General features: G+C 52.9%; 14 protein-coding genes and 1 non-coding gene across 36 annotated transcripts; 10 read left to right on the top strand and 5 right to left on the bottom strand.

Annotated features, from left to right (window-relative positions):
* Nucleotides 1–462: 462 nt before the first annotated feature.
* NANOS2 (nanos C2HC-type zinc finger 2) lies at nt 463–2,105 on the top strand. Its single transcript, XM_010377451.2, has one exon. It carries the CDS (start codon nt 628–630, stop codon nt 1,042–1,044), a length of 417 nt encoding a protein of 138 aa, XP_010375753.1. The 5' UTR covers nt 463–627; the 3' UTR covers nt 1,045–2,105.
* Nucleotides 2,106–11,603: 9,498 nt separating this feature from the next.
* Nucleotides 11,604–23,932, top strand: MYPOP (Myb related transcription factor, partner of profilin). Of its 2 annotated transcripts, none has more exons than XM_030913601.1 (3): nt 11,604–11,726; nt 11,992–13,017; nt 22,626–23,932. In XM_030913601.1, the coding sequence occupies exons 2-3, from the start codon at nt 12,519–12,521 to the stop codon at nt 23,330–23,332; spliced, it is 1,206 nt and encodes a 401-aa protein (XP_030769461.1). In that variant the 5' UTR covers nt 11,604–11,726; nt 11,992–12,518; the 3' UTR covers nt 23,333–23,932. The 2 variants fall into 2 exon arrangements, with proteins under 2 accessions (XP_030769461.1, XP_030769460.1); XM_030913600.1 differs by having other exon boundaries at nt 11,643–11,726; nt 12,467–13,017.
* A 4,132-nt stretch (nt 23,933–28,064) lies between these two features.
* IRF2BP1 (interferon regulatory factor 2 binding protein 1) lies at nt 28,065–30,917 on the top strand. The gene has a single exon (XM_010377452.2). It carries the CDS (start codon nt 28,760–28,762, stop codon nt 30,512–30,514), a length of 1,755 nt encoding a protein of 584 aa, XP_010375754.1. The 5' UTR covers nt 28,065–28,759; the 3' UTR covers nt 30,515–30,917.
* Nucleotides 30,918–41,035: 10,118 nt separating this feature from the next.
* On the bottom strand, nt 41,036–52,211 carry FOXA3 (forkhead box A3). 3 transcript variants are annotated; one of them, XM_030942587.1, is made up of 3 exons: nt 52,075–52,205; nt 42,577–42,779; nt 41,036–42,455 (listed from the first exon to the last, which is right to left on the bottom strand). In XM_030942587.1, the coding sequence occupies exons 1-3, from the start codon at nt 52,118–52,120 to the stop codon at nt 41,796–41,798; spliced, it is 909 nt and encodes a 302-aa protein (XP_030798447.1). In that variant the 5' UTR covers nt 52,121–52,205; the 3' UTR covers nt 41,036–41,795. The 3 variants fall into 3 exon arrangements, with proteins under 3 accessions (XP_030798447.1, XP_030798446.1, XP_010375755.1); XM_030942586.1 differs by having other exon boundaries at nt 41,036–42,779; nt 52,075–52,211; XM_010377453.1 differs by lacking the exon at nt 52,075–52,205 and adding an exon at nt 50,846–51,111 and having other exon boundaries at nt 41,036–42,779.
* Nucleotides 52,177–100,295, top strand: SYMPK (symplekin). Its single transcript, XM_010377454.2, has 27 exons — nt 52,177–52,283; nt 59,260–59,383; nt 59,525–59,590; nt 61,268–61,321; nt 61,419–61,492; nt 65,525–65,651; nt 66,392–66,641; nt 70,500–70,670; nt 72,513–72,752; nt 78,002–78,156; nt 81,404–81,554; nt 84,711–84,915; nt 86,071–86,221; nt 87,071–87,306; nt 88,354–88,435; nt 88,633–88,746; nt 89,676–89,823; nt 90,724–90,884; nt 92,193–92,301; nt 92,611–92,711; nt 93,213–93,303; nt 94,310–94,411; nt 97,602–97,789; nt 98,768–98,944; nt 99,145–99,240; nt 99,551–99,883; nt 100,033–100,295. The coding sequence occupies exons 2-27, from the start codon at nt 59,279–59,281 to the stop codon at nt 100,168–100,170; spliced, it is 3,825 nt and encodes a 1,274-aa protein (XP_010375756.1). The 5' UTR covers nt 52,177–52,283; nt 59,260–59,278; the 3' UTR covers nt 100,171–100,295.
* On the bottom strand, nt 71,255–71,361 carry LOC115892453. The gene has a single exon (XR_004052335.1). It is a non-coding gene; the product is annotated as a U6 spliceosomal RNA (small nuclear RNA).
* Nucleotides 100,296–100,410: 115 nt separating the features above from the next.
* RSPH6A (radial spoke head 6 homolog A) lies at nt 100,411–119,690 on the top strand. 2 transcript variants are annotated; one of them, XM_010377455.2, is made up of 6 exons: nt 100,411–101,199; nt 105,176–105,413; nt 110,662–111,426; nt 113,875–114,019; nt 115,439–115,556; nt 119,293–119,690. In XM_010377455.2, exons 1-6 carry the CDS (start codon nt 100,553–100,555, stop codon nt 119,528–119,530), a joined length of 2,151 nt encoding a protein of 716 aa, XP_010375757.1. In that variant the 5' UTR covers nt 100,411–100,552; the 3' UTR covers nt 119,531–119,690. The 2 variants fall into 2 exon arrangements, with proteins under 2 accessions (XP_010375757.1, XP_010375758.1); XM_010377456.1 differs by having other exon boundaries at nt 100,501–101,199; nt 119,297–119,635.
* A 3,393-nt stretch (nt 119,691–123,083) lies between these two features.
* On the top strand, nt 123,084–132,639 carry DMWD (DM1 locus, WD repeat containing). 3 transcript variants are annotated; one of them, XM_010377561.2, is made up of 5 exons: nt 123,085–123,612; nt 124,835–125,017; nt 128,717–130,012; nt 130,887–130,961; nt 131,309–132,639. In XM_010377561.2, exons 1-5 carry the CDS (start codon nt 123,172–123,174, stop codon nt 131,354–131,356), a joined length of 2,043 nt encoding a protein of 680 aa, XP_010375863.2. In that variant the 5' UTR covers nt 123,085–123,171; the 3' UTR covers nt 131,357–132,639. The 3 variants fall into 3 exon arrangements, with proteins under 3 accessions (XP_030798696.1, XP_010375863.2, XP_030798697.1); XM_030942837.1 differs by lacking the exon at nt 130,887–130,961; XM_030942836.1 differs by lacking the exons at nt 130,887–130,961; nt 131,309–132,639 and having other exon boundaries at nt 123,084–123,612; nt 128,717–130,349.
* A 409-nt stretch (nt 132,640–133,048) lies between these two features.
* DMPK (DM1 protein kinase) lies at nt 133,049–146,619 on the top strand. Of its 14 annotated transcripts, XM_010377464.2 has the most exons (16): nt 133,199–133,377; nt 135,162–135,220; nt 135,684–135,775; nt 136,030–136,113; nt 136,193–136,288; nt 137,226–137,374; nt 137,659–137,752; nt 137,990–138,196; nt 138,279–138,542; nt 140,840–140,925; nt 143,609–143,720; nt 144,425–144,582; nt 144,686–144,783; nt 144,955–145,001; nt 145,293–145,382; nt 145,719–146,619. In XM_010377464.2, exons 1-16 carry the CDS (start codon nt 133,199–133,201, stop codon nt 145,869–145,871), a joined length of 1,968 nt encoding a protein of 655 aa, XP_010375766.1. In that variant the 3' UTR covers nt 145,872–146,619. The 14 variants fall into 14 exon arrangements, with proteins under 14 accessions (XP_030798700.1, XP_010375760.1, XP_010375761.1 ...); XM_030942840.1 differs by lacking the exon at nt 135,162–135,220 and having other exon boundaries at nt 133,049–133,377; nt 138,140–138,196; nt 145,297–145,382; nt 145,719–146,614; XM_010377458.2 differs by lacking the exon at nt 135,162–135,220 and having other exon boundaries at nt 133,049–133,377; nt 138,279–138,527; nt 145,297–145,382; nt 145,719–146,614.
* Nucleotides 146,620–146,751: 132 nt separating this feature from the next.
* Nucleotides 146,752–151,548, top strand: SIX5 (SIX homeobox 5). The gene is made up of 3 exons (XM_030942835.1): nt 146,752–148,281; nt 149,172–149,977; nt 150,223–151,548. Exons 1-3 carry the CDS (start codon nt 147,476–147,478, stop codon nt 150,831–150,833), a joined length of 2,223 nt encoding a protein of 740 aa, XP_030798695.1. The 5' UTR covers nt 146,752–147,475; the 3' UTR covers nt 150,834–151,548.
* Nucleotides 151,549–151,775: 227 nt separating this feature from the next.
* BHMG1 (basic helix-loop-helix and HMG-box containing 1) lies at nt 151,776–192,196 on the bottom strand. The gene is made up of 15 exons (XM_010377563.2): nt 191,977–192,196; nt 189,701–189,771; nt 184,673–184,777; nt 177,078–177,207; nt 166,941–167,052; nt 163,667–163,804; nt 162,394–162,639; nt 161,004–161,112; nt 159,482–159,582; nt 157,737–157,892; nt 157,280–157,356; nt 154,571–154,771; nt 154,255–154,499; nt 152,889–152,978; nt 151,776–152,345 (listed from the first exon to the last, which is right to left on the bottom strand). The coding sequence occupies exons 2-15, from the start codon at nt 189,769–189,771 to the stop codon at nt 152,198–152,200; spliced, it is 1,929 nt and encodes a 642-aa protein (XP_010375865.1). The 5' UTR covers nt 191,977–192,196; the 3' UTR covers nt 151,776–152,197.
* A 2,517-nt stretch (nt 192,197–194,713) lies between these two features.
* On the top strand, nt 194,714–218,224 carry FBXO46 (F-box protein 46). 2 transcript variants are annotated; one of them, XM_030913296.1, is made up of 2 exons: nt 194,714–194,826; nt 215,276–218,224. In XM_030913296.1, the coding sequence occupies exon 2, from the start codon at nt 215,354–215,356 to the stop codon at nt 217,163–217,165; it is 1,812 nt and encodes a 603-aa protein (XP_030769156.1). In that variant the 5' UTR covers nt 194,714–194,826; nt 215,276–215,353; the 3' UTR covers nt 217,166–218,224. The 2 variants fall into 2 exon arrangements, with proteins under 2 accessions (XP_030769156.1, XP_010375767.2); XM_010377465.2 differs by having other exon boundaries at nt 194,743–194,814.
* An 8,591-nt stretch (nt 218,225–226,815) lies between these two features.
* Nucleotides 226,816–240,508, bottom strand: QPCTL (glutaminyl-peptide cyclotransferase like). The gene is made up of 7 exons (XM_030941571.1): nt 240,248–240,508; nt 239,603–239,746; nt 236,480–236,761; nt 233,723–233,875; nt 233,528–233,627; nt 228,912–229,028; nt 226,816–227,904 (listed from the first exon to the last, which is right to left on the bottom strand). Exons 1-7 carry the CDS (start codon nt 240,452–240,454, stop codon nt 227,759–227,761), a joined length of 1,149 nt encoding a protein of 382 aa, XP_030797431.1. The 5' UTR covers nt 240,455–240,508; the 3' UTR covers nt 226,816–227,758.
* A 657-nt stretch (nt 240,509–241,165) lies between these two features.
* SNRPD2 (small nuclear ribonucleoprotein D2 polypeptide) lies at nt 241,166–245,866 on the top strand. The gene is made up of 3 exons (XM_010377466.2): nt 241,166–241,281; nt 244,456–244,635; nt 245,597–245,866. Coding segments are annotated over exons 1-3 (357 nt in total). The 5' UTR covers nt 241,166–241,279; the 3' UTR covers nt 245,772–245,866.
* A 5,256-nt stretch (nt 245,867–251,122) lies between these two features.
* On the bottom strand, nt 251,123–266,614 carry GIPR (gastric inhibitory polypeptide receptor). 2 transcript variants are annotated; one of them, XM_010377467.1, is made up of 13 exons: nt 266,504–266,614; nt 265,353–265,452; nt 264,667–264,774; nt 262,756–262,859; nt 261,177–261,280; nt 260,531–260,675; nt 257,916–258,075; nt 257,642–257,702; nt 257,228–257,297; nt 257,013–257,101; nt 256,765–256,903; nt 251,937–251,978; nt 251,123–251,853 (listed from the first exon to the last, which is right to left on the bottom strand). In XM_010377467.1, the coding sequence occupies exons 1-13, from the start codon at nt 266,573–266,575 to the stop codon at nt 251,647–251,649; spliced, it is 1,401 nt and encodes a 466-aa protein (XP_010375769.1). In that variant the 5' UTR covers nt 266,576–266,614; the 3' UTR covers nt 251,123–251,646. The 2 variants fall into 2 exon arrangements, with proteins under 2 accessions (XP_010375769.1, XP_030769122.1); XM_030913262.1 differs by lacking the exon at nt 264,667–264,774 and having other exon boundaries at nt 251,647–251,853; nt 266,504–266,575.
* Nucleotides 266,615–275,999: the final 9,385 nt, after the last annotated feature.

The raw sequence follows: 275,999 nt of genomic DNA, 5'->3' as shown, positions 1-275,999 counted from the left end.
CCAGCCTGGGCGACGTAGCGAGACTCTGTCTCAGGTAAACAGATAAAATAAATCAGGTCATGTTGTTATTATTATTTTTGTGTGTTTATTTTTTGTAGAGACAAGGTCTCGCTATTTTGCCCACACTGGTCTAAAGGTCCTGGGCTCAAGCGATCCTCCTGCCTCGGCCTCCCAAAGTGCCCGGAGTGCAGGTGTGAGGCACTGCGCCCAGCCTGGTTGCTATGATGATCAGGAATAACTCTGAAGTCTATGAAGGGTGTAGCCCCTGCAGCCTAGGGGTGGGGGATATTTGCAGACATGGGCTTTCTTTGAACAGATAGGGAAACTGAGGCACAGAGAGTGGAAGTGTCTTCCCAGAGGACACAGAGCACCTTGGCAGCAGAGCAGGGACCAGAGACCAGGTGAATGATCTCCTTCCAGATCTCTGTGAAGAACTAAAGTCAGATGGGGGTTATGGGCAGGGAGTGGGCCCTTTAAATCCTAAGCTCCACCTTTGCTTAGAAGAGTCTCTGGGCATTTTAAAAGGGGGTGCAGCTCCCTTCTGCTCTGGGAAACGCCTGCTGCCCTTGCCCACGGGCCCCCAGCCCCAGCCCTTCTCCAGTGGCCCACCACCCCTGCTTTGGTGCCATGCAGCTGCCACCCTTTGACATGTGGAAGGACTATTTCAACCTGAGCCAGGTGGTGTGGGCGCTGATTGCGAATCGGGGGCAAAGGCTGGAGACCCAAGAGATTGAGGAGCCAAGTCCTGGGCCCCCATTGGGGCAGGATCAGGGGCTGGGAGGGTCAGGGGCCAACAGGGGCCTGGGCACCCTGTGCAACTTCTGCAAGCACAACGGGGAGTCCCGCCACGTCTACTCCTCACACCAGCTGAAGACAGCAGACGGCGTGGTGGTGTGTCCCATCCTGAGGCACTACGTGTGTCCCGTGTGCGGTGCCACCGGTGACCAGGCCCACACGCTCAAGTACTGCCCGCTCAACGGTGGCCAGCAGTCCCTCTACCGCCGCAGCGGGCGCAACTCAGCCGGACGCAGGGTCAAGCGCTGAGGACCGTGAGATGTCCACCACCCGCACCCCTGACCCTCCTGGTCTGTCCCACCCAAGTCCCTAAACTCTCTCCTCCAGTCACCCAGCCCTTTGGAATTTCTGGCCCCCAGAACTCCACCCTGGCTGGATCCTGAAACAGTGGAGACTCCTGGGAGCCAGGCCAGCCCCGCCCCCTTGGACCTGTCAGCCCTCGGAAGCTCTGGCCTGTGGGCGTCCGAGGGTCCTTGGTGCGCGGGAACCCTTCCTGCATGGCCCTGTAGCGCCCTCTGGGCCCCGGTTCATGGATCTTTTGTCCTCGTGGGGCCTGCTGGTGACAAGAGCCCTGCCCCTTCAACTTCTCCGTTCCTTGTGGAGTTCTTGGATTTTTGAACCTCCAGGATTCCACCGTGCTGTCCCAAGCCAGCCATTAGGAGACACTGAATAAGGCTGGCTGAGAAGTGCCAACCCGAGAACTTCAAGATGGGATGTCAACTTAACACCAGCCTTCTCCACCTTCACCGTCCTGTAGAACCACAGTGTCATCGTGGACCACAGCAGTTCATTCCTTCCCTGACCTCAGCACCCATCCGTCAGGAGCTGAGTGGGACGCTGGAGAGCACCGTGTCACTGGAGGGCACGGTGTCTTCACAGGCTCACCTGGGGATGGAGAGTCATGGGGTGAGCTGACACCTTTCAATGCCCCCTGGTTGTTCTTCCGCTTGTTTAGCCCATTGCACTCGGCACGTGCCCCCATCCCCAAATCACCGATGGGTCCTTTTCCCCAGCAAGAAGCACATCTTTCGACCACCTCCCATGCGACCCCCCAAATCGTGATAGTTGACTAAAGGACTTTTTTTTTTTTCCTCCTGTATTTTTCATCCTCCAACTTTTAAGTCGAGGAACCGCCGATGAGAGAGGGGTTTGAGTACCCGGATGGGAAAGGCAACGGCCTAGCTTTTATTTTAGGGGCAAAGAAAAGAAGGACCCCAGTCAGATCTTAAGTTGTTCAGTTTTTGGCACAGGGCTGGGACCCTGTGTATTGAGCTCTGGTGAATAAAAAGGTTTTTCAGTCGTCTTTGAAATGGCTGTATCTGTTTCCGTCTTTGGTGTCTTTGGTTTGTCGCCCAGGCTGGAGTGCAGTGATGCGATCTCGGCTCACTGCCCGGGTTCAAGTGATTATCCTCCCTCAGCCTCTCCAGTAGCTGGGACTACAAGTGCGCCACACCACGCCTGGCTAACTTTTTTTTTTTTTTTTTTTTTTTTGCTACGGAGTTTTGCTCTTGTCACCCAGGCTGGAATGCAATGACGAAATCTCGGCTCACTGCAACTTCCGCCTCTCGGGTTCAAGCTATTCTCCTGCTTCAGCCTCCCGAGTAGCTGGGAATAAAGACATGCATCACCACACCCGGCCATTTTTGTATTTTTAGTAGAGACGGGGTGACCGAGTAGCCGGGACTACAGGTGCGCACCACCACACTCGGGTAATTTTTATTTTTGGTTTCTGTTTTTTCTTTATTGAGACGGAGTTTCGTTCTTGTTGCCCAGGCCGGAGCACCAATGGTGCAGTCTCAGCTCACTGCACCCTCCAGTTCCCAGGTTCAAGCGATTCTCCTGCCTCAGCTTCCCAAGTAGCTGGGATCACAGGTGCCCACCACCACGCCCGGCTTTTTTTTTTTTTTTTTTTTTTTTTTTTTTTTTGTATTGTTGGTAGAGACGGGGTTTCACCATTTTGGCCAGGCTGGACTTGAACTCCTGACCTCAGGTGATCCGCCCACCTCGGTCTCTTAAAAGTGCTGGGATTGCAAGCGTGAGCCAGTGCACCGGGCCTTTTTTGTTGGTGATGGAGTCTCGCTCTGTCGCCCAAGGTGCAGTCCCGTGGCCCAGTATCAGCTCATTGTAACCTCTGCCTCCTGGGTTCAAGCGATTCTCCTGCCTCAAGCTTCAGAGTGCCTCACTGCACTGGCTAATTTTATATATATATATAGGGGTGTGTGTGTGTGTGTGTGTATTTTTTTTTTAGTAGAGATTGGGCTTCGCCATGTTGGCCAGGCTGGTCTCGAACTCCGGACCTCAGGTGATCCGCCCTTCTCGGCCTCCCAAATGCTGGGATTACAACGTGAGCCACTGCGTCCAGCCTCTGTCTCCATCCTCTCATCTGGCTTTGTCCTCAGCAGCTGCGGGAAGGAGCAGGTAGCTGCATTGGCCAGACCCAACACGCAGGGAAGCTGGAGGCAGGACGGAAAGGGGCTTTGGGTTCTCCTCCCAGCCTGCCCCCAATACATCCGCCAACCTGTGAACTGGCTCTCAAATTCCTGCCGTGCCTCCGCCTTGATCCCCATTCCCTTTTCATGTCATGTCTATGGGTTTCTCTGGCCCTGTGAACTCCCGGGATCTTCCAGGACCGGCTTTTTGGTAGTCCTTAAACTTTGAGCTCCCAGAACCCATTGGAGAAGTGTTGAAAACTGTGGTCCCTGCCCTGCGTGGTGGCTCACACCTGTAATCCCAACACTTGGAGAGGCGGAGGTGGAAGAATCACTTGAGACCAAGAATTTGAGACTAGCCTGGCCAATATAGTGAGACCCCGTTTCTACAAAAAATACAAAGCAATAGTCAGGCATGCTGGCATGGGCCTGTAGTCCCAGCTACTTGGGAGGCTGAGGCGGGAGGATCACTTGAGCCCAGGAGTTAGAAACTGCAATGAGATATGACCTTGATGCTGCACTCCAGTCATGGTGACAAAGTGAGACCCTAGGCCAAGGTGGGCAGATGACCTGAGGTCAGGAATTTGAGGCCAGCCTGGCCAAGATGGTGAAACCCTATCTCTACTAAAACAAAAATCAGCCAGATGTGGCGGTGCATGCCTGTAGTACCAGCTACTTAGTCACCCTGTCTCCATTAAAAATGCAAAAATTAGCCGGGTGTAGTGGCGTGCACTTGTAGTCCCAGCTACTTGGTCACCTGATCTCTATTAAAAATACAAAAATTAGGGCCAGGCGCGGTGGCTCAAGCCTGTAATCCCAGCACTTTGGGAGGCCGAGACGGGTGAATCACGAGGTCAGGAGATCGAGACCATCCTGGCTAACATGGTGAAACCCCGTCTCTACTAAAAAAAATACAAAAAACTAGCTGGGCGAGGTGGTGAGCGCCTGTAGTCCCAGCTACTCGGGAGGCTGAGGCAGGAGAATGGCATAAACCCGGGAGGCGGAGCTTGCAGTGAGCTGAGATCCGGCCACTGCACTCCAGCCCCCGCGACAGAGCGAGACTCCGTCTCAAAAAAAAAAAAAGGCAGCTTTGCCCAGCAAAGACTCCCAAGTTAAATCAGACAGTGGGGAAAATGAAAATGAAGAAAAGAAGCCCCAAGCCCAGAGCTGTGGTGTTGCTGCAGGGCAAGAGCCCAGTACAAGGGTACCCAGCCCAGCACAAGGGTAGGTGAGAACTGGTATCTTTCTACCTGCTACTCCATCCACCTGAAGGAAGGGGCACCCCTTTCAAATTCACACCAACAGGCTGAACCAGGAGGAGAGTTTAATAAAGAGACTGGCAGGGCGCACTGACTTCACACCTGTAATCCCAGCACTTTGGGAGGTTGAGACGGGTGGATCACGTGAGGTCAGGAGTTCGAGACCAGCCTGGCCAATGTAGTGAAACCCCCATCTCTACTAAAATGTAAACATTAGCTGGGTGTGCTGGTGCGTGCCTGTAGTTTCAGCTACTCAGGAGGCTGAGACAGGAGAATTGCTTGAACCCAGGTGGCAGAGGTTGCAGTAAGCCGAGATCACATGACTGCACTCCAGCCTGGGCGACACAGCGAGACTTCATCTCAAAAAATAAATTAATTAAATAATAAATAAATAAATAAATAAATAAATAAAGAGATTGATCTCTGCCAAAGTCCACAGCAGTTCAGAGAGCAACAGGGATAGTGTCCCCGGTACTCAGAGGGATTATGATGGGGCTGGTGGTGGAAGCTGCTTTACACCTGGAAAAGTGAGACAGGAGAGAGCTAGAGAGAGAGAAATAGTGGTTGTCAAGTTTTGTGTTTCTCTTTTATTTTTTTCGGGTAGGGTTCTGCTCTGTCCTCAAAGCTAGAGTGCAGTGGTGTGATCATGGTTCACTGCAGCCTCAAACTCCTGGGCTTAAGCCATCCTCCCATCTCAGCCTCCCATGTAGCTACAACTACAGGCACATCTCACCCCACCTAGCTAATTTTTTTTCTTTTTCCTTTTTTTTTTTTTTTTTTTGTAGACACAAGAGTCTTGCTTTGTTGCCCAAGCTGGTCTTGAACATTTGGCTTCAAGCGATCCTCCTACCTCAGCCCCAAAGTGTTGGGATTACAGGCATGAGCCAACACACTTGGTCTGTTTCCCTTGTTTTAAACCACTCAGTTTGCAGTACCTTGTCATGACAGCCACAGGAAAACTGGGGCTCCGGGGAGGCATCCAGGGAGTCTGGACTGAAGTAGGTGTTGTGTCAAAGTCCGGCCTGGAGCCTGTGAGAAGCCTGCATGCAGAGAGTTATGGGAAGAGGTACAGAGAGCTCTGCAGGTGTGGACAGGTCGAGGCCAGATGCAGGACAGTTGGTGATTCTCCTGCACCTGCCCTATCTCCTGCAGTTACCTCCCATGAACCAGAGACCAGGGAGGCAGGCAGATGGAGAGCACACAGGGCAGCCTCCTGGGCTCAGAGGAGATACACAGGGGCAGAGTGGGCATGCAGGGGCCACTGGAGACTTCTGCATGGCGCCTGTGTGCATCAGACACCACCTTGCCCACCCCTGAGGAAATCAGAGACGACAGCAGCTTCTCCGTGCAGAGAAGCAAATGCTTCAGAATGGCCTCTTCCCTCCAGCACTTTGGGCTTAGGAGAGAGAGTAGAGGAATAGTTCTACACCCACATAGAACCAGGGAAGGAAAATTAGATCCACTAAGGATAGACCTAGAGCTTCACAGAGTCCCCATTGTGCCCTGAAGTATACAAGGCCAAGGCTTTGTCTCTGCACCTCACACTCCCACAGTGGCCAAGAGTGCCTACCACTGTGTTGGTCTCTGAAACTGGATTTGTACACGCGTGGGGTTCCAGGGCTTCTGGTAAGTGGTGGCCATAGATTAGACCTGATTTCCAATGCTAACCAGTATCTGGCCCATTCTGGAGAATTTTATACAAACGAAGGGAAAAGATTGCACTTTTTTTTTTTTTTTTTTTGAGACAGAGTCTCTCTCTGTCGCCCAGGCTGGAGTGCAGTGGCATGATCTTGGCTCACTGCAACATCCACCTCCTGAGTTTAAGCAATTCTCCTGTCCAGCTTACCAAGTAACTGAGACTACAGGCATGTGCCACCACGCCCGGCTAATTTTTGTATTTTTAGTACAGACGGGGTTTCACCATGTTGCCCAGGCTGGTCTCGAACTCCTGGCCTCAAATGATCCACCCGCCTAGGCCTCCCAAAATGCTGGGATTACAGGAGTGAGCCACTGCACCCGGCCAAGATCACATTATTAACGAAAGTCTTTATTTTTAATTTGTACTGAGAATGTTGAGAGATTACTTTCAGGTTTATCATTCAGTTTCTGCATTTCTCTACCCTCGCACAAAAAGTCTTGCTCTGTCACCCAGGCTGGAATGCAGTGGAGTGGTCATAGTTTACAACAGCCTCGAACTCCTGGCCTCAAGCAGTCCTCCCTGCTAGGCCTCACGAAGTGTTGGGATTACAGGCATGAGCCACTGTGCCTGATCCAGATTCTCTCCGAATGTGTCTCTCCATCTGTCGTTTTTGCCTTCTTCCTCTGCCCTCCTTCCTTTCTCCTTTCTCCCTCCCCACATTCCTTCCTTCCTTCCCTCCCTCTTATCCAGTCCAAAACAGAAATCTCACACTCATTAGTAAATCCCCTTGGCTCTAGCCTCAACATCCGTCCCAAATCTGGCCATCTCTTCTCCAGTGCACTACCCTCCAATGCCCCACCACCTCTCACCCAGAGTACTGCAGCCACCTCCTCAATGATCTTCCTCCTTCTACTCTCAACCCCTTAGGTTCTGTTTTCAGGCTGGGCACAGTGGCTCATTTCTGTAATCCCAGCGCTTTGGGAGGCCGAGGCAGGTGGATCACTTGAGGCCAGGAGTTCGGGACCAGCCTGGCCAACATGGCAAAACCCCATCTCTACTAAAAATACAAAAATACAAAAATTAGCAGGGCATGGTGGTGCACACCTGTGATCCCAGCTACCCGGGAAGCTGAGGCACAAAAATCACTTGAGCCTGGGAGGCAGAGTTTGCAGTGAGCCAAGAAGGCACCACTGCATTTCATCCTGAGCAACAGAGGGAGACTGTCTCAAAAAAAATAAGAGTATATTTTCTTTTCTTTTCTTTTTGTTGTTGAGATGGAGTCTTGCTCAGTCACCCATGTTGGACTGCAGTAGCATGATCTTGGCTCACTGCAACCTCCACCTCCCAAGTTTAAGTGAGTCTCCTGCCTCAGGCTCCCGAGGAGCTGGGATTACAGGTGCCTGCTATCATGCCTGGCTAATTTTCATATGTTTAGTAGAAACGGGGTTTTGCCATGTTGACCAGGCTGGTCTCAAACTTCTGACCTCAAGTGATCCATCTGTCTCAGCCTCCCAAAGTGTTGGGATTACAGGCATGAGCCACTGCACCCAGCCAAGAGTATATTTTTAAAACCCAACAAAAGTGATCCCATTAAAACACAAGCCAGCTCACCTCCCTCCTCTCTCAGAGCCCTCCTGTGGTCACTGTCTCACTCGGACTAAAAGCCAAAATCCTCATCTCGGCCCACAGGACCCCACACAATCTGCCTCTCACCCAAGTCTGGCTCTTTTCCCACCCTCTCCCGTTTGCTCAATCTTCTCAAGCCACTTTGTCCTCTAAGCTGAACACTTCTGGAACATTCTGGCCTCGGGGCCTTTGCATTCACCCTTCTGGCTCCTTGGACAGCTCTTGGCCCAGATACCTACCTACATAGCCTACTCTGCCACTTCCTGCAAGCCTTTGCTCAAAGGTCACCTTCTCCCCCACGCCTTCCCACCCACATACTCCTGATCCCTCCAACCCATCTCTACTTTTCTTTCCTCCTTAGCACTTATCACCATCTAACATGCCGCGCAGCTGAGTAGTTTATGTCTCTGGTTGCAATGGTCAGTTTCACGTGTCAGCTTGTCTAGACCGCTGTCCTGTCATTCAGTCAAATATGAATCCAGCTGCTGCTGTGAAGATATCTCATAGATGTGATTAAAGCCTATAATTAGTTTACCTTAAAGAAGGAAATTTATCCTAGATAATCTGAGGGGGCCGGGTGCGGTGGCTCATGCCTGTAATCCCAGCACTTTTGGAGGCCAAGGCAGGTGGATCCCCTGAAGTCAGGAGTTCAAGACAGACTGGCCAACATAGTGAAACCCTGTCTCCACTAAAAATACAAAAATCAGACAGGCATGGTAGCACGCACCTGTAGTCCCAGCTACTTGGAAGGCTGAGGCAGGAGAGTTGCTTGAACCTGGAAGGTGGAGGTTGCAGTGAGCCGAGATCGCACCACCACACTCCAGCCTGGGTGACAGAATGAGATTCTCTCTCAAGTAATAAAAATAATAGGCCAGCACGGTGGCTCACGCCTGTAACCCCAACACTTTGGGAGGCCGAGGCAGGCAGATCACCTGAGGTCAGGAGTTCAAGACCAGCCTGGCCAACATGGTGAAACCCTGTCTCTACTAAAAATACAAAAAAAAAAAATTAGCTGGGTGTGGTGGTGGGCGCCTGTAATCACAGCTATTCGGGAGGCTGAGGCAGGAGAATTGCTTGAACCGGGGCAGTGGAGGTTGGCAGTGAGCCAAAATCGTGCCACTGCATTCCAGCCTGGATGACAGAGCAAGACTCCGTCTCTATAAATAATAATAATAATAATAATCATCATCATCATCATCATCATCATCTGAGTGGACCTGCTACAATCAGTCAAAAGGTTTTCAGAGCAGAGCCAAAGCTTCCCTGAGGAAATTCCACCCGTAGAGAGCAGCTTCAGTTCACGCCCAAAGCTCCAGCCTGCACTTCCCGATGGGTGCCCTTTGTATGGATATTGAAGGTGCTTAGCCAGCCCTACAATCCTGTAAGCCAATTCCTTGCAACAAATTGCTTCATACATACCCCCTACTGGTTGCGTTCCTCTGTGTTATACCTGATTGATGAAGTGATCTACTTCCTGTCCATCCCTCATCCCCTGCTAGAAAGGAAATTCTGAGAGTGGAAATCAGTATTTTGTTCACTGCTGTACCACAGGTGCCTAGGGCGGCACTTTTTTTTCTTTTTCTTTTTTTGAGATGGAGTTTCGCTCTTGTTGCCCGGCTAGAGTGCAGTGGCACGATCTCAGCTCACTGCAACCTCTGCTCTGGTTCAAGCGATTCTCCTGCCTCCACCTCCGGAGTAGCTGGGATTACAGGCGCCCACCACCACCCCCGGCTAATTTTTTGTATTTTTAGTAGAGACGGGGTTTCACCGTGTTAGCCAGGATGGTCTCGATCTCCTGACCTCGTGATCCACCCACCTCGGCCTCTCAAAGTGCTGGGATTACAGGAGCGAGCCACTGCGCCTGGCCTTGTTTTTATTTTTTTGAGATGGAGTCTCACTCTGTCGCCCAGGCTGGAGTGCAGTGGTGCAATCTTGGTTCACTGCAATTTGTGCCTCCTGGGCTCAAGAGATTCTCCTGCCTCAGTTTCCCAAGTAATTAGGATTACAGGTACATGCCACCACACCCAGCTAATTTTTTTTTTTTTTAATTTTTAATAGAGACAGGGTTTCACCATGTTGACCAGGCTGGTCTCGAACTCCTGACTTCAGATGATCCACCCATCTCGGCCTCCCAAAGTGCTGGGATTACAGGCGTGAGCCACTGTGCCCAGCCTTATATTCACCATATCTTACCTGATCCCACACCCCCAAGTGGGACCTGGGCCAGAGACTTGGGTTTCACCTAGATATCTTCCTTTCCTTCCCTAGCCCGACACTCACCATGCTTTCCATATATTCTCTCAAACGTCTATGTCCCCCCTTGACACTGTCCCTGTCTTAATCTAGTCCCCCCCCCCCCGCCCCATTCCTAATCCTTTTCTTACCCCTGCTCATGACTTTTTTTTGACTCTGCCCAGTAGTCTTGCTCCCTTCCACCCACCCTCCACACAACAGGCAGAGGGGCCTTTTATTTTTCTCTCTCTTCTTTTGAGACAGGGTCTCACTCTGTTACCCAAGCTGGAGAGCAGTGGCCTGAGCATAGCTCACTGCGGCCTCCAGCTCCTGGGCTCAAGTAATCCTCCCGCCTCAGCCTCCCAAGTAACTGGGACCACAGGCATGTATTTTTTTTTTTTTTTTTTTTTTTTTTGTTGTTGTTGTTGTTTTGAGACGGAGTCTCACTCTGTCACCCAGGTGGAGTGCAGTGGTGCAATGTCAGCTCACTGCAACCTCCACCTCCCGGGTTTAAGCGATTCCCGTGCCTCAGCCTCTCGAGTAGCTGGGATTACAGGCATGCACCACCATACACGGCTAATTTTTGTATTTTCAGTAGAGACGGGGTTTCACTATGTTGGCCAGGCTTGTCTCGAATCTCTGACCTCGGGTGATCCGTCCGCCTCGGCCTCCCAAAGTGCTGGGATTACAGGCGTGAGACCCACCTCGCCTGGCCCAGGCTATGGATTTTAGCTTTTATGTTCATTGTACCAGGAACTGTATAAGTGCTCATTTATATTTATTGAGTCGATGAATGAAGCACCGCTTGTCGCATGACCTTGAGGACTCCTGTAGGATGCTAACGAACACATTTCTCAGCCGGACTGAGCTCCATCATCCTGCCATTCGGCTCACCCCACCTGCGTTCTGGCTTCTTTCCTGCCTCCGTGCACTTGCTGAAAGTCATGCCGGAGTCAGGATTTCCCTCCCTACCAGCCAAGAAGGTATTCCCTCTTATCTTCCCCGCTCCACGAGGTAAAGGTGCTGACAGAGGGGCCCCCAAGGCGTGATTGGAAGGCTTGTGGGTTGCTATGGTTACCGCCTCCGCCCGGGGCGGGACACCCTCAGGACGCGCCGCCTCTAGGGGTGTGAGGTGGGAAGCTCTGGAGCTGCCCAGCGCAGGGGCGGGCAAGCCCGGAGGCAAAGCGGTTTCCTCACGCCTCCACCCCACCCACGCACTTGTCAAGGAGACAAAACGCTTCCCTTCAGTGCTGCCTCCCTCCCCTTTCTCCTAGAGAAAGGCACAGTTGCGTAGTTAGAGAGCAGGGTGGGCTGGAAGACTGTCCGAAAGGCTGAGTACTGGCGCGCTCCCAGTATCTCTCCCACCAAGGCTCGCTACGCCTGCGCCGAGACCCCGTCCCGGGTACGACCCGGGACACGCGCATGCGCTCGACGGAGTTTTTGCGCGTGCGCCGTTGTGGCCCCAGGGGGCTGGGGTACCCGCGCGGCGCTAATCTTACGGCTGCGCAGTTGCGGCCTGCTGGTGGGGCTCGGCGGATCGCAGTTCTGCGCCTGCGCTTTGCTGGGGGAGGTGGGACTGAAACCTAGGCGGTAAGGGCGTTGTGGCCGACTGGCCCTGGGCGCGCTTGCGCCTTGGCATGCGGGACGGCCGGAGGCGGGGCCCAAAGAGGGGAGGGAGGGAGGCGGGGGGTGGGAACAGGCCGCAGAAGCCCGAGCCCTGACCCACCGGCGGCTGCGGCGGCGCCGGTGAGTGACCCGTGGCCCGACTCGGTCCCCACCCTCCGCGACCCTCGCTCTCCCTGCCGTCCCCGGTAGCCTCCGCTGTCTCCTTGTGATACGAGACTTCCGTTATCTCTAGAGCTCCCCTTAATTTCTAGCAATCCCCAGAGTCCCCACAACCCCCGCAGATCCTGATCCCTAATATTTGATCGTTCTAGCTCTTCCAGTGATACAGGAGCTCCCACCTCACCATTATTCCTGGACATCCCCTCTAAGGCCCTTCTCATTTCAGTCTTACAGATGGCCCCGTTGCGCCCTGGAGCTCCTAGAGCGCCTCCTCTGCTCCAGATTCCCCCCTTCTTGCTGCATCGCCCCTTCCGCATCTCCTTATCTTCATGCATCTAAGACCCCCCGAGGCACCCTCCTCCCTCCATTTCCTATCCTCCCGTGCCCCCATTATCTAACTCCTTCAGACACCTCCTCTCCTCGCACTTTTTCTCCTTTCCCTCCATCCCTCCAGACCCTCCCCCAATTTCTATCAACTCTTCAGCGTGGCACTTCGCCCCGCGCGAAGTCCGAGCCGAGCACTCGGCCAGTGTCAGCTATTCTTAGGCGCTTCCGACTGCCCCGGGTGCCCGAAGCCCCCGCCCGCCTCCCGCCCCCACTCCTGCCCCGGGGACTAAGAAGCTCGCGGCCTGGGGGTCCGGGCGGGGCGGCGGCGGGGGGAAGCCGAGCCCCCCCCAGCCCCGTGCGCCCTTTGCCCGCAGCGCCGGCGCCCCCCATGCACCAGACGGCAGGACGGCGGCGTCGGGGGGCGCCATGGCCTCGGCGGCGGCGGGCGAAGCGGAGGAAACCACCCGGTTGCGCAAGCCGCGCTTCTCGTTCGAAGAGAACCAGATTCTGATCCGTGAGGTGCGCGCCCACTACCCGCAGCTCTACGGCGCGCAGAGCCGTCGGGTGAGCGTGGCCGAGCGGCGGCGCGTGTGGGACGGCATCGCCGCCAAGATCAACGGTATCACCAGCTGGAAGCGCACGGGCCAGGAGGTGCAGAAGCGCTGGAACGACTTCAAGCGCCGCACCAAGGAGAAGCTCGCTCGCGTGCCGCACTCCACACAGGGCGCCGGGCCCGCAGCGGAGGACGCCTTCTCCGCGGAAGAGGAGACCATTTTTGCCATCCTGGGGCCAGGTGTGGCGGGGCCAGGGGCAGGTGCTGGGGCGGAGGAGCCCCCTGCAGCCCCCTCTTCACAGCCGCCGCCCCCAAGCGCCTGCCCCCAGCGCTACGTGTTGTCGGAAGACCGCCGGGAGGACCGACGTGCAGGTGAGTGTCTTCGGCATCGCTTAGCGAGAGCATACACAGAGTCGGCTGTGTGTCTGCGCTGTTCCAGCCTTGCTGCAGCCCTGTGAGGTGGATGCTGTCCTTTTCCCCATTTTATAGCTAGGGAAACTGAAGCTCAGAAAAATGAAATGACTTGCCCCAGGTCCCTTAGCTAGTAACTGTCAAGAGTCAGGAATGGAACCAGACCTAGGAGGCCTGACTCAGGTCCACACCTGGGCTCATAAGCGCAGGCAGGATTTCATTAAATGCAGTGTAGAGGAGTGACTCTGGAGGCAGGCTGCCTGGGCTCCTGTCACAACTTTGCCACTCAACTGTGTCATCTGAGTAAGTTACTGTACTTCAGTTGCTGCATCTGTAAAATGGAGATAAAAATAGTCTGCACCTCAAAGCGTTTCTGTGAAGATTAAATGAGCTAATACGGGTAAGTTGCTTAGTTCAGCACCTCCTGAACTCTCACTGTTAGTTCTTGATAGAATCGTCAATGCGGTGAGATGCATACTATTTCACTATTTCGTAAATATAAGACTCAGACATGTTTGGTAATTTTCCCAAGGTCATGCCTGGGATAGAGGTGTGGAGAGCTGACTACAGAGACTTCCTGCTTAGCTTTGATTCTGGATTATTTCTTCTACAGCTGTTCCCTGAGCACCTGCCCCGTGCTCGATGAGGTTGGGGCACATGGATGACTGAGCCAGTCTAGTAGAGGGGTGGGGAAGACAGTGATGACTTGAGGGGTCAGGGCTGGGGTAGGGGATCCTAGGGACTGGGAGCCCAGAGAGGGTTTCTGATTTTGGTGGGTGGGGGGGGTGTGTCCAGGAGGGCTTCCTGGAGGAGGGGACATCAGGGCTGAGATACAAAGAGTAAGAATGAAGAACTGGGAAAGTATTTTTGGTAGAGGGAACAGCATGTGCAATGGCTTGGAGGCAAGAAAGCTTGGCCAGTTTGGGAAACTAAAAGAACTTGGGCAGAGGGTTTAGAGTGGAAAGGTTGAAGAAAAGTAACATTTTGAGATGAGTTCAGAGAGGTCAGCAAAGGCCAGACCATACTGGGCCTTTAGGCCAAGGTGAGGAGTTTGGATTTTATCCTGACTGCTATGAGGAGCCACTGAAGAGTTTGGAGAAGGGGAGGAACATGGGCGTGATCAAACAGGACAGTTCAAGATTATGTAATTCACAGAGGTTCATTCACCAACCCAAAGTCACACAGCAAGTAAGCGACAGAGTCAGGACTCAATCATAAATGTGCATCCAACTCCTAGTGCATGGCACTTAACCACTAAGCAAGATTGCCCAGCAATAACAAGAGTTAATATTGACCACAGTTAGTGAGTGTGCCAGAATTAGATTAAACATGGCTTGGAAGTTAAGGTTAGGAATTTGGACTATTTTGTTTTGTTTTGTTTTTTGTTTTGAGACGGAGTCTTGCTGTGTTGCCCAGGCTGGAGTGCAGTGGCAAAATCTTGGCTTGCTGCAACCTCCGCCTCCCCAGGTTCAAGTGATTCTCCTGCCTCAGCCTCCTGAGTAGCTGGGATTGCAGACACCCGCCACCATGCCCAAGTAAATATTTGTATTTTTAGTAGAGATGGGATTTCACCATGTTGACCATACTGGTCTTGAACTCCTGACCTCAGGTGATCCACCCACCTCGGCCTCCCAAAGTGCTGAGATTACAGGCCTGAGTCACCATGCCCGGCCTGGACTTGCTCTTGAGGGCATTCAGGAGGCATGAAAGTGTCTTAAGTAGGAAGGTGACACAATCACATGGGACCCTTGTTCTCAAACCTTGAATCAAACCTCAGTGTTTCCATCTGTGAGATGGCCCCATAGGACCAGAGTAGAGATGGTCAACTTATTTTTTCAGAAGCTTGTTACCGCTTCATTCACTCATTTAACAAATATATATTGAGAACCTCATCCAAGGCAGACACTGTGGTAGGTGCAGCGAATACTGTAGAGAACAAGACAAAATTCCCTTCCCTTATGGAGCTGACATTATTATTATTTATTTATTTATTTATTTGAGGCTGAGTTTTGCTCTTGTTGCCCAGGCTGGAGTGAAATGGCGCAATCTCGGCTCACCGCAACCTCCACCTCCCAGGTTCAAGCAATTATCCTGCCACAGCCTCCCGAGTAGCTGGGATTACAGGCATGTGCCACCATGCCTGGCTAATTTTGTATTTTTATTAGAAATGGGGTTTCTGCATGTTGCTCAGGCTGATCTTGAACTCCCAACCTCAGGTAATCCGCCCGCCTCAGCCACCCAAAGTGCTGGGATTACAGGCGTGAGCCACCACACCCGGCCTGGAGCTGACATTCTATGTAGTTGGAGGAAACAGACCACAAAGAAGTAACCCCCAAAACAGACTGTATACCAGGAGGTAGTGAGAACTAAGAGGATAAATAAGGCATATTTAGAGGATGGTGAGTCATGGAAGGGGGCTATACAGACAGGGTAGTCAAGGAGGGCTTCTCTGAGGTGGTGAAATTCAAGTAGAGATGGGAATACAGTAAGCCTGATAGCTGGGAGAAGGGCACTCCTGCTAGAGGAAACGGCACATGCAAAGGCTCTGAGGCAGGAACACGCGTACAGCATCCTCGATTAGAACCTTACACAGCCCTGGCCAAGCGTGGTGGCTCACGCCTGTAATCCCAGCTCTTTGGGAGGCTGAGGCAGGCGGATCACCTGAAGCCACATTTCAGTTCAAGGCCAGTTTGACTGACATGGAGAAACCCCGTCTCTACTAAAAATACAAAATTAGCCAGGCATGGTGGTGCATGCCTGTAGTCCCAGCTACTCAGGAAAGCTGAGGCAGGAGAATCGCTTGAACTGGGAGGCGGAGGTTGCATGAGCCGCGATCGCACCATTGCACCCCAGCCTGGGCAACAAGAGCGAAACTCCGTCTCAAAAAAAAAAAAGAACCTTACACAGGCCTGGCATGGTGGTTCACGCCTATAATCCCAGCACTCTGTGTCGTCCCAGCTCACACACTCATTTAAAAGTAAGGAAAATGAGGGCCAGGTGCAGTGGCTTATGCCTGTAAGCCCAGCACTTTGGGAGGCCAAGGCGAGCAGATCATCTGAGGTTAGGAGTTCGAGACCCGCCTGGCCAACATGGTGAAACCCCCGTCTCTACTGAAAAAACACAAAAATTAGCCGGACGTGGTGGTGCATGCCTGTAATCCCAGCTACTCAGGAGGCTGAGGCTGGAGAATCACTTGAATCTGGGAGGTGGAGGTTGCAGTGAGTTGAGATTGTGCCACTGCACTGTAGCCTGGGTGACAGAACGAGACTCCATCTCAAAAAAAAACAAAAAGTAGAGAAACTGAGAGCCAAAGTTGGCAAATAAATATGATTTTAACTCTTAAACAGTGAAGCTAGGCACAGAGGCATGCCTGTAATCTCAGCACTTTGGGAGGCTGAGGCGGGAGGACTGCTTGATCCCAGGAGGGCAAGACCAGCCTGGGCAACAAAGTGAGACCCCATCTCTACAAAATAATCCAAAAATTAGCCAGGCATGGTGGCACGGCACCTTGGGCCTAGCTACACATGAGGTTGAGGCATGAGGATCCCTTGAACCTGGGAGGCGGAGGTTGCAGTGAGCCATGATCACACCACTGTTCTCCAACCTGGGCAACACAGCAAGACCCTTCCTCAAAACAACCAAAAACAAACTCTTGCAGGGGCACTTCTGTGACTCCTGTGAGCCTTGTGGGCGTGAAGGCTGCTTTCTGTTCCTTTTTACTTAGTAGACTGGAAAAGCCACATTTCTGTGTGGCTGCAATTCCCACGTTCCTCATAAGGAAGACTTACCATCCACACCCATACCCCAGGCCCACAGCCCTTGCCCAAGGAGTGGTTAAGAGCAGGAACTCTGGCCTGGTGTGGTGGCTTACACCTGTAATCCCAGCACTCTGGGAGGCCGAGGTAGGCAGATCCCTTGAGGCCAGGAGTTTGAGACCAGCCTGGCCAATGCAGTGAAACCTCATCTCTACTAAAAATAAAAAAACTAGCCAGGCATGATGGCACATGCCTATAATTCCAGCTCCTTGGGAGGCTGAGGCAGGAGAACTGCTGGCACCCGGGAGGTAGAAGCTGCAGTGAGCTGAGATTACGCCACTGCACTCGAGCCTAGGTGATGGAGTCAGACTCCATCTCAAAAAAAAAAAAAAGAGCATGGATTCTGGCCAGGAGCAGTGGCTCACACCTGTAATCCCGGACTTTAGGAGGCCAAAGAGGGAGGATCATTTGAGGCCAGAAATTTGAGACCAGCCTGGGCAATACAGGGAGGCTCCCATCTCTATAAAACAAACAAAAGAATGGACTATGGAATCAACCTGGGTTCAGATCCCTTTTCTGCATATCACTCTATGACACCTCTCTCTGAGCCTCAAGTCACCTCATCTGTAAAATGGGGCGATGATCATGGTAGCACCTACCCCAGAGAATGGCTGGGAGGACTCAGTGAAATCATATAAGTGGGGAGCTTAGCCCAGAGCTTAGCCTAGGTCCTGGCTGGAGCAGGTGTCCTGTCACTGTCAGCTCTGCTCATCTCTCTCCCAGCCTCCCTACCTCCTGCTCGTGGCTGGCCCAGGGGGGCTGGACCCCCAGCAGTCAGGGCAGGAGGTGGCTGGTTTGTTTGTTTTTGAGACAGGGTCTTGCTCTGTTGCCCAGGGCTGGAGTGCAACGGTGAGATCTTGGTTCACTGCAACCTCCGCCTCCAGGGTTCAAGCCATTCTCGTGCTGCAGGCATGTACCACCAGGCCCGGCTAATTTTTGTATTTGAGTAGAGACGGGATTTCACCATGTTGGCCAAACTGGTCTGGAACTCCTGACCTCAGGTGATCCGCCTGCCTCGGCCTCCCAACGTCCTGGGATTACAGGCTGAGCCACCGCGCCTGGCCTGGATGGCTGGTTTTTTGTTTTTGTTATTCTTTTTTTTTCTCTCTCTCTCTCTCTTTCTTTGGCTGGCGGTTTTTGAGAGAAGAGCAGGGTGATCTGATTTGGCCAAGGAGCGGGTGGCCAGCTTTCCCGAGGAAGGAACATCCGAAAAAACATCCCAGCTGATGCAAGAGGCAGTGTGAGCCTGGCCCAGGGAGCAGCACGTGGGAAGACAGACAGAAAGGAGGAGGTGGGGGCAAGCACTGAGGCCCCATAGCCGTGGAAAGAGGCTGGACTTCCTCCTGTGGGTACTGGGAGCTCTGGGGCCTGGGACACAATCAGCGCTGAGTCTCTGGAAGCCCCAGTTCTTTTCTCATTAAAGAAAAAATGTTGTGCTGGACATTGTTCTAGGCGCCGGGTAAACAGAAGGGAGCAATACAAAGCCCTGCCTGATGGAGCTGACATCAGGAGGAGGAGACAGACAGCAGACACAGAGCCATACCGTGCCAGGTGGAGATAAGTGCTGGGAGAGAAATCAGGTAGGGTTAGGGGAGAAAAAAAGAAGGGGACGGGGCCAGCCTGAGCAACATGGCAAAAACCTGTCTCTACAAAAACAAAACAAAAAAATTAGCCAAGCATGGTGGTGTACACCTGTAGTCCCAGCTATAGCTACTCTGGAGGCTGAGGTGAGAGAATCGCTTGAGCCTAGGAGGCAGAGGTTGCAGTGAGCTGAGATTGCACCACTGTACTCCAGCCTGGGCAACAGAATGAGACTCCATCTCAAAAAAAAAAAAAAAGTAGGCCTGATGTATGTGAGGATCAGCAAGGAGGCCAACGTGGCTAAAGCCAGGTAACCCAAGAGGGAGGGATGGGAGCTGAGGTCAGGGAGGCAATGGGGGCAGATCGTGTGGGGCCCTAGAGGCCTCAGGGACTTTGCCTTTACCCTGAGTGAGGTGGGAGCCACAGGACGGTTTGAGCATAGAAACAATATCTGACTTGTATTTTTTTAAACAATTATATTGCGATATACAGCCGTGTGCGGTGGCTCATGCCTGTAATCCCAGCACATTGGGAGGCTGAGGCAGGCAGATCACGAGGTCAAGAAATAGAGACCATCTGGCCAACATGGTGAAACCCCATCTCTACTAAAAATACAAAAATTAGCTAGGCATGGTGGTGCGCATCTGTAGTTCCAGCTACTCAGGAAGCTGAGGGTGGAGAATGACTCCAACTGGGAGGCAGAGCTTGCAGTGAGCCGAGATTGCACCACTGCACTCCAGCCTGGGCAGCTGAGTGAGACTCCATCTCAAAAAAAGAAAAGAAAAGAAACAAAAAAGATATACATATATATGGCAATATAATTTCCATATTATACAATCAACTCAGTGTACAATTTGCTTGAGCCCAAGAGTTTGAGACCAGCCTGAGGAACACAGTGAGACCTCATCTCTACAAAAAAATAAAATTAACCTGGTGTGGAGTCGCACATCTGTGGTCCCAGCAGCTCAGGAGGCTGAGATGGGAGGATCACTTAAGCTGAGGAGACTAAGGCTGCAGTGAGCTGAGATCTCACTCCTACATTCCAGCCTGAATGACAGAGCAAGACTCCGTCTCAAAAAAATAAAAATCAAGGCCGAGCGCGGGAGCTCACGCCTATAATCCCAGCACTTCGGGAGGCCAAGGTGGGTGGATCACAAGGTCGGGAGACTGAGACCATCCTGGCTAACACGGTGAAACCCTGTCTTTACTAAAAATACAAAAAAATTAGCCAGGTGTGGTGGCAGGCGCCTGTAGTCCCAGCTACTCAGGAGGCTGAGGCAGGAGAATGGTGTGAACCCAGGAGATGGAGCTTGCAGTGAGCCAAGATCGCACCAGTGCACTCCAGCCTGGGCGACAGAGGGAGACTCCGTCTCAAAGAATTAAAAAAAAAAATTAAAATTAAAAATAAAGTGTACAGGGCCAGGCGCAGTGGCTCACGCCTGTAATCCCAGCACTTTGGGAGGCCGCCAAGGCGGGCGGATCACGAGGTCAGGAGATCGAGACCATCCTGGCTAACACAGTGAAACACCGTCTCTACTAAAAATACAAAAAATTAGGCGGACATGGTGGTGGGCACCTATAGTCCCAGCTATTCGGGAGGCTGAGGCAGGAGAATGGCATGAACCCAGGAGGCAGAGCTTGCAGTGAGCTGAGATCACGCCACTGCACTCCAGCCTGGGCGACAGAGCGAGACTCCATTTCAAAAAAAAAAGATAAAGTGTACAATTCAATGGCTTGTAGTATATTCAGAGTTGTGCAACCATCGCCACGATCAATTTTAGAACATTTTCATCACTCCATAAAGAAACCCTGCACTTCTTAGCCATCCCCAATCTCCCATCTTCCCCATCTTCCCCCAGCTCCTGGCAGCCACTCATCTACTTTCTGTTTCTATAGATTTGCGTTTTGTTTTTTTTGTTTTTTTTTTTTTTGAGACGGAGTTTCGCTCTTGTTGCCCAGGCTGGAACGCAATGAAGCAATCTCAGCTCACCTCAACTTCTGCCTCTCGGGTTCAAGCGATTCTCCTGCCTCAGCCTCCCGAGTAGCTGGGATGACAGGCGTGCGCCACCACGCCCAGCTAACTTTGTATTTTTAGTAGAGACAGGATTTCTCTATGTTGGTCAGGCTGGTCTCAAACTCCCAACCTCAGGTGATCTGCCCACCTCGGCCTCCCAAAGTGCTGGGATTACAGGCGTGAGCCACTGCACCTGGCCTATTTTTTATTTTTGAGACAGTCTCGCTCTGTTGCCCAGGCTGGAGTGCAGTAGTGTGATCTTGGCTCACTACAACCTCCACCTTCCAGGTTCAAACAATTCTGCCTCAGCCTCCCCAGTAGCTGGGATTACAGGTATATGCCACCATGCCCGGCTAATTTTTTGTATTTTTAGTAGAGATGGGGTTTCACCATGTTGGCCAGGCTGGTCTTGAAGTCCTGACCTCAGGTGATCCACCCACCTTGGCCTCCCAAAGTGCTGGGATTACAGGCATGAGCCACCGCGTCCGGCCAAATTTGCCTATTTTGGACATTTCATTTAAATGGCCCCTATGATCTGTGGTTCTTTGTGACTAGCTTGTTTCCCGTAGCCTAACTGACTTGTATTTTAGTTGGACCCCTCAGGGTGCTGGTGGAAAAAGATACTGTCAGGGACAGGGGTGGAAGCAGAGAGCCCTCAGGGAGGAGATGACCGCAGTGGTCCTGGTGGGAGATGCTGGTGGTTGGACCAGGGTGGGGACCATTGAGAAAGAAGTTGGATGTATTTAATTTGAAGGCAGAGACGATAGCTTCTGTATGCGGATGGTGTCTTAGTAAACAAAACAGTGAAGGTGTTTAACCTGAGCAGCTGGGAGGATGGAGCTGCATCAGCTGAGATGGGGGTGGCTGAGGGAAGAGCAGGTTGGGGGAGGATCAGAAGCCCAGCTCCGAGCAAGTGAGTTTGGGGCGTTTTTTAGACAATCAAGAGTACACAGCTGGAGACAGGAGTCTGGAGCCCAGGCAGAGGTTCAGGCTGAACCCAGGAAGCTGGGAGCCCCTGTATGCAAACTGTTCAAGCCCATGAGCGTGAACGAGACCCCAGGTGAGTACAGACTGAGGAAGCCTACCAGGCTGGAGGCTGAACTGGAAAATCCTGCTGTCCTGGTTGGAGAGAGTCTCAGGGAAGTGTCCATCAGTGCCCAGCCACCCCAGCTCTCTCCCAGGCCCCTCTCTCACCTCCTTAGGATCCAGCAGCGTGATGCAGGATCCAGATAGTTGAGAACCTCATCAAATGTTGGCCCTTGTCCGGGCGCAGTGGCTCACGCCTGTAATCCCAGAACTTTGGGAGGCCGAGGCAGGTGGATTGCTTGAGGTCAGGAGTTTGAGACCAACCTGGCCAACATGGCAAAACCCCATCTCTACTAAAAATACAAAAATTTAGCCGGGCGGGGTGGCGCCTGCTTGTAGTCCCAGCTTCTCGGGAGGCTGAGGCAGGAGAATCATTTGAAGCCATAAGACAAAGGTTGCAGTGAGCCGAGATGGCACCACTGCACTCCAGCATAGGCTACAAAGTGAGACTCTGTCTCAAAAAAAATTAAAAAACTAGAAAAACTGGTGGCTCTGACTGTCAGTGATATGGGAGCTGCCTGGCCCGGCAAGAGACTTCCAGGACCTGCTTCCACTAAAGCTGGCACGACTGTCTCTCCTCTGGGTACAAAGACCGGCCTGCCATGGAGCTTCTCTTCCAAGGCATGATCTGACATAGGTTTTAAAAGGATCATTCTGGGGCCGGGCGCGGTGGCTCAACACCTGGAATCCCAGCACTTTGGGAGGCCGAGGCGGGCGGATCACCTGAGGTCAGGAGTTCAGACCAGCTTGGCCAACATGGTGAAACCCCGTCTCTACTAAAAATACAAAAAGTAGCCGGGTGTGGTGGCAGGCACCTGAAATCTCAGCTACTCAGGAGGCTGAGGCAGGAGAATCGCTTGAACCCAGGAGTTGGAGGTTGCAGTGAGCCAAGATCTTACCACTGCACTCCAGCCAGGGTGACAGAGCAAGATTGTCTTGGGGCTGGGGGATGGGGGGTAGGAAGGATAGTTCTGGGTTCGGGTAGCGGGGAGGTTAGGGAAGGAGGGGGGAAAGGGGAAATCAAGGCAGCATTGAGGGTCACTCACCCCTTACCTGCATTTCTCTCTCTACAGATACATCAGCCCACAGCAAGGGGGGCTCCAGCAGCCCAGAGCCATGGGCCCGGCCCTCCTGCACTCCCCAGGAAGGGGGCTGCCCACGGCCCAAGGAGCGTGAGTCCCCACCCCCTTCAGCCCTGCAGCCGGTCCAGCTGCCTCGCCTGGCCTTGTCTCCACCACCCCCAGCCCCTCCACTGCCACCCCCACCGCCACTGACCCAAGTGGCACCCTCGCCCCCTAGCCCCCCACCCCCTCCTCGGCCTCCGCCCACGCTCTCGGCCTCAGACCCCTCCCTGGACTTCCTGCGGGCCCAGCAGGAGACTGCCAACGCCATCCGGGAGCTGGCCGGCACCCTTCGACAGGGACTGGCCAAACTGAGCGAGGCCCTGAGCGCTCTGCTGCCCCTTCTGCCAGGAACCCCAGTCGACTCCCTGCCCCCACCTCTGCCCCCACCCCCACCCCCACCCCCACCTCCACCTCCCAGGCCCGTCCTGCCCCGACCAGCCCCCAAGGTGGAGATCACCCCAGAGCCCGTGTCTGTGGTGGCTGCTGTGGTGGACGGGGCAGTGGTGGCAGCCAGGGGAGTAATCATTGCCCCAAGGAGCGAGGAGGGGGCGCCCCGGCCACCCCCAGCCCCACTCCCTCCCCACGACTCCCCGCCACACAAGCGGAGAAAAGGTTTCCCTACACGGAAAAGGCGAGGCCGATGGAAATCTCCGTGAAATCTACTATCTATGCTCCTGCCTGCACCCCCTCTCCCCAGCTTGGCGCAGTCGAGGGGGGCGATGCTGTCTGCCCATCCCAGCTGCACCCTAGCTTCCTGCTCCAGGGATGTGAGCACCCACTCCCTGTGCTAGTTAGTGCCTGATTCTCTGGGGGGGGCCTCAGTAATGGGCCACCCCAACCCCTTTCTCTGGTACAGTGCTGTCTGCCTGGCTGCCTCCCTTAACCCTGACTTCTAAGCCATCAATTTCATGTTATTTATTATTGCCCTATGTGGGGTGGGGAGGGAACCTCTCGGGTCTGCACATCTCCCCTTCCCTAACAGTTCCTGTTCTTGACTTGAAGAGAATTGACCCGTGGGGGACTCCCCACCTGCCCAACCCAGACTTTGCAGGGGGTGGGAGTTGTGAGACAAATCAAAATATGGATGACAAAGAGGATGTAGCCGTGTATACCCCAGGGAGAGGAGGCACCGAGTTCTGATGGGAGAGGTATAGGTTGGGTTCTCTGCCTACCATTGCTGTCTCTGACTTCCGGAACTCAACCCCCTCCTTTCTCCCAGTGGTGACAAGATATCAATAAACTTATTTTTAATACAATTACTTGAGGCTCTGTCTGAGACAGGCCTGGGGGACCAGCACCTACACCTGCCCTGCCCCCTCCACAGGTAGGCAATTGGGAGGCTAGTGGTTTTCCAGCTTTTTTTTTTTTTTTTTTAATTCTTAAAGCCATGAAGTCTTGTGTTTACATGAAATCTTCCTACTCATCCTTTAGATACCAGTCTAAATGTCACCTCCAGGAGAAAGTCCTAGATTCCTTCCCAAGGCTAACATGGGTTTGCCTCTTAGAGTCTCTCTCAGTGTCCTGTGGTTCTTTTTCTTTTTCTTTTTTTTTTTTTTTGAGACGGAGTCTCGCTCTGCCGCCCAGGCTGGAGTGCAGTGGCCGGATCTCAGCTCACTGCAAGCTCCGCCTCCCGGGTTCCCGCCATTCTCCTGCCTCAGCCTCCCGAGTAGCTGGGACTACAGGCGCCCGCCACCTGGCCCGGCTAGCTTTTTGTATTTTTTAGTAGAGACGGGGTTTCACAGTGTTCGCCAGGATGGTCTCGATCTCCTGACCTCGTGATCCGCCCGTGTCGGCCTCCCAAAGTGCTGGGATTACAGGCTTGAGCCACCGCGCCCAGCCCTGTGGTTCTTTTTCTTTTCTCTTTTCTTATTTCTGGTTTTTCGTTTTGTTTTGTTTTGAGACAGGATCTCGCTCTGTTGTCCCGGCTGTAGTGCAGTGACACCATCACAGCTCACTGCAGCCTTGACCTCCCAGGCTCAAGCAATCCTCCTACCTCAGCCTCCCAAGTAGCTGGGACCACAGGCATGTGCCACTCAGCTACTTGTTTTATTTTTCTAAAGATGGGGTTTTCCTATGTTGTCCAGGCAGATCTCAAACTCATGGGCTCTGGCAGTCCTCCCACCTCAGCCTCCCAAAGTGCTGGGATTACAAGCATGAGCCACCACACACAGCTGGGTTCTTTTTCATAGTGTCTTTAAATGAACACAGGCCTTTATCTATTTAAGGCACATTTGCCCCATAATGTCATGAAGGCAGGAACTGGTTCTTTTACTCTGCTGCAGGGCCAGGTAACAAAATAGACAATCACCACCACTCTGGACTCAGCCGTGGCTCAAGTGCTGGTGCTTCCCTGGCCAACTGTGTAACCATTGACGTCCAGTGTCCTTACCTGTAGAATGGGCATAAAGATGTCAGAGTCTTTCTTCCTATAATTAGATTATACTTTTTTTTTTTTTTTTTGAGATGGGAGTCTCCCTCTGTTGCCCAGGCTGGAGTGCAATGGCGCAGTCTTGGCTCACTGCAACTTCTGCCTCCCGGGTTCAAGTGATTCTCCTGCCTCAGCTTCCCAAGTAGCTGGGACTACAGGCGCATGCTACTATACCTGGCTAATTTTTGTATTTTTACTTAGTTTTGTTTGTTTGTTTGTTTTTTGAGACGGAGTCTTGCTCTGTCGCCCAGGCTGGAGTGCAGTGACCAGATCTCAGCTCACTGCAAGCTCTGCCTCCCGGGTTTATGCCATTCTCCTGCCTCAGCCTCCCGAGTAGCTGGGACTACAGGCGCCGCCACCTCGCCTGGCTAGTTTTTTGTATTTTTTAGTAGAGACGGGGTTTCACAGTGTTAGCCAGGATGGTCTCGATCTCCTGACCTCGTGATCCGCCCGTCTCGGCCTCCCAAAGTGCTGGGATTACAGGCTTGAGCCACCGCGCCCGGCCTAGTTTTTTTGTTTGTTTTTTGAGATGGAGTCTTGCATCTGTCCCCCAGGCTGGAATGCAGTGGTGTGAACCCATCTCCTGGGTTCACAGAATTCTCCTGCCTCAGCCTCCTGAGTAGCTGGGATTACAGGTGTGCGCCACCACACCTGGCTAATTTTTGTATTTTTTAGTAGAGATGGGGTTTCACCATGTTGGCCAGGCTGGTCTCGAACCCCTAACCTCAAATGATGGGCCCCCCAGGCCGGGCGCGGTGGCTCAAGCCTGTAATCCCAGCACTTTGGGAGGCCGAGACGGGTGGATCACGAGGTCAGGAGATCGAGACCATCCTGGCTAACACGGTGAAACCCCGTCTCTACTAAAAATACAAAAACTAGCCGGGCGAAGTGGCGGGCGCCTGTAGTCCCAGCTACTCGGGAGGCTGAGGCAGGAGAATGGCGTAAACCCGGGAGGCGGAGCTTGCAGTGAGCTGAGATCTGGCCACTGCACTCCAGTCCGGGCGACAGAGCGAGACTCCGCCTCAAAAAAAAAAAAAAAAAAAAAAAAATGATGGGCCTCCCCAAGTGCCAGGATTATAGGAGTGAGCCACTGCCACCACCCGGCCTAGTTTTTTAATTTTTAGCAGAGACAAGGTTTCACCACATTGGCCAGTCTGGTCTCGAACTTCTGACCTCAAGTGATCCGCCCTCCTTGGCCTCCCAAAGTGCTGGGATTACAGGCATGAGCCACCATGCCTGGCCAGGAAAGCTTTTCCTGACACACACTCCCCACAGCAGTCATCACAAATTTTAGTTCATCATTTGAGTAAATTTAGTATCTGCCTCCATCACCAGGCTGGGGCTTCTCAGGGGCAAGGCTTAAGCCTGTCTCAGTCACTGCTATGTCCCCAGCATTGCCCACCACGGAAGAGGGGTTGAATATTTGAATAACTGTCCAGCTTAAAAACAACTTCCATTTATGGCACTTCTTTTCTGTGCCAAGCACCAAGCTAAGCATTTATATGCATGTTTGCATTCAATCTGAAGGTACCCAAATAAAAACAGACTCGAGGGGGTCTCCATTTTTTCCAAGAAATTTAGAGACTTGTCCAAGGCCACAGCTGGTCAGAGGCCAGTCCAGTCCACCTGAAGGCTGAATCTGGCCAGAAGTCTTAACTCCCTTTAGTGTTTCATAAACAATAGCCCAAAGGCAATTTCAAGTGACATATGAATGTGCTGAATTAGTCGACAGTTTTCACTTTTTTTTTTTTTAAGGTAACCAGTACATGAAACCCATGATTGTGAACTTATTACCTAGGATGAAGTAAAAATAGATACATCTTTTTATTTTTATTTTTTTTTGAGACAAGGTCTTGTTGTGTTGCCCAGGCTGGAGTGCAGTGACGCAATCATGGTTCACTGCAGCCTGTTATCTCCAGACTCAAGCAATCCTCTCACCTCAGCCTGATAAATCTTTAAGGGAGAAAAGTGTTCAAATACAGGTAGTAGACAAAATTGTGAAACCATTTTGAAATTGTGAAGTCTGGGTAACAAAATCAGAGTTGCTGCGGTTCCAGTGGGACGGGAGAAGGGACAAGCAGCCCCCCCCCCCCCCACTAGACTGAACACCAGGGCCAACTGGCACGTCATTCAAATATTTTTGAGCACCTAACACGGACCCAGGCCTAGAGAAAGGGGCTGTTGTGGGTCAGAACCTGGAGACCCGCCTCCGCCCTTCCCCAAAGACAGCCTCGTCCCGTTCCCAATGCCTGGGAAATAAGACAGGAGGGTCCTCAAAGCCTGACTGGGCCTTGCAGGTAGTGAGCGCTCAGGGTTGGGGAAAGGTAGTCTAGTGTTTGCCCTTCCCCAGCAACTCCCTCCTCTTGCCCGTCACTTCTTAACCCCTTACTCTTCCCTCAAATTGGTGAGCAATAGAGGATAAGGGTCCCCCAAACGCCATGCTCCGAATGCACGTAAAGAGCCCCCAGAAAGGTGGGGGGGGGCGCGGGTAAGGCAGCGTGAATCTCAAAGGCCTACCCCAACCTCCCAGGCGGCGGAAGTGCGTCACTTTGTCCGCGCCCGCAGTGCATTTTGGGAATTGCAGTGAAGCGGGTGGCGGACGCCGAGCAGCCGACGGTGTAACCCTTTAGAGACCAGAGCGCGCGGGCAGAGCTAGGACAGGGTTAGAGGGCAGTCAGTTCCCCCTTCTTTAGCAGAGAAAACTGAGGCAAGGCTCTGGCTCGGGAGCCCTTAGTCCTCTTCCTTCGCTGGCTGTGGCGGGCCCCAGAGGCATATATCTAGGATTCCGGGGGAGGACGAAGTGCCAAGTGGCCACCCCCACCCCCACCTAGTTGCCAGCTTCCCTTCCCTGCTCTGAAGCCAATCAGGGCTTCTCCGCCCCGCCCCAGAAGCTGGTACCTTCCTAATCCGTCATTGGCCCACCTTTGCTGGGCGGGGAAACTGAGGTTCAGAGAGGGCAAGACATTTTGCCCAAAGCTGCACAACAAATCGGAGTAGAAATTGGAAGCCCGGAAGCCTGTCCACCCACCCCCAAAATTTCTGAATCCGGAGTAGCTCTGATCATTCGTATTGCAAACTCGCTTTCCACCTTTGTGTCCCAGCATCTTGCGGCGCGCCGAACTCCGGCCCCGCGGAGACGGTTATAAGGGCTGCGCGCGGAGAGGCGACGACCCCCTCAGCCCGCCTCTGTCCGCCGTTCCCTTTAAGAGCCGGCCCCGGCGGGACTACGTTTCCCAGAAGGCTTTGCTGGCGCGTTATGTAACTTTCCCTGCGAAGCGGCCTCTGAGGCAGAAGAAGGAGGTGGAGGCGGCGGCGGCCGTTGCAGCGGCGGCGGCGAGAGCGGCGGGAGCCCGACGCGGCTGCGCTGGCGGCCCATCGTGGGGCCCGAGCTGTGCGCCTCGGCTCGGAGCCCGGACCGGGCGGGGGCGCCGACGTGCCTCAGCCTGCCTTTGCGAGGGAGGCGGGAGTGAGCAGAAAGGCTTAGGGCCCAGGGGGGCGGGGAAGGGGGGCCGGGCCTGGATCCGGCGGGGAGGCCGACCCGGAGGCCCGACCGTGGCTCGCGCTGTCCCGGGGACGCGGATCGAACGTCGGCGGCGCGGATCGCACGTCGGCGGCCGGTGGAACGCGGGAGCCGGGCGGCGCGCGGACTGGGGCCATGGCGTCTGTGCAGGCGTCCCGCCGCCAGTGGTGCTACCTGTGCGACCTGCCCAAGATGCCGTGGGCCATGGTGTGGGACTTCAGCGAGGCCGTGTGCCGCGGCTGCGTGAACTTCGAGGGCGCGGACCGCATCGAACTGCTCATCGATGCCGCCCGCCAGCTCAAGCGCAGCCACGTGCTCCCCGAGGGCCGCTCGCCCGGGCCCCCGGCCCTTAAGCACCCGGCCACCAAGGACCTGGCTGCGGCCGCCGCACAGGGACCCCAGCTGCCGCCCCCGCAGGCCCAGCCCCAGCCGTCAGGGACCGGCGGCGGCGTCTCGGGCCAGGACCGCTATGACAGGGCCACATCATCGGGCCGCCTCCCCCTGCCCTCGCCCGCCCTAGAGTACACTCTGGGGTCCCGCCTGGCCAATGGGCTGGGCCGTGAGGAGGCCGTGGCTGAGGGGGCGCGAAGGGCCTTGCTTGGCTCCATGCCTGGCTTGATGCCCCCTGGGCTGCTGGCAGCTGCAGTGTCTGGCCTGGGAAGCCGAGGCCTGACTCTGGCACCCGGCTTGAGTCCTGCCCGTCCCCTCTTCGGCTCCGATTTCGAGAAAGAGAAGCAGCAGAGGAATGCGGACTGTCTGGCAGAACTGAACGAGGCCATGCGGGGCCGGGCAGAGGAATGGCACGGGCGCCCCAAAGCAGTGCGGGAACAGCTACTGGCGCTGTCCGCCTGCGCCCCGTTCAATGTGCGCTTCAAGAAGGATCACGGGCTGGTGGGGCGAGTGTTCGCCTTCGATGCTACTGCCCGTCCTCCAGGATACGAGTTCGAGCTGAAGCTCTTCACCGAATACCCCTGTGGTTCCGGCAATGTGTATGCCGGCGTCCTGGCGGTGGCTCGCCAGATGTTCCACGATGCTCTGCGGGAGCCGGGCAAGGCACTGGCTTCCTCGGGCTTCAAGTACCTCGAATATGAACGCCGGCATGGCTCAGGAGAATGGCGGCAGCTGGGCGAGCTGCTTACCGACGGCGTCCGCAGCTTTCGCGAGCCAGCTCCCGCGGAGGCCCTGCCCCAGCAGTACCCAGAGCCCGCCCCTGCGGCTCTCTGTGGCCCACCACCGCGAGCCCCATCCCGGAACCTGGCGCCCACGCCGCGCCGTCGCAAGGCATCCCCCGAGCCGGAGGGCGAGGCGGCTGGGAAGATGACCACCGAGGAGCAGCAACAACGGCACTGGGTGGCACCTGGCGGCCCGTACTCCGCTGAGACCCCTGGTGTCCCCTCGCCCATTGCCGCCCTGAAGAATGTGGCCGAAGCCCTGGGCCACTCACCCAAGGACCCTGGCGGAGGTGGAGGGCCTGTGCGTCCAGGGGGCGCCAGCCCTGCAGCCTCCTCCACTGCCCAGCCGCCAACCCAGCATCGCCTTGTGGCCCGCAATGGTGAAGCAGAAGTCAGTCCCACAGCGGGGGCCGAAGCTGTCAGCGGGGGTGGCGGCGGCACTGGGGCGACCCCTGGGGCTCCCCTGTGCTGTACCCTGTGCAGGGAGCGGCTAGAAGACACCCACTTCGTCCAGTGCCCCTCGGTGCCCGGACACAAGTTCTGCTTTCCCTGCTCCCGGGAGTTCATCAAGGCGCAGGGCCCGGCCGGAGAGGTATATTGCCCGAGCGGAGACAAGTGCCCGCTGGTCGGCTCCTCCGTGCCCTGGGCCTTCATGCAGGGCGAAATCGCCACCATCCTTGCTGGAGACATCAAGGTTAAGAAAGAAAGGGACCCCTAGGCTACCACTGCCTCCAGGCTACTGCCCTCTGCCCTTTTGCTACCCACCGCTGACGCGGATAAATTATTCCCTCCCCGACCCAGCCCGGTGCCACCCCTATCTGTGTACATACTCCCTTCCTCCACCCAGATGGGTCCCCTGGGGTAGATGCATTGTGGGTGGGGGGAGAAAGCTTGTGGCTCCTGTCCGAGGGGATGTTTGGGGTCCCTTGGCCCCTCCAGTTTCCCTCTGTCCTTGGCTTGGCTTTGCTGCTGCTTGTAGTTGGGGAAGAGGTGGGCACCTCCTCCTTGAGAAGGGACCTCCTGAAAATTCGCTCTTTATAAACGAGGCAAAAGCATTTTATTGCCCCCCCCTCTCCCGCCCCCTTCTGCTCCTTCAATAAACCGAAAGATGGGTTTTTTTTCCTTCTTCTTCTTCTTAGTCCCTTGGTTGTGTGAGATGCTGCGCCCCCTTTGGGACTGAACTAGTCCTGCGAGGGCGAGGACGTTGCGCGGTAGCCTCCAGGTGGCGCCCTGCACCCAGGCGGTCCCGCCGGCCGACCTTCAGCAAGTGCGACCCACTGGTCACGTTTTAGCCATCGGCCCGTTTTCCAGATGAAAGAACTGAGGCTCAGAGAGGGGATGTCTCCTGCAGGGGAGCCACAGATAGTCTCGGGAGTAGATTACCCTTCTGTAGCTGGCGCATCCCCTATCTACCTGAAAGGTGGAGGACTCAGCGCCTACGTGGGGAGGGGAAAGAGGCAGTGAGAGGTTTCCTAGAAGAAACCGGCAGGGGGTTCTTGCTGAGTAGAAGGGATAATTTAGAGTAGACTGCTAGAGGGACTGCCTGAGGAAAGAGGAAATTTACCTCCACGGGATGCCTAGAAACAACTTGGCTACTTCTCGCCTCTGGTGGTGCCCCAGAGGCGGACGTTTGGGAAGCCCCAACTGGACTCCTCGCCCTCGTGAAGGGAGACAAGCCCCTTCGGCAGCCACCCTAGAGAGCAGAGCGAAAGGCACTCGCCCCGCGGCTGCCTCTGATGTGCGCGGCCTTGTCCCGCACCTGTCCGGGTGGCTGATCATTAACCAGGACTTCCTGCTCGCTGGCGTCACGGGGCGGGGCCTGAGCGGGCTGCGGCAAAGCAGGGGTTAAGGGGAGGGGGCGGCCCCAAGAGCCCAGCCCCCACCCCTGCGGCCTCCCCGGCCAACCCGAGGTGGTGAGATTCCGGGAAGGGGGAATGCGGGGCTCAAAGGCCCGCGGATGGACCGATATAGGGAATGATTGTCCTACCACCACCCAGCACTGTCAGACAGCTCTGGGACCCGAGGTTGTCCCCAGATCCCCTTGGGAACCCAGGGTTCCCATCACCTAAATCTGGAGGCCCCTAAAGTCCTACCCCATCAGCCCGGTTATGCAGGGGTCCCACCCATACTTGCATACCTACATGTCCTAACTCCCAGATATTAGGGATCCCTAGGGCTTCAACTTTCGCATCTGGAGGACCCTCTGTTCTTGGACTGAGGTGTCCCATCCTTCCTCACCCCCCAGCCATCAGCTCTCAGGTGTTCTGCCACCCCTGGCACTGCCAGCCTGGGCTCAGGGCAGGGCTGGGAAAACCACCCCTGATTAAATACACCAGGTGATAAGCCCGGGGCAAGAGAGACCTGGATGGAGCTCTATGCCGGGGCTCCCCTCCCAGGCAAGCCTCTGGCTTCCCCTGACCCAGCTCTGCAGACCCAAGTGCTGGGTATCTCACCCATCCCCAAATCTTTAGAGCTGGAGGCCTCTAGACACCTGGCTCCTATGCTGCAGTGGGAGCTAAATTGCTGTGGAGGACACCTGGTCCTTTAAGAACAGCTGGTAAGTGGGTGGGGGGCAGGGGAGTCACCCCCAGCCTGGCTGGTGTGTATTCTAGATAGAGGTCGAGTTAACCATTAACAGAGCAGAAGGCCTGACCTGTGTGGGTGTGGGGGCTGGATCAGCCCCCCTTCCCCCAGTGCCAGGGTGGGGCCAGGGTGGAGGGGTTCTGGATTTATTTGGGAATCAGGGAGCAGGTGCAGAGACTTCACGACAAACGGGAAACACAGAGAGACACTCAGGGAATGATGGGAGACAACAGAGGTGGGGAGGGAGAGATGCGGAGACCAGCTCACTGAGAGAGACAAGGAGACACAGGAGCCGGAGACCCAGCAAGACAGGGAGAGACTCGAGAGAACTTCAGAGATGAGGCAGACACAGAGAAGGAGAGACAGAAAAGAAAAGGAAATGGACAATATTCTGATAGATTGAGCCAGACTGAGGTAACAGATGAGATGCCAACAACACAGACGCAAAAGAGGGGAGACTGAGATGCAGAGAGAAGGCAATAAAGAAGAGATGAGAAAAAAAGGAGAGATGAGAAAGACTGAAATCAGGAAAAGGCACAGGTGTGAACTAGAGTGATGACATCCTCAAACTCAAAAGTTCTGTGAGACAGGCAGGGCACGGGAGAAAGTGCAAGATTCTATCTGTTTGGGTCATTTGATCCCCAGTCAAGGCACCTCCTCCAGGAAGCCCTCCCTGACCCCCAGGCTGCATCAGGTGCCATTTCTGCACCCCACATATCCCTCTGTGCTTCCCCAGTCCCAGCCCTGTCCATTCTGGAGTGTTGCTGTCTGGCAAGCCGACTGTGAGCCCCAGAAGGGCAAGGCCAGGGCTGTCTTGATCACCACTGCATCCCCAGCATCACCCAGCACAGGGTCAGCTTAAGGGATGGATAGATTAATGGGCTGCTTCTCTTCCTCAACAAGTGTTTATTCAGCATCCACCATGTGACAACCACTGGGGGAGATAATGTGGATGGAACAGGAAACAGAATCCAGCCCCTGCTCTCATGGAGCTGGCATTCAGGTGAGAGATGCAAACAGGACAATAAAATATGACAGCCGGCCGGGCGCGGTGGCTCACGCCTGTAATCCCAGCACTTTGGGAGGCCGAGGCGGGCAGATCATGAGGTCGGGAGATCGAGACCATCCTGGCCAACATGGTGAAATCCCGTCTCTACTAAAATACAAAAAATTAGCTGAGTGTGGTGGCGCATGCCTGTAGTCCCAGCTACTCGGGAGGCTGAGGCAGGGGAATCGGTTGAACCCAGGAGGCAGAGGTTGCAGTGAGCCAAGATCACGCCACTGCACTCCAGCCTGGTGACAGAGCAAGACTCCGTCTCAAAAAAAAAAAAAAAAAAATGACAGCCATAGAGTGGTCAGTCCTAAGAAGAAAAAATAAACCAGGGAAAGGAGATAGTGATGGGAGTTGCTATTTTACTTTCTTTTTTTGTCTTAATGGAGATGGGTTTTCACCATGTTGGCCAGGCTGGTCTCAAACTCCTGAGCTCAAACGATCTGCCTGCCTCAGCCTCCCAAAGTGCTGGGATTACAGGTTCACACCTCGGGGTTGCTATTTTATTTTATTATGTATTTATTTATTTTGAGACAGAGTCTCACTCTGTCACCCAGGTTGGAGTGCTGTGGTGTGATTCCAGCTCACTGCAGCCTCCACCTCCCGGTTTCAAGCGATTCTCCTGCCTCAGCCTCCCAGGTCGCTGGGACTAGAGGCACGCAACACCATGCCTGGCTAATTTTTGTATTTTTATTAGAGATGGGGTTTGACCATGTTGGCCAGGTTGATCTCAAACTCCTGACCTCATGTGATCTGCCTGCTTCAGCCTCCCAAAGTGCTGGGATTACAAGCATGAGATAACATGCCCAGCCGGGGTTGCTATTTTAGAAAGGGATGTAGGGAAGAGCTCACTGAGCACGTGACACTAAGAACTGAAGGAGGGGAGGGAGTAAGCCAGCAGAAATCTGTGTAAATAGCACCTGCAAAGGTCCTGAGGTGGGAGTCTGCTTGGTTTGTCCCAGAAGCAACCAGGTGACCAGTGCTGGGGGAAAGTAATAGGAAATTGAATCAGAGGGATGGTGGGGGAGCAGTAAGAGGACTGTACACTGTGATAAGGACTTTGCATTTTGTTTTTTGTATTTTTTGGGACAGAGTCTTGCTCTCTGTCGCCCAGGCTGGAGCGCAGTGACACGATCTCAGCTCACTGCAACCTCCACCTCCAGGGTTCAAGCCATTCTCCTGATTCAGCCTTCCGAGTAGCTGGGATTACAGATGCCCACCACCACACCTGGCTAATGTTTGTATTTTTAGTAGAGATGGGATTTCACCATGTTAGTCAGGCTGGTCTAGAACTCCTGACCTCAAGTGATCTGCCTGCCTTAGCCTCCCAAAGTGCTGGGATTGCAGGCATAAGCCACTGCACCTGGTCTGAATTTTGTTTTAATAGGAACAGGTGGGAGCTTTCAAGCAGGGGGTAAAGGGATGGAGCAAATGAGACAGAAATGGCATAGAACCCGCTGGGACCGACATTTATCTCTGTATTCTCAACACGGAGCCCAGCACAAATGCCCAATGACTTTGTGTGCATGCGTGAGTGAGACCCCAAACCACCAGAGGAAACATCAGAATGGCATCTAGATGGACAGACGGGCTCAGAGACCCCCAGGGAGAGGCCAGCTCAGGGCCCGGGGACACTCGGGGACAGCAGGTCCACACAGACCTACAGCAGCCCTGCTGAGACCTCCCATTCCTTCCAGAACCCTCCCCACCCGGAAAGCTTCCTAGAGCTGGAAAAAACCCCCAGGCCCTCCTGCCCGCCTCACCCGTGGCGTGCCCACTCACACCTCAGGCAGAGGAAGCTGGCAGGCCCCACAGGAACCTTTCTGTGCAGGGGGAGTGGAGGCAGGCGGGCGGCAGGGACGAAGGGAGAAGAGTGGCGGGCGGGCGGGCTGCGGCTACACAAAGGCCCCAGTGTCTTCCCCTCCTGCCTGGGTACAGATATAAATAATACGCACATATACGTTTATATATATATACCAGCATGCTGGTGGGGGGAGGCTGGGGGCCACATACTCCCCTAAGGGTCCAGGCATGGCAGTCGGCCCTTGTGGGGGCTGGGGGCTCAGAGACCTACAGAGATAGTGCCCAAGACTAAGAGGCTCAGGCAGAGAGACGGTGGACAGAGAGAAGGAGAGGGAGAAACTTACAAAGTAGGACAGAAAGAGACTTGCAGAGACTGTGCCAGCACTAGATAGAAAGCAAGTGTCAGGAAGCAGGCGGACTTAAATGGAGACACAACAGCCGAACATTCAGAGAAATGGAACTTATCTGCAGAGAGACAGAAAAAGTCACAGGGAGAGGGACAGTGACAGAATGAAGACAACGGTCATTCCAGAGAGAGGCAGAGCCATAGAGAAGCCCAGGTGAGAGGAAGCAGGGATAGAAAGAAACAGAGAAATCGACATGCAGTGAGAGAGAGAAGCAGGCAGGCAGACAGACAGACAGACAGACAGAGAGTCGAGGCTGAAGGCTTGGGGAGGCTGGTGCCCAGGGGGAGGGGGAGGGTCACGGCACATTTCCAGTCTGTGGCACACTGTCTGCAGGGCTCTGGTCCAGCCCAGAACAGGCTGAGGGGCAGGAGCGGAGGTGAGGGAGGTGGCCCTTGGGTTCCGGATCTTGGTGTTTACCTGGGGCAGGATTGCAAATAGGCGCCCAGCCTGGCCCATGGTCAGCAAGGGTGGGATGGGCTGGGCCACAGCCCTGGCACCAGTGGGCCCGACACACCCACCTGTGGCCTGGGCGATGAGTAACACATGCACAGTGACACCTGGGTAGATGGTGACACACAGAGGGACAGACACGGTGACACACAGTGACAGATATAGACAGAGCCACAGTGACAGGTCCAGAGTGATGGAGACGTAAACAGTCCCTGAGACACCCTGTCACAGACACAGTGACAGACACACTGATGCGTGCTGCATGCTCAAGGAAAACACAATGACAGGCAAACATGTTGTCAGGCACAGGGGCACAATAACAAAGCACACAGCAATTAACAGACACAGAGAACATGGCGACGGCCACAAAGAAGACAATGACAGAACAGTCACCTACACGTGTACACAGTAAGACAGTCAGTGACACCAACACAAACCCAGCAATGGACGCCAACACAGAGGCATCCAAGCACACACACTCATGCGCTGAACAGAGACACATCATGGAGTAACACACGAGCCCACAGACACAGTGACATCGAGACACTGACAGCAAGACACGCGAATAAAGCCCAGTGACAAGCCACTTAGACACACATGTCTTACCTAGCTGTGACCGCCTGGTCACCAGTGAGTATGTGGCTTCTGAGAATCCACCTCCTCCCATATGGCAGGCTATGGCGGAGGATGGGGGTGCCTGCCAGGGAGGGCTTGGGGCCCCAGGACTACACTGCGCTGCCGCTGTCCCTCTCATCCTGCAGAACAGCGGGGTGCTTAGGAGCAATGACTCTGGGCCCAGACTGCCTGGGTTCATGCCCTAGCACCCCACTCATTATCTGTGCAAGTTACTTCACCTCTCTGTGCCTCGGTTTCATTCAACAGTAAAGTTGGGGGGAGCGGGAGGGATGCAGCCCATCAATTCTGTAAGGTGCTAACACAATTCCTGACTCGTGGGAAGCCCTAGGAGCTTTTAATTATCATAATCACCATCACCACCATCATCACCATCATCATCATCATCATCATCATCATCATCATCATCATCTCATGCCTCCTAATGCTGACAGCCCTCTACCCACAGCTGGGACCCTGCCCCAGCCTCTGCCCCAACCCACAGGCCCCTCCCCTGGACCATGTCACCTTAGGCCCACAGCCCAGGGCCGCCTGTGTCCCCATGGCCAACCCACATCCCTGATGCGTGGCGTCCCGTGTCTGTCCATGCGTCCCATGTCTGACCGTGGTACTTTTCCACGCTGGACATCAGCCGGCTGTCCCTGGGGTGGGGGTCACACCTGCCCACGCCAACAGAGCTGGTGGCCACCAGACACCCCGATGGATGGCCCCACCCTCCCCTGAGGACCCTACAACAACACCCCGCCCCTCCGGCCACCTGAGGTCCCCACTGGGGCGGCCTGAGGCCCGAGCCTGGGGACAGGAAGCCCCAGGCCTGGCCGCCCTGAAAGCCTCTTTCAGCCAGGGCCTCCTCCCGCCACCACCGACTCCTCCCGCGGAATAATATTTGGGCTGTTGGCCGGGGGGCGGGGGCCAGATCCGGAGGCCGCCTGGGAGAAGCCAGAAACCGCAGGGCTTCCTGCCTCGGGCTGGCCGACTCCGGGAGAGACCCCCAGGCCTGAGGGAGGGGGGCGGGTGCCTGGGGAGACTGAGGGCCTTTCTCTCGGCCCCAGTTGTTTTTTCCAGGAACCGGGAGGAATTCCCCGGCCTGCCCAGGACAGCGAGGCTGGTGGGACGGACGGGGAGCCAGCGCGGCAGGGGGCGGGGGTGACACGCAGCCGGCAAGGCGGGGCGCAGCGACAGGAATAGAGGGCCTGGCCTGCGAGGTGGCAGGTAGAGGCGGAAACCCAGGGAGCTGGGAGAGGGATGGAGGCCAGAGAAAGAGAGACCAGAGATACAGGAAAGGAGTAGGGGGAGACGGACCCCAGGAAAGAGTCACTCTGAGAGGAGGGAGAAACCCAGAGACCCAGGGGAAGGGTGGGGGCGAGTCAAAGCAGTAGAGAGAAAAGGGGCAGTGCGGGGGGGCGGGGGGAGAGGGAGAGAGAGAGAGAGAGAGAGAGAGAGAGAGAGAGAGAGAGAGAGAGCGCGCGCGAGCATGAAGTGAGCCATAGGAGAGATACACAGAGACAGCACCAGCAACTCAATGAAACCAAGAGACACAGATAACAGATAAAAGCACAGAAAGAGGGTCAGGGACAGATTGATACAGAAAGAAATGACACTGGCCAGGCACGGTGGCTCATGTCTGTAATCTCAGCACTTTGGGAGGCTGAGGCAGAAGGATCACTTGAGGCCAGGAGTTCAAGAATAGCCCAAGCAACACAGGGAGACCCCTTCTCTATAAAAAATTTAAAAATTAACCAGGCGTGGTGGTGTGCACCTGTAGTCCTAGCTACTCGAGAGGCTGAGGAGGGAGGATTGCTTGAGCCCGGGAAGTCGATGCTGCAGTGAGCTGTGATTATGCCACTGCACTCCAGCATGGGTGACAGAGCAAGACCCTGTCTCAAAAAAAAAAAAAAAAAGAAAGAAGGAAGAAAGGAAGGAGGGAGGGAGGGAAAGAAAAAGAGGGAAAAAAGGACACTAAGAGACAAGGAGAAAGATGGACCCACAGAAACCGAAAGACATATCACACCAGTGTGCATGCGCACGCGCGCACACACACACACACACACACACACAGGTGGATTAGACAGTCTTTGGTCTTCAAATGATTAAATGGCTGGCTGGCTGGCTGACTGAATAAATGAATGAGCAACCAGAGAGCCAGCAACCAGGAAAGGCAGATGACAGATAAGGAAAAGACATAATGAGATCAACTTTGCCCACCCACTCCAGCCCCGCTGAATGACCTTAGCCCAGTCTCATCCCATCTGGGCCTCAGTTTCCATTCTGAAAGGAGAGGTGGGAGGTGCACAGTTGTGTTTCCGGGACAGCCAATCTGAGCAACAGACAGGCTGACTCAGAGTCACAGGAGAGACCTGGGGGACAGACACCCAGATCCCAAACCCAGAGGTTCACAGTGGCTGAAGGAGGACGCAGCTCCTTCCACACACACCCTTCTGCAAGTGACAGACACCAGGCCAGCCTACTCTCCACACATGTTCACATGCAAATGCAACAGTGACAAGTACACAACAAAGGTGGCCATCAGTATTCTTTTTTTTTTTTGAGACAGAGCCTTGCTCTGTCGCCCAGGCTGGAGTACAGTGGCCGGATCTCAGCTCACTGCAAGCTCTGCCTCCCGGGTTCACGCCATTCTCCTGCCTCAGCCTCCCAAGTAGCTGGGACCACAGGCGCCCGCCACCACGCCCGGCTAATTTTTTGTATTTTTTTTTAGTAGAGACGGGGTTTCACCGTGTTAGCCAGGATGGTCTCGATCTCCTGACCTCGTGATCCGCCCGTCTCGGCCTCCCAAAGTGCTGGGATTACAGGCTTGAGCCACCGCGCCCGGCCAAAGGTGGCCATCAGACACACACAAACACACACGCTTTCTCTTTTTTTTTTTTTCCTTTGAGACAGAGTCTTGCTCTGTCGCCCAGGTTGGAGTGCAGCATTGCAATCTCGGCTCACTGCAACCTTCAATTCACTGCAACCTCCGCCTCCCGGGTTCAAGCAATTCTCCTGCCTCAGCCTCCTGAGTAGCTGGGACTACAGGCGTAAGCCACCATGCCCGGCCTAATTATTGTATTTTAGTAGAGTATTTTTAGGCCAACGTCGCCATGTTCGCCAGGCTGGTCTCGAACTCCTGACCTCAAGTGACCCGCCCACCTCAACTTCCCAAAGTGCTGGGGTTACAGGCATAAGCCACCACACCCAGACTACGTTTTCTTTTAAGCATGCAGACATACATGGACTCACAGAGATACAGAACACACAAGAACAGCCAGCCCTGCCATATGCATGTTGTCCCACACACGCACTCTCTGAGGCAGTGAGTTAGGCAGAGAGTGACATACAGACACACACGTAACAGTGTGAGACCCAGAGGGACCCAGGGATAGGTGTACACAGAGAACTACACACACAACACAATAAAGACATACACAAAAGGCAGGGCACGGCGGCTTACGCCTGGAATCCCAGCACTTTGGGAGCCTGAGGTAGGTGGATCACTTGAGGTCAGGAGTTTGAGACCAGCCTGGTCAACATGGTGAAACCATGTCTCTACTAAAAATACAAAAATTAGCCAGGTGTCGTGGCAGACACCTGTAATCCCAGCTGCTTGGGAGGCTGAGGCAAGAGAATCACTTGAACCCAGGAGGTGGAGGTTCCCGTGAGCCGAGATTGTGCTACACACTCCAGCCTGGGCAACAGAGGGAGACCCTGTCTCAAAAAAATAAAAATACATACACAAGAGTCTGATATTCCCAACCACCCGGGGCAAGTAAGCCCATAACCAGGGTATGAACAGACACACGAACCCACACAATCAAGGGATACCGACAACAGACAACACCCTGTGGTAGACCATGAGGACCCCAGTAGGCACAGTGCTATCCTATGACACACACGCACACACACACGGAGATCAACTCCAACACGTGCACGATCTCCAGTCATTGAATTGACACCTCATCTGTCCTTTTGCCTCCTCCCCAGCTTAGTCAAAGATTATTTGGCCGTTAGGCTTCCAGAGCCTCAGAGGTAGAGGTCTATGTGTCTGTCTGGGAGGTGGGGGTGGGGAGATGGCCTTGGTCACTGCAGAGCCACCTCCCCCTGCTGCTCTGGCCCCACTGCTGCGGGGGCTGCTATCTGTGAGCAAACTGTCCTTGGGGTCAGGGACAGCAAAGAGCCAAAGGTCAGGTCGATGCCTCCCCCAACTCCTCCCCCAGAGGCAGCCAGCTCTTGGGGGCAGGAAGCAGAAGGGACAGAGGAGCACAAATTCAGGTGTTCAAGCCCCACAGGGCCCACTGGCCAAGGAAAAGAGACTCAGTAAGAGGCGGACATGGTGCCTTTAATGATTAAACACAGCCAGTACCCCGCTTCCCGGGCAAGAATCAGACTTCAGTAGAAATTCCCCATACCCTAACCAGCCTTTTCCGGTTTCTCCTGGACCAGAGCTGGGAAAAAGTGTGGGCTTCAGAGAGAACCAAGGAGTATTCTCACCTCCATCCCCTACCCAACCCATGCCAAAGAGAATGGTGACGACATGGCCAACACGGGGCTGCAGCAGCCATCATGGCACATGGTGGCCCACTGACATTGTCACCTACCCAGTATGATGTCCATCAAAGCACGCAATGGGCCACAAAAGGTGTTACACAGAATGGTGGTCAACTTGGCACCTACTGTGCCAAGAAGTACACCAAAAAAGAAGTGAGCACAGCACCTAATGGGGGGCCAAAAAAGATGTCACGGAAATGCTATCACCGATGTCACGGAAATGCTATCACCATCACACCCAAAGGGCCAACCCAGATGGTGGCTATCAAACCATGCAGTGGATCAGCCAATAACATTAATGTAGCAGTCCTCACAGTATCCAGTGGGCCACCAAAATGTATCCATGGTTGTTATCACAGTACCCAATGGATCAACACCATGCCCACTGAGACAGCAGTTGTCACAGTAAATAATAGACCCACCCAGATGTCAACCAACGGGACAAGCGAAGTGTCACCAGAAGTGATCAGGCCCCAAGAGCTTTGTGGTGTGAGCTCCAGCCATACCCACCACCATGTTCCCAGCCCCTGCTAGGATGCATTAAGCAGAGAGCGAGAATAAAGGCCCTGGTAGTAGACTCCAGCCTCCCCACCCTCAGCCCCGTAGCCCCCAAACCCCACGTCCAGTTTGGGAGGCGCTGGTGTCTGTTCTGACATCAGGTTGTTGATGGAGAAAGGGTGGTTGAAGTTGTAGGGCGCGTCTAGCTTCAGCTCCCCTGGGAGCTCCAGGCCAGTGAAATAGGGTGTGGAGGAAGGGGGTGAGCCACAGTCCAGAGGCCCCACATCTTCCCCACCCTGGGCCTCAGGCTCGGGGGCCGGAGGCGGGGGCTGGGGCGGGGAGGTGACTGTGGCCACGGGGGTGGTGGTCGAGGCAGCAGACCCTGTCCCGTTCCTAGTGGTGGTAGCAGCTCCACTGCCCCCTTTCTTCACCTTCTCCTCCAGCTTGAAGCGCTTCTGGCGGCGCAGGTAGCAGCCGTTCTCAAACATGTTCCCTGAGCTGGGGTGCAGGGCCCAGTAGGAGCCCTTGCCAGGCTTGTCTGGGGAGCGCGCCACCTTGACGAAGCAGTCGTTGAAAGACAGCGAGTGGCGAATGGAGTTCTGCCAGCGCTGCTGATTCTCCCGGTAGTAAGGGAAGAGGTCCATGATCCACTGGTAGATTTCACTCAAGGTCAGCATCTTGCCCGGTGCCTGCTGGATGGCCATGGTGATGAGCGAGATGTAGGAATACGGTGGCTTGGCGTGTGCCAGGGGCCGCCGATACCCCTTCGGCATCTCCTTCCCGTGCACCAGCCCAGGACCCGGGGCCCCATACCCTGAGCTGCTGCTGCCACCACTGGCACCCAGGCCTGGGAAGGTGGGCCCCAGGGGTGCTGCAGGTGCTGAGGGTGCCAGGGGTCCTGAGGGCAGTGGGGAGGCAGGGAGCCCCCCAGGGGGATAGGGAGAGCTTAGAGGGTTCAGGGTCATGTAGGAGTTGAGGGGGGCCATGGTGGGAACTGGGGTCACCGGAGAGTAGACCTAGAGGGAAAGATGAAAGGGGTCAGTGGGCCTCCACTCTGTTGGTCAGCGAAGGATCCCAGGACCCACTGCACGTCCGTCTGTCATCCATCTTGCATCCTCTACAAATCCCTTCCATCATCACCTCTATCTGTAGAATGCGGCCTCTAAAGGTCTCTCCTCACTCCCTAGACATGCCCTTTCTGTCCCCCACCTTCCCACCCACCATGCTCCCATACACTCAACGTCATCCTTTAAGTGATTCTCCAGGGTTTGGGACACCCAGGGGAGTCTCTGAAACCCTTTGAGGATGTCCACTATTTTCAAAATAATAGAATTTTTTTTTTTTCGAGGCAGAGTCTTGCTGTGTCGCCCAGGCTGGAGTGCAATGGCACGATCTCGCCTCAGTGCAACCTCCACCTCCTGGGCTCAACTGATTCTCCTGCCTCCCCCTCCAGAGCAGCTGGATTACAGGTGTCCGCCACCACGCCAGCTTTTTTTTTTTTTTTTTTTGTATTTTTAGTAGAGACGGGGTTTCTCCATGTTGGCCAGTCTGGTCTTGAACTCCTGACCTCGTGATCCACCCGCCTCGGCATCCCCAAAGTGCTGAGATTACAGGTGTAAGCCACCATGCCCAAAATCCTAAGTTATTATTAGCCCTTTTCACTCTCTTTCTCATGAAGTGTACAGTGGAGTTTTCCAGAGGGTGTTGATATTTCAACAGAGAGAATACAGAAACAGACAGGAGAATCTAGCTGTCTTCCACTGGGCCAAACTTGATTTGCAAAAATGGAAAACAGTGCCACTCTTTTGACTAAATTTTTTGAAATTTGGTTCTTTTAATAGAAATGCTTTTACACTAACAAATGATTGCTATTTTTAAGTGAATTAATACATGATTTTAACATTTCTCAGTTTTAATTTTAAATACAGTAAATGTAGACAGACATAACCCACATCAACAGAAACTGTTTGGGCTCCTCAATAATTTTTTCCCACAGGGTCTCACTCTGTCACTCAGGCTGAAGTGCAGTGGTTCAGTCACAGCTCACTGTAGCCTCAAACTCTGGGGCTCGAGTGATCCTCCTGCCTCAGCCACCTAAGTAGCTGGGATTACAGGCGGGCCTCACTACACCCGAATTGTTTATTTATTTAGAGACAGAGTCTCACTCTGTTGCCCAGGCTAGAGTGCAGTGGTTCAATCTTGGCTCACTGCAACCTCCACCTCCCAAGTTCAAGCTATTATGTCTCAGCCTCCCAAGTGGCTGGAATTACGGGCATGCACTGCACACCCAGCTAATTTTTTTGTATTTTTAGTAGAGACGGGGATTCACCACGTTGCCCAGGCTGTCCTCAAACTCCTGGTCTCAAGTAATCCTCCTGCCTCAGCCTCCCAAAGTAATCCCAGGACTTTGGGAGCTGAGGAGGGTGGATCACTTGAGGTCAGGAGTTCAAGACCAGCCTGGCAACATGGGAAAACCCTGTCTCTACCAAAAATACAAAAATCAGCCAGGCATCCTGGCACACGCCTGTAATCCCAGCTACTCGGGAGGTTGAGGCAGGAGGATTGCTTGAGCCCAGGAGTCTGAGGCTGCAGTGAGCTGAGATGAGATCGTACCACTGCACTCCAGCCAGGGCAATAGAGCAAGACTCCATCACAAAAAAAAAAAACAAAAAAAAACGGTGGGGCAGAGTCCTGAGACCAAAAAATTTAATAACTGCTGGTTTATTAGGTAAATCAGCAGTTCTCAATTTTAGTAATCATAAAGAGTTATTATAGGCCAGGCGCAGTGGTTCACGCCTGTCATCCCAGCACTTTGGGAGGCCGAGGCGGGCGGATCACGAGGTCAGGAGATCGAGACCATCCTGGCTAACACGGTGAAACCCCGTCTCTACTAAAAATACAAAAACAAAATTAGCCGGGTGTGGTGGCAGGCGCCTGTAGTCCCAGCTACTCAGGAGGCTGAGGCAGGAGAATGGCATGAACCCAGGAGGCGGAGCTTGCAGTGAGCTGAGATCACGCCACTGCACTCCAGCCTGGGCGACAGAGTGAGACTCCGTCTCAAAAACAAACAAACAAACAAACAAACAAACAAACAAAAAACAGTTATTATAACTCTGTGATAATCTAACATATATGTGTAGCTCTTTTCAATCTTTTAGCTTATAAAATTACTGTATTTAGGCCAGGCATTGTGGCTGACACCTGTAATCCCAGCACTTGGGGAGGCCAAGGCAGGCGGATCACTTGAGATCAGGAGTTCAAGACCAGCCTGGCCAACATGGCGAAACCCTGTCTCTACTAAAAATACAAAAAACAGCAGGGTATGGTGGCACGTGCCTATAGTCCCAGCTATTCAGGAGGCTACGGCAGGAGAATTGCTTGAACCCAGGAGGTAGAGGTTGCAGTGAGCCAAGATTGCACCACTGTACTCCAGCCCGGGTGACAGAGCAAGATTCTGTCTCAAAAAAATAAATAAATAAATAAAAATTACTGTATTTATACATAAAAGTGTTTGAATATCAGAAATCACTTTTCAACCTAATATTATTTATCTATTTACTATATATCTTCAAATCTAAGACTTCTCTGGAAGCTGCAGCATTAATTTTTTTTTTTTTTTTTGAGACAGTGTCTCGCTCTGTCGCCCAGGCTGGAGTGCAGTGGCCGGATCTCAGCTCACTGCAAGCTCCGCCTCCCGGGTTTACGCCATTCTCCTGACTCAGCCTCCCGAGTAGCTGGGACTACAGGCGCCCGTCACCTCGCCCGGCTAGTTTTTTGTATTTTTTTAGTAGAGACGGGGTTTCACTGTGTTAACCAGGATGGTCTCGATCTCCTGACCTCGTGATCTGCCCGTCTCGGCCTCCCAAAGTGCTGGGATTACAGGCTTGAGCCACCGCGCCCGGCCTACTTTATATTATTAATACAAATGGGAAAAACAGTTAAAATCATTGGACACCATTGACTGTAAAATACATCCCATTTTTGGAAATGTTCAAATGGGGGAAAAAGGAGGATCCTAGGTCAATGGAACATGGTAGATATTGCAATGCCTTTCTAAGTAACCCTCTGTATATTCTTTCATTCATTCAACCAATATTTATCAGTTAGCTGCTCTGTGCCAGGTGCTGTTCCAGGCACTTCACAAGAATGGTCTCCTTTAATCTTGACAACCATACTATGGGAGGAGGTGTTATGTTGATGCCCATTTTACAGCTGAGCTAGCTGAGGCCCAGAGAGGTTGTTGGGGTCACACAGCAAGAATGGGGGCAGAACTGGGATTCTACAACCAGGCAGTCTGGCTCCAGACCTGTTCCAGGTCACGCTATAAACGCAGTGACTAGGTGAGGTGCGGTGGCTCACGCCTGTAATCCCAGCACTTTGGGAGGCTGAGGTGGGCGGATCGCTTGAGATCGGGAGTTCAAGACCAGCCTGACCAACAGGGAGAAACCCTGTCTCTACTAAAACTACAAAATTAGCCAGATGTGGTGGCACATGCTTGCAATCCCAGCTACTAGGGAGGCTGAGGCAGGATAATTGCTTGAACCCAGGAGGAAGAGGTTGTGGTGAGCTAAGATCGCACCACTGCACTCCAGCCTGGGCAACAGAGCAAGACTCCATATGAAAAAATGATAATCATAAAATAAAATAAAAGCAGTGACTAAGCCAGAAATGCCTGCCCTCGTGGTGCTAACAGTCTAGCAGGAACACAACAGTGAACAGAACATGCTGGGAAAACATAGGCATGCTAGAAGGTTGTTTCTTTATTTGTATCTACCTATCCCTTCTCAACCACTGTCTCCCATCCTCTCTGCCCCATCCTCCATCTGGACCTTTCCCCACTGCCTCCTCTGAGGACTGGGGTCTCATGGCACTGTGCGGATTGGGGGAATGCTGCTATATGTAGCACTGGCTAGAGCCACCAAATGTGAGTTAACTGGATACCGCCTAGTCTCCTGCCACTGTAAGCCTTTTTTTTTTTTTTTTGAGACAGAGTCTCACTCCATCGCCCAGGCTGGAGTGCTGTGGTGCCATCTTAGCTCACTGCAACCTCTGCCTCCCAGGTTCAAGCGATTCTCCCGTCTTAGCCTCCTGAGTAGCTGGGATTACATGCAGGCACCACAACACTTGGCTAATTTTTGTATTTTTAATAAAGACAGGGTTTCGCCATGTTGGTCAGGCTAGTCTCGAACTCCTGACCTCGGGTGATCCTCCCGCCTCAGCCTCCCAAAGTGTTGGGATTACAGCCATGAGCCACCATGTCTGGCCCTACCACTGTAAGCTTCTGCAGGTCACAAGGTCCGGGGAGAAACGAGTCTTGCCAGGGTGGCTTAGGGAATCAGGGAGAGGGGGCAACCAACTCAACCCTAAGTCTGAGTTCCAGTGGAGAAATCCTCCGCTCTTTCCTTTTCATGTCTCTCCAAGGAGCTCTTTCATCACGTCTCTTTGAATCTCTGTTGGCTATTTTTGCCTTTGTGTTACCTGTCTCAGTACCAGTACCCACATTCCCCTCTCCCATCTCCCTCCCCACCCCGCACTGTTTTCCCTTCTGTCTCCTCCCTAACCTCTTTTGCTCTTCGTCTCTACCCCCGACCCCTCCCCAGTCCTCTCTCATCTTTCTTTCCCCTCCATCTTGGCGCCTGTCTCTCTCTCCAGCCTTCCATCTCTTTCTCCCTTCCTAGGCACTCTCTCTCACTACCCAACTCTACCCCACTCCCCTCCCACCCCCAACTCCCACCTCTCTTCCTCCTTCAGCCCATCTTCTTGTCTTTTTTTTTTTTTTTTTTTTTGAGATAGAGTCTCACTCTGTCACCCAGGCTGGAGTGCAGTGACTCCATCTTGGCTCACTGCAACCTCTGCCTCCAGGGTTCAAGCGATTCTCCTGTCTCAATCTCCCAAGTAACTGGGATTATAGACATGCGCCACCAAGCCCAGCTAATTTTTGTATTTTTAGTAGAGACGGTGTTTCACCATGTTGGCCAGGCTGGTCTTGAACTCCTGACCTCAAGTGATCCACCCTCTTCGGCCTCCCAGAGTGCTGGGATTACAGTCATGAGCCACTGTGCCCAGTCACCATCTTCCTATCAATCTACCTATCCATCCATCCAAGCATTTATCTATCTATCTATCTATCTATCTATCTATCTATCTATCTATCTATCTATCTATCTAATCTATCTATCTATCTATGTCCCTCCCTCCCTCCCTCCCTTCAATGAGTCCATTTCTCCTCACCCCAAGTCTCACAGTAAAATTGCAGCCACAGTTACTCCCTTCCCCCATGCAATCTCTCCCCCTGGTTGGTGGCTTCGGGTCCCCTCCCCAGAAAAATAAAAGAGATGAGGTGAGAAGGTTATGGATTAGTGGGGTCCACAGAGTTTCCAAATCCCCCTATGCCCCCACCCTCCATTTCTCCAACCCAGTCAGGCTCTCTGGTATTGAACAGTAAGACAGATAGGGACCCCAGGGCCCTCCTTCCTGGCTCCCCACCCACCCGGAAGTCCTCCTTGAGGTCCGACCTCAAGCACTCCAGCTGCTCTAATCCACCCTAGGCTTTCCCACGCCCCGGGGCTGGGATGAACCCCTGGTGTCCGGGTCTGAACCGGATCTCCCCTGCCAGGGTGGGGCTGAGATTGGGGGGAAGCCCTTGGGGGACCTGCAACCCCACACCAAGAGACTGGAATTTCTCCTCTTTCATTTCCTTATTGTCTCTGGAGAAGGGTGTGACAGGGAGCAGAGGAAGGCAGTGTGAAGCCAGAAGCCAAGTTTCTAGTCCCAGACCCAACCCAGGACCCCAGTGTTCTGCGTGCGGGGCTTCAGAGTTACTACCTCTAAAATAGGGGTGCAGCTAGACCAGCTAATGTGCAAGAACCTGAGACCAACAGGGATATCCCGGGATGGTAACTTTCCAAGTTCCTTTCACACAGCAAGCTGGGTCACCCCAGCCGGAGGGTGCTATGGGCAACAAGTGGTTTGGGGACCCTCTCAGCTCTCAGTTGCTGGCTGAGTGTAGATATTTCTCTCCCCATTGTTCTGACCCAAGGGGAAGAGGTGGGCTCATTTGACGGGAAGGCTCAGGAGAGCCTCAGACAGTATCACCTAACCATTTCCATTCCTCTAAATATTGCTTCTTCCAAAATATTCCCCGAAATGCTGATTACCTCCAGACTGTGCCTCTACTACTACTATTATTATTTTTTGAGATAGGGTCTCATTCTGCCACCCAGGCTGGAGTGCTGTGATACGATCACAGCTCCCAGCAGCTCGAACTCCCAGCCTCAAGTGATCCTCCCACCTCAGCCTCCCAACCAAGTAGCTTAGACTACAGGCATGCCTGGGTAATTAAAAAAATTTTTTTTTTTGTAAAGACAGGGTCTCCCTATGTTTCCCAGGCTGGCCTGGAACTCCTGGGCTCAAGAGATCCTCCCACTTTGACCTCCCAAAGTGCTGGGATTACAAGTGTGAGCCACTGTGCCAGCTATCCTTCAATTTCTGACACAATTTCCGTACAAATTGTCCTCTAAACTTGGATCTATTCAGACTGTGCCCGAAATATCAATTCCTCCTGCTTAGACCCCCATCATTTACTTAAGATGTGCCCCCAAAACAACTGTAGTTGGTTTGTACAATTGGTCTGTAGTTGGTTCCCTGAAATCAGGTCCCCAGACTGAGTTCTCCAGAGGCCCAGCTGGGATCACCCGCACTACCTGGAACCCTCCATTTCCCACCTGGGTCTCTGCCTTCCCCATCTCACAACTGATACCTCCAGTCACCCTGCCTCCACCTCTCAACACTCCCAGTCCCTTCCCCAGTTGGCCCTGCCTCACCCCACGTGCACCTCACACCTCCCCAAACCCAGGACTGGCCCCTCCCAGGCACCCTGCCAAGCCCTGAAGGCCTGGGGATCCAGGAGTCCCACCCTACAGTTTCAAGCCCCAGACTCAAGACTCAGGCACGCTGGGGACCCCACAGCCACCAGATCTTGACTCCTTGGAGAACCCAGCCATTCCTGCCCCACACCCCATCTCAAGTCCACAGTCCCCTTCCAGGTTAGAAGTCCAAGTGTCCAGACCCCCATAATTCTCAGACCGAGACCCCAACCCCCAGCCCCCACAACCTCACAACGTTGATTATAGAGTGAGGTAGCTAAGGTGTAGGGGTTGTTGCAGCAAGAGGAATGGGGGTCAGACTTGAAGAAGGCCTTTCTGTCTGTCCGGGTGAGGGAATTAAGACTATGCCCCCACCCCCTACTCCAGGAAAGCCTTGTCTGAGGTGAGACTGGATGGGAATTTTAGCAATAGCTGGAGGTTGCTGGTTTGTGGGGGAGCAGGGGAAGGTGCACAATCTAAAACTCTTTATCTTCCGATTTGGGGAGTCCCTGCTGAGGGTCATGGGTAGGGATTGGGGAGGGATGGAGATCGGCCCCTCTCCTGCCAATGCGAATGGCCACATCTTCTGCTCTCAGATGCCCAACCCTAAGCCACCTGTTGTTTCACCTCCCAAAACGAAGCTTCATCTCTGAGCACCCCCATCTCTTACCCCTGAGCACCAATTCCTATTTCTGACCCTACCTTAGATCACCAGCTGATCCTTACCCCGAACCCCAGGTCTTTAACACTGTGTGCTCGCCCTGAGCTCCCACCTCAGTCTTCCCTTAATGGTGACTCCTCCTCCATCTTTTAGTCTTTCTTTCCCTCCAACTTTGAACCTCACATCCTGAAACCCCCCAGTCTGTCCCCTACCATGGAACTCTGATTCCTATCTTTGGTTTATTCATATAAATCCCTTGCCTTTTGGGGCCCTAACACCTGGCTCCCACGTTTAAGGTGTGACCCGACCCTTGGCTAAATTCTCCTGACTTCCATTTTCAAGCCCCGGCCGCGGCGAGGCTGCCCAAACAGCCCTCCCATCCGTGCCTCGTCCCGGGTCCCTGACTTCCACACCTGGTCTCCGAGTTCCCAGTTCCTCGGCTGCCCAACTAGACGCCTTTGCCCCCATTTGAACCCACAACCAGTCCCTGCTCCATGTGAGCCCACACCCCGATACCTGCCCCCTACTTCCCGCTCCGCCATCCCCGAGGACACACCTCGCCCGCCTCCGGGTAGTAGCTCCACTCGGCCAGGTCATGGGCCTCCATCTTCACCGAGCCCAGCATCCCCCGGGCTTGTGCCCCCACCCGCCCCCGCTCCGGCCCCGGGGGAACGGAGCGCTCTGGATCTCTCCGCGGGCACGGCCCGAGCTCCCACCGGCGCCCGCCCGTCCGACCGCCCGGGGTACGGCTGTCCCGAGCGCCGCGGGAGGCGGCCACGCTTTATAGCCGGGACACCCCCGCCCTCGCCCGCCCCGGGCTCCCCTCCCGCCTCCCCGAGGGCGTGCGCTCGGACTGGGGCGCCCCCTGCGGGATCGACAGAAGACAGACCTCAGGCGCCGGGGACCGCAGCCCCGGGACGCGACAGCTGGGGGTGATTCAGGAGTGAGGGAGCAGCCGGCAGAGACGCTGCAGATACCAAGGGCCCCGAGGGCAGAACTCTGGAGCCTTTCTATCTCAGGGGATTTCATCATCTCGACATGAGAAGACGAAGAGCCAGAGCACTGCATGACCGTCGCCGAAGAGAGGGAAATCAGAGCGCTAGGGCCATTATGCGACTATGAGGACCCGTAAGAGGTCTCCGATATCACATCCCCATTCGACAGACAGGAAGACTGAGACTTCCGACGGCTAGAAATGCTTCAGACTTGACCGGGCGCGGTGGCTCACGCCTGTAATTCCAGCACTGTGGGAGGCCGAGGCGGGCTGGCGAATCACTTGAGGTCAGGAGTTTGAGACCAGCCTGGCCAACAGGGTGAAACCCCATCTCTTACAAAAACTAGCTAGGCGTGATGGTGCGTGCCTGTAATCCCAGCTATTCGGGAGGCTGAGGCAGGAGAATCGTTTGAACCTGGGAAGCGGTGGTTGCAGTGAGCCAAGATCGGGCCGCTGCAGTCCAGCCTGGGCGAGAGAGCGAGACTCCGTCTCCAAAACAAAAGAAAAAGAAATGCTTCAGACTGTTGAAAGAGTCAAGAACAAAGCTGGAGGGGATCGGGGCCTCTCCGCAGACCCCACTAGGGCAACAGACCACCTCCCCTCAAAGACCCAGGAGCTTCGCTGTCCGGACTCCCCACTCTCCAAGACCAGCCAGCCGTCCAGGGACTCAGCACTACTGAGAACTCCATTTCCCAGAATGCTCTAGCTCCTTATCCTCCCGGTGCCTCCGAAGGGACTACATTTCCCAGAAGGCCTAGCGCCGCAGAGCCGGAAATTAAGGGACCGCTCACCGTAGTAAGGAGGCTGGCAGAAGGCCGCTCTCACGGGACGAGGCATGGGCGGGGTCGGACTGTGCTCTGGACTCCATTTCCCGGCGGCCCTGGGTGTGGGGCGCGTGCGCACCGTTCCCGGCGACGAACGGAAGATGGCGGCGGCGGTGGCAGAGTCTAGGAAGAGGCGCTGCTGAGGGGGCGCGAGGGGAACGGAGGCCAGAGCCGCGGTGAGCGGGAGGCGGCGTTTGGGCCCGGAGACGAAGGGAGGAGGCGCCTAAAGAAGCAGGGGCGCGGGCTGGGAGGGGGTCGCCGTGGGGAGAGGGAAAGAGTGGCTTTCGCGACCCGTGTTTCTTCCCCTGCTCGGGACCCTTCCTTGGCTCCCTAGTGCCCTCGAGGCAAAGTTCCAGCGTGGCCCTCCGGGTGCGTCCGCCCCGCAGACTTCGCCTGCTTCGACTCGGCCTCTTTGCTTCTTCCCCACCTCTCGCAGCCGCCCTGGCCTTTCGGTTCCTTAAACTTGCCATGCGCTTTCCCGCTTCGGGGATTTTGCACAGGTTGTCAGCTCTGCCCGCAACATCCTTTTACCCATTCGGCTTGGCTAACTCCCATTCATCCTTCGAGTCTCGGCACCAACGTCACTTCCTCTGCGAAGCCCTCCTTCCCTACCCTCCATCTCGAAATCCGCCTGTTAAATGCTCTTGCCGGTCTCTGTTCCTTCATGTCACGTGTGTTCTAATTTGTTATCAGACTCTTATCTGTGTGTTGTTTTATGATGTCTGACCGTGTGTTCCATGAAGGTAGGGACTAGGTTTGTCTGTCGCCACTGTGTTCCCAGCACAGCGCCAATCACGCCGGAGACGCCCAGCTAATGTTCGTTGAAGGAATAAAAGATACTCCTAGAGCCAGTCTGGGGAAACAGGGTAGTCGTCAGATTGCCAGGTAGCAGTGGGGCAGGGTACCACTCTTAACGAGTACATCGAGAGGAAAGAGGAACCAGTGATACTGTTCATCACAGCAAAAGGCTACACGCATCCCAGATGTTCTTAAATAAGAAGACTGGCTGAAAGAAACTATAATACATCCACATAAGAAAATACTATGCAACTCTAAAAACGAATGAGGTAGATAAAAGGAAATGATGAAATTCTCTATACACTGATATAGTGGTCTCCAACATATATTAAGGGAAAACAAATGAAGTGGAGGTTAGAGTTTATTATGTGTGCTTTATTTTTTCTTTTTTTGAGACGAGGTCTCACTCTGTTGCTCATGCTGGCATGAACTCAGTTCACTGCAGCCTCCGCCTCCCTAGTTCAAGTGATTCTCCTGCCTCAGCCTCCTGAGTAGCTGGTATTACAAACGTGCCCCACCACACCCAGGTAATTTTTATATTTTTAGCAGAGACGGGTTTTCACTGTGTTGGCCACTCTGGTCTTGAACTCCTGACCTCAAGTGATCTGCCCACCTCGGCTTCCCAAAGTGCAGGGATTACAGGCCTGAGCCACCAATGGCCTGTGTAGGCTCCTTTTTTTTGAGACAGAGTCTCACTCTGTCACCCAGGCTGGAGTGCAATGGCGTGATCTCGGCTCACTGCAACCTCTGCCTTCCAGGTTCAAGCAGTTCTCCTGCCTCAGCCTCCTGAGTAGCTGGGATTATAGACGTGCACCGCCATGCCCGGCTAATTTTTGTGTTTTTAGTAGAGATGGGGTTTCACCATGTTGGCCAGGCTGGTCTCGAACTGCTGACCTCGGGTGATCCACCTGCCTTGGCCTCCCAAAGTGCTGGGATTACAGGCTTGAGCCTCCGTGGCCGGCTGTGTTCAATATATATTAACTGATTATTTTTCTTTTCTTTTTTTGGAAAGAGGTTCATCAGATTCATGCTCTTTTGCCCAGGCTGGAGTACAGTGGCCCAGTCATACTTCAGTATAACCAGGCTCAAACAGTCTTTCCACCTTAGCCTCCAGAGTAGCTGGGACTAAAAGTTCATGGCAATATACCTGGCTAATTTTTTTTTTTTTTTTTTGAGATGGAGTCTTTCTGTGTCTCCTAGGCTGAAGTGCAGTGGCATGATCTCGATACCCAGAATTGTCTAGAGATGGATCTCACTGCGTTGCCCAGGCTGGTTTCAAACTCCTGGCCTCAAGTAATCCTCCTGCCTCAGCCTCCCAAAATGTTGGGATTATAGGTGTGAACCACTGTGCCTGGCCTTCTTTTTCAGTTTTTAGGCCTAGTCTAGTCCTGAACTCCTGGCCTCAAGCCATCCTCCCACCTAGACCTACCAAAATGCTGGGTTTACAACTGTAAGCCACTATACCCGTCCTATTTTTCTTTTCTTTCCTTTTTTTTTTTTTTTTTTTTGAGACAGAGTCTTGCTCTGTCATGCAGGCTGGAGTGCAGTGGCGCAATCTCGGCTCTCTGCAACCTCTACCTACCCGGTTCAGGTAATTCTCATGCCTCAGCCTCCCAAGTAGCTGGGATTACAGGCATGCATCACCATGCCCAACTAATTGTTTTGTGTTTTTAGTATAGACTGGGTTTTGCCATGTTGGCCAGGCTCGTCTTGAACTCCTGGCCTCAACTGAGCTGCTCACTTTGGCCTCCTAAAGTGCTGGGATTACAGGAGTGAGCCACCACATCATGCCTTTAAAGAAAAAAGAAAAAGACTTGTTAAGTGCAGTAGTGAGAAAGGGGGAAAGAGTAGAACAAATATAGCTATTAATTTTCAAGGATTGAAGAGTGAAAGGGCAGGAATACTGAACCCAGTGATTGGGGAGGCTGTTTGGCAGGAGTGTTCATTCATTCAGCAGATGTTTATTGAGCACCTACTAGGTGCCAAGCACTCTTCCATGCTGGGAATATAAAAAGTGAAGAAACAAAGTCACTGTTCTAGGCTGGGGGGCGATGGCTCAGACCTGTTAATCCCAAACACTTTGGGAGGCCAAGGAGGGTGGATTGCTTGAGCACAGGAGTTCAAGACCAGCCTGGGCAACATGGCGAAACTCCGTCTCTACCAAAAAATGATTTCAAATAAATCACTGTCTTCGTGAAATTTATAAATATGTAGTGTGTGATGATGATAAATGCTGTGGACAAAAACAACACAGATGGAGATCGAGAGGGAGTTGAAATTTGAAATACGGTCATCGGGGAAGGCCTTACTGCAGAGACATGTGAGTGGAGTCCTGAAGGAAATGAAGAGGGAAGGAGTTGTGCTGATACCTAGGAGGAGGAATATTCCAGGCAGAAGGAAGAGAGGCGCAGAGTCTTCAAGGAAGGGGCATGTTGGGCATGTTCACGGGACAGCAAGGAGGCCAGAGTGGGTGGAGCAGAGAGCTCAGCGGGAGAGGCAGTCAGAGGAAGAACAGGCCAGATGCCATAAGGTCTTGTAGGCCTTGGTGGGGACATTGGCCCTGACTCTTTGCAAGATAGTGGGTGACAGGCAGCAGGGAAACTAGGGAGGAGGCTGTTGGCTCGTCATTCATTCAGCGGACACCTATCATGTGATACTACTGTGACTAGCTATTGTGTAGTTCCTTTTAAAAAATGTATCGTTGGCCGGACCCAATGGCTCAAGCCTGTAATCCCAGCACTTTGGAGGCCGAGACGGGTGGATCACGAAGTCAGGAGATCGAGACCATCCTGGCTAACACGGTGAAACCCCATCTCTACTAAAAAATACAAAAAACTAGCCGGGCGAGGTGGTGGGTGCCTATAGTCCCAGCTACTCGGGAGGCTGAGGCAGGAGAATGGCGTGAACCCAGGAGGTGGAGCTTGCAGTGAGCTGAGACCCGGCCACTGCACTCCAGCCTGGGCGACAGAGCGAGACTCCATCTCAAAAAAAAAAAAAGGTATCATTTTCAGCCGGAAGCAGTGGCTCACGCCTGTAATCCCCGCACTTTGGGAGGCCGAGGTGGGCGGATCACCTGAGGTTGGGAGCTCGAGACCAGCCTGACCGACATGGGAAAACCTCGTCTCTACTAAAAATACAAAAATTAGCTGGATGTGGTGGCGCATACCTGTAATCCCAGCTACTTGGGAGGCTGAGGCAGAACTGCTTGAACCTCGGAGATGGAGGTTGCGGTGAGCTGAGATCGTGCCATTGTACTCCAGCCTGGGCAACAAGAGTGAAATTCCATCTCAAAAAAAATACATAGGATCATTTTTCACGCTCCTCAGATTATTGTTTTTTGGCATGTTTGTTTGTTTGGTGTTTTTTTTTTTTTTTTTTTTGAGAGAGTCTCGCTCTGTTCCCCAGGCTCTTGTGCAGTGGTGTCATCTCAGCTCACTGCAAGCTCCGCTTCCCGGGTTCATGCCATTGTCCTGCCTCAGGCGCCCGCCACCACACCTGGCTAATTTTTTTTGTATTTTTAATAGAGACAGGGTTTCACCATGTTAGCCAGGATGGTCTCAATCTCCTGACCTCAGCGATCCAACTGCCTTGCCCTCCCAAGTGCTGGATTACAGTTGTGAGCCACCGCGCCTGGCCTTGTTTTGTTTTTGAGACAGTCTCGCTCTCTCGCCCAGGCTGGAGTGTGGTGGCGTGATCTCAGCTCACTACCTCTGCCTCCCAGGTTCAAGTGATTCTCCTGCCTCAGCCTCCAAAGTAGGTGGGATTATAGGTATGCGCCACCACGCCTGGCTAATTTGTATATTTTTAGTAGGGACGGTGTTTCTTCATGTTGGCCAATCTGGTCTCGAACTCCTGGCCTCAGGTGTTCTACCTGCCTCAGCCTCCCAAAGTGCTGGGATTACAGGTGTGAGCCACGGCACCTGGCCTGTTTGTTTTTGAGACAGAGTGTAGCTCTGTCCACAGGCTGGAATGCAGTGGTAGGGATCACAGCTCACTGCAGCCTCCACCTCCTGAGCTCAATTGATGCTCCCACCTTAGCCTCCCAAAGTCCTAGGATTAAAGGCGTGAGCTGGCCAAATTATTATTAATGATTGTAATTGTTATTAACAGTTTATGCAGTAACCTTAGATCTTTTGCCATGTACATAAAAATAATAGTATACTTAGCCAATGTTTACTATGTATACTAACTGATTTAATCCTCAAAATAGTCTTGGGAGGTAAGCCCTGTTACTATCCCTGTTTTCTAGAAGAGGAAACTGAGAGCCAGAGAAGTTCAATGTCTTGCCTCAGGTCATTCTGTGTATGCATAAACACATACTTGACAAAAATGACTTGAACTACATGTATTGTCCTCTGATGCAACAGGCTGTCGGGGACGTCTTTTCGTGATAATATATTAATATATTGAGATTCACCAATTTTTTTTTTTTTTTTTTTTTTTGTGATGTAGTCTTTCTGGCCCAGACTAGAGGAGTGCAGTGGCACGATCTCAGCTCACTGCACCCCTCCGCCTCCTGGGTTCAAGCTATTCTTCTGCCTCAGCCTCCTGAATAGCTGGGATTACAGGCGCAGCTCATTGTTGTATTTTTACTAGAAATGGGGTCTCACCATGTTGGCCAGGCTGGTCTCAAACTCTTGACCTCAGACAATCTGCCAGTTTCGGCCTCCCAAAGTGCTGGGACTACAGGCATGAGCCACTGCGCTCAGCGTCACCAATTATTTTTTTACCCTGTTTCCTCTACTGGTTTTTGGTTGATCCTTTCAGATTTTTTTTCTTTTTTAACATATATATTTTTTTGGCTTTTTTTTTTTTTTTTTTTGAGACAAGGTCTCACTCTGTGCAGTTACCCGATTTTGGCTCACTACAGCCTCTGCCTTCACCTCCCTGAGTAGCTGGGACTACCAGGCGCGCCACCATGCCCAGCTAATTTTTGTATTTTCTGGAGAGACGGGGTTACATGTTGCCCAGGCTGCTCTCCAACTCCCAGGCTCAGGTGATCTGCCTGCCTCAGCTGCTCTCCAACTCCTAGGCTCAGGCGATCTGCCTGCCTCAGCCTCCCAAAGTGCTGGAATTACGGGCATGAGCCACTGCACCTGGCCACATTTTTCTTTTTTTTTTGTAAAACAGAAACATATAGTCAATGCTGTTTTCAGCTTTGCTTGTTTTCATTTAATATATGCAGTCTCTGTCAGTGTCTAGAGACTGTTCTCATTTTTTTTGTTTTTTTCTTTCCTTTCCTGTTACAGTTTCATAGTCTGTTTTTTTCTTGTAATATAAATTTATATTTATATATTTTCTTTTTCACTTTTTTTCACAGGTGTTGGAGTCCCGTGGTCTTTTATTATGTATGTGTATAACCGTGTTTTTCAGCCAGTCTCCTGTTTGAGGACACTTGGATTGCTTCTCGTCTTTTGCTATTGTGAATAGCTGTGTAATTGATATATCCTGCTATGTTAATCATTCCATAATTTTGCCAGTGTGACTGTGTTAGATGCCTAAAAGCCCCCTTCCTCCCTTTTAAAAACAGCTTCATAGTGTTCCAAAGAGTGGCTGAAACATCATTTATTGAAGCAGGCCTTTTGTGATGTATTGAGTGCCTACTATGTGCCAGACTCTGTGTCTGGTATTCCTCAGAGCTGTGTTTTTGAAAGTTTGCTCTGGGCCAGGCACTGTGGTTCACGCCTGTAATCCCAGCACTTTGGGAGGCTGAGGCGGGTGGAACACCTGAGGTCAGGAGTTTGAGACCAGCCTGGCCAACATGGTGAAACCCCGTCTCTACTGAAAATACAAAAATTAGCTGGGCGTGGTGGCATGTGCCTGTAATCCCAGTTACTTGGGAGGCTGAGGCAGGAGAATCACTTGAACCTGAGAGGCGGAGGTTGCAGTGAGCTGATATCGCACCACCGCACTCCAGCCTAGGTGACAGAGTGCGACTTCATCTCAAAAAAAAAAAAAGAAAGAAAGAAAGAAAGTTCGCTCTGGTGCCCAGTCCAGAGCATATCCCAGGTGGAGAGAGGGGAAGCACGGGGACCTGTAAGGTGGCTGTTGCACATTCATGTGAGCCATCGTTCAGCAGGTGTTTGTGGTTGGCCCACTCTGTGTAAAGCACTAGAGATGAGGCTTAGACTTCTGGCTCTACCTTGGGAGATGTCAGTCTCCCCCAAGTTACAGCCCCCATGCACACATCCATAAGCCAAAGACAGAGCCTGGAAGGGAGAGGGACTTCTGAAGGCGTGACTAGGGAGGAACAGGCTGGGAAGGAGGGTTGAGCCCTTTGTAGATGTTCGGGTGACAATCTAGCCCAGCCCATCTGCTGGTCCCCTGAGCTTGATCCATCCTCTTCTTTCCCAGGGACAAGCTGACGGCAGCCATGGCGAGTGGCAGTGGGGACAGCGTCACCCGCCGGAGTGTGGCATCACAGTTTTTCACTCAAGAGGAGGGGCCGGGAATTGATGGCATGACCACCTCAGAGAGGGTGAGTGTGGCGGGCAGGGCTTGGAATGGGGAAGCACAGCCCCTGGCTTTGGACAATCCACGTTTAGGTGGCAGAGCCCTGGGAGTGCCGAGGGGGCTGGACTGGGCTGGCACTATCCCCTGCCCCTTCCCTTCCTTCCAGGTGGTGGATCTTCTGAACCAGGCGGCGCTGATCACCAATGACTCAAAGATCACAGTGCTCAAACAGGTGAGGGCCCCGGGGGCATCCTGGGCTGAGCAGGTGAAAGGAGGCTGGGAACCTAAGAAAGAAGACACTAGCAGTAACACCAGTGTCTAAATTTACACACGCAGTGTGTGCCGGCCACGGTGCTCCGTGCAGGCCTCTGCTCTTCTAGTTCTCAGGAAAGCTCTGTAAGGCAGGGTAATTTCATCCCTGTTTTATACAGAAAGAAGCAGACCCCGGGGCTTAAATCATTAGCCCAAGGTCACTCTGCTGGGAACTGGCTGAACTAGTGCTTGAATCCTGGATTCCAGCTCCAAATCCTACACTCTTCATCATTGCATTTCTTCTCTGCCAGTGTCCAGTCAGAGAAGGTGACTGGAGGTGGCGCAGACATGCCTGTCACCAGACATTGATGACCCAGTATGGGCAGGGCTGGGATGGAGAAGGAATCCCAGGTGGGCTCTGGGAGCCCAGAGGGAGATCCTGACCCAGCCCGGGGATGAGGAGTCAGGGAGGACTTTTGAACCAAATCCTAGAGGATAAAAGGAGAGAAGTATACTAAATTAGAGAGACAGCATCCCATTTATTTATTTATTTATTTATTTAGAGACAGAGTCTTGCTGTGTTGCCCAGGCTGGAGTGCCGTGGCATGATCCCTGCTCACTGCAGCTCCTGCCTCCCCAGTTCAAGCGATTCTCCTGACTCAACCTCCTGAGTAGCTGGGATTATAGGCACCTGCCACGATGCCTGGCTAATTTTTGCGGTTTTAGTAGAGACATGTTTCACCATGTTGACCAGGCTGGTCTCAAACTCCTGAGCTCAAGTGGTCCACCCACCTTGGCCCCCCAAAGTGCTTGGGATTACAGGCACGAGCCACCGTGCCCAGCTGAGAGAGGGAGAGCGTGTCAAGCTGAGGACACAGAAGTGTGTGCAAAGGCAGAAGACAACATGGGGCACTTTAGGCTGGGCATGGTTCAGAGCAGGAGTTGAAGTTCAGAGACCAGCGAGGTTAGCATGCCTGTGTGATAACCCGTTCGGCTCCTTGATCAGCCTGTAGCCTTATGGAGTAGCCCCACCTCTGAGGTGGAGTGGATGCACCTGGTGCCTCCCCCGTGGGTGGTCATGAGGCTGTTTAGCAATAGTAGCTTGAGTTGTAGCAGCCAGGTCCTGTGCCTGCTCTTTGCTTATTGGAGGATGTCCATGAGAAGGGCTTATTCCAAAGAGTCTGGCCAGCACAAGGGCTTCAGGAGTTGGGTTCTCACTGTGAAGATGTTTGCTGAATCATGGCAATGCTAACTGGGGAGCAGAAGCAGGAGAGTGGAGAGAACTGATGGACAGGTGGAAGGAGGCCAAACCTTAGGAAGGCCTGAGCCCTGGGGCATTTCCCTCTTTTATTCAGCCCCCTCCTGTGTCATGTCCTCACTATCTACCAGAACCTGTGCCTTGTAGGATCTCATTCTGGCCTCCTAATATCCCTTTTGAGTTGATGTTTAAGAGTCTCATTTTATAGATGAGCAAACTGAGTGTCAGAGACCATGCCCAGGGCATAGCACTCTTGGTAGGGAGCAGCAGAGCCAGGCATTGAGATGAGTGTATCTGCTGCCTAGCCCTCTGCTGTCTTCCCCTCTACTCTCCTGTCTGCATTGGTTGGCCCCGGTTTTATATGGTTATTCTTCCTCCCCACCCCCACTCTCCTTCCAGGTCCAGGAGCTGATCATCAACAAAGATCCCACACTACTGGACAACTTCCTGGACGTGAGTGACTGACAGAAGATAAAGGGGTGTGGTGTAGGGGAAACGGGATGTGGAACCTAATGTAGCCCTGATCCGCTTTCTCTCTTGACATTGGCAGGAGATCATCGCATTCCAAGCAGACAAGTCAATCGAAGTGCGAAAATTTGTCATCGGCTTCATCGAGGAGGCATGGTATGGGGTGAGGCAGGGAGCCCCAGGAGCATTCTCACTGGAGGCAGCCTTCAGGTCCTGGCCTGGTCTGGAGGCCACCACTGAGAGGCCTGCCTTCTGCTTCCCAGACCCTTTCTCTCTCTCTTGCACACTGATTCCCCAGTAAATACTTAGTAAGATCGAAACCCTGGGGTCATCTATGATTCCTCTGGTTCTTCCACACTTCACATCTACATCGTCACTAAGGACTGTGGGCTCCACTTTGAGAATATCTGCAGCATCTGACCATTTGTCAATCGCTTCCTCTACCACTACACAGACCCAAGCCACCCTTCCCGCCTACCTGACGACTTCAGTGGTCTCTCTCTGGCTCCCTTGCTTCTTTTTCTTTTTAGTTAAATTCATATACCAAAACTAGCTTTTTTTTTTTATCTTTTTTTTCCTTTTTTTTTTTGAGACGGAGTCTCGCTCAACTATTGTCCAGGCTGGAGTGCCGTGGCACAATCTCAGTTCACTGCAACCTCCTACTTCCGGGTTCAAGTGATTCTCCTGCCTCAACCTCCCAAGTAGCTGGGATTACAGGCATGCACCACCACGCCCAGTTTATTTTTATATTTTTAGTAGAGACGGGGTTTTCCCATGTTGGCCAGGCTGGTCTCAAACTCCTGACCTCAGGTGATCCTCCGCCAGCCTCGGCCTCCCAAAGTGTTGGGACTACAGGCGTGAGCCACTGCGCCCTGTCTTTTTTTTTTTTTTTTTTTGAGACTGAGTTTTGCTCTGTTGTACAGGCTGGAGTGCAGTGTCACGATCTTGGCTCATTGCAACCTCTACCTCCCGGGCTCAAGAGATTCTTGTGCCTCAGCCTCCTGAGTAGTTGGGATTACAGGCTTCCAACACTATGCCTGGCTAATTTTTGTAGTTTTATTAAAGATGGGGTTTTGCCATGTTGGCCAGGCCGGTCTCAAACTCATGACCTCAAGTAATTGGCCCACCTCGGCCTCCCAGAGTGCTGAGATTACAGGCATGAGCCACTGCGCCCAGCAAAAATCAGCTATTTTAAACTGAACAAGTTAGTGGCGTTTAGCACATTCACAATCTAGTTCCAAAGCATTTCATCCTCCAAAGAGGAATCACCGTACTCATTTCCCACTTCTGGTACTCAGCAGCCAGAGTGATGCTGTTCAGTGTAAATCAATCTTGGCACGCCCCCGCTCTCAGACCCCAACTAGCTCATCAGCTTACTTAGGTGGAAACCCAAACCCTCACCTCAGCTTCATCTCACTCCTGGCCCTGTCTCCCCTGCTCCTCAGAAGTCACTGTTGGATTTCGCAGCCTGTCTGCTTACTGTGCCTGCTAGGGACCCTCGTCCCCAGGTTGCCACCTGGCTCACCCCCTCCCTTCTCTCAGGTCTCTTCCTCAGAAAGCTCTTCCTGCCCACTCCCATGCCGCCCCACATCTCGGGCACCCCGCCTTCAGTGTTCTTTTTTTTTTTTTTTTTTTTTTTTTTTTTGAGACGGAGTCTCGCTCTGCCACCCAGGCTGGAGTGCAATGGCCGGATCTCAGCTCACTGCAAGCTCCACCTCCCGGGTTTATGCCATTCTCCTGCCTCAGCCTCCCCAGTAGCTGGGACTACAGGCGCCCGCCACGTCGCCCGGCTAGTTTTTTGTATTTTTTAGTAGAGACGGGGTTTCACCGTGTTAGCCAGGATGGTCTCGATCTCCTGACCTCGTGATCTGCCCGTCTCGGCCTCCCAAAGTGCTGGGATTACAGGCTTGAGCCACCGCGCCCGGCCGCCTTCAGTGTTCTTTACAGTGTTCCTCACTCATTGAAATGACCTTGATTCTTCCCGCAAAATATCAGCTCTTTGAGGACAAGGCTTGACTTTTTCTGTCTTGCTCACCACTTTGTCCCCACTACCTGCCTGGAGCAATGTTGTCACCTAGTAGGGGCTGATTACGTATTTGTTGCACACGTGAATGAGTTGAACATAACGGTCACCACATGAATGCGTACTGTGCCCTACGCTGTATTAGGTCCTTTCCAGTGTTATCCTTGTAATCTTTATGGCAGCCTTGATGGATACAGTGGTTATCCTCTATTTACAGAAAGGGAAACAGGTTCAGAATGGTAAAGTGACTTGTTCAAGCTGGTCACTTACTCATTTATTCATTAAACATTTACTGGATGCTTTGTGACTGGAAGGAAGTAGAATAGCTGCTGTGTATTAAATTTTTTTTTTTTTTTTTTTTTTGAGACGGAGTCTCGCTCTGCTGCCCAGGCTGGAGTGCAGTGGCTGGATCTCAGCTCACTGCAAGCTCCGCCTCCCGGTTTCCCGCCATTCTCCTGCCTCAGCCTCCCGAGTAGCTGGGACTACAGGCGCCCGCCACCTCGCCCGGCTAATTTTTTTTATTTTTTAGCAGAGACGGGGTTTCACCGTGTTAGCCAGGATGGTCTGGATCTCCTGACCTCGTGATCCGCCCGTCTCGGCCTCCCAAAGTGCTGGGATTACAGGCTTGAGCCACCGCGCCCGGCCGTATTAAATATTTTTGTTTGTAAGGCACTGTACTAAATGCTTGAGCAGTTTCGTTATTCATAGTACTACGGATCAGTTGTTTGACCCTTGAACTGAAGAGAAGACAGGCTTAGAGAGGTGAAGTGAATTTTCTTAAGGTCATACAGCCAGAATGCGGCAAGGCTGGCATTTTATTTATTTATTATTTTTTTGAGATGGAATCTCACTCTGTCACCCAGACTGGAGTGCAGCGGCGCAATCTCGGCTCACTACAACCTCTGCCACCTGAGTCAAGTGATTGTCCTGCCTCAGCCCCCCGAGTAGCTGGGATTACAGGTGCCTGCCACCACACCCAGCTAATTTTGTTTGTTGTTGTTGTTTTTTTGTTTTGAGTTGGAATTTTGCTCTTGTTGCCCAGGCTGGAGTGCAATGGCGCGATCTCGGCTCATTGCAACCTCCGCCACCCAGGTTCAAGCGATTCTCCTGCCTCAGCCTCCCAAGTAGCTGGAGTTACAGGCGCCCGCCACCACGCCCAGCTAATTTTGTATTTTTAGTAGAGATGGGATTTCACCATGTTGGTCAGGCTGGTCTCAAACTCCTGACGTTAGGTGACCCATCTGCCTCAGCCTCCCAAAGTGCTGGGATTATAGGCATGAGCCACCGCGCCTGGCCGAGGCTGGGATTTTAACTCATATCTGCAGTGCCAGAGCCCAAATATCCTATCTCCCCATTTACCGGGAGAATTCACGGTAAATTTTCTGAATTTGTAAAAAGTCCATTCAGCAAATACATACCATGTGACTGCTGTTGTACCAGGCATCCGTGGTAGCTGTAGTATAGCGGTGAGCAAAAACGTGTTATTCCTGACTTCATGTAGCTGACAGCTAAGTTTCATACTTTTTGACTGATTTAATTAATATTTCAGATTGCAATGTATGTTGTGAAAATTCTGTGCTGAGCTCCTGTTTATTCATTGAACAAACATTTATTGGAGGCCCTTCGTTTTTTTCTTCAACGAAAAATGACCCTGCTGGGGTTATTGCTAAGCTAGGAAAGGGTCCCCACTTTTTGAGCCCTCAGACTGAGGCAAGCAAAACTATGATTACAGAAAACAAAGTGCTTTAAAGTAGCCATGGCTGGTGTTTACTGAACGCTTTCTGCATGTCAGGCACTCTTCTAAGCACTTTACATGTATTGTTGCAATTTTCCCAAAAAAATTGCATAAACAATTGAGATAGATACTATTATTCTAAATTAGGTGAAGTCACTTGTACAGTTCACACAGTTGTCTGCCCCTACTGTCCCTTCTGTGAACAGCAGGCCCCTGAGAGAGCAAAGGAGTTGGGGTTGCAAGACCAGTCTAGATAGAGGTTCAGGGATGGCTCAGTCTGGAGGCGCCAGGCACCGTTCCCAGTTTCTGGATGTGCCATTCCTGTCCCCTGAGACAGGCCCCTGATTTCCCTTCCCTCCTGAACCTCAGGCTCCTCCTGCCTACTCTAAGACCACACCTTGACCTCACCCCTTTTTTCTCCATCCCCCAGCAAGCGAGACATTGAGTTGCTGCTGAAACTCATTGCAAACCTCAACATGCTCTTGAGGGATGAGAATGTGAATGTGGTGAAGAAGGCCATCCTCACCATGACCCAACTTTACAAGGTGGCCCTGCAGGTGAGAGTGCCTTCCCCACGCAGGACCATCCTGCCTGATAGGTCTTGTTGACAGACTAATATGCTGGGGTTCAAAACCAGCATCCGAGCATACTCTTTATGGGCAAGATGTGCCGTTGGTCTGTGGGAGCAGATAACAGAGAGAGCTAATGTTGTCTCCTGGGTCAGGAAGTTGCACTTAACCATCATTCCTTCCATTGACCATCCATTTATTCACTCAGTAGACATTCCCTGAAACATGTCCTCTGTGATGCTAGGCTAGGTGATGCTGGGGACACAACAGTGACCAAGACAGCTTACTGCCTTCACAGTGCTCATAACCCAAGGAGGGAGGTAGACCTTGATGAATGAATCACATAAATATTGATTATGGAGTGTGATAGGAAAAGAACACTCTATGGTGTGATGTACATTAGCATTAATAAAATGAATGAATCCATTTAATCACCACCACCTTGTGAAGTCAGCATTGTTACTCCTTTACCTTAAAATGTGCATCTTCATCACACTGAGAAGTCACTGTCTGCATCCCCATGAGGGCAGGGCAAGGCCTGGCAACTACTCAGTCCTGTCTCCAGCATCACCCAGCACTGGGCTGGGGCAGAGTTGGAACTCAGTAACTGTTAACCAAATGAATGTATTCATCATTCATGGTTCTCTAGGTATCGGTGGAGGGTGTTGATGATTGATGCATTGTCTTCACCTTTTTGTCCCTTCCATTCCTTCCTGGCCTACTGGCAGTGGATGGTGAAGTCACGGGTCATTAGCGAGCTACAAGAGGCCTGCTGGGACATGGTATCTGCCATGGCGGGGGACATCATCTTACTGTTAGACTCTGACAATGACGGCATCCGCACCCATGCTATCAAGTTTGTGGAGGGCCTCATTGTCACCCTGTCACCCCGCATGGCTGACTCGGAGATACCCCGACGCCAGGAGCATGATATCAGCCTGGACCGCATCCCTCGTGACCACCCCTACATCCAGTACAGTGAGTGCTTCCTTCAGCTGCTGCCCCTGACAACCCTGCACCAGTTTCCTCTCCTTCACGCCCCTCCCTCTCTCCCCCTTGTCTTTCTTGGTTTTAAATTTCTGAAACAGTGCGCAGTTGCTAAGAGCCCTGATGGAGGTTCACATCCCAACTGCACTGCTTACTCATCATGAACTTGGGCAAGTTGCTTGTCTCTGTGCTTCATTTTCCTTTTTGTAAATTGGAGACGATAGCATAGTCCCACTCTCACAGGTTTGTAGTGAAGTTCCATGAGTGTGAGCCAATCAATGTGCTAGTTTTATGGTTTTCTTTTTTCTTTTTTTTTTTTTTGAGACGAAGTCTTCCTTTGTTGTCCAGGCTGAAGTGCAGTGGTGCAATCTCAGCTCACTGCAACCTCCGCCTCCTGGGTTCCAGCGATTCTTCTGCCTCAGCCTCCCAAGTAGCTGGGACTACAGGAGCCCGCCACCACACCCAGCCAGTTTTTTTAAAAATTATTTTTAGTAGAGGCGGGGTTTCACCATATTGGCCAGGCTGGTCTCAAACTCCTGACCTTGTGATCCGCCTGCCTCGGCCTCCCAAAGTGCTGGGATTACAGGCATGAGCCACCGCGCCTGGCAGTTTTATGGTTTTCTTACCTGCAAATTATAAAAGTAGGACATAGGCCAGGCGTGGTGGCTCATGCCCCAGCATTTTGAGAGGCTGAGGTGGGCAGATCACTTGAGGTCAGGAGTTTGAGACCACCCCTGCCAACATAGTGAAACCCCTGATCTACTAAAAATACAAAAATTAGCCAGGCATGGTGGCGGGCACCTGTAATCCCAGCTACTTGGTAGGCTAAGGCACGAGAATTGCTTGAACCCAGGAGGCAGAGGTTGCAGTGAGCCGAGATTGTGCCACTGCACTCCAGCCTGGGTGACAGAACGAGACTGTCTCAAAAAAAGCGTAGTATATATACACTTGGTGTCAAACAATGTGGGTGAGTATAAAGGAATAATGTCCCCTCCTTCAGTTCTGCTTTCCAGAGATAAACGCTGGTAAGAGTGTTATGTTTCCTTCCAGATCTTTCCTGTGCAGGTGTAGGTATTTGTATGTGTATATGCATAGTGTCTGCGTTTGTTTGCTTTTCTGTTTGCAAAAACTGAGGCCATGCTTTGTGTTTTCATTTGAGAGACATTAAAGTATAGTAGCTTGTGTCTGACACGTAGCCTATTTTCCCTTGTCTCTGAGCCTGATTCCTCATTGGTAAATTGGGGATCATTATTATGGCATCTAATTTAGGATGTAGGTATGAGCATTTGGTGAATTAATATGGCTGGAATAGTAAACATTCCGTAAATATTGGCTATTCTTACATATTGTCTGACAGCCTTTTTGACTTAATAGTGTCAGTGACATCTTTCCCCATGAGAATCATGTTCAGTTGCTATACCATATTCCATAGTATAGTTACATTACATTCTCCTAAGCAATGCTCTCTTGATGGTCATTTAGATTTTTAATTCACTATTTTAAATAACGTGGCATTCAAATGAAAACTATGATGAAATATCGTCTCACCCCAGTTAAAGTAACTTTTATCAAAAAGATGGACAATAACAAATGCTGGCGAGGATGTGGAGAAGGGAAACACTTGTACGCTGTTGGTGGGAATGTCACTTACTACAGCCTAAAAATTGTTTGGAGTTTGGAGGTTCCTCAGAAAATTTAAAATTGAGCTACCATATGATCTAGCAATCCCACTGCTAGATATGTACCCGAAATAAAGGAAATCAGTGTATCAAAAAGATACCTGCACTCCCATATTTATTGCAGCACTAGTCACGATAGCCAAGACTTTGGAGCAAACTAAATGTTCATCAACAGATGAATAAAGAAAATGTGGTGGCCGGGCGCGGTGGCTCAAGCCTGTAATCCCAGCACTTTGGGAGGCCGAGACGGGCGGATCACAAGGTCAGGAGATAGAGACCATCCTGGCTAACACGGTGAAACCCCGTCTCTACTAAAAAAATACAAAAACTAGCCGGATGAGGTGGCGGGCGCCTGTAGTCCCAGCTACTCGGGAGGCTGAGGCAGGAGAATGGCGTAAACCCGGGAGGCGGAGCTTGCAGTGAGCTGAGATCCGGCCACTGCACTCCAGCCCGGGCGACAGAGCGAGACTCCGTCTCAAAAAAAAAAAAAAAAAAAAAAAAAATGTGGTACTCGGTACTCATACACAATTGAGTACTATTCAGCCATAAAGAAGAAGGAGATCCTGTTATTTGTAACAACATGGATGGAAGTAGAAGTCATGAAGTGAAATAAGCCAGGCGCCGAAAGACAGCTTTGCATGTTCTCCCTTATTTATGAGAGCTAGAAATGAAAACAGTTGAACTCATGGAGACAGACAGTAGAATGATGGTTACCAGAGACTGAAAAGCGTCATGGGCGGCTGGGGAGGAAGTGGGAATGGTTAATGGGTACAAAATAATAGTTAGAACAAATAAGATCTAGTATTTGATAGCCAGGCATGGTGGCATGTGCCTGTAGTCTCAGCAACTCAGGAGGCTGAGTTGAGAGGATCACCTGAGTCTGGGTGGTGGAGGTTGCAGTGAGCCGGGATCACACCACTGCTTTCCACCCTGGGCAACAGAGTGAGACCCCATCTCGGGGGAAAAAAAAAAAGATCTAGTATTTGATAGCACAATGGGGTAACTATGCTAAAAAATAATCGTACATTTTAAAATAGTTGAAATAGTATAATTGGATTGTGTCTAACAAAACGGACAAATGCTTGTGATGGATACCCCATTTACCCTGATGTGATAATTATGCATTGCATGCCTGTATCAAAATCTCATGTACCCCATAATTATTTACACCTACTATATACCCATTAAAATTATGGCCGGGCACTGTGGTTCGCGCCTATAATCCCAGCACTTTGGGAGGCCGAGGCGGGCGGATCACGAGGTCAGGAGATCGAGACCATCCTGGCTAACACGGTGAAACCCTGTCTCTACTAAAAATACAGAAAATTAGCCGGGCATGGTGGCAGGCGCCTGTGGTCCCAGCTACTTGGGAGGCTGAGGCAGGAGAATGGTGTGAACCCGGGAGGCGGAGCTTGCAGTGAGCCAAGATCGCGCCACTGCACTCCAGTCTGGGCGACAGAGCGAGATTCTGTCTCAAAAAAAAAAAAAAAGATGTATATGGCATTTATTATGTTTCTGTATAGGAAAAGTCTGGAAAGATATCCACCAAAGTTGTAAGCATTAATTTTTGGGGACTGTATTGAGGGGAGTGGTGCCACAAGGGACTTTGAGTTGTGTGTATATACACATATTCTAATCTTTCACTATTGCAAACCCATGCTTTGAACATCTTTATAACTGAATTTTTTTTTTTCTTTATATGGAGTCTCACTCTGTCGCCCAGGCTGGAGTGCAGTGATGTGATCTTGGCTCACTGAAACCTCCATCTCCTGGGTTCAAGCGATTCTCCTGCCTCAGCCTCCGAAGTAGCTGGGATTACAGGCACAGGCCTCCATGCTTGGGCTAATGTTTTGTACTTTTAGTAGAGACGAGGTTTTACCATGTTGGCCAGGCTGGTCTTGAACTCCTGACGTCAAGTGATCCACCTGCCTTGGCCTCCCAAAGTGCTGGGATTACATGCATAAGCCACCATGCCCAGCCCCTTGTAACTAAATTTTTATACTCATTAATAGTCTCATAGAACTAATCGACTACCACATTTTCTGTTTTTCCCGCCGTTCATAGACATCCAGGTACCAGGATCTGTCCTTCCTTTTAGTCCCAAAAGCTGCTGTCTCCAGAGGCCTGGGAAAAAGTATCCCACTGACTGCTTCTCCTCTCTGTCTCTTAGACGTACTATGGGAAGAGGGCAAGGCAGCCTTGGAGCAGCTGCTTAAGTTCATGGTGCACCCTGCCATCTCTTCCATCAATCTGACCACAGCGCTGGGCTCCCTCGCCAATATCGCCCGCCAGAGACCCATGTTCATGTCTGAGGTGATCCAGGCCTATGAAACTCTGCATGGTAGGTCAACACCCTCCCCCTGCCTTCTCTACACTGGCCAGTCCACTCTTTCTGTGTGTTTTTTTTTTTTTTTGAGACAGAGTCTCTCTCTGTCACCAGGCTAGGGTGCAGTGGAGCAATCTTGGCTCACTGCAACCTCCGCCTCCTGGGTTCCAGCGATTCTCCTGCCTCAGCCTCCCGAGTAGCTGGGATTATAGGACGTACCACCACACCCAGCTGATTTTTTTTACTTTTAGTAGAGACAGGGTTTCACCGTGTTGGCCAGAGTGGTCTCGATCTCTTGACCTCGTGATTTGCGTGCCTCGACCTCCCAAAGTGCTGGGATTACAGGCGTGAGCCACTGCACCTGACTTCAGTTCTTTTTTTTTTTTTTTTTTTTTGAGACGGAGTCTCGCTCTGCCGCCCAGGCTGGAGTGCAGTGGCCGGATCTCAGCTCACTGCAAGCTCCGCCTCCCGGGTTTACGCCATTCTCCTGCCTCAGCCTCCCGAGTAGCTGGGACTACAGGCGCCCGCCACATTGCCTGGCTAGTTTTTTGTATTTTTTAGTAGAGACGGGGTTTCACCGTGTTAGCCAGGATGGTCTCAAAAATATGGAACGCTTCACGAATTTGCGTGTCATCCTTGCGCAGGGGCCATGCTAATCTTCTCTGTATCGTTCCAATTTTAGTACATGTGCTGCCGAAGCGAGCACCATTCTTGAAGAAATGTAGCTTGGTGGTGGACCCTGAGCGCTAGTCATCCATCTGGCAGGCCTGAGATTCTCCAGATTAGACAGGAATCTTTTGGCATGCAACAAAAACTGATTTTAATATTGAGGCATGTGGGGGTGAAATGACATGATGTCTGTGAAATATTTTCAAATATTCCAGTCCTGCCCTGCCACTAAAAGGGAGGATAGATGTTCCAAGATGAGCGAAATGTTGATGGGTACACAGAGACTCACATTATTTTCTCTGTTTTGTGCACAAATGAAAACCGAGAAGTCTGGGGTTGGGACACGAATGTGTACAGGTCGTGGATCTACTTCTCTCCATCTCTCGGCTCTTTGTTTCTCCATTTGAGTTTCACTCTCTGGTCGTTTCCTTAGGGTAGCAAAGATGTCCCCCCATAGTTCATGGCTCCCATTCCGTTCACTTAGCAACACCATGGGAAAGAGAGTGTCTCCTTCCCAACCATTCCAGCAGAACTCCAAGGGCTGATGGTCATTGTTTCTGATTGGCTGAGCAGAGATTATGAGCCAATCTCTGAGCCAATAACAGTGGCCGAGGGAATGTAGTGTTCTCACTGGCCCCAGGTCTCATGCCCACTCCAAAGGAGACTGGAGAAGGGGGGTTTCCCTCAACGGAGAATGAGAGTGTTGTTGGCTGAGGAAGGGGCAGTGGATGCTAGGCAGGCAGAATTACAGGCATCCTTTTTCCCTGTGGAACAGGGGAGCCTCACTTATCAGGGTGACTATTAGAAAGTCATCCTAGTAGCAGGGAGACCAGCAGTGAGCTGTTGCAGCAGTTCGGTTGGGAGTTTCTGGAGGTGAAAGTGGTGATTGTAACCCTCCCCAAGTGAAGCATACGTGAATTTCCAGACCAGAGATGGAGGAAGACGAAACTGTATGTGTTTACTAAAAGAGAGGGTGAGTTTTTGTCTTTAAGATTGATACTGATAGAGACCCCCAGGGTTTTAAGCATCAGTTGTAAGGCGGAAAGCCACACATTAGATCTGAGGGTGAAGGAGCTTTTCTAGTAGATGCCTGCAAGACCACTGCCCAAGTTTGGGGTTGAGAATTAGGACTGGCAGCATGCCATGAGTTCTGTCCACAAGACACAGCTCCTGCCGCTTTCTTCACAGCCAACCTGCCCCCGACGCTGGCCAAATCGCAGGTGAGCAGCGTGCGGAAGAATCTGAAGCTGCACCTGTTGAGTGTGCTGAAGCACCCAGCCTCCTTGGAGTTCCAGGCCCAGATCACCACCCTGCTAGTGGACCTGGGCACACCTCAGGCTGAGATCGCCCGCAACATGCCAAGCAGCAAGGACACCCGCAAGCGGCCCCGCGATGACTCGGACTCCACACTCAAGAAGATGAAGCTGGGTGAGGGGCTGGTGGGGCGGGGCAGGCAGACCATGCTGAAATGTTTCATTATTTACCTTAAACTATGCTAAATTTATGTTTACTAAGATTATATTATAGATTATATTATGTGGGCCAGGCACAGTGGCTCACATCTGTAATCCCAACACTTTGGGAAGCCGAGGCGGGCAGATCACTTGAGGCCGGAGTTCAAGACCGACCTAGGCAACATGGCAAAACCCCGTCTCTAATTTTTAAAAATTATGAAATAATTATAAAAATAATTATATTATTTAATATGATATATAAATTACAATATAATTATTAAATATGCATTTAATAAATTATGCATTATTTAAATTTCACAGAAAGAAATAAAATGAAAGTAGTCTCCCTCCTATCCTTCTGCCAAGAAGTAACCACTCCCCAGGTGTGAACACTTCCTTATGTTTTCTTCCAGAAGTGCTTTATGTGGAGTGTGGAGCTCTTCTTTCTTTCCTTTGTTTTAGTTATCAGAGAATTTTCTTTCTGAAGTAATTTTCTAGTGGTTGTATTGTTTATTAATAGTGTCAACTATGGGCTTTCTTGACTTCAAGATTTATTTTTTAAATCACACTTTTTATCTAGAGCATTTACGAAATATTTATTTTTTCATTTTAAAAAATAAGGAATTGGCCGGGCGTGGTGGCTCAAACCTGTAATCCCAGCACTTTGGGAGGCCGAGGCGGGTGGATCATGAGTCAGGAGATCGAGACCATCCTGGCTAATACGGTGAAACCCCGTCTCTACTAAAAATGCAAAAAATTAGCCGGGCATGGTGGCGGGTGCCTGTAGTCTCAGCTGCTCGGGAGGCTGAGGCAGGAGAATGGCATGAACCCAGGAGGTGGAGCTTGCAGTGAGCCGAGATTGCACCACTGCACTCCAGGCTGGGCAACAGAGCGAGACTCCCTCTCAAAAATAAATAAATACATACATATATAAATAAGGAATTAGGCTGGGCGCAGTGGCTCATGCCTGTAATCTGAGCACTTTGGGAGGCCAAGGCATATGAGTCACCTGAAGTTAAGAGTTCGACACCAGCCTGGCCAACATGGAAAACCCTGTCTCTACTAATAATACAAAAATTAGCTGGGTGTGGTGGTGCATGCCTGTAATCCCAGCTACTCCAGAGGCTGAGACAGGAGAATCACTTGAACCCGGGAGGCAGAAGTTGCAGTAAGCTGAGATCGTGCCATTGCACTCCAGCCTGGGTGACAAGAGTGAAACTCCGTCTCAAAAAAATAAAGGAGGGGGGGAATTGCCAGCACAGTGGCTCACGCCTGTAATCCCAGGACTTCAGGAGGCTGAGTCCGGCGGATCGCCTGAGGTCAGGAGTTCGAAATAGGCCTGGCTAACATGGTGAAACCCTGTCTCTACTAAAAATACAAAAATTGCCGGGCGCGGTGGCTCAAGCCTGTAATCCCAGCACTTTGGGAGGCCGAGACGGGCGGATCACGAGGTCAGGAGATCGAGACCATCCTGGCTAACATGGTGAAACCCCGTCTCTACTAAAAAATACAAAAAACTAGCCGGGCGACGTGGCGGGCGCCTGTAGTCCCAGCTGCTTGGGAGGCTGAGGCAGGAGAATGGTGTAAACCCAGGAGGCGGAGCTTGCAGTGAGCTGAGACCCCGCCACTGCACTCCAGCCTGGGCGGCAGAGCGAGACTCCGTCTCAAAAAAAAAAAAAAAAAAAAAAAAAAAAAAAAATAAATAAAAATACAAAAATTGGCCGGGCGCGGTGGCTCAAGCCTGTAATCCCAGCACTTTGGGAGGCCGAGACGGGCGGATCACGAGGTCAGCAGATCAAGACCATCCTGGGTAACATGGTGAAACCCCGTCTCTACCAAAAAATACAAAAAACTAGCCAGGCGAGGTGGCGGGCGCCTGTAGTCCCAGCTACTCGGGAGGCTGAGGCAGGAGAATGGCATGAACCCGGGAGGTGGAGCTTGCAGTGAGCTGAGATCTGGCCACTGCACTCCAGCCTGGGCGACAGAGCGAGACTCCGTCTCAAAAAAAAAAAAAAAAATACAAAAATTAGCCGGGCATGGTGGTGCATGCCTGTAGTCGCTGCTACTCGGGAGGCTGAGGCAGGAGAATTGCTTGAACCGGGAGGCAGAGGTTGTGGTGAGCCAGGAATGCACCATTGCACTCCATTCTGGGTGACAGAGCAAGACTCTGTCTCAAAAAAAAAAAAAAATTATTTATTTATTTATTTATTTATTTATTTATTTATTTATTTATTTATTATTGAGATGGAGTCTTGCTCTGTCGCCCAGGCTGGAGTGCAGTGGCTGGATCTCAGCTCACTGCAAGCTCCACCTCCCGGGTTTACGCCATTCTCCTGCCTCAGCCTCCCGAGTAGCTGGGACTACAGGCGCCCGCCACCTCGCCCGGCTAGTTTTTGTATTTTTTAGTAGAGACGGGGTTTCACTGTGTTAGCCAGGATGGTCTCGATCTCCTGACCTTGTGATCCGCCCGTCTTCGACCTCCCAAAGTGCTGGGATTACAGGCTTGAGCCACCGCGCCTGGCAAAAAAATTTATTTAAAGAGTGAAGTAGGGATCTTACTATATTTTTTCATAAGTAAGTGTACTAAGCAGCAGTGTATTTGGTACCTTGAGTTGTTTTCATTTAGTTTCATTTACTTTAATCTCGGAGTTCTTTCTACATCTACACATAGAAATCTACCTCATCTTTTTTTTTTTTTTTTTTTTTTTTTGGAGACAGTCTTGTTCTGTTGCCCAAGCTGGAGTGTAGTGGCGCCATCTGGGCTCACTGCAGCCTCCGCCTCCCGGGTTCAATTGGGACTACAGGCGTGTGCCACCATGCCGGCTATTTTTTTTTTTTTGGAGATGGAGTTTTACTCTTGTTACCCAGGCTGGAGTACAATGGTGCGATCTCGGCTCACTGCAACCTCTGCCTCCCAGGTTCAGGCAATTCTCCTGCCTCAGCCTCCCAAGTAGATGGGATTACAGGCATGCACCACCATACCCAGCTAATTTTGTATTTTTAGTAGAGCCAGGATTTCACCGTGTTGGCCAGGCTGGTCTTGAACTCCTGACCTCAAGTGATCTGCCTGCCTTGGCTTCCCAAAGTGCTGAGATTACAGACTTGAGCCACTACCCCCGACCAGGGTTTGTGTATTTAAAGTTATATTTTACCCACCAACTTTATCTTTGTTTCCTTTTTTTTTTTTTTTTTTTTTTTTTTTTGAGACAGTCTCGTTCTGTCAAAAAGGCTGGAGTGCAGTGGCCTGATCTTGGCTCACTGCAACCTCTGCCTCCCAAGTTTAAGAGATTCTCCCTCCTCCGCCTCCCGAGTAGTTGGAACTACAGGCGTGCACCATCATGTTCCACTAATTTTTTTGCATTTTTAGTAGAGACGGAATTTCATCATGTTGGCCAGGCTAGTCTCGAACTCCTGACCTCAAGCAATCTACCCCTCTCGGCCTCCCAGAGTGCTGGGATTATAGACGTGAGCCACCACGCCCAGCCTCTTTCTGTTTCTTTAAGCTTTTTATTTTGAAATAATTTTGAATTTACAGACAAGTTATAAAAATAGTACTAAAAACTGTGTACTCTTATGAGGCATGGACCACACATTGCGTTCAGTTGGCATGTCCTGAATCAGTTCTTCAGCCTTCCTTTGTGTCTCGTGACATTGACACTGTTAAGAGTCCAGGACAGTTGTTTGGTGGAATGCCCTTCATTTGGGTTTGCTCTTGCCTTGTGATTGGAGTCAGGTTAGGCGTTTTTGGCAGGAACGCTACAGAAATGATCCCCTGGTTGCCTCAGTACATGGGATCAGGAGGCACATGGTGTCCCATTGTTGGAGATGTTAACTGTGATCACTTGGTTAAGACAGTATCAACCAGCTTTCTCAAGTGCCATTTTTCTCTTTGTTAGTAATAAGCTGGGGGAGATACTTGAAACTATGTAAAATACATGTTTCTCTTTAAACGTTCACCCAGTGGTTTTTTTGGTTGTTTTTTTTTTTTTTTTTTTGAGAGGGAGTCTCGCTCTGTTACCCAGGCTGGAGTGCAGTGGCATGATCTTGGCTCACTGCAAGCTCCGCCTCCCAGCTTCACACCATTCTCCTGCCTCAGCCTCCCGAGTAGCTGGGACTATAGGTGCCCGCCACCACACCTGGCTAATTTTTTGTATTTTTTTTTTTAGTAGGGACGGGGTTTCACTGTGTTGACCAGGATGGTCTCGATCTCCTGACCTCATGATCTGCCTGCCTCGGCCTCCCAAAGTGCTGGGATTACAGGCGTGAGCCACCGTGCCCGGCCTCACCCAGTGGTTTTAAAAACATCCAATGATGATTATTGCCTGAGTCTATTATTCTGTCCTGGCTCCAAAGATTTTCCTTCTACATTTATTAGTTGACATTCAGCTGTAAGGAAGGACTTTTTCTTCTTCCCACTTATTATCAGGAATAAGTTGTTTTGAGCATTTCACTTACTAGCATGATAAGATATTCTAGATTCCTCTTGTACTGTCCTTACACCAGCCCTGGAATCATTCTTTCTTTCTAAGGAGCCCTGGTTTCCTTTAAGTGGGGAATGGTTTCAAAAATTAAGGTCTAAGTACCAGGTGTGCCCTTAGCTACTGAGTGTACATTCTTGATAGCCATTGCTAAAGTGCCTTCTAAACAACTGCACAAAGCCAGGCGTGGTGGCTCACGCCTATAATCCCAGCACTTTGGGAGGCTGAGGCGGGTGGATCACCTGATGTCAGAAGTTTGAGACCAGCCTGGCCAACATGGTGAAACCCCATCTCTACTAAAAATACAAAAAAATTAGCTGGGCCTGGTAGCGCATGCCTGTAATCCTAGTTACTTGGGAGGCTGAGGCAGGAGAATCACTTGAACCTGGGAAGCGGAGGTTGCAGTGAACCGAAATCATGCCACTGCACTGCGGCCTTGGCAACAGAGCAAGACTGTCTCAAAAAATAGTGATAATAATAATCTTTTCCTAGAGCTCAGCATGATAAGCTGCAGGGGTGTGGCTTACTCCCATTTCCCAGATCAGGAGAACTGAGGCCCAGAATGAGTCAGGTAGTTGCCCAGGGTCATACAGTGCTTTGGTGCCAGAGGCAGAGCTGCAGCCTGGATCTTTATCTGCTGTTTGGTGAGGCTGACCAGAGGCAGGGACTACCTGGGCGCCCCGGGAGGATGGAGGGCTTGCTGCTCTCTCTATAGCCAGCATCTTGTTCTTTTCCCTTATCCCAGAGCCCAACCTGGGGGAGGATGATGAGGACAAGGACTTGGAACCAGGCCCATCAGGGACCTCGAAGGCCTCAGCCCAGATCTCCAGCCAGTCAGACACGGACATCACAGCTGAGTTCCTGCAGCCTCTGCTGACGCCTGATAATGTGGCCAATCTGGTGAGGATGGGTGGGGAGTGTTTTCCCCCAGGGCAGAAAGGAAGGATCTCGGTCTTTCTCCTGCCTCCACTTCACACTGTCCACCTCCAGAGTACCCTCCTAATTTATAAAGAAAAGGGGTGCTGGCATCTGCTTCGCTTCTGGGGAAATTTCAGGAAACTTCCAATCATAGTGAAAGGTGAAGGGCGAGCAGGCATCTCACGTGGCAGAGCAGGAGCAAGTGAGAGGGAGTGTTTTGGGGCAGGGAGGTGCCACACACTTTTAAATGACCAGATCTTGTGAGAACTTGCTGTCCCGAAGACAGCACCAAGCCATGAGGGATCCCCCCTACGATCCAAACACCCCCGACCAGGCCCCACCTCCAGCATCGGGGATTGCAATTCAACATGAGATTTGGGAAGGAACAAATACCAAACTACATCAGTGAGCCTCAGGCCTGGTTATGCAGCCCGCTTCTGATCGTCCTCCACTGGGATGTCCCAGGAGCACCTCAGACTCACACGGCAGATCTACACTTTTCCACTTTCTCCCCACGCTCCTCTGCAGGCCCCACCTAGTTCCCAGACCAGAAACTGAGAGTGAACTTCTTTTCCTTCTCTCCCTAGTCCTTGCCCTCTTTTCCACCCCTGCAGCACTTGACCTGGGCCAGGCCCACCCTTTTCACCTGAAGCCCAACCTTCACTTGCTACCTGGCTCCAACTTCCTTCAAGTAAAATTTAAGTTCCACTTGCCTTAGTCAGCCATCTTTGATCTGGCTTCTGTTAGTTTGTTCTACCTTTTGTCTTTTTTTTTTTTTTTTTTTTTTTTTGAGGCGGAGTCTTGCTTTGTTGCCCAGGCTGGAGTGCAATGGCACGATCTTGGCTCACTGTAACCTCCGCCTCCCGGGTTCAAGCGATTCTCTTGCCTCAGCCTCCCGAATAGCTGGGATTACCGGCGCCCACCACTACACCCAGCTAATTTTTGTGTTTTTAGTAGAGACAGGGTTTCACCATGTTGGTCATGCTGTTCTCGAACTCCTGACCTCAGGTGATCCGCCCACCACGGCCTCCCAAAGTGCTGGGATCACAGGCATGAGCCACCACGCCCAGCCATTCTACCTTTTGTCTTATCACACGCTAGGAATTGACCTTTTCAGTTTTGCCATGAAGTTGTTCCTCACCATTTATAAAAATGCCTGCTATTCGTAGTGTAAAATACCATATGTCTGTAATGTGCCCCTTTTCTGTTGCTACTACTATGTCCAATCTTGCAAAATATTTGCTTGTTTTTAGTCATCTCAAAAGAACTAGCTCTTTGTTTTGTTCCCATTCTTTTGGCATTTTTTCTGTTTTATTTCTGTTGCCTTTATTTCTTTCCTGCTACTTTATTTGAATGTTTTTCCCCATGGTTTTAAGTGATTGGCTCATGAATTTTTAGTCATCTTTTCCAATGTAAGCAAGCATTTAAGGATTTGATTTTCCATCTAAGTACTATTTTAGCTGCACTCCACACATTTTAATTTATAGTAGTTTCATTATCTTTCTGTTGTAATTAGTTATTACTTAGAGTGTGCATTTAAAGTTCACTGTGTAGCCTTGGCAACATAGCAAGACCCTGTCTCTACAAAAATAAAAAAATAGCCAGGTGTAGTGGCATGTACCTATGATCCCAGCCACAGGAGAGGCTGAAGCGGGAGGATTGCTTGAGCCCAGGAATTTGAGGCTGTAGTGAGCTATGATGGCGCCACTGCACTCTATCCTGGACAATAGAATAAGACCCTGTCCCTAAGAAAAAATAATTTGGTTTTTTTTTTTTCTGAGACCGAGTCTCGCTCTGTTGCTCAGGCTGGAGTGCAGTGACGCAATCTCGGCTCACTGCAAGCTCCGCCTCCTGGGTTCACACCATTCTCCTGCCTCAGCCTCCTGAGTAACTGGGACTACAGGCACCTGCCACCACGCCCGGCTAAGTTTTTTGTATTTTTAGTAGAGTTGAGGTTTCACCGTGTTAACCAAGATGGTCTTGATCTCCTGACTTCGTGATCTGCCTGCCCACTTCAGCCTCACAAAGTGCTGGAATTACAGGCGTGAGCCACCGCACCCAGCATAAATTTTTTTTAAAGCTCCAAATGTATAGGGAGTTTGAAATTGTCCTTTTCCAGCCTGGCCAAGATGGTGAAACCCCATCTCTACTAAAAATACAAAAATTAGCCACGTGTGGTGGCAGGCACCTGTCATCCCAGCTACTTGGGAGGCTGAGGCAGGAGAATGGCTTGAACCCGGGTGGCAGAGGTTGCAGTGAGCCAAGATTGTGCCACCACACTCCAGCCTGGGGGACAGAGTGAGATTCCATCTCAAAAAATAAATAAAAATAAATGAAATTATCTTTTGTTACTAATCGCTGGCATCCATGGATGTTCTCTGTTAGGATTCTGGGGGGTTTTTTGTTTGCTTGTTATTTGAAGTCAATTCCCAGTCCTTACACTTTTCACTGAACCTCTTTTTGCTCGCTCCTTCCTTCCTTCCTTCCTTCCTTCCCTCCCTCCCTCCCTCCCTCCCTCCCCCCTCCCTTTCTTCCTCCCTCCCTCCCTTCCTTCCTTCCTTCCGACACAGTCTTGCTCTGTCACTCAGGCTGGAGTGCAGTGGCGCTATCTTGGCTCACTGCAACCGCTGTCACCCGGGTTCAAGCAATTATCCTGCCTCAGCCTCCTGAGTAGCTGGGATTACAGGCACGTGCCACTGCGCCTGGCTAATTTTTGTATTTTTAGTAGAGTCAGGGTGTCACCATGTTAGCCAGGCTATTCTTGGACTCCTGACCTCAAGTGATCTACCTGCCTTAGCCTCTCAAAGTGCTGGGATTGCAGGTATGACCCACTGCACCTGGCCTCTTTTGTTCTTTGGACAGGGTACCAGCTCTGCTGCTTCTTAGCCTTCTCCCATGGTGTTTCTCTATGGGGAATACACATCCCTCCCACCGTAAAACCTTGTCCTGTATTAGGCTGACTCTTGCCCTCCGTCAGTTCTCTTGCCCAGGGAGCCCTTGCCTTGCCTGGCTCCTGCTGTGGCTCACAGTACCCTTCACGTTCCTCTCTAAAGCACTACACTGTACCGTTATTTATTTTCTCTGTGACTTCCTCAAGAGGCAGAGCTCCAGGAGAGCAGGCCCAAGTCGGTTTTAGGCACTGCTATTTCCCCAGTATTGGCATGGCCATGGAAAGAATGCTTGTTGAGTTAATGATTAAGGAGAGGTTCTCTTCCTGGACATCCCACAGGTCCTCATCAGCATGGTGTACCTGCCCGAGGCCATGCCAGCCTCCTTCCAGGCCATCTACACCCCTGTGGAGTCAGCAGGCACAGAAGCCCAAATCAAGCACCTGGCTCGGCTCATGGCCACACAGATGACAGCTGCCGGACTGGGACCAGGTGAGTGTATCCTGGCCCTAACCTGGGCCAGGGGTTGGCACTTGTGGCTTCTGGGTTCTCCTTACTGGAAGAGCACCTCCTTGTGGTGCAGATGAAAATCATGTGGGAGCTAAGGTGTAGATAATGACAGGTACCACAGATAGATAGCTCAGTGTTTTTTAAGTCCTGGGCTTTGAAATCCAACAGACCTGGGTTTGAGGTTTGAGTTGAATCAGATCTCATCCACTTAATAGCTGTATGACTTTGGTCAAGTTAGTTAACCTCTCCGAGCTTCATAGTTTTACCCCGTTTTAACAGTATTATTAAGGTATAATACACATAAGTAAAATGCAGAACTCTTAACTATAGACCTTAGTGAATTTTCACAAAGTGAACACACCAGTGTAACCATCACCCAGATCAAGACACAGGTTAAATATCCCTTATTGAAAATGCTTGGGGCCGGAAGTGTTTCAGATTTCAAACCTTTGCATTTGGAATATTTGCATGTACATGATGAAGTATCTTAGGGATGAGACCCAAGTCTAAACATGAAATTCATTTATGTTTCTTATACACATAGTTCAAATGTAATTATATATAATATTTCTTTTCTTTTTTTTTTTTCTTTTGAGACAGAGTCTCCCTCTGTCGCCCAGGCTGGAGTGCGGTGGCGCAGTCTCAGCTTACTACTGCAACCTCCACCTCCCAGGTTCAAACGATTCTCCTGCCTCATCCTCCCGAGTAGCTGGGACTGCAGGTGCCCACCACCACACCTGGCTAGTTTTTTTGTTTTTTTTTTGTTTGTTTGTTTTTTGAGACGGAGTCTCGCTCTGTCACCCAGGTTGGAGTGCAATGGCTTGATCTTGGCTCACTGCAACCTCTGCCTCCTGGGTTCAAGTGATTTCTCCTACCTCAGCCTCCTCAGTAGCTGGGACTACAAGCACGTGCCACTACGCCCAGCTAATTTTTGTATTTTGTATTTTTATTTTTTTGAGACAGAGTCTCGCTCTGTCGCCCAGGCTGGAGTGCAGTGGCGTGATCTTAGCTCATGCAAGCTCCGCTTCCCAGGTTCACACTATTCTACTGCCTCAGCCTGCCAAGTACCTGGGACTGCAGGCACCTGCCACCATGCCCGGCTAATTGTTTGTATTTTTAGTAGAGACGGGGTTTCACCGTGTTAGCCAGGATGGTCTCGATCTCCTGACCTCGTGATCCACCCGCCTCAGCCTCCCAAAGTGCTGGGATTACAGGCGTGAGCCACCGCGCCCGGCCCTAGTTTTTTGTATTTTTAGTAGAGACGGTTTCACCGTGTTCACAAGGATGGTCTCGATCTCCTGATCTCGTGATCTGCCCACCTCAGCCTCCCAAAGTGCTGGGATTACAGGTGTGAGCCACTGTACCCGGCCCTAGTTTTACCTATTCTTGAACTAGACTAAATAAGATCACAAAGTCTGGCTTCTCTGGCTTACCATATGGTTTTTTGTGTTTTTTTGTTTGTTTATTTTTATTTATTTATTATTTATTTGAGAAGGAGTTTTGCTCTCCTGGCCCAGGCTGGAGTGCAGTGGCACTTTCTTGGCTCACTGCAACCTCTGCCTCCTGGATTCAGGTGATTCTGCTGCATCAGCCTCCCTGAGTAGTTGGGATTATAGGCACCCATAGCCACCATGCCCGGCTAATTTTTTGCTTTTTGCTGGTTTTTTTTTTTTTTTTTATTTGAGACGGAGTCTTACTCTGTCACCCAGGCTGGAGTGCAATGGCATGATCTTGACTCACTGCAACCTCTGCCTCCCGGGTTCAAGTGATTATCCTGCCTTCCAAGTAGCTGGGATTACAGGCATGTGCCACCACACCTGGCAGATTTTTTTTTTTTTTTTTTTTTTTTTTGAATTTTTTGTATTTTTTTTGAGATGGGTTTCACCATGTTGGCCAGGCTGGTCTTGAACTCCTGACCTCAGGTGATCCACTCTCCTCGGCCTATTAAAGTGCTGGTGTTACAGGCATGAGCCACCACGCCCAGCCTACTGTACATTTTTGAGATTCTTCCATGTTGTCGTGTGAGGTCCTAGTTGGTTTTTTTATTGCTTAGTAGTATTCTGTTACATGAATATACAATCATTGGTTTATCCACACCAGTATTGATGGACCTATGGCTTCTTTCGAGTTTTTGGCCATTGGAAATAAAGCTGCTGTAAATATTTGTGTCCAGCTCTCTTCATGTACACATGCTGTCATCTGTCTTGGCATATACCAAGGAGTGGAACCATTGGGTCATAGGGTGTGATCAGTGCTATTAAAAACTGCTGCAGGCTGGGTGTGGTGGCTCACACCTATAGTCCCAGCACTTTGGGAGGTTGAGGCGGGTGGATCACCTGAGGTCAGGAGTTTGAGACCAGCCTGGCCAACACAGCGAAACCCCGTCTCTACTGAAAATACAAAAATTAGCTGGGCATGGTGGTGGGCATCTATAGTCCTAGCTACTCGGGAAGCTGAGGCAGGAAAATGGCTTGGACCCAGGAGGCGGAGGCTGCAGCGAATCAGAATCAAGCCACTGCACTCCAGCCTTGGTGATGGAGCAAAACTGTCTCCAAATAAAAAAACAGATGAGGGCTGGGTACAGTGGCTCATACCTGTAATCCCAGCACTTTGGAAGGCCAAGGCGGGAGGATCCCTTGAGCCCAGGAGTTCAAGACTAACTTGGGCAACATATGGAGACCTCGTCTCTACAAAAAAATACAAAAATTAGCTAGGTACATTGGCATGTGCCTGTAGTCCCAGCTAGTTGGGAGGCTGAGAGGCTGAGGCGGGAGGATTGCTTGAACCCAGGAGGTCGAGGCTGCAGTGAGCCCTGATTGCACCACTGTACTCCAGCCTGGGTGACAGAGTGACACCCAGTCTCAAAACAAAAACACAAAACAAAAACTGCTCATAATGTTTCCAAAGAGTCTGTAGCATTTGCTGCTCCCCCCAGCAATTAGTGGCATTTCTAGTTTAAGCCTCAGTTGTACTGAAAAGTGGGGATGAAAAGAGCACCCACTCCAGGACAGTGTTGTGTGGATTTAAACAAGGTTTTGTGTGTACAAGGCTCAGAACAGAGCCGGGCACCTAGGACGTCCTCGGGTTGGAGCAGGTGGGTCTCAAACACTGGGTGTCCGTTTGCTGCCTCCCCCTCAGGTGTAGAGCAGACCAAACAGTGCAAGGAGGAGCCCAAGGAGGAGAAGGTGGTGAAGACGGAGAGTGTCCTGATCAAGCGACGCCTGTCAGCCCAGGGCCAAGCCATCTCGGTGGTGGGCTCCCTGAGCTCCATGTCCCCTCTGGAGGAAGAGGCACCGCAGGCCAAGAGGAGACCAGAGCCCATTATCCCTGTCACTCAGCCCCGGTGAGTCCTCTTCTGGGTGCTAAGGCAGGACAGGAGCCCTGCCCTGAGGGTCAGATTCTCAGCCCGTGTGTGTGTGTGTGTGTGTGGTGTGTGGTGTGTGTGAGAAGCAGACAGAAGGAAATCTGGACTGGTTTCTTCCTGACTCCCGAGTCAGTGCCATAACCACTAAGCCTTTGCTGTTTTCTTTCCTGTAAAAAAACAAAACAAAAAAAAACCCTTTTTAATGTCTAAAATTGGGATAATGATAGTATCTTTCTTGTAAGGATCAAAGAAGAATTAAATTAGTTCGTGGTGATGGTGATGGTTAGACAACTAGATTAGATAACTCGAGTGAAAGTGATTGTGATTGTCAAGCATTTCGCATGGTTTTGATGTGTAGTAAATGCTACTGGCTGTCACCATCATTGTCCCCATTATTACCTCCCTTACACACCACAAAATCCAGCCAGTCCCGGCCACTCTTTTTTTTTTTTTTTTGAGACGGAGTCTCGCTCTGTCACCTAGGCTGGAGTGCAGTGGTGCAATCTCCGCTCACTGCAAGCTCTGCCTCCTGGGTTCACACCATTCTCCTGCCTCAGCCTCCCAAGTAGCTGGGACTTCAGGTGCCCACCACCACGCCTGGCTGATTTTTTGTATCTTTAATAGAGATGAGGTTTCACCGTGTTAGCCAGGATGGTCTTGATCTGACCTCGTGATCTGCCCGCCTCAGCCTCCCAAAGTGCTGGGATTCCAGGCGTGAGCCACCGTGCCCGGCCCCAAGTTTTACTAACACAGCTGAGCAGGATCTGCTACCCTCTGAGCTCTCTGCTACCCTTACCCTTCCTCCAGTCGCGCCCACAAGCAGGTTCCCACCTAAGGGCCTTTGCCTGGAGAGCTGGTCCTCCAGACATTTGTGTATCTTGTCCCTGCCTCCATTCAGATCCCCACTTACAGAAGCCTTTCCTAAGACACCCTCTGCAAAACCACAATAACATCCTCTTCCTTCCTCTTACCCACCGCCCCACCATGCCTCAGAGAGACAGAGGAATTGGAGAGGCAGCAGGGGGATGGGGGCCATCTCTGTGGCCTACATAGTCCTTGAAGTTGGGAGAGTCACCAGACAGGCCTGTGCTGCAGTCTGGGTCACTACATCTTTGTCACTGCTCTTCCACATAGGCTGGCAGGCGCCGGTGGGCGCAAGAAAATATTCCGTCTCAGCGACGTGCTGAAGCCCCTGACTGATGCCCAGGTGGAAGCCATGAAGCTGGGCGCTGTGAAGAGGATCCTGCGGGCTGAGAAGGCTGTGGCCTGCAGCGGGGCAGCCCAGGTGTGCCCCTGCCACCCCCCACCCCATCTTTCCAGTCCCTCTACCCAAGCGTCTACCTCACATCCAGCACAGAATCTGGCCCCGGCATCAAACCTCCCTGGCTGTGGACCCCAGCTCTGTTGCCACAGCCGCTTCTCCAGGTCACTCCCATCCTCCATAAAACAGAGACGGCAGCAGCAGCTCCTCCCAGGTGACAAGGAGGAAACGTGCCATGCACACAGGCGCTCAGGTGCACAGGGCGGGTGCCGGGAGGCCTCTGCAAGTGAGGGCTGCTCTTGTGGTCTTGGTTCTTCACGGTTGTTAACGTTCTTACTGTTACTATTTAGCTTTAAAAATATACCTGGTTCTCACTCCTGATTCTGCTGCTTGCTGGCACTGTTACCTTCAAAGAATGGGGAAAAGTGACTTTTTCCCCATTCTGTGAAGTTAATTTTTGATTAGCTAGTAGTATAGGAACATACTCCCTGAGCTGAAAAATATTTCTGGGGGATCCAGATCCAGTACTCTTTTCCGTGGCCATCACTTGCACCCCATCCCCCTCTCCAAAGGTGGCAAAGGCACAAATGAGGGGAATCTTTGAGGATTTTTTTCTGTGTACTTAAGTACATGGGTGCTGCTCCTAGAAACTCGTTTTTATCCTGTGATGATCGATCCCCACCCTGGCACCCCCACCCCCCGCCATACAAACGGGACCTTCCTGGGCATAAGGGTCCTCGGCTGGCCTTCCTCACTTCACTCCATGTCTGCTCTGAGAGTTCCTGCGCCTGGGTGGGAGGAGTCGCAGGGCACCAATGCGGAGTCCCTGGATTGCCCACCCTACACTGACGTGCTGGCTCGCCCTCCCACCAGGTCCGCATAAAGATCCTGGCCAGCCTGGTGACACAGTTCAACTCGGGCCTGAAGGCAGAGGTCCTGTCCTTCATCCTGGAGGATGTGCGGGCCCGCCTGGACCTGGCCTTCGCCTGGCTCTACCAGGAGTACAACGCCTATCTGGCCGCGGGTGCCTCAGGCTCCCTGGACAAGTATGAGGACTGCCTTATCCGCCTGCTGTCCGGCCTGCAGGAGAAACCAGACCAGAAGGATGGGTGAGGGGGCTGACCCTGCACCCTCCTGTCCCCAAGAGGCCCCCTCTTCTGGTGCTGCTCTCCCTTTCTGGTTCTGACCACCTCCCTCTTCATCACCCTCCAAGTCAGTCCTCGAGCCCATCCCAAGTCTTCCCTCCTCCTCCCCGCTCTGGAGGCACGTTCAAGGTTGTAGTTTTGCATGTGAGCTGCAGGTCGCACTCCCTGAGCTGTTCCCCAGCTCTGCCACTTGTTATGAGCATGGTTTGAGTGGCTTTGTCACTCCCTCTCTGTCATTTTCCCATCTGTAAATAACAGTGTTCACCCATGGGCCTGGAGATAGACTTCTCTACACCCCATTTCCTACCTGAGTTGGTTCTGTAGCTTCCTCCCTGTCCGTGGCCTCCAGCTTACTCATCTGTCCTCCACACAGCAGCTCCGGGAACACTTTATTATATAAATCCTTTTATTACTTCCCCACGAGGAACCTTCCATGGTTCTCCATTGCTCTTAGGATAAAGCACGGCCTCCTTACGGTGACCAGTGAGGCGTTATGTTACCCAATCTCTTTGGCTTTACTCCCTGAACATAAGCCACATTGGCCTTCTGTCTGTTCCTCGAACGTGCCAAGTTCAGGGCACTAGTGCTTCCTGTTCTGTCCGCCTTGAATGCTCTTCCCTCAACTGTGTGTGTGGTTGACTCCTTCTCATCTACCAGTCTACTCAAATGTAACTTCAAAGCGGCCTTTTGAGGCCACCATATCTAAAATACCCACACCCTTCTCCACCCGCCATCATTCCCTCCCATTCTTATGTTCAATGAATAAAGTTAGGAATCCCTGTTTGACAAAAGGAAGAAATGAGTTTCAGAGAGGTGCAGCCTCTGCCTAGATCATCCAGCCGGCAGCTTTTGAACCCTGGTCTTTTTACTTCCAAAGCTTCATAACCAGGGGCTTGAACAAGCAACCCCTGAGGGAGGGCCTGCTGGCCCTGAGCTCCTACAATTCAGCAGGGCCTGGGAGCCAGGTGGCCTTTTCCTCTGCAGCCATGGCCCTCCTTCCATCTCTGGCAGGATCTTCACCAAGGTTGTGCTAGAAGCGCCACTCATCACAGAGAGTGCCCTGGAGGTGATCCGCAAGTACTGCGAGGATGAGGTGAGGACAGGCCCTGGTCACTGCAGCCTGGGCCAAGGGACAGGGCTCTCCCTGAGGGGTCTGAAGGGCACACAGCCTAAACCTTGTGGCATGGGGTTTCATGAGGGACCGGGCCGTTTTGTCAGAGGCAGTCAGGAGAGAGAGCCCAAAGGCACAGTCAGGTGGGCTGAGCTCAGGTCCCTTTCCTCTTGCTGCAGAGTCGCACCTATCTGGGCATGTCCACACTTCGAGACCTGATCTTCAAGCGCCCGTCCCGCCAGTTCCAGTACCTGCATGTCCTTCTTGACCTCAGCTCCCATGAGAAGGATAAGGTGATCCCCTGCTCCACTTCCTGGCTGCCCTCAGCCTGCAGTTTGCAGAGGCCACCTCTATCCTGAGGAACCAACTCGCTCTTAGTCCACCTGTGGTGGCCAGCACAGGCTCCTCGTGCAGCCCAGTCCTGTGCCGGGGCCTGAGAGCATTGCCCAGCAGGGGAGCCAGTGTGGGCTCAGCCAGCAGTGAGGACCCAGCATGCTCAGCAGCTGAGCAGAGCAGTGTGCAGCTGCGGAGCCCTGGGGAGGGAGGGGCCGACCATCTGGTTGTGGGGTGGGCAGGGGAGCTGTTTCAAGGAAAGCTTCCTTCAAGGAGGGGACATGTGGGCTGAGACCTGGAAAATGAATAGCTGGGTGTGCTCTAGACGAGGGGACAAATGTGCACATGCTGTGGTTGAGAGCGCCCTTGACCCATCCTTGCCTGCAGCCTTTTGCCCCAGCCCTTGCCTGGCAGCATGTTTATTCATTCAGCAGACCTTCATTGCACACCCCTGGCCCTGGCCCTGGCCCTGGCCCTGGCCTTGTGCTGCTGCTGGGATCAGAGTGCCCGGGACCAGCCCCTACCCTCACAGGTCTTGGCAGATAATGTCTGAGTGAAACTGTTTAGCTGGCAGTAGGCGTTCTAGGGAGACTTGGCAGGGAGTGGCACTTTTAAGGAACTCCCTCTGCTTGGAGCTTGGTGAGGAAGGCAAGGAGCAGTGACGGGCAGATGGGCTGGAGAGGCAGGCAGCGAGGTGGTGCTGTGGGTCCGGCCCTGGCCAGGATATCTGCCTTCTGCGTTGGGGACCAGCTCTGGGCCCTGGTAACAGCTGGGCTGTCCCTTCTCAGGCTCGGGTCTGTTTTCACATGAGTGTTGCCACACTCGCAGGAATAGCTGTTCTTCCTCTTCCCTCTTCCCTGACCCCGCCCTTCTCCATCTTCCTCCTCAGGTGCGCTCCCAGGCCCTGCTGTTCATCAAACGCATGTATGAGAAGGAGCAGCTGCGGGAGTATGTAGAGAAATTTGCCCTCAACTACCTGCAGCTCCTGGTGCACCCCAACCCACCGTCTGTGCTGTTTGGAGCTGACAAAGACACAGGTTGGGCGCAGGTCATCAGATGCATATTGAGTGCTGCTGTGTCCGCGCTCTGGTCCCTGCGAGCAGAGGGGCTGAGTGGGGAAGCCACCCAGACACCAGTGACGGGAACAGGCAGGACTGGGACAGCCACCTGGGGGCTGTGGGAGTCAAGGGTAGGGGGCATCTGACCTAGCCTAGGGGGTCAGGGAGAGAGATCTGGCGGACAAGGAGAGCCAGCCATCGGGGCCCCAGGAAGGACCAGGCAGGGTCATCTCAGGCAGGTCCCCTCAACAGAGCCTTGGGTCCCCCAGGATTACAGACAGGTAGACTCAGACCCCGAGTAAATGGACCCTTAAATGGGAAGTCTTGGGGCCATGATAGGGCAGCACGGGAGGCCAGGCCCAGGTGCCAGGAAGCATTCCCAGGAGACGCACAGCCTTCAGGAGGCCCAGAGTCTGAGCAGGTGCTGTGGACCAGGCAGAAAGGAGGGTGGATGCAAAGGCAAAGAGACCAGGGCCCTTGGGACTGTTAGAAGGTGTGTGTGACCACCTTGGAGGGCAGCAGGGCAGCAGCAGGCCAGGACCACCCCATACAACACCTGGCAGCCACTGGGAGGCAGGGAGCTGTGGGTTTATTCTGAGGCCACAGGGCATGGCTGGGCTTGGAGGCGGAGAGGGACAGGGTCAGGATCGCTCTTTAGAAAGATCCTTCTAGGTGCCTTGTGTGTTGGCAGTCAGGGGAGGCTGGAGGTAGGAAGTCCTGGTCCCACCCCATTTCCCTGCCCTAGAACAATTAGCTCCCCAGCCCCGGCTCCCTTCTCTGCCCTCCCTGGCTCCACTGCCCAAGAAGGGACAGTTACTGAGGGTCTGAGGGGGTTGGAGAAGAGTATGGGCCAATCCGATGCCGCTCCTGCCCTGTCAGAAGTGGCAGCGCCCTGGACGGAGGAGACAGTGAAGCAGTGTCTCTACCTCTACCTGGCTCTCCTGCCTCAGAACCACAAGCTGATCCACGAGCTGGCAGCCGTGTACACTGAAGCCATCGCCGACATCAAGCGGACAGTGCTGAGGGTCATCGAGCAGCCGGTGAGGCACCTGAGCCCACCAGGCCCTGCCCACCCACAGGCAGGGCTGTGTCCCCAGCTCCAGCTCTTCCCCAACCTGCTCCACCTCAGAGTGTGCCAAGCCCAAAGGGTGGTCACCCCGGGTTGACCCAGGCTGTGTAGCTTGCGGGCGGTCCGCATGTCACTCATCAGTTCCTGAGGAAACATCAGAGTGGCCCAGCAGTTAGGAGCCTAGAGCTGGATGGAGCTGGGTTCGCGTTCACTTGTCACTTTCTCACTGCGACCTTGGGCCTGTCAGTAAAACTAGGGAAGACATTCCAGTCCCTCCACGCTGATGCAAGGAGTCCGTGAACTCAGGCACATAAACCTCTGTGTCACTGTCACTGTTTATGAGCTGACCTTCCTGGTGTTGCTAATGGGACTCTTTAGCTGTCATTACGTAGACTTACGTCCTTCCCACCTCTCTCTCTGGAGCCACAGGGCTGCCCACATGAGAAGCAGCTCAGTGACCTACTGTCACCTGAGATTAGAAGGTCTGTACTTCAGTTTGCAGCAGGGTTTGAAACCACTTTTTTTCTTTCTGCCCCTGACATTTTTGGATTACAGAACATTTTCATGATAAATGGGAGAGAGAACTGTATATTAATCCCCACCTATCTGCCATTTGGGTTCAGTGGGGCCCTTACCTGGAAAATGGGGATAACAGGCTTGTAGTCAGGAGGAAACATTTTTAGCCCCATTCTCAAGGTGAGCCAACTGTGGAAAAGTGATCTCACTTTGCAGAAAAGTGATCCTGTGGGGCTGTGAGCTTCCCGAGGGCAGAGACAGTCGGTTTTAATCAGGAGCATAAAGGTGACTGGGCGAAAGTGGAGCCTGGCCCCAGCTCCTGTGTTTGGCGTTCACCATGGGACAGGCTCAGGAAGCAGCAGCAGGTGGAGCCTGGTCTGGGCTCGCAGCCAAGCCAGCCGCGCATGAGAAACCAAGTCACGAAGCGGGTGGGTGTGGGTGGAGCCAGAAACATCTTCACCAGTGAGTGAAGCACAGGGTAGGCATGGGAGGCCAGGTCAGGTCTGAGCCACAGAGGAGTGGCCTGCTGGAGGACGGCCCAGCCAGGGCAGGGAGCTGGAGCCAGCCACATCTGGAGAGGCTGCAGGGAGAGGCCGAGGTTTCTCTGACCTCTCCCGCCCTTCCCCACCTTTCCCCCACCCTCCAAACCCTGTCACCAGTCTCACCCTGAGCCCCAGCATTTCCCGCAGCTACCCTGTCGGCAGCACCTGAGGCTTCCCTAAGCTCTCACCCTGGGTGTGGTCATCCCTGTCTCTGCCTCTAGATCCGAGGAATGGGCATGAACTCCCCGGAGCTGCTCCTGCTGGTGGAAAACTGTCCCAAGGGGGCAGAGACACTGGTCACACGATGTCTGCACAGCCTCACAGACAAAGGTGACCCTGGAGACCCCCACCTTTCATGCTTTCCTCCCTCTCCTTAGCCTTCCCCGGGTCCTGGGGATCCGAGCCACTGGGTCCCCAGATGGTCGCACCTCTTGTGGGTCTTTGCCTGTCCTAGGGCCTCAGTTTCTCCATCTGGAGCAGTGTGGTGCTAATTGCACGTGAGCAGCCGAGGGTGAAAAGTTCCTGCTGTGAAGTTGCCATCCCTTCCCGCACACCCGCCTGCTTCTCTTTCCTGGGTGCCCACCCTCCCCCACGCTCCCCTCTGCCTCCAACTTGGTGTCTCCTGCTGCTTCCATGCAGTCCCACCCTCCCCGGAGCTGGTGAAGCGGGTCCGGGATCTCTACCACAAGCGACTGCCAGACGTCCGCTTCCTCATCCCGGTGCTCAATGGGCTGGAGAAGGTATGGAGCCGGAGGCCCGTCTGTCCCTGCTACCTGGGACATATGGGACCGGGAGGGGCAGGGCAGCACGTTGCAGAAGCGGTTGAGCCAGAGGCACATAGCAGAGTGCAGAAGACACCTTGCCTGTGGTCAGAAGTCGTGGAAGCCTTTGGCACCTGTGTACCGTGGAAATGCAGAGCAGCTCCTGGACTCATTTGCATGGGCACCCGGGTGCCAGTGGCTCTGCTGCTTCCTCCTCTACCTCAAGCGGGTCCCCTCCCCTCTTTGAGACTCGCTTTTCTTCTCTGTCAGACAAGGATTAGGATGCCTCTTGGGGGCACACACGTGACATGCAAGGGACTCAGATGGGGTGAGAGCTGGGGAGAAAGCTCTGCCCTGAGGGTGTGGTGAGAGTAGGAGGGGCTCAGTGAGCCAGAGCTTGCCCTCAGCTCCCCAGGGCGAGCAGAAGGGAAGTGAGGGTGTATCTGACTTAACCCCCACCCCACCACCTTCTCCCTGTAGAAAGAGGTGATCCAGGCCCTGCCTAAACTCATCAAACTCAACCCCATCGTGGTGAAGGAAGTCTTCAACCGCCTGCTGGGCACCCAGCATGGTAGGTGATGCAGCCTCCTCCCCACCAGGAGGCCCACCCACCCAGGTGTGGGGCAGGAGGCAAGGTGCAGGCGCCCCCCTCAGGGAGAGGGGGCACATCCCGCTCCCTGGGACACCAGCTGTACTGGACATTTCCATGTGTCCCGGAGCTCCCAGGCCACCCTCCGGGATGCTTGGATGATGGTTTCATTCACAGCAGGGACAAGACCGTGGAGCTGGGGCCGGAGGCTCCAGCGGCGTCTTCCCTTCTAGGATCTGGCCACACCGCAGCCCCTCTCAGGCCCAGCTGCAGTCTGGCCCCTCCTCAGATCTTGCCTGAATCCCTCAAGCTGTGGGCTAGGGGTATTTTGTTTTGACACAGTCAAAAAGAAACAAAACTTTCAACTTAGAAAAACTAGCAAGTAAGGTAGAAGGGATTCTTTGCCCCTTACCCCAGTGGTTGGAGCTAAAGAAAGAATGGAGGATGTCTGTTCCATGCAGACCCTGATGCTTTAAAACACACACATAGATGGCTCTGGGACCATCAAAATAGCAGCAGCAAAGAGCCACCCCACCAGCCGCCTCCCTTCCACTTCCCCAGGCCCCACACAGCTGAAGGCTCCTGCCACTTTTTGGTAGGCTGCAGCCCGGCTTCATCTTGTCCTGTGCCACAAATGCCCGTGAGCCCTTGTGCTGCGTTGGAGTCTGTGTTGGGGACCACACAATGAGGTGGTCCTACCCTGCCCTCGGGGGTGCACAGCCCAGGGGCAGAGAGACCCAGCCGTGCCACACACTACCCAGGGTGGGAGCCCAGGATGGGGAGGAGCACACGGTGGCAACTTTAGGCTGCCCAAGGGCTGCTGCTACCTTCAGTGTCCCCTTTTTATGTTGTCAGTCACTTCCCCTGTTTCAGCCCTGAAAGCAGAGGGCACCTCATCTTTGCTCCCAGTTCCCCCGATCTGGGGAACTCAGACCCATCTCTTATGCGTCTGTTCTGTCTCCCCCACCCTTTCTCCCACCCGCCGCAGGTGAGGGAAACTCGGCCTTGTCCCCGCTGAACCCTGGAGAGCTCCTGATCGCATTACACAACATCGACTCCGTGAAGTGTGACATGAAATCCATCATCAAAGGTGAGGTGCTTCCCCCCCACTCCAGTGGCCTGGCCCCTGTGACGCCAGGGGCAGGACCTCAGTCACCCACATGCCCCCACTGGAATCTGCCAAGTCAAAGACTGCCACTCACAGCCCCACCTCAGAGCTCTGGAGAGCCACCTCCCTCCCTCCTTTTCCTGCCTCCTCCTCCCTCCCTCCCTCCTCCTCTTCCTTCCTTCCTCCCAGGTTTTACCCTTTACAACCCACCTTTTTCTGCCTCTGTCTAAGGCACTCTGATGTACCTGCCGTGCGCTGGTACAGAGTGGGCCTAAAGCAGTCAGGGGTAGCCCCACCCCCAGCCCCGAAGAATAGAAGGAAGCAGGGCGCACCGTGAGTGGTAGTCAGAGGCTCAGAGGCGCAGCAGCAGGGCAGACCCAGGGCTCCACGGCACTTGTGGCCTAGGGTAGATGAGGCAGGAGAGCTTGCCTCCAGGGCGGCAGGGTTGGTGACGGACTGACTGGCTCACGATGGCCCCCACTCACTGAGCACTCTGCACTGGGCTCTCCCTGAAGGCCTACAGACCTGAGCCTGCTGGTCCGCCACTTGGTGAGTATGTTCACTTCCATTGTGTAGACAGGAAATGGAGGCTCCAGAGAGGTTAGGTGACTTACTCAGGGCCGCGCAGAAGCTAAGTGGTGTAGTGGAAAAAACAGAATCTGAAGTGAAACGGACCTGGGTGGGAATCCCAGCTCTGCCGGTTCCGCGACTGAGGACCACCTCCCCTGAGAGCGTCCGCCCCTCCACTCCTCCTGAGCAAGGTTTCTGGGCCAGGAGCCATCCTGTCCCACAGAGCTGGACACCCTCACTGTCGCCCTCTCTACTCAGAAGACTGCTGTCCTTTGCTTTCTCTTCTCACCCTCAAACAGGAAAGGGCTTCCTCTCTGTGCCGCTTACTTTCGTGTTCTAGCTTGAAACAGCTTTTCAGTGACTTACTTCCTAACCTTCCTCTGCAAGTTCTCTCAGAAACTTTTAAGGTCAAGAGAGGAGCTTATGGAAATGTCAAACCCACATTAAAACCCAGGAGGCCCCAAGGCCACTCGTGGGAGACCAGCAGGGAGGAAAGATCTCTAGGCTCATAGGCCAGGGCTGTGGTCTTCATGTTCCCCGACCCCTTTGGTGATCTGAGGAAAGTTCTAGCCCATTCCCAGGACAGTATGCTCATATTGTTTGCATACAGTTCGAGGGCGTTCACACATACACACACACACCCCAAGACCATTTGTGGACCCAGATTAGAAGCCCTGAGGATCCTAGGCCCAGAAGAAAGGGCCTTGCCAGAGGCCACACAGGCCACCAGGAGCCAGGCCCCTGGAGGGGTCAGCGGGGCCTACCCTATACCACCCTACCCTTTTCTTCCAACACAGCCAGGCCTGCACACTGCAGGCTAGACAACCTTCCAGCTGGTGTCCCCAGCACCCAGCCCACGTTTCTCTCCTCCTCGGGCACCAGAATTCTTCCTGGTTGCACTCTAAGCTCCAGATCACAAAGTCCAGTCCTTTTGTTGTGCACTGTTCACTCCCCCATAGACCACCCTGTTCCTCTGGGGAACTTGTCTATAACTAGACCCATTCCTGGTAGTCCAGCATTAAGAAAACTCAGCACCTCTGCTCACCCATATCCATCCTGGGTAGTGCTGGGGACACAGGAAGGACAGCCCTAGCCCTGTCCCTCCAGGGCTTACAGTCCAGGGAAAGAGACAAGAAGTCCCTGGCCAGTAACAGCTGAGAGGGGTGGCATGGGACTGGGCAGCCCAGAGGGGCCACATAACCCAGCCTGGGTGTGGGACATCAGGGAAGACTTCCCGAAAAAGGAGACACTCGGGCTGAGACCAAGGAAGGATGAGTAGGCGGCAGCAGCAGGAGACTGCAGGGCCTGAGGGAGGTGCTCGCTGGCTGGTTCTGGACCTAGGAGACGAAAGAGGGGGCCTGGTCAAGAGAGGTGGTCAGGCTGTAGCCATCAGGAAAGGCGCTCCTGGGGCCTGCCCACAGGAGTCTTGCAGGCCGTGGTGGGAATTTGGCTTTGTTTCTCGAAGGTCTCTGGGAGGAGAGTCAGGTCTGAGCTTTCCAAAACACCCTTCAGGCTGCTGTATGGAGAATGGATCAGAGGCTCAGGGGAGGCCCAGGTTGGGGGCCAGGGCAAAGCTGACAGAGAAGGAGGAGGGGAGGGGTGATTCTGGAACCTTTAGGTGGTGGAGAGGGCAGGACCAGTGACCACCTGGCCCTGAGGAAGAGCAGGGGCTTCCTCGGTTTCTGACAGGTCGTCGCCTCCACTCTGCCCATTCAGCCTCCTCCCACCTGTCTACACCTCCCCCTCCCTTAGAGACCCCATCCCTGTTCTCCGTTAGCCTCAAGGATTTGGGGGGTTGGGGTGCTCTTCTGGCTCAATAAAGACTTCCTGGTTGACATTCACATGGCAAGTGGTGTTTGGGGAAGGGCTTCAAAGGCAGCTCCTGGGGCCTCCCATTAGCACAGTGGATTGGGGCATGGCCACCCACTGGGGAACAGACCCCCAGGGCCTGCCTTCGTGGATGCTCGTGCTGTGCCAACCCTCTGGGTCCTACTGGTAGTGGCACTGGGTGTTGAGCTCATCATATGCCCCGGCCCCAGCCTCCTCTTGTCCCTCCCTTCGCTATTACTCTACTGATTGTGCTCATAACCCCCACACAGCCCTTTGCCTGGCACCCCCCCCCCCCATCTTCCCAGCACCAGCGCAAGCCCTGTATCCTTGTCAGGACTGAGTGGGCAGTCCCTTGGCCCTCTGACAAGCTGATCTGTGGACTGCTGTTCTCCCTGGAGGGGCTGGTGGAAGCCAATAGCTGCCTTCCCTCCCTGGCAGGGTTGGGGCGCCCTGCCGCTCCCCTAGGCCTTAGCAACACATCTTTCCCAAGGTTGTCCTCAAAGTGAGGGGCCACGGGTTCCCTGTTCCACCCATTTTGGGGCTTCCTGGAGTTGGATGTCTTCTCCCTTGAATGAAGCCTGCAGGTTTTCCAAGGGCGGGGCTGCAGTGTGCCTTCTGCTGGGTGGGGGGAGTTTCCTGTCTCCCTCAGAGGCTTTAGAAGTCAGGGCTTTAGAAGTCTTCCCCTCACATGGGCAGACAGCAGGGCCAGGGCTCCCACCTCCCAGGGGGCAGCTGGGCAGAGAGGACAGGCCCACTCTCCGCCTCCTCGCAGCCACCAACCTGTGCTTTGCGGAGCGGAACGTGTACACGTCAGAGGTGCTGGCCGTGGTGATGCAGCAACTGATGGAGCAGAGCCCCCTGCCCATGCTGCTCATGAGGACCGTCATCCAGTCCCTGACCATGTACCCCCGCCTGGGGGGCTTCGTCATGAACATCTTGTCCCGCCTCATCATGAAGCAGGTAACCCACCCCTGGCCACCCCGCCCCCAGGCTGCAGACAGCAGCAGACCTAACCAGCAGGCTTCTAGTCTGCTTGCCCTCCCCTTCCCCTGACCCCAGAGGAAGCCTGGTGGAGGACAGCAGGCTCTGCTCTGCCTCCTTGCCAAGAAAATAGCAGTGCTCCGGGGTCTATGACTGAGCCAGCTCCCAGGTGATGAGGGAGGGCAGCTGGGTGGTAGGAGCTATGGTAACCCTCAAGGGGTGTGCACCCAGGAGAGGCATGGCTGCTTCTCACCCTCCACTGCTGTGTGCCCGGCCAGGATGCATCCCAGAGCTGAAAAATGGTCCAGTTTTTTAAGAAGTGCTAGAAATTTGGGCTTTAGAAATACGACAAAGCCAGGTGTGATGGCTCACACCTGTAATGCCAACTCCTTGGGCGGCCGAGGCAGGAGGACTGCTTGAGCCCAGGAGTTTGGGGCTGCAGTAAGGAAGAAACACGCCACTCACTGCACTCTAGCCTGGGCGACAGATTAAGACCGTGTCTCAAAAAAAAAAAAAAAAAAAAATACCGTGATGGAACAAAAAAACAAATCCCGCAGGGCTAATGTCGCCCCCTGGAGGCTGCCGTGAGAATGTACATGTGACCTGGGACGGGTCCCGGCGCCAGCATGGACCTGCGCTGTTTAGCAGGGCTAATGTCGCCCCCTGGAGGCTGCCGTGGGAATGTCATGAGACGTGCTCCCGCAGCACTTAGCCTAGGCCTGACCCAGGGGGAGCTCTGGTAAAAGGCGGCTCTGAGTTTGTTCCACCCCCTTCCCAAGTTGCCCTCATGGTCCAGCCTCCTGGATCGGGAAGACAAAAGGCCTCTGGAGGGAGGTCAGGGCTGCTTGTGGCCCATCCAGAGGAATCTTGGATGGTGGGATTTGGGCATGGTCTCGGCAAGGTCCTGGGGGACTGCCTGTGTGCCCCTCCCGACAGCTCCCTCCCTCCCTGGTTCAGGTGTGGAAGTACCCCAAAGTGTGGGAGGGCTTCATCAAGTGCTGCCAGCGCACCAAGCCCCAGAGCTTCCAGGTCATCCTGCAGCTGCCGCCCCAGCAGCTGGGAGCCGTCTTTGACAAGTGCCCTGAGCTCCGGGAGCCTCTGCTGGCCCATGTCCGCTCCTTCACCCCCCACCAGGTACCCCTTCCCCCCACCCCGGGTGTGCGGTGGGCGGCCCCCTGGGTCCTTCCGGTTGGTGGGGACTGGATGGAGGCGGATACAAGAAGGCCCTGCACTGCTGGGAGCTCTGGAGGGTTAGGGCCCCGGGACCTAAGGTGTGCAAGTGGGGTCTCTGTGCCAGAGCTGTCCCCAGCGCCCCCTTCCTGCTCTCCACCCAGCAAGCTCATATCCCTAACTCCATCATGACCATCTTGGAGGCCAGCGGTAAGCAGGAGCCAGAAGCCAAGGAAGCGCCTGCGGGGCCCTTGGAGGAGGTGAGGGCCCTGCAGCCCACCCATCTGGATCCTCAGACTCCCACCCCCTACCCCAAGCCAGCAAGGCTCACCATGGCCTCCTCCCGACCCCGAGAGACTCAGGCCACCCCTGCCTGTGAGCCACCCGTCTCCCAGGGGATGCTCCTGCTGGAAGGGAGTTGGGGGTCTGGGAGACAACTGCCCTTTCCTCCCCATGCCCTTCCTTGGTGAAGAACTCAAAGACCACCTCAGGGTGGTTCCTTCTCTTTCCCGCTGTCCTCTGAGCCACCCACCTCTGAGCTTCTTTCTGTGTGGCCCTCCCCACCCTCAGGACGACCTGGAGCCTCTGGCCTTGGCCCCGGCCCCGGCCCCCCGGCCCCCACAGGACCTCATTGGCCTGCGGCTGGCCCAGGAGAAGGCCTTAAAGCGGCAGCTGGAGGAGGAGCAGAAGCTGAAGCCTGGAGGAATGGGAGCCCCCTCCTCTTCCTCCTCCTCTCTCTCTCCCTCGGCCCGGCCGGGCCCGCCCCCATCTGAGGAAGCCATGGATTTCCGGGAGGAGGGGCCTGAGTGCGAGACCCCTGGCATCTTCATCAGCATGGATGACGACTCAGGGCTGACCGAGGCCGCGCTGTTGGACTCTAGTCTCGAGGGCCCCCTACCCAAGGTAGGGAGAGCAGCCTTCGCAGCGAAGGAGGAAGCCGGATCTGGGCCGGGGTGAAGGTGGGGGACGGGCATCAGGGGACAGGGCCTGAATGGGAGCATGGAGGGGACCACGCCATCCAACCGGCTCCCCTTTCCTTCCCCGGTCATCAGGAGACGGCAGCGAGCGGCCTGACCTCTAAGGAGGAGCGGAGTCCCCAGACCCTGGCACCTATTGGAGAAGATGTCGTGAAGACCCCCAGCCCGGCTGCTGAGGACGCCAGGGAACCCGAGGCCAAGGGGAACAGCTGACGGGGCTGGGGGCGGGGAAGGGGGATGGGACGGGGACGCGGGGCTGGGGGACGGGGCGGGGCTTGACCTGCAGGTGCTTTGCCTTAAAAAAAAAAACAATAAAAGATGTGAACTTGGGCAAGTTACTGAAAAGAAAAAGGGTGGGCCTGGGGCGTGGGTGCCGTCTTGAGTCTGGCGCGACGTCCGCCGTGGGGCTGCGCGGGATCGGGAGTGCGCGCCGCCCGGAGCCTGCGCGGAACCCACCCTGGCCCGGCTCCCCGCGCCCTTCCCGGGTAACGGCCCCCGCTTCCGGTGCTCAGAAACCGGCGGTGTGGACAGGTAGCTCGCTTGGCTTCCTTGTCTGTAAGCCTTTCTCCTAGAGGTCTGTTCCTCCTGGCGAACCATGGGGGACCTGCCGCCCTACCCTGAGCGCCCTCCCCAGCAGCCCCCGGACCGGAGGACTTCCCAGGCTTCCCAGAGGCAGCACAGTCAGTACCAAGTTCAGCCCCCGGCAGCGGACCCCGAGGAGGGGCAGCAGATAGCGCCAGACGCCCGGCGTAACGCCCCGGGTTGGTCACAGAGGGGCAGCCTGTCCCAACAGGAGAGTTTGCTGATGCCCCGGGCCTTCCAGGCTGAGGAAGCCCAGATGGGTAGCATGGAGTACCCATCCATGAACACGGGCTTTCCCTTGGAGTTCCAGCCCCAGGCTTACTCGGATGAAAGCAGGATCCAGGCCGCCGAGCTCACCACCAGCCTAATGCAGCGGCTCCAGCAGGGCCAAAGCAGCCTGTTGCAGCAACTGGATTCCACCTTCCCGGAGCCCCCAGTCAACCCCTTGGACCCGTTCAACCTCTACCAGACAGACCAGTTCTCTGAAGGTGCCCAGCACGGGCCCTACGTAAGGGATGATCCTGCCTTTCAGTTCTCGCCCTCTGAGCTGGGCTTCCCACACTACAGTGCCGAAGTGCCTGAGCCCGAGCCTCTGGAGCTGGCCGTGCAGAACGCCAAAGCCTACCTGCTGCAGACCAGCATCAGTTGCGACCTCAGCCTGTGAGCAGGGGCTAGGAGTGGGGCGGGTGGGGGACCCAGGCAGGGAGGGGCCCCACCCAAGTCTCTACCTCTACCTCAAGTCAGTCAGACAAGGTATTGTCCCTCATGGAAAACCAGTGGCTGCTCCCAGCCTCTAATTCAGCTCAGAGTTGGAATCAGTGCTAACAACAGCTAGCATTCACTTCCCAGACATGTGCCAGCACTGCACACACTCACACCTAATTCTCAGCGGAGATGAGCCCATCAGCTCATCCTGCTTTACAGAGGAGGACACTGAGACACGGAGAAGTTGGGTCGCTTACCCAAAACTACACAGCTAGGATGTGGCAGAGTCAGGATTCCAGAACACATGATTTGGCTCCCCAAGTCCTCTTGCTTTTTTTTTTGTTTGTTTTCCCCCAGACATAATCTCACCCTGTCGCCCAGGCTGGAGCACAGTGGTGCGATCTCAGCTCACTGCAACCTCTCCCTCCTGAGTTAAAGTGATTCTTCTGCTTCAGCCTCCCGAGTAGCTGGGGTTACAGGCGCGCTCCACCTCACCCAGCTAATTTTTGTGTTTTTAGTGGAGAGAAGGTTTCACCATGTTGCCCAGGCTAGTTTCAAGTTCTTGACCTCAAGTGATCTGCCCATCTTGGCCTCCCAAAGTGCTGGGATTGCAGGCATGAACCACCGTGCCCAGCCCTCCTGAGACCCTCTTATCCTGCAACTAAACCTCCCTGCCTGAGGAAGATACTTGCCAAAGCCACTTAGCTGTAGTCACAATACACTGCTCTCAGCCTCCATTAGATGCCTAGGACGCTCTCCTTATAGGGGAGTGGGCAAGAAACAGAAAAAGTGATCAACTGAAGCTAAGGGCTCAGGTCAAAAATAAGGGAGGCTAAGAGGGCTAGGGAACACATAAAATAGTGGGGGTCTGACCGGGCGTGGTGGCTCACACCTATTATCCCAGCACTTTAGGAGGCCCAGACGGGCGGATCACCTGAGGTCAGGAGTTCAAGACCAGGCTTGCCAACATAGTGAACCCCCGTCTCTACTGAAAAATACAAAAATTATTACGGCATGGTAGCATGGGCCTGTAATCCCAGCTCCTTGAGAGGTTGAGGCAGGAGAATCGCTTGAACCCAGGAGGCAGAGGTTGCGGCGAGCCGAGATCATGCCACTGCACTCCAGCCTGGGCAACAGAGCGAGACTCCGTCTCAAAAAAAATAAATTGTGTGGGTCAGAGAAGGCCTGTCCAAGGAGGTGACATTTGATTAGGGCCCTGAAGGAGGCGAGGGAGAGCATCTTACAGATAACTGGAGGAAGAGTGAGCCAGGCAGAGCGCACGACACATGCAAAGTCTCTGAGGCTTGCTGTTTTTGAGGAGCTGGTATGTCTGGAACCAAGGGAGGAAGAGGGAGAGCGGGAGAAATGACATTGATGAAGTAATGGTTCTTACTAAAGCACAAAGCCGGCCCTCTCCCTCCAATGCTCAGAATCTGCTATGGCTCCCCATTACCCGTGAGGGAAGCTCAGACTCCTCACCACAGCCTTCAAGGCTCCTGACCTGAGACATACTAGGCCTTGCTCATGTCTGTAATCCCAGGACTTTGGGAGGCCGAGGCAGACAGATCACTCGAAGTCAGGAGTTCGAGACCAGCCTGGCCAACATGGCAAAACCCGTCTCTACTAAAAATACAAAAAGCCAGGCGTGGTGGTGCAGGCCTGTGATCTCAACCACTCAGGAGACTGAGGCAGGAGAACCACTTGAACCGGGAGGCAGAGGCTACAGTGAGCCAAGATCGTGCCAATGCACTCCAGCCTGAGCAACAGAGTGAGACTCTGTCTCAAACAAGCCAACAAACAAAAGGCCTTATATGGTTCAGCCCCTGCCCACTGTCCAAATTTCATTTCTAGTCACTACCTGCTCCTTCCTCGGATCCTAGAATCTAGTCAGGATTAACCTCTGGCTATTCCCCAAGTGCCAGCTTTTCAGAGCTTCAGGCTGTCTTCCTGAGAAGCCCTAGCCAAAGTCTCACTTCTTCTTACCTTTCCCAACTTCCATGATGGCCCAACACCACACCAAAGACTGCCAACAAAACAGTTTCCGCACAGCAAAAGGTGACACATAACATGCTTGGAAATCAGACCAACTTGGTTTCAAAGGCTGACTGTGGCTGGGCCCGGTGGCTCACACCTGTAATCACAGCAGTTTGGGAGGCTGAGGCAGGCAGATCACTTGAGTCCAGGAGTTTGAGACCAGCCTGGGCAACATGGCAAAACCCCATCTCTACAAAAAGTACAAAAATTAGCCAGGTATGGTGGCACACGTGTAATCCCAGCTACCAGGGAGGCTGAGGCGGGAGAATCACTTGAACCCGGGAACCAGAGGTTGCAGTGAGCCAAGACCGAGCCACTGCACTCCAGGTTGGGTGACAAAGTGAGACCTTGTGTCAAAAAAAAGAAAAATACAAATGCTGGCCAGGCACAGTGGTTCACGCCTGTAATCCCAGCACTTTGGGAGGCCGAAGTGGGCAGATCACAAGGTCAGGGGTTTGAGCCCAGCATGGCCAACAAAGTGAAACCCCATCTCTACTAAAAATACAAAAATTAGCTGGGGATGGTGGTGTGCGCCTGTAGTCCCAGCTACTCAGGAGACCGAGGCGGGAGAATCGCTTGAACCCAGGAGGCAGAGGTGGTGGTGAGCTGAGATCACACCACTGCACTCCAGCCTAGGCAACAGAGCAAAATTCTGTCTCAAAAATAATAATAAGAAGAATACAAATGTTGGCTAGGTGTGGTGGCTCATGCCTGTAATCCCAACACTTTGGGAGGTCGAGGAAGGCGGATCACCTGAGGTCAGGAGTTTGAGACCAGCCTGGCCACCATGATGAAACTGTGTCTCTACAAAAAATACAAAAACATTAGCGGGACGTGGTGGTGTGCGCCTGTAATCCCAGCTACTTAGGAGGCTGAGGCAGGAAAATCGCTTGAACCCAGGAGACAGAGGCTGCAGTGAGCCAAGGTCGCACCACTGCACTCCAGCCTGGGTAACAGAGCGAGACCCCGTCTGAAAAATAAATTTAAAAAATAAAATTGCAAACCCTCTCCCATCCCTGGCACCCCCAGGCCCCATTCAGTACTTTATGTGTCACCCTATAAATTACCACCCCATGCCTGACACGCTGTATATATTTTGCTTGTTTGATTAGTCTGTCTCATAAGAATGTCAGCCGGGAGGCCATGCATGGTGGCTCACGCCTGTAATCCCAGCACTTTGGGAGGCCGAGGCGGGCAGATCACCAGGTCAGGAGGTAGAGACCATCCTGGCTAACACGGTGAAACCCTGTCTCTACTGAAAATACAAAAAATTAGCCGGGTGTGGTGGCAGGCACCTGTGGTCCCAGCTACTTAGGAGACTGATGCAGGAAAACAGCGTGAACCCAGGAGGCGGAGCTTGCAGTGAGCCGAGATCGCGCCACTGCACTCCAACCTGGGCGACGGAGCGAGACTCTGTCTCAAAAAAAGAATGTCGGCCAGGCATGGTGGCTTATGCCTGCAATCCCAGCACTTTGGGATGCTGAGGCGGGCAGATCACGAGGTCAGGAGTTCAGGACCAGCCTGACCAATATGGTGAAACCCCGTCTTTACTAAAACTACAAAAATTGGCCGGGCATGGTGGCGGGTGCCTGTAATCCCGGCTACTTGGGAGGCTGAGGCGGGAGAATCGCTTGAACCCGGGAGGCAGAGGTTGTAGTGAGCAGAGATGCACCACTGCACTCCAGCCTGAGCAACAGAGCAAGACTCCATCTCAAAAAATAAATAAATAAATAAAAATAAGTAAATAAATAAATAAATGTCAGCTACACCTGGGCAGGAACCTTTTCTGTTCCCTACTGTGTCCCCAGCACCAGGCACAGGGCCAGGCACATGGGAGCCGGCTCAGTGAGCTGAGCGAGTGAGGCCCCTCTCTTCCCACTCCTCCTGTGGGAGGCAGGTACGAGCACCTGGTGAACTTGCTGACCAAGATCCTGAACCAGCGGCCCGAGGACCCCTTGTCTGTCCTGGAGTCGCTGAACCGCACCACGCAGTGGGAGTGGTTCCACCCCAAGCTGGACACGCTGTGGGACGATCCCGAAATGCAGCCCACCTACGAGATGGCAGAGAAACAGAAGGCGCTATTCACCCGGAGTGGAGGCGGTGCCGAAGGCGAACAGGAGATGGAGGAGGAGGTGGTGAGTGAGCCAGTCAGGAGAGGTGGGCTTCAGGGTCAGTGGGAGCCCAAGCATACTTAGGGCACAGCCTGTGCCGAGGCCCGGAGGCAAAAGACAGCATTGGACAATCCAGTCACAAAATAACTTCAGTCTCGGCAGGATGGGGTGGCTTATGCCTGTAATCCCAGCACTTTGGGAGGCCGAGGTGGGTGGATCACGAGGTCACGAGTTCAAGACCAGCCTGGTCAATACGGCAAAACGCTGTCTCTACTAAAAATACAAAAATTAGCTGGGTGTGATGGCGGGCACCTGTAATCCCAGCTACTCAGGAGGCTGAGACAGGAAAATCACTTGAACCCAAAGATGGAGGTTGAAGTGAGCCGATCCCGCCACTGTACTCCAGCCTGGGCAACAGAACATAACTCTGTATCAAAAAAAAAACAATAAAACAAAAACAAAAAAACAAAAACAACTTCAGTCTCATGGGTGCCCCCAGTGGAGGAGGCAGGACCAGGTCACAGGAGGCCTTGAACACCAGGCAAAAGATGTGGGCTTTCTCCTGAGGCCACTGGAGCACCGTTGAATGGTTTGAAGCAAAGGAAAGGCTGTCAGCTCTGCTTTTTATTTTTTTAATTTTTATTTTATATATATATATATATATATATATATATATTTAAAATATAGGCCGGGCGCGGTGGCTCAAGCCTGTAATCCCAGCACTTTGGGAGGCCGAGACGGGCGGATCACAAGGTCAGGAGATCAAGACCATCCTGGGTAACACGGTGAAACCCCATCTCTACTAAAAATACAAAAACTAGCCGGGCGAGGTGGCGGGCGCCTGTAGTCCCAGCTACTCGGGAGGCTGAGGCAGGAGAATGGCGTAAACCCGGGAGGCGGAGCTTGCAGTGAGCTGAGATCCGGCCACTGCACTCCAGTCCGGGCGACAGAGCAAGACTCCGCCTCAAAAAAAAAAAAAAAAAAAAAATTAAAATATATATAGTTTTTTCAGCCGGGCACGGTGGCTCATGCCTGTAATCCCAGCACTTTGGGAGGCCAAGGCAGGCAGATCACCAGGTCAGGAGATCGAGACCATCCTGGCTAACACAGTGAAAACTCGTCTCTACTAAAAATACTAAAGATTAGCCAGGCATGGTGGCGGGTGCCTGTAGTCCCACCTACTCAGGAGGCTGAGGCAGGAGAATGGCGTGAACCCAGGAAGCGGAGCTTGCAGTGAGCCAAGATCGCACCACTGCACCCCAGCCTGGGCGACAGAGCGAGACTCCGTCTCAAAAAACAGAAAAAAAAAATTAAAAAAAAAAACATACACACACACACACACACACACACACACACACACATATAGTTTTTTCTTTTTTTTTGAGACATAGTTTTACTGTCTCCTGGGCTGGGGTGCAGTGGTGTGATTTTGGCTCACTGCAACCATCACTTCCTGAGTTCAAGTGATTCATGATTCTCCTTCCTCAGCTTACTGAGTACCTGGGACTACAGGCAAGTGCCACCATGCCCAGCTAATTTCGGGGGGTATTTTTTGGTAGAGATGGGGTTTCACTGTGTTGGCCAAGCTAGTCTTGAGCTCCTGACCTCAAGGGATCCACCCGCCTCGGCCTCCCAAAGTGCTGGGATTACAGGCATGAGCCACTGCCCCTGGCTGTTTTTGTTTGCTTGTTTTAATCTTTTAATTGGATTTTTCACTTAAGCATACCCTGAGAAGCTCTGCTTTTCAGAAAGCTAAGTCCGGCTGCCAGGCAGAGACGGAGACTGGTCTCTCGTACCATCCCCTACTCCTCTCTCCAGAAAACGATTTTGCCCTGCAGACATTTTCTGTGAAATTCAGTGCCTCCTGGAGTCTCTGGACACTGAATCGATTACTCCTTTTCTCCTAGCCTCAGTTTTTCAGTTTATAAATTGAGATCCACTAAGAACTGCAGCACCCAGGACTCATTAACATTCCACCGTCCTCAGAATACAAGATGCTCTTCGGCCGGGCGCGGTGGCTCATGCCTGTAATCCCAGCACTTTGGGAGGCCGCGACGGGCGGATCACGAGGTCAGGAGATCGAGACCATCCTGGCTAGCATGGTGAAACCCTGTCTCTACTAAAGAATACAAAAAACTAGCCGGGCCTGGAGCCGGGCGCCTGTAGTCCCAGCTACTCGGGAGGCTGAGGCAGGAGAATGGCATAAACCCAGGAGGCGGAGCTTGCAGTGAGCTGAGATCCGGCCACTGCACTCCAGCCTGGGTGACAGAGCGAGACTCTGTCTCAAAAAAAAAAGGATACAAGATGCTCTTCAACTCCTGCATGGGGTCAGGTCCCAATAAATCCATTATTAGTCAAAAATATTGGCCGGGCACCGTGGCTCACGTCTGTAATCCCAGCAACTTTGGGAGGCTGAGGTGGGCAGATCACCTGAGGTCAGGAGTTCAAGACCAGCCTGATCAACATAGTGAAACCCCATCTCTACTAAAAGTACAAAAATTAGTCAGGCGTGGTGGCAGGCACCTGTAATCCCAGCTACTCGGGAGGCTGAGGCAGGAGAATGGCTTGAACCTAGGAGGTGGATGTTGCACTGAGCCCAGATCGTGCCACTGTACTCCATCCTGAGTGTGAGAGCAAGACTCCATCTCAAAAAAACAAACAAAAGTCATAGGTCAAAAATGCATTTAATACCCTGATAAACCCACCCTAAAGTTGAAAACTCTAAGTCAAATTATCTTAAGTCTGGGACTGGCTATATTTAATTTCACAAACCCAGAATTGGATGATGCTTAAAATTGGGATGAAGTGTTCTTTCACTCGTTCAACAGACTTTTGTTCTGGACTCTATGATAATTCTGACACCTGCTTGGTCTCCTGCTAAGAGCTTTAGGAGCGTGCTCTCATTTCATCATGTAACTCAAGCGCCAGGCGTTCGTTCTACATGCTGTTACTCTCTGCACACAGAGCCAATAACTGAGACACTGAGAATCACCAGCTGGAGGGCTTTTCTTTTTTAAATTTTAATTAATTGTGACAGGGCCGGATGTGGTGGCTCACACTTGTAATCCCAGCACTATGGGAGGCCGAGGAGGGTGGATCACGAGGTCAGGACTAAAATACAAAAATTGTACTAAATACAAAAAATACAAACTACAAAAAATGTACTAAAAATACACAAACCAGCTGGGCATGGTGGTGCATGCCTATAATCCCAGCTACTGGGGAGGCTGAGGCAGGAGACTGGCTTGAACCCAGGAGGCGGAGGTTACAGTAAGCTGAGATCATATCACTGCACTCCAGCCTGGGTGACAGAGCAAGTATCAAAAATAATAATAACAATAAATAAATAAATAATAAAGATTTCGGGACTGATTGAATAATAAAGTGTTGGTGACAGCCTTGTGGCCACGTGGATAGGGGCTGGCAGGCATTTCCCGGGGAGAAGGAAGGATATTGGTCTGTGGCCTGTGCCGATGTACATTACACTTCTTTCCCTGGCTTCTGAGCCAAAACTTTGCTGGCTTCTTTCTTTCTTTCTTTTTTTTTTTGAGATGGAGTCTCCCTCTGTCACCCAGGCTGGAGTGCAGTGGTGCGATCTCCGCTCACTGCAGTCTCCACCTCCTGGGTTCATGCCATTCTCCTGCCTCAGCCTTCCAAGTAGCTGGGACTACAGGTGCATGCCTCTACGCCTGGCTAATTTTTTGTATTTTTAGTAGAGAGGAGCTTTCACCATTTTAGCCAAGATGGTCTCAATCTCCTGACCTCGTGATCTGCCTGCCTCGGCCTCCCAAAGGGCTGGGGTTACAGGCATGAGCCATTGCGCGCGGCCGTAAACTTTGCTGGCTTCTAGTTGCAGCCTGCTTGCTTTCAATCCCTTTCTGAGCCGCGCTCTCTCTCTCTCTCTCTCTCTTTCTCCTTCTTTCCTTCTTCCTCTTTTTCCTCCTCCTCCTCCTCTCCTTTTCTTCTTCTCCTCTGCCCCACCCGTCCTCTGGCTGTGTGAATCAAGCAAATGGTATAGATGGAGGCAGTGAGGGCAGACTTATTACTATCCTCTAACATCACTGACCCTCCGTTCAAGACCTGTCTTCTCGTTTAACTTTCTGTGAAACATGGAGTTCGTGTTAGGAATGCATCAGGCCTCAAGTCACAGAAATCATGAATAAAAGTGGCTTCTTTGTTACAGGAACAAGAAGGTCAGGGTGGGTAAGGCATCTGAGCAATGCTACTGAGGACCAAGCAATTTCCACCATTCATCTCCACCACCATTAAGGGTGTACTACTTTGTCTCCCGTGTGTTGCCTCATGGTCCCAAGATAGCTGCTGTGGCTCCAGATCTTATATCCCCATTCCAGGCAGGAAGAATAGGGAAAGACAAAAGACAAAAGGCAAAAGATTTTCTCCTAGTGTGGTTTTCCCTTTTCTTCTCCATCAGAGACATCCTCTCCAAGGGCTTTCCCTACATCTCACTGGCCAGCACGAGAGGCCTGAGCAGCTGAGTTACAGAATCTTTTAGGTTTCTTTTTCTTTTCTTTTCTCTTTTCTCTCTTCTCTTCTCTTCTCTTCTCTTCTCTTCTCTTCTCTTCTCTTCTCTTTCTTGAGACAGAGTCTCACTCTGTCACCCAGGCTGGAGTGCAGTGGTGTGATCTTGGCTCACTGCAACCTCCACCTCTCAGGTCCAAGCGATCCTCCTGCCTCAGCCTCCCAAATAGCTAGGATTACAGGCGCCTGTCACCACGACTGGCTAATTTTTGTATTTTTTGTAGAGACAGTCTTTCACCATGTTGGCCAGACTGGTCTCAAACTCCTAACCTCAAGTTATCTGCCTGCCTTGGCCTCCCTAAGTGCTGGGATTTCAGGCGTGAGCCACCACATCAGGCCTCTTTTTATTTTTTGAGACTGTGTCTCACTCTGTTGCTCAGGCTGGAGTGCAGTGGAGCAATCTCAGCTCACTGCAAACTCCGCCTCCCTGGTTCAAATGATTCTCCTGCCTCAGCCTCCTGGGTAGCTGGGATTACAGGCGCCCGCTTGTATGGCTGGCTAATTTTTGTATTTTTAGTAGAGACAGAGTTTCACCATGTTGGCCAGGCTGGACTCGAATTCCTGACCTCAACTGACCAGCCGGCCTGGGCCTTTCAAAGTGCTGGGATTATAGGCGTGAGCCACTGCACCCAGCCTCTTTTAGCTCTCTTGACTCTAGAAAAGTCTGGCAAAGGTAGACTAGGGAGCGGAGCTTCAGCATTCTCCCCTCTGCCCTCCACCCTACCCTGCGCAGGGGGAGACACCCGTGCCCAACATCATGGAGACTGCTTTCTACTTCGAGCAGGCCGGCGTCGGCCTGAGCTCCGACGAGAGCTTCCGCATTTTCCTGGCCATGAAGCAGCTGGCGGAGCAGCAGCCAATCCACACCTGTCGCTTCTGGGGCAAGATCCTGGGAATGAACCGCAGCTACCTGGTGGCCGAGGTGGAATTCCGGGAGGGCGAGGAGGAGGCGGAGGAGGAGGAGGTGGAGGAGATGACGGAGGGTGGCGAGGTCATGGAGGCGCACGGCGAGGAGGAGGGCGAGGAGGACGAAGAGAAGGCCGTGGACATCATCCCTAAGCCCGTGTGGAAGCCGCCGCCCGTGATCCCCAAGGAGGAGAGCCGCTCAGGCGCCAACAAGTACCTGTACTTTGTGTGCAACGAGCCGGGCCTGCCGTGGACGCGGCTGCCCCACGTCACCCCGGCCCAGATAGTGAACGCCCGAAAGATCAAGAAGTTCTTCACAGGCTACCTGGACGCACCGGTGGTCAGCTACCCGCCCTTCCCGGGCAACGAGGCCAACTACCTGCGGGCCCAAATAGCCCGCATCTCGGCTGCCACGCAGGTCAGCCCGCTGGGCTTCTATCAGTTTAGCGAGGAGGAGGGCGACGAGGAGGAGGAAGGTGGTGCTGGGCGCGACTCCTATGAGGAGAACCCCGACTTCGAGGGCATCCCCGTGCTGGAGCTGGTCGACTCCATGGCCAACTGGGTGCATCACACACAGCACATCCTGCCGCAGGTGAGCGCCGGGACTCCCACCTCCCACATGGCAGGGGCAGGGGGCTCGCGCATGACCCTGCAGTACTGACCTCAAGCTCTTACTCTCTGCCAGGCAACTAACATTCATTCGTTCATTCATCCATCCATTCATTGGTTCAACAGATACTGGCGGATAATCCCGTCAGAAACCTTTGGGGACAGAGGCATTTTTTTTTTCTTTTCTTTCCGTCTTTTTTTTTTTTTTTTTTTTTTTTTTTTTTGGTGGGGGGGAACGGAGTCTCTGTCACCCAGGCTGGAGTGCAGTGACGCGATCTCAGCTCACTGCAGCCTCCACCTCCCAGGTTCAGACGATTCTCCTGCCACAGCCTCCTGAGTAGCTGGTACTACAGGCACACACCGCCACACCCGGCTAATTTTTTGTATTTTAGTAGAGATGAGGTTTCACTGTGTTGCCCAAGCTGGTCTCAAACTCCTGGGCTCAGACAATCCGCCCGCCTTGGCCTCCCAAAGTGCTAGGATTATAGGGATGAGCCACTACGTCCGGTCCTTTTTTTTTCTTCTTCTTCTCTTTCCTTTTTTTTTTTTTTTTTTGAGACAGAGTTTTGCTCTTGTCACCCAGGCTAGAGTGCAATGGCGTGATCTTGGCTCACTGCAACCTCCGCCTCCCTAGTTTAAGCAATTCTTCTGCCTCAGCCTCCCAAGCAGCTGGGATTACAGGCATGCACCACCAGGCCCAACTAATTTTGTACTTTTAGGAGAGACAGGGTTCCTTCATGTTGGTCAGGCTGGTCTCAAACTCCTGACCTCAGGTGATCTGCCCGCCTCAGCCTCTCAAAGTGCTGGGATTACAGCACTTTGAGCCACCACTCCCAACTTTTTTTTTTTCTTTTAACACATAGCTTCTTGCTGTGTCACCCAGGCTGGCATGCAGTGGCACGATCATAATTCACTGCTACCTTGACCTCCAGGGCTCAAGCAATCCTCCTGCCTCAGCCTCCCGAGTAGCTAGGACTACAGGCACGTACCACCACAACTATGCCTGGCTAATTTGTTTTTTTCTTTTTCTTTTTGTTTTTCCTGAGACAGATTCTCGATCTATTGCCCAGGCTGGAGTGCAGTGGCATGATCTTGGCTCACTGCAAGCTCTGCCTCCTGGGTTCATGCCATTCTCCTGCCTCAGCCTCCTGAATAACTGGGACTACAGGCGTCCGCCATCATGCCCGGCTAATTTTTTTGTATTTTTACTAGAGATGGGGTTTCAACATGTTAGCCAGGATGGTCTCGATCTCCTGACCTCGTGGTCCGCCCACCTCGTGCTGGGATTACAGGTGCCTGACACCACGCCCAGCTAAATTTTGTATTTTTTAGTAGAGATGGCGTTTCGCCATGTTGGCCAGGCTGGTCTCAAACTCCTGACCTCAAGTGATCCACCCACCTCAGTCTTCCAAAGTGCTGGGATTACAGGCATGAACCACTGCTTGGGAGGTGAACCCGGGAGGCGGAGCTTGCAGTGAGCTGAGATTGCACCACTGCACTCCAGCCTGGGTGACAGACCGAGACTCCGTCTCGGGAAAAAAAAAAAAAAAAGAATCAGCCGGGCGCGGTGGCTCAAGCCTGTAATCCTAGCACTTTGGGAGGCTGAGATGAGCGGATCATGAGGTCAGGAGATCGAGACCATCCTGGCTAACATGGTGAAACCCCGTCTCTACTAAAAGAAATACAAAAAAAAACTAGCCAGGCGAGGTTGCGGGAACCTGTAGTCCCAGCTACTCGGGAGGCTGAGGCAGGAGAATGGCATGAACCCGGGAGGCGGAGCTTGCAGTGAGGTGAGATCCGGCCACTGCACTCCAGCCTGGGCGACAGAGTGAGACTCCGTCTCAAAAAAAAAGAATCAATGAATGGGCCGTGGGTCAGGTGCGATGGCTCGCGCTAGTAATCCCAGCACTTTGGGAGACCGAGGCGGGTGGATCACTTGAGGTCAGGAGTTCGAGACCAGCCTGGCCAACATGGCGAAATGACGTCTCTACTAAAACGTACAAAATTTAGCTGGGCATGGTGTCAGGCACCTTAATCCCAGCTACTCGGGAGGCTGAGGCAGGAGAATCACTTAAACCAGAAGGCAGAGGTTGCAGTGAGCCAAGATCGTGCCACTGTACCCTAGCCTGGGCCACAGAGTAAAACTCTGTCTCAAAAAAAGAAAAAAAAGAAAAGAAAAAAAAAGAATCAATGAGTGAATGAATGCATGAATGGGGGTCACACAGTCAGGAGTCCTCATCTCAATGTAGCAGTTCTGTCGGCCCGTTTCCCACCTCCTCTTAACTGTGCGGCTAAACCTTGCCCTCTTGCCCGTGCCTGGGTCTCTGAGGACAAGGCTGTGCTTCAGTCCTGTCGGCCCTTCACCTCCCCCACAGGATGCAGGCTGGGCTCTGTGCACTGGGGCCATCGCCTGAGCTTCCCCCACCCCTAGGGTCGCTGCACTTGGGTGAACCCTTTGCAGAAGACAGAGGAGGAAGAGGACCTGGGGGAGGAGGAAGAGAAGGCTGATGAGGGGCCAGAGGAGGTAGAGCAGGAGGTTGGCCCCCCACTGCTAACGCCACTTTCAGAAGATGCGGGTAAGGAAACCTTCTCAGCCTGTACACCACTAGCTGGGGAGGGCTAGGAAGAAAGGGAGGGGTGGCTGGACTGCTGGGGTCCATCTCCCCGGTCCTTCCCTCCCAGCCTCAGAGGCTCTCTCAGCTAAAAAATGGGCGTGATCACAGTGGCCCCATCACAGTGGCCCCCTGCCCCTGCCATGTGGGAGGCGGGAGTCCCCGCGCTCACCTGCGGCAGGATGTGCTGTGGGAACACGTCCATAGACTTGTGGCAATGGCCCAAACCTTAGAATGTGGCCTTTTGAGTCCCACGTGGGCCTGGAGGGAGGGGGATGTAGTTGGGGAGCCCTCCCTAAAGACTGGAGCTGGGTGTGTGTGTGTGTGTGTGTTGTTGTTTTGAGATGGAGTCTTGCTCCGTCGCCCAAGCTGGGGTGTAGTGGTGCAATCTTGGCTCACTGCAACCTCAACCTCTCGGTTTCATGCAATTTTCTCATCTCAGCCTCCTGAGTAGCTGGATTGCAGGCATGTGCCACCACTCCCAGATAACTTTTGTATTTTTAGTAGAGATGGGGTTTCACCATGTTGGCCAGGCTGATCTCGAACTCCTGACCTCAAGTGATCCACCTTACTCAGCCTCCCAAAGTGCTGGGATTACAGGCATGACCCACTGTGCCCAACCTGGAGCTGGATTTTGGATGAATGGACAGGAATTTCGTAACGTTGGGGCCTCAGGCACCCACAGGGAAGTGGAGAGAGAGGCTAGGAGTGGGCCAGGGGACAAGTCCTGGATTTGAAGCCAGATCCTGCCAGCCTGTGCCCTGCCCTCTGCACCCTGGTCTAAACCGATGGCCAACTCAGGAGCGGAATCACAGCGGCTCCTCAGTCGGGAGGCCCTGCTGGGCACCAGGCACTGCAGCAGGTATGCGCAGACCTTGTCACCAGGCCTCACTGCCACCCTGCAACAAAGGCCAGATGAGTCTCCCCATTTCCTGGATGCAGCCAGCCGAGGTGGGTGGATCACCTGAGGTCAGGAGTTCGAGATCAGCTTGGCCAACATGGTGAAACCCTGTCTCTACTAAAAATACAAAATTAGCCGGGCGTGGTGGTGCATGCCTGTAATCCCAGCTACTCGGGAGGCTGAGGCAGGAGAATCGCTTGAACCCAGGAGGCAGAGGTTGCAGTCAGTCGAGCTCACGCCACTGCACTGCAACCTGAGTGACAAAGTGACGAGACTCTGTCTCCAAAAAAAAAAGAGCACGTGCGAGAGAGTGTGGTCTGCAGCCAGGGTTCAAACACCGCAGCCCGAGCTGTTGGTGGCTGTAGTTCCCCTTATGCCCCTCCAGGCCTCCCTTATTGCTGCCTGCCTTCCTCCAGGGTGCAGTGCAGGGCCTGAGGGCCTTCCTGACCCTGCTGCCCCCCTCTGCTGCCTCTCCACCACAGAAATCATGCACCTGGCACCCTGGACCACCCGCCTGTCCTGCAGCCTCTGCCCGCAGTACTCAGTGGCCGTTGTGCGCTCCAACCTCTGGCCTGGGGCCTATGCCTATGCCAGTGGCAAGTAGGTCTTCCCCCAGCCCCTCCCAGCAGGAGAATCCCTCAGGACTTCTTCAAGGCCTGGTTGGGCTGGGCAACTCACCAGAGTGGGCAGAGATGGGGAGGGCCCCCTTCTGGAAGCCCCTAGGACTGACCCCCTCATAGCTCCTCTGAGTTTCACCAGGGGCTAAAGTGGGAAATACCAGCCCACTAGGATGGGTCTTGGTGATAAGTCATGACGAGAGCATGGAGAATCAGAGGGTGGGAGGGACTGGCTAAGGTCACACAGCACTTGTGGGATACGAACCTGGAACTCCAGCCCCCTGATGACAGGGACAGAGTCCCTCTCTGGGGAAGCTAACTCCTTCCCTGGGGTCCCCTGGACAGTTCTTCCAGTTTTTTTGTTTGTGGTTTTGTTTTGTTTGAGATGGACTCTTGCTCTGTCACCCAGGCTGGGTGACAGTGCAGTGGCGCCATCCCAGCTCACTGCAACTTCCGCCTCCAAGGTTCAAGTGATTCTCCTGCTTCAGCCTCCCTAGTAGCTGGGACTACAGGCACATGCCACCACGCCTGGCTAATTTTTACATTTTCAGTGGAGACAAGATTTCACCATGTTGGCCAGGCTGGTCTCAAACTCCTGACCTCGAGTGATCTGCCCACCTCGGTCTCCCAAAGTGCTGGGACTACAGGCGTGGGCCACCACACCCGGCCTGTTCTTCCAATTGAAAGGCTCTTCTCTCTATGGGGCAGAAACCTTCCCTCCCACCACCAGTTGTTCCAAAAAGAATGGCAAGCTTGGACCAGATGCACTGGCTCATGCCTGTAATCCCGGCACTCTGGGTGGCCAAGGTGGGAGGATTGCTTGAGCCCAGGAGCTCGAGACCAGCCAGGGGAACATAGTAAGACCCTATCTGTACAAAAAAATAATAATAATAAATTTAAAACTCAGCTAGGCATAGTTGCACATACTACAGAGTCCCAGCTACTTAGGAGGCTGAGGCAGAAGGATTGCTTGAGCCCAGGAGGTCGAGGTTGCAGTGAGCTGTGATCGCACCACTGCACTCCAGTCTGGGCGACAGAGCAAGACCTTGTTTCAAAAAACAAGAATGGCAAGCCAAAGTCACTCCCACATCCTCCCACCCAGTTGCACACTCCCCACAGTCCTTCAGCCTTCTCCTCCAGGCACCTGGCAGCCCTCTGCTCTGCCGCGTGACAGGGGGTTTGCAGCTGGAGGTGGGCGCACCTACCAGCTTTGTCCACCAGATGGCAGGACGATTTTTCCTAGAATTTCCTTTTTAATCTCAATGTGAACTGGGACTGTATTCGCTCCTGTATGAATCACAGCCGTGGTGGGATTGCATGTAATCTGGATACTTTAACACATTCCTGGCATTTATTTTTTCCTTCTCTGGAAGCTGGGAAGAGGCACGTTTGCTTTTGCCAACTTCCTTCTTCAGGCCATACCCCAAGATGCCAACATTCCTCTGAAAGCAAATTATCCAAACTTGAGGCTCCACTTGTCCATCCATCCTCTGCCCCTACCCACCCAATGCTCTTCTGTCCCCCAACCCATTGTTCCATTGTTTTTTTTTCTTTTCTTTTTCTTTCTTTTTTTTTTTTTTTTTTTTGAGATGGGGTCTCTCTCTGTCACCCAGGCTGGAGTGCAGTGGAGTGATCACTGCTCACTGCAGCCTCCACCTCCTGGCCTCAAGCAACCCTCCCACCTCAGCCTTCCAACATACTAGGATTACAGACGTGAGCCACTGTGCCTGGCCTCATTTTTAAATATTTTCTTTTTTCTTTTTTTTTTTTTTTTGAGATGAAGTCTTATTTTGTTGCCCAGGCTGGAGTTTAGTGGTACGATCTCAGCTCACTGCAACCTCCACCTCCCGGGTTCAAGCCATCCTCCTGCCTCAGCCCTCCCAGTAGCTGGGATTACAGGCATGGGCCACCACGCCCAGCTAATTTTTGTATTTTTAGTAGAGACGGGATTTCGCCATGTTGGCCAGGCTGGTCTCCAACTCCTGACCTCAGGTGATCCACCCACCTCGGCCCCTCAAAGTGCTGGGATTACAGGCGTGGGCCACCGCGCTCGGCTCTCTCTGCCTCTTTATCGGTCTCTGTCTCCCTCTCTCCCTACCTCTTAGTCCCCTCCCTTTCCTCCCATCTGTTCCTCTTCCTTCTGTAGTTAAAATTCTGCAGAAAGGCTGAATTGGCTGGGTTAGGACTGGGCACTAATCTCCTTGTTCATTATCAATCTCCTCTTAGCAGAATATAGGCACAACCCAGGGATTTTTTTTTTTTTTGAAATGGAGTCTTGCTCTGTCACCCAGGCTGGAGTGCAGTGGTGTGATCTCCGCTCACTGCAACCTTCATCTCTTGGATTCAACGGATTCTCATGCCCCAGCCTCCTGAGTAGTTGGGACTACAGGCGCCTGCTACCACGCCCAGCTAATTTTTATATTTTTTGTAGAGATGGGGTTTCACCAGGGTGGTCTTGAGCCCCTGACCTCAGTTGATCCTCCCACCTCGGCCTCCTAAAGTGCGGGGATTACAGGCCTGAACCACCACACCCGGCAGGGATTTTTGTCTAGTTTGCTTACTGCTGTGTCCCCAGCACGTAGACAATTTTATTTATGTCCCACATAATATGTCACATATTTATATGTCACATATAAATAAATTGATATCCAACATAAAATTATGTCTTATGTAAATAAAATAGGAGCCGCATATATAATTTAAATTTGTTTTTTTATTTTTAGTTACTTACTTCTTGATTTATTTTGAGACAGGTTCTCACTCTGTCACCCAGGCTGGAGTGCAGTGGCGTGATCACAACTTACTGCACCCTCAAACTGCTGGGCTCCAGCAATCCTCCCACCTCAGCCTCCCCAGTAACTGGAACCACAGGCATGTGCCACTGCAACTGGCTAATTTTTACACTTTGGAGGCAGGCAGATCACTTGATGTCAGGAATTTGAGACCAGCCTGGCCAACATGGTGAAACCCCCTCTGTACTAAAAATACAAAAATTAGGCCAGGCACGGTGCCTCATGCCTGTAATCCCAGCACTTCGGGAGGCCGAGGCGGGCAGATCACTTGAGGTCAGAAGTTTGAGACCAGCCTGGCTAACATGGTGAAACCCCATCTCTACTAAATATACAAAAATTAGCTGGGTGAAGTGGTGTGCACCTATAGTCCTAGCTACTTGGGAAGCTGAGGTGGGAGAATCACTTGAACCCAGGAGGCAGATTTTGCAGTGAACCCAGGAGGTGGAGTTTGCATCCAGCCTGGGTAATACAGAGAAACCCAGTGAGCACATTTCACCCTGCCATCCATAACTTTGCAGTCATGCTATGCACACGCTGGGTCCTACCCTTAAAGAAAGTTAAGGCTGGCCGGGTGCAGTGGCGCATGCCTGTAATCCCAGCACTTTGGGAGCCTGAGGCGGGCGGATCATGAGGTCAGGAGTTCGAGACCAGACTGGCCAACAGGGTGAAACCCCATCTCTACTAAAAATACAAAAATTAGCTGGACATGATGGTGGGTGCCTGTAGTCCCAGCTACACGGGAGGCTGAGGCAGGAGAATCGCTTGAACCAGGGAGGCGGAGGTTGAAGTAAGCTGAGATCACACCACTGCACTCCAGCCTAGGCAACAGAGTGAGACTCCGTCTCAAAAAAAAAAAAAAAAAAAAGAAAGAAAGTAAAGTCTGGGGTCTTTGAGGGAGAATTTCACAGTGTCTCACTACCTCTCCAGAAAGTTTGAGAACATCTACATCGGCTGGGGTCACAAGTACAGCCCCGAGAACTTCAACCCTGCCCTGCCAGCCCCCATTCAGCAAGAGTACCCCAGTGGCCCAGAGATCATGGAGATGAGTGACCCCACAGTGGAAGAGGAGCAGGCTCTGAAAGCAGCCCAGGAGCAAGCCCTGGGAGCCACAGAGGAGGAGGAGGAGGGCGAGGAGGAGGAGGAGGGCGAGGAGACAGATGACTGAGGCCCGCCTTCTAGCCACTTTCCCCAAGCAGATAGATAGCAAATTTCCCCTTAGAGGTCGTTAGGATGTATTAATATTTTCACTGTTTGCTTCCTGTCCCCAGAGGGCAGAGATAGAAAAGGAAGGCAACTGCTTCAAATAAAATTTCTCCACGGCGTTATGGATGAGCCATTCATTCATTTGTTCACCACATCTGTTGACGTGAACTCCAAGCTAGGACTGTTGGGCCCTGCAGAGGGCACAGACATTGCCTGGCAGTCTCTGCCACCTGTTTGGTTTGTGTTGTTGTCATTGTTTGAGACAGGGTCTCATTCTGTCACCCAGGTTGGAGTACAGTGGCACAATCTCAGCTCCCTGCAGCCTTGACCTCCCAGGCTCAAGCAGTCCTCCCATCTCAGCCTCCTGAGTAGCTGAGACTGCAGGTGCACGTCACCGCATACAGTAATTTTTGTAATTTTTGTAGAGACAGGGTCCTGAGGAACTAGGACTGCAGGCACAGGCCACCATGCCCAGCTACACTTTTTCAATTTTTGGGGGTCTCACTATGAAATGGGATTTATGTTGCCCAAGCCAGTCTTGAACTCCTGGCATCAAGCGATCTGCCTGTCTTGGCCTCCCAAAGTGTTGGGATACAGCTGTGAGCCACCGCGACCAGCCCCACCTGTTTTATTTGTTCATTTACCTCTCCATCAAACCATTATTGAAATGCCTCCTGTCAGCCCAGCCCTGTGCTGGGGACACAGAGGTGACCAACCAGCTGCAGCCCTGCCTTCCTGGGCCTCACAACATTATAGGGAGAGAGACTCATCTCCAGACAGTGACAGCCCAAATGGGGAAGCCCAGAGGACTGACGGAGCTCCCGAGCCAACTCTTAAAGGGTCAAGAAAAGAATGGGGAAAGGCATTCCAAGGATAGGGAACAGAATGTGCAAAGACCCAAGGGCAAGAGAGAGGGTGATATATTGGGGTAGTTTTTCAAGCCTCATTTTAGGTGATAGATAGTGTGAGGAGTTAGTGGTGAGAGATGAGATTGAAAAGAGGTTGACAGGGGCCAGATCACTTGGGGTTTAACTTTGCCCTGAGAGCACTAGGGCGCTACAGATGAATTTGAGCAGGGGAGGGCCCTGATCATATTCATGCTTTAGAAAGACCTCTCTAGGCCAGGTGCAGTGGGTCACACTCATAATCCCAGCACTTAGGGAGGCCGAGGTGGGCAGATCACCTGAGGTCAGGAGTTTGAGACCAGCCTGGCCAACATGGTGAAACCCCATCTCTACTAAAACTACAAAAAAGTAACCAGGTGTGGTGGCAGGTGCCTGTAATCCCAGCCACTCAGGAGGCTAAGGCAGGAGAATCACTTGAACCCAGGAGGTGGAGGTTGCAGTGAGCCAAAATCGTACCATTGCACTCCAGCCCACGTGACAAGAGCGAGGCTCCGTCTCAAAAACAAAAAACAAAACAAAACAAAACAAAAGGCCAGGTGCTGTGGTTCATGCCTGTACTCCCAGCACTTTGGGAGGCCGAGGTGGCTGGATCACCTGAGGTCAGGAGTTCAAGACCAAGACCAGACTGCCCAACATGGTGAAACCTCATCTCTGAGCTGAGATGGTGCCATTGCACTCCAGCCTGGGTGGCAGGGCAAGACTCTGTCTAAAAAAAAACAAAAACAAGGCCAGGCGCGGTGGTTCACGCCTGTAATCCCAGCACTTTGGGAGGCTGAGGCAGGAGGATCACGAGGTCAGGAGATCGAGATCACAGTGAAACCCCGTCTCTACTACAAATACAAAAAATTAGCCGGACGTGGTGGTGGGCGCCTGTAATCCCAGCTACTCGGGAGGCAGAGGCAGGAGAATGGCGGGAACCCGGGAGGCGGAGCTTGCAGTGAGCTCAGATCGAGCCACTGCACTCCAGCCTGGGCGACAGAGCAAGACTCCGTCTCAAAAAAAAAAAAACGAAAAAACAAACAAAAAAACCCAAAAACCTCTCTACATGCCAGGTGAAAGGTGGAAGTGGGGGTGAGACAGAAATCTGGGAGACTAAGAGACATGGTTGATGTGGGGGTGGGGGAAGGGCTTGGGTAGAGGAGGACCTTGGATCGGGGCTGCGGAGAACAAGGAACTGAGAAAGAGGAATTGCAGGTGGTTGAATGCAGAAGACTTGGAGGCTGTAAGCAGGGGAGAGTGAAGATAAATGGTACACATCTAGGAAGACACCCAGGTCTGTGGCCTGGTTGACTGAGTGGACAGCAGATCTAACCCTAAGATGGTGATGCAAGAGAGGAGAAGGATTTGGTGTAAGATGTCAAGTTCATGGTAGGATTCTTTATTCTTTCTTTCTTTCTCTTTCTTTTTCTTTCTTTCTTTCTCTTTCTTTCTTTCTTTCTTTCTTTCTTTCTTTCTTTCTTTCTCTCTCTCTCTCTCTCTTTTCTTTCTTTCTTTCTTTCTTTCTTTCTTTCTTTCTTTCTTTCTTTCTTTCTTTCTTTCTTTCTTTCTTTCTTTCTTTCTTTCTTTCTTTCTTTCTTTCTTTCTTTCTTTCTTTCTTTCTTTCTTCTCTTTCTTCTCTTTCTTTTGTTTTAGAGAGACTGAGTCTGGGTCTGTCCCCCAGGCTGTAGTGTGGTGATGTGATCATAGCTCACTGCAGTCTTGATCTCCTGGGCTCAAGTGATCCTCCCACCTCAGCCACCCAAAGTGCTGGGATTCTGGGATTCCAGACGTGAGCCATTGTAGGATTTTTTTTTTTTTTAAGAGTGAGATGCCCTTGGGACACACTAAGGAGAAATCGTAGAGGCTATTGACTACGTGAGACTAGAACGATCTATGATGGGGCTGGGTGACTTCAGCAGACATGGGGAGCACTGGCTATGAGTAGGAGCTGTTGGGATCAGTGGGAGACTTTGGGTTACGAGTGGATCACTGGGACACTGGGGCACTGTGGGGATCAATACAATTTGGGAATCAGAGGTGGGTTTTGGAGGACAAGTAAGGTTGTTGGAAATAAGAAAGTCATGGAAATATATATTGGAGGTTGGTGGAAAATATGAAGGATGTTTGCGGTTAGCATTAATCAATAGTGGGTCAGAGGAAGTCCTTTGAGTTGTGTGGGGACACAGGGATTTGGCGGGTCACCAAGGGTGGGGAAGAATGGTAGCAGATGCTGTGGTCATTCAGGGATTTGAATATGTTAGTGGGAAACATTGGAGGTCAGGAGAGTGTATGTTGGGCGTCTAAGGAGAGACCAGGGTCACTTGGGGTCGGCTGTGACTTCATGGGAAGGCTGGACTATGGATGAGGGCTTCTTTGGTGGGGTCCCTCCGTTGCTAGGCAAACGGTTCCCAGGGCGCGGTTGCTAAGGACTTGAGCTTTCTAACTGGCCACGCCTCTTTCCATTGCGGGCTCCGCCCCCGCAGTCAACTACAAGTCGGTCACAGGCACAAAGGCCGCGCCCACCTCGCCCCGCCCACAGTCTCAGCACCGTTACCCGAGCGACCGTGGGGGTTCGTCCCGCCTCCGGACTTGGGTGCCAATCGAAGAGGCGTTGCCTGGGCGACGACTCCACCTTTTCCGGAGGGGGCCCGCGGCTTCCGGCAGGGGGCCCGGCTGCGGGCAGCAGTCCGGCAGCGGCGGGGCCCGGGGGGCGCCCAAGATGGCGGCGGGCAGCGCGGAGGGCGGCTCGGGCCCCGGCGCCGCCATGGGGGACTGCGCGGAGATTAAGTCCCAGTTCCGCACGCGCGAGGGTTTCTACAAGCTGCTCCCGGGCGACGGCGCCGCTCGCAGGTCGGGTCCGGCTTCCGCCCAGACCCCGGTGCCGCCCCAGCCGCCGCAGCCCCCGCCCGGCCCTGCCTCCGCCTCCGGTCCCGGCGCTGCAGGCCCCGCGTCGTCCCCGCCGCCCGCAGGCCCCGGGCCCGGGCCCGCGCTGCCCGCGGTGCGCCTCAGCCTCGTGCGCCTCGGGGAGCCCGACAGCGCCGGGGCCGGGGAGCCGCCCGCCACGCCCGCGGGGCTGGGTTCGGGGGGAGACCGCGTCTGTTTCAACTTGGGCCGTGAGCTCTATTTCTACCCAGGCTGCTGCCGCCGTGGGAGCCAACGGGTGAGCGGCCTGCATCGTGGGGCCCTGGGTACTGAAAGGATGGACGTTCCAGAGAACTGATAGGAGGGTGCCTGAATTGACATAGGGCCCTGAGATAGGCATCCTAAATGTGATGGACGTCCTGGGGCGACAGCATTGGAGGGAGTATAAGATTCTGAAATGTGATGGGAGGCCCCCGGGGTGCTGGGCAGGCATCTTTGAGGTGATGGGGGAAATCCCCTTTACCCCCGTTGTGCGTAGGGGTTCTGGGATGGTGAGTATTGGACTTGATGGGGTATCTGAGATGAGGTGGGATCCCCCGGGTTCTGGGGTGGCAGGTATTCTGCAGGTAATGGGGAATCATGAGGTGATGCAAGCTCAGAGGTGATGGAGAACCCAGTGTTGCATCCTGGAGGTGTTGGAGAGGGGTCTTGAGATTGAGCCCAGGAATGTGGAGAAGTCTAGAAGTGATGGAGGCCTTGAAGGTAATAGGGGATCCAGAAGCTGAATGGGATCCTAGAGAAAATTGGGGTCTGGCGGTCATGAGGGTCCTGGAGGAGCGTCTGGAAGCTGATGGGAGCTCTCAAGGGGATGAGAGGCCCTGGCAGGGGAATCTGCAGGTGTGATTCAGGGCATCTCTAAAGCGATGTGGTGAGAACCTTGGGAAACTTGTGGTGGTCCCAGAAATGATGGGGATCCTCAGAGCCCTGAGGTAGTAAATGGGCCTGAAATGTGGGAGACTATGAGTTTTGATGGGTCCCTGAACTGTGGCGGTTTAGGGATTCCAAAGTGAAGAGAATACTAGGATGTTAGGCTTTAGAGTCCTGGGAATTTGGGTGACCTTGAGGTTTGGGGGTCTTGGAATAGTGTGGTACTAGGTCCTAAGGGAGTTGCTGAGGTTATAGGGTGGAGTGGTGGGGCTAAAAGGAATCGGAGCTCAGGAACTGTGTGCACCCAGAGCCCTGAAGTTGCGGACAAGGGTGTCTCTGAATTAGGGGTGACCCAGTTTGGGGGAGGCACTGTGGTCAAGGGGGATCCTTACTATCTTTTTTGCTACTCCATCTGTGATTTAGGTCCCCTTCCTGTCTGTGGTTGCCCCCTCCTTCCCAATCCACCTCCTCACCTCCCCACTTCCCTCTGGGTTCTAACCCTACTTCCTCTTAGTGGTTTCCCCCAACCTCAACATCCTCTTCCTTCCTCTCAGTGGCATACACCATTAACTCCTTTTCTCCCACCCCTCAAGTCCATTGACCTCAACAAGCCAATTGACAAGCGGATCTACAAGGGCACCCAGCCCACCTGCCATGATTTCAACCAGTTCACTGCTGCCACCGAGACCATCTCCCTGCTGGTGGGCTTCTCAGCGGGTCAGGTGCAGTACCTGGATCTCATCAAAAAGGACACCAGCAAGCTGTTCAATGAGGAGGTGATTGCAGCCCCCAGAACCCCCAACTGCTCTGCCTTCTCACCTACCCACTATGTGCCATTAGGATGCAGCTGCCTGGGGAACAGTGTAGGCCTGAGAGGGGCAGGACCAGGGAGAGATGGAGAATGGGGTGACAGCAGCTAGTGACAGCTGCACTGTACACAGGCCCTATGTTGTGTTACCCCTGTGCTGAATACTTGAATCCTTGAGTTTTATTTATTTACTTATGTATTTATTTTATTTATTTTTTTGAGACGGAGTCTGGCTCTGTCGCCCAGGCTGGAGTGCAGTGGCCGGATCTCAGCTCACTGCAAGCTCCGCCTCCCGGATTTACGCCATTCTCCTGCCTCAGCCTCCCGAGTAGCTGGGACTACAGGTGTCCGCCACCTCGCCTGGCTAGTTTTTTGTATTTTTTAGTAGAGACGGGGTTTCACCGTGTTAGCCAGGATGGTCTTGATCTCCTGACCTAGTGATCCGCCCGTCTCGGCCTCCCAAAGTCCTGGGATTACAGGCTTGAGCCACTGCGCCCGTCAATTTTTTTTTTTCTTTTTGAGGCAGAGTCTCGCTCTGTCACCCAGGCTGGAGCGCATTAGTACAATCTCTGCTCACTGCAACCTCTGCCTCCCCAGTTCAAGCAATTCCCCTGCCTCAGCCTCCTGAGTAGCTGGGATTACAGGTGCCCACCATCATACCTAGCCAATTTTTGTATTTTTGGTAGAGACTGGGTTTCACCATGTTAGCCAGACTAGTCTCAAACACCTGACCTCGTGATCCACCCGCCTTGCCCTCCCAAAGTGCTGGGATTACAGGCGTGAGCCACCGCGCCTGGCCACTCCTTGAGTTTTCATCAACCAGTGGATACAGAAGTGTGCTGCCCATTTTGCAGATTAGAGAATTGAGGCTAGTCAATAAGTTGGGACTTAGTTGATACCCTTGCTCTTTGAGTTCTGGGCTCTGGAGGCTTTGAATTCAAAGCCCTGCTGCACCACTTACTCACCGTGTGACTTTGGGAAGGTGACCATTCTCTGAGCCTCACTTCTCCTTCTCTGCAAAATGGGATTCCAGTTCCTACCTTGCAGAACCGCTGTTGTAGAATCATACATGGAGATTGCTCAGTCCTGGGCCAACTTGGCCTACACGGAGATACCAGTAAACGACCTTATCCACGGGCAGGGACTGCTCTTGGCTTCTGTCTCATTCTCTCTGGTCCAGAGGAGGTGTTCCATAAATATTCTCAGAATGAGTGAATGGCTGAAGGGAGTGAACGGAATAGTGAGTGGATTAAAAAATCATTAGCTCATCCATTCACAAATAGTTTTTGAGCATCCGTTCTGTGCCAGGCACCGTTCCCAGCAGTAGGGATATCACATCTCAGGGCCCTGGACAGGAGGTCCTGCCCTTTTGGAGCTTTCAGTCTAGCTGGGGAGACGGACAGTTAATCAAGTTAAGTCTTCATGTGTCAGCAGGTGATTAAGGCCTGTTTAGAAGAAATGGTGGGGAAGGGGCTGAGGGAAGCTTGAAGAGTCTAACAGGGTGGTCAGGAAAGCCCTCACTAAGAGGTGATATTGAAATAAAGACCTGAAGGAGGCAGGTGAGAAGAGTTGCCTGGGGAAGGGCATCTTTTTTTTTTTTTTTTTTTTTCTTTTGAGATAGGGTCTCACTCTGTCGTCCATGCTGAAGTGCAGTGATACGATCTTGGTTCACTGCAACCTCTGCCTCCCAGGCTCAAGCAATCCTCCCATGTCAGCCTCCTGAGTAGCCGGGACTACAGGCATGCACCACCAGAATTGGCTAACTTTTGTATTTTTCATAGAGATGGGGTCTCTTTGTGTTGCCCAGACTGGTCTCGAACTCCTGGGCTCAAGCGATTCTCCTGCCTTGGCCTCCCAAAGTGCTGGGATTATAGGCGTGGGCTACCACACCCAGCCAAGAAGGACATTCTGAGTAGTGGGACCAGCTAGGACAAATGCAGGATAGCACAGAAGTCGTGTGGCCAGAGCAGTTACTGAGGGAGAGAGGATGGTAGATGAGTTCCAGGAAATAACAGAGGGGCCGGCTCATGGGGAGTCTGGAAGGCCATGGAGAGACTTTGCCTTACTCTTAGTTGGAAACCTGTGGAGGAGCCTTTCTCGGTGGGGCTCACCTGAGCCCTGGAAGGCAGAAGTGACTGGAGTGATTATTTGCTCAGTTCTCCCAAGGATGGGAGGCCTCTCATCCTGGGAGAGCAGCTCCTTAGTTGCATATGCTGGCTGCCTGAGGGCATTAGGGCCTTGGGCTCTGGAACCCTGCTTGAGAGAGGCTGCTAAGCGTTCAGAGCAGGACAGTGCCAGGTGCTGACAGATACTTAACAGAGCATCACTGTGCCTGCTGCAGAGGACAGACAGGCCCAGGCAGTGGAGCCTGAGGCCAGTCACACAACACTGCAGGCTTGGGGTGGCTGGATGGGATGGTGAGAGGAGGTCAGATTCTGGGTGTATTTTTTCTTTTTCTTTTTCTTTTTCTTTTGAGATGGAGTCTCGCTCTGTTGCCCAGGCTGGAGTACAGTGGCATGGTCTCCGCTCACTGCAACCTCCGCCTCCCGGGTTCAAGCAATTCTCCTGCCTCAGCCTCCTGAGTAGCTGGGACTACAGGTGCCCGCCACCATGCCTGGCTAATTTTTGTATTTTTAGTAGAGATAGGGTTTCACCATATTGGCCAGGCTGGTCTGGAACTCCTGACTTTGTGATTCACCCGCCTTGCCCTCCCGAAGTGCTGGAAGTACAGGCGTGAGCCACTGTGCCGGCCGATTCGGGGTGTATTTTGAAGGTTGCGCCCACAGGATTTGTGGAAGGATTGGATGTGAGGAAAAGGGCAGGTGCTGAGGTTTTTTGTCTAAGCACCTAGCAGGATGGGGGGTTGTCACTCATTTGTCCAGGAATTACCTTCAAGCCGCCTCCTGTGTACACTGCTTTAAAGAACAGCGAAGGAAACAAAGATCCCTTCCTTTGAGGAGCTGGCTTTCTGCGAAGAAATTTCCTGCTTAAAGCCTGACATAGTAAAGATCGGGGGAGGGTTAGGTAGATAGAGCAGAGGTCCCCAACATTTTTGGCACCAGGGACTGGCTTAGGGAAGACAGTTTTTCCACGAACTGCTGGGGGGATGGTTTTGGGATGAAACCGTTCCACCTCTGATCATCAGGTGTTAGATTCTAACAAGGAGGGCACACCTAGCTCCCTCGCGTGCGCAGTTCATAGTGGGGTTCGCGCTCCTATGAGGATCAAATGGTGCGCTGCTCTAGTAGGAGGCTGGGCTCAGGCTGTAATGCCTGCTCGCTCACCGCTCACCTTCTGCTGCATGGCCCAGTTCCTAACAGGCCACGGACCACTACTGTTCCATGGCCCAGAGGTTGAGGACCCTGAGATACAGGACAGTTCTATGGCAAGCAGGACTGTCCCCTCACCAAAGATGGGACACTGAGGCTCCTTGGAGCACCCTGTGGCCACCTGGCAGCAGCCCCTGTTCCCCCATGTCTTCATGACCCGGTGTCCATCTGTCTTCTCCAGTTTGGGAGCTTCTCATCGAGGAGGACCTGGGCCTGGTGTGGGACCTGCTGTGTGAGCGGGGCCATGTCCAGTGGCCGCCTTGGGGACTTGAGGTTGGGGAGAAGGTCTGCCTGAGTTTTACTGCCTTCTCCCAACCCCACCCTGTCTCCCCTGGCAGCGGCTGATCGACAAGACCAAGGTGACGTATCTGAAGTGGCTGCCTGAGTCGGAGAGCCTGTTCCTGGCATCACACGCCAGTGGCCACCTCTACCTATACAACGTCAGCCACCCGTGCGCCTCAGCCCCACCCCAGTACAGCCTGCTGAAGCAGGGCGAGGGCTTCTCTGTCTATGCTGCCAAGAGCAAGGCGCCCCGCAACCCGCTGGCCAAGTGGGCGGTGGGCGAGGGGCCCCTCAACGAGTTCGCCTTCTCGCCTGATGGCCGGCACCTGGCCTGTGTGAGCCAGGATGGCTGCCTGCGCGTCTTCCACTTCGACTCCATGCTCCTGCGCGGGCTCATGAAGAGCTACTTTGGGGGCCTGCTGTGTGTGTGCTGGAGCCCCGACGGCCGTTACGTGGTGACGGGTGGTGAAGATGACCTGGTCACTGTGTGGTCCTTCACTGAGGGGCGCGTGGTGGCTCGAGGCCACGGCCACAAATCCTGGGTCAACGCTGTGGCCTTCGACCCCTACACCACACGGGCCGAGGAGGTGGCGACAGCAGCTGGTGCTGACGGGGAGCGGAGCGGCGAGGAGGAGGAGGAGGAGGAGCCCGAGGCTGCGGGCACAGGCTCGGCCGGGGCCGCCCCGGTCTCTCCACTGCCCAAGGCTGGCTCCATCACTTACCGCTTTGGCTCGGCGGGCCAGGACACGCAATTCTGCCTGTGGGACCTCACTGAAGATGTGCTCTACCCGCACCCGCCCCTGGCCCGTACCCGCACCCTCCCTGGCACTCCTGGCACCACGCCACCGGCTGCCAGCAGCTCGAGGGGTGGCGAGCCTGGCCCGGGCCCTTTGCCTCGCTCGCTGTCCCGCTCCAACAGCCTCCCGCACCCGGCGGGCGGGGGCAAGGCAGGCGGCCCGGGCGTGGCGGCAGAGCCTGGCACACCATTCAGCATCGGCCGCTTCGCCACGCTCACATTGCAGGAGCGGCGGGACCGGGGGGCCGAGAAGGAGCACAAGCGCTACCACAGCCTGGGCAACATCAGCCGGGGTGGCGGTGGCGGCGGTGGCGGCGGCGGCGGCGGCGGCGGCGGGGAGAAGCCCAGCGGCCCTGTTCCCCGCAGCCGCCTGGACCCCGCCAAGGTGCTGGGCACCGCGCTGTGCCCACGCATCCATGAGGTGCCCCTGCTGGAGCCCCTCGTGTGCAAGAAGATCGCCCAGGAGCGGCTCACGGTCCTCCTGTTTTTGGAGGACTGCATCATCACTGCCTGCCAGGAGGGCCTCATCTGCACCTGGGCCCGGCCGGGCAAGGCGGTGAGTGGCCCCATGCCAGCCTGCCGGGGACCTGGCAGGACCCTTGGTGGGAAGAAGCAGTCACTGGCAGAGAGAGGGCTTTGTTGCTGTCACCACCTCTGGCTTCGTGGGGTGAGGGGAAGCCATGGAAATCTTAGTGTCTCAGAACAAGATCTCTCAGATGTTAGAGTGAGAGGGTCTAGCCCCAGGTGGCAGGCAGCAGAGAGAGGGGTGGGTGTGAGAGCCAGCTGGGAGACGGGGCGTCCAAGGCTGGCCGTCTGAAGGGCAGCAGATGGGCCCCGCATGGCAAAGTCTTACTGCCCGTCACTCGAACCAAAATCTATTTCTATTGAACATCTGTTTTTTAAATGGTGAAACTTTTTTGAGTACTTCAGGCCAAAACTCTAGGGGCGAGCTCAAGCCTGTGGGCGTGGCTGCCAGCCTGGTTCTGGACTCAGGATCTGAGCCTCCTGCTGAAGGCACAGTCTGGGAATCCCAGGCCTGGGTTCCAGTCCCACTCCCTGTGTGATCCGGGACAAGTCACTGCTCCCTCTGACCTCCAACTCATCACCTAAGTCTTAGAGCCTGTAGAATGGGCAGAGGGTGGATGCGTTTGCCTCCTGGGTGGGCTGTGGCATTGGAAAGGTCACAGTAGGCAAAGCAGGCCTGGCACCTTGTAAGTTCGGAGCTCGTCTTGGGTGTCTCAGCTCCTTAGGGCTTGGACTCAGCTGCCCAGGGTCCTGGAGGCCGTGGCTTGGTTCAGATCTTCGGTTTTGGAATTGTAGAGTCCTGAGTCCCTAGAACTTGAGAGTACAGTCTGAGTGCCTCAGAGGCAAGAGCGGTGGGATTTGGGGAGTCTGGTTGAGTCCTCAAAGAGACCCCTCTGTCTCCCTAGTTCACAGACGAGGAGACCGAGGCCCAGACAGGGGAAGGAAGTTGGCCCAGGTCACCCAGCAAGTCAGTGGTAGAGGTAGGACTGTCCCTGAGTTCTTTCCCCAGCACCTCAGGGTCCCTCCCAAGTTAGAAGGGAGCCCGTTTCCCCCTCCCCTCACATCCCTACCCTTACCCCATCCTCACTCAGGATCCGCCGAGGACTTTTGATGATTGAGTGAAAGTGCCGACTGCCAGGACAGGAAGCTAGCTAAGATGCAAATTCCCAACCTAGAGCAGCGGCCTTGGGGGGGTCTGGGGTGGACCCAAGGGCAAGGCCAGGGTGGCAGCAGCTTTGGGGACTCTGGGCTGGCTCCCTCCCCTTGACACTGGCTGAAGTCCAGGTGGTCTCTAACCCCTCCCATCTCTCCCTCTCATCTTCCCCAGGGCATCTCCTCCCAACCAGGCAACTCCCCAAGCGGCACAGTGGTGTGAAGCCGTGGATATCGGGGCCCCCTACCCCATGCCCCCAGCCTCCTAGCCATAACCCTCCCTGCCGACCTCATGGATCAACGTATTAACAAGACTAACTATGACAGATGGACTGCTCCGGTCCCCCAACCTGCACAAAATTTGGGGGCCCCTCAGACTGGTCCGGACACTGGGGGAATGTAATGGCCCTTGTGGCCTCAGCCTTGTCCCCCACCCACTGCCAAGTACAATGACCTCTTCCTCTGAAACATCAGTGTTACCCTCATCCCTGTCCCCAGCATGTGACTGTCACTCCTGGGGAGAGACTCCCCGTCCCCGCCACAAGAGCCCCAGGTCTGCAGTGTGCCCCTTAGTTGAGTGGGCAGGGCTGGGGGTGGTCCAGCCCTCACCTGGCCCCCACCCCAGCTGCCCTTGCTATTGTCTGTGCTTTTGAAGAGTGTTAAATTATGGAAGCCCGTCAGGTTCCTCCCTGTCCCCCAGGACCTCTTATTTATACTAAAGTTCCCTGTTTTCTCAGCGGCTCTGTCCCCTTCGGAGGAGGTGGTGTAGAGGACCTGTGTGTGTGCTCTGCGGTTCTAGGCAGTCCACTTTCCCCAGAGGAGGAGTGCAGGCCTGCTCCTGGCCCAGCACCTCCCACACCTTTTCCTAGTAGGAAAAGCCGGAGCCCAGGGAGGGAACGGACCTGCGAGTCACACAGCTGGTGACCCACACCGGCGACTGGAGCAGGGCCCTCTCGGGGAGAAGAGCATCCTGCCCGCGGCCAGGGCCCCTCATCGAAGTCCTCATTGGGTGTTTTTTAAATTCTCAAAACTGCCCAGAACCACATTTCCCAAGCCCTGCCCAGCTGGGACTCCTTGGTCCTTGCCTCTAGTTTCTCAGGCCTGGCCCTTTCAAGGCCCAGGCATCCCAGGCCAGCTGGAGGCCCCAACTTCCACTCTGGAGAACGGTCCACACTGGAAAGAAGAGCTCAGATCCCTCCTGGCTCTCGGAGCCGCAGGGAGTGTCTTCCCGCGCCACCCTCCACCCCCCGAAATGTTTCTGTTTCTAATCCCAGCCTGGGCAGGAATGTGGCTTCCTGGCCAGGGGCCAAGGAGCTATTTTGGGGTCTCCTTTGCCTGGGGAGGGCTTGGCTCCACCACTTTCCTCCCCCAGGCTTTGGGCAGCAGGTCACCCCTGTTCAGGCTCTGAGGGTGCCCCCTCCTGGTCCTCTCCTCACCACCCCTTCCCCACCTCCTGGAAAAAAAAAAAAAAAAGTGTAAAGCAGAGAGCCTGAGGGCTAAATTTAACTGTCCGAGTCGGAATCCATCTCTGAGTCACCCAAGAAGCTGCCCTGGCCTCCCACCCCCTTCCCAGGCCTCAGCCCATTTCTCTTACCCAGCCCCCAGCCCCTAGCCCCTAGCCCCTAGCTCTGGAGCTTGTCAGGAGCAAGGGGGTGGTTGCTACTGGGTCACTCAGCCTCGACTGGCCCCGTTTTAGTAATGGGCAGGTTCCTCTTGGAATCCATCACACCTGTGGCTTCCTCTGTGCTCTACCTTTTTATTGGGGTGACAGTGTAAGAGCTGAGATTCTCCATTCGTCCCCTCTAGCACTGAAGGGTTCTGAAGGGCCCTGGAAGGAGGGAGCTTGGGGGGTGGCTTGTGAGGGGTTAAGGCTGGGAGGCGGGAGGGGGGCTGGACCAAGGGGTGGGGAGAAGGGGAGGAGGCCTCAGCAGCAGACAGAAGTGGCCAGAGAGGCCCAGGGGACAGTCAGGGACAGGCAGACATGCAGCCAGGGCTCCAGGGTCTGGACACGGGCTGCCAGGCCCTGTGACAGGAGGACCCCGAGCCCCCGGCCCGGGGAGGGGCCATGGTGCTGCCTGTCCAACATGTCAGCCGAGGTGCGGCTGAGGCGGCTCCAGCAGCTGGTGTTGGACCCCGGCTTCCTGGGGCTGGAGCCCCTGCTCGACCTTCTCCTGGGCGTCCACCAGGAGCTGGGTGCCTCCGAACTGGCCCAGGACAAGTACGTGGCCGACTTCTTGCAGTGGGGTGAGTGCCTGCCCTCAGGGCTCCTGCAGATAGGGTGGGGGTGGGGCAGGAGACAGGTCTGGGCACAGAGGCCTGGCTGTTGGGGGGGCAGGATGGCAGGATGGGCATGGGAAGATCCTCCCATCCTGGGGCTCAGAGCATGGACCTGGGTCCTGGGGCAACATTTCTCTGTCCTATGCCACCACCCTGGAGGGGCAGAGTAAGGTCAGCAGAGGCCAGGGTGGTTATGACTCAGAGCCATGGCTTAGGAGTCATAGCAGGCTTCGCTGCCAACAGCCTCCCATGGCCTCTCTGCACCCCGCCTCAGGGATAGGGCCAGTGTCATGCTGGGAGCTCCCTCTCCTAGGACCCTCTCCCCAAAAGTGGGCTCTGTGGCCCACTCCCTTGGTTTCCTGCAGCCCGGGGCAAGCCAGGAGGGCCAGCATGGGGCAGCTGCCAGGGGCGCAGCCGACAGGCAGGTGTTCGGCGCCAGCCTCTCCAGCTGCCCCAACAGGTGCCCAGGCACTGGGAGGGCGGTGACTCACGTGGGCCCTGGGGGAGAACCAGCTTTGCAGACAGGCGCCACCAGTGCCCCCTCCTCTGCGATCCAGGAGGGACAACTTTGGGTTCTTCTGGGTGTGCCTCGTTTTGTAGGTTCTGCACCCACCCCCACCCCCAGCCCCAAAGTCTCGGTCCCTATGAGTCGTGTGGGTCAGCCACCATTCTCACCACCCTGGCTCCCTGCATCCTTTAGTTCTCCTGGCCCAGGGCCTCCAACCTTCCAGCTGCCCCACAAAGCCCCTTCTTGCAAGGACTTTCCAGGGCCTGGGGCCAGGGCTGGAAGGAGGATGCTTCCACTTCTGCCAGCTGCCTTGTCCGCCCACCTCCTCCCCAAGCCCAGGACTCGGGCTCACTGGTTTCTTTCACTCCCAGCACCCTGCACCTCTGGCCCTCAGCGACTGGCACTTGGTCTTTGGTCTGTGTGTGACAAACTGTATGACACTTGTTTCCTGTTTCTCCACCTTCCCCTGCTTCCTCTTGTGTCCATCTCTTTGTGACCCAGGCCTGGTTCCTCTCCTTCCTCCTCCCATTTCACAGATGGGAAGGTGGAGGCCAAGAAGGACCAGGCCACTCAGCCTCTGGAAAAACCCTCTCCCAACCTCCCGCAGCCCCTAATGACTCTCCTGGCCCCCCTTTAACAGAGGATGAAGTTGGGCTGGCAGGGTAAACTGAGACCGGGCGGGATAGAGGTCTGGCACTCCAGGGAGGAGCACTCCTTTTGTGGCCCGAGCTGCATCTTGCGGCCCCTCCCCTGCCAGGCCTGGGGCGGGGGAGGGGGCCTGGGTTCCTGCTGCCTTAAAAGGGCTCAATGTCTTGGCTCTCTCCTCCCTCCCCCGTCCTCAGCCCTGGCTGGTTCGTCCCTACTGGCCCACTCTCCCGGAACCCCCCGAAACCCCTCTCTCTCCTCCAGAACCCGCTGTCTCCTCTCCTTCCCTCCCCTCCCATACCCATCCCTCTCTCCATCCTGCCTCCACTTCTTCCACCCCTGGGAGTCCAGGCCTCCCTGTCCCCATGGTCCCTAAGCCACAAGCCTCCACCCCAGCCGGTCCCCCACCCAAGCTGCCCTGTTTAACATTCCTAGTCATAGGACCTTGACTTCTGAGAGCTCTGATTGTTATCTGTAAATAAGGGGTAGGACTAAAGCTCTTCTCCTGGAGGACTGAGAGATGGGTTGAACCAGAGCACTTGAGTCTAGGATGTGTGACCATGCCGGCTTTGTCTCCCTGTCCTGTTCCTTCCCCCAGCCCCAGATCCAGGGTTTCCCAAAGTGTGGTTCAAGAACCACCTGTATCTGAATCTAGAGGTACCGGATACTAACCCCACGTCTGGGCCATTACCCAGGACATTCTACATGAGAACGAGGGAGTGGGGCCCTGGCTGCACCTGAACTGTCACCTGGAGTCGGGTGGAGGACTGGAAGCCCAGGAAGGTGGAAGAACTGGGTCTTATTTCCTTCTCCCCTTGTTCTTTCGGGTCTGCCCTTCTGCAGACTTCGTTACCCCACCCTCACCGTCCTGCACACCCTTGGAGCCCTCTGGTCCAATGCCCTGTCCCGCAAAGGGCTTCCCAGGCATCTCACTTCTATGGGAGGGCAGTTTTGGATCCCCAGAACCTTACACAGTGTTTATGTGGGGAAGCTCTTGGGAAGCAGACAGTCCTAGGGTGAAGCTGAGAGGCAGAAGGGGAGACAGAGGGTGGGGCTTTTTCCCTTGTCTCCAGTGCCTTTTCTGGTGACCCTCGGTTCTTTTCCCCTACCACGCCCCCAGCGGAGCCCATCGTGGTGAGGCTTAAGGAGGTCCGACTGCACAGGGACGACTTCGAGATTCTGAAGGTGATCGGACGCGGGGCGTTCAGTGAGGTAAGCCCAACCCGACCGGAGCCCGACTTGACTTGTGGTGGGTGGGGCATAGAGGTTGGGGTGGGGCCTTAGAAATTGATGAATGACCAGGCCTTAGAACCTAGGGCTGGGCTGGAGGCGGGGCTTGGGACCAATGGGCTGGTGCGGCAGGTGGGGCGGGGCCACGACTGGGTGCAGAAGGGGGTGGAGTTGGGTCTGGGCGAGCCCTTCTGTTTTCCCACCGTCTCCACCCTGTCTCCCTGTCTTGGCCTCAGGTAGCGGTGGTGAAGATGAAGCAGACGGGCCAGGTGTACGCCATGAAGATCATGAACAAGTGGGACATGCTGAAAAGGGGCGAGGTGAGGGGCTGGGCGGGCGTGGGGGACTTTGAGGATCCGCGCCCTCTCTCCGGCTGCAGCTTCTCCGGGTGCCCTGCAGGTGTCGTGCTTCCGTGAGGAGAGGGACGTGTTGGTGAATGGGGACCGGCGGTGGATCACGCAGCTGCACTTCGCCTTCCAGGATGAGAACTACCTGGTGAGCTCCGGGCTGGGGTGACTAGGAAGAGGGACAGCCCATGCTGTCACTGGACAAGGAGGTGGGGAGAGGAAGCTCTAGGATCAGGGGTGCTGCCCACCACAAGTCTCCCACGCCTGTGGGAGAGTCTGTGTGCAGTAAGAGGGTGTGTCAGGTGGATGAGGGGCCTTCCTTATCTTGGAAGGGGATGGTGTTTCACTGCCCGTTTCTGGGGTGTTTTGGGGGACTCGTATAAAGATGTCTCTGGCCGGGCGCGGTGGCTCAAGCCTGTAATCCCAGCACTTTGGGAGGCCGAGACGGGCGGATCACGAGGTCAGGAGATCGAGACCATCCTGGCTAACACAGTGAAACCCCGTCTCTACTAAAAAATACAAAAAACTAGCCGGGCGAGGTGGCGGGCGCCTGTAGTCCCAGCTCCTCGGGAGGCTGAGGCAGGAGAATGGCGTAAACCCGGGAGGCGGAGCTTGCAGTGAGCTGAGATCAGGCCACTGCACTCCAGCCTGGGCGACAGAGCGAGACTCCGTCTCAAAAAAAAAAAAAAAAAAAAAAGATGTCTCTGTTGGGGGGGGTCTCTTACCTGGAATGGGATAGGTCTTCAGAAATTCTAACGGGGCCACTGCCTAGGGAGGGAGTGTCTGGGACCTATTCTCTGGGTGTTGGGTGGTCTCTGAGTTCTCTTTCCCAGAACATCTCAGGGGGAGTGAATCTGCCCAGTGACATTCCAGGAAAGGTTTTTTGTTTGTGTTTTTTTTCGAGGGGCAGGGGGTGGGGGCCGCAGGTGGTCTCTGATTTGGCCCGGCAGATCTCTGGTTATCTCTGGGCTGGGGCTGCAGGTCTCTGCCCAGGGATGGGGTGTCTCTGGGAGTGGTTGTCCCGGCCATCCGTGATGGATCAGGGCCTCGGGACTACCAGCCACCTATGACGAACCCCTTCTCAGTACCTGGTCATGGAGTATTACGTGGGTGGGGACCTGCTGACACTGCTGAGCAAGTTTGGGGAGCGGATTCCGGCCGAGATGGCGCGCTTCTACCTGGCGGAGATTGTCATGGCCATAGACTCGGTGCACCGGCTCGGCTACGTGCACAGGTGGGTGTGGCATGGCCGAGGGCTAGGGCGAGGGGATAGCAAGCTTGTTCCCTGGCAGGGTTCTTGGAAGGTCAGAGCCCAGAGAGGCCAGGGCCTAGAGAGGGACCTCCTTGGTTGGGGCCCACTGGGGCGTGCCTGGGAGTAGGGTCCAGAACTGTAGAATCCCTACAGGGGCGGAACCCAAGGAAGTGGGGCCCCAGGTGGCACTGCCCAGAGGGGCAGAGCCTGGTGGGACCACAGAAGGGAGGTTCACTTATCCCACCCTTCTCCTTTCCTCGGTGCAGGGACATCAAACCTGACAACATCCTGCTGGACCGCTGTGGCCACATCCGCCTGGCCGACTTCGGCTCCTGTCTCAAGTTGCAGGCAGATGGAACGGTGAGCCAGTGCCCTGGCCACGGAGCAACTTGGGCTGCTAATGAGGGATGGGAGGTGCAGAGTGTGGGGGCAGGACTGGATTTGGAGGGGGAAGGAGGAGGTGACCTAGGCCTAAGTGTGCATCTGTGTGGCAGAGCATTAGACCAGGCAGAGGGAGAGGCTAAGCATTTGGGGAGTGGTTGGAAGGAGGGCCCAGAGCTGGTGGGCCCAAGCCTTGCTCTGCTCCTTTTGGTCCAGGTGCGGTCACTGGTGGCTGTGGGCACCCCAGACTACCTGTCCCCCGAGATCCTGCAGGCTGTGGGCGGTGGGCCTGGGACAGGCAGCTACGGGCCCGAGTGTGACTGGTGGGCGCTGGGTGTGTTCGCCTATGAAATGTTCTATGGGCAGACGCCCTTCTACGCGGATTCCACGGCGGAGACCTACGGCAAGATCGTCCACTACAAGGTGAGCATGGCCCCAGGGAGCCCTGGCCTCTCCAAGTAGGCGCTCCCCAACTATTGCCTCCTCTCTCTCTCTCTCTGAGCAGGAGCACCTCTCTCTGCCGCTGACAGATGAAGGGGTCCCTGAGGAGGCTCAAGACCTCATCCTGCGTCTGCTGTGTCCCCCGGAGACACGGCTGGGCCGCGGTGGAGCAGGCGACTTCCGGACACATCCCTTCTTCTTTGGCCTCGACTGGGATGGTCTCCGAGACAGCATGCCCCCCTTTACACCGGATTTCGAAGGTGCCACCGACACATGCAACTTCGACTTGGTGGAGGACGGGCTCACTGCCATGGTGAGCGGGGGCGGGGTAGGTACCTGCGGCCCCTGCTCGACTGCGGGAACCTCCCCATGCTCCCTCCATAAAGTTGGAGTAAGGACAGTGCCTACCTCCTGGGGTCCTGAATCACTCGTTCCCCAGAGCACCTGCTGTGTGCCCATCTAGTGCTGAGGACCCAGCAGTGACCTAGACTTACAGGCCAGTGGGGAAACACAGACCAGTCTTCAGACAGTGAAGCCCCAGAATGGTCAGGGCTGAGACAATGGAGTGCAGGGGGTTGGGGGCTCCTGACTCAGCAAGGAAGCTCCTGGAGGGCTTCCTGGAGTGGGGAGCTATCTGAGCTGAGACTTCGAGAGATGAGAAGCAGGAGAGGACTCCTCCTCCCTCGGGCCGGCTCTCTTCACCGTGTAATAAGCTGTCGTGGAATGCTTGCTTGGCTCTGGGTGTCCTTTTGCTGGACAATACTGGGGATCCAGCACTGACCAGATCATCTCTGGTCCCTGCCCTCATCCACTTGCAGTCTAGAGAATTAGAGAATTATGGAGAGTGTGGCAGGTACCCTGAAGGGAAGCAACAGGATACAAGAAAAAATGGTGGGGCCAGGCGCCGTGGCTCACGCCTGTAACCCCAGTACTTTGGGAGGCCGAAGCGCGTGGATTGTTTGAGCCCAGGAGTTCGAGACTGGCCTGGGCAATGTGGTGAGACCCTATCTCTACACAAATATTTAAAAAATTGGCTGGGTGTGGTGGCGCATGCCTGTATACTCAGCTCCTACGGAGGCCGACCTGGGAGGCTTGCTTGAGCCCAGGAGGTTAAGGCTGCAGTGAGCTGTGATTGTGCCACTGCACTCCAGCCTGAGCAACAGAGAGAGAGACTCTGTCTCAAAAATAAGATAAAATTAAATTGAGTGGCCGGGCGCGGTGGCTCAAGCCTGTAATCCCAGCACTTTGGGAGGCCGAGACGGGCGGATCACGAGGTCAGGAGATCGAGACCATCCTGGCTAACACAGTGAAACCTCGTCTCTACTAAAAATACAAATAACTAGCCGGGCGAGGTGGCGGGCGCCTGTAGTCCCAGCTACTCGGGAGGCTGAGGCAGGAGAATGGCGTGAACCCGGGAGGCAGAGCTTGCAGTGAGCTGAGATTCGGCCACTGTACTCCAGCCTGGGCGACAGAGCCAGACTCCGTCTCAAAAAAAAAAAAAAAAAAAAAAATTAAATTGAAATTTAAAAATAGGCTGGGCTGCAGCTGGGCGCTGTGGCTCATGCCTGTAATTCCAGCACTTTGGGAGTCCGAGGTGGGCGGATCACGAGATCAGGAGTTTGAGGCCAGCCTGGCCAACATGGTGAAACCCCGTCTCTACTAAAAATACAAGAAAAGTTGCTGGGCGTGGTCATGGTTGCCTGTAATCCCAGCTACTGGGGAAGTTGAGGCAGGAGAATCGCTTGAACCTGGCAGGCAGAGTTTGCAGTGAGCCAAGATCATGCCACTGCACTCCAGTCTGGGTGACAGAGTGAGACTCTGTCTCAAAAAAAAGAGAAAAAAAGATAGGCTGGGCAAGATGGCTCACGCCTATAATCCCAGAACTTTGGGAGGCTGAGGCAGACAGGTCACTGGAGGTCAGGAGTTCAAGACCAGCCTGGCCAACATGGTGAAACCCTGTGTCTACTAAAAATACAACATTTAGCCAGGCTTGGTGGTATGTGCCTGTTGTCCTAGCTACTCAGGAGGCTGAGGCAGGAGAATCGCTTGAACCTGGGAGGCGGAGTCTGCAGTGGGCTGGGATCGTGCCACTATACTCTAGGCTGGGAGACAGCAAGATTCTATCTAAAAAAAAAAAAAAAAAAAAAAGTGGGCCGGGCACAGTGGCTTATATTTGTAATCCCAGCACTTTGGGAGGCTGAGGTTGGAGGACTGCTTGAGCCCAGAGTTTGGGACTAAACCAGCCGAGGTGGGCGGATCACTTGAGGTCAGGAGTTCAAGACCAGCCTGGCCAACATGGTGAAACCCCATCTCTACCAAAAATATAAAAAATTAGCCAGGTGTGGTGGAGGGCACCTGTAATCCCAGCTACTCGGGAACCTGAAGCAGGAGAATCGCCTGAACCTGGGAGGCAGAGGTTGCAGTGAACTCAGATCATGCCACTGCACTCCAGCCTGGGCAACAGAGCAAGACTCCTTGTCAAAAAAAAAAAAAAAAATGCTGGGGGGGCCACTTTAGATAAGCCCTGAGTTGGGGCTGGTTTGTGGGGAACATGTAAGCCAAGATCCAAAAGCAGTGAGGGGCCCACCTTAACAACTGCTGGTCACATCTGTGTGTCTTGTGCAGGAGACGCTGTCAGACATTCGGGAAGGTGCGCCGCTGGGGGTCCACCTGCCTTTCGTGGGCTACTCCTACTCCTGCATGGCCCTCAGGTAAGCACTGCCCTGGACGACTGCCAGAGGCCCCGAGGCTGCTGGAGTTTCCTGGGTCCTGCTCCTTGGCAGCCAATAGAGTCGCAGGATCAGTCTTGGAACCTTATTGTTTTGGGACCAAAGACTCCTAAGAGGCCAGAGTTGGAGGACCTTAAAATGTCAGATATATGTACTTCAAAATGTTAGACTGAATTTTAAAACCTCAGAGTCACAGACTGGGCTTCCCAGAATCTTGTAACCATCAACTTTTACGTCTGTAGTAGACAGAGTCACAGGACTTCAGAATCTTGGAAAATACGAAGTTTAGACTTTTACAATCTAATTGTAAAAGAATGCAAACTCTTTGAATCAGCCACATAACAATAAGGCCATTTAAAAGTATTAATTTAGGCCGGGTGTGGTGACTCACACCCGTAATCCCAGCACTTTGGGAGGCCGAGGCGGGCGGATCACCTGAGGTTGGGAGTTCGAGACCAGCCTGACCAACATGGAGAAACCCCCGTCTCTACTAAAAAACAAAATTAGCCGGGCGTGGTGGTGCACTCCTGTAATCCCAGCTACTCAGGAGGCTGAGGGCGGGAGGCAGAGGTTGTGGTGAGCTGAGATCGTGCCATTGCACTCCAGCCTGGGTAACAAAAGTGAAACTTCATCTAAAAAAAAAAAAAAGTGGCCGGGTGCAGTGGCTCAAGCCTGTAATCCCAGCACTTTGGGAAGCCGAGACGGGCGGATCACGAGGTCAGGAGTTTGAGACCATCCTGGCTAACACGGTGAAACCCCGTCTCTACTGAAAAATACAAAAAACTAGCCGGGCGAGGTGGTGGGCGCCTGTAGTCCCAGCTACTCGGGAGGCTGAGGCAGGAGAATGGCGGGAACCCGGGAGGCGGAGCTTGCAGTGAGCTGAGATCCGGCCACTGCACTCCAGCCCGGGGGACAGAGCGAGACTCCGTCTCAAAAAAAAAAAAAAAAAAAAAAAAAAAAAAAACTAGCCGGGCGAGGTGGCGGGCGCCTGTAGTCCCAGCTACTCGGGAGGCTGAGGCAGGAGAATGGCGTAAACCCGGGAGGCGGAGCTTGCAGTGAGCTGAGATCTGGCCACTGCACTCCAGCCCAGGTGACAGAGCGAGACTCCGTCTCAAAAAAAAAAAAAAAAAAAAAAAGTATTAATTTATAGGCTGGGCATGGTGGCTCACGCTTGGAATCCCACCACTTCGGGAGGCTGAGGTGGATGGATTGCTTGAGCCCAGGAGTTGAAGACCAGCCTGGGCAATATAATGAGATAACAAAATATAACAAAAAATTGAAAAAATGTAGCCAGGCATGGTGGTCTGTGCCTGCAGTCCTAGCTATTCAGGATGCTGAAGTAGGAGGATCACTTGAGCCTGGAGTTTGAGGCTTCCGTGAGCCATGATAGATTCCAACCTGGGCAACAGAGTGAGACCTGGTCTCAAAAAAAGTATTAATTACACAAATAATGCATTGCTTATCACAAGTAAATTAGAAAATACAGATAAGGAGGCCGGGCACGGTGGCTCAAGCCTGTAATCCCAGCACTTTGGGAGGCCGAGACGGGCGGATCACGAGGTCAGGAGATCGAGACCATCCTGGCTAACACGGTGAAACCCCGTTTCTACTAAAAAAAAATACAAAAAATTAGCCGGGCGAGGTGGCGGGCGCCTGTAGTCCCAGCTACTCGGGAGGCTGAGGCAGGAGAATGGCGTAAACCCGGGAGGTGGAGCTTGCAGTGAGCTGAGATCCAGCCACTGCACTCCAGCCTGGGCGACAGAGCGAGACTCCACCTCAAAAAAAAAAAGAAAAAAAAAAAAAAAGAAAATACATATAAGGAAAAGGAAGTCGATGTGAGCTCACCAGATGGCAGTGGCTCACACGTGCCCAGACACATGTTTAAATACTGGAGAACAGGTGTTTTGTTGTTTTTTTTCCCCTTTTTCATGCTACTTTGTCTAAGAGAACAGTTGGTTTTCTAATCAGCTTTTATTACTGGACAACATTACAAATACTGTACCTTACTGTTAATGAACTCTAACTCGATTCTGAACTGCTCCTGGGCATGCATCTGAGCTCCAACAGAGGATGTGTCAGGATTGAACACACATCCTCTGTTGGAGCCCAGATGCATGCCCAGGATAGCTAGGTCCTGAGCCATGTTCCCACAGGAGGGACTGCTAGGTTGGTGGGGACAGGCACTTCGTACCCTAGGGAGGAGCTGTCCGCTTCCCACAACTGAGTGGGGTGTGCTGACCTCAAGTCGCCATCTTGGGGTCTCATGCCCAGTCTTAGGACCACATCTGTGGAGGTGGCCAGAGCCAAGCAGTCTCCCTCATCAGGTGGCCTCCCTGTCCTGCGGCCCTAAGAAGAGGGGTCTGCAGAGATCACATGTCAAGGGAGGAGACGAGCTGACCCTAGAACATGGGGGTCTGGACCCCGAGTCCCTGCAGGAGGTTTACAAAGAGCAGCTCCCAGGGGCCCAAGGCCAGGGGAGGGGCAAGGCTTTTCCTAAGCAGAGGAGGGGCCATTGGCCCACCTGAGACTGTTCTCTTCGCTCTGTCGCTCCCCTTCCTCAAATCAGGAGGTCTTTGAAGCAGCTGCCCCTTACCTACAGGCCAGGAGTTCTGGTTCTCCACCAGAGAATCAGCATTCCATCTCCCTCCCCACCCCCTCTCCCCAGGGACAGTGAGGTCCCAGGCCCCACACCCATGGAACTGGAGGCCGAGCAGCTGCTTGAGCCACGCGTGCAAGTGCCTAGCCTGGAGTCCTCAGTGTCCCCACGGGATGAAACAGTAAGTTGGTGGAGGGGAGGGGGTCCGTCAGTAGCAAGCAGGAGAGAAAAGGTGAGGGCTTCCCGGGTGGCGTGTGCTGTAGAGCCCTCTGGGGACTTCCTGAACAGAAGCAGACAGAAACCACGGAGAGACAAGGTTACTTCAGACATGACACGGTCTCTGTAGTTACAGTGGGGCATTAAGTAAGGCTGTGTGTGTTGGTGGGGATCTGAGGAGTTGATCTTTGAGCTGAACGCTCCTGAAGGAGAAGCCAGCCATGGAAAGAAAGGTGGCAGGTGGTCAGGCGAGAGCCTCAAGGGCAAAGGCCTTGAGCAGGTGGGAATCCTGATTTGTTCCTGTTTGGCTGAATTGTTCCTGAGAATGCTGGAGAGGCCAGCAGGAAACAAAACCCAGCAAGGCCTTTTGTCGTGAGGGCATTAGGGAGCTGGAGGGATTTTGAGCAGCAGAGGGACGTAGGTTGCGTTAGGGTTTGAGGACCAGCCCTCTGGTCCCTGTGTGGATTTAGAGGACCAGACTCAGAGAAGGGGCTGAGGGAGGTAGGGAAGGGAGGGGGCTTGGATCATTGCAGGAGCTGTGGGGATTCCAGAAATTTTGAGGGGACGGAGAAGTAGGGGACAAGCAAGGATCCCTAGCCTGGAACCAGTGCCCAAGTTCTGAGTCCTCCAGGAGCCACAGGCAGCCTTAAGCCCGGTCCCCATACACAGGCTGAAGTGGCAGTTCCAGCGGCTATCCCTGTGGCAGAGGCTGAGGCCGAGGTGACGCTGCGGGAGCTCCAGGAGGCCCTGGAGGAAGAGGTGCTCACCCGGCAGAGCCTGAGCCGGGAGATGGAGGCCATCCGCTTGGCCAACCAGAACTTTGCCAGGTCGGGGTTGGGGCCGGGGCGCGGGGCCCATGGCAACCCTTGGCAGCCCCTCTCGTCCGACTCGTCCGACTCAGACCGACTCACCGTCCTTACCTCCCCACAGTCAACTACACGAGGCAGAGGCTCGGAACCGGGACCTAGAGGCGCACGTACGGCAGTTACAGGAGCGGATGGAATTGCTGCAGGCAGAGGGAGCCACAGGCGAGTCCCTCATGTGTCCCCTTCCCCGGAAGGCCGGGAGGAGGTGGGCCGTCTGCTTTGCGGGGCATGTATAGACACCTGGAGGAGGGAAGGGACCCACGCTGGGGCACGCCACGCCACCGCCCTCCTTCGCCCCTCCACGCGCCCTATGCCTCTTTCTTCTCCTTCCAGCTGTCACGGGGGTCCCCAGTCCCCGGGCCACGGATCCACCTTCCCATGTAAGACCCCTCTCTTTCTCCTGCCTCAGACCTGCTGCCCACTCTACAGATCCCTCCCTGGCTCCTGGTCTCCCCGTCCAGATACAGGGCTCACCCTACTACGTCTTTGCGACTTTGGAGGGCAGAAGCCCTTCGTTCAGCCCCAGATCTCCCTCCGTTCAAGGCTCACCAGATTCCCTCCGGGATCTCCCTAGATAACCTCCCCGGCCTCGATTCCCCTCGCTGTCTCTCGCCCCACCGCTGAGGGCTGGGCTGGGCTCCGATCGGGTCACCTGTCCCTTCTCTCTCCAGCTAGATGGCCCCCCGGCCGTGGCTCTGGGCCAGTGCCCGCTGGTGGGGCCAGGCCCCATGCACCGCCGCCACCTGCTGCTCCCTGCCAGGGTACGTCCGGCTGCCCACGCCCCCCGCCGCCGCCGCCGCCGCCGCGCCCCTCGCTCCACCAGCCCCGTGCCACCCGCTTAGCTGCGCATTTGCAGGGCTGGGCCCACGGCGGGAGGGCGGATCCTCGGGCAGCCAATCAACACAGGCCGCTAGGAAGCAGCCAATGACGAGTTCAGACGGGATTCGAGGCGTGCGAGTGGACTAACAGCTGCCGGCTGTTGGGGCGGGGGTGGGGCGCGGGGAGGCGTGCGGGCCCACCTATGGGCGTGGGCGGGGCGAGTCCCAGGAGCCAATCAGAGGCCCATGCCGGGTGTTAACCTCGCCCTCTCCCCGCAGGTCCCTAGGCCTGGCCTATCGGAGGCGCTTTCCCTGCTCCTGTTCGCCGTTGCTCTGTCTCGTGCCGCCGCCCTGGGCTGCGCTGGGTTGGTGGCCCACGTCGGCCAACTCACCGCAGTCTGGCGCCGCCCGGGAGCCGCTCGCGCTCCCTGAACCCTAGAACTGTCTTCGACTCCGGGGCCCCGTTGAAAGACTGAGCGCCCGGGGCACGGCAAAGAAGCCGCGCCCACCCTCTGCCAGTTCACACCGCTCCGAGCTTGGGTCTCCGCCCAGCTCCAGTCCTGTGATCCGGGCCCGCCCCCTAGCGGCCGGGGAGGGAGGGGCCGGGTTCGCGGCCGGCGAACGGGGCTCGAGGGGGCCTTGTAGCCGGGAATGCTGCTGCTGCTGCTGCTGCTGCTGCTGCTGCTGGTGGGGGGGGGGGATCGCAGACGACTTCTTTCGGCCAGGCTGAGGCCCTGACGTGGATGGGCAAACGGCAGGCCTGCGAAGGCAGCAAGCCGGGTCGTCCGTGTTCCACTTTCCACGCACCCTCACCTACCGTCGGTTCGCAAACTGCAAATCCTGCCTTGTGCATGACGCCCTGCTCTCTGGGGAGCGTCTGGCGCGACCTCTGCCCGCTTACTCTGGAAATCTGCTTTTGCCAAACCCGCTTTTTCGGGGATCCCGCGCCCCCCTCCTCACTTGCGCTGCTCTCGGAGCCCGAGCCGGCTCTGACCGGTTCGGCGGTTTGGATATTTATTGACCTCGTCTTCCGACTCGCTGACAGGCTGCAGGACCCCCAACACCCCAATCCACGTTTTGGATGCACTGAGACCCCGATCTTCCTTGGTATTTATTGTCTGTCACCACCTAGGACCCCACCCCCGACCCTCGTGAATAAATGGCCCTCCATCTGCTCAAAGCTCTGGACTCCGCAGTCCGCGGTTTGCGTAGTGGGCAGGAGGTGCGCAGCGGACCAATCCGAAGGCGAGTGGAGGCGGCCGAAGGTCTGGGAGGAGCTAGCGGGATGCGAAGCGGACGAATCAGGGTTGGGGGAGGAAAAGCCACAGGGCGGGGCTTTGGCGTCCGGCCAATAGGAGGGCGAGTGGGCCACCCGGAGGCACCGCCCCGGCCCAGCTGTGGCCCAGCTGTGCCACCGAGCGTCGAGAAGAGGGGGGATGGGCTGGCAGCGCGCGGCCATCCTCCTTCCACTGCGCCTGCGCACGCCACGCGCATCAGCTCCGGGGACGCAAGCTCGAGAAAAGTTGCTGCAAACTTTCTAGCCCGTTCCCCGCCCCTCCTCCCGGCCAGACCCGCCCCCCCTGCGGAGCCGGGAATTCCGAGGGGCGGAGCGCAGGCCGAGATGGGGAATGTGGGGGCCTGCAGAGGACCCTGGAGACGGAGGCGTGCAGAAGCTCAGTCTCGGGGCGGAGGCTTCGCGCCCTTAGCCCTGCTGGACGGCCCGTTACCTTCTGCGTTGTCCCGATGGGGAAACTGAGGCCCTGAGCTAGAAGCACACGCTGGGGGGAGGCAGAAAGCGCGGCCAGAGGCGGAGGGAAAACAAAGGGAGAATCACCGACAGACGGGAGGGGAACGGACACACACACGGGGACAGAGACCCGGGTCTCGCCTTCCCGGCGTAGGGCGCAGGGTCGGCCAGGGAGAATATCGAGAACAGCGGGGAGTGGGGGCGAAAAGGGGGGACAGGCGGGGGAGGGCGCTGGGGAAAGCCCAAGGGAGGAAGAGAAGGAGGGAGGAACTTCCCAAAGTTGCAAAACATGGCTACCTTGCCTGCGGAGCCCAGCGCGGGGCCGGCGGCCGGGGGGGAGGCGGTGGCGGCGGCGGCGGCGGCGACCGAAGAGGAGGAGGAGGAAGCGCGCCAGCTCTTGCAGACTTTGCAGGCGGCCGAGGGTGAGGCGGCGGCGGCGGCCGGGGCCGGGGCGGGCGAAGCGGCTGCGGGAGCGGAGGGCCCGGAATCCCCGGGCGTCCCCGGGTCGCCCCCCGAGGCCGCTGCCGAACCGCCCACGGGCCTCCGCTTCTCGCCCGAGCAGGTGGCGTGCGTCTGCGAGGCACTGCTCCAGGCGGGCCACGCCGGCCGCTTGAGCCGCTTCCTGGGCGCACTGCCCCCGGCCGAGCGCCTACGTGGCAGCGACCCGGTGCTGCGCGCGCGGGCCCTGGTGGCCTTCCAGCGGGGCGAGTACGCCGAGCTCTACCGGCTACTCGAGAGCCGCCCCTTCCCCGCCGCCCACCACGCCTTCCTGCAGGACCTCTACCTGCGCGCGCGCTACCATGAGGCCGAGCGGGCCCGCGGCCGCGCGCTGGGCGCAGTGGACAAGTATCGACTGCGCAAGAAGTTTCCGCTGCCCAAGACCATCTGGGACGGCGAGGAGACAGTCTACTGCTTCAAGGAGCGCTCCCGCGCCGCGCTCAAGGCCTGCTACCGCGGCAACCGCTACCCCACGCCGGACGAGAAGCGCCGCCTGGCCACGCTCACCGGCCTCTCGCTCACGCAGGTCAGCAACTGGTTCAAGAACCGGCGACAGCGCGACCGGACCGGGGCCGGAGGCGGCGCGCCCTGCAAGAGGTGAGGGGCCTCGGGCGGCGCAAGTCCCCCTCTCCTGGGGACATGCCGTCCACCAGCCCTCCTTCCCCGTGCCTATTACTGGGGCCGGCGTGCCGAGGTCCTTGGACACCTCCCGCTCACAACCCCGGGAGCCCGCGGGGCGCGGGGACTAAGCGTGGACGGGACAGACACCCGCCCGGGCCCTCTCCCCGGCATCACTGCCCAGCGCGTCTCCTCTTCCAGCGGCTCCACTCGGAGCTCCTGCCCCAATCCCATCGGTGTTGGGGAACCACACCGCGGGGGGCACTAGAGGGGCTGCGGAAAGGGGGCAGGGGCCTGTGGCCACCCCCAGCCCGCGCAGGGGCTGCCTCCCAGCCGCCTTTCTTCACTGACCGTTACTCTTACCCACCCGCCCCCACACCCCCTCCGAGTCCCGACGGCGTGGTTCATCGTCTGCCTTTGTTGTGAAACGTGAACCTTCCCCAGCTCCGGTTTCCCTGTAACCCAAGCCCTTCCCCTCCCACCCTGAGCGCCGGCCTCTCCCTTCTCTGACGCCCCGCGGGGAGGGCACCGGGAACTGTGCTGGCGGCTGCTGCTCCCTCTCTCCAGGGCACTCGCCCTTTATACCCAACCAAGGAACTTTTAGGGCAACCTGGGAGCTCAGCCTCTGGGGACCCGAGGCTGAGGCGGGGGAGAGCAAGGGCCTCTTCCCTCCCCAGCGCTTCTCTGCAGTGGTGTCCATGCAGGACTTGCAAAAGGCCCCGGGGTTTGGGGTGGTCTCAGAGAGGCTTCATAACCCCTGGAATGACCCACCGAAACTTGGGCCAGGAAAGTGGGGGGAGCAGCCGGCTGGCTCTGTGGGAGGCCCCACAGGCTAAGGGACCCCAGCTGACAGCCATTTCTCCTGCCAGCGAGTCTGATGGGAATCCCACGACTGAGGACGAGTCCAGCCGAAGTCCTGAGAACCTGGAGAGAGGGGTGGCCGCAGTGTCCGCCGAGGCCGCTGCCCAGGGCTCCATATTCCTGGCAGGGACCAGCCCTCCTGCGCCGTGTCCGGCCTCCTCCTCCATCCTGGTGAACGGCAGCTTCCTGGCGGCTAGCAGCTCCCCAGCAGTGCTCCTCAACGGGGGCCCTGTCATCATCAACGGCCTAGCTCTGGGCGAGGCCTCCAGCCTGGGCCCGCTGCTGCTCACTGGGGGCGGGGGTGCCCCTCCACCGCAGCCCAGCCCTCAGGGGGCCAGCGAGGCCAAGACCTCCCTGGTCCTGGACCCTCAGACAGGGGAGGTACGGCTGGAGGAGGCTCAGCCAGAGGCCCCTGAGACCAAAGGGGCCCAGGTGGCTGCTCCAGGATCAGCCCCTGGAGAGGAGGTCCCAGGGCCCCTGGCCCAAGTGGTGCCTGGCCCCCCGCCAGCTGCCACCTTTCCTCTTCCCCCCGGGCCAGTGCCTGCTGTGGCTGCCCCACAAGTGGTACCACTCTCCCCACCCCCAGGGTACCCCGCAGGCCTGAGCCCCACCTCCCCGCTATTGAACCTACCCCAGGTAGTGCCCACCTCGCAGGTGGTGACCCTGCCTCAGGCTGTGGGGCCCCTGCAGCTGTTGGCAGCCGGGCCAGGCAGCCCTGTGAAAGTGGCAGCTGCAGCAGGCCCTGCCAACGTGCACCTCATCAACTCTGGGGTGGGCGTGACCGCCCTGCAACTGCCTTCGGCCACTGCCCCAGGTACTCCCGATCTCCCTCCCTCAGGCCTGGGTGAGAGCCAGGGGAGGGGGTGCAGTCATCTCAGAGGGAGGAGCTGTCAGTGGGCTCCCGGGGGGCATCTCATCCCTGGCGAGTCTCAGTGCCCCGAGGACAAGGCCCACTGGAAGGCTCCTTCTGCCCGTCCTCCAGCCGCACAGTCTCTACCTCTGCTTGGCTTGGCGGGCTCTCCTGGCTCTCACCTGCGCTCGGTCCCTCTCTCCCCACAGGAAACTTCCTCCTGGCCAACCCTGTGTCTGGCAGCCCCATCGTGACGGGTGTGGCCGTGCAGCAGGGCAAGATCATCCTCACTGCCACTTTTCCCACCAGCATGCTCGTCTCCCAGGTCCTGCCGCCAGCTCCTGGCCTGGCCCTGCCCCTGAAGCCAGAGACAGCCATCTCCGTGCCCGAGGGAGGCCTCCCGGTGGCCCCCAGCCCTGCTCTCCCAGAGGCTCACACCCTAGGCACCCTCTCTGCGCAGCAGCCACCCCCCGCCGCTGCCACCACCTCCAGCACCAGCCTGCCCTTCTCCCCTGACTCCACTGGCCTCCTTCCCAACTTCCCAGCGCCCCCACCGGAGGGGCTGATGCTGTCACCCGCGGCTGTGCCTGTCTGGCCAGCAGGGCTGGAACTAAGCACAGGAACAGAGGGGCTGCTGGAAGCAGAAAAGGGGCTGGGGACACAGGCCCCCCACACCGTGCTGAGGCTGCCGGACCCCGACCCCGAGGGGCTGCTCCTGGGGGCTACTGCAGGGGGTGAAGTTGACGAGGGGTTAGAAGCTGAGGCCAAGGTTCTGACCCAGCTCCAGTCGGTGCCTGTGGAGGAGCCCTTGGAACTGTGACCCAGTGCGGCCCTGTGGCCTCTCCCAACAATGGTGCTGAAGACACAGGGACAGGAGTGGGAGGAGGGGGCCCCAGAAACACGGTTGCTGAAGACCCCAGCCACCACATCCTTCTGCCCGGGTGGCCTCTCCAAGCCCTGGTGGTGCCCAGGGTCACGTCCCTGGCTGCCTCCTGTCCAGGTCTCCCTTCTCGTCTGGATGGGAAGCTTCTCTGTTACAGCCCTCCCCATGCTGTGCCCTGCCATATACATGGGGGACCCAGGCTCCTGACTCAGGGGCCCTGCCCCCTCCACTTGGTACTAGCTGTGAGTGGAACACCCTGCCCCAGGGCCGGACTTCCAGCCCCCAGAGCCCTCTCCCTGTCACTCCCTGAAACACTATTAATAGCTCTGCTGATAGCTGGTGTTGTCACAACTGTCTGGAATCCAAAAGTGGAGGACAGGCAGCCCTGCGCCCCCCAAGACTGGAGACCCTCCCCAGCGTGGCATTTCCTGCTGGGGGCGGGAGGGGGCAGCTGTGGGGAGGTGGGGGTCTTCCCCCACCAGCTCTCCTGGACTCAAGCCCTTGTCCTCATTATCTGGCCCAGACCAAAGATTCCCTCATCCCTGGGGGCAGCCCTGCCACTGTGTCTCCTTTGTATTCTAAATCTTTATTTTTCTAGGACATGTTATGCCTCCATTTTCAATTAAAATAAAGTTACCGGACTACACCACCACCAGGGGTGTGGGGTGCCTTCCAGGGGCTGTCCAAAGGAGCACTGAACACACCCGGCCTTCCCATTGCTGCCTCCCGGGGGGGAAGAGGGGTTTGCGTTCAGATGCACAGGGTGGCTGGGAAGGGGTGGCAATGAGGCCTCGTGCAAGCCACAGGCCTCCAGATGAGGGTGGAAGGAGCACCCCAGTGGGGCAGCAGGGAACGCGGGAGGGCCTGCCCTTGTTTCTCTTGCTGGTAACAAAGGTTCCACTTGCTTTATTTTATTTAAAACAATAAATAGTCTAAAAATAGAACAGGAGAGGGAGAAGTAGGGTGAGGTGAGCATGAACAGGGTTGCAACTGTGTGGCTCGGGTGGGGACGGGAAGGGGAGAGGTGTGGGTAAACTTCACCTTCCAACACGCCACATTTCATTTTGGGTTTCCTTCCTAAGCCTGGGGGAGAATCGAGGCAGCTGCGGGCGACTGGTGCTCCAGGCAAACGTGCTCAGCAGTTGGGGCCAATCAGTGCCCCCCTCCCCAGTCCCATGGGACCTGCATTCTCAGGGGCTGGAGGCCCAGGAGGGACAAGTTCACTGATGGGTCCTGGCTTCCAGCAAGAGCTGTGGTTGCCATGAGGGGTGAGGGGAGCGAGGTGAGGGGGCCGCCCCTTCTCACTGGATGTGCGGGGGCAGCGGCAAGGCCTTCTCGGCCAGCAGCTGGTAGAAGGGCTTGGGCGTCTCCCAATCCTCAGCCTCGCTGCTGGAGCCATCCTGCTTCACGATGCGGTTGTGCTGGCGGCTGAACCTGCGAGCCTTGGTGCTGGGGAGACGGCGGCAGGACGGCCCAGCTTCCTCACTCGCCTCCCGGGCATCCCTGTCCCACCCCCAATCCTGTGGCCCCCGCAGTGGCCTGGGCCACCGTTTTAGACTCTACTGGGCGAGCCTTGGGGCCAGCAAGTCCTGGTCTGTAAAATGGGACTCAGCCAAGGGCTCTGGGATGTGTTCAAAGTCAGGAGCCAGGGCAGGTGGCAGCTCCTTGAAAGTGGAGGGGACAGGGTTCGGGGGAGTCGAGGTGGCTAAGTGACAGGAAAATCAGACCACACCCCAAGAAACTCATGTGGCAGAGACGCAAAGGAATTGGGGCTGGGGGTCCTTGTCCGGGCTCAGCTGTTCCCCAGCTTAGTTGTGGTGGGGCACCCCTACACCTGTGTCACTCCCAAGGGTTTCATAAGAAGGGACAACACGTAAATTCCTCCGCCCAGTCCCCCATGCCATGACACCCAGGGCTCCAGAGACAGAGCAGGTTCCGGGGCAGGGGGACCCTTCCACCCCCCACCCACACCTCGGGGCCGGGGCCTCTCACCAGTATGGCCTCCGCTCCTGCTGGGTCATCACCCGCCACAGCTGGGCCAGCTCCTTGGTGGCAGCTGTAGAAGCGGTTCCAGGACAGGATCTGGGACAGGAAGAAGGATGAGGTAAGGAGAGGCCTGCAGGACACCCTGACTGAGAACTCAGACCCTTCCTAGACTTGTGGGTCTACAAGGCCTCAAAGACCACCCTCTGGAGCTGAGGATGCAGAGGGAGCTGGACTCAGTGGCTGTTCACAAGGGGGCATCCGGCATCCCAGGAGAGTGCAGGGGACCTGTGGCCACCGCTCCTGGCCCCCACATCTGGATCTTCCTGTAAAGGAACGAGCTCTTCTCTGTGGCTTGGGGTGACCTCCCCATCCCCTGGTTCCAGGCCTGACAGTGACTGGTTCAGGATTGGCACGAGATCTACCAAAGTCAGTCCCAAGGACTTTGCTTAAAACCTCAGAGACCTCTGCTCCCCCCAGGGTCGCTTGGGTGGGGGACAGGACCCGAGCCTGCGCCTCCTGGGGTGACCCTGCCTGCTAGAGAATGAAGCCAGCACAGAAGACAGCGGAACTGAGCGAAAAGGACAAAGATTCCAGACAGCCTGTGTGAGCCCTGAAACCAACTACATCTCAAGGCAGTCTATACCTGCCCTTGTTTTCTAGGTTATATAAGTCAATTCATTTCCTTTTCTTGCTGGGCCTGAGGCTCACACCTGTAATCCCAGCAATTTGAGAGGCCAAGGGAGGTAGATCACTTGCAGGTTTTGAACTCCTGGCCTCAGATGATCCGCCCACCTCAGCCTCCGAAAAGTGCTGGGATTACAGGCATGAGCCACTGTGCCTGGCCTATTTTTTTTTTTTGAACAAAGTCTCGCTACCAGAAACGCAGGTGAGGCGTTTGAGACCAGCCTGGCCAACATGGTGAAACCTTGTCTCTACTAAAAATACAAACATTAGCCGGGAGTGGTGGCACGCCTGTAATCCCAGCTACTCAGGAGGCTGAGGCAGGAGAATCTAGGTAGGCAGAGGTTGCAGTGATTTGAGCCCGTGAGGCAGACATTGCAGTGAGCCGTGATTGTGCCACTGCACTACAGCCTGGGCGATAGAGTGAGATTCCATCCCCCCCCACCCAAAAAAAGTCCTTTTTTCTGAAGTCTAAAGTCTGAATTGGATTTCAGCACTGACGATGGATGGATCCTGTCCAATACGATGGGGCCGGGTTCAATTCTGGGGAAGAATGGTGGTCCAGGAAGAGTTTGTAGGGTCTGGGATGGGGAGAAAGTGTCAGACAGCTGTGAGGAGCGGCATGGCCAGGCTACGGGCAGAGAACAAAGCCAGGGCCTTCCCCAGGGCCAAAGACGGACCCCCTACCCACCGGATGTACTGCTTCCGGTTCATCCTGCAGAACATGATGAAGCCATTGACACACTTCTTCTTCATCTGGGGTGGGCAGGGGCCTTTCTTCTTCTCCTTGGGCTTCACAGGGGCCTTGGCTGCTTGGCCCTTCCTGACCTTTTTCTCGGCTGCTGGCAGGGGTGAGGTCGGCCGGGTGGGGGTCCATGTGGTGTCTTCGTCCTCTTCGCTGGAGCCTGGCATGCCCGCAGGGTTGGCCTGCATATCCTAGGGGAGGGAGAGGGTGGTGAGAGAGGAAGGAGGCCCCGCCGGCCCTGGCGTGTGGCCGTGTCTCTCACCTCTCGCTGCTTCCACAGGGGCTCTGAGTCGCTGTCCTCCGAGCTGGAGCTAGAGCTGGAGCTAGAGCTGGAGCTGGAGCTAGAGTTGGATGGCACCTTGCTATTCCCGCTCAGCGAGAGGTAGCAGTGGTCCAGCGAGACTGAGGACCGGTGCAGGCTGTGGGACTCAGGAGGGTCTTTGGGGGCCTTGGAGGCTGTGTCCTGGGGCATGACGAGGGAGAAAGATGGGAGGGGAGACAAGTGGTGCCCCTTCATCCCCCCAATACTGCTTTTCTAGGACATAACATGAGCATTAGCAGCAGCTCAGATTGGCAGGGTGTGGTGGCTCACGCCTGTAACCCCAACACTCTGGGAGGCTGAGGCAGGAGGATGGTGGGGCCAGGAGGTACAGACCAGCCTGGGCAACAGAGCGAGACCTCGTTCTGCAAAAAATAAGAAAAAAAAAAGGCCAGGCACAGTGGCTCATGCCTGTAATCCCCACACTTTCGGAGGCTGAGGTGGGCGAATCACCTGAGGTCAGGAATGCAAAACCAGCCTGGCCAACAGGGCGAAACCCTGTCTAAAAATACTAAAAAATTCGCCAGGTGTGGTGGTGGGCGCCTGTAGTCCCAGCTACTCTGGAGGCTGAGGCACAAGAATCACTTAAATCCAGGAGGCGGAGGCTGCCGTGAGCTGAGATCGCACCACTGCCCTCTAGCCTGGGCAACACAGTGAGACTGTCTCAAAAAAAAAAAAAAAAAAGAAATTAAATTAAGTTAAATTTAAAAATAAGTTAAAAAAAAAAAAAAAAAAAACAGCTGGGCATGGTGGTACATGCCTGTATTCCCAGCTACCTGGGAACCTGCGGCGGGAGGGTCATTTGAGCCCAGGAGTTCAAGGCACTGATCTATGATGGTGACACTGCACTCCAGCCAGCCTGGGCGACAAAGCAAGACCCTGTCTTTCTCTCTTTCTCTCTCTCTTTCTCTTTCTCTCTTTCTTTTTTTTGAGATGGAGTCTTGCTGTTGTCCCTCAGGCTGGAGTGCAATGGCGTGATCTCAGTTCACTGCAACCTCTGCCTCCCAGGTTCAAGCGATTCTCCTGCCTCGGCCTCCTGCATGGCTGGGGTTCCAAGTGCACGCCACCATGCCCAGCTAATTTTTGTATTTTTAGTAGAGATGGGGTTTCATCAGATTGGTCAGGCTAGTCTCAAACTCCTGACCTCAGGTGATCTGCCCACCTCAGCCTCCCAAGGTGCTGGAATTATAGGCATGAGCCACCACGCCCAGCCACGCCCTGCTAATTTTTTTTTTTTCTTTTTTTTTTAGACTGGGTTTCGCTCTTGTTGCCCAGGCTGCAGTGCAATGGCGCCATCTCGGCTCACTGCAACCTCCGCCTCCCAGGTTCAAGCGATTCTCCTGCCTCAACCTCCTGAGTAGCTGGGATTACAGGCATGTACCACCACACCCAGCTAATTTTGTATTTTTAGTAGAGATGGTATTTCATCATGATGGCCAGACTGGTCTCCAACTCCTGACCTCAGGTGATCTGCCCTCCTCGGCCCCCAAAATGCTGAGATTATAGGCGTGAGCCACTGTACCCGGACAATTTTTGTATTTTTTCTTGTTTTTGGAGACGGAGTCTTACTCTGTGGCCCAGGCTGGAGTGCAGTGGCCGGATCTTGGCTCACTGCAAGCTCTGCCTCCTGGGTTCACGCCATTCTCCTGCCTCAGCCTCGCGAGTAGCTGGGACTACAGGCGCCCGCCACCTCGCCCGGCTAGTTTTTTGTATTTTTTTAGTAGAGACGGGGTTTCACCGTGTTAGCCAGGATGGTCTCGATCTTCTGACCTCGTAATTCGCCCGTCTTGGCCTCCCAAAGTGCTGGGACTACAGGCTTGAGCCACCGCACCCAGCCAAGTTTTTTATTTTTAGTAGAGATGGGGTTTCCCCATGTTGACCAGGCTGGTCTCGAACGCCTGACCTCAGGCGATCCACCCGCCTCAGCCTCTCAAAGTGCTGGGATTACAGGTGTGAGCCACTGTGCCCAGCCTAGTCTTTTGATTTCAGTTTCCTCATCTGTAAAATGGGGCCACAGGAGACCCTCCTTCGTAGAATAGTTGTAAAATGATGTGGGAAGCTGGGTGCGGTGGCTCACACCTGTAATCCCAGCACTCTGGGAGGCCGAGGTGGGCAGATCACTTGAAGTCAGGAGTTGGAGACCAGCCTGGCCAACATGGTGAAACCCCATCTCTACTAAAAATACAAAAATTAGCTGGGTGTGGTGGTAGGCGCCTGTAATCCCAGCTACTCAGGAAGCTGAGGCAGAACTGTTTGAACCCGGGAGGTGGAGGTTGCAGTGAGCCGAGATCACGCCACTGCACCCCAGCCTGGGCAACAACAGGGAAACTCAGTCTCAAATAAATACATTAATTAATTTAATTAAATAGTTGGCTTTTTTTTTCTATGGGTACCTGGAAGTTTTTATCCTTTTTATCCTTTTTGTGCAATTCATTCCACGTGCCCAGCACAGAGCCAGCATCTGGTGGCCACCGGCAGGTGCACAGAGGGTGGGGGGTTTTTAAGGATGAGGAGAAGCATGAGTGGAAGGACAGATGGGTAGATGGCAGCTGAAGAAAGGGTGAGGGAGTGGAGGAGTGAATGAAGCTGTGAGTGACGTGTGTGGAAAGACGGATGGATGTGTCTGTAGACAGAGGGGCAGAGGATGTCTACCTTCTCCAGCGGAGCCTCCTGCGTGCAGGCTGAAGGTGAAGACTCCAGATCTAAGCACACTTCTTCAAAGAAAGCTGCTAGGGAGGGAGACCAGAGGGGCTGCCAGAGCAGAAATGCTTCTCCCACACCGCCAAGCTTCGGCCACGCTGTCCCTGCTAGCTGGAATCCCCGTCTCTGGTGTTTTCCTTCAGGATCTCCCACCCTGTGTCCAAATCCCGCTCACAGCCCACTCCCCTGGGTCACCTCCAACACACAAAGTGAGCCCAAGTCATGCTATGGGCTTCTAAAGCCACCCACGTACCACACCAGCCTGTGGCTGCTCCCCCACTAGGCTGTGGGCTCCTTGAGGCAGGGCCAGGGCAGGATTCACCCTGGGCACCCAGGACGGCCCCATGCAGGCCTGGCCACCGTATGCTTCCCAAATGAACTAAGCATCAGGGCCAGGCCCAGGCCTCACCTTGGGTCAGGTACTCTGTGCCATCCTCCAAGATCTCGTCTGGCAGCAGTTTCCCTGGGGAGCTGAAAAGGCTAGGGCTGAGCCCGAGGATCTCACTTGGGTGGCCTGTTCCACTCCAGACATCAATCTGGGGAGGCCCCAGGGACAGTGGGCTTCCTGGAAAGGAAACAGCAGACTCAGGGGTGTGGCCAGAGATCACCCTCTGCCCCAGCACAGCAGCTGGCGTTGAAGAGACAGTGCCTGATGCTTCGGAAAGCGAATCTCAGTTTCTCATTTTGAATTCTTGATTGGAGAAATGAAGAGGCAGCTGGCCACGGTGGCTCACGCCTGTAATCCCAGCACTTTGGGAGGCCAAGGCACGCAGATCACTTGAGGTCAGGAATTGAAGACCAGCCTGGCTAACACGGTGAAACCCCGTCTCTACTAAAAAATACAAAACTTAGCTGGGGGTAGTGGCATGTGCCTGTAGTCCCAGTTACTCAGGAGGCTGAAGCGGGAGAATCGCCTGAACCTGGCAGCAGAGGTTGCAGTGAGCCGAGATCGTGCCACTGCACTCCAGCCTGGGTGACAGAGTGAGACCCTTTCTCAAAATTAAAAAAAAAAAAAAGAAGAAGAAGAAATGAAGCGAAGTGATGTTTGGCATTATGTCAGGGATGGCCAAAAAAAGCAAAATCAATATTATAATGTACAAAATCCCATAGGCTGATTGTAACTATCTGCAGCTCTACAATAAGAACGATTCTGAGGTCAGGTGTGGTGGCTCATGCCTGTAATCCCAGCGCTTTGGGAGGCTGAGGCGGGTGGATCACTTGAGGTCAGGAGTTCAAGACCAGCCTGGCCAACATAGTGAAATCCTATCTACTAAAAATATAAAAATATAAAAATATAGGTGTGGTGGTGCACACCTATAATGCCAGCTACTCAGAGGCTGACGCAGAATCACTTGAACCCGGGAGGCAGAGGTTGCAGTGAGCCGAGATAGCGCCATTGCATTCCAGCCTGGGTGACAAGAGCAAAACTCCGTCTCAAAAAAAAAATGGATTCTGAGGTCGGGAGTAGTGGCATGTGCCTGTAATCCCAGCTCTCTGAGAGGCTGAGGCAGGACAATCCCTTGAGTCCAGGAACTGGAGGCCTCAGTAAGCTGTGATTGTGCCACTGCACTCCAGCCTCAGGGTGAGAACTTGTCTCAAAAGAAAAAACAAAACAAAAACACAAAAAGAGGTCGGAAGGGCGGCTCACGCCTGGAATCCCAGCACTTTGGGAGGCTGAGGCGAGCGGATCACCTTGGGTCAGGAGTATGAGACCAGCCTGGCCAACATGGTGAAACCCCATCTCTACTAAAAATACAGAAATTAGCCAGGCATGGTGGTGGGCACCTGTAATCCCAGCTACTTGGGAGGCTGAGGCAGGAGACAGAGGTTGAAGTGAGCTGAGATTGCACCATTGCACTCCAGCCTGGATGACAGAGTGAAATCCTATCTCAAAAAATAAAACAAACAAACCAAAAAGACCCAGAATGATTCTGAGGCAATGTCTGGGCTCAAGGAAAGAGTGGTGATTGATTAGCAATGTCTGCCATGGCAGCAGTGGTGGAGAGATGGCAGGTACACTTCATATTTGCCTTCCCTGTGCTTAGGGGATCTCCATTCCCTTTCCTGCCTACCCTCTTCCATAGAAATCCTCAGACTGAAAGTATGGGAAGGCCCACACCAGCCTACAAGAAGGAAAGACAGAGTTGCAGTCACCTTGGGGGCTGTTCTCTGGGGTCCAGGCAGGAAGCCAAGGGTCAGCATCTAGGGACCCTTTGTCCACATCCTCGCTGGAATCATAGAACACCAGCTTCTGCCTGCAAGAGGTGGAGTTTCAGAGTCAGATACACAGGCCCCGGACTGGAAACTGCTATAGGGCCCCTTTGGCACTCTGCACTGGCCCCCGGGGGAGTGCTGGGGGCGTAAAGTTCAGTCAGTTGAGGCTCCCATCCTCAGAGAGCTTACAGTCTCATGAGGAGAGCCCAGCCCGTAAGCAGGCGCTGCAGACGACAGGGCAGTGCTGTGACCGAGGGCACTGGAGGATGAGCCAGTGGAAGGCAGTGGGCTCAGCCTGAGGGATGGGTGGTTTTCCAGGGGCACAGGGAAGCAGGCTACCCGGGAAGAAGTACGGGAATGTGAGAAGCTCAGAGGGGCTGGTGCAGGGCTTCTGGGGAATGGTGAATGTGTGGCTGTGTGAAGTGTAAGAGTCATGGGTGGGCCGGGCGCGGTGGCTCAAGCCTGTAACCCCAGCACTTTGGGAGGCCAAGATGGGCGGATCACGAGGTCAGGAGATCGAGACCATCCTGGCTAACACGGTAAAACCCCGTCTCTACTAAAAAATACAAAAAACTAGCCGGGCGAGGTGGCGGGCGCCTGTAGTCCCAGGAGGAGGACAGGAGGAGGAGCTTGCAGTGGAGCTGAGATCCGGTCACTACACTCCAGCCTGGGTGACAGAGCAAGATTCTGTCTCAAAAACAAAACAAAAAAACAAAACAAAACAAAACAAAAAGAGTCATGAGTGAAGGGCAGGAGAGAGGGCTGACGAGGTGAGTTGGGGGCCACTAAAGGTCTCACAGGCCAGGTAAAATATCGGGGCCAGGTGCAGTGGCCCATACCTGTTATCCCAGCACTTTGGGAGGCTGAGGTGGGAGGATTGCTTGAGCCCAGGAGTTCAAGACCAGCCTAGGCAACGTAAGGGGACCTCATTTCTACAAAAAATAAACATAAAAAAAATTAGCTGGGTGTGGTGGTGTGTGCCTGTGGTCCCAGCTACTCAGGAAGCTGAGGCAGGAGGATTGCTTGAGCCCTGAAGGTTGAGGCTGCAGTGATCTATGATTGCGCTACTGCTCTCCGGCCTGAGCGACAGAGTAAGACCCTGTCTTTAAAAAAAAAAAAAAAAAAGATATTGGAGTCTATGCTGCAGGCACTGAGGAAAGGCATTAAGCCACTACCTCCATGGTCAAGGTCTCTGTGTTGGAAAAGCCATGTGGTCACATGAGGATGGGATGGAGGGGAGATAGAGGAGGCAGAGAGACTGGTGAGGAAGCTGTGATCATGTCCAGGAAATGGGAGGTCAGGCTTTCCTGTGAGCTCACAGTGGCAGGCACAAAGCTGGGCCCCCACTGGTGCTCAAGGGGCACCCGCAGAGGACACGACTTGGCCTCTCTTCCCACTACCCATCACCCACACCAGACCAAACCCCTCAGCACCGCAGTCAGTGCCCTGGGGACTCCCTTACCTGGGATAGCGCTGGGTCTTGTTGAGAAAATGGATCCTCGCCACATCTTCCTGGGCCAGGAGCGCAGGGAAAGGCACGTCATCCTGGACACTGCCCTGGCACCAGCAGCCTAAGGGGCAGATCAGGGTGAGCATGCCTGGGGACTGGGCCAAATTCCAGGAAGCCCAGACGCAGGGGACAAAGGGGTGCCAGCTTCTGCCACACACCCTCTCACTCCCCAATCCTAGTCCAAACCTCAGGATGCAGGGCATCGCATCGGTGTGAGGCAGAGGGGTGCCCCAAATCACCCCTGGGTTTTTTGAATCCCACATCCCTATCAGAAGCTGTAATGGGGGCCGGGCACAGTGGCTCACGCCTGTAACCCCTGCACTTTGGGGGGCCGAGGCGGGTGGAACACGAAGTCAGGTGTTCAAGACCAGCCTGGCCAAGATGGTGAAACCCCGTCTCTACTAAAAATACAAAAGTTAAAGCTGGGTGCGGTGGCTCATGCCTGTAATCCCAGCACTTTGGGAGGCCAAGGCGGGCAGATCACAAAGTCAGGAGTTCAAGACCATCCTGGCTAACACGGTGAAACCCCATCTGTACTAAAAATACAAAAAAAATTAGCTGGGCATGGTGGTATGCGCCTGCAGTCCCAGCTACTCGAGCGTCTAAGGCAGGAGAATCACTTGAACCCAGGATAAGGAGGTTGCAGTGAGCTGAGATTGTGCCACTGTACTACAGCCTGGGCAACAGAGTGAGACTCCATCTCAAAAAAAAACCAAAAACCAAACAAACAAAAAAACTCAGAAATTAGCCAGGCATGGGGGCAGGCGCCTGTCCCAGCTACTCGAGAGACTGAGGCAGAAGAATCGCTTGAATCCAGGAGGCAGAGGTTGCAGTGAGCCGAGATCATGCCACTGCACTCCAGCCTGGGCGACAGAGCAAGACTCCATCTCAAAAAAAAAAAAAAAAGAAAAAGAAAAAAGAAAAGGCTGAATGAATAAATAGAGGAACGAGATGACTTGAGGCCTCAAAACCTCGAGCTCCGAACTCCCTCCCTCTCGCCTAGCTCTCTGCTTGAACACATCACCACACCTTTTCCAAACCAGTGCAGTGACTGGGGTACAGGAGAGCCCAGTGAGGCCTGAGGTGGAGGCCCTGCCCTCCTCTCTGGTTCTGTGATGGGAAACCCACACAAGACGATGCTGATCTCGTCCCACCCTTACAGCCACGACACAGCCTGCGATGAAGACCACCAGAGCAAGGCCACAAGCTTGAGAAGTGAGAGGCAGTGTTTCCTATTCATTACTGCAGCCCTCACTACTGGTACTGTGTCTGGTACACAGCAGGTGCCCCCAAAGTGGCATCTCAATGAAAGAGTAAGTTCAGAGTGAGGAAAGAGACCCACTCGAGATGCCACAGTGGATGGTGTCCTCGGCCAGATCCAGCAGCGTCAGCTGGGACTGTCCTCCTTTTCTATCAGCTGGAGGTGAGGATGATGCAGGCCTTGGGTGACCGCAGGAGTCGGGGCAACTTGGAGGGGTGGTGGTCCCCGCTGTGCTGCTTCCTTTCTGGTCTGGGGATGGGGTCACCAGCTTCTCAGGCTTGCTCAGGGCCAGGGAGCGGCGAGGCTTCGGGGTCCGAGTCTGGCTTTCTGGTGGAGCAGAGATTCAGGTGTCAGAGGGGTCTGGGGGTCACCTGCCTGTCACCAGAATAGGGTTCAGGTGGGAAATGTCCGTGTCTGTGTCAAAGCTATGCCTGGCCCGGTATGGGTATGCCCAGATCCTCAATCACAGGCCCCTTTGTTCAACCCCTTCCACGTGTGAGAATCATCTTGTGATCTTTAAAAAACACCAGGCAGGCTGGGTGCGGTGGCTCACGCCTGTAATCCCAGCGCTTCAGGAGGCCGAGGCAGGCAGATTACTTGAGGTCAGGAGTTCAGGACCAGCCTGGCCAACATGGTAAAACCCTGTCTCTACTAAAAATACAAAAATTGGCCGGGCGCGGTGGCTCAAGCCTGTAATCCCAGCACTTTGGGAGGCCGAGACGGGCGGATCACGAGGTCAGGAGATCAAGACCATCCTGGCTAACACTGTGAAACCCCGTCTCTACTAAAAAATACAAAAAACTAGCCGGGCGAGGTGGCGGGCGCCTGTAGTCCCAGCTACTCGGGAGGCTGAGGCAGGAGAATGGCGTAAACCCGGGAGGCGGAGCTTGCAGTGAGCTGAGATCCGGCCACTGCACTCCAGCCCGGGCGACAGAGCGAGACTCCGTCTCAAAAAAAAAAAAAAAAAAAAAAAAAATACAAAAATTAGCTGAGCATGGTGGCGGGCGCCTGTAATCCCAGCTACTTGGGAGGCTGAAGCAGGAGAATCGCTTCAACTTGGGAGGCAGAGGGGGCAGTGAGCCGAGATGTGCCACTGCACTCCAGCCTGGTGGACAGAGCGAGACTCTGTCTCAAAAAAAACAAAAGAAAAAATACTGATTCCCAGGTTCTGCCATAGACCAGTGAACCCCAAATTTCTGGGTGTGAAGCCTCAGTGTTAATACAAGGAGGAGTTGGGAGTTGAACCCAGGCATAGGGTGCTGAGAAGGCCCCCAGAGTAAGGACATCCCTGGAAAAGGAGCCCTGCTCCCGGGTGACCTGGGCTTCTGGTTCCGCCTCCAGTGACAGCTTGTACCTGATGCCTCGGTCAGCTTCTTCTTCCGAGGCCTCTGGCACGCCCCCTGGAGATGGGACTTCTGAGAGCTTGGGGAGCTGGAGGGGGTAGAGTGTCTCCTCTGCCTGGCTGGGCCCCAGGCTGGATTCTGACTCAGCCCTGCAGGGATGGAGAGGGAAACAGGTCAGAACCCGCACTCCATCTGCATCCAGCGGCAGTTCCTGTCTTCTAGACAGTGCTCCTCAGTCCCGGGTCAGGGTGGGACCCCAGGCTGACTTTACAGTGTGGAAACTGAGGGCTTATCCAAGGCCCCTCAGTCAGGATTGTGAAAGTAGAGGGTGAGAACTCAGGTTTCTTCAGGGCTGTTTTGGGCCTTGGCCCAGGGGGAGAACGGAATCAACGCTTCCCCAGACTGGGCACCTTGAAGATGCTTCGCTTCACCCTCTCCCAGCCCACACCAGCTTCTCCTCCAGCCTTCCTCCACACAGTGAGGGGCCCTACCCAACTCCCCCACTGAGGCCTTTCCCTCCAGCCTTCCTCCACACAGTGAGGGGCCCTACCCAACTCCCCCACTGAGGCCTTTCCCTCCAGCCTTCCTCCACACAGTTAGGGGCCCCTGCCCAACTCCCCCACTGAGGCCTTTCCCTCTGGCCTCTTGATTCTTCCTCGTTAACATCTCCTAGGTTTACTCACTTCTGTCCACATTCTCAGCTGCAGAGCTAGCTTGGGCCTAATTGTCCCCTGTCTAGATCACTCCGAACAGTGTCTTTCCTCATCTCCCTGACTCCAGTCTCTCACTTCATGACCAGTCCTCTACACTACATGTCAGGGACAAAAATTAGCTGGGCGTGGTGGTGGGTGCCTGTAATCCCAGTTACTCAGGAGGCTGAGGCAGGAGAATCACTTGAACCCAGGGGGTGGAGCTTGCAGTGAGCCGAAATTGCGCCACTTCACTCCAGCCTGGGCAAAACAGCGAGACTCCGCCTCAAAAAAAAAAAAAGAATAAAAAGAAACTATCTGAGTAAGAGCTTGCAGGCATGAGAAGACACGTGTGGGGTGTCTGGGGACAGCAAGTCATTGGGTGTGATTGGAGGTCTGTGTGGCATGGAGATGATGTGTGTGGGCTCTGAGCCAGGTCCTGACTCAGGCTCATCTCTGTGACCTTAACCTCTCTGTGCTTCAGTTTCATCACCTGCAAAACAGGACCACACTAGCTTCTCCCTTCTGTATTTGTCCTGAGGATTAAATGTGAGTTAATACATAGAAATAAGTCGGGCTTGGTGACCCACTCCTACAATCCCAGCACTTTGGGAGGCCAAGGCGGGAGGATCGCTTGAACCCAGGAGTTTAAGACCAGCTTGGACAACATAGTGAGACTCTATCTCTACAAAAAAAAAAAAAAACAAACAAAAATATTAGCCAGAGACAGGCACGATGGCTCACATCTGTCATCCCAGCACTTTAGGAGGCTGAGATGGGTGGATCACTTGAGGTGAGACCAGCCTGGCAACCACGGCAAACTCCCGTCTCTACTAAAAATATAAAAATTAGCTGGGTGTGGTGGCATGTGCCTATAGTCCCAGTTACAGCTAGAGAGAGACTCCATCTCAAAAAAAAAAAAAATTATCTGGATGTTGGTGGCACGTGCCTATAGTACAAGCTACTTAGAAGTCTGAGGCAGGAGGATTGCTTGGCCCCTGGAGTTTGAGTCCTGGGAGTTTGAGGTTACAGTGAGCCATGATCATGCCACTGCATTCTAGCCTGGGTGACAGAGTGAGACCCTGTCTCAAAAAAAAAAAAAAAAAAAAAAAAAAAAAGAGGCCAGGAGTGGTGGCTCACGTCTGTAATCCAAGCACTTTGAGAGGCCGAGGTGGGTGGATCACCAGAGGTCAGCAGTTTAAGATCAGCCTGGCCAGTATGGCAAAACACCGTCTCTACTAAAAATACAAAAAAATTTAGCCGGACATGGTGGCGGGTGCCTGTAATCCCAGCTACTTGGGAGGCTGAGGCAGGAGAATCGCTTGAATCGGGGAGACAGAGGTTGCACTGAGCCAAGATCACGCCACTGCACTCCAGCCTGGGCAACAAGAGTTAAACTCCGCCTCAAAAAAATAAAAAAAAATACCACAGCACCAGGAATACACCAGTCCCCTAAGGCTAGATGTGCTGGGTGCTGTCACTGTTACTGTAGTGTAAAATATACTGGTAGAGGCCTGGGAGGCAGAGGTTGCAGTGAGCCAAGATTGTGCCACTGCACTCCAGCCTGGGCGACAGAGCGAGACTTCCTCTCAAAAAAATAAATAAATAAAAATGAATAAATAAGCCTGGCCAACGTGGCGAAACCCCATCTCTACTAAAAATACAAAAAGTAGCCGGGTGAGGTGACATATGCCTGTGGTCCCAGCTACTTGGAAGGCCGAGTCAAGAGAATCGCTTGAACCCAGGAGGCAGTGAGCTGAGATCGCGCCATTGCACTCCAGCCTGGGTAACAGAATGATACTCCATCTCAGAAAACACACACACACACACACACACACACACACACACACACACACACACACACAAATGAAACAACAACAAAAAAAACCCACAAATAAATAAATAAAATATGCTGGCAGAATGCTAGAAGATGAGGCTGGGGAGGTTTGGCAGGGACTAGGAAGGCAGGGATGAGATCCCAAAGGGCTTCCAGCATCAGGCTACGGAGGGAAGTGAAGATGATGAAAATTACTGAGGGATTTTATGCCAGGGGAAGGTCATGATCAGATTTATTTTATTTATATATTATTATTATTATTTTGAGACAGAGTCTTGCTCTGTCGCCCAGGCTAGGGTGCAGTGGTGTGATCTCGGCTCACTGCAACCTCCGCCTCCCAGGTTCAAGTGATTCTCCTGCCTCAACCTCCGGAGTAGCTGGTATTACAGGTGCCCGCCACCACGCCCCACTAATTTCTCTATTTTTAGTAGACATGAGGTTTTGCCACGTTGGCCAGGCTGGTCTTGAACTCTTTACCTTAAGCGATTCGCCCGCCTCGGCCTCCCAAAGTGCTGGGATTACAGGCGTGAGCCACTGCGCCTGGCCTGTTTCTTCTGCCTTGCTGGGCTTCTCTGAATCTCCTACTGTCCTGAAGGCCCAGCTCCAAGGCCCCTCTTCTCTGAGTTCCCATGGCATCTTGCATATCTTTCTGACTTTGTCTCCCATACCAGGCCTTGATACAAGGGTCACTCAGTATCCCTGATGGCTGAAACACTTGGCACATCGCAGGCACCAGGAAACACTGGCTGAACTACTTACCCGCAAGTCCACCTCCCCCATTGGTGGTGTGGCATTTGAACAAGGCCTTGGCGGCATCGATGTTTCTCTGGAGGTACTGAATGTACTGCAGGACATGCACCAGAATCTCCTTCTGCCTCAAAAGAAAGACACAGTTGGCCAGGCTCACACCTGTAATCCCAGCACTCTGGGAGGCCAAGGAGGGCAGATCAACTGAGGTTGGGAGTTCGCGACCAGCCTGACCAACATGGAGAAACCCCATCTCTACTAAAAATACAAAAATAAGCCAGGCATGGTGGTGCACGCTGGTAGTCCCAGGAGGCTGAAGCAGGAGAATCGCTTGAACCTGAGAGGTGGAGGTTGTAGTGAGCTGAGATCATGCCATGGCACACCAGCCTGGGCAACAGAGCAAGACTGTCTCAAGAAAAGGCTGCAGAGATGGAGCAGCAGAGCTGGAATCTCCTGGTGCAGTTTTTGGCACATACTCCCTGGCATCTCGCCCGGCTCCTGGCTCATGCTGTATTATTCTCTATCTGCGAAGCCCTCGTCTTCTCCCTATGAACTCCCTCACCAGCTTCTCCCCCTCTGAGCCTCTGCACAGTGGTCTCCTCTTCCAGAAGTGCCACCTCTCTGCCCCTCTCACCCAGGCTGGGTCAGCTGTTCCCTCCTGCGCTTTTTTTTTGTTTTTTGGAGATAGAGGTTTGCCCTTGTCACCCAGGTTGGAGTGCAACGTGCGATCTCAGCTCACTGCAACCTCCACTTCCCGGGTTCAAGCGATTCGATTCTCCTGCCTTAGCCTCCCAAGATGCTAGGATTATAGGCATGCAATACCACGCCTGAGTAATTTTGTATTTTTAGTAGAGATGGGGTTTCACCATGTTGGTCAGGCTGGTCTTGAGCTCTTGACCTCAGATGATCTGCCCGCCTCAGCCTCTCAAAATGCTGGGATCAGGCTTGAGCCACCTCACCTGGCCCCCTCCTGCACTCTTGTGACACCCTGGGCCTACCTCCATGAAGGCACTTGCCACACTGTTTTATAATCATCCATCATTCTCTGCCACTGACCATGAACTAGTGAAGGGTGAGACTAGCAAATTGGTTTCTCATCCCAAGCACACAGAATTGAGAGGTCACTAAACCAGGCATTGTCGAAGAAATGAGTCTCCCCAAAGCACCACGAAGGATGTCTCCTGCCCCGCAGGCATCTTCCATGCAGCCACCAAATACCTCCTGAGTTGGTACTGGAGTCACAAAGCTAAAAGAGACTATGACTGACTAGGGGCCAGGTGTGTCAGGGTAAACTGGACATGCTTTTTTTCGACTTCATGGAGCTTACAATCTAGTGAGAGCAACACATCTTAATAAACTCACCAATCATCGAAAATGATCGACTGTGTGATAAGCATTATAAATAAAAGAGTATAACAAGGGGTTCCAAAATTAGGGTATCTGAAAAGGCCTCTCTGAAGAAGTAGCATTTAAACTGAGACCCAGGCCGCGCGTGGTGGCTCATGCCTGTAATCCCAGCACTTTGGGAGGCCGAGGTGGGCGGATCACTTGAGGTCAGGAGTTCAAGACCATCCTGGCCAAGATGGCAAAACCCAGTCTCTACTAAAAATACAAAAATTAGCCAGGTGTAGTGGTGCACGCCTGTAGTCTCAGCTACTTGGGAGGTGGAGGCAGGAGAATCACCTGAGCCCAGGCAGTGGAGGTTGCAGTGAGCCGAGATCATGCCACTTCACTCTAGCCTGGGCGACAGAGAGAGACTCTGTCTCAAATAAATAAATAAACTGAGATCTGAAGAGTAGAAGGAGTTATCCTGGGGAAATGGTGAGGGAAGAACACCAGGAAGTACTTTTTGAATCAAACTGGATCCCTAGAAAAATAACACAACAGCAATAATCTTCCAAACTCCAAATCAGGAAACATGGTCTGATGAAGGGACTCATGCAAAGCTGTTGTATAAAACACAGACAGTCACTGAAATGATTCAGCGTGGTCCACAGAAGGAAGCTATCATCTAACTCTGTGATCTAAGAGACAGAGGTGACTTAGCAGAGAGGACACTGGTTTTGGAGAACCTGGGGCCAATCTGCCACTTTCCGGCTGTGTATTGGCAACATGGCATTTTTATTTCTTTGAGCCTCATTTTTCTCATCTGTGTGATGGGAATGAGGATATTAATTCCAGCTCAGATGATTGTCATTAGAACTAAATAAATTAGGGTATATGAAATCACCCAGCAGAGTCTGCGTGATAAGCATTATAAATAAAAGAGTAGGCCGGGCACGGTGGCTCAAGCCTGTAATCCCAGCACTTTGGGAGGCCGAGACGGGCGGATCACGAGGTCAGGAGATCGAGACCATCCTGGCTAACACGGTGAAACCCCGTCTCTACTAAAAATACAAAAAAACTAGGCGGGCGAGGTGGCGGGCACCTGTAGTCCCAGCTACTCCGGAGGCTGAGGCAGGAGAATGGGGTAAACCCGGGAGGCGGAGCTTGCAGTGAGCTGAGATCCAGCCACTGCACTCCAGCCCGGGCGACAGAGCAAGACTCTGTCTCAAAAATAATAATAATAATAAATAAATAAATAAAAGAGTATAACAAGGGATTCAAAAATGGCCTATATTGGCCAGGCACGGTGGCTCACGCCTGTAATCCCAGCACTTTGGGAGGCCAAGGCAGCTGGATCACCTGACCTGAGGTCAGGAGTTCGAGACCAGCCTGGCCAACATGGTGAAACCCTGTCTCTACTAAAATACAAAAACTGGCCGGACGTGGTGGCTCACGCCTATAATCCCAGCACTTTGGGTGGGCGGATCATCTGAGGTCAGAGTTCAAGATCAGCCTGGGCAACATGGTGAAACCCTGTCTCTACTAAAAATACAAAACTAGCCGGGCATGGTGGCACATGCCTGTAATCCCAGCTACTCGGGAGGGTGAGGCAGGAGAATCGCTTGAACCTGGGAGGCAGAGGATGCGGTGAGCCAAGATCGCGCCATTGCACTCCAGCCTGGGCAACAAGAGTAAATCTCTGTCTCGCCAAAAAAAAAAAAAAAAAAAGTAATAATAATAAATAAATAAAATAAAATACAAAAATTAGCCGGGTGTGGTGGGGCGCGCCTGTAATCTCAGCTGCTCAGGAGGCTGAGGCAGGAGAATCACTAGAACCCAGGAAGCAAAGGTTGCAGTGAGCTGAGATCGTGCCAATGCACTGCAGCTGTAGCCCCTGTCTCACTGGGCTGCTGTGAGGGCTAGATAGCAGAACAGGAAAGTCTCTGCAGACTGAAGAATTGTTGGGGTGGGTGAGGAATGAGGTCCTGGAGCCTCTGTGTCTCTGGTCCCCAGCAGCCTCAGGTTGTCTCGAACCCTGGCTGTTGTGCTCAACCCTTTCTTTCTTTTTCGTTTGTTCTTTTTTTTTTTTTTTTTTGAGACAGAGTCTCGCTACGTTGCCCAGGCTAGAGTGCAATGGTGTGATCTTGGCTCACTGCAACCTCTACCTGCCGAGTTCAAGCAATCCTCCTGCCTCAGCCTCCTGAGTAGCTGGAACTAGAGGTACACACCACCATGTCCAGCTAATGTTTTGTATTTTTAGTAGAGACGGGGTTTCACCATGCTGGCTAGGCTGGTCACAAACTCCTGACCTCGTGATCTGCCTGCCTCGTTCTTCCAAAGTGCTGAGATTCCAGGTGTGAGCTACCACGCCCGGCCAATAGTCTTTTTTTAGCTTTTTTGTTTGTTTTTTTGCGGGTTTTTTTTTTTTTTTTTTTTTGAGACAGGGTCTCTTGCTCTCTTGGCCAGGCTGGAGTTTAGTGGCACCATCTCGGCTCACTTCAACCTCCACCTCCCAGACTCCAGCAATCCTCCCGTCTCAGCCTCACAAGTAGCTGGGACTACAGGCACATGCCACCATGCCCAGCTAATTTTTTGTATTTTTTATCGAGATGAGGTTTCGCTATGTTGTTCAGGCTGGTCTCAAACTCCTGGGCTCAAGTAATCCACCCACCTTGGCCTCCCAAAATGTTGGGATTACAGGCATGAGTCACCACACCTGGCCTCAGTCTTTTTAAGCTTATAATCTCTAATACCAGGTTTGGAGCACATGGTTGGCACTCGATAAGAAAAAGTCCTTATAAACCATGAAGTAATATATAAATGTTACTTATTATTACTAGTATAAAGGTTTTATGTAGAAAGCAATTGGGCATCATCCCAGATTTCAAGACAGAAGCCTCAATAATTGCAACTTCAGGAAGGTTAGTTTGGAGGCTACACCAGAGTCTGAACTCTCAAAGACCTTCTGAAGGTAAGATCAACAGGTCCTGTAACTGTCTCAACCAAGGGGGCTCATTCAGTCATTCAACAAACATCTATTGAGCCTTGAGTGACAGAATGGTTGAAGGGAAGAGCCTTTGGAGTGAGATACATCTGACTTTCTCTTTTTTTTTTTGAGACAGAGTCTCCCTCTGTCACCTAGGCTGGAGTGCAGTGGCCGGATCTCAGCTCACTGCAAGCTCCGCCTCCCGGGTTTACGCCATTCTCCTGCCTCAGCCTCCCGTGTAGCTGGGACTACAGGCGCCCGCCACCTCGCCCGGCTAGTTTTTTGTATTTTTTGGTAGAGACGGGGTTTCACCGTGTTAGCCAGGATGGTCTCGATCTCCTGACCTCGTGATCCGCCCGCCTCGGCCTCCCAAAGTGCTGGGATTACAGGCTTGAGCCACTGCGCCCGGCCGATTCTCTCTTTTAAGACGGGGTCTTACTCTGTTGCTCAGGCTGGAGTGCAGTGGTGTGATCTTGGCTCATTGCAACCTCCACTTCCCAGGCTCAAGCTATCCTCCTGCTTCAGCCTCCTGGGTAGTGGGTACCATGGCTAGTTAATTTTTGTATTTTTTGTAGAGATGGAGTTTTGCCACGTTGCCCAGGCTGGTCTCGAACTCCTAAACTCAAGCAATCTGCCTGCTTCAGCCTCCCAAAGTGCTGGTATTACAGGCGTGAGCCACTGAGCCTGGCCACATCTGAATCCCTCCCTCTCTCTCTCTCTCTCTCTCTCTGTATTTTAACTCTGTGCCTGTGGGCGATGTGACTATTCTCTGCACTTCAGTTTCCTCAAACCAAAGAATGAGCGTAGCCATACATCTCTCACAAGCCTTGCGGGAGAGTTAAGTGAGAGAAATGTATCTGAGACACTCAGCACTCAAGACCTGACAACTGGAACGCTCAGTAAGTTGGGAACGGTTGTTACTGCTCTCTGCTTTATGCTAGGCCCTGTGGGCAAGGCGGACAGAGATGTCTCCTTTATGGCTCTCGCTGAACTCCACCTAAAGGAGGTCGGAAACAAGGAAGTAATTGCAGTGATACACTGCAGGTGTTCATGGTCAGAGGGAGAACCTACAGGATCAGACGGGGCAGGGGGCAATTCACCGGACAGAGTGGTGAGGAAGGACGCTCTGAATTGAAGCTGCACCTCAAATCTCTAATACAGGAGAGGCAATTCATCACAGCTCCCGCTATGGCACGGAGCACCGGACTGAGCATGTCCCACGGCCCCGGGATGCGGGTTGTCTGTGGAGCTGGATCCCATGATGCAGTTGAGGGAAGGATGAAGAGGGAGGAGAAGAGGGGTTCTGAAGACAGCAGAGGATACACGGTAAATAAGTAGGCTGAGGCCTGGGGAGAATTCCAAGAGATGTGGCCATCAGGTCATTTATGAAATGTTGCCAGTCCCCTGACGAGACTGCCATTCCCCGAGGGCAGGGACTGTGTCGTAGTCATCTCTGGCTCCCCAAGGGCTATTCCAGCACCTATGCATGCCAAAAACTCACATTCCTCAAATATTTTTAGCACCATGATGGATTGCATAATGCATCCCCGCAAAGTTCCAAAGATGTCCATGTCCTAGTCCCTAGAACCTATGAATATGGTGCCTTGTATGGCAGAAAGGACTTTGCAGATATGAGACACGATTGAGTTAAGGATCTTTTTTTTTTCCTGAGACAGAGTCTTGCTCTCTCACCCAGGTTGGAGTGCAATGGCGTGATCTTAGATCACTGCAACCTCTGCCTCCTGGGTTCAAACGATTCTCCCGCCTCAGCCTCCTGAGTAGCTGGGATTACAGGCATGCGCCACCACTCCTGGCTAATTTGTTGTATTTTTAGTAGAGATGGGGTTTCACCATGTTGGCCAGGCTGGTCTCAAACTCCTGACCTCAGGTGATCCACCCGCCTCGGCCTCCCAAACTGCTGAGATTATAGGCGTGAGCCACCGTGTCTGGCCGTGTTAAGAATCTTGAGATGGCATGATTATTCCTGTTTATCTGGGTGGGCCCAGTGTAATCACATATAATCTTATGGAGGCAGGAATGTCAAAGGCAGACAAGGCAATGTGACAGCAGAAGCGGTAGGACAGGAAAGAGATTTGAAGATGCTTCCATGCTGGCTTTGAGGGAGCATGATGAGTCAAGGAACGCAGGCAGCCCCCAGAAGTTGGCAAAGAGAAAGGTAACAAACTCTCCAAAGCTTCTAAGAGGAACCAGTCCTGGTGACAACTTGACTTTAAGCCAGTGAGACTGGCCAGGCGCAGTAGCTTATGCCTGTAATCCCCGCACTTTGGGAGGCCAAGGTGGGCGAATCACTTGAGGTCAGGAGTTTGAGACTAGCCTGGGCAACATGGTGAAACCTTGTCTCTACCAAAAATACAAAAAACTAGCGGGGTGTGGCAGTGGGTGGCATGAGCCTGTAGTCTCAGCTACTTGGGAGACTGAGGTGGGAGGATTGCTTGAGCCTGGGAGGCAGAGGCTGCAGTGAGCCGAGGTCAGGCCACTGCACTGCAGCCTGGGTGAGAGAGTGAGATCCTGTCTCAAAAATAAAACAGAACAAAACAAAAACAAAACCTAAAAACCCCAAAACAACCAAAGAAGTGAAAAAGCCACTGAGACAGATATTGGACTTCCGAACTCCAGAACTGTAAGAGAATAAATTTGGCTGGCCACAGTGGCTAACGCCTGTAATCCCAGCACTTTGGGAGGCCAAGGAGGGTGGATCGCCTGAGGTCAGGAAGTTGAGACCAGTCTGACCAATATGGTGAAATCCTGTCTCTACTAAAAATACAAAAAAAAAAAAACAAAAAACAATTAACCAGGCGTGGTGGCGTGTGCCTGTAGTCCCAGCTACTCGGTAGGCTGAGACAGGAGAATCACTTGAACCTGGGAGGCGGAGGTTGCAGTGAGCCGAGATCGTGTCACTGCACTCTAGCCTGGGCAACAGAGCGAGACTCCATCTCCAAAAAAAAAAAAAAGACAGAATAAATTTGTGTTGTTTTAAGCCACTAAAGTCTGGGGTGATTTGTTACCATAGGAAACTCAGGGATTTAATACAGCTTTTATATATAAAGCACCTACTAGTGAGAGAGATTTAGGAGAATCCACATGACCTGGTAGTTGACAGATGTGGTAGGCAGGATAAGGGTTAGGGTTAGGGTCAGGGTTAGGCAAATCTGTCCCAAACACCCACTCCTCTCAACCTCTCTAAAGGCAAGTCACACACTCTAGCTGGGATCAGTTTTTCCTGTGTTTACATCTTTTTTTTTTTTTTTTTTTTTTTAGACAGAGTCTTGCTCTGTTGCCAGGCTGGAGTGCAATGGCATGATCTCAGCTCACCACAACCTCTGCCTCCCGGGTTCAAGCGATTCTCCTACCTCAGCCTCCCGAGTAGCTGGGATTACAGGCATGTGCCACCATGCCTGGTTAATTTTTTGTACTTTTAGTAGAGACAGTTTCTCCATGTTGGTCAGGCTGGTCTCGAACTCCCGACCTCAAGTGATCCATCTGCCTCGGCCTCCCAAAGTGCTGGGATTACAGGCAAGAACCACTGTGCCCAGCCAAATCTTATTATTATTATTTTTTCTTTGAGACGTAGTCTTGCTTTGCTGCCCAGGCTGGAGTGCAGTGGTGTGATCTTAGCTCACTGCAGCCTCCACCTCCTAGGCTCATGTGATTCTCATGCTTCAGCCTCCCAAGTAGCTGGGATTATAGGCGCATGCCATCACAGCCAGCTAATTTTGTTTTTTCTTTTTTTTGAGATGGAGTCTTGCTCTGTTGTCCAGGCTGGAGTGCAGTGGCACAATTTCGGCTCACTGAAACCTCCGCCTCCTGGGTTCAAGCAATTCTCCTGCCTCAGCCTCCTGAGTAGCTGGGATTACAGGCACATGCCACTATGCCTGGCTAATTTTTTTGTATTTTCAGCAGGGATAGGGTTTCACCATGTTGGCCAGGCTGGTCCTGAACTCCTGACCTTAAGTGATCCACCAGCCTCGGCCTCACAAAGTACTAGGATTACAGGAGTGAGCCACTGCACCCAGCTAATTTTTGTATTTTTAGTAGAGATGGGTTTTCACCATGTTGGCCTGGCTGGTCCTGAACTCCTGACCTCAGGTGATCCACCCACCTTGGCCTCCCAAAGTGCTGGGATTACAAGCATGAGCCACCGTGCCTGGCCCCTGTGTTCAAATCTTCATCTTCCTGACCAGATTCTGAGTTCCCAGAGGATGAGCACTGAGTCTCAAATTTCCTTGCCTCTCCCTATTGTAACAGAACAGCTGCCTGCATCTAACAAACTTTCATAATGCCTGATGAATGAATGAATAGATGAATGAATGAGAGGAAACAGAGCAGGAAAATATCCTACCAAGGCTTCAAGATCTGAATTTCATATTAAGGTACTCCCTTAATATGGGCACTGGGCACAAGGTGTTAGCTTAGCACTATATGCATTTCTGGAGTAGCCTATGGGGACGCAGAGGGAAACCTTACCTATTCCTGCCTAATAGAGATGATACCCATAGGTCACAAAACAAGGTGCCAGAGGGGAAACTGACGTTTACTTAAGGCATGCTATGCACTGGGCCTGTCATAGCTATATTGTCATTTTGGTCTCACAGTGTCTCTGGGTATCAAGAGTCACCCAGGGTGGAGTGCAGTGGTACAATCTCAGCTCACTGCAACCTCCACCTCCCAGGTTCATGTGATTCTCGTGCCTCAGCCTCCTAAGTAGCTGGGACTACAGGCACCCACCACCACACTCGGCTAAGTTTTGTCTTTTTTTTTTTTTTAATTTAATTTTTTTTGAGAGGGAGTCTTGCACTGTTGCCAGGCTGGAGTGCAGTGGCATGATCTGGGCTCACTGCAACCTCTGCCTCCTGGGTTCAAGCAATTCTCCTGCCTCAGCCCCCCAAGTAGCTGTGACTACAGGTACGTGCCACCATGCCCAGCTAATTTTTGTATTTTTAGTAGAGATGGGATTTCCCCATGTTGGCCAGGATGGACTCGATCTCTTGACCTCGTGATCCGCCCACCTCAGCCTCCCAAAGTGCTGGGATCAGAGGCATGAGCCACAGCATCCGGCCTGTTTTGTCCTTTTTAGTAGAGATGGTGTTTCGCCATGTTGGCACGGCTGGTCTCGAACTCCTGACCTCAGGTTATCTGCCTGCCTCGGCCTCCCAAAGTGCTGGGATTACAGGTGTGAGCTACTGCATCCGGCTCCAAGAGTTCTTTTCCCTTGTTTGACAGTTGAGAAAACTGAAGCTTAGAAAGTTGGCCGGGCACAGTGGCTCACGCCTGTCATCCTAGCACTTTAAAACTGTCTCTACTAAAAATACAAAAATTAGCCGGGCGTGGTGGTGGGCACCTGTAATCCCAGCTACTCGGGAGGCTGACGCAGGAGAATTGCTTGAACCCAGAAGGTGGAGGTCGTAATCAGCCGAGATTGCACGCCAGCCCGAACAACAAAGCGAGACTCCCTCTCAAAAAGCGAAAAAGAAAAAAGAAAAAAAGAAAGTCTGGGTAGCCTGAGGAACTGCCCAGAGTTCTGCAGCTGTGAGGCTAGAGGGCTCAAACCCATGGCTATTTGATTCCTGGAACAATGATCTTTGTGCTATCTCTATTTCCCCAGCCCAGTTTATCCTGTCTCCTTTGCAAAAAAGCATCCTCCAGGCACCTAGTTATGGGATCACAGACTCCCAGAAATTCCCGTTCAGAGTAGCCCCATTCCCATTCGAATGCTGCCACTGAAAGGATCTGTCTAGGTTTCCCAGGAGAGGGTGACCCACTTGCTGGTATTTAAAGACCTGCCTCCCAAATCTGGCCCTCTCCTCTAGTCCCTGTACCTTTGTGAGCTTCTTGGTCCCCGTCTTCAGGGCTATGGGCAGCAGCAGTGCCAACTCTTGCAGCTTGCTAGTGTGGTTTTTCCTCTGCTTCTTGTTTGGGGACAGGAGCTGGTTTTGGTTCCTCTGATTCCTGTTTGGGGACAGGAGCTGGTTTTGGTTAGGACATCCAAAACTGAATTCCACATCTAACCCGCAAACCTCCTGTCTGTGTTACCCATTTTACAGCTGTCTGCACCCTACCCTGGACACTCAAGACAGAATCCCAGGCATCACCCGTACTTGTTATGTTCCCTTAGCCCTTAATCAGTCAGTCACCAAATCTTACCTACTCCTCCTCCATCGCCTTCTCTTCAACCTCACAGCCCTGCCCTAGTCCATGTGTTAACATCCCAATAGTTCACTCAACCCTGCCATTTGGCCTCTTCCATCCCTACTTTCTGCTAGAGTCAGGGTGACCTTTCTGAAACACAAATCTGACCACGTCACTCTCTTGCTTCAAACCTCTCCATGTCATCTCATTGTTAAGGATCAAGTTTAAGTGCCTAATGTGGGGTGAGTGCAGTGGCTGATGCCTGTAATCCTAGCACTCTGGGAGGCTGAGGCAGGAGAATCCCTTGAACCCAGGAGGTAGAGGTTGCAGTGAGCCAAGATTGTGTCACTGCACTGCAGCCTGGGAGACAAAGTGAGACTGTCTCAAATAAATAAATAAATAAATAAATAAATAAATAAATAAATAAATAAAATACAAAAATTAGCCAGGCAGGGTGGCAGGCACCTGTAATCCCAGCTATTGGGGCAGGCTGAGGCAGGAGAATCTCTTGAACCCGGGAGGTGGAGGTTACAGTGAGCTGAGATCACGCCACTGCACTACAGCCTGAGCGACAGAGTGAGACTCTACCTCAAAAAAGAAAAGTTCCTAATGTGGCTTATCATTTGCATCCTGCCCCAGCTGACCATTCTGGTGTCCTCTCTTGCTTCCTTTGGCTCTCTCCCATCAACTGATCGTCATTCCACAGGATGGGTGAGGTGGCTCTGCTAAGGCCCCTGCGCCCTGGTGCTCACACACCTCTGATCACTTCACCAGGCTATCACCTGTCTTGGGGGCACCACCGCACCCCTAGCACCTAGAACATGGTCTGGTATATTGTGACAACTCACTGTGTATTTGCTAAGTGAATTAATAAATAAGGACATGAAATAAGTTGTGTTGGCTGGGCGCGGTGGCTCACGACTGTAATCTAGCACTTTGGGAGGCTGAGGCAGGTGGATTACTTGAGCTCAGGAGCTCGAGACCATCCTGGCCAACATGGTGAAACCCCGTCTTTACTAAAAATACAAAAAAATTACCTGGGCGTGGTGGTGGGCACCCGTAACCCCAGCTACTCGGGAGGCTGAGACAGGAGAATTGCTGGCTGGCTAACTTTTTTATTTTTTGTAGAAGTATGCTCCACTGGCCGGGTGCAGTGGCTCATGCCTGTAATCCCAGCACTTTGGGAGGCCAAGGCGGGCAGATCACAAGGTCAGGAGTTTGAGACCAGCCTGGCTAATATGGTGAAACCCCATCTCTACTAAAAATACAAAAATTAGCCAGGTATGGCAGCAGACGCCTGTAGTCCCAGCTACTCAGGAGGCTGAGGCAGGAGAATGGCGTGAACCCGGGAGGCGGAGATTGCAGTGAGCCGAGATCACGCCACTGCACTCCAGCCTGGGCGACAGAATGAGACTCCATCTCAAAAAAAAAAAAAAGAAAAAAGAAAAAGAAGTGCGCTCCACCACCTAGGTAGCACATGGCTATAGTTCCAGCTACTTGGGGGGCTGAGGTAGGAGGATCACTTGAGCCAGGGAGGTTGAGGTTGCAGTGAGCTATGATCACCCCATTATACTCTAGTCTGGGTGAAAGAATGAGACCCTGTCTTGAAAAATAAAACAAGGCCGGGCGCGGTGGCTCAAGCCTGTAATCCCAGCACTTTGGGAGGCCGAGACGGGTGGATCGCGAGGTCAGGAGATCGAGACCAACCTAGCTAACACGGCGAAACCCCGTCTCTACTAAAAAATACAAAAAACTAGCTGGGCGAGTTGGCGGGCGCCTGTAGTCCCAGCTACTTGGGAGGCTGAGGCAGGAGAATGGCGTAAACCCGGGAGGCGGAGCTTGCAGTGAGCTGAGATCCAGCCACTGCACTCCAGCCTGGGCAACAGAGCGAGACTCCGTCTCAAAAAAAAAAAAAACAAAAAACGAAAAATAAAACAAAAAACACCAAGAACAAATACAGCCCCTTGTTCTGGAGATTACAGTATAATTGGGGCTAAAGTAATTAATCAAATTGTCACACAAACAAAATTGCAAGTAAGACCAGAAAAAGCTACATGATATACTGGGTTAACGGGCCATTGTAAACGAAAATATGGAGCCTCTTATTCAAAAATTGAGAATTTAAAGATAGTGAGAGCATGCCGGGCGCAGTGGCTCATGCCTGCAATCCCAGCACTTTGGGAGGCTGAGGTGGGCAGATCACCTGAGGTCGGGAGTTCGAGACCAGCCTGACCAACATGGAGAAACCCTGTCTCTACTAAAAATACAAAATTAGCCGGGCGTGGTGACGCATGCCTGCAGTCCCAGTTACTAGGGAGGCTGAGGCAGAAGAATAGCTTGAACCTGGGAGGCGGAGGTTGTGGTGAGCTGAGACCACGCCATTGCACTCCAGCCTGGGCAACAAGAGCAAAACTCCGTCTGCAGTGAGGCTGCAGTGAGCTGAGATTGTGGGCGACAGAGCCAGACTCTCAAAAAAAAAAAAAAGAAGTAAAAATAAGAAGCTTGTACAAGGAAATTGATCTGAATGCTAAGTAGCAAGTGCAGTGTCACCAATACATAAAGAGGCTGTGTTTTGCTTTTGACCAAGTGTGGTGGCTCACATCTGTAATCCCAGCACTTTGGGAGGCCAGGGTGGGAGGATCACCCGAGCCCGGGAGTTCAAGACCAGCCTGAGCAAAAAAGTGAGACCTTGCCTTTACAAAAAAATAAAACGTTGGCCAAGCAGGGTGGCTCACACCTGTAATCCCAGCACTTTGGGAAGCTGAAGTGGGCAGATCACTTGAAACCTGGAGTTCAAGGCCAGCCTGGACAACACGGCAAAACCCTGTTTCTACTAAAAATACAAAAATCAGCCGGGTGTGGTGGCGAGCGCCTGTAATCCCAGCTACTCGGGAGGCTAAGGCAGGAGAATCGCTTGAGCCTAGGAGGCACAGGTTGCAGTGAGCCGAGATCACACCACTGCACTCCAACCTGGGCAACAGAATAAAACTCTGTCTCAAAAAAAGAAAAAAATCACTGATGAGTCCTCAAATTACCTCCTGGTAGAAACCATAACTTTGAGCCAAGGGGGTGTTGGGGTTCTATCCTTAGAGGTAAATTGAGTAGGCTGACCTTAAACTCCTGTCTAGCCCTGATAAATATATATATATTGCACATTATTTCCCGTGTGTTCTAGAGGGGCCCTTGGAAGACCTGGCAAGAAACAACTCAGGAAGCAAGGAAGAAAAAGTGTCCAGGTCTACTTATAAAGTTCAAGGTGTTACTTGAGCTTGTCTCAGAGGGTTTCATATAAACCATAGTCCCTGGATGTTTACTCTGGGTTTTACAAAGCACTGGGCGAAACTTCTGGGCAAACACAGAGGTTAGGGAGCAACTGAGTGGCTGGGAATCCCAATGTCTTGGCATCCCCTGGGCAGTAGTCCTGAATAAGTACAACCTGGGCTCTACTCTCAAGGGCCTCCAGGAGCCAGGTACCACCTGCTAGGGCTGCCTCTTTCTTTGCTGGATGGTTTGGGTTTTAGCCAGTTTCTTCCCTCACAGTCTCTATATTTGCATCCACTAATCTCAGCTGTGCCCTCTGGGTTTTCAGGGAACAGGTCAGCTCCAGCCACATGGGTTTTCTTTCTGTTTCTCTAGACTGCCAAGTTTATTTCTGTCTTTGGGCCTTTACTATTCCCTCTGTTTGGAATGTTCTTTTGCCCTGGTTTTTGTTGTTGTTGTTTTGTTTTGTTTGTTTGTTTTTGTGTTTTGTGACACAGTCTTGCTCTGTCACCCAGGCTGGAATGCAGTGGCAAGATCTCAGTTCACTGCAAGCTCCGCCTCCCGGGTTCACGCCTCCTTGGCCTCACGTTCTCCTGCTTCAGCCTCCCAAGTAGCTGGGATTATATGCACCCACCACCATGCCTGGCTAATTTTTTGTATTTTTAATAGAGACGGGGTTTCACCGTGTTAGCCAGGATGGTGTCGATCTCCTGACCTCGTGATCCGCCTGCCTCAGCCTCCCAAAGTGCGGGGACAGGCATGAGCCACTGTGCCCAGCCCTGCTTGTTTTTTTTTTTTTTTTTTTTTGAGACGGAGTCTCGCTCTGCCACCCAGGCTAGAGTGCTGTGGCTGGATCTCAGCTCACTGCAAGCTCTGCCTCCCGGGTTTACGCCATTCTCCTGCCTCAGCCTCCTGAGTAGCTGGGACTACAGGCGCCCACCACCTTGCCTGGCTAATTTTTCGTATTTTTTTTAGTAGAGACGGGGTTTCACCGTGTTAGCCAGGATGGTCTCGATCTCCTGACCTCGTGATCCGCCCGTCTCGGCCTCTCAAAGTGCTGGGATTACAGGTTTGAGCAACCGCGCCCGGCCAGCTTGTTTTTAAAGAGACAATGAGTTCCTCTGTCACCCAGGCTGATGTGTAATAGCACAATCATAGCTCACTGTAACCTCGAACTCCTGAGCTCCAGCAATCCTTCTGCTTCAGTCTACCAAGTAGCTGAGACTTTAGGCACACACCACCAGGCCATAGAGACAAGGCTGGGTGCGGTGGCTCACACCTGTAATCCCAGCACTTTGGAGGTCGAGGCAGGATGACCCCTTGAGCCCAGGAGTTTGAGTCCAGCCTGGGCAACATAGTGAGACTCTGCCTCTACAAAAAACTTTTAAAAATAAATTTTAAGCTGGGCGTGGTGGCTCACACCTGTAATCCCAGCAGTTTGGGAGGCCGAGGTGGGTGGATCACCTGAGATCAGGAGTTCAAGACCAGCCTGATCAATGTGGTAAAATCCCGTCTCTACTAAAAATATAAAAATTAGCCTGGCATGGTGGCGGGTACCTGTAATCTCAGCTACTTGGGAGGCTGAGGCAGGAGAATTGCTTGAACCCAGGAGGCGGAGGTTGCAATGAGCAACCGAGATTGCACCATTGCACTCCAGTCTGGGCAACAAGAGCAAAAGCTCTGTCTCAAAAATAAATAAATAAATAAATAAATAAATAAATAAATAAATAAATAATAAATAAAATAAAATAAATTTTAAAATAAATTTTTTTTGTGGAGACGGGGTCTCTCTATATTGTACAGGCTGTGAAACCTTATTTCTTTCATTATTTATTTATTAATTATAAATATAAACTCCATGAGGGCAAGAATTGGTTTGTTTGTTTGTTTTTGAGGCAGAGTCTTGCTCTGTTGTCCAGGCTGAAGTGCAGTGGCGGGCTCTTGGTTCACCGCAACCTCCACCTCCTGGGCTAGTGATTCTCCTACCTCAGCCTCCCAAGTAGCTGGGATTACCCACAGGACAAGAATTTTTGTCTTTATTGCTAGATCCCAGGCTGATTTATCCATAAACTGCAGAAAGCACAGTGCTTGGAACCCATGATACTTTTAGGGGCTCAGGAAAATATTCTAATTCCTTTTAAATTAGAACAAAAAATAAATATCACCCCATCTGTAGTATACTTGTCTTTATATCAATACTATCATAAATCACAATTGTTAATATTTTTCTTTTTTTTTTCCCCCGAGACGAAGTCTCACTCTTGTTGCCCAGACTGGAGTGCAGTGGCATGATCTCAGCTCACTGAAACCTCCGCCTTCTGGGTTCAAGTGTTTCTCCTGCATCAGCAACCCAAGTAGCTGGGATAGCAGGTGCCCGCCACCACGCCTCCTAACTTTTGTATTTTTAGTAGAGACGGGATTTCACCACGTTGGCCAGACTGGTCTCTAACTCCTGACCTTGTGATCCACCTGCCTTGGCCTCCCAGCGTGCTGGGATTACAGGCATGAGCCACTGCGCCCGACTCAGTAAAAAATTATTGAATTAATGAATACTGAGAGGTCTTGGGATAGCTTCTTAGACTTCTGAAGTGATCTATGAAACTAATTCCCAAGCTTTCTTTTCCCTGAGATAATCAACCTGAACATATCCTAGTTACTTTACTATTTTTTTTTTTTTTTTTTTTTTTTTTTTTTTTTTTTTTTGGAGACGGAGTCTCGCTCTGTCGCCCAGGCTGGAGTGCAGTGGCCAGATCTCAGCTCACTGCAAGCTCCGCCTCCCGGGTTCCCGCCATTCTCCTGCCTCAGCCTCCCTAGTAGCTGGGACTACAGGCGCCCGCCACCACGCCCGGCTAGTTTTTTTTTGTATTTTTAGTAGAGACGGGGTTTCACCGTGTTAGCCAGGATGGTCTCGATCTCCTGACCTCGTGATCTGCCCGTCTCGGCCTCCCAAAGTGCTGGGATTACAGGCTTGAGCCACCGCGCCCAGCCTACTTTACTATTATTGAGATGGAGTCTCACCTTGTTGCCCAGGCTGGAGTGCAGTGGCATGATCTCGGCTCATTGCAACCTCCATCTCCCAGGTTCAAGCGATTCTCCTGCCTCAGCCTCCCAAGTAGCTGAGATTACAGGCATGTACCACCACACCTGGCTATTTTTTTTTTTTTTTGTATTTTTAGTAGAGATGGGGTTTCACCATGTTGGCCAGGATGGTCTCAATCTCCAGATCTCATGATCCACCCGCCTCGGCCTCCCAAAGTGTTGGGATTACAGGCGTGAGCCACCATACCCGGCCTTCATTTGTTTTAGTAGTGTGTAGGGATGTAAGAGTAAGAGCTGCCCCAAAGTGGGACAAAGCAGGGGACAGTCCCAGGAGGTGGCATAAAGGCTGATATATAAGCTCAAGTTTTTGAAGCAGAAACTCTGGGATTCCAATCCTAGTTCTGCCACTTGCTGTGTGACTTTGGGCATCTGCTTTCATTTCTCTGTGCCTATTTCTTCCTCCTTTACAAAATGGAGGTGGTTAGGAAAACCTTGATCCTGTCTGGAAGGTGTTTTGTATAGTGACTGGTACATAGGGAGTGTTCATGAAATGTTAGTTCAAGAAAGCAGGTGGCGCCAGGTGCGGTGGCTCACGCCTGTGTCCTAGCACCTTGGAAGGCCAAGGCGGGAGGATCACCTGAGGTCAGGAGTTCAAGACCAGCCTGACTAATATGATGAAACCCCGTTTTAAATAAAAATACAAAAAATTAGCTGGGTGTGGTGGCACACGCCTGTAATCCCAGCTACTCGGGAGGTTGACGCAGGATAATCACTTGAACCCGGGAGGCAGAGGTTGCCGTGAGCCAAGATTGCATCATTGCACTCCAGCTTGGGCAACAAGAGTGAAGCTCCGTCTCGAAAAAAAAAAAAAAAAGAAAGCGGGTGGACAGTCATTTGTCAGAAGGATTTTAGGGGTAAGAGGTGTTGATGAATGGGCTGTTTTTGCTTGACCAACATCCAATCCCCCCGTTTCTGTTAACAGTACCTCAATTTTCCTTTGAGCAACCATTTCTCCTCCATTCTCAGTCCATGTGGTTCAGAGGGGCTGACCTTATCTTCCCCTTCCACTAGGGAGCACAAAACCAAGGTCCTGCCAAGAAGAGTCACAGTGATTGGTTCAGGGTTGGAGTGGTAATCCTAGGTTTGGACAATCAGAGTTCATCAACCTTAGAGGCTTTCTCTTCTGGGTATATGGAGTTGGCAAGATATGGACCTGGAGCTGCTGGGAACCATCTTGCCCTTCCAAAGGGACAACCTGCAGCTAGGCACGAAGACTCACGCTTGTAATCCCAGCACTTTGGGAGGTCAAGGCAGGCAGATCATTTGAGGTCAGGAGTTCGAGACCTGCCTGACCAACATGGTGAAACCCTGTCTTTGTTAAAACTGCAAGAAAGTTAGCCTGGCCTGGTAGCACATGTCTGTAGTCTCAGCTACTCGGGAGGCTGAGGCTGAGGCAGGAGAATCCCTTGAACCTGGGACGCGGAGGTTGCAGTGAGCTATCACACCACTGCACTCCAGCCTGGGCGACAGAGCGAGACTCCATCTCAAACAAACAAACAATAAGATAAGATAAAATAAATAAAACAAAGGGACAACCTGCTTGAGACAGAAACCATCACAGACAATACCAGAACCAAGAGTAACAGATTCCTGGCAACATCATTTAAACTCCATCCTGGAACCAGCCAAAGCTGACACCCCTGAATTTTTTGTTTAAATGATCCAATAGGCCGGGCGTGGTGGCTAACGCCTGTAATCCCAGCACTTTGGGAGGCCGAGGCAGGCGGATCACGAGGTCAGGAGATCGAGACCATCCTGGCTAACACGGTGAAACCCTGTCTCTACTAAAAATACAAAAAATTGGCCGGGCGTGGTGGTAGGCGCCTGTAGTTCCAGCTACTCGGCAGGCTGAGGCAGGAGAATGGCGTGAACCCAGGAGATGGAGCTTGCAGTGAGCCGAGATCGTGCCACTGCACTCCGGCCTGGGCGACAGAGTGAGACTCCATCTCAAAAAAAAAAGATCCAATAAATTCCTTTTTATGCTTAAGCCAGTTTTTGCTAGGTTTCTGTTTATTGCAACTAAGAGTCTTTATCAATACAAGGACCCCCACATCTAGAAAGGGGGATGAAAGTATGAATTGTGGGCAACTCTAAACTTCCAGGAGGAATGGGCAGTGGGATAGGCATTCTTCATTTTCTTCATGGTGCTTCTTCTGAGCATAGTATCTAGGTAGATAACCTGAACAAAGCACACAGTCCTCGTCTTAGAATGGTCGGACTTAATATTTTTCGACTTTAGGATGGTGTGAAAGCCATACAAATTCAGTAGAAGTCATACTTCTCTTACTGTGCTGGGCAGCAACACTGGGCCACAGCTCCCAATCAGCCATGTTTTTTTTTTTCTTTTTTTTTCTTTTTTTAGACTGAGTCTTGCTCGGTTGCCCAGGCTGGAGTACAGTGGCGCGATCTTGGCTCACTGCAACCTCCACCTCCTGGGTTCAAGTGATTCTCCTGCTTCAGCCTCCTGAGTAACCGGGATTACAGTCATGCACCACCATGCCCAGCTAATTTTTGTATCTTTAGTACAGATGGGGTTTCACCATGTTGGCCAGGTTGGTTTCGAACTCCTGATCTCAAGTGATCAGCCCACCTTGGCTTTGCCAAGTGCTGGGATTACAGGCATGAGCCATCAACCATGCATTTTTGACATACAGTATTTTCAATTTATGATAGGTTTATCAGGACATAATCCCGTAGACGCTTAATTTTGGAGTTAATGAAGAGATAGTTGGATGGAAAGTCACTAGGGGGAGATGGTAGGGGTTAACATGAACTCTGACCTTATATTTTATTTTTCCAGACTTTGGAGGGAGGGAGAAATCTGATCCAACCCCCAATTTGCTGTGACAATCCCATCTATAAGATTCATTATACTTGGTAGGTGCTTGGTGGATGAATGAATGGGTGGATAAAAGAATGGAAGTAAAGACATGGTAGCTCACGTCTGTAATGCCAGCACTTTTGGAGGCTGAGGCAGAAAGATCACTTGAGCCTAGCAGTTTCAGAGCAGTGTAGGCAGCATAGAGAGACCATGTCCACAATTTTTTTTTTGAGACAGAGTTTCTCTCTTGTCGCCCAGACTGGAGTGCAATGGCACCATCTCGGCTCACTGCAACCTCTGCCTCCTCGGTTTAAGTGATTCTCCTGTCTCAGCCTCCCAAGTAGCTGGGATTACAGGCATCCACCACCATGCCCAGCTAATTTTTGTATTTTTAGTACACCCTGTTGGCCAGGCTGGTCTCAAACTCCTGACCTCAGGTGATCCACTCACCTTGGCCTCCCAAAATGCTGGGGTTATAGGTGTGAGCCACCACACCTGGCCTTTTTTTAAAATTAGTTGGGCTTAGTGGCATGTACCTGTGGTCCTGCATACTTGGGAGGCTGATGTGGGAGGATTGCTTCCGCCTGGGAGGTCAAAGTCGCAGTGAACTGTGATCATGTCACTGCACTCCAGCCTGGGGAACAGAGCAAGACCCTGTCTAAAAAGAAAGAGCCAGGTGTGGTGGCTCATGCCTGTGACCCCAGCACTTTGGGAGGCAGGGTGGATCACTGGATCCCAAGAGTTTGAGACCAGCCACGGCAACATGGCAAAAATCCATCTCTATGAAATATACAAAAATTAGCCAGGCGTGGTGGTGCGTACCTATGGTCCCAGCTACTCAGGGAGCTGGGGTGGGAAGATTGTTTGAGCCCAGAAAGTCGAGGCTGCAGTTAGCTGGAATTGCACCACTGCATTCCAGCCTAGGTGACAGAGCAAGACCTTGTTTCAAAAAAAAAAAAGAAAGGAAAGAGGCCAGGCTTGGTGACTCATGCCTGTAATCCCAGCATTTTGGGAGGCCGAGGCGGGTGAATTACCTGAGGTCAGGAGTTTGAGACCAGCCTGACCAACATGGTGAAATCCTGTCTCTACTAAAAATACAAAAATTAGCTGGGCGTGGTGGCTGGCACCTGTAGTCCCAGCTACTCGGGAGGCTGAGGCAGGAGAATTGCTTGAACCCAGGAGGCGGAGGTTGCAGTGAGCCAAGAGCACGCCATTGCACTCCAGCCTGGGCAGCAATAGTGAAACTCCATCTCAAAAAAAAAAAAAAAAAAGGCCGGGAGCGGTGGCTCAAGCCTGTAATCCCAGCACTTTGGGAGGCCGAGACTGGCGGATCACGAGGTCAGGAGATCGAGACCATCCTGGCTAACACGGTGAAACCCCGTCTCTACTAAAAAATACAAAAAACTAGCCGGGCGAGGTGGCGGGCGCCTGTAGCCCCAGCTACTCGGGAGGCTGAGGCAGGAGAATGGCGTAAACCCGGGAGGCGGAGCTTGCAGTGAGCTGAGATCTGGCCATTGCACTCCAGCCTGGGCGACACAGCGAGACTCTGTCTCAAAAAAAAAAAAAAAAAAGTCCAGGCGCGGTGGCTCACGCCTGTAATCCCAGCACTTCGGGAAGCCGAGGCGGGTGGATCACGAGGTCAGGAGATCGAGACCATCCTGGCTAACATGGTGAAATCCCGTCTCTACTAAAAATACAAAAAAAAAAAAAAAAAAATTAGCCAGGCGTGGTGGTGGGCACCTGTAGTCCCAGCTACTCGTGAGGCTGAGACAGGAGAATAGTGTGAATTGGGAACAGAGCTTGCAGTGAGCCAAGATTGTGCCATGCACTCCAGCCTGGGCAACAGAGCGAGACTCTGTCTCAAAAACAAACAAACAAACAAACAAAAAATGGGTTGGGTGCAGTGACTCACGCCTTAATCCCAACACTTTGGGAGGCCAAGGCAGGTGGATCACAAGGTGAGGAGTTTGAGACCAGCCTGGCCAACACAGTGAAACCCTGTCTCTATTAAAAATACAAAAAAAAAATTAGATGGGCATGGTGGCGGGCACTTGTAATCCCAGCTACTTGGGAGGCTGAGGCAGGAGAATCACTTGCACCCAGGAGGCGGAGGTTGCAGTGAGCCGAGATCACGCCACTGCACTCTACAGCCTGGGCATCAGAGCTAGACTCTGTCTAAAAAAAAAAAGAAAGAAAGAAAGACACTCAGAATGTCAATTGGGCGTGGTGGCTTAGTAATCCCAGCACTTTGGGAGGCTAAGACAGGAGGATCACTTGAGGCCAGAAGTTCCAGACAGGTCTGAGCAACATAGCAACACCCTGTCTCTACAACAAATAGAAACATTGGCTGGGTGTGGTGGCATGTGCCTGTAATCTTAGCTGTTCAGAAGGCTGAAGCAGGAGGATCAAGCCCAGGCTCAAAACCAGGAATCCGAGGCTATAGTGAGCTATATGATGCCACCACTGCACTCTAGCGTGGGCAACAGAGTGAGACCGTATCTCTGAAAACAAACAAACTCAGAATGTCACAGGCTGCAAGGACCTTAGAAGTTATCTTTGCCATAAAAATAAAAAAAGTAAAAGAAAAAAAGACATGGGCCGGGCGTGGTGGCTTACACCTGTCATCCCAGCACTTTGGGAGGCTGAGACAGGCAGATCACTTGAAGCCTGGAGTTGAAGACTAGCCTGGGGAAAATAGCAAAACCCTATCTTTACAAAAAATACAAACATTAGCCAGGCGTGGAGGCATGTGCCTGTAGTCCCAGCTACTCAGGAGGCTGAGGCAGAAGAATCATTTGAGTTCGGGAGACGGAGGTTGCAGTGAGCTGGGATCACACCACTCACTCCAGCCTGGGCAATGGGAGTGAAACCCTGTCTCATAAATAAATGAATAAATAAATAAGTAAGAAATAAATGATCTTTGCTGATCACTTCAGAGTATTCTCATCTGGAAAATGGTAGGCATCTTTGCACATACTTCCTCATGGGGGTTGTTGTATGGATTAACAGTTATCATACAAACAAAAGGTTTGGCAAAGAGTCTTGCAAACGGTAAATGCTCAGCACATGTTTTTGTTATTATTGTTCAATGAGAGTGGCTGGGGCTATAAGGGAGATGGGGCAAGCCCTTACCTGTCACTGGGACCCACTGAACTAGCTCTGGGCTGTTCAGAGGAACACAAGCATCTGCTGGAACTGAACATCTGCAAAGAGGGAAAAAGAATGATTAGTGACCTCTGAGACTGCGGGAATGATGGGCAGGAAGCCTGATGGGCACCCTTCATTTTCCCTATGATGCTCCTTTAAGCACCCAGAGATCCCAAAATAAGAGTCCCCAGCCCCCAACAAATTATGGGCCCAGAGACCCAAATTAAACAGCTAAACCTTGGCCGGGAGTGGTAGCTCACACCTGTAATCCCAGCATTCTGGGAGGCCGAGGCAGGCAAATCACTCGAGGTCAGGAGTTTGAGACCAGCCTGGCCAACATGGTGAAACCCCGTCTCTACTAAAAATACAAAAATTAGCCAGGCATGGGGGTGCATGACTGTAATCCCAGCTACTCGGGAGGCTGAGGCAGGAGAATCACTCAAACCCAGCAGGCGGAGTTTGCAGTGAGCCAGGATCAAGCCACTGCACTCCAGCCTGGACAACAGAGTGAGACTGTGTCTCAAAAAACAAAAACAAACCCCTAAACTTCTAAACTCAAATCTGTGAATCCCAAATTGTAAATCTGGGCCTTAAATCATGATCCAGACTTAAAACTAAAACCAGCAAACCCTTAAGCTTGACTTCAGAACTTAGACATTAATAGTGAGATGCCAGACTCTGAAACAGAGACTACCAGGCCTTAAAAGTGTGGCTTGAGACCTATAGACTGTGATTTTAAAACCTGCCGGGGGTGGTGGCTCATGCCTGTAATCCCAGCACTTTGGGAGGCCAAGGCAGGTGGATTACCTGAGGTCAGGAGTTCGAGACCAGCCTGGTCAACATGGTGAAACCCATCTCTACTGAAAATACAAAAATTAGCTATGCGTGGTGGCACACACTTGTAGTCTCAGCTACTCGGGAGGCTGAGACAGGAGAATTGCTTGAACCTGGGAGGCAGAGGCTGCAGTTAGGCAAGATCGCACCACTGCACTCCAGCCTGGGTGAGACAGGGAGACTCCATCTCAAAAAAAAAAAAAAAAAAAAAAAGACACTAAAACTAATACTTTAATACTTTAGAGTCCCAAAATGAGAACCTAAATCCTCACTTTGGAGCCCTCACAAAGCCAGGCACAGTGGCTCACGCCTGTAATCCTAGCACTTTGGGAGGCCAAGGCGGGAGGATCACTTGATCTCAGGAGTTTAAGACCAGCCTGGTAATATGACAAAACTCCACCTCTACAAAAAAAAAAAAAAAAAAAAAAAATTACCTGGGCATAGTGGCATATGCTTGTAGTCCCAGCTACTTGGGAGGCTGAGGTGGGAGGATTGTTTGAGCCCAGGAAGTCAAGGCTACAGTGAGCTAAAATCGCACCACTGCACTCCAGTCTGGGTGACAAAGTGAGATCTTATCTCAAAAACAAAAAAAGGAGCCCTCCCAAACCTACAAACCCTAAATTGTAATACTGAGATACCCCAGACCCTCAAACTGTCAACTTCTGATCTCCAAATATGATCCTAATACTAAGATTACAGACCACAAGTTGTAACACTATGAACCTATATCCTAAAATAAGAAATCCAGGACCCTGTGAAGCAAACCTCACTCCTCTAAATTGACCTCTTAGACCCCCATACTGTCCCTCAAATTGTGGCCCCAACCCTAAAACAGATCTCGAATGTGGGTCCTACTCTGAAACCCCAGACCCTAAAACTGGGAGCTCCCATACTCAAAGCGGCACTCCAGGCCCTAAAACGTGCTTTTAAAGACACGAACTGCAACTCCAGATCCTAAAGCCTCATAGGCTACATTGGGACTTGGGCCCTAAATCTATACTGAGGCTTCAATTGCCCCAAATCAGGCTCTAGACTCTCAAAATGTTACATCATAACTCAGAACTAAGACTTCCAGATCCCCAAATTGGGATCTCTGGATTCCAAGGAGAAAGCTTCCAGTCACAAAACCCAAGCCCTTCAGATTCCAGAACTAGTCACCCCTAGACACAAATCCCGAGATCCCAGATCGGAACTCGAGAGCCCGGATCCCCAACATAAACAGAGTCTTCCGTTCCTCAAACTCGAACTTGGACCCCTGCCTTCAAACCCATACTCCTTCGCCCGCGGCCCTGCACCCAGAGCATGTTCTATTCCCCTGAGACCCCCCGAGAGAGGCTCCTGTGGGGATCCTGGGTTCCCCTAAGCCCAGCTAGTGCTGGGGGAGTCACCCTGCCCCGCGCCCATTCCCCTTGGCCTCCAGCACCCGCCTCAGGGCGTGCAAAATGGCGTGAGGCTGCCCCCGCCGTTCTGGTTTCTCTGGGCCCCACTCTAGGGAGCCCGATCAGACAGCGTCTCGCGCGGGTCCCGGAAAGACGGCCGCGCGCGGGGGTCCCAGACGGTCTCGGACACCACGTTCCCAACCGGGCGTGGGGTTGGGTCCGAATCCTCCCGGCGCGAGGATCCGGCGCGAGGCGTAAAGAGCAGAGCAAGAGTGCGTTCCTGAGGCCAGGCCACGCCCCCACCAGTTCCAGCCAAGGTGTGCTGGGCACGAGACGACGGGGTTGAAAGGGCAGGGTGCAAGTGGCCGTGCGCACGCGCGCCTCGGGAAGGGCCCTGTCGTCTTGCACAGCGTGAGCTGGGCCTCAAGCCTTCTGACAAGGCCTTTGCCGGCGTGAGCTGCTAGGCGGCCAATCAACGCCTGCTCAGCCACCCGCCTTTTTAAGCGGTCACGCCCCTGCACGACCCCCGTGGTCCAGGGCCTTTGCATCCCAAGGAGGCTGGGTTTCCCCAACTGTCAACTCCCAGGAAGAGAGCGAGAGAGCTCGCTTTTGTCCCTTCTGGCCCTGTAGTGCCCCATTTCCACGTTTTCCCTTCAGTTCTTGTTTCATGAGGGCCTCCTATGTGCCAAGCACCAGGCTGGATGGTGGGAATTTAGCCACTGTCTTCACAGTGCAATCAAGGCCCTGAGAACCTCCGACACATGAGAATCCGGTCAGACGGGAACTCGGTTAATGCAGAGAACAATACGTTGGGAAAGGACTCAAAGAGGAGGGCCATTTGAATTGGGCCTTCTTGCGAGGCCAAGGCGGGCAAATCACTTGAGGTCAGGAGTTCCAGACCAGCCTGACCAACAATGGTGAAACCCCGTCTCTGCTAAAAATACAAAAATTAGCGGGGCGTGGTGGGGCGCGCCTGTAGTCCCAACTACTCGAGAGGCTGAGGCAAGAGAATCACTTGAACCCAGGAGGTGGAGGTTGAATGAGCTGGTATCACTGCACTCCAGCCTGGGCGACAGAGCAAGACTCTGTCTAAATAAATAAATAAATGAAAAAGAATAAAATAATTGCCACCCCCCCCCCCTTTTTTTTTTGTAGAGACGAGGGTCTCACTTTGTTGCCCAGGCTGGTCTTGAACTCCTGGACTAAATCCAGTCTCCCGGCTGAGATTATAAGCATGAGCCACCGCAGCCAGCCTGGAAAATACGTCTTAAGGGGAGATTATCTAACTATCTAGTCAAGAGTAGAAGCCCTGAAATCCAATATATTTCAGTTCAAATCGTTTTCTTGGCTGTGTTGCCAGCGACAAGAGGCTTAATCTCTTTCTGCCTTATAAATTTAGGATGGTAATTCTTACTAGGGTTGTCTGCAGGGTGTCTGGCATATAGTTCTGATGTAATAAATATTTACTGAACACATATTTACGCTGTTCTAGGTGCTTGAACAAGGTACACAATTATCTCTGCCCTCGTGGGCTGCTGCTTCTTTTTTTTTTTTTTGAGACGGACTCTCGCTCTCTTCCCCCCCACCGGCTGGAGTGCAGTGACGCGGACTCGGCTCACTGCAAGCTCCGCCTCCTGGGTTCACGCCATTCTCTTGCCTCAGCCTCTCTAGTAGCTGGGACTACAGGCGCCCGCCACCCCGCCCGGCTAATTTTTTTGTATTTTTAGTAGAGACGGGGTTTCACCGTGTTAACCAGGATGGTCTTGAACTCCTGACCTCGCGATCCGCCCGCCTCCGCCTCCCAAAGTCCTGGGACTACAGGCGTGAGCCACCGCGCCCGGCCTTCTTCTTCTTCTTCTTCTTTTTTTTTTTTTTTTAAAGAAACGGCAGGGTCTCATTCTGTCACCCAAAAAGAGACGGCAGGGTCTCATTCTGTCGCACAGGCTGAACTGCATGGAGGGCGGTGGTGTAACCCTAGCTAACTGCCTCGAACTCCTGGGCTCGAGCGATGTGGAGCTGCTCTTCTGTGATGTGGACTAACTCCTAATGCATGGGACTTTCCTTCCTCCTAAGGCTTAATTTTCTCATTTGTAAATCAGGAGGTAAGAAGGGAGGGGATGGGCCTGGCGCCGTGGCTCAAACCTGTAATCCCAGCACTTTGGGAGGCCGAGGCGGGTGGATCACGAGGTCAGGAGTTCAAGACCAGCCTGACCAACATGGTGAAACTCCGGTTTTACAAAAAATACAAAAACTAGCCGGGCGTGGTGGCGGGCGCCTGTAATCCCAGCTACTCAGGAGGCTGAGGCAGGAGAATCGCTTGAACCCAGGAGGCGGAGGTTGCAGTGAGCTGATATTGCGCCACTGCACTCCAGCCTGGGTGACAGAACAAGATTCCGCCTCAAAAAAAAAAAAAAAAAAAAGAAGAAGGAAGGGGATGACTTTGGAAAAGCACAAGGAGCTGTTAGCTATTGTGTTGATCGGCACAAATGAATCAATAAGTGTGCTCTTCCCCAACTCTCCACCCCTCAGCAACACCCTATTGCAATACTCTCAATTCCGTTCCCAAGGGCCCCGGGCAAAAATGGAGCCCTCCTGGCTAGACTCCATCTCCCAGCGCGCCCCGCGGGGAAGCGCCCTGCGCTTGCGCTGCCAAGTCCTCTACGGCTTTGTCTCCCGGGAGTTCGAGTCGTTCTTTTCCTCCGCCCGCCTAATTTGCTTCCCACCCCACCTCCACGCTTGACCGTGCTGCCTTCTGGGGTATGTAGTCCGTGGCTGCCCGGACTTCAATTCCCAGCGGGCTTCGGGACGAGAACCCGGAAGGGGAGGCTGGAGAGGAGCGAGTAGGGGAAACCCGCGTAGCTGAGGGAGATGCAGCGCTCGGCGATGGTGAGAGCCCAGGCGAGGGCCGGGGGCGCTGGAGAGTCGGGACGGGGGTTCGGGACCGGGTGACGAGGGGGAAGAGGCAGGGGCGAAAGAAGGGGCTGGGCTGAGGGGAGATTGCCTGGGGGAGGGGATTGGGAGGAATGGGAGCCGGAGGTAGTAGTAGAAGAATGGTGGCTTGGGGAGGGGTCTTGGAGGTGGGGTGGGAGTGGAGCTTTGGAATTGATTGTAAAGGGGCTCAGAGCTGGGAAAGTGGGCCCCGAGTTGGAGACGGGGCTGGACGTCCAGGTAGAGGCCCTGAAAGTGTCGATTTCGATAGGGGGTTAACCTGTGGCGAGTGTATAAGGATCACGGTTAGGATGAGTGAGGGGGTCTGGAAGCTCTAAGGGACAGGCGAACGGTGGACGCGATGGGTTGGGGCCTCTGGATCGGATTGGGGGCAGGAAGGCAAGTTGAGGAGGTGGGAGGGAGAAATCAGTGGTAGGAGAGTGTGGGTTCAGGCTCCAGGACTGAAGGTGGGGTGAGGAGTGTGAAATTAGGGGCGTGTATGTAGTGATGATTTCCCTAGTCCCGCCAGAGACTCCCGGTGAGCTGGACAGGCACAGAACTGTAGGATAATATGGCCAGAAAGGGCCATCCAGACAGACAGGCTTTTCACCCTCGCTTCCCCAGTGGAATTTAGAAGAGTGCAGTGGTTTATCCCTATGAGAAGTACAGCATTCACATCCCCTATTCTCCCACCCCTTTGTGCCATGGACAAATCTGTGAGCCTTAGTGCCCTTATCTGTAGTATGGGAACGGCAAGCATGCCTCTGAGAACAGGGTTAAAGGGAGTCATTAAAACCGTTACTATTAATGGGAGATCTGGGCTGTGAAGTTTCAGTCTCAGAGCTGTTGGTGGGAAGTTCTCCGCCCCGGAATGTGACTGGGTTACAGGTGCTAATGGATTTCCTCCTTTCCAGTCCAGTCCCAGAGGGCGTTTTCTCAAAAGCTGGCACTGATCTGGGCACACACCCCAGCTCAGAAGCATGTAGGGGCTCCCTACTGTGGATTACAGTTAACACTTACTGTTTTAGGAAATGCCTGGCCCTGTCCTTAGCTGTTTGTGTACATTAACTCATTTAATTCTGATAACACCCCTGAGGGGTAGGTGCTGTTATTTTCTCCATTTTATTGAAAGGAAACAGAAGTACAGAGAAATTAAGCAACTTTCCCAAGGCTATCCAGCATTAATTGCTAGACTCAGGATTCCGATCTTGGCAGCCTGGCTCAGAATCTGTGCTTTCAGCACTATAATTTAGTCCCCTCTCCATACTGAAATATACAATGTGATGAGTAGAGACAGAGAACAAAGCGGTCTAGAATATTAGTTCTGCCATTTACTTGCTATATGACCTTAGGCAACTCTTTTATATTTATTTATTTACTTAGAGACAAAGTCTACCTCTGTCACCAGTGGTATCTTGGCTCACCAGGAGCCTCTGCCTCCTGGGTTCAAGCGATTCTCCTGCCTCAGCCTCCTTGAGTAGCTGGGATTACAGGCTCATGCCACTATGCCTGGCTAATTTTTGCATTTTTAGTAGAAACGGGGCTTCGTCAGTTGGCCAGGCTGGTTTTGAACTCCTGACCTCAAGCCATCCACCCACTCCGGCCCCCCAGAGTGCTAGGATTATAGGCATGAGCCACCGCGCCCGGCCTATTTTTATTTTTTAAATTTTAATTATTATTTTTTTGAGATGGATTTTCGCTCTTGTTGCCCAGGCTGGAGTGCAATGGCGCGATCTCGGCTCACTGCAACCTCCGCTTCCCGGGTTCAAGCGATTATCCTGCCTCAGCCTCTTGAGTAGCTGGGATTACAGGCATGCGCCACCATGCCCAGCTAATTTTTGTAGTTTTAGTAGAGACACAGTTTCAGCATGTTGGTCAGGCTGGTCTCAAACTCCCGGCCTCAGGGGATCCACCTGCCTCCCAAAGTGCTGGGATTAACAGGCGTGAGTCACCGCACCTGGCCCTATTTTTATTTATTTATTTATTTATTTATTTTTTTTTTTTTTTGAGGCGGAGTCTCGCTCTGTCGCCCGGGCTGGAGTGCAGTGGCCCGATCTCAGCTCACTGCAAGCTCCGCCTCCCGGGTTTACGCCATTCTCCTGCCTCAGCCTCCCGAGTAGCTGGGACTACAGGCGCCCGCCACCTCGCCCGGCTAGTTTTTGTATTTTTAGTAGAGACGGGGTTTCACCGTGTTAGCCAGGATGGTCTCGATCTCCTGACCTCGTGATCCGCCCGTCTCGGCCTCCCAAAGTGCTGGGATTACTCTATTTTTATTTTTATGGGTTTTCTGTTTGTTTGTTTTGAGGCGGAGTTTAGTTCTTGTTGCCCAGGCGGAGTGCAATGGTGAGATCTTGGCTCACCCCAACCTGTGCCTCCTGGGTGCTTTGATTTTCTCTCCTCAGCTTCCCAAGTAGCTGAGATTGCAGGCATGCGCCACCACATCTGGTTAATTTTGTATATTTAGTAGAGACAGGGTTTCTCCATGTTGGTCAGGCTGGTCTCGAACTCCCAGCCTCAGGTGATCTGCCTGCCCCAGCCTCCCAAAGTGCTGGGATGACAGGCGTGAGCCACCGCGCCCAGCCTTTTGTTTTTTATTTTATTTATTTATTTTTTTTGAGATGGAGTCTCGCACTCTCACCCAGGCTGGAGTGCAGTGGCGCAATCTTGGCTCACTGCAAGCTCCGCCTCCCGGGTTCACGACATTCTCCTGCCTTAGCCTCTTGAGTAGCTGGGACCACAGGCGCCCACCACCACACCCGGCTAATTTTTTTGTATTTTTAGTAGAGACGGGGTTTCACTGTGTTAGCCAGGATGGTCTCGATCTCCTGACCTTGTGATCTGCCGGCCTCAGCCTCCCAAAGTGCTGGGATTACAGGCGTTTCCTGTGAGCCATCACACCCGGCCTGCCTTTTTATTTTTTTAAAGACAGGGTCTCTCTCTCTCTGTTGCCTAGACACGCCGGAATGCAATGGCGCAATCATGACTCACTGCAGCCTCAACCTCATGGGCTCAGGCAATCCTCCCACCTCAGCCTCTCAAGTAGCTGGGACTGATTTTTTATTACGCACAGCTAATTTTTTATTTTTATTTCTGTAGAGACGCGGGTCTTACTCTGTTGCCCAGGCTGGTCTCAAATTCCTAGGCTTAAGGGGTCTTCCTGTTTCAACCTCCAAAAGTGTTGGGATTGCAGGCATGAGCCACCACGCCTGGCCCTGGGCAAGTCTTTTGGGTTCTTCTCACCTATAAAATGGGATCAGTAACCCTAGGAAGGTGAGAGGTTCGGGAAGATAATGCAGTATAGTGGAACTTACTTTGTGAGCCCTTACTCCAATACTTATTGAAGGGCTCAGTGCACGTGAGTTGTTGGTTTTGAATGTTAGCAGGAAAGAGAAGGCAGTAGAGAGGAACCGAGAGGGAAGATGTCAGGCTGTCTCCTTTCTCTCTCATGTTGTCACCATATCCCTGCCCTCCACCCCTGGGCTCCTAAATCCAATTATGACTTCGGGAGAGGGTGCTTACAAACTGAATCTGTTTGGTTCAGTTTGTGGCGTGGTGGCTCATGCCTGTAATCCCAACATGTTGGGAGGCCAACACAGGCAGATTGCCTGAGGCCAAGAGTTCAATCGAGACCAGCCTGGCCAACATGGCAAAACCCCGTCACTATTAGCCGGGCGTGGTGGCGGATGCCTGTAGTCCCAGCTAGTCAGATTGCCTGAGGCCAGGAGTTCGATCGAGACCAGCCTGGCCAGCATGGCAACCCTGTCTCTATTAGCCGGGCATGGTGGCGGATGCCTGTAGTCCCAGCTAGTCAGATTGCCTGAGGCCAAGAGTTCGATCGAGACCAGCCTGGCCAACATGGCAACCCTGTCTCTATTAGCCGGGCATGGTGGCGGGCGCCTGTAGTCCCAGCTACTCAGGAGGCTGAGTCAGGAGAATCTCTTGAACCCAGGAGGTGGAGGTTGCATTGAGCCAAGATTGTGCCACTGCACTCCAGCCTGGGTGAAAGAGTGACTCTGTCTCAAAAAAAAAGAAAAAAGAAACTCAGTGTGTCCCCATTCCCATTCCTGTCCCCGCCAAATACCCAGTCTGGCCTTACTCCAGGTGTTTCAGTGAAGAGGAAATATTTCTAACTAGGTTTTTCCTATTGTTGTTGTTGTTAGTTTGCTTTTGTTCATTTAGCTTTTGGGTCATTAAGGCCTCACTGGGCAGTTTGACAACTTTGTAAAATCACCTTGAAACAGTTTGGTTTATTTATTGTGAGCTTTCTGGGCTTAATTCAGTGACTGTGATAGTAAGCTTATGGTTGAAAACATTGACTTCAGAGAGGCCCAGGCTCAAATCCCTGCTTCTGTTGCTGTGTGTCCTTAGCCAAGCTGCACTCCCACTCTGGGCCTCAGTCTACTTTTCCTTTTTTTTTTTTTTTTTTTTTTTTTGAGACAGAGTCTCACTCTTGTCCAGGCTGGAGTGCAGTGGCATGATCTTGGCTCACTGCAATCTCCAACTCCTGAGTTCAAATGATTCTTCTGCCTCAGCCTCCCGCGTAGCTGAGATTACAGACTTGTGTCACCACGTCTGGCTAATTTTGGTATTTTTAGTAGAGATGGGGTTTCACCATCTTGGCCAGGCTGGTCTCGAACTCCTGACCTCAGGTGATCCACCCGCCTCGACTTCCCTAAGTGCTGGGATTATAGACGTGAGCCACTGCTCCGACCTCTTTTTTTGTTTTGTTTTGAGCCAGTGTCTCACTTGGTTGCCCTGACTGGCATGCAGGGGCATGATCTTGGCTCACTGCAACTTCCACCTCCCAGGATCAAGGGATCCTCCCACCTCAGCCTCCTGAGTAGCTGGTACTGCAAGTGTGTGCCACCACGCCTGCCTAATTTTTGTAGAGTCAGCATTTCACCACATTGCCCAGGCTGATCTTGAACTCCTGACCTCAAGTGATCCACCCACCTTGGCCTCCCAAAGTGCTGGGGTTACAGGCATGAGCCCCGGTGCCCACCTGGCCTCAGTATTCTCATGTAAAAATGGGACCACATTTAAACTCTGAGCTTCTTGTAAGGAGCTGACGTGGTAACTGATGAGGTGGCATATATAAAATGCCTGGGGTATATTATGCTCTCATTAAGTGTGAGGTCCTCTTTTTTTTTTTTTTTGAGACTCCATCTTGCTTTGTCGCCCAGACTGGAGTGCGGTGGTGCGATCTCGGCTCACTGCAAGCTCCGCCACCCGGGTTCACGCCATTCTCCTGTCTCAGCCGCCCGAGTAGCTGGGACACAGGTGCCCACCACCATGCCCGGCTAAGTTTTTTGTATTTTTTAGTAGAGATGGGGTTTCACTGTGTTAGCCAGGATGGTCTCGATCTCCTGACCTTGTGATCCGCCCGCCTTGGCCTCCCAAAGTGCTGGGATTACAGGCGTGAGCCACCACGCCCGGCCTAAGTGTGAGGTCTTTCTGTGATTTTTATTCTTTCAAGAAAAGGTATTGAGGCTGGGCAAGGTGGCTCATGCCTATAATCTCAGCACTTTGGAAGGCCAAGGTGGGAGGCTGGGATTAACAGGGTGGCAGGATCAGTAGAACTCAGGAGTTTGAGACCAGCCTGGGCAACACAGGGAAAATTCATCTCTACAAACAAAAAAAAAATTTTTTTTTTTTTTAAAGACAGTCTCGCTTTGTCGCCCAGGCTGGAGTGCAGTGGCATGATCTCGGCTCACTGCAACCTCTGTCTCTCGGGTTCAAGCAGTTCTCCTGCTTCAGCCTCCCAAGTAGCTGGGATTACAGGCGTGCACCTCCATGCCCTGCTAATTTTTGTATTTTTAGTTGAGACGAGATGTCATCGTGTTGGCCAGGCTGGTGCCAAACTCCTAGCCTCAAGTGATTCACCCATCTCAACCTTCCAAAGTGCTAGAATTACAGGCATGAGCCACCTTGCCTGGCCATTTTTTTTTAGATGGAGTGTCGCTCTGTCACCCAGGCTGGAGTGTGGTGGTGCGATCTCAGCTCACCGTAGCCTCGACTTCCTGGGCTCAAGTGATCCTCTCACCTCAGCCTCCTGAGTAGCTGGGACTACAACTGCATGCCACCATACACAGCTAATTTTTGTATCTGTTTTGTAGAGATGGAGTCTTACTATGTTGCCCAGGCTCGTCTTGAACTCCTAGGCTCAAATGATCCGCCCGTCTTGGCCCTCCAAAGTGTTGAAATTACAGGCATAAGTCACTGCACCCAGCCTCAAATTATTTTTTTTTTAAATTAGGCTTGGTGGCATGAGCCTATAGTCCCAGCACCTCTGGAGGCTGAGGTGGGAGTATCACTTGGGCCCAGAAGGTGGAAGCTGCAGTGAGCTCTGATTGTCCCATTGAACTATAGCCTGGGTGACAGAGTGAGACCATCTCAAAAAAAAAAAAAAAAAAAATCAAAGCAACAACAAAAGAGAAAGAAAACAAAGAGAAAAATGGACTTTGGAGTCAGAGTGCCCAGCTTTGAATCTGGAAAATGGGGGTTCATTCCTTAGGTAGTCCGTGTGTTTATTTATTTATTTTAATTTTCTGAGACAAAGTCTGGCTGTGTTGCCCAGGCTGGAGTACAGTGGTACAGTCTTGACTCACTGCAACCTCTACCTCCTGGACTCAAGCCTTCCTCCTACCTCAGCCTTCCAGGTAGCTGGGACTGCAGGCGTGCGCCACCATGCCCAGTTAATTTTTTTTTAATTTTTTGTAGAGACAGGGTTTTGCCATGTTGCCTAGGCTGGTCCTGAACAACGAGACTCAAACTGTCAACCTGCCCAAACTGCTGGGATTACAGGCGTGAGCCACCGCACCTGGCCCACAAGTGTTTTAGTTATGTATTTATTTGTTCATTTATTTTTTGAGACAGGGTCTGGCTCTGTTGGCTGGGCTGGAATGCAGTGGCACTATCTTGGCTTACTGTGACTTCCACCTCCTGGGCTTAAGCCATCCTCTCACTTCAGCCTCCAAAATAGCTGGCACTACAGGGGCATGCCACCACACCTGGCTAATTTTTGTAATTTTTGTAGAGATAAAAAATACATCCTGCCAAGGCTGGTCTCAATCTCCTGAGCTCAAGTGATCCACCCACTGCAGCCTTCCAAAGTGCTAGAATTATAGGGTTGAGCCACCGAGCCCAACCTATTTATTTATTTAGAGACAGAGCCTGTCTCTGTCGCACAGGCTGGAGTACAGTGGTGCAATGACAGCTTACTGCAGCCTCAACCTCCTGGCCTCAAGTGATCCTCCTGCCTCAGCCTCCAGAGTAGCTGGGACTGCAGGTGCTTGCCACCATGCCCGGCTAATTAAAAAAAAATTTTTTTGGCTGGGCGCGGTGGCTCACACCTGTAATACCAGCACTTTGGGAGGCCGAGGCGGGTGGATCACGAGGTCAGGAGATCAAGACCATCCTGGCTAACACGATGAAACCCCATCTCTACTAAAAATACAAAAATTAGCCAGGCATGGTGGCAGGCGCCTGTAATCCCAGCTACTCGGGAGGCTGAGACAGAATGGGGTGAACCCAGGAGGCAGAGCTTACAGTGAGCCGAGATCGCACGACTGCACTCCATCTTGGGCGACAGAGCGAGAGTCCGTCTCAAAAACAAAAACAAAAACAAAATTTTGTTGGTGGTGCACAGTGGCCTCATTCCTATAATCCCAGCACTTTGGGAGGCTGATGTGGGCAGATTTCTTGGGGTCAGGAGCGTGAGACCAGCCTGGCCAACATGGTGAAACCCCATCTCTACTAAAAATACAAAAATTAGCCGGGCGTGGTGGCGTGCGCTTGTAGTCCCAGCTACTCGGGAGGCTGAGGCACAAGAATAGCTTCAACCCAGGAGATGGAGGTTGCGGTGAGCTGAGATCGCACCACTGCAGTCCAGCCTGGGTGACAAACAGGTTTCCGTCTCAAAGAAAACTAAAAAAAAAAATTCTTTTGTAGAGACAGGGTCTTGCTGTATTGCCCAGGCTGGTCTCAAACTCCTGGACTCAAGTGATCCTTCCACCTTGGCCTCCCAAAGTGCTGGGATTACAGGCATGAGCCACAGAGCCCAGCCCACAAGTGTTAATAGAGCACTTACCACGTGCCACTGTCTGTACTGGGTGCAGACTCGACCCTGCCATTGGGGAACTCGCTGTTGTCATAATGGTAGGGAAGTTCTGCAGGTATGCGGGCATTTGGGCTCATTTTCAAGTTTGAGTTTCTCTATTCCTGGTTCATTTTCAGTCCCTTATGCCAGCTTTGCCTGCTTGTCACTGCTTTCATGGATTTTTTAACATTCTGTCTCCGGCCCTCATTGAATTATCCGCAAACCTATTGGTTTGGGAAAAAGTTTCCAGTCCCTCACTTGTCCCCAATCCTATGTGTCACCTCTGTCCACCCTGAGGTGATCTGACACTTTTTTGTTTTCCATTGCCTTCATTTATTTGTCTTACAGCATTTGTCTGCTTTCCAAGTTGTTTTGCCTTTTCTTAAAATCTTAAATTTGTTTTCAGCCTGTGCTTGTCTGAAGCTTACTCATACAAAATGGTATTTTTACCATCTTTATTTCAAAACCTGTGACATATACTAGGAAACGAAGAAGAAAATTGTATTTTTTACCACGTTTAATGGTATATTTCTAACTGCTATGGTAAAGCTGTCTTACTCCTAAAAGCACAAGTTTTCTTTTTTCTTTTTTTTTTTTTTTAGGCGGAGTCTCGCTCTGTCACCCTGGCTGGAGTGCTGTGGCCGGATCTCAGCTCATTGCAAGCTCCGCCTCACGGGTTCACGCCATTCTCCTGCCTCAGCCTCCCAGGTAGCTGGGACTACAGGCGCCGCCACCTCGCCCGGCTAGTTTTTTTGTAGTTTTTAGTAGAGACGGGGTTTCACTGTGTTAGCCAGGATGGTCTCGATCTCCTGACCTCGCGATCCGCCTGTCTCGGCCTCCCAAAGTGCTAGGATTACAGGCTTGAGCCACCGCGCCCGGCCTTTTTTTTTTTTGAGATGGAGTCCCCTCCTCTGTTGCCCTGGGTGGAGTGCAATGGCGCGACCTTAGCTCACTGCAGCTTCTGCCTCCTGGGTTCAAGCAATTCTTCTGACTCAGTCTCCCAAGTAGCTGGGATTACAGGCATGCGCCACCACGCCTGGCTAATTTTTTTGTTTGTTTGTTTTGTTTTTGAGACGGAGTTTTGCTCTTGTTGCCCAGGCTGGAGTGCAGTGGCGTGATCTCGGCTCACTGCAACCTCCATCTCCCAGGTTCAAGAGATGATTCTCCTGCCTCAGCCTCCCAAGTACCTGGGATTACAAGCATGTGCCACCACGCCCAGCTAATTTTGTATTTTTAGTAGAGATGGGGTTTTGCCATGTTGGTTGGGCTAGTCTCAAACTCCTGACCTCAGGTGGTCCACCTGCCTGAGCATCCTAAAGTGCTGGGATTACAGGAATGAACCACTGTGCCCAGCCCTGACCCTCCTCTTTTGCTATATTTGTTTCCTTATAACGCTGGCCACCATGATGCTTACTATGTATTTGTTGTCTCCTTTTCCAATTAAGTTTTTTGTTTGTTTATTTTTGAGACTGGGTCTTGTTCTTTCGCCCAGGCCAGAGTGCAGCGTCACAGTCTCTGCACTCATTGCAACCTCTGCCTCCCAGACTCAAGCAATCCTTCCACCTCAGCCCCCTGAGTAGCAGGGACTATAGCATGAGCCACCACGCCTAGCTAATTTTTGTTTTTGCCTGTGACTCTTTAGGATCACTTTAATTTCAGAATGGGAAATAAAGAGGGAAGTAGTCTTTGGCTCAGTTAGTGATTTTCAAAGTCTTTTTTTTTTTTTTTTTTTTTTTTTTTTTGAGACGGAGTTTCGCTCTTCTTGGCCAAGCTGGAGTACAATGGCGCGATCTCACCGCAACCTCTGCCTCCTGGGTTCAAGCGATTCTCCTGCCTCAGCCTTCCCAAGTAGCTGGGCTTACAGGCATGTGCCACCATGCCCAGCTAATTTTGTATTTTTAGTAGAGACAGGGTTTCTCCATGTTGGTCAGGCTGGTCTTGAACTCCCGACCTGTGATCTGACTGCCTCGGCCTCCCAAAGTGCTGGGATTATAGGTGTGAGCCACCATGCCCGGCCTCAAAGTCTTTATTAGCTTCCCTTTTTATCTTTGTCTTTAAGAGACAGGGTCAGCCGGCACAGTGACTCAACGCCTGTAATCCCCAGTACTTTGGGAGGCTGAGGTGGGCAGATCACCTGAGGTCAGGAGTTTGAGACCAGCCTGGCCAACATGGTGAAACCCCGTCTCTACTAAAACTACAAAAAAAAAAAGAAAAAAAAATTTGCCGGGCGTGGTGGCAGGAGCCTGTAATCCCAGCTACTCGGGAGGCTGAGGCAGGAGAATCGCTTGAACCCAGGAGGCAGAAGTTGCAGTGAGCCGAGATGGTGCCATTGCACTCCAGCCTGGGCAACAAGAGTGAAACTCCATCTCATAGAAAAAAAAAAAAAAGAGAGACAGAGTTTCACTCTGTGGCCCAGGCCGGAGTGCAGTGGTGCAGTCGTAGGTCACTGCTGCCTTGCCCTCCTGGGCTAAACTGACCCTCCCACTTCAGCCTCTCAGGTAATTGGGCCTACAGGCATGCACCACCGCGCTCGGGCTAATTTTGTTTATTTTTTGTAGACAGGGTTTCACCATGTTGCAGGGACTGGTCCCAAACTCCTAGGCTCAAGTGATCCACCTGCCTCAGCCTCCCAAAGTGCTAGGATTACAGTTGTGAGCCACTGTTTTGCTTTAATTTTATCTCTTTTTTTGTTTTCAAATAAATTTTTAAGAAGAATTAGTTGGGGCTGGGCGTGGTGGCTCATGCTTATAATCCCAGCACTTTGGGGAGGCCGAGGCAGGTGGATCACGAGGTCAGGACATGGAGACCATCCTGACTAACACAGTGAAACCCAGTCTCTACTTCAAATACAAAAAATTAGCCGGGCGCAGTGGCGGACACCTATAGTCCCAGCTACTTGGGAGGCTGACGCAGGAGAATGACGTGAACCCGGGAGGTGGAGCTTGCAGTGAGCCGAGATTGCACCACTGTACTCCAGCCTGGGCCACAGAGCCAGACTCTATCTCAAAAAAAAAAAAAAAAAAGTGGGCTGGGTGTGGTGACTCACGCTTGTAATCCCAGCACCTTGAGAGGCTGAGGTGGGCAAATCACTTGAGGTCAGGATGAGAGCAGCCTGGCCAACATGGTGAAATTTCATCTCTACTAAAAATACAAAAAATTAGTTGGGCATAGTGAGAGGCGCCTATAATCCCTGCTACTCGGGAGGCTGAGGCAGGAGAATCGCTTGAACCTGGGAGGTGGAGGTTGCAGTGAGCCGGGATTGTGCCACTGCACTCTAGACTGGGCTACAGAGGGAGACTCCATGGCAAAAAAATAAATAATTAAAAATGAAAATTGAAAGTGAAGGCTGTGGGTGGTGACTCATGCCTTAAACCCAGCACTCTGGGGGTCCAGGGCAGAAGGATCGCTTGAGCCTCGGAGATCAAGACCAGCCTGGGAAACAAAGTGAGACCACATCTCTAAAATAATTTTTTAAATTGGCTGAGCATGGTGGCATGAGCCTGTAGTTCCAGCTACTCGGGAGGCTGAGACAGGAAGATCCGTTGGGCCCAGGAGTGTGAGGCTGTAGTGAGGTATGATCATACACTGCACTCCAGCCTGGGCAACAGAGGCGGGCCCTGTCTCTAAGTAAATAAATGAATCAAACACTTGTGGATTACTTAAGGAATGAACCCTCATTTTCCAGAGGAGGAAACTGATGTCCAATGGCATCAAGTGACTTACCATAGGTCACACAGCTGATGAGAGATAAAGCCAGGACTCAAAGCTGGGCACTCTGGCTCCAGAGCTGTGTTCAATACATTTTTCATTTTGTTTTCGTTTTGTTTTGTTTTTTGTTTGAGATGATCTCACTCTGTCACCCAGGCTGGAGTGCAGTGGTGCTGTCACAGCTCAATACAGCTTCAACCTCCTTGGCCGCCAAGCCCAACTGTTTTTTTTTTTTTTTTTTTTGTAGACGTAGTCTCTGTCACCCAGGCTAGAGTGCAGTGGTGCAATCTCAGCTCATTGCAGCCTCCACCTCCTGGGTTCAAGCAATTCTCCTGCCTCAAGCTTGTGAGTAGCTGGGATTACAGGAGCCCGCCATCACATTACAGGCATGAGCCACTGCACCCAGCCAGGATGATTGTAGTTTAGACCTTGAGCTCTAGAGTCAGCTGATCTTTGATTCTAAGTTCTGACTTGGTTTGGTTGCTCCTGCCTATAGTCCCAGCACTTGGGGAGGTCAGGGTGGAGGATTGCTTGAGCTCAAGAGTTAAAGACTGGCCTAGGCAACATAGTGAGACCTCATCTGTACAAAAAAATGTAAAAATTAGCTGGGCATGGTGGTACACACCTGTGGTTTCAGCTCCTCAAAAGGCTGGGATAGGCTGGGCACGGTGGCTCACATCTGTAATCCTCGCACTTTGGGAGGCTGAGCCAGGTGGATCACTTGAGGTCAGGAGTTCAAGACCAGCCTGACCAACATGGTGAAACCCTGTCTCTACTAAAAATACAAATATTAGGCCGGGCACAGTGGCTCACACCTATAATCTCAACACTTTGGGAGGCCAAGGTGAGTGGATCATCTGAGGTCAGGAGTTCAAGACCAGCCTGGCCAACATGGTGAAACCCCATCTCTACTAAAAATAAAAAAATTAGGCAAGGCCCAGTGGCTCATGCCTGTAGTCCCAGCACTTTGGGAGGCCGAGGCAGGTGGATCACGAGGTCAGGAAATCAAGACCATCCTGGCTAACATGGTGAAACCCCGTCTCTACTAAAAATACAAAAATTAGCCCGGTCTGGTGGCAGACACCTGTAGTCCCAGCTACTTGGGAGGCTGAGGCAGGAGAATGGCGTAAACCTGGGAGGCGGAATTTGCAGTGAGCCAAGATAGGGCCACTGCACTCCAGCCTGGGCAACTAAGCGAGACTCCATCTCTAAAATAAATAAATAAATAATAAATTAAAAAATAAAAAAATTAGCTGGACATGATGGCACATGCCTGTAGTCCCAGCTACTTGGGAGGCTGAGGCAAACAAATCGCTTGAACCGGGAGGCAGAGGTTGTAGTGATTGCAGTGAGCTGAGATTGCATCATTGCACTCCATCCTGGGCAACAGAGCAAGAGTCCGTCTAAAAAAAAAAACTAAAAAACAGGGCAGCTGGGATTGGAGGATCACTTGAGTCCAGGAGATTGAGGCCGCGATGAGGTGAGATTGTACTCCAGCCTGGGTGACAGTGAGACCATCTCAGAAAACAACAAAAAACACACTCACAAAAAGAGTTCTGCCACAAAGCTCTAAATGAGGGCAATTACTTAGCCATTCTCTGCCTCAGTTTCCTAATCTTTAACACGAAATTAAAAATAGGAGATAGAGGCTGGATGCGGTGGCTCACGCCTATAATCCTAGCACTTTGGGAGGCCGAGGTGGGCGGATCACGAGGTCAGGAGATCGAGACCATCCTGGCTAACGTGGTGAAACCCCGTCTCTACTAAAAATGGAAAACTTCACCCTGGCATGGTGGCACGCGCCTGTAGTCCCAGCTACTCGGGAGGCTGAGGCAGGAGAATAGCTTGAACGTGGGAGGCAGAGGTTGCAGTGAGCTGAGATCACGCCCCTGCACTCCAGCCTGGGCGACAGAGCGAGACTCTGTCTCAAAAAAAAAAAAAAAGGAGATGGAAGAATCAAACAAGTTCATATTTGTAGAGTGCTCGAGTATTTGTAGAGTGCTCAAGTATTGACTGCTGTTGTGATGATCATTTTCTAATATATTCATGTTGGTTCTGACTATTTATTTGGATGTCTGACCCCTTTCCCATGAGCCATTCCTGGGGAGCTCAGTGTCACCTGTGTGTTCCAGCACCCAACAATGGCCAGCATGCAGGACCACAGTGAATGTCAGGGACAAGTTTTTGCAAATGCTCCACATATGCTAGGGATGTAAATATGTGGATTATTTAATTGTTGAGGGCATTCGACCAAGGGTGTAAATTGCGTGGTTCAGGTCCTTGCTAATTTTCCCAAGCAGTCTTTTCTTAGAAATATGTTAAGGTTTCCCATATCAGTTGTGGATTTAACAAACTTTCCCTTGTCATTTTGTAAGTTTATGGCTGTCACGTGTAGAGATGGTCGTTTTTTGCTTTATCTATTTGGAGGCCATAGTATTTGGATCATGTATGTTGAGAACTTTTGTGTATAATGGGCCACTTCTACCTCCCTCCCCCAGCCCTAGGTACTCATGTAGAGAAGTAAATAATGGGTCATTTTGTTTTGTCATCATCCATTGCTTTTGTCAGTTTATTTTTTATTTTATTTATTTATTTTTAATTTAATTTAAGACAGTCTCGTGCTGTCACCCAGAGTGGAGTGCAATGGCCCGATCTCAGCTCACTGCATCCTCTACCTCCTGGGCTCAAGGAATCCTCCCACCTCAGCCTCCTGAGTACCTGGGACTACAGGCACGTGCCACTACACCCTGCTAATTTGTGTATATTTTGTAGCGATGGGGTTTCACCATGTTGCCCAGACTGGTCACAGACTCCTGAGCTCAAGGGATCTTCCCACCTCAGCCTCCCAAACGTGCTGGGATTACAGGTATGAGCCACTGCACCTGGCCAATTTTTTTTTTTTTTTTTTTAAAGGGGTAATGTTGCTCCTCTACTTGTCTCTTGGTTTGTGTTTTCCCAGCCAGTTTTTTGCCATCTTTTGATTTTCCATATTTTTGGTTCACAGTGTTTTACAATGAATAGATTTTCATGGAGTAGTTACTGAAGGCTGACCTAATGTAGGGCCTTATGCTGGGCTCAGTGTCGGGGGAGTTAGAAGATCCTGCCTCAGGCCCTTCTCCTCTTCCTGCCCCAGCCTCCACAGGAGGATCATAGTTGGGGAGAGAGACCCACGCAAGACGATGACCCAGAGTGGGCAGGGAAGAGGGAACCCAGAGGTCCTCTCTGGGCAGGTGGTTGATTTCCAGGAAGGGAGTTGGGGAAGGCCTCTCCATTAAAACTGCATTTGAACACAGACTTGAATGAAGTAAGGAATTGAGCCTTGCAGAGCGTGAATGTATTGCAATTGGTGGAAACAGCAAATGCAGAGCCCAGGGAAGGCAAGAGCCGGGTGACTGTGAGGTATAGATAGCAATGAGCCCACCGCATGGACGCCCTGGGTGAAGCCTGGACCTGGCCTAGGGGCATTGGGGGTGTCAGCTTCCTGGAGGAGGGGTGGTCAAGCTGAAACCCCAGGGAATATATAGTGAAACAGTAGGGCACAGTGACTGGGAAATCAGATTCCCTGGCTTCATATCCCTGCTCCAGCTCACACCCCAGCTCTGTGTGACCTTGTGGTCAGGAGACCTGCCCTGCGTGTTTCTTCATTCATACCGTGGAGACGATAACTCCTACCGGGATCAGATGGGGCCTGAGTATTCTATGTATGCCAGATCAGGTGCCCAGCAGGGTGCACTGGGGTATTGCCTGCGGGGCGGAGGAGTGGGGAGGGATGCCACTGGACAGGTGGGGTATCTGGGGGTTTTCCAGAGGGCACTGGGGAGCCATGGCAGGTTCTCACCAGGATAGGGACGGGTTCAGGTTTATAGGATTGTGCTTTAACAGGACTTTCCTGGCCGGGCACGGTGGCTCAAGCCTGTAATCCCAGCACTTTGGGAGGCCGAGACAGGCGGATCACGAGGTCAGGAGACCGAGACCATCCTGGCTAACACGGTGAAACCCCGTCTCTACTAAAAACTACAAAAAACTAGCCGGGCGAGGTGGCGGCGCCTGTAGTCCCAGCAACCCGGGAGGCTGAGACAGGAGAATGGCGTGAATCCGGAAGGCGGAGCTTGCAGTGAGCTGAGATCCGGCCACAGCATTCCAGCCTGGGTGACAGAGCGAGACTCCGTCTCAAAAAAAAAAAAAAGGACTTTCCTGGCTGCACTTTTGTATTAAGCGAGGCAGGTTTGGGGCGCCCGTTTGGAAAGGATGAACTGGCAGCTCCGAATGGCTACACGGCTTGAGCCTTGAATGCCAGGCCCAGAGGCTTGATTTCAGTTGCCGTGGGAACCTTCGTAGGGTTCTGTCCATTTGTTTTTCAGGGTGGGGCTATCCCAATGCCAAATTCCCCCCGCGGAAATCCTCAGCACCCCACCCCCCGCCCCTCATAGTTCCCAACTAAAGCTGGATACTCTGTTTTCTCCGCCTGCTTCCTTCCGCCTTGGTGTTCTTAATCCCCGGGCTGCGTGGCCCTTTAAATCTCAAGCGTCAATCAGGGCTTCTGTTCGAGGGAACGTGGTGTAATACGCCTCCCCTGGAGTGCCGTGGCCTTTGCCCTGACCTTGTTCCGTTTAGCTGGACGTTGGGAGTTGTTCCACGCTCCCTTGCATCCGGCTGTGTCTACCCCACCACCCACTCCCGTCACCTCTCGCCTACTCCTCCCTATTTCGAAGTTGGGCCCCTTCGCCAAGGCCTGCCTTATATGGGCACGGCCCCGAATGGCGGCCGCTCATTGGCTAAGGGCGTCACGCGCGCGTCTGTCAACAAAGGGGCGGAGGGAAGCTAGTTGCTCCCCTGCCCGCGCGGTGGCCGGAGGGAAGGAGCGAGGGGGCGGGCCCTCTTACCTTTCGCGCGCATGCGTGTGGCCTGCAGCCTTCTCCCGCCGCTTGGGGGGGCTGCGGGTGAGGGCTTTTTGGGGGCGTGTATAGGTTTCGAGGGTCACCTGAGGGGTTTGGAAGGTTTCTTTGGCGGGGCGGTTACAAGATTTGGGGGTTCCCTTTGCATTTGCAAAATGTTCTGGGGCTTGGGGAAGTTTTAACGTGGGTTTAAGGGATACTTTTAGGGTTCCCTTGCGCTTAAGGGGCACCTTGGAGTTTGGGTTCGTTTGTAATGCGGAAGGTTCGGTTGTGTTTTCGGGATGGAGTTCCCTTTGTGTTTTGGAGGGTTTGTTGGGCATAGGATATGGGGAGCTCCGGGAGAGACGGAAGCAAAGAGCCCGAGTACCAGTTCTAGCGCTGGAATGTCTGGGCTTGCATCTTGACTTCCTACCTGTCTGAACCCGGACAGGAGATTTCATCTGTGTCTCATCGGGAACTAGGCATTAATAACACTACCTGCTTCCTAGGGACCGAGGAGGATTAGCAGGAATTATTAGCGCAGTACCTAATAAGCTCGCAGCGAGTGTGCAGTAAGCACATGTCTGCTATTGTAACATTTGTGAGGTTTCTTTGGGTTTTTTTTTTTTTTTTTTTGGCTTTGTGAAATATTTTTAAGGTTTAAGATTCATCTTAAAGTGTTAGGGAGCTTTTGTGTTTTCAAAGAGTTCGTCTGCTGTTGGAGGGCTTCTAGTGGAATTAGGAGATAATGGAGGAGGGTTGGGGGAAGTATAGGATTCCGGGAGAGTGGTTGTTTATGACATAGGTTGGGGAATTGCTGTGTTGGGATCTGTGAGAGATTGATTGAGATTCGGCCCTTCAGTACTGGAGAGGATATTTTTAGGTTCGGTGGTTAAAAGTAGTATTTGGAAGGTTTTCGATATTCGGGGGAGGACATTGAGATGCTGGAGGTAAGGTTGGAACTGATTAGGGGACTTGAGTGGGTGGCCAAGTTGTAGCAGGTTGGCATCTGTAGAGACTGGCTTTTGCTGTGTTAGCCTGCCTCTCTGGGCACTTGGATGTACAGGTCAAGTACCGCTTACCTGAAAAGCTTGGGACCAAAAGTGTTTCGGATTTTGGATTTCTTCGGATTTCGAGTATTTGCATTATACTTACCAGTTGATATGCCAAGTCTGAAAATCTGAAATGCTCCAATGAGCATATGCTATCAGTGTCATCTTGGCACTCAAAAAGTTCTGAATTTGGGAGCATTTTGGATTTTCAGATTTGAGATACTCAACATGTATGTGAATTGGTGGTTGGTAAACAGCCATCTATATGTTTTAGAGGCTATGGAGTGATGTTTTTAACACTGAGCTGAGATTACAGCAGGGACTGTAAGTATTTGAGGGGTAGGTGGGATTGGGGATTATGGAGGGGAGATAAAGATTCTTGACACGGGGTTTCTCTGTGTTTACTGGTACCTGTGAGTGCTTGGAGGCTGTCTGGATTTTGCTTTGTTTTGTTTACCTTTTTTTTTTTTTTTGAGACGGAATTTCGCTCTTGTCACTCAGGCTGGAGTGCAATGGCAAGATCTCAGCTCACCACAACCTCCGCCTCCCGGTTCAAGCTATTCTGCCTCAGCCTCCTGAGTAGCTGGGACTACAGGCTTGCACCACCACGCCTGGCTAATTTTTGTATTTTTCGTAGAGACAGGGTTTTGCCATGTTAGTCAGGCTGATCTCGAATTCTGACCTCTGGTGATCTGCCTGCCTGGGCCTCCCGAAGTACTGGGATTACAGGCATGAGCCCCCGCGCCTGGCCTGGAATTGCTTGAATTTAGAGGGACAGTCTGTACTGCAGGAGTTGGCAAACTTTTTCCATAAAGAGCCAGATAATGGGTATTTTAAGCTTTGCAGGCCATGTGGTCTTTGTTCTGCTATTCAGCTCTGCTGTTGAAGATGAAAGCATCCATAAACAAATGAGCATGTTTCAATAAAACTTTATTTACAAAGACAGCGAGCTGGATTTGGCTTCTGGGCCATAGTTTGCTGACCTCTCTGGCCTGTAGGCATGTGGAAGTTTCAAGGTTTAAAGGGTCATTTTGGTTTTGAGCTGTCTGGAGGGAGATGAGCCAGAGAAAGATTGAGGCATATGTTACTTAGTAGGTTCAAACTGCAATGCAAGTGATCATATCGGACTCATGTGCAAGATTGCCTCCAGATTAGATCACTCACATCAAGTCATTCCAAAATAAAATAGTCATTATTAACAGAGCCCTAAATTGAAGAGTCCAGAAACCAAGTTGAGAGCCTCTTTTTGCTCCGGACCCACTGGAATCTTAGCTATGTCACCCTTCCCCACTCTGAGCCTCTGTTTATCTGTGTGCAGCTTGAGGAGAAAGCTAGGCTAGAACAGCACCCCCCCCCCCGCCCTGTTTTTTCTTTTTCTTTTTTTTGCTGAGATGGGTTCTCTCTCAGTCAACCAGGCTGGAGTGCAGTGGTATGATCACAGCATCACAGCTCACTGCAGCCTGGGCCTCCTGGACTCAAGCAATCCTCCCACCTCAGCCTCCCAAGTAGCTGGGACTACAGGTGCGCCCCACCCCACCTGGCTAATTTCTGTCTCTTTTTTGGTAGAGATGGGTTTTGCCCAGGCTGGTCTCAAACTCCTAGGCTCAAGCAGTCTGCCCACCTCGGCCCCCCAAAGTGCTGAGATTACAGGCACAAGCCACCACACCTGGCTTTGCTCTCTTTTTTAGAGGGTCTCACTCTGTCACCCAGGTTGGAGTGCAGTGGTGCCATCATTGCTCCCTGCAGCCTGGAACTCCCAGGCTCTAGAACAGGCCGTCTTACTCCACAGATCTATGGTTGTGCTTCAGGGAATTACCTGTACCGTCTTTTCAAGGGTGTGCATTTTTCTGACTGAGGACACACAGCTTTAATAAATTCTCATTAAGCCCCGACCTGAAAAAAAAGAAAAGCCGATTTTTTAAGTGCTTGTCTGAATCTGACCTCAGATTTTCTTCCCCCCTCCCAGCCCATCTTGTTGCTCTCTCTCTGGGTTTAAGCAGCCATAGCTGTGGGTGGGGCTGGGAATTTCTGTCTTTTCAGGGACGAGCTACTGAGTGAGCAAATAGAAAAAGGACCGTGTCTGTGAGTGGTCCTTTCGCTTAAGTGTAAAAGTTATGGCAGTGTAAAGGCCTCTGGATTGTGGGGTAAGGCAGTAGGGTAGGATCTATGGGGTTGGAGCGCGCTGCCAGTTAGGGTCCCACTCTGCAAGTTAAAAGGGCATCTCTCATCCCCTCTGCAACCCTTTGCTCACCAGAGCAAGGCAGTGGGAATAGAGTTCTTTTTTTTTTTTTTTGAGACGGAGTTTCGCACTTGTCGCCCAGGCTGGAGTGTAATGGCGCCATCTCGGCTCACTGCAACCTCCGCCTCCCAGGTTCAAGCGATTCTCGTGCCTCAGCCTCCCAAGTAGCTAGGATTACAGGCATGAACCATCACACTCAGCACATTTTTGTATTTTTAGTAGAGATGGGGTTTCACCATGTTGGCCAGGCTGGTCTCAAACTCCTGACCTCAGGTGATCTGCTCACCTCAGCCTCCCAAAGTGCTGGGATTACAGGCGTGAGCCACTGCTCCTAGCCAGGAATAGAGTTTTGATGATTTGGTTTGGTCTAAGGAGAGGTGGAGGTTGGGGTGGTCCTGGCAAGAAAGGCTGTCCCCCTAGTTCCCCAACCTCCTCTTCCTGTCTCCAGGTGGCATGTGGAGCCTCCCACCACCACCTAGGTCCTGAGATGTGGTGAAGCCCAGCCCGTCTGCCATCATCCCCCAGCATGGACCGAGGAAGCCTCCTGCCCTTCCAGCTATGGTGCCCCCGGCCCTTTGGCACCTACTCACAGAACCAGCCGCGCCCGCCTTCTGCGGCCCTCAAGCCATCAGCCTGCCCTGAGCCTGGTGGCGGGGCCGAGCCAGACCATGGGCCTGCCCACTCAGAGAACACACCACCTGCCTTGGCCACCGAGGTCCCTGCCTCCCAGCCGGCTCCGCTCCTCTCAGCAGCAGCTGCTGGTGATGAAGGTCGAGTCCTCCTGGACACGTGGTATGTCATCAAGCCCGGGAATACAAAGGAGAAGGTGGCCTTCTTTGTGGCCCACCAGTGTGGTGGGGGCAGCCGGGCCAGCTCCATGAAGGTAAAGGGACACTGGGGCAGTGATAGCTCCAAGGCCAAGCGGAGGAGGCGCTGTCTTGACCCCACCAAGGCTCCTCCTGACCCAGGGGGCCGGGAGGGCCTGGCTGCCTCTGAGGAGGGCCCTGCCTCAGCCGGTGAGGACGTGGACCTGCTCTCTGTGGCCGAGATGGTGGCCCTGGTGGAACAGCGGGCAGCCCTGGCCCTGCAGAGCTACCCACGACCGGCCACTCCAGCGCCTGTAGTTTTTGTGTCCGCGGAGCAGGGTGGACCGGCCAAGGGGGTGGGGTCTGAACGGCGGTCCGGTGGTGGGGACTGCAGCCGTGTAGCCGAGGCCGTGGCCCACTTTGAGGCGCAGAGGGACAGCCCTCCCACCAAGGGCCTCCGCAAAGAAGAGCGACCCGGGCCAGGCCCTGGGGAGGTACGCATCGCCTTCCGCATCTCCAATGGGCGGGAGCCCCGTGCACCAGACAGCGGCCTGCCCAGTGGGGGCGGGGGCAGGCCTGGTTGTGCCTACCCTGGCAGCCCAGGTCCTGGGGCCCGAGCCAAGGACAAGATCACGTGTGACTTATACCAGCTCATCAGCCCCTCGCGGGATGCCCTCCCCAGCAACGTGGAGTTCCTGCTGGCTAGGGCGGATGAGGCCAGCGAGGGTGATAGCCCGGCGCCCGCCAGGTCCGAGGACACTCCCCCGGCGCCCCCTCCGCCCCCTGCCCGGGACTGCGGAGCGTCAGGTTTCCACGTGGACGTGGTGGTGACGGGCGTCGTAGATGAGTGCATCTTCTTTGGCAAGGATGGCACCAAGAACGTGAAGGAGGAGACTGTGTGCCTGACGGTCAGCCCAGAGGAGCCGCCGCCTCCGGGCCAGCTCTTCTTTCTCCAGAACCGCGGGCCGGACGGGCCCCCGGAGCCACCCCCGGCAGACTCCCCGGCCACCGCGCCCGGCCCAGATGATGCCGATGGAACGGCAGACACCTCCCTGTGTCGCCTGTACCGGCATGTGTCGCACGACTTCCTAGAAATCCGCTTCAAGATTCAGCGGCTGCTGGAGCCACGACAGTACATGCTGCTGCTGCCAGAGCACGTGCTGGTCAAGATCTTCAGCTTCCTGCCCACGCGCGCGCTGGCCGCACTCAAGTGCACCTGCCACCACTTCAAGGGCATCATCGAGGCATTCGGCGTGCGGGCCACAGACTCGCGCTGGAGCCGAGACCCGCTCTACCGCGATGACCCGTGCAAGCAGTGCCGCAAGAGATACGAAAAGGGCGATGTGTCGCTCTGCCGCTGGCACCCCAAGCCCTACCACCATGACCTGCCTTACGGACGTTCCTACTGGATGTGCTGCCGCCGAGCCGACCGCGAGACGCCCGGCTGCCGCCTGGGCCTCCACGATAACAACTGGGTGCTGCCCTGCAATGGGCCGGGTGGAGGCCGGGCAGGCCGGGAGGAGGGGAGGTGAAGCCGGGGGAGGGGGGGGGAGAGCCCACCACGCCCACCCCTCCCCTCTCCCCCCGGGAGCCGAGGGTCCGGACTGGGCCGCCTGCCCATTCCCCCACTCCAGGCAGCATTGATCCCCCACTGGAACTGAGCTGGGGTTCAGCAGGGGTGACGCAGGAAAGCACTCTGCTTGATCCTGTTGATTTTCTACTCTTCAGAACCAGGGCCGTGGACCCTCTGAGAAGGGTGTTTTTTTAATCAGCATCTCACTTTATTCTCCATTCAGCCCAACCCCCTTCCCTGCCACGCTCTCCACCCCAGGGACCCACCAGCAGGGAGCAGACGGCAGCTAATTTTGGTACCACGTAAGGGTTCCCCCATTCTGGCCCCCATCCTCTCCCTCGCCCCAGTTCTTTCTCGCTGGAGCTGTTATTTCCCAAGAGGCTGCATCGCCCAAGGTTGGCACCTCTCCTAACCTGCCACACCACAGCTCCCACTTCTCTAGGAATTGGGGGCTATCGGGTCACAGGTGGGATCTGGCATTTTATCATGACAGTTCGCCATTTCTGGATGGTTTGCCTATTAAAGAAGTGAGGGGAAAATAACTTTTCTCCTTAACCTCAAGCTACCAGTCTCCTCTTCCCCATAGAGGAAGAGGGGGGGCAAAAAAAAAAAAAAAAAAAAAAAAGCTGAAGTATAAAAATCCTCCTCCTCCCGTTATTATTTAAGCTACTGCCATCAACCCCACCCCCATGAAGCTGTGAAGCCCTTTGCCTCGCTTTTGACAGCGTGGGGGGGCCCTGTGGGCAGGGACTTCGGATTTGCATTTCTGGGTTGTTTTTCCTTCCACTCTGGGCTCTCATTCAGGCATTGGGGTCTCCTCACCCCGGCCACATGTTTCTCTAAGAATCCTTTGGTCAACCAAGACCTTGATTTTTCAGGCATTTTGGTCTGGGGTATTTTTGTTTGTTCTGTGTTTTGTTTTGTTTTCTTTCCATCATTGTGGTTCTGGAAGCTTCTAGCGTGTGGCATCTGACCAATTTTGAGTTGGTCCTTTCTATAAAATCAATATTTATAAGGCTGTGCGCAGACTGGTTTGTGTGTTGTGAAGGGAGGGTTTGGGAAGAGAGGGGAGTTGTAGGCCTGTGCATGGGGGATGGAAAAAGTGGAGAGAGAAGGGATCCCTAGCCAAGTCCCTTAGTCTGAGATTATTTTTTACTCTTCTCATCTGTGTCGGTTTGGATTTGAAAAATCTCAAAATAGTAGAAGCTTGAACAAGATTTTTTTTTTTTTCCCTCTTAGAGACAGGGTCTCATTCTGTCACCCAGGCTGGAGTGCAGTGGTGTGATCACAGCTCACTGCAGCAACCTCCTGGGCTCAAGGAAACCTCCCACCTCATCCTGCCAAGCAGCTGGTTTTCTACAGGTGTGCGGCACATACCGAGATAATTTTTAAATTTTTTTTGGTACAGATGGGGTCACTAAGTTGCCCAGGTTGGTCTCAAACTCCTGGGCTCAAGCAATCCTCCTTCCTCAGCCTTCCAAAGTGCTGGGATTACAGGAGCGAGCCACGGTGCCCAGCCAAGATTATTTTGCTTTTACTATCACCATTTTGCCGGAAGGGAGGCCCCCTTCCTCCCAGAAGCACTACACTATGCTTCTATATACATCTCACCCGTCACACTTAGCCACAGAAGGGCTGCAGGAGAGTCTAGGAAATGCGATCTTTTAGCTGGGTGCAATAGCCCAACAAAACACTCTTTAAAAATCCCTGTAATTACAGTTTTAAAATAGCCACTTATTTATTTAAGACAGTCTTGATCTGTCGCCCAGGCTGGGGTGCAGTGGTGCGATCTCGGCTCACTGCAACCTCCGCCTCCCAGTCTCAAATGATTCTCCTGCCTCAGCCTCCTGAGTAGCTGGGATTACAGGTACTCACCACCACACCCGGCTAATTTTTGTATTTTAGTAGAGACAGGGTTTCACCATGTTGTCTAGGCTGCTTTCGAACTCCTGGCCTCCAGTAATCTACTCGCCTCAGTTTCCCAAAGTGCTGGGATTACAGGGGTGAGCCACCGTGTCCAGCTGGGTATCTTAAATTTTCAGTTTAAAGAAAGGGAAAAATGGACATTGAGAGGCAGCTAAGTCTCTGACGTTCTTCTCAGGAAATCAGAATTTCCAGAGGACTAGGATACGTTATGGTAGTGATTCAATGCTTAGATTTTAGAATCAAAAAGACCCGGGTTTGAATCTTGTGGGGAGGGTGAGTTAGATTATTCGGACCTTCCTGTTGAGAACAACTGAAAAAAAAAAAAATCTCCTTAAAAGGATCAAGGCCGGGCGCGGTGGCTCAAGCCTGTCATCCCAGCACTTTGGGAGGCCGAGACGGGCGAATCACGAGGTCAGGAGATCGAGACCATCCCGGCTAACACGGTGAATCCCCGTCTCTACTAAAAAATACAAAAAACTAGCCGGGCGAGGTGGCGGGCGCCTGTAGTCCCAGCTACTCGGGAGGCTGAGGCAGGAGAATGGCATAAACTCGGGAGGCAGAGCTTGCAGTGAGCTGAGATCCAGCCACTGCACTCCAGCTCTGGGCGACAGAGCGAGACTCCGTCTCAAAAAAAAAAATAAAAATAAAAATAAAAGGATCAAATAGCCAATAAAATGCAGTAAGGACCTACCACGCCAAATAGTTAAGAGAATGGTATGTGGGGCTCAGAAGCCACATTTGCTCTCAGGGTGTTCGCTGATGTGGACACACTGGGGTTTCTTACTTGGCAGCCTTACTGGAAGGAGCAAGCAAAAGTCAAGGCCAAAGCCGGCCCACAGTGAGCAACTGCAGGAACTGGGATCCCAGAGAACTACAAGCTCAGGTAAGGATGACCCGGAAGACTGCAGAGGTATTCAGGATGCAGAAATCAAATGAAAAAAGAAAGATCCTGAGAATTTGTGGTCACAGACTGGCCCTCGGCACAGGTTCGCAGCCAGGTTCATGTCCTCCGTATGATACAGGGTACTTCCAGCTGACATGTCCGGCACGAACAAACACAAGTCCACCTGTGGAAGGAACTGTCATCTAGAAGCCCCACAAATAATTTTTTGTTTGTTTTGAGATGCAGTTTCGCTCTTGTTGCCCAGGCTGGAGCGCAATGACGTGATCTCAGCACACTGCAACCTCCGCTTCCTGGGTTCAAGTGATTCTGCCTCACCTGCCAAGTAGCTGGAACTACAGGTACATGCCACGACACCCAACTGATTTTTTGTATTTTTAGTAGAGACAGGGTTTCACCATGTTAGCCAGGCTGGTCTCGAACTCCTGACCCACCTTGGCCTCCCAAAGTGCTGGGATTACAGGTGTGAGCCACGATATGGAGTCTCGCTGTCACCTAGGCTATAGTGCGGTGGCATAATCTCAGCTCACTGCAACCTCCGCCTCCCTGGTTCAAGCAATTCTCCTGCCTAAGCTTCCCAAGTAGCTGGGATTACAGGTACCTGCCACCATGCCCAGCAATGTTTTTTTCTTTTTTTGGTAGAGATGGGCTTTCACCATGTCGGCCAAGCTGGTCTTGAACTCTTGACCTCAAGCAGTCCGCCCGCCTCAGCCTCCCAAAGTGTTGGGATTACAGGCGTGAGCCACCGCACCCAGCCCACCACAAATAATTCTTCAGGTAATGAGTAGTACACAAATAACCAAACACAAATGGAAATAATATGAACAAGAACCAGCAGAAACAACAAAAACACCCACAAAGTTGGCTTCACATGATGAAACTGTCAATCACTGATTATAATACAAAATTTAAACTATGTTTAAAAATTTAAAAAGTTTGGAATTATCAGCAAGGAAGCCAAAACTCTAAAAATAAATAAATAAATAAATAAATAAAACCCATCAAAATGGCCTAGTAAGTAGGAAAGGAACCCACTGACGTAACTTTTACAAATGAAAAATGCAAGGTCGGGCACAGTGGCTCACACCTGTAATCCCAGCACTTCGGGAGGCCGAGGCGGGGGGATCACAATGTCAGGAGTTTGAGACCAGCCTGGCCAATATGTTGAAACCCTGTCTCTACTAAAAATACAAATGTCTGGGTGTGGTGGCATGCAGCTGTAGTCCCAGCTACTCAGGAGGCTGAGGCAGAAGAATCGCTTGAACCCGGGAGCTGGAGGTTGCAGTGAACCGAGGTCATGCCACTGCACTCCAGCCTGAGTGACACAGTGAGACTCCATCTCAAAAAAAAAAAATGAAAACGCATACCTCAGTGTTGTGTAGGGAAAAAAAAAATGCAATAATCAATAGTAACCCAATAGCTGGGTTAAATAGCAAAATTGATCTAACACATTTATACAAGTGGCTTTTTTTTTTTTTTTTTTGAGACGGAGTCTCGCTCTGTCGCCCAGGCTGGAGTGCAGTGGCCGGATCTCAGCTCACTGCAAGCTCCGCCTCCCGGGTTCACGCCATTCTCCTGCCTCAGCCTCCCGAGTAGCTGGGACTACAGGCGCCCACCACCTCGCCCGGCTAGTTTTTTTATTTTTAGTAGAGACGGGGTTTCACCGTGTTAGCCAGCATGGTCTCGATCTCCTGACCTCGTGATCCGCCCGTCTCGGCCTCCCAAAGTGCTGGGATTACAGGCTTGAGCCACCGCGCCTGGCCTAAGTGGCTTTTTAAAGGAAAAAAAATGATAACACATTTAATTGGCATTCCAGAAACAGAAGAAAGGATAGGTACAAAGACAATATTTATTTATTTATTTATTTATTTATTTATATTTATTTATTTATTTTTTGAAATGGAGTCTCACTCCGTCGCCCAGGCTGGCGTGCATCTGCTCACTGCAAGCTCCAGCTCCTGGGTTCACGTCATTCTCCTGCCTCAGCCTCCCAAGCAGCTGGGACTACAGGCGCCTGCCACCACACCTGGCTAATTCTTTGCATTTTTAGTAGAGATGGGCTTTCACAGTGTTAGCCAAGATGGTCTCAATCTCCTGACCTCGTGATATGCCCACTTCGGCCTCCCAAAGTGCTGGGATTACAGGCATGAGCCACCACGCCCTGCCCAAAGATGCTATTTAAAGACATGATAGTTGGAAAATTAAAAACTGATAAAAGACACCAACAGCATTAAAAAAAAAATAAAAAAGGCCAAGCATGGTGCCTCACACCTGTGCTCTCTGTACTTCGGGAGGTCAAGGCAAGAGTATCACTTGAGGCCAGGAGTTCAACACCAGCCTGGGCAACATAGCAAGACCTCATCTCTACAAAAATCTAATTTAGACCAGGCACGGTGGCTCACGCCTGTAATCCTAGCACTTTGGGAGGCCAAGGAGGGCAGATCACCTGAGGTCAGGAGTTCGAGACCAGCCTGGCCAACATGGTGAAACCCTCTCTACTAAAAATACAAAAAATTAGCTGGGCGTGATGGTAGGCACCTGTAATCCCAGCTACTTGGGAGGCTGAGGCAGGAGAATCACTTGAACCTGAGAGTCTGAAGGTTGCAGTGAGCTGAGATCAGGCCATTGCACTCCAGCCTGGGCCACAGAGTGAGACTCAAAAAAACAAACAGGCCAGGTGCAGTGGCTCACGCCTGTAATCTCAACACTTTGGGAAGCCGAGGAGGGCACATCACCTGAGGTCAGGGGTTTGAGACCGGCCTGGCTAACATGATGAAACCCCATTTCTACTAAAAATGCAAAAACTTAGCCAGGCATAGTGGCACGTGCCTGTAATCCCAGCTACTCAAGTGCCTGAGGCAGGAGAATTGCTTGAACCCAGGAGGCAGAGGTTGCGGTGAGCCGAGATCGTGCCATTGCACTCCAGCTTGGGCAACAAGAGCGAAACTCTGTCTCAGAAAAAAAAAAAGAAAAAAAAAACTAATAAAAAAAAATGCATACCTAGACACATTGAGGTGAAGGTGCCCAGCTATGTGGCCTTGAGCAATTGATTTATCTGAAGCTCAGTTTCTTCAGCTGAAAAAAAAAAAGAATGCTAATCGTTCCTCAAACACTGGTAGGGCCTGTAATCCCAGCACTTTGGGAGGCTGAGGTGGGCAGATTGCTTGAGGTCAGGAGTTTGAGACCAGCCTGGCCAATATGGTGCAACCTTATCTCTACTAAAAATGCAAAAATTAGCTGGACATGGTGGCGTGCACCTGTAATCTCAGCTACTTGGGAGGCTGAAGCATGAGAATTGCTTGAACCTGGGAGGTGGAGGTAGCAGTGAGCAGAAATTGAGATCCTGCCACTGCACTCCAGCCTAGGTGACAGAGCGAAACTTTGTCTACCAAAAAAAAAAAAAAAAAAAGGGTTTGCTGGCTGTGGGACCTTGCCAAGCACCAGCAGCCTCATCTGTACAACAGGGCTAACAGTTCTTACCCCAGATTCAAGCCAAAAATCTGCATAAAGCAGATTAAAGTTAAAATTATCTGGATACTTTTTCTTAACAAATCTCATCTGGCACAAGTGTATTTTTTTTTGGTAGTGGCGGGGGTGGATTTGGGGTGTTTTTATTTTTATTGTTTTGAGACAGGGTCTCATTCTGTCACCCAGGCTGGATAGAGTGCAGTGGCACAATCATAGCTGACTATAACCTCAAACTCCTGGGCTCAGGAGATCCTCCTGCCTCAGCCTCCCAAGTAGCTGGGACCACAGGCACTTGCCACCATACTGGCTAATTTTAATTTAATTTTATTTTTTTTTTGAGACAGAGTCTTAAAAAAAATACAATTTGTTGTATTTTTAGTAGAGATGGGGTTTCACTGTGTTGGCCAGGATGGTCTCGATTTCCTGACCTCGTGATCCACCCGTCTTGGCCTCGCAAAGTGCTAGGATTACAGGCGTGAGCCACCACGCCCGGCCCTTAAATTTTTTTTTTGTAGAGACAGGGTCTTTGTTGCCCAGGCTGGTCGGGAACTCCTGGGCTCAAGCAGTCCTCCTGCCTCTACCTCCAAAGGACTGGGATTACAGGGGTGAGTGACCACACCCAGCCACAGGTACTTTTTGGAAGGGAGGTAGGACATGGGGGTTGCAAGCACAGCTGTGAGTGAAAATCTGCACACCACACGCAACTGGTTCGCAATTCTCAGTCTCAGCCGCCTCACCTGCAAAATGAGAACTGAAATTGTACCTATTTCAGGATTTGTAGTCAGGGAGACTACATAGTTTGATATATGTAGAAAAAGTTCTCATGGGCTGGGCTTGGTGGCTCATGCCTGTAATCTCAGCACTTTGGGAGGCCGAGGCGGGTGGATCACCTGAGGTCAAGAGTTCGAGACCAACCTGATCAACATGGTCCCATCTCTACTAAAAAATAGAAAAAATTAGCAGGGCGTGGTGGCAGGTGCCTGTATTCCCAGCTACTAGGGAGGTTGAGGCAGGAGAATCGCTTGAACCCAGGAGGTGGAGTTTGCAGTGAGCTGAGATCTCACCATTGCACTCCAGCCTGGGCAACAGAGTAAGGCTCTGTCCCCCCACCAAAAAAATAGAAAAATTAGCTGGGCGTGGTGGCAGGCGCCTGTAATCCCTGCTACTTAGAGGCTGATGAAGGAGAATCGCTTGAACCCAGGAGGCGGAGGTTGCAGTGAGCCAAGATTGTGCCTCTGCACTCCAGCCTGGGTGATAAGAGCGAAACTCCATCTTAAAAAAAAAAAAAAAAGTTCTCATGATGCCTGGCACATAGTAGATTCTCAGTAAATGTCAGCGAATGTGGAAGAACCTAAATTGAGGACCTGTGTTTATCCTCTCATTTGATACCCCGAGTTTCAGCCCTGGAGTTGATTTGGAGGGCAGATGCTCGCTACACTCTGTACTAATCCTCCACCTTGGCCTGGCATCCGTGCTCACTGCTAAGTCTCCATCAAAGTCATAAATCCACAGGCACAGAGCTCGGTGTAGGACTCTGCTTCCAGGTGCCATCCGTCTCAGGTTTTTCTTTTGAGTTGGTTTGCTGAGCAGCTGTGTATGCACCAAAGTGTGTGCTTAAGGACAGCATGGGCTGGGCGTGGTGGTTCACACTTGTAATCTCAGCATTTTGGGAGGTCGAGGCAGGCGGATCACAAGGTCAGGAGATCGAGACTATCCTGGCTAACACGATGAAACCCCGTCTGTACTAAAAATACAAAAATTAGCTGGGCGTGGTGGCACACACCTGTAGTCCCAGCTACTTGGCAGGCTGAGGCAGGAGAATCGCTTGTACCCAGGAGGCGGAGGTTGCAGTGAGCCAAGATCTCAACACTGCACTCCAGTCTGGTGACAGAGCGAGACTCCGCCTCAACAAGAAAAACCTCCTGGGCTCAAGTGATCCTACCACCTCAACCTCTCAAAGTGCTGAGATTGCAGGCATGAGCCACCACACCCAGTCTGCATTTTTTAATAAGCACCCCAGCTGAGTCTGAAAATTAGGTAGGGTTGGGAAATACTTGCTCACTAGAGTTTGCAGTTACACCCGCCATCTCATACTGCTGTACCAGCAGCTGAAAGGGAAAGCCAGTGTGCCCTAGCTACTCTGCAATAGATCTAGATCTGTCTTACCCATTGTTCTCGTAGATGCTCTCAGACTTTCAAAACCCCTTGTTTTCCAAAGTACCTTCTGAGGCATCCTAGTTCTTTTGTTGTTGTTGTATTTTGTTTGTTGAGACAGAGTGTCACTCTATCGCCCAGGCTGGAGTGCAGTGGTGTGATCTTGGCTCACTGCAGCTTCTGCCACCGGATTCCAGCGATTCTGCTGTTTCAGCCTCTCAAGTAGCTGGGATTACAGGCTCATGCCACCATACCTGGCTAATTTTTGTAGTTTTAGTAGATATGGGGTTTCATCATGTTGTCCAAGCTGGTCTCGAACTCCTGACTTCAGGTGAACTGCGGGCCTTGGCCTCCCAAATTGCTGGGATTACAGGTGTGAGCTACCATGCCCAGCCGAGGTATCTTAGTTCTATGAAGTGCTTCCTAATAAAAAGCGTTCCATAGTGAAATACTTTGGGAGCCTCTGTCTTAAAAATTCACATGATGCAGTGAGGAAACACATTTTATGTTGTCTCACCCTGCTTCTTGGATTTCAGACCCCCTTTGTCATGCAATGTCTATTTACATGAGTTCTACAGAATGTTTGGCGTTTTTGTTGTTGTTGCTGTTTGTTTTGAGACAGGGTGTCACTCTGTTGCCCAGGCTGGTCTTGAACTCTTGGGTTCATGGGATTCTCTCACCTCAGCCTCCTGAGTAGCTGAGACTACAGGTGTGCAGCACCACACCTGGCTTATGCAGGCAGTGTTTTGCAGAAACACTGGTTACACTTTTTTTCTTTTTCCTTTTTCTGGAGAATGGGGTCACACTATATTAGCCCAGGCTGGTCTCAAACTCCTGAGCTCAAGCTGTCCCTCTGCCTCTGCCTCCCAAAGAGCTAGGATTACAGGTGTGAACCACCATGCCCAGCCAGAAACAATGGCTTATTACCCACTGGGTTTGGAAGAATCTGGACTTCCAAAATACCAGCTTGTCTCTTCTGTGCCTGGTTATGAGCACATCCTCTGTGTGCCCCATGTGGGAGTTAGGTTAGGACTGGTGCAGCAGCAAGGCTGCCATTCTGGAGAATTACCTGACACAAAACAAGCCATGGAGAATTCATCTGGTTGGGTGGCATCACTGGACCAGACCAGTAACAGTCTTTTAGTCTTTTACTCTTTTTTAAAAATATTTATTTATTTATTTATTTATTGAGACCGAGTCTTGCTCTGTCGCCCAGGCTGGAGAGCAGTGGTGTGATCTCGGCTCACTGCAACCTCCGCCTCCTGGGTACAAGTGATTCTCCTGCCTCAGCCTCCCAAGCAGCTGAGATTACAGGCACCTGCCACCATGCCCAGCTAATTATTGTATTTTTAGTAGAGACAGTGTTTCACCGTGTTGGCCAGGCTGGTCTCAAACTCTTGACCTCGGGTGATCCTCCCCCCTCAGCCTCTCGAAGTGTTGGTATTACAGGCATGAGCCACCACACCTGGCAGTCTTTTACTCTTTCAGTTCGTTGACCTAAAGAACAGCATTTTGCCAGGCACAGTGGCTCACGCCTGTAATCCCCTCACTTTGGGAGGCCGAGGCGGGCGGATCACAAGGTCAGGAGATTGAGACCATCCTGGATAACACGATGAAACCCCATCTCTACTAAAAATACAAAAAATTAGCCGGGCATGGTGGTGGGTGCCTGTAGTCCCAGCTACTCGGGAGGCTGAGGCAGGAGAATGGCATGAATCCAGGAGGCGGAGCTTGTACTGAACTGAGATCCGGCCACTGCACTCCAGCCTGGGCGACGAAGCGAGACTCCGTCTCAAAGAAAAACAAAACAAAACAAAACACCATTTGGCCCCTGCAAACCTTTGGACCAAGTGTTTACCTCTGGGGAGGGACCAAGTTCTTATTCCTCTGGCTGTCACCCCACAGTGGTCTCTTCCCTGTCCTTGAAGGGTGGCAGCTTGAGACAATCAAAAGAAAGAAGGTCTTCCAATTGTAGCACAATTAGGAGACAAAGGTGTGAAAACAACAAGCCAGCACACTCTAGGCAGATCCTGCCTGAGCTTCACTGGCCCCCGGTGGGACCTTCTCTCTCACAGTCCTCTCCACAGGCCTTGGCCGAGGGCGCTAGAGCCCCAGGTATTCAGCCAGGAACACGGCCAGAATGCGGCTCAAGTTGTGTACCGTGGGCGGGTGGAGATTGGCCTCTGTGTCCGCAGGGGTGTGCCAGACAGCAGGGAAGGGCGTGGAGATGAGATGGAGCACGGGGACCCCTGAAATGACAGAGGAGGCTTTGTCAGGTCCGCTGCAGCCCACCACGACCCAGGAGCCCAAGCCCAACCTCTAGGTAACCTTGCCTTGCCCCCACACACTGGTGAAAGATACTATGTTCGGGCACTTTTTTTTTTTTTGAGACAGTCTCTCTCTGTCGCCCAGGCTGGAGTGTAGTGGCGCGATCTCGGATCACTGCAGCCCCTGCCTCCCGGGTTCCAGCGATTCTACTGTCTCAGCCTCCCAGGTAGCTGGGATTATAGGCAGGTACCACAACACCTGTCTAGTTTTTATATTTTTAGTAGAGATGGGTTTCATCATGTTGGCCAGGCTGGTCTCAAACTCCTGACCTCAGGTGATCTGCCCACCTCAGCCTCCCAAAGTGCTAGGATTACAGGCGTAAGCGACCACACCCAGCCCTGGCACTTTTTTTTTTTTTTTTTTTTTTTGAAATATTGTCTCCCTCTGTTGTCCAGGCTAGAGTGCAGCGACTCAATCAAGGCTCACTGCAGCCTTGACTTCCCAGGCTTAGGTGATCCTCCCACTTCAGCCTCTCGAGTAGCTGAGACTATAGGTGCGAACCACCATGCCCTGCTAACTTTTTGTATTTTTAGTAAAGACAAGATTTATGCCATGTTGCCCAGGCTGGTTTCAAACTCCTGGGCTGGAGGATTCCTGCCCCCCCCCCCCACCACCCCTCCTAACTCAGCCTCCCAAAGTGCTGGGATTACAGGTGTGAACCACCGTGCCCAGCTGCAAACATTTCTGGAATGCTTGCTATGTGCTGGGTGCTGGTCCAAGTAAGGTCTTTACCGGTGTTAGCACGTTCAATCTCCTCAACAATACTCTAAGATAGAGAGTATTATCCCCATTTTACAGATGAATAAATCAAAGCACAAAGAGGTTAGGCCACTTAGCACCATTCCCCAGCCCTGGGAAGGGGCCACGGCCAGTTCCAATTTGTGGCTTCCTTAGACACCCACCCTCCATCCCTCCCTGCAGCAGGTACCTCTGCGGAGGAAGGGGATGTGGTCATCTTCCACAGAGCCAAAGGGCTCCCCGGGTTGGAAGTACATCACTTCCTGGGGATGAGACTGCAGCAGGTTCAAACGGTGCAGACGCTTCTCTGGAGGTGGGGGTGATTAGAGAGGAAGGGTTAGTCCTTAGCAGTCAAAGGTCCCCAGTCCACAAATCAGAGGAGGGCAGAGCACCCAGAGACAAAACCCTGGTCATCCCAACAAGGATGAATGCCAGTTACTCCTTCCTGTGGGCTCACTATGTTCCTGGTCTCATTCAATCCCTCCAAGTCTAAGACATAGACATTCTTTTTATTGAGACAAGATCTTGTGGCCCAGTGTGGTGGCTCACACCTGTAATCCCAGCACTTAGGGAGGCTGAAGCAGGTGGATCACCTGAGGTTAGGAGTTCGAAACCAGCTTGGCCAACATAGTGAAACCCTGTCTCTACTAAAAATACAAAAATTAGCTAGGTGTGGTGGTGGGCGCTTGTAGTCCCAGCTACTTGGGAAGCTGAGGCACAAGAATTGCTTGAACCTGGGAGGTGGAGGTTGCAGTGAGCTGAGATTGCACCACTGCACTCCAGCCTGGATGACAGAGTAAGATTCTGTCTCAAAAAAAAAAACCGTCCGGGCGCGGTGGCTCAAGCCTGTAATCCCAGCACTTTGGGAGGCCGAGACGGGCGGATCACGAGGTCAGGAGATCGAGACCATCCTGGCTAACCTGGTGAAACCCCGTCTCTACTAAAAAATACAAAAAACTAGCCGGGCGAGGTGGTGGGCGCCTGTAGTCCCAGCTACTCTGGAGGCTGAGGCAGGAGAATAGCGTGAACCCGGGAGGCGGAGCTTGCAGTGAGCTGAGATCCGGCCACTGCACTCCAGCCTGGGCGACAGAGCGAGACTCCGTCTCAAAAAACAACAACAACAACAACAAAAAAAAAAAAACAGAAAAGAAAAAAGGCCGGGTACAGTGGCTCACACCTGTAATCCCAGCACTTTGGAAGGTTGAGGCGAGCGGATCACAAGGTCAGGAGTTTGAGACCAGCCTGGCCAATATGGAGAAACCCCGTCTCTACTAAAAACACAAAAATTAGCCAGGTGTGGTGGCGGATGCCTGTAGTCCCAGCTACTCGGGAGGCTGAGGCAGGAGAATTGCTTGAACCTAGGAGGCGGAGGTTGTAGTGAGCCAAGATTGGGCCACTGCACTCCAGCCTGGGAGACAAAGTGAGACTCTGTCTCAAAAAAAAAAAAAAAGATCTTGTTCTCTCATCCACACTGGAATGCAGTGGGGCGACGACAGCTCAGTGCAGCCTTAATCTTGCTGGCCTAAGCGATCCTCCAGTCTCAGCCTCTCAAATAGCTGGGACTTCAGGTGCATGCCCCCATGCGTGGGTAATTGTGTGTGTGTGTGTGTAGAAATGGGATCTTCCTGTGTTGCCCGGGCTGGCCTCAAACTTCTAGGTTCATGTGATCTTCCTGCCTTGGCCTCTCAAATTGCTGGGACTACAGGTATGAGCCACTACTTCTGGGCCCCCTGGCCTTTTTTATTTTGAGACAGTCTCGCTGTGTCGCCAGGCTAGAGTGCAGTGGCGCAATCTCGGCTCACTGCAACCTCCACCTCCCAGGTTCAAGCAATTCTCCCGCCTCAGACTCCTGAGTAGCTGGGAGTATAGGCACCCGCCACCATGCCCAGCTAATTTTTGAATTTTTAGTAGAGATGGGGTATCACCATATTGGCCAGGTTGGTCTCGAACTCCCAACCTTGTGATTCACCTGCCTCAGCCTTCCAAAGCGCTGGGATTACATGCGTGAGCCACCAGGCCGAGCCCCCACTGGCCATTTTACAGGTAGAAAACTGAGGCTCAGAGAAATGAAGCCACTTGTCTAAGTTCACCCAGCTGGTAAGACTGGAAACCACGGCTGTCTGACCTTACAGCCTGTCTGTTAATCACTATCACTAATCTCTAGTTCCTTAGAAAGACTAGGGAGGTAGAGAAAAGGCTGGATGAGCCTTTATTTTATTTATTTTATTTTATTTTATTTTATTTTATTATTTTTTTTTTTTTGAGACAGAGTCTCGCTCTGCCGCCCAGGCTGGAGTGCAGTGGCCGGATCTCAGCTCACTGCAAGCTCCGCCTCCCGGGTTCACGCCATTCTCCTGCCTCAGCCTCCCGAGTAGCTGGGACTACAGGCGCCCGCCACGTCGCCCGGCTAGTTTTTTGTATTTTTTAGTAGAGATGGGGTTTCACCGTGTTAGCCAGGATGGTCTCGATCTCCTGACCTCGTGATCCGCCCGTCTCGGCCTCCCAAAGTGCTGGGATTACAGGCTTGAGCCACCGCGCCCGGCCATTTTATTTTATTTTTTGAGACAGAGTCTCACTCTGTCACCCAGGCTGGAGTGCAGTGACACAATTTCAGCTCACTGCAACCTATGCCTCCCGGGTACAAGTGATTCTTCTACCTCAGCCTCCAGAGTAGCTGGGACTATAGGCACGCACTACCTCACCTGGCTACTTTTTGTATTTATAGTAGAGATAGGGTTTTACCATATTGGCCAGGCTGGTCTCGAACTCCTGACCTTGTGATCCACCTGCCTCAGACTCCCAAAGTGTTGGGATTACAGGCGTGAGCCATTGCACTTGGCCGAGTCTTTATTTTTAAAAACAATTTTTAGGCCGGGTGCAGTAGCTCATGCCTGTAATCCCAGCTCTCAAGGAGGCAGAGGCGGGAGGATCACTTGAGCCCAGGAGTTCGAGACCTGCCTGGGCAATATAGTGAGACCCTGTTCTCCACAAAAAGGAAGAAAAACAATTTTTAACTTTTTTTAATTTTAATTTTTATTTATTTCTTTTTTTTGAGACAGTCTCACTCTGTCACCCAGGCTGGAGTGCAGTGGTGCAATCACAGCTTACTGCAGCCTCAACCTCCCAGACTCAAGTGATCCTGCCACTTCAGCCTCCCAAGTCACTGGGACTACAGGCAGGTGCCACCACGCCTGGCTAATTTTTTTTTTTTTTTGAAATGGAGTCTCACTCTGTTGCCCAGGCTAGAGTGCAGTGGCGCGATCTCGGCTCACTGCAACCTCCGCCTCCCAGGTTCAAGCGATTCTCCTGCCTCAGCCTCCTGAATAGCTAGGATTACAAGCACATACCACCACGCCCGGCTAACTTTCCGTATTTTTAGTAGAGAAGGGGTTTCGCCCCGTTGGCCAGGCTGGTCTCAAACTCATAACCTCAGGTGATCCATCCGCTTCAGCCTCCCAAAGTGCTGGGATTACAGGCGTGAGCCACCGCGACTGACCTAATTTTTGTTTTTATTTTGTGGAGAAAGGGTTTCACCATGTTGCCCAGGCTAGTCTGGAACTCCTGAGCTCAAGTGATCCACCTGCCTCAGCCTCTCAAAGTGCTGGAATTATAGGTGTGAGCCACCAAACCAGCTTTTTTTTTTTTTTTTTGAGACAGGATCTCAGGCTGGAGTGCAGTGGTGCAATCTTGGCTCACTACAGCCTTGACCTCCCAGGCTCAAAGGATACTCCCCAGTAGCTGGGATGACAGGTGCATGTCACTGCACCCAGCTGTTGCCCAGGCTGGAGTGCAGTGGCACAATCTCGGCTCACTGCAAGCTCCGCCTCCTGGGTTCACACCATTTTCCTGCCTCAGCCTCCCGAGTAGCTGGGACTACAGGTGCCCGCCACCTCGCCTGGCTAGTTTTTTGTACTTTTAGTAGAGTCGGAGTTTCACTGTGTTAGCTAGGATGGTCTCGATCTCCTGACCTCGTGATCTGCCCACCTCGGCCTCCCAAAGTGCTGGGATTACAGCTGTGAGCCACCATGCCCGACGCTAATTTCTTTTTTTTTTTTTTTTTTGAGACGGAGTCTTGCTCTGTCTCCCAGGCTGGAGTGCAGTGGCTGGATCTCAGCTCACTGCAAGCTCCGCCTCCCGGGTTTTACGCCATTCTCCTGCCTCAGCCTCCGGAGTAGCTGGGACTACAGGCGCCCGCCACCTCGCCCGGCTAGGGTTTTTTTTTTGTATTTTTAGTAGAGACGGGGTTTCACCGTGTTAGCCAGGATGGTCTCGATCTCCTGACCTCGTGATCCGCCCGTCTCGGCCTCCCAAAGTGCTGGGATTACAGGCTTGAGCCACCGCGCCCGGCTACTAATTTCTTTTTTAAGAGATGGGGTCACAGGGCGTGGTGGCTCACACCTGTAATCCCAGCACTTTGGGAGACTGTGATGGGCGGATCTCGAGATCAGGAGTTCGAGACCAGCTTGGCCAACATAGTGAAACCCTGTCTCTGCTAAAATAAAAAATTAGCTGGCCATGGTGGCACGCGCCTGTAGTCCCGGCTACTCAGGAGGATGAAGCAGGAGAATGGCTTGAACCTGGGAGGTGGAGGTTGCAGTGAGCCAAGATCGCGCCACTGCACTCCAGCCTGGGTGACATAGTGAGACTCCATCTCAAAAAAAAAAAAAAAAAAAAAGATGGGGTCTTCCTATGTGGCCCAGACTGGTAGATGAGCCTTTAGAGGGTAGGTGCCTGTCCTACCCCAGCCCGCCACCCTGTACCCCATACCCCAGGTGGGCTGGAGCCCACCTCCACATTCACCCTTACCAATGCTTCTCAGCCGATGGAACCAGCGGACTGTGCGAGGGAAGTGGCTGTAGAAGGTGGGATTGGGGGCTCCCAGGAGATCAAGAAGCATAAAGAGCTCCTAAGGAGAAAGGCCAGGACTGAGGGGCCCGCGCAGGATGACGCCAGCCCCGCTTCACCTTCTCCCTCCCTCGCCAGAAGGGACCCTGGTCTTACAATAGCCTGGATCCTGGTGGGGCCAGGGCTATGAGGTATAGACTCCATGAGCTGGGCCAGGTGCCGGGAACCGTAAAGGGAGTCCTTGGGTCCCCACTCCTTCAGTGCCTCTTCACCATCCAGGAAGAGCAGTTGCAGGGTCACCGGAGCTGCCTGTGGGAGCAGCGGGGGGTGGTCAGAGACAGCTCAAGACTAGCCCTCAGCCTCAACACACCCACAATTCTTGCCCACTTGCATGGCTTAACAGAACAAATGAGATGTCCTCACTCATTGAACGTGGTAGCCAAGAGCACAGATTCTGAGTCCAATTGTCTGGGATCAAATCCGTACTTGGCTGCTTCATAACAAAGCAGGCATGGGGAAGTTACTAACTTCTAGAAGCATCAGTTTCTTCATCTATAAATGGGGTTAATAAGAGTTTTTTGTTTTTTGTTTTTGAGACGGAGTCTCGCTCTGTCACCTGGGCTGGAGTGCAGTGGCCGGATCTCAGCTCACTGCAAGCTCCGCCTCCCGGGTTTATGCCATTCTCCTGCCTCAGCCTCCTAAGTGACTGGGACTACAGGCGCCCACTATCACGCCCGGCCAGTTTTTGTATTTTCAGTAGAGACAAGGTTTCATCGTGTTGGCCAGGCTGGTCTCGAACTCCTGACCTCAAATGATCCACCTGCCTCAGCCTCCTAAAGTGCTGGGATTACAGACGTCAGCCACCACGCCCAGCAATAACAGTTCTTTTCAAAGGGTAAGGTTTGAATCCAAGTCTTAGAACAGTGCCTGACATGTAACTAAATAAGGGTTATCTCTGATTATTATTCCTCAAGCTCAGTTTGGAGAAAGAGATAGAGCCACAAATGAGTAATTATACAAACAGTGAAATGCAGTTGAGACAAATGCTTCTAAGAACTACAGAGTCCTGAGAGGGCATAGGAAGGAGGCTGGGGGATGACCTGGCCTGGAGAGGGCGTTGGGTCTTTTGGGAAGGGATGTTTGCCATGAGAGTGGGTAAGAACTGGCCTGGCAAAATGGAGCAGGAGGAAGAGCATTCCCAGCCAAGGGAGCAACACAGGGCAAGGCTGTGGCCAGGGAAGGGGTCCCAGAAGTTTGAGAGGAGTCCGGAGGGTTTAGCAAGGGCCAGCGAGTGTGGGCGTTATTATAGGGACACTGGGGAGCCACGGAGGGGGTTGAGTAGGGCAAGACCATGATGAGATCTGTGTTTTTCTTTTCTGTTTGTTTTGAGACAGAATCTCGCTCTGTCGTCCAGGCTGGAGTGAAGTGGTGCAATCTCGGCTCACTGCAACCTCTGCCTCCCGGGTTCAAGTGATCCTCCTGTCTCAACCTCCCAAGTAGCTAGGATTACAGGTGTGCACCACCATGCCCAGCTAATTTTTGTATTTTTAGTAGAGATGAGGTTTCCCTGTTGGCCAAGCGGGGCTCGAACTTCTGACCTCAAATGATCTGCCTACCTTGGCCTCCCAAAATGCTGCAATTACAGGCGTGAGCTACCATGCCCGGCCGGGAAGGCCTCTTTAAAGGGGTGACATTGGAGTGGACACCTGAGTGAAGACTGGGAGTCAGCCAGGAAGATATCTATGAAAAGCATCCTCTTTTTTTTTTTTTTTTTTTTTTAAGAGACAAGGTCTCTTGTCACCCAGGCTAGAATACAGTGGCATGATCATGGCTCACTGCAGTCTCAAACTTCTAGACTCAAGCCATCCTCCCCTCTCAGCCTCCCAAGTAGCATGCCACTACACCCAGATAATTTTTTTTTTTTTTTTTTTTGAGATGGAGTCTCGCTGTGTCACCCAGGCTGGAGTGCAGTGGTGCAACTTCGGCTTACTGCAACCTCCACTTCCCGGGTTCAAGCAGTTCTCTGCTTCAGTCTCCCGAGTAGCTGGGGTTACAGATATGTACCACCAAGCATGGCTAATTTTTGTATTTTTGGTAGAGACGGGGTTTCACCATGTTGGCCAGGCTGGTCTTGAACTCCTGACCTCGTGATCCACCCACCTCAGCCTCCCAAAGTGCTGGGATTCCAAGCGTGAGCCACCGAGCCTGGCCAGAAAAGCACATTCTATCCAAAGCAAACAGCAAGTGCAAATGCTCTGAGGCGGGAGTGAGCCCTGCGGGTTTGAGGAACCCAGAGGAGGTAGGGGTGGCTACAGCAGAGTGAGCAAGAGGTGAGAGGTGGGAGATGAGGCTGGAGAGGTAACAGGGCACAGCCCATGGGCCAATATAAGGACTCTGGATTATGCTTGCAATGAGGTGGGAGCCCTGGGAGGGTTTGGGGGAGAGGAAAGAGAATTTGACATCTAGGAGGTAAAAAGATCCCTGTGATGGCCAGGCGCAGTGGCTCACACCTGTAATCTCCGCACTTTGGGAGGCCGAGGCGGGCAGATCACCTGAGGTTGGGAGTTCGAGACCAGCCTGACCAACATGGAGACAGCACGTCTCCACTAAAATTACAAAATTAGCTGTGCGTGGTGGCACATGCCTGTAATCCCAGCTACTAGGGAGGCTGAGGCAGGAGAATCGCTTGAACCCGAGAGGCAGAGGTTGCGGTAAGCCAAGATCCTGCCATGTGCACTCCAGCCTGGGGAACAAGAGTGAAACTCTGTCTCAAAAAAGAAAAAAAGATCCCTGTGACTATGCGCGGAGTAGAGTGGGAAGATGAGAGGGGTGACAAATGTCCAGGAAAGGTAAGGTGGGGGCTTGGGAAAAGGTGGAGGTAGCCCACTACCCTCCCCAACTCCTGCTCCTCACCTGTTCTTTGGCCCTGCTCAGCTCCAGGTCAAGTGCCTGGGCCAGCTCCAGCAGCAGGGCACAGGGCACAGCCGAGTCCGTGGCCCCTACAAACGGGGTTGATCCGGGTGGGAAGAGCTTCGAGTCATAATGGCAGGCAAGGGTGAGGTGACGGGCAGCCCCCGGGTCCAGCGTGGCCACCACATTGCCAAAGTCCACTGGCCCCAGGGGCGTCGAGGCTGTGAAGGGATCCAGCTCCACGTGCCAACCTGCTGTCAGGGACCGCAGCGTGGCCTCCAGGAACTAGCGGCAAGAGAGAGGTGGGAGGGTGGACGGGGACTGGGGAGGAGGTGGGGAGAAGGGCCACGTGACCTGAGCCATGTAGAGCAGATGGGTTAACTCTAAAGTCCCACTCTGATTTAATGGATTTCTTTCTTTTTTTTTCTTTTTCTTTTCTTTTTTTTTTTTTTTTTTTTTTGAGACAGAGTCTCGCTCTGTCGCCCAGGCTGGAGTGCAGTGGCGCGATCTTGGCTCACTGCAAGCTCCGCCTCCTGGGTTCACGCCATCCTGCCTCGGCCTCCTGAGTAGCTGGAACTACAGGCGCCCGCCACCACGCCTGGCTAATTTTTTGTATTTTTAGTAGAGACAGGGTTTCACCGTGTTAGCCAGGATGGTCTCGATCTCCTGACCTCGTGATCTGCCTGCTTCGGCCTCCCAAAGTGCTGGGATTACAGGCGTGAGCCACCGTGCCTGGCCTCTTCTTTTCTTTTTCTTTTTCAGATGGAGTCTTGCTCTGTCACCCAGGCTGGAGTGCAGTGGCTTGATCTCAGCTCACTGCAACCTCCGCCTCCTGGCTTCAAGTGATTCTCCTGACTCAGCCTCCCGAGTAGCTGGGGTTACAGGCGCCCCCCCGACAACGCCTGGCTATTTTTTGTATTTTTAGAAGAGATGGGGTTTCACAATGTTGGCCAGCCTGGTATCGAATTCCTGACCTCAAGTGATCTGCCTGCCTCAGCCTCCCAAAGTGCTGGGACTATAGGTGTGAGCCACTGTGCCCAGTCCCCTACTCTGATTAAAATCATTCCCTTGACAGTCCTGGTGAGTACCTACTGGGTGCCAGATGTTGGGGTGACCCCACCTCTTTTTTTTTTTTTTTTTTTTGAGACGGAGTCTCGCTCTGTCGCCTGGGCTGGAGTGCAGTGGCCGGATCTCAGCTCACTGCAAACTCCGCCTCCCGGGTTTACGCCATTCTCCTGCCTCAGCCTCCCGAATAGCTGGGACTACAGGCACCTGCCACCTCGCCCGGCTGGTTTTTTGTATTTTTTTTTTTTTTTTTTTTTTTTTTTTTTTGAGACGGAGTCTCGCTCTGTCACCCAGACTGGAGTGCAGTGGCCAGATCTCAGCTCACTGCAAGCTCCGCCTCCCGGGTTCACGCCATTCTCCTGCCTCAGCCTCCCGAGTAGCTGGGACTACAGGCGCCGCCACCTCGCCCGGCTAGTTTTTTGTCTTTTTAGTAGAGACGGGGTTTCACCGTGTTAGCCAGGATGGTCTCGATCTCCTGACCTCATGATCCGCCCGTCTCGGCCTCCCAAAGTGCTGGGATTACAGGCTTGAGCCACCGCGACCGGCCGGTTTTTTGTATTTTTTTTAGTAGAGACGGGGTTTCACTGTGTTAGCCAGGATGATCTCGATCTCCTGATCTCGTGATCCGCCCGTCTCGGCCTCCCAAAGTGCTGGGATTACAGGCTTGAGCCACCGCGCCCAGCCGGCCCCACCTTTTGAAGCCAACAAGACTCATCACAACTTACCCTTAAATAGCTCTCACTGTGTGCTAAGCTCTCTTCTAGGAACCATACAGGGGAGGGACTGCCGATACATGATCCCATTTTGCAGATGAGGAAATGGGCTCAGAGAGGTTAAGAAACTAGTTCGGGCTGGGTGCGGTGGCTCACGCCTGTAATCCCAGAACTTTGGGAGGCTGAGGCAGGTGGATCATGAGGTCAGGCGTTCAACACCAGCTTGGCCAACATAGTGAAACCCCATCTCTACTAAAAATACAAAAAAATTAGCCGGACGTGGTGGCGGGCACCTGTAATCCCAGCTACTCAGGAGGCTGAGGCAGGAGAATTGCTTGAACCTGGTAAGTGGAGGTTGCGGTGAGCCGAGATCGCACCACTGCACTCCAACCCAGGCGACAGTGTGAGACTCCGTCTCAAAGAAAAGAAAAGAAAAAAAGAAACAAGTCCAAGGTCACAATCTAAGTGGATGAGGTCACACTGGGACTCAGGCAGTATTTAAATGACTTTTTTTTTTTTTTTTTTGAGATGGAGTCTTGCTCTGTCACCCATGCTGGGGTGCAGTGGAGCAATCTCAGCTCACTGAAGCCTCTGCCTCCCGGGTTCAAGAGATTCTCGTGCCTCAGCCTCCCAAGTAGCTGCGACTACAGTTACCCACCACCACGCCTGGCTAATTTTGTATTTTTAGTAGAGATGGGGTTTCACCATGTTGGCCAGGCTGGTCTCAAATTCCTGACCTCAAGTGATCTGCCTGTCTTGGCCTCCCAAAGTGCTACGATTACAGGTGTGAGCCACTGTGCCTGGCCTTTAAATGACTATTGATGCTTTCTGGGAGACAATAGATACATTACAGCACCAGCTTGGAGCCAACCTGCTTGGGTTCAACTCTAGGTCTATGATTTTCTAAACACTGGGTCTCACTATGTTGACTAGGCTAGTCTCGAAGTTCTCAGGTGATTCTCCCACCTTGGCTTCCCAAAGTGCTGGGATTACAGGCATGAGCCAGTGCACCAGGCTAAGGTCTACTATTTATCATCTGTAGGATTTGCGCAATGTGTATAACCTCTCTGAGCCTCAGTTTCCCCATCTGCATAATGAAGATCATATTGGTACCCACCTTAAAGGGCTGTCTGTTGCCTATGCCTAGCACACAGTAAGCTTTTGGTGGGGGCATTAAGGGGGGCAGTACAGCCTGGTGGTTTGTTTTCAGCATGGGAGTCGAGAGTCCGATTAACTACAGTCATCACCTCAGTTCCTTCTCTTAGCTCCTTTGGGATCTTGAACAGGATGCTTATTTCCCATTCCCTGGAGGGCTAGGGGGTCAGGGACTGGAGGTGGGTCCCTTTACCTTTCTGACTTGGAGATTTCCCGGGCTGCCTGGGGTTCGCACAACCAGCAGGGGGCGCAGATAAGTGCCCCAGAGACGCTGTGGGTCCAGTTGTCCCACCACCCTCCGCAGCCGTGCTTCGGGAAGGCTTCCGATCAACGGGACCTTGGGAAGGAGGTGGGATAGGGAAGGGAAGAATGAAAGCAACCCCCCATTTCAACCCTACCCCGGGTGCCCTCACCCACAAGGAGCCCCGGGTCCTCTTTCTAATTTGCGGCCTCCAGCATCGGAGACTTCTAGGATAAATCCAAGGCTCAGGAAAAGTCCTTCCAAGACCATCTGGTCCAGCCTACCTCAAACTTGATGGGGAAATCGAGGCCCAGTGAGAGAGAAGGGAGATGGAGGAAGGGACTCTTCCAAATAGTTGACTAAAGGCGTAGAACCCTGAACCCCCCCGTCTTACTATTTCAGACCTTTCCTCTTAAAAGGAAGCTACTGTTGCAAAACTAGCCCGAAGCCTTATTCCTTTGGTAAGGGTCATGCTCTCAGATGACGAAGACGGTGGCATCTGCGGTTAGGGCCGTACGCTAAAGCCAAGTCAACCTTGGTTAACAGCGGGGAGGGAATGAGGGTCCCCGAGGTGCCCGGGTCCCCGCCCAGCCTCACCCGCAGCTCCCGGCCCAGCGGCAGCTCCTCAGTCCTGCGGTGCCAGCCGCTCCAAATGGTGTAGAACGCCGAGCCCACGGCCAGCGCCAGCAACAGGGGCAAGAGCCGGACCCGCGGTAGCAAGCGGCGCTTCGGGGACAAGAGTGGCTCCATAACGCCACGTTCCCCTAGCCGCAGGCGGGGCCGCCCGCGGCCCCCGGAACGCATGGCAGCTTTGCCCTGAAACCTGTACCAGAGCACGATTGAGTTTAGGCCCAGCCAAGTTCCACCCCATGGAATCGGTGGGCCAATAAGCAACAGCAGCGGCTGCACCTGCCCACCCCACAGCGAGCAGCGAAACCAATAAGAGCTACGGTCCTGAGGACACGCCTCCCGGCTTCCCTTGGGTATTGGGGTTGGTTCTTCTGAGAATGGCACGACCCAAAAGGGAGCGCAAAAGAGATAGGCTCCGCCTTAGCGGAGGAGGGAAAGCCAATGAGCAGCGTTTGGTCGTGGAAACTATTCAATCTCTCGGGCGCAGGTCCATGCCCCTCCCGGATGTAGGCAAGGGATTGGTGGCGCAGGGTCGGAAAGATCAGTAGATACGTCAGTAACCCGTCCCAGAGGGAAGAGGGGCGGTGCCCGTCTCCGAAGCGAGGAGCGGATTGGCTTCAACGGAGGCCGCGCCCCCGAAGTCACGGCCGGCGGGCATTTGGAAATAGTTTGTCATTTCCCTCATTCAACCAGTACCATTCTTCAACAAAACGGTTTGAATCAGACCGCCTTTCCTTTTGTCTTCATTGTCATAAACATCTGCCCTGTGTAGTTCTGACTGGCCTCGAACCCCTATCCGAGGCTTTTATTCTTTCATTGTGCACCGTTGGTGGGCAATGCTATGGCAACAGGCCACGCCTCCACTTACTGGTTGGCTTTGCGCAGGCGCCAACGGAAGTGGGTCTCAGGAAAAGGAAGTCCCGCCCCTCTCTCCTCAGGCAGCAGCAACGCGGAGGAAACGGGAGGAAACGGGAGTGAACGGAGAGCTTAGTGACCATCATGTGAGGCCGGGCTAGGCTTAGGTGGCGGGAATGAGGTTGAGGGTGGAAATTTGACCGATTGAGGGTGGGAAGGGTTGAGCAGAGAGGGGGGTGGGGGGCAGGGGCAGATGTTTTAGGGATGGAGCGTCCTGTTTTTCTCCTGATGAATTTGAGAACGGGCGTGGGGCCTTTGACGCATCGTGACTTCGGGAGAGGGGACAGCTTTATCAGATAACGCGCTGGGCTGGGCGCGGGGACTCATGCCTGTGATCCCAGCACTTTAGTAGGCCAAGGCGGAAGCATTGCTGGAACACAGGAGTTTCGAGACTACTCTAGGCAACATAGCGAGACCCCCGTCTCTACATAAAAAAATTTTTTTTTAATTATGAAAAACATGTTTTAAACGATAACGGTGGGAGGTCCTAGATAATTAGTCCTATTGAAGTGAATGTTAAGGGGCAGCGATTTTACGAATACTGGGGGAGGCCGGGCGCAGTGGCTCAGGTTTGTAAATCCCAGCACTTTGGGAGGCCGAGGCGGGCGGATCACCTGAGGTCAGGAGTTTGAGACCAGCCTGGCCATTGTGGTGAAGCCCCGTCTCTACCAAAAATACAAAAATTAGCCGGGCATAGTGTCGGGCCCCTGTAATTCCAGCTACTCGGGAGGCTGAGGCCGGAGAATCTCTTGAACCCGGGAGAGGGAGGTTGCAGTGAGCCGAGATTGCGCCACTGCACACTTCCAGCCTGAGCGAAGAGTAAGACTCCATCTCAAAACGAAACAAAATAAATCAAAACGAATACTGGGGAAGGCAAGTTAGGATTTTTGGAAATAATGATTTGAAATAAGGGACATCTCCTGATCATTTGAGCTGGATCCAGATGCGTTTTCGACCTAATTCACAACTTAAAGGGATAACTAGTCATTGGCATGATTTTGCTCATTTATTAGTGCAGCAAATATTACATTGAATGTTTATGTATCAGACACTGCTTAAGCCGCATAGGATACATCAGTGAATGAAACCTTTTGTTCCCAAGGAAAAAAAAAAAATCTTTTTTTTTTTTTTTTTTTTTTTTTTGAGACGTAGCCTTGCTCTGTTGCTCAGGCTGGAGTGCAATGGTGCAATCTCAGCTCACTGCAACCTCCGCCTCCCGAGTTGAAGCAATTCTCCTGCCTCAGCCTCCCAAATTGCTAGGATTACAGGCACCCGCCACCACGCCCAGCTGACTTTTGTATTTTTAGTAGAGACCAGGTTTCGCCATGTTGGCCAATCTGGTCTCAAACTCCCGACCTCGAATGATCCACCCGCCTCGACCTTCCAAAGTGCTGGCATTACAGGTGTGAGCCACGGTGCCTGGCTGGGGTTTTACTTTCTACACTGTGATGATGGGGGGCATGGGAGGATTTTGTTTTGTTTTGTTTTGTTTGTTTGAGATGGACTCTCACTCTGTCACCCAGATTGGAGTGTAGTAGCATGATCTCTGTCTCCTGGGTTCAAGCGATCTTCCTGCCTCAGCCTCCCAAGTAGCTAGGATTACAAGCATGCTCCACCATGCCCAGCTAATTTTTTTTTTTTTTTTTTTTTTTTTTTTTTTTTTTTTTTTTGAGATGGAGTCTCACTCTGTAGCCCAGGCTGGAGTGCAGTGGCGTGATCTTGGCTCACTGCAACTTTTGCTGCTGGGGCTCCAGCGATTCTCCTGTGTCAGCCTCCTAAGTAGCTGGGACTAGAGGCATGCGCCACCACACCTGATTAATTTTTTTGTATTTTTAGTAGACACAGGGTTTCACCATGTTGCCCTGGGTGGTCTGGAACTCCTGAGCTCAGGCGATCCACCCCCCTTGGCCTCCCAAAGTGCTGGGATTACAGGCGTGAGCCATCGCACGCAGCCTAATTTTTGTATTTTCTAATTTGTATTTATTTATTTTTTGAGACAGAGTCTCGCTCTGTCGCCTAGGCAGGAGTGCAGTGGCATGATCTTGCTTCACTGTAATCTCCGACTCCTGAGTTCAAGCAATTCTTCTGCCAGAACTTACCAAGTAGCTGAGATTACAGGCGTGCACCACCACGCCTGGTTAATTTTTTGTTGTTGTTTTTTTTTGTTTTGTTTGTATTTTTAGTAGAGATGGGTTTTCACCATGTTGGCCAGGCTGGTCTCGAACTCCTGATGTCAAGTGATCCACCCGCCTTGTGAATCACCAGCTGGATGCCTAACAGACATTTTCTTTTCTTTTCTTTTTTTTTTTTTTGAGACGGAGTCTTGCTCTGTTGCCAGGCTGGAGTGCAGTAGTGCGATCTCAGCTCACCGCAACCTCTGCACCACAAAAGTGCCAGGATTACAGGCATGAGCTACTGTACCCAGCCCCTGGGAGGGTTTTGAAGAGTGACATGTTATGATTTAGGTTTTAGCACAGCCCACTCTGTGGAGAACAGACTGTCAGGGAACATGGGTAGAGGCAGAGAGACCACAAAGATTCCAGGTCAGAGATGACAGAGGCTTAGGCCATGGTAAGAAATGGCCACTTCCTACAGATTTATTGTAGGATGTGAGGGAAAAAGAGGAATCAAGTTGACAAAGAGTTTTTGCCCAGAGAACTAGAAGGATGGAGTTACCATCAAAGCAGATGGGGAACGCTGTGGATAGTGTAGGCTTCGGTGGTTGGGTGATCTGGATCCCGACCTGAGACATGCAGAGTTGAAAATGTCTGTCCGGGCGCGGTGGCTCACGCCTGTAATCTCAGCACTTCGGGAGGTCGAGGCGGGTGGATCACGAGGTCAAGAAATCAAGACCATCCTGGCCAACGTGGTGAAACCCACTGTCTACTAAAAATACAAAAATTAGCTGGGTATGGAGGTGATGCGTGCCTGTAGTCATGTGCCTGTAGTCCCAGCTACTCAGGAGGCTGAGGCAGGAGAATCGCTTGAACCCAGGAGGCAGAGGTTACAGTGAGCCGAGATCGTGCCTCTGCACTCCAGCCTGGCAACAGAGCAAGACTCTGTCTCAAAAAAAAAAAGAAAAGAAAAAGAAAATGTCTGTTAGGCATCCAGCTGGTGATACTCAGAAGGCTGAACAGGACGGATGTGATGGGACAAGGTTGGGGAGACATTGAGGCTGAGGCCCTGACCACCCATCCTCACAGCTCCAGCCTCTCGGCTCCAGCCTCTCTCACTTATGGGTTCCATGTTTGTCCATGCAGGAGCCTCCTCAATAAGCCCAAGAGTGAGATGACCCCAGAGGAGCTGCAGAAGCGAGAGGAGGAGGAATTTAACACGGGTCCACTCTCTGTGCTCACTCAGTCAGTCAAGAACAACACCCAAGTGCTCATCAACTGTCGCAACAATAAGAAACTCCTGGGCCGCGTGAAGGCCTTCGATAGGTGAGTGCTGGGTCCTGGGAGGTGTTCGGTGCAGGCCTAGAGAGGCTGCCCCAGCTCCAGTCTGAAGAGCTCAAAGACAGGTTTCTCAGACGCCTGGGGTGTATGGCCCAGTGTGGTGGCTCATGCCTGTAATTCCAGCACTTTGGGAGGCCAAGGCGGGTGGATCACCTGAGGTCAGGCGTTCAAGACCAGTGTGGCTAACATGGTGAAACGGCATCTCTATTAAAAATATAGGCTGGGCGTGGTGGCTCAAGCCTGTAATCCCAGCACTTTGGGAGGCCGAGACAGGCGGATCACGAGGTCAGGAGATCGAGACCATCCTGGCTAACACGGTGAAACCCCGTCTCTACTAAAAATACAAAACATTAGCCGGGCGAGGTGGCGGGCGCCTGTGGTCCCAGCTACTCAGGAGGCTGAGGCGGGAGAATGGCAAGAACCCAGGAGGCGGAGCTTGCAGTGAGCTGAGATCCGGCCACTGCACTCCAGCCTGGGTGACAGAGCAAGACTCCGTCTCAAAATAAATAAATAAATAAATAAAAGCCGGGCATGGTGGTGCACACCTGTATTCACAGCTACTCAGGAGGCCGAGGCACGAGAATTGCCTGAACCCAGGAGGCAGAGGTTGCGGCGAGCTGAAATCGCACCACTGCACTCCAGCCTAGGCAACAGAGCGACACTGTCTCAAAAAAAAAAGAAAAAAAAAGATAATATTCAATGACCCTATGAGGAAGGTACTGTGATTGTCTTCCCTCTTAAAGATGAAGAAACTGGCACAGAGAGGTGCAGTCCTTTGCCTCAGCCTCAACCTAAGGACTGCCAGAATTGGCCTTGGCAGCTTGGTCATCCAGCCTAGCACCTGCACCCTTCCCCAAGTTATGCTGCTGGAGGGGGTGAGCAGCAGGCAGTGCTGTCAGAGGCACCCCCCTCACACCCAGTGCCTCCCTTCCCTGTTCCCCACCAGGCACTGCAACATGGTGCTGGAGAACGTGAAGGAGATGTGGACTGAGGTCCCTAAGAGCGGCAAGGGCAAGAAGAAATCCAAGCCAGTCAACAAAGACCGCTACATCTCCAAGATGTTCCTGCGGGGGGACTCGGTCATCGTGGTCCTGCGGAACCCGCTCATCGCCGGCAAGTAGGGGCTGCCTATCCATCGACAGAACTCACTCTCCTGTCCTATGAAGACCGTTGCCACTGGTGTTGAGAATAATAAAGCTCTGTGTTTTTTTCTAGTGGTATGTGTTCCCAGAGCCTTGTGAGTAGGGTGGATTCAGGAGGGCTTGGGGGAGGCAGCTAATACCAAATTGAATGCTGGGACCAGGACCCCTGAGCAAGTGGAGAGGCCCTGGCTCTGCCCCATCGAGGCCTCACTTTCCCCCTCTGCAAAGCAAACAGGTTGGATGGAAATGAGCACCCAGTTGTGGCACTGGAGAACATTTTAGTTCTCCTGCTTTAATCTTTCTGAGCTTCTCCTTGTCACTCTGTTGCTCTCTTCTCTACCTCTTAAAATGAATTGGCCTCGTTTGACCAAAATATCTTTTGGGCCCAGGTATGGTGGCTCACACCTGTAATCCCAGTAGTTTGGGAGGCTGAGGTGGGCAAATCACCTGACATCAGGAATTCAAGACCAGCCTGGCCAACATGGTGAAATGCTGTCTCTACTAAAAATACAAAGATTGGCCAGGCGCAGTGGCTCACGCCTGTAATCCCAGCACTTTGGGAGGCCAAGGCAGGTGGATCACCTGAGCTCAGGAGTTCGAGACCAGCCTGGCCAACATGGTGAAACCCCGTCTCTACTAAAAATACAAAATTAGCCAGGCATGGTGGCACACACCTATGGTCCCAGCTACTTGGGAGGCTGAAGCAGGAGGATAGCTTGAACCAGGAGACAGAGGTTTCACTGAGCTGAGGTTGCACCACTGCACTCCAGCCTGGGCAACAGATTCTAAGACTCCCTCTCTGGCCGGGCACGGTGGCTCAAGCCTGTAATCCCAGCACTTTGGGAGGCCAAGACAGGTGGATCGCGAGGTCAGGAGATCGAGACCAACCTAGCTAACACGGCGAAACCCCGTCTCTACTAAAAAATACAAAAAAACTAGCCGGGCGAGTTGGCGGGCGCCTGTAGTCCCAGCTACTTGGGAGTCTGAGGCAGGAGAATGGCGTAAACCTGGGAGGCGGAGCTTGCAGTGAGCTGAGATCCGGCCACTGCACTCCAGCCTGGGCGACAGAGCGAAACTCCGTCTCAAAAAAAAAAAAAAAAAGACTCCCTCTCAAAAAGAAAAAAAAAAGAAAAGAAAGCAGTCAGTAGCTAAATATTACTGCTAGTGATCCTGGCTGACACTTGCTGAGCTGTTTAGGTACCAAGCCAGGCTTAGCGCTTTTCAAATATCCTCCCAACAGCTCTGGGGTGGGCCTGTTAATTTATTCTCCTCCTTTTCCAGAAGAAGGAACTGAGACACAGAGAGGCGATGTCACTTTCCAGGGGCAAACCAGCCAGGAAGTGGTAGTACGGTGATTTAAACTCACCTCCTGAGCCTGTGACTTCACCCCTGAGCTTTGCTGCCCCTAAAATTCAACTGCATTACCCTTGAGAGGAATTGTCTGACAAATATGGGGAGATAGATGGAGGTGGGAAAGGGAGGCGGGGAGGTGGTATATATTGGAGGGGGGATAAGGAAGTTCCCTGTGTTGCTCTGACACACACATCGTGTGTTCCCCATATCTTTGTGGGTGTTTTTTTTTTTTTTTTTTTTTTTGAGACAGGGTCTCATTCTGTCTGCCAAGCTGGAGTGCAGCGGCACAATCATGGCTCACTGTAGCCTTGACCCCCCCAGGCTCAAGTGATCCTCCTGCCAGCTTTTTGTAGAGATGAGATTTCGCTATGTTACCCAGACTGGTCTTGAACTCCTGGGCTCAAGTGATCCTCCTGCCTCGCCCTCCCAAAGTGATGGGATTACAGGTGTGAGCCACTGCAGCAGGCCCTCCCCTCATATCTTTGTCTCTGCCTATGTCTCTGTCCTCTGGATATAGGCAAACACCTGAAAGGTGCAAGAGTTTGCAGCCCTGAGGTCAGTGCACACTCAATGAGATGTGTGGCCCACTCTGAGCTGTGAAAGGCACAGCCTGGGGCCGGGCGCAGTGCCTCACACCCTGTAATCCCAGCACTTTGGGAGGCCAAGACAGGCGGATCACAAGGTCAAGAGATCGAGACCATCCTGGCCAACATGGTGAAACTGCATGCCAGCCTGGTGGATGCACTCCAGCCTGGCAACAGTTAGACTCCATCGGCCGGGTGCGGTGGCTCAAGCCTGTAATCCCAGCACTTTGGGAGGCCGAGACGGGCGGATCACGAGGTCCGGAGATCGAGACCATCCTGGCTAACATGGTGAAACCCCGTCTCTACTAAAAAATACAAAAAAAAATTAGCCAGGCGAGGTGGTGGGCGCCTGTAGTCCCAGCTACTCGGGAGGCTGAGGCAGGAGAATGGCGTAAACCCGGGAGGCGGAGCTTGCAGTGAGCTGAGATCCGGCCACAGCACTCCAGCCTGGGCGGCAGAGCGAGACTCCGTCTCAAAAAAAAAAAAAAAAAAAAAGAAAAAAAAACAGTTAGACTCCATCTCAAAAAAAAGAAAAAGAAAACAAAAGAAAGGCACAGCCTGAGATACACTGAGCATTGTGGCAGAGCTGGGACCCTGCAGCAGAGAGAGGCCTGATACACAGAAAGCAGTGGGTTATGGGGTTATAAAGGTGTGCATTTACTACATCTAATTGGAAACAACCATCTGTGGGGTAGATACTGGAGCTATCCTTTTTTTTTTTTTTTTTTTTTTTTTTTTGAGACAGAGTCTTGCTCTGTCACCCAGGCTGGAATGCAGTGGTACAATCTCAGCTCACTGCAAGCTCTGCCTCCTAGGTTCATGCCATTCTCCTGCCTCAGCCTCCCAAGTAGCTGGGACTACAAGTGCCCACCACCATGCCCGGCTAATTTTTTGTATTTTTAGTGGAGACGGAGTTTCACCGTGTTAACCAGGATGGTCTCGATCTCCTGACCTTGTGATCTGCCCACCTCAGCCTCCCAAAGTGCTGGGATTACAGGCGTGAGCCACCGCGCCCGGCCTTTTTTTTTTTTTTTTTTTTTTTTTTTTGAGATGGAATCTCACCCTGTTTCCCAGGCTGGAGTGCAGTGGCACCATCTCGGCTCACTGCAACCTCCGCCTCCTGGGTTCAAACAATTCTCCTTCGTCAGCCTCCCAAGTAGCTGGGATTACAGGCATCCGCCACCATGCCCAGCTAATTTTTGTATTTTTAGTAGAGACACAGTTTCACCATGTTGGCCAGGCTGGTCTCAAACCCCTGACCTCGTGATCCACCCACCTCGGCCTCCCAAAGTGTTGGGATTACAGGCATGAGCCACCATGCCCGTCCTAAGTGATCCCATTTTATAGATGAGATAGTTGAGGCCAAAAGAGGGTAAGTGACTTGCTCAGGGTCACCCAGTTAGGAAACAATGGTACTATTTCCAAACCCAGGGAGTCACGTCCTCCGGAAAAAGTCTGAACTCTTGGGTAGCAAGATGGAGCTGCATTGTCCTAATCTATAAAGTTGGGACAATGGGCATGCCACAGGAGGTCACCTGGGGTTTGTTTCTGATGCAGAAAGTAAAAGCCCTGGAGTCACAGTCCGGGTTCTGTTCCTGCCGGGAACAGGTGTTAACCTGTACTTACTGGGAAATGGAAATCAGTTTCCCCACCTTGCGGGTTGGCACCCAAGATTCCAGTCCTGGCCGTTCTGCTCAGCTTGTCTGAATTTCCTTCCTCACCACCTGCCCCACATGCTTTCCATTGCGTCCGCCTTTAGAGGGTGAAATAAAAGCAGAGGTGGCAGGAATAGCCCTGGGCAAATTGGCCCAGCGTTGCCCACACACCAGCACCAGGCAGGGTCCTAAGTGTCACTCATGGGCATGTCAGGTGACCCGAGGATGCAGGTACCATCCGTTCGTATATGTCGCAGAGATCACATGTGACATGGCCACCTGGGGACTCTCTCAGGAAGGAGGGACGGTGGCAGCAGGTGTCCCGTTTTCGTAGCAACATGGATAAATTTGAGCAAAGCCACCACGGGCCCGCATCCCACCAGGCAGCCTGCCTCAGTCATTTCCCTTTGTGACGCTGCCAAGAAGATGCTTCTACCCAAGAAAGACAAAAAGCAACTGTTTCTTATACTTTATTTACAAGGGCCCTGCCCTGAGGCCCCCACCCCATGAGAACCCACAAGGTGGGGGGAAGGGGAAGCAGGCAGCAGGGCCACAAGCTTGAAAAGGCTGGGTTCAGCTTTGGGCCACATCGGTCCAGGGAGCCACGGACCCCAGGGAAAATGCTCGACAACACCCACACAGTAACTAAGTGTGCATATGTGTAGGGGGAGGATTTAGGGGTGAGGGTCTTGTGGGTGTATGTACAGGTGGTCCAGCTATAATGAGACTATCAGCAAGCCCCCTCATTTTCCCAGGTCCCAGAGGCTGCCCATCTCAGGACAGTGGGGATATGCGTCCTCACTCCGCAGCCAGCAGTGGCCCTGACTGCTCTGGATATAAGGTTTCAGCTGCGAGGCCTGCCTTGCCTCACCTGTGCTCCGTTCCACACCACATCACCCTCTCAGGACTCAGTGCCTCTCACATTACTATCTCCAGCTCTCCCCTCTCCTGAGAGCGCCAGACCCTTACACTCAGTGTCCTGTCCTGTGGTGTCCTACAAACACTGCCAGCCTAACATTTCCAAAGAGCACGCGTGGTTCCCACCCTCCCCGAACCCAATCTCCCTATCTTTCGGCTCTCCTCCATCCAAAACCAAGGAGTCCTCTCTGCTACTGTGTCCTCATGGGATCCTTCATGAAATTCTCTCACCCCCACCTTTGAAACAGCTTCAAATCTGACTGCTTCATACCCCTCAGTGGCCTCCATCCTGGTCCGGCCACCGTCACTTCCCACCTGCAGTCCCCTCCTTTCGGGGCTCCAGCTTCCACCCCTGTCCCTGTCAATTTGTCCTCCTACAGGGCAGACAAGAAGGATCTGTTGAAAACATTAGCCCACTTGGGCCAGGCGTGGTGGCTCATGCCTGTAATCCCAGCGCTTTGGGAGGCAGAGGTGGATCTGCCTCCCAAAGTGGATCACTTGAGGTCAGGAGTTCGAGACCAGCCTGGCCGACGTGGGGAAACCCCCTTTCTACTGAAAATACAAAAATTAGTCGGGCATGGTGGCAGGTGCCTGTAATCCCAGATACTTGGGAGGCTTGAACCCAGGAGATGGAGGCTGCAGTGAGCCAAAATTGCACCACTGCACTCCAGCCTGGGCGACAGAGTGAGACTTCTTTTCAAAAAAAAAAAAAAAAGGCCAGGCGCGGTGGCTCATGCCTGTAATCCCAGCACTTTGGGAGACCCGTGGTGGGAGGATTACTTGAGCCCAGGAGTTCAAGACCAACCTGGGTAACAGTGAGATCCTGTGTCATTTTTTAAAAAATAAAATTATTACCCCCAAGAGACACTCTTAAGAATCTCCAAAGCACCTGAAATGAAATCCCAACTTGTGTGCCCCTGCCCACTTCTCTCTCTCTCCCCACCTGTTGGCTCTGACTTAATTCTACTCCAGCCAAGGCTGAGCGCCTTCCTGCCCAAGGGCCTTTGCCTATGCTATCGCTCCCGCCTAGAATCCTGTTCTCCAGTTCTCCCCAAAATGATCTCCTTCACCTCTTTCGGGGATGGCTTAAATGTCACCTCCTTGGAGACACCTCCCTGACCACCCTAGGCCCCCTTCTCACTTCCCTTCATAACCATTCCATAGCGTGTGTGGAACTTAATGTTTTGTGTTCACGGTCTGTTTTCCCCACTCAGTTGTCATCTCCAGGAGGGACCTTTTTTCTGTTTCCTTCACCATTTCCCCAGCGTCCTCCATACTGGGCCTGGCACGCAGTAGGCACTCAATAAATCCATTCTAACTGAACAGACACAGGGATCCCGCCCCCTAGCAGTAACTTTCCAACACCCGTCTGGCCTCATTCCCAGGCCCTGGGAGGGTCCCCGAGGACAAGCCGCGGCCGGTGGGGACTTCGCCGGGGCCGGAGCCGGAGGGCAGGGCCCGGAAGGCGCGCTCCGGGAGCTGGCGCTGCTCCTCGCCCAGGCTGCGACGCAGGCGGCAGTGGTGCCAGCCACGGCGGATCTCCGACTGCACCTGCGACACGATGGCGCTCAGAGGCTGCGCCGTACCCGGCGCTGCCGCCAGAGGGCGGGGGCGGCGGCCGGGGCTCTTCCTACCTCCTTGTTGATGAAGCAGTAGAGGACGCTGACCAGCAAGCCCTGCCAGAGGAGGCGCGGGGGTTACATCGCTGGTGGGGGCAGGACTGTAACCGCCTCCGCGCCCCCCTTCCTGTTTATTTTTTATTTTTTAAAGAGTCAGAATCTCGCTCTTGTTGCCCAGGCTGGAGTGCAGTGGCGCGATCTCGGCAAACTGCAACCTCCACCTCCCGGATTCAAGCGATTCTCCTGCTTCAGCCTCCTGAGTAGCTGGGATTACAGGCGCCCTCCACCACGCCCGGCTAATTTTTGTATTTTTGGTAGAGACGGGGTTTCACCCTGTTGTCCAGGCTGGTCTCCAACTCCTGACCTCCGGTGATCCACCCTCCTCAGCTGGGATTACAAAGTGCTGGGATTACAGGATGAACCACCACGCCCAGCCTATGTAACTGTTCTCTGGCCTTTTGCCAGGCCCTGAAACACCTCAGCTACCGCCACCTTTGTCCTAAACTATTAGGGTCATTTTTTCACTGGTTCCTGGCTTCCCCCACACCAATCCCACTGTTTGCCCCAGAAGGTTAGCTGAGCACTGCTGGCTGGGGGTTAAGAACTGTGGACCCTGGAGGTGGGCTCCCTGGACTCAAAAACCACCTCTCCACTTTATTTCCCATTTGGGCAAGCTGCTTAACCGCTCAGTTTCTTCATCTGGAAAATGGAGCAGTAATATAGTGGTAGTCGTGAGAATTTAGGGTGATTATGTTGCTGTTTTTCTTTTTCTTTTTCTTTTTTTTCTTTTTTTGGAGACAGAGAGACAGAGTCTTGCTCTGTCGCCCAGCCTGGAGTGCAGTGGTGCGATCTCAGCTCGCTGCAACATCGGCCTCCCTGGTTCAAGAGATTCTCCTGAATTAGCCTCCTGAGTACCTGGGATTACAGGCACGTGCCACCACGCCTGGCTAATTTTTTGTATTTTTAGTAGAGACAGAATTTTTGCCATGTTGCCCAGGCTGGTCTCAAACTCCTGAGCTCAGGCAATACACCCGCCTCAGTCTCCCAAAGTGCTGGGATTACAGGCGTGAGCCAACACGCCCAGCCTGTTTTTGGTTTTTTGAGACAGGGTCTGGCTCTGTCTCTGGAGTGCAGTGGAGTGATCATGGTTCACTGCAACCTCAACCCCTGAGCTAGAGGGATTCTCCCAATTCAGCCTCCAGAGTGGCTAAGACTACAGGCATGCACCACACCAAGTTAACATTTTTTTTTTTTTTTTTAAATACAGGGTCTTGTTTTGTTGCCCAGGCTGGAGTGCAGTGGTGCAGTCTCAGCTCAGGGCAACCTCTGCCTCCCGGGTTCAAGCGATGTTCCTGCCTCAGCCTCCTGAGTAGCTGAAATTACAGGCGTGTCCCACCTAGCCTGGATAATTTTTGTATTTTTAGTAGAGACAGGGTTTCTCCATGTTGGTCAGGCTGGTCTTGAACTCCTGACCTAAGGTGATCCACCTGCCTTGGCCTCCAAAGTGCTGAGATTACAAACATGAGCCACTGCACCTGGCCACTAATTTTTCATTTTTGGTAGAAATGGGAGTCTCGGCCAGGCATGGTGGCTCACACCTGTAATCCCAGCACTTTGGGAGGCCAAGGCGGGTGGATCACGAGGTCAGGAGATCAAGACCATCCTGGCCAACACAGTGAAAACCTGTCTCTACTAAAAATAAAAAAAATTAGCCGGGCGTGGTGGCGGTTGCCTGTAGTCCCAGCTACTTAGGCAGGAGGCTGAGGCAGGAGAATGGTATAGGTAAACCTGGGAGGCGGAGCTTGCAGTGAGCCTAGATCGCGCCACTGCAGCCTGGGCGACAGAGCGAGACTCCAGTCTCAAAGAAAAAAAAAAAATCTCACTCAGACCAAATCCTTCTGCTGAGAGCCCTCCCATGGACCCTGCTTCAAGCAGAGGAAAAGTCGAAGTCCTCACCTGGCCCCCCGAGGCCCCTCACCTCTCTGTCCTCATCTCCTCACAGCCTCTCTACTGGCTCCCATGCTTCAGGCACCCTGGTTTTCCTCCCTGTCGCCAGCTACGCTCCTGCCTCAGGGATCTTGTCCTTGGTGTTTCCCTGCCTGAAACATTTTCCCCAAATACCTGCCTGGCTTGTCCCCTCACGTTCGTCAGGTCTCTGTTCCAATGTCTCCTCAGAAATGCTTTCCCTTGTCCTCACCTAAAACAGCAACCTGGCCAGGCATGGTGGCTCACACCTGTAATCCCAGCATTTTGGGAAGCCGAAGTGGGAGGATCACTTGAGCCCAGGAGCTCAAGACAAGCCAGAGGAATATAGCAAGACCCCATCTGTACAAAAAATACAAAAATTCGGCCAGGCGTGGTGGCTCACGCCTGTAATTCCAGCATTTTGGGAGACCGAGGTGGGAAGTCAGTTGAGGGCAGGAGTTCGAGACCAGCCTGGGCAACACGGTAAAACCCCAACTCTACTAAAAATACAAAGGTTAGCCGAGTGTGGTGGTGCACACCTATAATCCCAGCTACTCAGGAGGCTGAATTGCGTGAACCCAGGAGGCGGAGGTTGCAGTGATCCGAGATCGCATCACTGCACTCCAGCCTGGGTGACAGAGTGAGACGATATATCAAAAAGAAAAAAAAAAAAAAAAAAAGAAGAAAACAGCTGGGTGCAGTGGCTCAAGCATGTAATCCCAGCACTTTGGGAGGCTGAGGCAGATGGATCACCTGAAGTCGGGAGTTTGAGACCAGCCTGACCAACATGGAGAAACCCCATCTCTACCAAAAATACAAAATTGGTTGGGCGAGGTGGCTAACACCTGTAATTCTAGCACTTCAGGACGCTGAGGCGGGTGGATCATGAGGTCAGGAGTTCAAGATCAGCCTGGCCAAGATGGTGAAATCCCATCTCTACTAAAAATACAAAAATTAGCCAAGAGTTGTGGCAGGTGCCTGTAATCCCAGCTACTCAGGAGGCTGAGTCAGAATTGGTTGAACCCAGGAGGTGGAGCTTGCAGTTAGCTGAGATCGCACCACTGTACTCCAGCCTGGGCAACAGAGCAAAACTCTGTCTCCAAAAAAAAAAAAAAAAAAAAAAAAAAAATTAGCTGGGCATGGTGGCACACCCCTGAAATCCCAGCTACTTGGGAGGCTGAGGCAAGAGAATCGCTTGAATCTGGGATGCGAAGGTTGCAGTGAGCCGAGATCGTGCCATTGCACTCCAGCCTGGGCGACAAGAGTGAAACTCTATCTCAAAAAAAAAAAAAAAAAAAAAAAAAAAAAAAAAAAAAAAAATTAGTCAGGTGTGATGGCTTGCTCCTGAGCTCCCAGCTACTCAGGAGGCTGAGGCAGGACGATTACTTCGGCCCAGGAGTCCAAGGCTGCAGTGAGCTAGGATCACACCTGTGCACTCCAGCCTGGGCAACAGAGGGAGACCTCATCTCTAAAAAAATAAAAATAAATAAAACAGTAACCCCATCCCTCAGTGGACACTCGTCATCTCTTTTCTTGCTTCATTCTCCCTCTAGGCACATCTCACCATCTGACATTCTATATGCTTTACTTCTTTTTTGTTTGTTTGTTTGTTTGTTGAGACATGGTCTCCCTCTGTGGCCAGGTTGGAGTGCAGTGGCACGATCTTGGCGCTCTGCAACCTCCACCCTCTGGGTTCAAGCGATTCTCCCACCTCAGCCTCCTGACTAGCTGGGATTACAGGCAGCTGCCACCACACCTGGCTAATTTTTGTATTTTTTTAGTAGAGACGGGGTTTCACCATATTGGTCAGGCTGGTCTGGAACTCCCGACCTCAGGTGATCCGCCTGCCTTGGCCTCCCAAAAAGCTGGGATTACAGGTGTGAGCCACCACACCCAGCTAAATGCCTTACTTCTATAGTGCATTTAGTGTGTCTTTCCCACCAGAGGATAGGGACCATTTGGTTCTTGGCTATATCCCTATGATAAGCCTGGAGAAGTGCTTAGTATATATACATGCTCAGTAATTTTTTGCTGAATTTAATGAATGAACAGTCTTGTCCAGTGAGGCTGGTATTGTCCCCACTTTAGAGATGAGAAAACTGAGGCCGAATGAGGTGAAGCAGGTTGGGGACTCAGGTAAATCAAGCAAGTGTAGGGTGGGCTTTCAATTTTGGAATGAATCTTTCCTTAGATTCTGCACGTTGGCACTTCACTTACCTCTCCCTACCCTCAACCCTGAGGTAAAGGCCACACAGCTGGCAAACAGCTAGAAAGTGACAGAACCTGAATTTGGCCCCAGCTGTGTCCAGCCCCAAAGCCCTCACTCTTCACTAGCAGGCAGGACTGCTGGGGCTGCCAATCTCCTGTCCCGGTCCCTGCTGCTCCCCGCAGCCCAGGACAGTCCTATCTCAGTATTTTGTATTGAATGAATGAACGGGCTGGGTGCCATGGCTCACGCCTATAATCCCAGCACTTTGGGAGGCCGAGGCGGGTGGATTACCTGAGGTTAGGAGTTGGAGACCAGCCTGGCCAACATGGTGAAACCCCGTCTCTACTAAAAATACAAAATTAGCCAGCTGTGGTGGCACATTCCTGTAATCCCATCTACTCTGGAGGCTGAGGAAGAGAATCCCTTGAACCTGGGAGTCAGAGGCTGCAGTGAACTGAGATCGCGCCACTGTACTCCAGCCTGGGCGACAGAGCGAGACTCCGTCTCAAAAAAAAAAAAAAAAAAAAAAAAAATGAATGAATGAACGAACTAAATCTCATCTTCACACCCCATTCAGTGGCTGCACCAGAGAACGACTGCAGCTCTCGTGCCCCTCTGGGGAGGAGGCTCTGGGTGGAAGGATGGAGCTCCTGCACCCTGCCTGAGCACCTGGAAGGAGCTGAGGAAGATCTCAAAGCCGAGCTTGGCGAAGCGCAGGGCGCCCCGGGCCTGTTCCTCGGTCACGGGAGCAAACACCACCTCGTGGACACCCAGCAGGGGCACCAGCGTCAGCGTGGAGCGAGCCAGCCTGGGGAGAGAGGGCAGCAGTGATCCCGCAGCCCTGGTTCCCCATCTCAGCCCTGGTTCCCCATCTCACACCTGGCCCCTTCCCCTCGGTCCCCACCGCATGTCCTCACCTCAGCCGGTAATCCCGGCAGCGCATTTGCCGTGTCCTCAGCTTGGACAGGAGAATGCCAAGAATGCGGATGAAAATGAGGAAATTAATCTGTGGGGAGAGATAAGGGCTGAGCCAGCCGCGATCCCATTCTGGAGGGGGAGGAGGAGGTGGCACCCCACTTCCCAGAATGGGAAATCCCTGAGGACGGCCTGGTGGAGGCGGGACCGATCCTACCAAGATGGTCATGAGGATGGGGGTCCGTATAATCCACCAAATGGCCTTGACTTCGTTGCGCTCCCAGCACCTGAGGAAGGCGGAGTAGAGCTAAGAGGAGAAAAACTCTAGACTCACCGGTCACCAAGTTCATTTGCTCTCTAGGCCCCGCCCACCGCACTTGAGACCACACACATTCTCTAAGGTCCCGCCCATTCTCTAAGGTCCCGCCCATTACGATCCAGGCTCCACTCCCTCCCCTTGCCGGTTACCCTCGAACACAACCTTTCCTAGCTCCCCGTTCCTTTGGATCCCACCCACGTACCCCCAGCACCGAATAGCCTTCCGACCCTGCCCACGTTTCCATCACAACCCGCCGACGTCCCTCAAAGCCCCGCCCACCTCCCACGCCCCGCCCCAGACCCTGCAACTCACTGCGTGTTCTCGTACAGGTACCTGACGATCACCCAGGGAATGACGAAAAGCGCGGGGGCCCCTGTGCAGACCCCGACCCCGCCCCCCACCCCGCCGCAGCTGTCAGCGCGCTCACGGGCCCCACCAGGCCCAAGACCCGCGGAATTCCTCTGTCGGGGTGGGGGAGGCAGAAGCCTAGAGACGGGAGGAGACCCCCAGAGGCCAACCAGCAGGGCAGCTGGGGGAGCCGAGGAGAGGCGCGCTGGGTTGGGCGGGGGACGGGATCGGGGCTCACCCCAGCCGAGGAGCAGGTAGTAGCGCAAGTGGCCCTCCTCGGAGCCTCCCACGAGCACCAGGAGACTGTGCAAGTAGACGCCCTCCACCAGCAGCCACGTGTAGTTGGCACCCACACAGTACTGGGTCACGATCTGGGCCGTGCGGCAGGCAGCGAGGGCCTAGGGAGTGGCCAGACCGTTAGAGAGGTAGTCAACGCTGCCTGGGTGTCTCCGAACCTCCCCCAACCTTGATCGCCCTTCCACCCCATCTCTTGCCATCAAAGGTTCTTCCACTCTGTGTCCCCAGTGAATGGTATCTGTGATTGGTTTCTCTCACCCTATTCCCTTTCCCTATATGGACTCTCCCACTCTGAACCCCTTAACAATTGGTATCTGGTTGGGCACGGTGGCTCAGCCTTGTAATCCCAGCACTTTCGGAGGCCGAGGTGGGCGGATCACCTGAAGTCAGGAGTTGGAGATCAGCCTGGGCAACGTGGTGAAACCCCATCTCTACTAAAAATACAAAAATTAGTCGGACATGGTGGCGGGCGCCTGTAATCCCAGCTACTTGGGAAGCTGAAGCAGGAGAATCGCTTGAACCCAGGAGGCGGAGGTTGTGGTGAGCCCACATTGCGCCACTGCACTCCAGCCTGGGCCACAGAAGGAGACTCTGTCTCAAAAAAAAAAAAAAAAAAAAAAAGAATTCGCTTCTTTTTTGAGACTCCGTCTCAAAAAAAACAAACAAACAAAAAACAAAACAAAAAATGGTATCTTCCATCATTGCCATCAGTTCCCCCTAGATCCCCAAAATGTGACCTCTGTCACTGGTCACCCCAGCTCCTTCTAAGAACTGAACTCTCCTGCCAGTACCCACATTATGGACTCTCCTGCCCTATGGCTTCCTCTGTTTTTTTTTTTTTTTTTTTTTTTTTTTTGAGACGGAGTCTCGCTTTGTCACCCAGACTGGAGTGCAGTGGCTGGATCTCAGCTCACTGCAATCTCTGCCTCCCGGGTTCAAGTGATTCTCCTGCCTCAGCCTCCCGAGTAGCTGGGACTACAGGCAAGCACCCCATGCCCAGCTAATTTTTGTATTTTTAGCAGAGGTGGGGTCTCACTATGTTGGTCAGGCTGGTCTCAAACTCCTGACCTTGTGACCTGCCTGCCTCGTCCTCCCAAAGTGCTGGAATTACAGGCATGAGCCACCGTGTCTGAACCCTCAATTTTTTTTTTTTTTTTTTTTTTGAGACAGGGTCTCAGTCTTTCACTGGATTACACTGGCGCTGTCCCAGCAGCACAACTCACTGCAGCCTCAACCTCCTGGACCCAAGTGATCCTACCATCTCAGCCTCCCAAGTAGCTGGGAGTACAGGTGCGGGCCACCATGTCTGGCTAATTTTTGTATGTTTTTGTAGAGATGGGGTTTTGCTATGTTACCCAGGCTGGTCTTGAACCCCTGGGCAGAAAGCTATCCGTCCACCTCAGCCTCCCAAAGTGCTGGGATTACAGGCGTGAGCCACTGCTGGGCCATGCTATGGCTTTTTAAAAAAATTTTTTTGGCGATGGACTCTGGCTCTGTCACCCAGGCTGGAGTGCAGTGGCGCAATCTCAGCTCACTGTAACCTACCCGCTCCCAGGTTCAAGTGATTCTTCTGCCTCAGCCTCCTGAGTAGCCTGAGACTACAGGTGCACACCACCACGCCCGGCTAATTTTTGTATTTTTAGTAGAGACAGGGTTTCACCATATTGACCAGGCTGATCTTGAACTCCTGACCTCCTGATCTGCCCGCCTCGGCCTCCCAAAGTGCTGGGATTACAGACGTAAGCCACTGTGCCAGGGTGTGTGCTATGGCTTCTTCTTCTTCTTTTTTTTTTTTTTTTTTTTTTTTTTGAGACAGAGTTTCGCTCTTTTTGCCCAGGCTGGAGTGCAATGGCGCGATCTCGGCTCACCGCAACCTCTGCCTCCTGGGTTCAAGTGATTCTCCTGCCTCAGCCTCCCAAGTAGCTGCGATTACAGGCATGTGCCACCACCCTGGCTAATTTTGTATTTTTAGTAGAGACACGGTTTCTCCATGTTGGTCAGGCTGGTCTTGAACCCCCGACCTCAGGTGATCCACCTGCCTCGGCCTCCCAAAGTGCTGGGATTACAGGCGTGAGCCACCGCGCCCGTCCACTATGGCTTCTTAACAATTGGTATGGTCCAGCTTTCGACCAGATAGTTCTCACCACGTCTACTCCCAGCCTCTAGTCTCTCCCACCCTTTCTCCTAGAAACAGACTGGCACCTACCACATCCCAGTCCCCAGTTACTTTCTTGTATCCTGCCATGCCTCACCTCCAGCAGGTGGATTCTCTCACTGGTGAAAAAGTTCAATGATGGGTGAGATAATGAGGGAGAGGAATGGAAAATTCCAATATGGGAGTGATAGGCTGGGAGAGTTCAATGAAGGCGGAGGCCGAGTAGGGAGGTTCCCTCTCCAAATGTGTCTTGATCCCCCACCCCAAGACACATTTGGAGAGGGACCCTCCCAGCTCAGATAAACTGTGAGAGTGTAGGAGATAGGAAATGCACTGAGAACTTCCTGGTCCCACCAGAGCAGCAAGATTCCCATTTGGAGGAACGGAAGGAGGATGCCCACCTGGTTCCACAGCACAGGGGCCTGGTCCCCAAGGTAGGGGCCAGGTCGAGGTAGTAGACGGTCTCGGCTGAGAATCGCCGCCGCTCGCAGCGTGAAAGACATGAACAGGTTGATGTGGATATAGTTTCTAGTGCAATGTAGTCGCCTAGGGAATGTGGAAGGCAGTTTGGGGACCCCTGGAGAGCTGTCCTCAGCCACACAAAGCTCTATTTTTTTTTTTTTTTTTAAACAGGGTCTCACTCTGTCACCCAGGCTAGAATGCAGTGGCACAATCAGGGCTCACTGCAGCCTCAACCTCCCGAGCTCAAGCAATCCTCCTGTCTCAGCGCCCCACTATAGCTGGGACCACAGGTGCACCACCAGCATGCCTAGCTAATTTTTTATTTTTCGCAGAGACAAGGTTTCACTATGTTGCCCAGCCAGATTTCAAACTCCTGGACTCAAGCAATCCTCCTGCCTTGGCCTCCCAAAGAGCTGGGATTACAGGCATCAGCCACCACACACAGCTCCTTTAACCACCCCCACTGCTCCCCATAGAACCACCAGTGGATGGTTGGAGCTGGTGGAATCAGACGACCCCATCTTACTGGACAAACTGAAGCCGAGCTCACATCTCTGCCGCCACCACTCAGGGTTAAGGTCCCACCTGAACAAACTCAAGATGAGCAGGGCTAGCAGCAGTGTGGCGAGAGACAGGGAGTAGCCGATGGTGTACATGACCTGCAACCGCTCCAAGATGAGCTTTTGGTCCTAGTGGGGGCGAGAAGGGGAAGGGAACAAGGCTTGGTTCGAAGCCCCAGGCCCAGAGAGAGACTGGAAGGACCTCTGCTCTATGTTTCTGCCCAAATACCCTATTTTCTCTTGGGGAACAGCTTACCCTTATTTGAGAAGGGCCGACTCCACCCTTCAGCTCCAGGGCATGAGGCATGTGACCAGCCAACCAGAGAATTTTTTTTTTTTTTTTTTTTTTTTTTTTTTTTTTTTTTTTTTTTTTTTTTTTTGAGCTATAGTCTTGCTTTGTTGCCCTGGAGTACTCTGGCGGGATCATGGTTCCTTGCAGCCTTGCCCTCCAGGGCTCAAGCGATCCTCCCGTCCCAGACTCCAGAGTAGCTGAGACTACAGGTGCGCACCAACATGCCCAGCTAATTTTTTTTTTTTTTTTTTTTTTTGAGACGGAGTCTTGCTCTGTCACGCCCAGGCTGGAGTGCAGTGGCCGGATCTTGGCTCACTGCAAGCTCCGCCTCCCAGGTTCACGCCATTCTCCTGCCTCAGCCTCCGAGCAGCTGGGACTACAGGCGCCCGCCACCATGCCCAGCTAATTTTTTTTTTTTTTGTATTTTTTAGTAGAGACAGGGTTTCACCGTGTTAGCCAGGATGGTCTCGATCTCCTGACCTCGTGATCCGCCCGTCTCAGCCTCCCAAAGTGCTGGGATTACAGGCTTGAGCCACCGTGCCCGGCCTAATTTTTGTATTTTTAATAGAGACGGGGTTTCACCATATTGGCCAGAATGGTCTCAATCTCTTGACCTCGTGATCTGCCCACCTCGGCCTCCCAAAGTGCTGGGATTACAGGCATGAGCCACTGCTCCCGGCCAAAGTTTTGTATTTTTTGTAGAGATGGAGTTTCACCATGTAACCCAGGCTGGTCTCAAAATCCTGCGCTCAAGCAATCATCTTCTCAAAGTGTTGGAATTACAGGCATGAGCCACTGAGCTCAGCCCAACTAGAGCATTCTTGTATTTAATTATTTATTTTTTTGAGATGGAGTCTCGCTCTGTCACCCAGGTTGGAGTACAGTGGCACGATCTTGGCTCACTGCAACCTCTGCCTCCTGGGTTCAAACAATTCTCATGTCTCAGCCCCCTGAGTAGCTGGGATTACAGGTGCACACAACCACGCCCGGCTAATTTTTGTATTTTTAGTAGACACGGGGTTTTGCCATGTTGGCCAGGCTGGTTGCAAACTCCTGACCTCTAGTGATCCACCCTCCTTGGCCTCCCAAAGTGCTGGGATTACAGGCATGAGCCACAGCACCCAGCCATCTTATTCTTTTCCATCACAGAAGCCAATACATCTTTCTCTCTCGCTCTTTGAAGCAAGTCGGAGTTGAGCTTCTCTCACAACGCAGAGCTCTGAACAGTCCAAGGGATTTCAGGCCCTGCCTGAATCTACTGCCTTTCCTTCTCTCCCTGGACTCCTAACCTGAAGCCCTCACCTCTTCTTACCAGAAAGGCCTCATTCTTCTCTGGGTTCTCACATTGTGTGTGGTCTCTCCAAAGTCCCCATTGGCCATCACTGCCACACTGGCGGAGGACGAAACCTGCAGCCACTGTGGGGAAAGAAGAGAGGGAATGAAGGCACACAGAGAAAGAGATAAATACAGAAAGACAAACCGTGAGACAATAACAGAGAGGGAGAGAGCTGAAGTGACCATGATGATGATGATGATAAACCCTTATATGGCATGTTATATGTATTGATTTAATATTCATACAAGCCCATGGAATTGGTAACATGCTTAACCTAGTTTTACATATGGGAAAATTGAGATACAAAAAGTTAAGGCCGGGCACGGTGGCTCACGCCTGTAATCCCAGCACTTTGGGAGTCCGCAGTGGGCAGATCAGGAGGTCAAGAGATCGAGACCATCCTGGCCAACATGGTGAAACCCTGTCTCTACTAAAAATACAAAAATTAGCTGGGCGTGGTGGCGCCCGCCTGTAATCCCAGCTACTTGGGAGGCTGAGGCAGGAGATTGCTTGAACCTGGAAGGTGAGGTTACAGTGAGCCGAGATCACGCCACTGCATTCCAGCCTTGCAACAAAGCCAGACTCCATCTCAACAACAACAACAAAACAACAAAAACAACAAAAGTTAAATAGGCCTGTAATCCCAGCGCTTTGGGAGACTGAGGTGAGAGGATCCCTTGAGGCCAGGAGTTTAAGACCAGCCTGGGGGGCCGGGCGCGGTGGCTCAAGCCTGTAATCCCAGCACTTTGGGAGGCCGAGACGGGCGGATCACGAGGTCAGGAGATCGAGACCATCCTGGCTAACACGGTGAAACCCCGTCTCTACTAAAAATACAAAAAAACTAGCCGGGCGAGGTGGCGGGCGCCTGTAGTCCCAGCTACTCGGGAGGCTGAGGCAGGAGAATGGCGTAAACCCGGGAGGCGGAGCTTGCAGTGAGCTGAGATCCGGCCACTGCACTCCAGCCCCGGCGACAGAGCGAGACTCCGCCTCAAAAAAAAAAAAAAAAAAAAAAAAAAAAAAAAAAAGACCAGCCTGGGTAACATGGCAAGACTCCGCCACTGCCCATTAAAAAAAAAAAAATTAGCTGGGTGTGTTAGCATGTGCCTGTAGTCCCTGCTATTTGGGAGGCTGAGGCAAAAGGATCGCATGAACCCAGGAGTTTTGAGGCTGCAGTGAACTATGATGCCGCCACCACGTGGGTGACAGACCCAGACTCTGTCTCAAAAAGAAAAAAAAGAAAAAAGAAAAAAGAAAAAAAATCGGTTAAATAAATAAACTGTCTGAGGCGACATAACCAGTTAGGCTAAGATGTCCAGAGACTGACCGACTCAGGAAAAGGAGACAAAATAAGAACGCTGTGGTGGCCGGGCGTGGTGGCTGACACCTGTAATCCCAGAACTTTGGGAAGCCAACGCTGGCAGATCACTTGAGGTCAGGAGTTCGAGACCAGCCTGGCCAACATGGTGAAACCCGTCTCTACTAAAAATCCCCCCCCCCCCCCAAAAAAAAAATAGCCGGGTGTGGTGGCGCACGCCTGTAATCCCGGCTTCTCGGGAGTCTGAGGCTGGAGAACCGCTTGAACCCGGGAGGCGGAAGTTGCCGTGAGCCGAGTTCATCCCACTGCACTCCAACCTGGGCGATAGAGCGAGACTTCGTCTCCAAATAAATAAATAGAAATAGAAAGAGATATGGAGACAGAGAAGCTGCATTATGTGAGAGAGTCAGGGTTGGACAGACAGGAGAAACCCAGCCTGCTGGAAAGGAGTAGGGGGCAAAGAGCAGGAGAGGGGTGCAGGTGAGCTGCGGGACTCGGATGTAGGAGTCCGGGGGCAAAGGTTAGCAGCTGTTTGTGTCTGGGGAGGGCTCTGGGCCCAGGGAACACCTCACCGTGGTGGTGCCAGGGCAGGTACCAGGGGCAGGACGCACGGGCAGTGGCGTTGGGTGCAGCATAGTCCCAGCAGACGTACATATCGAAGGACCCGTTACAGGCGAGGCCTGGGAGAGGGCATGAGGGCCAGGTGCCCAGTGGACCTACCGCACAGTGGGCCAGTGCTTCTCCGCCGGCCACACCCAGCCCGGCTCTAGCCCCGCCCACTCGGAGGGCGTTCCGTCCCGGCTGGGCCACAAGCTCCTCCCACCAGCCTCAAGCTCCGCCCCTCCTCCCTGTCCCACTCTGGGCTCCTCCCACCAAACAAGTCCCCTCCCCAGATCGTCCCACCTGGAGGGGCCCGTCAGTCTCCATCCCAAACCCCGCCCCCTTCAAGGTTTATTTATGTGCTGGCCTTGCCCAAGGCTCCACCCATTTCGAGCTTCTTCTCAGGCCTTCCGAAGGAACTGTGGTCCTGCCCCAGTTCCCACCACGCTCAGGTCAGCCCCCGGGCCTCTCCAGCCCACATCGCCCCGAGATTTCTTCTCCGCCCGTCAGCCCGAGGCCCACCCCAAGTCCACCCCTCTCAGCCTCAGTCCTCCTGGTCACACCTGAAGGCGGTTCCACGGCTGCCCGTCTGCCCGAGGCCCACCCCAGCCCACTCCAAGCCCACCCCTCTCAGCGTCCCCAGCCCTCCTGGTCACACCTGAAGGCGGTTCCGCGGTTGCCAAGGTCTCCTGGCACTCCCTGCGGTACCGTTCCCAGCGCTGGTACAGCTCCCCCGCCGTCTGCCCTTCAGAGCCTGTCTAGGAAAAGAAAGAAGGGAGGACCCTCCAGACCGACCCCCGCTCCCAGGCTGCTAGTTCCATGTGGGCCAGAAGCGCCCCAGAGAGACTTTAAGGGGCTGTCGCGTTTTGCTCGGGAGTCTTTGGTGGCTTGGAAACCAGTTCCAAGTTTTGGGGTGGGGTGCCTGGAAGCCACCCCATGGAGTTGCTATGGGAGACTGAAAACCTTCAAGAAAATTGGGGAGGGGGTGGCTGGAAATTATCAGGAGCATTTGTTGGGGGAAAAAAAGGGAGTGGAAACAATAATCAAAACTTGAATCTGGGCCTCGGGCGCAGTGGCTCAGGCCTGCAATCCTAGCACTTTGAGAGGCCGAGGAGGGTGGGTCACTTGAGGCCAGGAGTTCGAGACCAGCCTGGCCAACACGGTGAAACCCCTGTCTCTACTAAAAATCCAAAAATTAGCCGGGCGTGGTGGAGTGCGCGTGTAATCCTAGCTACTTGAGAGGCTGAGGCGGGAGAATCGCTTGAACCCGGGAGACGGAGGTTGTAGTGAGCCGAGATCGTGCCACTGCATCCCAGCCTCAGTGACAGACTGAAACTCAGTCTCAAAAAAAGAAAACAAACAAACAAAATACCACCCAACAACTTGAATCTGGGCAAGCGGGGCAGTCTTGAAACTCTCTTTGCGCTAAGGGAAGCCTTTTTTCTTTTCTTCCTGAGACAGGGTCTCGCTCTGTCACCCAAGTTGGAGTGTGGTGGCACGATCTCGGTTCACTGCAACCTCTGCCTCCCGGGCTCAAGTGATTCACCTGCCTCAGCCTCCCGAGTAGCTGGGATTACAGGCGGCCGCCACCACACCCGGCTAATTTTTGTATTTTTTTAGTAGAGAGGCAATTTCACCATGTTGGCCAGGCTGGTCTCGAACTCCTGACCTCAGGTGATTCACTCGCCTCGGCTTCCCAGAGTGCTGGGATTACAGGCGTGAGCGACCGCGCCCAGACGAGGGAAGCCCTAAAACCGTCCCCATACCTCCCTCCAAGCCTGGAGCTCCTCTGGCTCCTCGCGTCCTCACCTCCGCCCTCCGGAGCAGCAGCCCCCACAGTAAGAGCCGCAACAGCAACTGCAGGATCGGAGAGGTAGTCATCGTGAGGGCGGCGAAGGATCTGGTTCGTGTAGGAGCGATCAGGCCCGGAGGGTCCCAGGGCAGGGTCAGCACCTCTGCCCTCCGACTCCAACCCCAGCGTCACCCCGCCTCAAGGATTCACACACGCGGACTCCGAGGCAGCACACCCGCTCCCCCAACTCCCAGGCGTGATGATCTGCGGGGAGGGAGAGGCACAGGAGTGGATGGGACTCCGGTGGTGGGCGGGGCCCCTTAAGTGGTTCCCCGGCCGCCCCTGACTGTTGCTGGGGCAGCAAAGGTGGAAGGAGGGTGTTTGCTGAGCGGGCGGTTGCCCTAGAGCTACGCTGGGCGGAAGTGTCAGTGTCACCGCGAGTCTGAACCTACAGACTCCTGGGAACCGGGGAACCGCCTTGGAGAGGAGAGAGTAGAAACCGTCAGCCTAGCCCCCTTTTCTATGGGGAACTGAAAAACTGGAAGGTTTTCAGTAACCCCTAGTGGGGTACTTGAAACGCCCATCTGAGTTCCCATAGCCTGGTGGAGAACTTGAAACGCCCATCCGAGCTCCCACTCTCCAAGCCCAAAGGGTTTTCTAGCACAGATAGGAACCCAACCTTATAAAACTTTCCCCGCTGGGGGTAGATAAAGCCCAGAGTAAGTGGAACAACCCTTTTCCAGCATCCAAATACTGAGGGACTAGAGAAGCGAGGGATCCGGGGTTAGGTGTGCAGATGCCTGGAAATCCATCTATCTAATGCCCAACAGCCACTCACCCGCGCCCCCGGCCCCACGTAGAAAAAGAGGGAAGCAGAGAGGATCTCAGGTCCAGCCCCAGAAAGACAGACAACGACGTCACAGACACAAGAGACAGAAATATAAAGACTGAGAGGCGCAGAGACGGAGGGACAGAATGAGACCCCCAGCCAGAGACCAGAAAACAACAAACGCAGAAACAGATACAAATGTGGGCTAGGAGACAAAGAGGAGGCAGGGACGTGGAGGGAGACAGACCGGGGGAAAGAGAAGTTATCTAGCAGCTAACCAGAGATGGAGACAAGCAGACAGAGACATCAAGAGACAGAGATGAGCAGAGACTGTGGTGGGCACAGAGACAGAGAGACAAAGGTGGGGCAGAGAAGCAGAGAGGGAGAGTGCCAGAGACTTGAGGCGTCAAGGGGGGCAGGGAGAATGGGCTGGGATTGGGGAGCCCTCACCTGTCCCCAGTCCTGCTCCTGGTCACTTGCTCCTGCAGCCCCCTGCCACTGCTGCTTCCACTGCCTCATCTGGGCTCTGGGAGAGGTGACAGACACTGGCAGCCCAGGGTGGTGGGAGGGGGCGGGGCCAAGGCGGGACAGGGAACGGAAGTGGGGAGCTCTGGGGCAGAGAGCCGAGCAGGGGGCAGTAGTCAAGGTCATGAGTGAGGGCAGTTACTGAATGGTCTTTATCGTCCTGAGGACCCCTGCACCAAGTGTGTACAATCTCTCATGCTGTCCCACCCACAGGTACCCACCCCCAACTGCCACTCATTCCCACAGCCTCAGTCACTCAATCAAACATGCAGTGTCACACACAATCCCATAGGCTGAGCCATGAAAAGGCACAGTCATAGAACCTCACAAGCTGTTACTCACACAGTCACACATTTAATCACACCCATACAGTCCCACGGTCACACCCAGACAGCCACAGTCTCTCACTCACAGGTTGACAGTCATTGACAGTGAAACACAGTCACACACCCAGGGCCATGGACTCCTGCACACACACAGTAACACTCATAGTGTCCCACAATTCCAACAACACTGTCAATCACACACACACATTCACGCAATCCCTGGCTTTCATCACAAACACCCTTGCCCTGCTAGCCTGTGTGGCCCGGAAGGGCAGAGCCAGGACATCTGGGTCACCACTGGGTCCCCAGAATCATTCAGAGCAGGAGTTCAAGGAAGGATTGTCATGAAATAAATATATGCAGTATGCAGTTGTGTGGCTACTTGCAGACATACATTTTTTTTTTTTTTTTTTTGAGACAGAGTCTCCCTCTGTTGCCCAAGCTGGAATGCAGTAGCACGATCTCAGCTCACTGCAACCTCCGCCTCCTGGGTTCAAGCAATTCTCCCACCTCAGCCTCCCAAGTAGCTGGGATTCCTGGCACACACCACCACACCCGACTAATTTTTGTATTTTTAGTAGAGATGGGGTTTCACCATGTTGCCCAGGCTGGTCTCAAACTCCTGACCTCAGGTGATCCACATGTCTTGGCCTTCCAAAGTGGTGGGATTACAGGTGACAGCCACCACACCCGGCCCATACAATCATTTTTAAATTTTATTTATTTATTTATGAGAGTACAGTGCACTGGCACAATTATAGCTCACTGCAGCCTCCACTTCCTGGGCTCAAGGGATCCTCTCACCTCAGCCTCAGCTGGGACTACAGGTATGAGACACCACGCCCTACCATTTTATTAAAAAATAATTTCAACTTTTTTTTTTTTTTTTTTTTTTTTTGAGACAGGGTCTCACTCTGTCACCCAGGCTGGAGTGCAGTGGCACCATCTCGGCTCACTTCAACCTCTGCCTCCAGGGTTCAGGAGATTCTCCTGCCTCAGCCTCCCAGGTAGCTGGGACTACAGGTGTGTGCCACCACACCCAGCTAAAATTTTTGTATTTTTAGTAGAGATGGGGTTTTGCCATGTTGGCCATACTGGTCTCCAACTCCTGGCCTCAAACAATCCTCCCACCTCGACCTCCCAAAGTGCTGGGACTATAGGCATGTGCCACCACACCCAGCCTCAACTTTTATTTAATTTAATTAATTTATTTATTTTAATTCATTTTATTTATTTATTTTTTTAGATAGGGTCTCACTCTGTCACCCAGGCTGAAGTGCAGTGGTGCTGTCTTGGCTCACTGCAACCTCTACCTCTTGGGTTCAAGCAATTCTTGTGCCTCAGCCTCCAGAGTAGCTGGGACTACAGGTGTGTGCCACCATGCCTGGCTAATTTTTGTATTTTTAGTAGAGATGAGGTTTCACCATGTTGGCCATGCTGTTCTTCAACTCCTGGCCTCAAGTGATCCTCCCGCCTCGGCCTCCCAAAGTGCTAGGATTACAGGTGTGAGCCACCGCACCCGGCCTTAACTTTTATTTTAGATTCAGGGGGTACACGTGCAGGTTTGTTATAGGGGTGTACTGCATGATGCTGAGGTTTGGGGTATAAATGATCCCATCACTCAGGTAGTGAGCATGTCACCCAACAGGTAGTTTTTCAGCCCTTGTCTCCCTGCCTGCCCCCTCTAGGAGTCCCCAGTGTCTGTTGTACCCATGTTTGTGTCCATGTGTACCCAATGCTTAGCTCCCACTTCTAAGTAAGAGCATCTGGTGTTTGGATTTCTGTTCCTGTGTTAACTCGCTTAGGATAATGGCCTCCAGCTGCATCTATGTTGCTGCAAAGGACATGATTTCCTTCCTTCCTTCCTTCCTTCCTTCCTTCCTTCCTTCCTTCCTTTTCCGTTCTGTTTCTTTTCTTTTCTTTTTTTTTTTTTTGGATGGAGTCTCGCTCTGTCACCCAGGCTGGAGTTCAGTGGCACAATCTCAGCTCACTGCAACCTCTGCCTCCCAGGTTCAAGCAATTCTCCTGTCTTAGCCTCCTAAGTAGCTGAGATTATAGGTGCCCACCACCATGCCCAGCTAATTTTTTTTTTTCTGAGTCTCCCTCCGTAGCCCAGGCTGGGGTGCAGTGTCGTGATCTTGGCTCAATGCAATCTCCACCTTCTGGGTCCCGGTTCAAGCAATTCTCCTGCCTCAGCCTCCCAGGTAGCTGGGATTACAGGCATGAGCCACCACGCCCAGCTAATTTTTGTATTTTTAGTAGAGACAGGGTTTCATCATGTTGGTCAGGCTGGTCTGAACTCCTGACCTGGTGAACCTCCCGCCTCGGTCTCCCAAAGTCCTGGGATTACAGGCGTGAGCCACCACATCTGGCTATTTGTGTGTGTGTGTGTGTGTGTGTGTGTGTGTGTATGTGTGTGTATTTTTAGTAGAGATGGGGTTTCACCATGCTGGCCAGGCTGGTCTCAAATTCCTGACTTCAGGTGATCCGCCTGCCTCGGCCTCCCAAAGTGCTAGAATCACAGGCATGAGTCACTATGCCCAACCCTTTTCTTTTTCTTCATGTCTATATCATACAATCTTTTTATGACACAAGCTGAAAGTCACACACAATGTCATGCAACCATACCCATTAACACTGTCACATTTCACAGTCACCCACAGAGTCCTCAAGTCACATTCCAACAACACACATTCCCCAACTGTCATGAGGCACACACCCTCACACGGTCACCCTCACCCCCAGAGTCACACTGAGTGACATGGTTATACAGACTCACAACTCTCCCTTATTCTCACCCACATTCATACGTCACATACATACGTGTCACACACACAACCTCACTAGCCCACAGCTATGCACATGCCACAGTGACTTGTCACACCCTGCAATCCCACCTCCCACAGTCACGCAGGTGCACACAGGGTCACACACACCATCATCTCACAATTGCATACTAACCCATAGCCTCACATGGTCTCATCGCCACAGTCGCCAGTGAATCACATACATTCTCTGCTGTCTCTACTTCCAGTCTGTTCCTTTGTCCTAAATATGGGGAACATCTGTACGTGACTGGGGGTGGGGGACAGGCTCAGAGCCCAGTCCCAGCTCCCAGCTCTCATCTCCTGTTAATACAAACTACTGATTCCTGCACATTCATCATGCAAGGAACATTTGTGAGCGTGCACTCCCCTGGGACTCTAAGTGGGACAGAGGGGAGTCTGCCCATTTTGTAGAGGAGAAACTGAGGCCCCAGGAGGGACAGGGAGTAAGGGGTGGCATGAGGTCTGCACCAGAGGCTGGAAAGAGACAAGTCTCGGGGGAGGCGAGGGTCCAGGGTCCTCGTTTCCTGGCCTTAGGCTGCCTCCCCGCTCTCTGCCCCACATTCCTGGCGCCCTCTGGGTCCTGGGAAAGGCTCCAGTCTTGGAGTGGAGAGGGAAGGGGGTCTGAGATTGCCCGGCACCTTGGTAGAAGTTGGGGTTGGAAAGGAGTCTCTCCTTGGCCCCACTGAGGGCCTGGGGTCACTCCACAGAGGAAGGCAGTGAGGGGTGGGGAGGCTGAAGACGGGGAAGGGAGAGGCTGGCAGAGAGGGGGAAGCAGTGGAGAGGAAATGAGCTGGTGGTGTGAGACAGGAAAAAGAGCCAAGAGCCTAGTGTGGTAGCTCAAGCCTGTGATACCAGCACTTTGAGAGGCCGAGATGGGAGGATCACTTAAGCCCAGGAGTTGGAGACCAGCCTGGGCAACATAGTGAGACCTTGTCTCTAAAAAAAAAAAAAAAAAAAAAAAAAAAAAAGGCCGGGCACGGTGGCTCACGCCTGTAATCCGAGCACTCTGGGAGGCCAAGGCGGGCGGATCACGAGGTCAGGAGATCAAGACCATCCTGGCTAACAAGGTGAAACCCCGTCTCTACTAAAAATACAAAAATTAGCCGCGCGTGGTGGCAGGCGCCTGTAGTCCCAGCTACTCAGGAGGCTGAGGCAGGAGAATGGCAGGAACCCGGGAGGCGGAGCTTGCAGTGAGCTGAGATTGCGCCACCGCACTCCAGCCTGGGTGACAGAGCGAGACTCTGTCTTAAAAAAAAAAAAAATTCTTTTTTCGGTTTTCCAATTAAAAAAAAAATTATCTTAAGTTCTGGGATACATGTGCTGAACGTACAGGTTTGCTACATAGGTATGCATATGCCATGGTGGTTTGCTGCACCTATCAACCCGTCATCTAGGTTTAAAGAAAAAAAAATTTTTTTTTTTTTTGAGACAGAGTCGCACTCTGTCACCCAGGCTGGGGCAGAGATTGCAGTGAGCCAGGTTCAAGTGATTCTCCTGCCTCAGCCTCCCGAGCAGCTGGGATTACAGGCACCTGCCACCATGCCCGGCTAGTTTTTTTGTATTTTTAGCAGTCAGGTTTTCACCAAGTTGGTCAGGTTGGTCTTGAACTCCTGACCTCAGGTGATCTGCCCTCCTCGGCCTCCCACAGTGCTGGGATTATAGGTATGAGCCACCGCACCTGGCCAATTTTTTTTTTTAATTTTGAGATGGAGTTTTGTTCTTGTTGCCCATGCTGGAGTGCAATGGCACAATTTCAGCTCACTGCAACCTCCGCCTCCTGGATTCAAGTGATTCTCCTGCCTCAGCCTGCCGAGTAGCTGGGACTGCAGGCATGCACCACCATGCCCAGCTAATATTTTTGTATCCTTAGTAGAAATGGGGTTTCACCATGTTAGCCATGGTTGTTCTCAAACTCTTGACCTCAGGTGATCTGCCCGCCTCTGCCTCCCAAAGTGCTGGGATTACAGGCGTGAGCCACCACGCCCGGCCTCTCAAATTTTTTTTTTTTTAAATTAGCCAGGTGTGGTGGTGGTGCACCTGTGGTCCCAGCTACTTGGATGACTGAGGCAGGAGGATTGCTTGAGCTCAGAAAATTGAGGCTACAGTGAGCTGTGATGATCGTGTCACTGCGCTCCAGCCTGGGTGACAGAGTGAGATCCTGTCTCAAAAAAAAAAAGAAAGAAAGAAAGAAAAGAAAAAGAAAAAAGAAACCAAGGACCAAGAAAGATCTAGAGTGGGAGACAGATAAAGACAAGAAGAGAGGCCAGACGCAGTGGCTCACGCATGTAATCCCAACACTGTGGGAGGCCAAGGCAGGCAGATCACCTGAAGTCAGGAGTTCGAGATCAGCCTGGACAACATGGTGAAACCCCGTCTCTACTAAAATACAAAAGTTAGCTGGGTGTAGTGGTGCGCGCCTGTAATCCCAGCTGCTCGGGAGATTGAGGCAGGAGAATAGCTTGAACCCGGGAGGCGGAGATCGCAGTGAGCTGAGACTGCACCACAGCCCTCCAGCCTGGCCGTCAGAGTGAGACTTCATCTCTAAAAAAAAAAAGAGAAGTAAGGAGAGATTCTGGGCCGGGTAGATGCCTGGTCTTCTGCCCACCTCAGCCCTCCTGGGGTCCTCTGTTGTCTCCCAGGGTCTGCAAAGGTGCTGGCTGCACAGGCCCCCTCCAGCTACCTTGCTCATGGCTTCTGAAAACTTCAGGCCAAGAAACAGCATGCACCATCCCAACTCAGCTGCTCCCAGACAGCTTAGTCCCACGCCCCACTCCCGCAACAAGGGACTCAGAACAAGAGAAGCCTCGTGCCCCAGCCTCTCTCCCTCCTCCATTTTCCTTCTCTAGTCCTGTCTCTATGTTTGGTAAGCCCTCTCGCCCAACCCCTCTGCCTCTCCCATCTCTCTCCCACCTCCCCCGACCCAATGTTTCTCTCCCTCTCTCTGTCCATCCTACCTTATTTCTCTCTTTCAGCCAAATCTCTCCTTACTCATTTTCTTTTCTTTTGAGACAGGGTCTCCCTCTCTTGTCTAGGCTAGAGCGCAGTGGCACAATCACACCTTACTGCAGCCTCGACCCCCTACCTGGGCTCAAGCAATCCTCCCACCTCAGCCTGCTGAGTAGTTGGGACTACAGACACATACCACCATGCCTGGCTAATTTTTGTTGTTGTTGTTGTTGAGATGGAGTCTCGCACTGTCGCCTGGGCTGGAGTGCAATGGCACGATCTCGGCTCACTGCAACCTCCGCCTCCAGGTTTCAAGCGATTCTCCTGCCTCAGCCTCTGGAGTAGCTGGGATTACAGGTCCCTGCCACCACGCCCAGCAAATTTTTTGTATTTTTGTTTAGCAGAGACTGCGTTTCACTGTGTTGGCCAGGCTGGTCTTGAACTCCTGACCTCATCATCAGCCCGCCTCGGCCTCCCAAAGTGCTGGGATTACAGGCATGAGCCACCGTGCCTAGCCTTTTTTTTTTTTTTTTTTTTTTTTCTGAGACAGAGTCTGTCTCTGTCACCCAGGCTGGAGTGTAGTGGCGCCATCTCATCTCGGCTCACTGCAAACTTCACTTCTCGGGTTGAAGCGATTCTCATGCCTCAGCCTCCCAAGTGTCTGGGATTACGGAATGCGCCACCACACCCAACTAATTTTGTATTTTTAGTAGAGACGGGGATTTGCCATGTTGGCCAGGCTGGTCTCGAACTCCTGACCTCAGGTGATCCACCTGCCTTGGCTTCTCAAAGTGCTGGGATTACAAGTGTGAACCATGGTGCCCAGCCAATTTTTCTACTTTTTGTAGGGATAGTGTCTTGCTACGTTGCCCAGGCTGGTCTTGAACTTCTGGGCTCAGTAATTCATCTGCCTCAGCCTCCCAAAGTGCTGGGATTAAAGGCGGGCACCACTGTGCCCGGCCTCCTTATTTCTTTTCTCTGAGCCCACACTCAGGTTGCCTCTGTCTTTCTCTCCTGTCTGTTGGGAAGGCTTTTCTCTTCTCTTTTTCCATTTTTCATTCTGCCTCTCTGCTGGGTTCTTTCACGCTCTCTCTCTCCCTCTGGATTAGCCTCTTTTTGCCAGTCTTTAAAGTTTCTCCTTTCTCTTCCCCTTTTTCTATCTCCTCTCTGGGATTGCGTCTGTTTCTCTCTATCCATTGCCCCTGGTCCCTGGTCTCCTGGCTCTGGTCTCCTGCCCTCCTGCCTCCCCTCGCCCTCCGGCAATGACCAGGCAGTGCCCCTACCCAGGATGCAAGGGTGGGGTGGAAGCTGGAAGGCCTGTGTCTCCCCCCATGGGGCTGCCTGGCTAAGCAGAGCCTGCGGGGAGCAGGCGGGGGCCTGGGGTGCTGGCAGATGGTGTCGGAGAAATGAGGCAGAGAGAGATGGGGAGAGGGGGCGCCCCGTGGGGACAGAGACCAGGAATGGGAAGCTGTGACAGCCCCCGCTCCGTCCCTGAGATTCAGGACTGCAGAGAGATGAGGCCTGAATGCTAGAGACCCAGAGACACACAAAGACACAGAATGAGAAGAGATACAGAGAGTGAGAGAGACAGCAGAGCTGAGACAGAGACCTGGTGAGAGATGTGGGTCCAGGCACACACAGACAAACGGATAGGAACCAGAGAGAGGGGAGCCCAGAGATGGGAAGAGACAGAGATCCCGAGACAGGGGCCTGGAGAGGCAAACAAAACATATAGAGACCCAAAGACAGACACAGACGTGAAACCCAGGGAGAGACAGAGACATGGAAAGACAGAAACACAGAGATGGGGACCCAGAGAAAGAGGGACAGAGAGGAGACCCAGAGAGATAAGACCTAAGAAACAAGGCCGGGCGCGGTGGCTCATGCCTGTAATACCAGCGCTTTGGGAGGCCAAGGCAGGTGGATCACCTGAGGTCAGGAGTTCGACACCAGCCTGGCCAACATGGTGAAACCCCGTCTCTACTAAAAATAAAAAAAATTAGCTGGGTGTGGTGGCGGGCACCTGTAATCCCAGCTACCCAGAAGGCTGAGACAGGAG

The sequence above is a fragment of the Rhinopithecus roxellana genome, chromosome 12 (genome assembly GCF_007565055.1).
Source record: "Rhinopithecus roxellana isolate Shanxi Qingling chromosome 12, ASM756505v1, whole genome shotgun sequence".
NCBI classification, from domain to species: domain Eukaryota; kingdom Metazoa; phylum Chordata; class Mammalia; order Primates; family Cercopithecidae; genus Rhinopithecus; species Rhinopithecus roxellana.
Note: the sequence above shows the minus strand (reverse complement) of the source record. Positions and strands in the feature narration are given on the sequence as shown.

Coding starts and splice junctions, on each gene's coding strand:
- NANOS2 (XM_010377451.2), top strand. CDS start 628: ATGCAGCTGCCACCCTTTGACATGTGGAAGGACTATTTCAACCTGAGC.
- MYPOP (XM_030913601.1), top strand. CDS start 12,519: ATGGCCTCGGCGGCGGCGGGCGAAGCGGAGGAAACCACCCGGTTGCGC. Junction 13,018..22,625: donor CCGGGAGGACCGACGTGCAG/GTGAGTGTCTTC, acceptor CTCTCTCTACAG/ATACATCAGCCCACAGCAAG.
- IRF2BP1 (XM_010377452.2), top strand. CDS start 28,760: ATGGCGTCTGTGCAGGCGTCCCGCCGCCAGTGGTGCTACCTGTGCGAC.
- FOXA3 (XM_010377453.1), bottom strand. CDS start 50,914: ATGCTGGGCTCGGTGAAGATGGAGGCCCATGACCTGGCCGAGTGGAGC. Junction 42,780..50,845: donor ACTACCCGGAGGCGGGCGAG/GTGTGTCCTCGG, acceptor CTTTCCCTCTAG/GTCTACTCTCCGGTGACCCC.
- SYMPK (XM_010377454.2), top strand. CDS start 59,279: ATGGCGAGTGGCAGTGGGGACAGCGTCACCCGCCGGAGTGTGGCATCA. Junction 86,222..87,070: donor CCTGCAGCGGGGCAGCCCAG/GTGTGCCCCTGC, acceptor CCCTCCCACCAG/GTCCGCATAAAGATCCTGGC. Junction 97,790..98,767: donor CCCGCCTCATCATGAAGCAG/GTAACCCACCCC, acceptor TCCCTGGTTCAG/GTGTGGAAGTACCCCAAAGT.
- RSPH6A (XM_010377455.2), top strand. CDS start 100,553: ATGGGGGACCTGCCGCCCTACCCTGAGCGCCCTCCCCAGCAGCCCCCG. Junction 101,200..105,175: donor ATCAGTTGCGACCTCAGCCT/GTGAGCAGGGGC, acceptor TGTGGGAGGCAG/GTACGAGCACCTGGTGAACT. Junction 114,020..115,438: donor GCCACTTTCAGAAGATGCGG/GTAAGGAAACCT, acceptor TCTCCACCACAG/AAATCATGCACCTGGCACCC.
- DMWD (XM_030942836.1), top strand. CDS start 123,172: ATGGCGGCGGGCAGCGCGGAGGGCGGCTCGGGCCCCGGCGCCGCCATG. Junction 123,613..124,834: donor GCCGCCGTGGGAGCCAACGG/GTGAGCGGCCTG, acceptor CCACCCCTCAAG/TCCATTGACCTCAACAAGCC. Junction 125,018..128,716: donor GCAAGCTGTTCAATGAGGAG/GTGATTGCAGCC, acceptor CTCCCCTGGCAG/CGGCTGATCGACAAGACCAA.
- DMPK (XM_010377464.2), top strand. CDS start 133,199: ATGGTGCTGCCTGTCCAACATGTCAGCCGAGGTGCGGCTGAGGCGGCT. Junction 133,378..135,161: donor GGCCGACTTCTTGCAGTGGG/GTGAGTGCCTGC, acceptor TCCTTCCCCCAG/CCCCAGATCCAGGGTTTCCC. Junction 136,289..137,225: donor TCCAGGATGAGAACTACCTG/GTGAGCTCCGGG, acceptor ACCCCTTCTCAG/TACCTGGTCATGGAGTATTA.
- SIX5 (XM_030942835.1), top strand. CDS start 147,476: ATGGCTACCTTGCCTGCGGAGCCCAGCGCGGGGCCGGCGGCCGGGGGG. Junction 148,282..149,171: donor GGCGGCGCGCCCTGCAAGAG/GTGAGGGGCCTC, acceptor TTCTCCTGCCAG/CGAGTCTGATGGGAATCCCA. Junction 149,978..150,222: donor GCCTTCGGCCACTGCCCCAG/GTACTCCCGATC, acceptor CTCTCCCCACAG/GAAACTTCCTCCTGGCCAAC.
- BHMG1 (XM_010377563.2), bottom strand. CDS start 189,771: ATGTTCAGTTCCAGCAGATGCTTGTGTTCCTCTGAACAGCCCAGAGCT. Junction 162,640..163,666: donor GAAGCTGACCGAGGCATCAG/GTACAAGCTGTC, acceptor CTGCTCCACCAG/AAAGCCAGACTCGGACCCCG. Junction 159,583..161,003: donor AAGACCCAGCGCTATCCCAG/GTAAGGGAGTCC, acceptor CACCTCTTGCAG/GCAGAAGCTGGTGTTCTATG.
- FBXO46 (XM_030913296.1), top strand. CDS start 215,354: ATGGACCGAGGAAGCCTCCTGCCCTTCCAGCTATGGTGCCCCCGGCCC.
- QPCTL (XM_030941571.1), bottom strand. CDS start 240,454: ATGCGTTCCGGGGGCCGCGGGCGGCCCCGCCTGCGGCTAGGGGAACGT. Junction 229,029..233,527: donor CCATCGGCTGAGAAGCATTG/GTAAGGGTGAAT, acceptor CCCCACCTCCAG/AGAAGCGTCTGCACCGTTTG. Junction 227,905..228,911: donor CATCCCCTTCCTCCGCAGAG/GTACCTGCTGCA, acceptor CTGTCATTTCAG/GGGTCCCCGTGCTCCATCTC.
- SNRPD2 (XM_010377466.2), top strand. Junction 244,636..245,596: donor CGCGTGAAGGCCTTCGATAG/GTGAGTGCTGGG, acceptor GTTCCCCACCAG/GCACTGCAACATGGTGCTGG.
- GIPR (XM_010377467.1), bottom strand. CDS start 266,575: ATGACTACCTCTCCGATCCTGCAGTTGCTGTTGCGGCTCTTACTGTGG. Junction 258,076..260,530: donor CCCCTGTGCTGTGGAACCAG/GTGGGCATCCTC, acceptor GCCACTCCCTAG/GCCCTCGCTGCCTGCCGCAC. Junction 251,979..256,764: donor TCTTCCTCAGCTCCTTCCAG/GTGCTCAGGCAG, acceptor CTCCTCTGGCAG/GGCTTGCTGGTCAGCGTCCT.